General features: G+C 48.0%; 3 protein-coding genes across 4 annotated transcripts in view; 1 reads left to right on the top strand and 2 right to left on the bottom strand.

Annotated features, from left to right (window-relative positions):
- prkci (protein kinase C, iota) overlaps nt 1-15,128 on the bottom strand; it is a 162,418-nt gene extending 147,290 nt beyond the window's left edge. For both annotated transcript variants that reach the window (XM_070883809.1, XM_070883811.1), the window contains exon 1: nt 14,918-15,128. In XM_070883809.1, the coding sequence (XP_070739910.1) occupies nt 14,918-15,033 (116 nt within the window). In that variant the 5' untranslated portion in view covers nt 15,034-15,128. The remainder of the gene's footprint in view (nt 1-14,917) is intronic.
- Nucleotides 15,129-62,823: 47,695 nt separating this feature from the next.
- Nucleotides 62,824-92,986, bottom strand: LOC139265448 (putative per-hexamer repeat protein 5). The gene is made up of 5 exons (XM_070882459.1): nt 92,498-92,986; nt 84,272-84,330; nt 69,481-69,561; nt 68,267-68,337; nt 62,824-63,491 (listed from the first exon to the last, which is right to left on the bottom strand). Exons 1-5 carry the CDS (start codon nt 92,956-92,958, stop codon nt 63,459-63,461), a joined length of 705 nt encoding a protein of 234 aa, XP_070738560.1. The 5' UTR covers nt 92,959-92,986; the 3' UTR covers nt 62,824-63,458.
- Nucleotides 92,987-118,885: 25,899 nt separating this feature from the next.
- On the top strand, nt 118,886-250,307 carry phc3 (polyhomeotic homolog 3 (Drosophila)). Its single transcript, XM_070882458.1, has 16 exons — nt 118,886-118,987; nt 119,140-119,173; nt 142,052-142,238; nt 170,888-171,046; nt 178,660-178,728; nt 181,818-181,976; nt 185,314-185,406; nt 187,975-188,251; nt 190,059-190,876; nt 208,355-208,511; nt 209,851-210,098; nt 215,443-215,611; nt 221,642-221,756; nt 239,566-239,716; nt 246,747-246,981; nt 249,669-250,307. Exons 3-16 carry the CDS (start codon nt 142,122-142,124, stop codon nt 249,821-249,823), a joined length of 2,922 nt encoding a protein of 973 aa, XP_070738559.1. The 5' UTR covers nt 118,886-118,987; nt 119,140-119,173; nt 142,052-142,121; the 3' UTR covers nt 249,824-250,307.
- Nucleotides 250,308-259,180: the final 8,873 nt, after the last annotated feature.

The raw sequence follows: 259,180 nt of genomic DNA, 5'->3' as shown, positions 1-259,180 counted from the left end.
CCTCTCTTCCTCCCTCCCTCCTCTCTTCCCCCCTCCCTCCTCTCTTCCCTCCCTCCCTCCTCTCTTCCCTCCCTCCCTCCTCTCTTCCCTCCCTCCCTTCTCTTCACCCTCCCTCCCTCCCTTCTCTTCACCCTCCCTCCCTTTTCACCCTCCCTTCCCTCCCTCCCTTCTCTTCCCCTCCCTCCCTCCCTTCTCTTCCCCTCCCTCCCTCCCTTCTCTTCCCCCTCCCTCCCTCCCTTCTCTTCCCCCTCCCTCCCTCCCTTCTCTTCCCCCTCCCTCCCTCCCTTCTCTTCCCCCTCCCTCCCTCCCTTCTCTTCCCCCTCCCTCCCTCCCTTCTCTTCCCCCTCCCTCCCCTCCCTTCTCTCCCCCTCTCTCTCTCGCTCAGCGGCACGAACAGCTGCAGAATTCTCCCTGGCTGAAGCACTTTCACACAGGTAGGAAGATGGTTTATTTAATCTTTTCTTGGCTTATAAATGTTTATTCAGGTTGGATTTATTTGTATAATATTTGTAGAAGTATAAATAAGGATTTATTGTCGAATTTAATGAGTTTCCCTTCCCCCACCTCGTTCTGGACGCCTAATTTGTAACCTGCACCTGATTTTTTAATGTGTAGAACAGGTTTTTTCAGTTCTACAAAAATCTTCACTGGCTCCATTCTACTTTAGTTTGGAGTACATTTTCACTGTGGAAACTTTCAAATCAGGCGTCAGTGGCCGGACACGCCCCCTTTTGAAGAAAAAATTCTGTTCTAAACTAGAACTGTTCTACCTGACTAGAACTGCAGAAAAAAAAATGTGGAGAATTGCGATTTCTAAAATAGTCCGTTCTCCACCAGTTGCTCCTAAAAATCAGGCGCGAATCATGTGGAAACTTGGGCCCATAAAAACACCCATCAAACATTACCCTTTACTTCCTGCCCGAGCCAATTTTGGATCCAACTTGCCACTTTGTCCTGGATCACATGGGCTTTTACTTTCATGACCAGTCTACCATATGGGACCTTATCAATGCTTTGCTAAAATCCATATACACTACATCATACGCACAGCCCTCATCAACCCTCCTGGTTACCTTCTCGAAAAATTCAATCAAGTTAGTCAGACACGACCTTCCCCTAGCAAATCCATGCTGACTGTCCCTGATTAATCCGTGACTTTCTAAATGTAGATTTATCCTGTCCCTCAGGATTTCTCCATTAATTTTCCCACCTGACTGGCCTGTAATTACTCGGTCGATCCCTTTCTCCCTTCTTAAACAAAGGTACCCACATTAGCAGTCCTCCAGTCCTCTGGCACCACACCTGAAGCCAGAAAGGATTGGAAATTGATGGTCAAAGCCTCTGCTATTTCCTCTTTTGCTTCACTTAACAGCCTGGGATACATTTCACCCGGCCCGGGGACTTTCAAAGCTGCTAAATTCCTTAATACCTCCTCTCTCACTATGTCTATTTCATCTACTATATCACACTCCTCCTCCTCGATAGCAGTATCTGCATCGTCCCTCTCTCGTGAAAACAAACGCAAAGTTTCATTAAGAACCATACCAACATCTTCCGCCTCCGCACACAGATTACCCTTATGGTCTCTAATAGGCCCTACTCTTTCTTTAGTTATCCTCTTGCTCTTAATATATTTATAAAACATCTTTGGGTTTTTCTTGATTTTACTTGCCAAGAGTGTCAGCCTAAATTTTTATGCTCAAGTCTCTGACTCAGAGGCGAGGGTGCAACCCACTGAGCCATGGCTAGCACTCTATTTAATGCACTTGGCCTTTACTTTTACGGAGTTTGGCGGAACGGTGGGGAAGAATGTCTTCTCATCGGAAGTCAGGTTTGAGGCTTGAGGCAATTCAAATGAGCAACATCTAGTATCACAATGCCCCAGTACATCAGTTACATCAGCTTTTGACCACTGATAAACATTTTTATTGTCTTCAATATCGCTCAACTGGGATTTTTTCCAAGTGATAAACCAATATATTATAATTAACAGAAGAGCAGTACACTGGAAATTCTATTGCTGTGCGACTCTTGTTAGTAAAGCTTTGCAGGTTAAATAAGCTTTATAAATGGCAAAAGCTTTTAACTGGATGACAAAAAGGATAATTAATGCCATAAATTAGACAAAATTAATTTTTTTCACCCAATATTAAGTTTTAAAATTCGTGCCAAATATGAGATTATCAGAATTAATCCGTGATACAGCAAAGAAAATAAAGTGAGATATGCAAATAAAATGTAAATGGTAATAGTTTATATATCAGATAATATCAACCACTGTAGGACTCAGCATTCCACAGCATTCCCAAGATACTCTGATATTTTGTGTTGGCTAAACATCTCTTTTGTCCTGAATTTTCGCAGTGATTGTACTGAGCTACCTTCAGCATGTGCTCACAAGAGTTATCACAAAATGCACAGAAACAGCAAGATTGCTCAGATATTTCATTAAGCAGTAAAGAAATAAAAATTGTTCACCTGGCTGAGATGGGTGCCCCACATTAACGGCTAATTGCCACTTCAGCAATGAGTGCCATGTGTGGAAAATCATGAGGTTAATGATAACCAGTTACTGATAAACAGCTCAGGGGTTTTCTTCTCACCAACCCTGAACACCTCAACATGTTACTGAGTCACGAGCAGCATTTTTTGGAATTTTGGCTAAACTTTCTCCCTTAGTAAGTACCAACAAAAAAATTCAGATTAACTATGAATCATGGTTGCGTATGTGGTATTTTGTTTGGAGAATGTGTGCGGGGGGAGGGGTGTCTGAGAAGAGTCAGAGGAACTGACTAAAAGCACAATCACTATTTTTGAAGGCAGCTTTTGAAGGTCGGGCACGACGTACAAAGATGGAGGGGTTTAGGGACAGTGCTCCAGAGTACAAGAGGAAAATGACGAAGCCCTGTTTCCAATGGTCGAATGGCAGGATGGCAAAACACACAGCAGACCAAATGGTGGAAGAACAGAACGTGCAGGTAAAGACATAGGGCCCAAGTTTCCACACGATAAAAAACGGGCGCCCCTCCGAGCTGGGCGCCCGTTTTTCGCGCCTAAAAAAAAAAATCGCGATTCTGGAGCGTTCTGCAGCTCCTTGTCTGCCTGGCGCGTCACCCAACGGGGCGGAGCCTACACTCGCGCCGATTTTGTAAATGGGAGGGGGAGGGTACTATTTAAATTAGTTTTTTTCCTGCGTTGGAGCGTTCGCGCATGCTCAGTGTGAAAAAAACATTGGCACTCGGCCATTTTTGTAGTTCTTTGTAGCTGTTTAATTTTTAAACATTTTTTTAATAAAAGCACATTGCCATCAGCACTTGCAGTCTCCTCACTGTATTCCCCCCCCCCCCCCCCCCCCCGCGGGAAGAACGGGCGCCTCCTCCCCCCCCCGCCACTGCGGGAAGAACGGGCACCTCCTCTCCCCTCCCCTCCCCCCCCCCCGCAGGAAGAACGGGCGCCTCCTCTCCCCTCTCCCCTCCCCCCCCCGCGGGAAGAACGGGCGCCTCCTCTCCCCCCCCGCCCCCCATGGGCAGAACGGGCGCCTCCCCCCCCCCCCCCGCGCGGGAAGAACGGGCGCCTCAGGCTGACTGCAGAATTCTCCGTGCCTGAAGCACTTTCACACAGGTAGGAAGATGGATTATTTAATCTTTTCTTTGCTTATAAATGTTTATTCAGGTTGGATTCATTTGTATAATATTTGTAGAAGTATAAATAAGGATTTATTGTCGAATTTAATGAGTTCCCTTCCCCCCCCCCCTCCTCGTTCTGGACACCTAATTTGTAACCTGCGCCTGATTTTTTAATGTGTAGAACAGGTTTTTTCAGTTCTACAAAAATCTTCACTTTAGTTTGGAGTACGTTTTCACTGTGGAAACTTTGAAATCAGGCGTCAGTGGCCGGACACGCCCCCTTTTGAAGAAAAAATTCTGTTCCAAAGTAGAACTGTTCTACCCGACTAGAACTGCAGAAAAAAAAATGTGGAGAATTGCGATTTCTAAGATAGTCCGTTCTCCACCAGTTGCTCCTAAAAATCAGGCGCAAATCATGTGGAAACTTGAGCCCATAGTGCCGGAGAAAGTTGCACATGTAGAAAGGGACGAGGCCATGGGGATTTTGAAGCCAGGAATTAAGGATTCTAAAATCAATGCATTGAGGTACGGGGAAGCAATCGACATGGATTGCGTTAAAGTGAGTGGGATTTTGTGCAGAATAGTAATGTACTGTATATCTAATGTCGACATGCCACCTCTCATCTATCCTCTCTCATATACTCTGTCCTTCAAAATCCTTATGCATAGAATTCATTACTCTTCAACCTTCCTACTCTCCTGCTGCCGTCCCAGGCTTGACTCCCTTTTAGACAAGCCTGCAGCTTCCCTCTGTGCCTCTCTTGGCATTCTCCGATAGGCCCACCGTGGCATTCATCGCTATCTCCTCACAAGCAGCAACCCCAACTGTCCCATCCTAATTGCTCACCGACTTTAGTACCCAGTTTGCCCAGGCAGGGCTAACCTTGCAAATCTCCTCCCCGTGCAACTCATTCCTCCAACCAATGACCGTGTGTATTCTGGTAGTAGATCAGCCAACACGGATGTTCTCAAAATTCCTTACAAAATGTCCATTAACTTTCCAACAAGGCCCTTACCATCCATGACCTTATCATGGATAACTGCATTGACATCATGGCACTAACTGAAACTTGACTGTGGGATAATGGCACACTACCTTAAACCGAAGCCTCCCCTCCCAACTATACCTTCCACCACTTGCCCCGCCCAGACCACCGAGGTGGCAGTATAGCTCTCATCACTAAATCATACCTTTGTCTGTCCCCTTACTCCTCCAGCACTTTCTCATCTTTTGAACATCTCGCCTTATTCCACCCGTCCAACCGCTCATTCAAAATTCTCGTTCTCTACCGCCCACCCAAACATGATAAAAACTTTATCGCAGATATATCTTCACTGATTTCCTCCCTCAGCCAAGCAACTTCTCATCCTCGATGATTTCAACCTCTATCTCCACTCATCTTGTGTTCTCTCCTCTGAATTCACTACCATCCTGTCCTTCCTTAACCTCTCCCTACATGTAAATTCCTCAACCCATATTCACAGCCATCCCCTTGACCTTGCAATCTCTGGTGGCCTCGCTATTCCATCTGTAGCAATTAAAGATAAAGCCATCTCTGACCATTTCCTTGAATCGCTCTCATCCCACACACCCCTTCCCCAAACCAAACCTACTTCCTTCTGCATCCGCCCCTGGAAAAAATTCGCTCCAAACTCTCTTACAACTCCACTTATCAACTCTAAACTGTCCAACCGTTGGCCCTCTTTTAACAATGACATTTCTGCAGCCACCGATCTGCTCAGCCGCACCCTCACCACCACCACCTTGGATGCCCTCGACCCTATTAAAATGATTACTCTCTCCCACGCTGACCGTTCCCCCTGGTACAGCCCTCATCTTCGCTCCCTCAAGTCAAAAGGGTGTAGACTTGAATGGATGTGGCGGACAACCGATTTAGCCATTCACCGCCAGATCTGGCTGGAACACAAAACACAATCGGTTCTTACTCTTGTCTACAAACACTGCTCATTTTTCCAGGATCATTCTGCATTGCAAAAATAACCCCAGGCTACTATTCTCTATTGCTAACCGTCTCCTTAAACCCATCTCCACCACATTCACCTCCAACAAGTCTGAAGAGGTCATGGACTTCTTTGTATCAAATTTGAGACCATCCAATTAGCTGCCTCTGCGAGTTCCCTTCCTTCACCTAGCCACAAGGCCAAACTTCATTTGAGGCTCCCACCTGCCCTTGCCCTAAACTTATATTTTTCTCTAGTTTCTCTTTGATCTCCCCTCTTAATTTCTCCAAACTCACCTTATCCATGAGACCCACTTCCTGCTACTTGACCCTATTTGCACTAAATTGCTGACCACCCAACTTCCTTTTCTGGCTCCCATGTTAGCCGAATTCTCTCTCGTCAGAAACTGTTCCCCTCTCCTTCAAATCTGCTGTCATCACCCCTCTCCTCAAAAAAAAACACCCTTGACCCCACTTTTTTTGCTAGCTATCGCCCCATCTTCAACCTCCCTTTCCTGTCCAAAGCACTTGAACGTGTTGTTGCCTCCAAAATCCATGATCATCTTTCCATGAATTCAATCTGGCTTTCGTCCCTGCCACAGTACCAAAACTGCTATCAAAGTCACAAATGACATCCTTTGTGACTGTGACAAAGGTAAACTATCCCTCCTCGTCCTTCTGGACTTGTCTGCAGCCTTTGACACAATTGACCATTCCACCCTCCTTCAACGCCTCTCCACCAATGTCCAGCTGGGTGGGACTACACTCGCTTAGTTCCATTCTTATCTATCTAATTGTAACCAGAAAATCTTCAGCAGTGGCTTCTCTGCCCACTCCCGCATCATTATTACCTCTGGTGTCCCCCTAGGTCGGTCCCCTCTTATTTCTCATCGATATGCTGCCCCTTGGCGATATCATCTGAAAACAAGGAGTCAGTTTCCACATGTACGCAGACGACACCCAGCTCTACCTCTCCACCACTTCTGTCGCGCCAGCTTTGGTCTCTAAATTGTCAGATTTCTTGTCCGACATCCAGTACTGGATGAGCAGAAATTTTCTCTAATTAAATATTGGGAAGCCTGAAGCCATTATCTTTGGTCCCCGCCACAAACTGCCTTCTCTAACCACTGATTCCATCCCTTTCCCTAGCATCAATCTGAGGGTGAACAAGACTGTTCGCAACCTAAGTGTCATATTTGACCCTGAAATGAGTTTCCAGCCACATATCCGCAGCATAACTAAAACCGCCTTTTTCCACCTCCGTAACATTGCCCGCCTCCACCCATGCTTCAGCTATTCTGCTGCTGAAACCTTCATTCATGCCTTTGTTACCTCTAGACTTGACTACTCCAACTCACTCCTGGCCGGCCTTCCACATTCCACACTACGTAAACTTGAAGTCACCCAAAACTCAGCAGCCCGAGTACTAACCCGCACCAAGTCAAGATCACCCATTACCCCTGTGCTTTCTGACCTACAATGGTTCCCAGTTAATCAACGCCTCAGTTTCAAAATTGTCATCCTCGTTTATAAATCACTCCATGGACTTGCCCCTTCCTATCTCTGTAATCTTTTTCAGCCTCACAATCCCACAAGAGGGTAGAATTCTTTATTAAGATGGAGAGTGACACAGTTAATTCGGAAACTAGGGTCCTGAACTTAAGGAAAGTTAACTTCGACGGTATGAGGCATGAATTGGCTAGAATAGACTGGCAAAGGATACTCAAAGGGTTGACGGTGGATAAGCAATGGCAAACATTTAAAGATCACATGGATGAACTACATCCCTGTCTGGAGTAAAAATAAAACGGGGAAGGTGGCTCAACCATGGCTAACAAGGAAATTAAGGATAGTGTTAAAGCCTATGAATTGGCTAGAAAAAGCAACAAACCTGAGGACTGGGAGAAGTTTAGAATTCAACAGAGGAGGATTAAGGGTTTAATTAAGAAGGGGAAAATAGAGTACGAGAAGAAGCTTGCAGGGAACATAAAAACTGACTGCAAAAGCTTCCATAAATATGTGAAGAGAAAAAGATTAGTGAAGACAAACGTAGGTCCCTTGCAGTCGGATTCAGGTGAATTTATAACGGGGAACAAAGAAATGGCTGACCAATTGAACCAATACTTCGGTTGTCTCCACGAAGGAAGACACAAATAACCTTCTGAATGCACTAGGGGATAGTGGGTCTAGTGAGAAGGAGGAACTGCAGAATATCCTTATTAGACAGGAAATTGTGATGGGGAAATTGATGGGATTGAAGGCTTATAAATCCCCAGGGCCTGATAGGCTGCATCCCAGAGTACTTAAGGAAGTGGCCCTAGAAATAGTGGATGCATTGGTGATCATTTTCCAACAGTCTATCGACTCTGGATCAGTTCCTATGGACTGGAGGGTAGCTAATGTAACACCACTTTTTAAAAAAAGGAGGGAGAGAGAAATTATAGACCGGTTAGCCTGACATCAGTAGTGGAGAAAATGTTGGAATCAATCATTAAGGATGAAAAAGTAGGGCATTTGGAAAGCAGTGACAGGATCGGACCAAGTCAGCATGGATTTATGAAAGGGAAATCATGCTTGATGAATCTTCTGGAATTTTTTTGAGATTTAACTAGCAGAGTGGACAACGGAGAACCAGTGGATGTGGTGTATTTGGACTTTCAAAAGGCTTTTGACAAGGTCCCGCACAAGAGATTGGTGTGCAAAATCAAAGCGCATGGTATTGGGGGTAATGTACTGACGTGGATAGAGAACTGGTTGGCAGACAGGAAGCAGAGAGTCAGGATAAACTGGTCCTTTTCAGAATGGCAGGCAGTGACTAGTGGGGTGCCGCAGGGCTCAGTGCTGGGATCCCAGCTCGTTACAATATACATTAACGATTTAGATGAAGGAATAGAGTGTAATCTCTCCAAGTTTGCGGATGACACTAAACTGGGTGGCGGTGTGAACTGTGAGGAGGACACTAAGAGGCTGCAGGGTGACTTGGACAGGTTAGGTGAGTGGGCAAATGCATGGCAGATGCAGTATAATGTGGATAAATGTGAGGTTATCAATTTTGGGGGCAAAAACATGAAGGCAGAATATTGTCTGAATGGCGGCAGATTAGGAAAAGGGGAGGTGAAACGAGACCTGGGTGTCCTGGTTCATCAGTCACTCAAAGTGGACATGCAGGTACAGCAGGCGGTGAAGGCGGCAAATGGTATGTTGGCCTTCATAGCTAGGGAATTTGAGTGTAGGAGCAGGGAGGTCTTACTGCAGTTGTACAGGGCCTTGGTGAGGCCTCACCTGGAATAGTGTGTTCAGTTTTGGTCTCCTAATCTGAGGAAGGACATTCTTGCGATTGAGAGAGTGCAGCGAAGGTTCACCAAACTGATTCCAGGGATGACTGGACTGTCATATGAGGAGAGACTGGATCAACTGGGCCTTTATTCACTGGAGTTTAGAAGGATGAGAGGTGATCTCATAGAAACGTATAAGATTCTGACGGGACTCGACAGGTTAGATGCGGTAAGAATGTTCCCGATGTTGGGGAAGTCCAGAACCAGGGGACATAGTCTTAGGATAAGGGGTAGGCCATTTAGGACTGAGATGAGGAGAAACTGCTTCACTCAGAGTTGTTAATCTATGGAATTCCCTGCTGCAGAGAGTTGTTGATGCTAGTTCATTGGATATATTCAAGAGGGAGTTAGATATGGCCCTTACAGCGAAGGGGATCAAGGGGTATGGAGATAAAGCAGGAAAGGGGTACTGAGGGAATGATCAGCCATGATCTTGTTAAATGGCGGTGCAGGCTCGAGGGGCCGAATGGCCTACTCCTGCACCTATTTTCTATGTTTTTATGTTTGTAAGATGTCTGCGCTCCTCAAATTCTGTCCCCTTGAACATCCCTCATTATAACTGCTCAACCATTGGTGGACGTGCCTTCAGCTGCCTGGGCCCTAAGCTCTGGAACTCCCTCCCTAAACCTCAATGCTTCTCTACCTCGCTGTCCTCCTTTAAGACGTCCGTTAAAACCTACCTCTAAACAAGCTTTAATTTCTTCTTAAATTTTGCCTTAATTTCTTCTGTGACTCGGTGTCAAATTTATCTGTTTGTCTGTAACACCGTTGTGAAGCGTCTTGGAACGTTTTACTATGTTAAAGGCGCTATATAAATAAAAGTTATTATCTACTTGCGGTAACCAAAGAACAAAGAGAATCCCATTGCTGAGCTCGAAAATCAAGTAATCACACTAGCTCCTACCTCGAGCTAACCAAATCATCTTAACTCCTCAATTTTATTATAACCTTACAACATTTCTTATTTTAATTAAAGGAATACTGAAGGAAGGACGTATGGAAAAAACATATCTGTGAACCTAAATACAACCACTGCACATTTCCAATGTAAAGCTCATTATAAATTGATACTTCCTTAACATAGGAATACGGCAATTGGTGGATGAAAAAAGAGCAGGGTCCATTTTGTTTACCTTCCAATAGTCGCATGATACAATCATGGAGTTGTTTACTAATCATGGCAATCAATATCTATCAATTAGTCTTTACCAGACCCAGGAAGCGAGAATCCACCCCCCCGCTAAAAAAAATGGAGGAGAGCTTTGGAAACTATAAGTCCAAAGTCACATGTTCCTTCCTAGCATGCTACACTAACCATATGTCATGTCTAAAATTACTCCTACATTGCATCCCGAAATATTTGCATTTGAATGAATCAACACTATCTGCTTCCACCGTCTCCCAAGGCAGCCTGTTCCATAGATTTACAAGTCGCTCTCTGAAATAATGTTTCGGTAGATTAGGTTTAAATTTATCTCCCTTCGAGCGCAGGCCATATTCACTGGTGTTACTGTTCTGGACAAGGTAAAACAGCCCATGTCCCATGCACCTTTGGCTTGTTCCCTTAGGTGACGTGTCTCCATCCCCATTTTCAAGAGGACGCTAGCCCTCAAAAAGACTGACGCAGGGTGGTGTCGCAATACTTAACAGAGCTTCTCCAACTTCATTGCTTTATCACAACAAAAGAATGTAACTTTAAGCATATGCATTTGTCCAGGCTGATTATGTCATAAGTGTTACTGAAATATTTTCTGGCAGGACAGCATGTCCTCATAAAGGCCTTCCTTCCACCGGCGACATTCGTGCCTTCCTTCCACCGCCGACTTTCGGGCCTTCCTCCCACCGGCCCCACTCAACGGCTGAGTCTCTATCAAGCATGTGGTGTGCACAATGGCTGTGGCCACTCTTAACCTCTCTGACCTGTCCTCCTTCCACGAAGTGGACCTCTGACCATCCCAATGTCTACCCTCAGCCGGGCCTCGGTTTTCTCACCACCAGACCGAAGGGCGCTGCTAAACACTGAGCTTACGGCTCGCATCCCGCCGTAGGAAACTAGGCTCATGCAGCAGTGTCTGGTCTCCAGTCATCTTGGATCCCCTTGCCATTGGACCAAGACCTTGCTCTGCTAAGCCCGTGTGGTAGCCAGCGTGCAACGGCCGCCCCACGTTAAAAGAACTTGCGCACAGGCATCTTTCACCCTTCAAAATGAAGTTCGGGACCTGGAACATCAGGACCCTCATGGACAACTCTTTATAAATTATACTGTAATACAGCATGAACGAGTTTATAGCCAGCATTACTTTTCACTACTGCATCATATAGGGCCCAAGTTTCCACATGATTTGCGCCTGATTTTTAGAAGCAACTGGTGGAGAACGGACTATCTTAAAAATCGCAATTCTCCACATTTTCCTTCTGGTGATCACTGGATAGTGATTCTGAGCCAGAACTTTAGCTGATTTCCCCCTCCCCAACACAGGACTGCCAAGATCAACTATATCACACCTACTGTAGCATCCATCACCTTTGATCATGTAAGTCAGCAAAGATTGAAGATCAAACCAAGGGCCTTCTCTTTCTTTAGTGTTTTGCAACAACTAGCATGAAACGTGCAATATCCTACTGGGTGTCAGACACAAAATAGCTTTGTACTAGTAACTTTAAGATTTAAGTTTGCCTGGAAACAACTTTCCTCAGAGGATAAAGTCATTTGGTTACAAAATTCAGTAAAATCCAGAGACAGCATTTCAAAGATAGAACTGCAGCAAGTCAAATGATTTATCACTGATTTCCACTGTATAGAATTCCTAATTCAAGCACAAAATGATCCCCAAAGATACTCTGGATACCAAATGTATGGCAGTGTGTCCACACTGATTCACTACTAATTTTCACCTTGGGCATTATACGGTTCGTTTTTGCATGTATTTGCTATTCAGTAACAACAATTTCGTGAATGCAAAACTTGTATCAAAGTTTGCTCAAACTGGCATATCTTTATTTGCAATTAACAATTCTTGCAAATCAAGTGCGCCTTATGAATCTTATCCTGTGATATACAGTGGATATAATTCTTTACCCCTCCGATTTTCTCCTTCTTTGACATAGTGTCCAATTTTTTTTTTTAATTTGCCTCTGTGCAGCGCCGCAAGATGTTTTTCTGATGTTGCTGTATAAATGTGAGTTATCATATACATCATTCATATAGACAGTTATGTTACATTTACCCAATCACATTTTGTTCATAGAAACATAGAAAATAGGTGCAGGAGTAGGCCATTCGGCCCTTCGAGCCGGCACCGCCATTCAACAAAATCATGGCTGATCACCCACCCCAGCAGCCCCGCCACCCCACCCCCCCCCAGCCACATCCAACTCCCTCCCGAGCACATCCAATGAATTGGCATCAACAACTCTCCGCGGCAGGGAACCCCACAGGCCAACAACTCCCCAAGTGAAGAAGTCTCTCCCCATCCTAACCCCAAACAGGCCACCCCCCATCCCAAGACCGTGCCCACCCACCGGCTCCGGACCCACCCAACACCGGGAACACTCCACCCGCACCCAACCCGCCCCGTCAGAATCCTTCCCAAATGCCGAACACCCCCGGATGTCGAGCCCCCAGCCCCGACCACCCCGGAGCCACGCCCCCGCGACGCCAACCACACCACATCCACCAACCGCCATCTGCGCAGTCAACCCGTCCACCCCACTCCGAACACTCCCCGCACCGAGGCACAGAGCCCCCAGGCCCGCCCCTCCAACACACTTCGCCGCCCCCCCCCCAGACTTCCGCTGCAATGTGGCCCCTCCCGTCCCCCGCCCTGGGTTTCTCCGCTCCCCATCTCCACCACTCTCCCCTCCATTCCCCGCCCCCGTCTCACCTCTGCCTCCAGTACAGGCTCCCATCTTGGGGGCGGTAGCCTTCTGGGGCTGGGAATTTTAGCCCCCAGCGTGGAAGTCCTGCTCCCGCCACAGAATTGGCCTTACCACCCCTCAATGGAAGCGAAGTGCAATTTCCCACACTCCACTTCCTTTGGGGGCAGTTACCAGGGCACGACTGGATGCTCCTATGACAGTTTGAACTGGTGCTCTCCACTCTCTGTCCTGTGACTATTGTTATTGAACTCGGTATCCTCCAACTCACCACAAGCAAAACTATGGGAGGTCTGCTAACATGTTAAAGCAACAGACAGACGTCAGCCCAGATCAGCTTTTCGACTGACAGTTCACTGTACCTAAACGACGATGTTCTTTGGGCACCTTAACACTATAAAGGCATCGTTTTTAAATTGATCATCCCCTGGTTCAATATAGCAATTTTAAAAGAATTGACGGTGATTGGACACTGAACCAAGCAACACGCTCTCTAAAAGTCAAGATAGATAGATTTGCATTTTATAGCACCTTTCATGACCTTAGGTCATCTCAAAGCACTTTACAGCCAATGAAGTATATTTGAAGTGTAGTCACTGTTGTAATGTAGGAAACGCAGCAGCCAATTTTCACACAGTAAGCTCCCACAAATAGCAATGGGTTAATTGACCAGACCATTGTTTTAGCAACATTGGTTGAGGGATGTTGCCCGGTACACAAGTGAATACCCCTGCTTTTCCTCAAAAATAAACAGGTTCAACCCAACCCGATGAGATCACTCATTGCCTTCGGGAACACTAGTATGGAAATGACATGCGGGGCTTTAACAAAGAATGATGCAGATACATCTCATTTACTGCAAATTCTTCCACAAGTGCCCCAATATGCGACCCATGTCCTTACTAAACCACTGTCATGTGTGGCTCAGTGGGTAGCACTCTCACCTGAGTCCGAAGGTTGTGGGTTCAAGTCCCACTCCAGAGAATGGAGCACAAAAATCTAGACGGACTCTCCCAGTGCTGCACTGTCGGAGGTGCCATCTTTTGGCTGAGACATTAAACCGAGGCCCAGTCTGCCCCCTCAAGTGAACGTAAAAGATCCCGTGGTACTAACAAAGAAAATAGGTGCAGGAGTAGACCATTCAGCCCGTCGAGCCTGCACCGCCATTCAATGAGTTCATGGCTGAACATGCAACTTCAGTACCCCATTCCTGCTTTCTCGCCATACCCCTCGATCCCCCTAGTAGTAAGGACTATATCTAACTCCTTTTTGAATATATTTAGTTAATTGGCCTCAACAACTTTCTGTGGTAGAGAATTCCACCACTCTCTGGGTGAAGAAGTTTCTCCTCATCTCGGTCCGAAATGGCTTACCCCTTATCCTTAGACTGTGACCCCTGGTTCTGGACTTCCCCAACATCGGGAACATTCTTCCTGCATCTAACCTGTCTAAACCCATCAGAATTTTAAACGTTTCTATGAGATCCCCTATATCAAAAAAGAGCAACGGAGTTCTCCCCAGTGCACTGGACCGATATTTATCATTCAATCAACATCACTAAAAACAAATCATCTGGTCATTATCACATTGCTGTTTGTGGGAGCTTGCTGTGTGCAAATTGGCTGCCGTGTTTACGATTTTACAACAGTGACTACACTTTTTGAAGTACTTCATCGCCTGTAAAGCGTTTTGGGATGCACTGAGGTGGGCTCTATCAATGCCAGTTCCTTCATCTCCCCCCACCCACCCACCCCAGGTTACTTCTGTTGTTCCCAGCCCTTCCATCCTGTTGCCCCATTGTTCTGGCCCACAGTGATCCTCCCACAGCCCTCTACCCCAGGCTCCCTATCTCAGCTCCCAACCAACAGAGCCTGCTGCACCTCCAGTACCTCCCCCCAACCCCCAGTCCCGAATCGCCCCCAGATGCGTCCACCCAGTCCCACCAGGTCCCCCAATCTCCCTATCCCCAGGTCCCCACAGTGCCCCTGCCCTGAGACCCCCAATGCCGGGGCCCCTGTCCCACTATGCTGAGACTCCCAGTGCCGGGTCCCCCAGTGCCTCTGGTGCCGGGGCCCCTGCCCCGCAGTACTCAGACCAGACTCGGGCCTCTCTCTCTCACCCTTTGTAGTAGGTTTTCATCCGGATCTGGTGCTGATTCTCCGCCGTGTAGGACATCATGCTGTCCCGGTTGGTGGGCATCTCCCTGTCGGAGTCCCGCAGCCCGGCCGCCCGCATCCACCGGCCCGGGGAAAGCGCTCGCCCTGCGCTAACTGCCTGCTCCGCTCCACTCGCTCTCCGGCCGCCGGACAGCCGCCGCCCGCCAACCGCCAGCCCGCTGCGCGCGCACCCCGACCCGGCCCGGCCCGGCCCACCGCCAGCAGCAGGGGGAGGGTGCGCATCCATAACACCCAACATTACCGCAACAAATATTTCACAAAAAATATCGCTGACAGTACTGAAGACGCAGTATATTCATATTTATAATCTGCGCCTGCATCTGGAGAATGATTTTTTCAGTCACAACTGCCTGAAGTTGAACAATAGATTGAGCCTCACACCCCTACGTTCTCTATTGAGACTGGCCGCATTCCAGACCCTGCGTCAGGCTCATTCCGGATCAGTACGCATGCGTATACCACGATGCTCTCTGGGATTTGTAGTCCGGGCCACCTACAGAGACTTGCTGAATCACCTGGTGTGTTCCTGATGCAAGGTGCAGAGCAGAAAGGCAAACTTGCATATATGAGAGAGAGAGAGAGAGAGAGAGAGAACCTTTCAGGACCACCAGACGTCCCAAAGCACTTCACAGCCAATAAAATACTTTTTTTGTAGTGTAATCGCTGCTGTAATGTAGGCAATGTGGCAGCCAATTTGTGCACAGCAAGCACCCACAAATAGCAATGTGATAATCATAGAAATTTACAGCACGGAAGGAGACCATTTCGGTCCATTGTGTCCACGCTGAATGACCAGATTATCAGTTTTAGTGATGTTGGGAATGGGATAAATATCAGCCAGCACACCAAGGATAACTCCCCTATTCTTCAAATAGTGCCATGGGATCTTTTATGTCCACTTGAGAGGGCAGTTTAACATCTCATCCAAAAGACAGCACCTCCGACAGTGCAGTGCTCCATTAGTACAGTCCCTCTGACAGTGTAGTGCTCCCTCAGTACTGCCCCTCCGACAGTGTGGCGCTCCCTCAGTACTTCACCTCCAACTGTGCAGCACTCCCTCAGTACTGTACTGGGAGTGTCAGCCTGGGTTTTTGTGGTCAATGGACTTGAATCCACAACCTTTGACTCAGAGGCGAGAGTGCTACCAACTAAGTCACAGTTGAGACCTGTTTACCTGTTAGTACATTCATTTTTTGTTTGTGGTTTTATTTGGAGGAGTCAGCTCTTAGTTCCAAATGTAGATTTTATAAATGCACATCTATCCATGTTAATGGATAGTTTAGAGGATTGGCTAACTAACAGAGAACAGAGAGTCAGGATAAATGGTTCATTCTCTGGTTGGCAACCAATAATTAGTGGGGTGCCGCAGGGATCAGTGCTGGGACCCCAACTATTTACAATCTATATTAACGACTTGGAAGAAGGGACTGAGTGTAACATAGCCAAGTTTGCTGACGATACAAAGATGGGAGGAAAAGCAATGTGTGAGAAGGACACAAAAAATCTGCAAAAGGACATAGACAGACTAAGTGAGTGGGCAAAAATTTGGCAGATGGAGTATAATGTTGGAAAGTGTGAGGTCATGCACTTTGGCAGAAAAAAATCAAAGGGCAAGTTATTATTTAAATGGGGAAAGATTGCGTGCAGTTTTGGTTTCCATATTTACGAAAGGATATAGTTGCTTTGGAGGCAGTTCAGAGTAGGTTCACTAGGTTGATTCCGGAGATGAGGGGTTGAGTAGGGTTAGGCCTCTACTCATTGGAGTTCAGAAGAATGCGAGGTGATCTTATCGAAACATTTAAGATAATGAGGGGGCTTGACAAGGTGGATGCAGAGAGGATGTTTCCACTGATGGGGGAGACTAGAACTAGAGGGCATGATCTTAGAATAAGGGGCTGCCCGTTTAAAACAGAGATGAGGAGAAATTTCTTCTCTCAGAGAGTTGTAAATCTGTGGAATTCGCTGCCTCAGAGAGCTGTGGAAGCTGAGACATTGAATAAATTTAAGATAGAAATAGACAGTTTCTTAAATGATAAGGGAATAAAGGGTTATGGGGAGCGGGCGGGGAAGTGGAGCTGAGTCCATGATCAGATCAGCCATGATCTTATTGAATGGCGGAGCAGGCTCGAGGGGCCGTATGGCCTCCTCCTGTTCTTATTTCTTATGTTCTTATATTTTCAAACGTAGATTCCCTGTGAAGCGCTTTGGGACGTTTTTCAACAGTGAAGGTTTATAAATGCACGTTATTGCTGTTGTAAAATTGCATGCTTCTATCTTTTTGCATTTGCCTATGTAGCTCTATAACAAATCCAACATCTCCAACAAGACTTTATCACAATGGAGCAGGAAATAATTTGGGCATTAATTGAATTTAGAAAAATTGTTTGGTGCAGACAAAGAGTTCGATGACTCATCATGGGAGTGTTGTGCTCATTATTTGTTTTACAGTCACCAAGGCCAATTATGTACAGCGTACAAGGAGGTGACCTACGGGGTGCCATTAATAACACTCTTCCCTTTCAACAGTGCATTGCGTCATCCCCTCAAGCTTCGCCTTTTCCCCATTTGTTTCTTATATAAGACGAGTTTTACCTTGACTTGTAATCAATAGAAAATTAAAAGCAACAATAACTTTATAAGGTGCCTTTAGAAAGAAAGAAACAAAGACTTGGATTTATATAGCACCTTTCACGGCCACCGGACGTCTCAAAGCATTTTATGGTGAAAGAAGTACTTTTGAAGTGTAGTCACTGTTGTAATGTAGGAAATGCTGCAGCCAATTTGCCCACAAGCAAGCTCTCACAAACAGCAATGTGGTAATGACTAGATAATCTAGACTAGTTATGTTGATTGAAGGATAAATATTGGCCAGGACACCGGGAAGAACTCCCCTTCTCTTCTTCGAAAGTGCCGTGGGAAAGTCCACTTGAGAGAGCATCCGAAAGACGGCACCTCCGACAGTGCAGCACTCCCTCAGCACTGCACTGGAGTGTCAGCCTAGATTTTTGTGCTCAAGTCCCTGGAGTGGGGACTTGAACCCACAACCTTCTGACTCAGATGTAAGACTGCTACCCACTGAGCCACAGCTGACACAAAACCTAGTAAAACGTCCGTAGATGCTTTACAGGAGCATTATCGAATCACATAAGCAAAGCTCAGTCAAAGATGTCGGTTTTATGGAGCATCTCAAATGAGAGAGCGAGCAATGCTCTCTTTAAGCTGCGTGGCCAAGCAGTGCTCTGGACCTCCCATGCACCTGGCTTACCGGCTTCTAAATGGAAAAACTGTACAAGCCCCCAAAAGATTAGAGGGAAGATTGGTAGAAAGGTTTAGGGAGGGATTCCACAGTTTAGGGCCATGGCATCTGAAGGCACGGCTGCGATTAAAATTAAAAGAGACCAGAATTGGAGGAGTGCAGAGATCTCGGAGGGTTGTAGGGCTGGAGGAGGTTACAGAGATAGGGAGGGTGAGGACCATGGAGTAATTTGAAAGCAAGGGAGAATTTTAAAAATCGAGCCATTGCCGGACCGTGAGTCCAATGTAGGTCAGCGGGCACAGGGGGTGATGGGTGAGCGGAACGATGCGAGTTAGGACACAGGCAGCAGAGAGTTTTCGATGAGCTCAAGTTTACAGAGGGTAGAACGTGGGAGGCCAACTGGGAGTGCGTTGGAATAGTCGAGTGTGGAGGTACAAAGGCCTGAATAAGGGTTTAAGCAGCAGAGGAGCCGATGCAGGGCCGGAGACGGGTGATGTTACAGAGGTGGAAGTAGGCAGTCTTGATGATGGCGCAGACATGTGGTCGGAAGCTCATCTCAGGGTCAAATACAACACCAAGGTTGTGAACACCATGGTTCAGGCTAAAGTGGTTGCTGGGGAAAGGGATGGAGTCAGTGGCTAGGGAATGGAGTTTGTGGCAGGAACCAAAAACAATGGCTTCAGTCTTCCCAATATTTAGTTGAGCAGCCTGACAATTTAGAGACAGTGGAGGGGGTCAAGAGAGGTGGTGGTGAGGTAAAGCTAGGTGTCATCGGCGTACATGTGGAACCTGAAGTTGTGTTTTCGGATGATGTTGTCGAGGGGCAACATATTGATGAGAATAGGAGGGGGCTATGGATAGATCCTTCGGGGACTCCACGGTACAGGAGCGGGAAGAGAAGCCATTGCAGGTGATTCTCTGGCTATGACTGGATAGATAAGAATGGAACCAGGCAAGTATCAACACAACAGAAAATAAATAAATAATGTTATATCTTCGTGGATCATCTGTTTTATTTACCTATTTTATATTAAAGACTTGAATTTATGTGGCGCCTTTCATGACCTCAGGACATCCTAAACCGCTTTATAACCAATTAAATACTTTTGAAGTGTCGTCACTGTTGTAACTTGCGAAACGCGGCAGCCAATTTGCGCACAGCAAGCTCCCACAAAGAGCAATGTGATATTGACCAGATAATCTGTTTTAGTGATGTTGGTTGAGGGATAAATATTGTCCAGGACACCAGGGAGAACTACCCTGCCTGCTTCGAATAGTGTCGTGAGATCTTTAAAGTCCACAAGCGGGTCGACAGGGCCTCAGATAAACATCTCATCTGCTAGACAGCACCTCTGACACTGCAGCACTCACTCAGTACTGCGCCATATATGTTTATATACACACACATGAATAGGCTTTTATTTTTAGTCACACAGGTATTATCTTTTTTGGGGGGCGGCGGGGGGGGGGGGGGGGAAGAAAGGTGAGGGTAAAAGGAGTCATGACATCCTCCAGCTTGCCAACATTATTACATCATACTATATTAGAAAATAACAAAAACACATTAAATAAGTCTCCACGTCATCATTTTTCTTTGAGAAAATTGTTTTTATAAATTCACAAAGAAGAAAAGTACCAATGAAAGAAGCCATTGTACACATTTACCTCGTCCTTCCATATAAATCAACAACTTGATTGCCTTCAGCGTCAGAATGAATGCGTGGCCAACGTAGTTATGTGTGGACATAAGGGACAGCAATACATCCCGAACCAATAACTATTATCACTTATGTTTCAGAAATCTGGAGAGTTCTGTTTTCCCAGAATAAGGATGCACGGACCCTTGGTGCACTTGGTAAATACAGTGTCCGGTGTCAAACGGAGGCATTGACAGGAGGCAGCTTCTAGATTCAAAATTGTCAATCTGTGCTAATTTATCTCAACACATGCAGTGGTTTTAACCTAAAAGCGCATGGATTTCTTCCCCTCTTACTTTGAGATGATCCATACAGCTGACACCTATCCCCCTCGATTTCCCAGCCCTGAACAACCCTGGGTGTCCTTGTACATGAATCACTGAAAGTTAACATGCAGGTACAGCAAGCAAGTAAGAAAACAAATGATACGTTATTACAAGGATTTGATTATAAGAGTAAAGACATCTTACTGCAATTATATAGGGCTCTGGTGAGACCACACCTGGAGTATTGTGTACAGTTTTGGTCTCCTTACCTAAGGAAAGATATACTTGCCATAGAGGGAGTGCAACAAAGGTTCACCAGACTGATTCCTGGGATGGGACGATTGTACTATGAGGAGAGATCGAGTAGGCTAGGCCTACGTTCTCTAAAGTTTAGAAGAATGAGAGGTGATCTCATTGAAACATACAACATTCTTACAGGGTTTGACAGGGTAGATGCAGGGAGGATGTTTCCTCTGGCTGGGAAGTCACGAACCAGGGGCCACAGTCTCACAATAAGGGCATTTAGGACTGAGATGAGGAGAAATCTCTTCATTCAGAGGTTGGGAATTTTTGAAATCTCTCTCCCAAAGGGGCGTGGAGGCTCAGTTTTTGAGTATATTCAAGACAGAGTTCGACAGATTTTTGATATTAAGGGAATCATGTGATCTTTGGGTTTTCACTGTTCACTGTTGTAATGTAGAAAATTGGAATTGAGGTCGATCAGCCATGATCTTATTGATTGGCAGAGCAAGCTCGAGGGGCCGAATGGCCTACTCCTGCTCCTAATTCTTGTTCTTATGTTCTTATGACCCCATGACTGTGTCTGTTAACAAGGTAAAATCTCTTTACCATCTAAATTATTATTTGACCAATCAAGGTAATAAATTGTCTTATGTGGATTCATTTTAACTTGCCATTCAATTAGACATCACATATGAGATCCAACACCGCCCCCAGTGCGCCAGCGCAGCCTTCAGTCGCCTGAGGAATAGAGTGTTTGAGGATCAGACCCTCAAATCTGGCACGATGCTTATGGTCTACAGGGCTGTAGTGATACCCGCCCTCCTGTATGGCTCAGAGATGTGGACCATATACAGCAGACACCTCAAATCACTGGAGAAACATCACCAACGATGCCTCCGCAACACCCTGCAAATTCCCAGGGAGGATAGACGCACCAACATCAGTGTTCTCGATCAGGCCAACATCCCCAGCATTGAAGCACTGACCACATTCAACCAGCTCCGTTGGGCAGGCCACATTGTTTGCATGCCCGACACAAGACTCCCAAAGCAAACGCTCTACTCGGAACTCCTACACAGTAAGCGAGCCCCAGGTGGGCAGAGGAAACGTTTCAAGGACACCCTCAAAGCCTCCTTGATAAAGTGCAACATCCTCACCGACACCTAGGAATCCTTGGCCAAAGACCTCCCGAAGTGGAGAAAGAGCATCCGTGAGGGCGCTGAGCACCTCGAGTCTCGTCGGCGAGAGCATGCAGAAAACAAGCGCAGGCAGCGGAAGGAGCGTGCGGCAAACCAGACTCTCCACCCACCCTTTCCTTCAACGACGGTCCCACCTGTAACAGAGACTGTAATTCCTGTATTGGACTGTACAGTCACCTGAGATCTCTCTTTGAGTGGAAGCAAATCTTCCTCGATTTCGAGGAACTGCCTATGATGATGACATATGAGGGACTGATAATGGTCATATTTTAATTAGTTTGGATCAAGGTCAAACCTCTCATCAGATTGTTCACTCCCTTCTTGCCCCACCACTATTTTTGCATAAGACAGACATTTTTCAAGGCTCTTCTCTACTTGTTATACTGTTGTTCGCTCAGACAGCATCACATACCTACTAGTCTAGTCTAGTCGGTCTGCAAACTTGACAGATTTATCTCAATCCAGCCCAATTGTTTGACTCAGCTTTCTATGAGTTCATCAGTTCTCCTGGAAAATCAGTAACAACCCTTGTTGTCTTCTCTGAATTCAGTATTGTGACTTCAACCTCCATCTCAATTCATCATGTTCTCTCTCCTCTGAGTTCACTACGCTCCTGTCCTCCCTTAATCTCTCCCTCCATTTAAATTTCTCAACCCATATTCACGGCCACTCCCTTGACCTTGCAATCTCTCGTGGCCTTGCTATTCCAACCGTATCAATTAAAGATAAAGCCATCTCTGACCATTTCTTTGCATCGCTCTCGACCCACATCCCCCTTCCCCAATCTAAACCTACTTCCTTCTGCATCCGCCCCTGGAAAAAAATTCTCTCCAAACTCTTACAACTGCACTTATCATCTCAAAACTGTCCAACATTTGGCCCTCTTTTAACAATTACATTTCTGCAGCCACCGATCTGCTCAACCACATCCTCACCACTACCATTAATGCCCGAGTCCCTATTAAAAAGATCACTCTCTCCCATGCTGACCATTCCCCTTGGTACAGCCCTCCTCTTCGCTCCCTCAAGTCAAAAGGGCACAGACTTGAAGAATGTGGTGGACAACTGGTTTAGCCATTCACCACCAGATCTGGCTCGAACAAATAAAACATTATCGATTCCTACTTTTGTCCACAAAAACTGCTCACTATTCCAAGATCATTCTAGATTGCAAAAATAAATCCAGGCTACTATTCTCTACTGCTAACCGTCTCCTTAAACCCCTCTCCCCGCCACACTCACCTCCAACAAGTGTGAGGAGTTCATAGACTTCTTTGTCTCAAAAATTGAGACCATCCAATCAGCTGCCTCCGCAAGTTGCGTTCCTTCCCCTAGCCCACAGGGCCAAACTTCATCTGAGGCTCCCACCTGCCCTGGCCCTAAACTCGCATCTTTCTCTAGTTTCTCTTTGATCTCCCCTCTTAATCTCTCCAAACTCATCTTGTCCATGAGACCCACTTCCTGCTCTCTTGACCCTATTCACACTAAACTGCTGACCACCCAACTTCCTTTTCTGGCTCCCGTATTAGCCGACATTGTTAACAGTTCTCTCTCCTCAGGTACTGTCCCCCTCTCCTTCAAATCTGTCATCACCCCTCTCCTCAAAAATCCAACTCTTGACCCCACTTTGTTTGCTAGCTATCACCCCATCTCCAACCTTCCTTTCCTGTCCAAAGCACTTGAACGTGTTGTCGCCTCCCAATTCCGTGTCCTTCGTTCCGTGAATTCAATGTTCGAATCCCTTCAATCTGCTTTTCGCCCCTGCCACAATACGGGAACTGGTCTTATCAAAGTCACAAATGACATGCTTTGTGACCGTGACAAAGGTAAACTATTTCTCCTTGTCCTTCTGGACTTGTCTGCAGCCTTTGACACAGTTGACCACTCCATCCTCCTCCAACGCCTCTCCACCAATGTCCAGCTGGGAGGGACTGCACTTGCCTGGTTCCATTCTTATCCATCTAATCGTAGCCAGAGAATCTCCAGCAATGATTTCTCTTCCCACTCCCGCATGGGGAGCGGGCGGGTAAGTGGAGCTGAGTCCACAGCCAGATCAGCCATGATCTTGTTGAATGGCGGAGCAGGCTCGAGGGGCTAGATGGCCTACTCCTGTTCCTAGTTCTTATGTTATGTTCTTATGTTCTTATCTATTTACCTCTGGTGTCCCTCAAGGATCTGTCCTTGGCCCCCTCTTATTTCCCATCTATATGCCGCTCCTTGGAGACATCATCCGAAAATACGGAGTCAGTTTCCACATGTACGCTAAAGACACCCAGCTCTATCTCGCCACCACTACTCTCGACCTGTGCTTGGTATCTAAATTGTCAGATTGCTTATCCAACATTCAGTACTGGATGAGCAGAAATTTCCTCCAATTAAATATTGGGAAGACCGAAGCCATTATCTTTGGTCCTCGCCACAAACTGCGTTCCCGAACCACTGACTCCATCCTTCTCCCTAGCATCAATCTGAGGGTGAACAAGACTGTTCGCAATCCAGGTGTCATATTTGACTCTGAAATGAGTTTCCAGCCACATATCCACGTCATAACTAAAACCGCCTTTTGCAACTTCCATATCATTGCCCGCCTCCACCCCTACCTCAGCTCTTCTGCTGCTGAAACCCTCATTCATGCCTTTGTTATCTCTGGACTTGTCTACTCCAACTCACACCTGGCCAGCCTCCCATATTCTACACTACATAAACTTGAAGTCACCCAAAACTCAGCAGCCCATGTCCTAACTCGCACCAAGTGAAGATCACTCATCACCCTTGTGCTTTCTGACCTACATTGGCCTCCGGTTAAACAACGCCTCGATTTCAAAATTCTCATCCTTGTTTACAAATCACTCCATGGCCTCACCCCTCCCTATCCCTGTAATCTTTTTCAGCCTCACAACCTCACAAGCTGTCTGCATTCCTCAAATTCTGGCCTCTTTGAACATCCCTCTTTATACTTGCTCGACCATTGGTGGCCATGCCTTCAGCTGTTTGGGCCCTAAGCTCTGGAACTCCCTCCCTAAACCTTTACGCCTCTCTACCCTCCTTTAAGACACTCCTTAAAACCTACCTCTTTAAACCAGCTTTTGGTCATCTGCCTTAATTTCTTCTTTTGTTGCTCGGTGTCAAATTTATCTGTTTTGTCTTTTAACACTGTTGTGCAGCGCCTTGGGATGTTTTATTATGTTAAAGGCGCTATTTAAATAAAAGTTGTTATTATTATTTAGGAGGTCACCTTCACCACAGTGACAGGTCAATAGTTCAAGTTTTTCTCTGCAAAACAGTGGAACTTGAAACCGAGACAACAGGCTGTATATATAGTGGAGGCGGAGTGGTCTTCCGAGTGCTCTGAATTAAATATAATAATTAAATATATGGGTTTACCTGAAGAAGAGCAGGAGAGTTCTCCCCGGTATCATGGCCAGTATTCATCCCTCAAGCATAAGCACATAACAAATATGAGCAAGAGTAGGCCATTTGGCCCCTCGAGCCTGCTCCGCCATTTAATACGATCATGGCTGATCTGATCATGGACTTAGCTCCACTTCGCTGCCTATAACCCTTTATTCCCTTATCGCTCAAAAATCTGTCAATCTCCACCTTACATACATTCAATGACCCAACTCCACAGCTCTCTGGGGCAGAGAATTCCACAGATTTACAACCCTCAGAGAAGAAATTCCTCCTCATCTCAGTTTTAAATGGGCAGCCCCTTATTCTGAAACAATGTCCTCTAGTTTTAATTCCCCTATGAGTGGAAATATCCTCTCTGCAACCACCTTGTTGAGCCCCCTCATTATCCTATATGTTTCGATAAGATCACCTCTCATTCTTCTGAATTCCAATGAGTATAGGCCCAACCTACTCAACCTAACTTCATAAATCAACCCCCTCATCTCCAGATTCAACGTAGTGAACCTTCTCTGAACAGCCTCCAATGCAAGTATATCCTTCCTTAAATACGGACACCAAAACTGTACACAGTACTCTAGGTGTGGCCTCACCAATACCCTGTACATTTGTAGCAGGACTTATCTACTTTTATACACCATCCCCTTGCAATAAAGGCCAGGTACAGCAAGTAATTTGCCTTCCTGATTACTTGCTCTACCTGCATGCTAACTTTTTGTGTTTCATGCACAAGGACCCCCAGGTCCCTCTGTACTGCAGCACTTTGCAATTTTTCTCCATTTAAATTATAATTTGCCTTTCTATTTTCCAAAGTAGATAACCTCACATTTTCCCATATTATACTCCATCTGCCAAATTTTTGCCCACTCACTTAGCCTGTCTATATCCTTCACAGATTTTTTGTGTCCTCCTCACAATTTGCTTTCCCACCCTTCTTTGTATCATCAGCAAACGTGGCTATATTACACTTGGTCCCTTCATCCAAGTCATTAATAAAGATTGTAAATAGTTGAGGCCCCAGCATCGATCCCTGCGGCACCTCATTTGTTACTGTTTGCCAATCAGAAAATGACCCATTTATCCGGACTCTCTGTTTTCTGTTAGTTAGCCAATCCTCTGTCCATGTTAATATATTATCCCCAACCCCGTGAACTTTTATCTTGTGCATTAACTTTTTATGTGGCACCTTATCAAATGCCTTCTGGAAATCCAAATACACCACATCCACTGGTTCCCCCTTATCTACCCTGCTCATTACATCCTCAAAAAACTCCACCAAATTTGTCAAACATGATTTCCCTTTCATAAAACCATGCTGACTCTGCTTGATTGAATTATGCTTTTCCAAATGTCCCGCGACTGCTTCCTTAATAATCGATTCCAACATTTCCCCAATGACAGATGTTAGTCTAACTTGTCTTAAGTTTCCTGCATTCTGTCTGCCTCCTTTTTTAATCACTAAAGCAGATTATCTAATTATTTCGATCATTGCCGCTTGTGGGAATCCTACTGTATTCAAAGCTGGCTGCCTTATTTCTCCACATCACAACAGCGACTACACTTCAAAAATACTTCATTGGCTATGAAACACTTTGGGACATCGTGAGGCCCTGGAAGCCGCTGTATAAATGCGTGTTTATTTCTCTGTCTGTCGAAGAGACTAGGAAGCACCTTTCTCCCACATTCAGTGCCGTTAGCAGCAGCAGCAGCATGAGGGGTTTAATCTTCACCCAGATCACAGCAGCTCACAGATTACTTCTCACCAAAGGTCACGTTCCAGTTGATGGGAAGCGTGTGCTGGCGACTGGTATAATTTTATCATGCTCGGCGTGAGAAGATGTATTTGGAGAGCTCCCAAATCCTAACAAGAAGTTAGTGAAAAGTAAATAAGAACATAAGAACATAAGAAACAGGAACAGGAGTTGACCATACGACCCCTCGAGCCTGTTCCGCCATTCAATAAGATTATGGCTGATCTGATCATAGACTTAGCTCCACTTCCCCGCCCGCTCCCCATAACCCCTTATCCCCTTATCGTTTAAGAAACTATCTATTTCTGTCAAACAAGTATCAGGAAAAACTGCTTGGAATAACCTGTCAAACTACCAAGTAGGATAATACGGGCTGTGATCTTGTGCTTTTTCAAAATAATAATAGCTACTACAATGAAAGAATTCCTATGGGTCAATGGGACTTAACGCTGACTTTTTTTTCTGACCAAATCTCTCCGCTCTCCTACAAATGGCAATTCCTTGTCGGGCTATGGTTCCTCTGGAGCTCATTACAAGAAAGAAAAGAAAGATTTACATTTATATAGTGCTTTTCACGACCACCAGAAGTCTCAAAGACTTTACAGCCAATTAAGTACTTTTGGATCGTCACTGTTGTAATGTGGGAAACACAGCTAACAATTTGTGCACAGCCAGCTCCCACAAGGGGCCGTAATTTGCAGACTTCCACGGGCGTGTACAATGGGCGCATGCGCAAGTTCCGGGCTTAGGCATGCGCCGCGCATGTGCGAAAACACGGAATTTGCGATCTGTCAAGGATTCTCTTGACAGATCCACCGCATCCCCTGGAAAAGGGCCTCTGCGGGCAGAGAGTTGGGCGTAAGGCCTGATTTTACCAGCTTAAGAGTTTGAAAAAAATATATTTGTTTTCATTCATTTAAACATTAAAACACATGTATAATAAGGTAAGGTTATTTTTACCTACTTTAAAACATTTACATTTATTTTTCAAAAAAAATAAACATGAATGGGGATCCCCTTCTTTTAATGGTTGGGCCGTGTTGTGGAGTATTAAAAATATAACACTCAACACAATAGAGAAAAGAATTGTTTATTAAAACCTGATTAATCAAGGGAGAACCGGTTGCATCAGGATGCCTCCTGGTTGCTTAATCGCCAGTCTCGTGGGACAGGCTGTGCAGTTACATTTTTATACAGTCGAAATACAGTCAAAATGGTGAAACTCCATGAGGAAGTGTTCCATTGGTTATCGCCATTGGGGACCACCAGTCCCCGCCCAGCTGCTACAAATAAATTGGTTCGTACAGTTTACAGCAATTTCATTGGTTACTACAGTTTACAGTAATTTCATTGGTACATTCAGTTATGGCCACTGTTGCTAGGGAAAACACCCCTTATAGGTTATGTGTTACATTTCTGTGAACGTGTTCCCAAGCTAGCTCTCAGACTGTGTCCTTGACAGCCATCTGGCTGTACTCAGCTCAAAGGGGCTTTGTTTCTGTTATCTCGTGTGACTGGAACATGGCAGCCTCATCTCGTTATTTCTGTGAGCTGTCTACATAAATCTTATGGGTGCTCATAAAAATGTTATCTCCTCAGAGAATCTCTTTGACCTTCTGTGTTTGTACCCACTGCAGTAAGCAAAATTCACCAGAACCCCCCCTGTGTTTGGGCTCATTCGAAAGTAAATTTAATTCGGGACTATCTACCGAAAAGTTTGGAACTCTAAAGTGCTTATGGAAGAAACTACGAACTTTAATAGAATTTTGGATTTTAAAAGACAAACTCAAGGCTGTGGGCGGACCTACGGAGCTAGCAAGGGACAGTCTAATTAAGTAAAGCTCCCTGGGTGTGAGAACTGAGTTAACCTGTCTGGAGAATGAGTATTTGAAAATCTTCCTCCACAAGAGACATTACCATCACAGTATCACTCAGAGATAGTTCCCCATCAACATGGGTCTGGACAAACCTTTTCAGCATATACATCACAAAGAGGCCCAATCCAGCCTGTATGAGAAAGATTAAGCACAAAAGGACATTGCAATTACCAAACTAATATTTCCATCAGGAAACAGTTTTTCGAAGATCAACCCACCCAAGACATATCAACTTTAACGAGCCCGACAAAATATTACAAAGAAGATCCAAGCCCGCCAAAATTATACAAAGGATTGTGAAGAGATTTGGTGGCAAGATTAGAATACTGAAATCGTATAACTGCCCACTGTTTTCAACAGAGGTTAGAGAGACAAGAAGACGAAGAGAGAGAGTGGGGGAGAGAGGTGGTCTCTACTACCTCATCAAGACAATGAGAGAAACCAACGTGACAGTTGTCAAACTCGCTTCTCCAGCCTCGAAGTCTTGAAGTCCTGAAAGGACGAAGAACATCACCATCTACCATTAACTATCAAAAGGATTGGTAAGCATAAGTCCTTGCCCTGGAGTCTAACCTAGCTAGAATTAAGTATTGGGAGGTGGGAAGTATAATTTTACTGCAACCCCCTTTGAATGTGTAGTGTCTGGTACTTTATTAGAGTGATTATAAGTTTGACCTTGTACCTTTCCTTGTCTTGTTCTTTATTAGAGTGATTGTAAATTTGGCCGTGTATTTTCTTACTAGAGTAATAAGCCTGTATTACTTTGACTGTAATAAAACCAAAGTTCTTTGCATCAAACCAGTGTCCTCTGCACTTTTGTCACACCCACCAAATAAATCCAGAGTACAGAACCCAAGGGAGGGGGAGCAATTTGAAACCGCTCAAGCTGGTCAGAAGGGAACCTGACCCCCTCATAGAGACCACAACACACCAAATACCACCCCCTTACAAAATGGCGACCGCGGCAGGACTCTGGTACACGGGGTGTGATGTAGGGAGTGCTGGTTTGGGGTAAAGAACCAAAATGGAAGAGAGGATTTCCTCCTATGTGTATAAGAAAGTGAATGTAACTAAGGAATGGGTGCTTAGTCTATTGCGCGCTGAGCGTCCGGCTGATGGTGCAGCCCAGTGGACAGCAAGTAAAGATCACAAAGAAGCAGTAGAGAAGGCAATCTGGTTGGTCTGTCTATAGCGACAGGTCCAACTGCTAGACAGAATGAATGAAACGTTACAGGCAGAGTTATGGGAATGCGCAGAGGACTACCAGGAAAGGGTTATGTCAGAAGAAAGATTATCAGGAGCACTCCGTAAGCTAAAACAGGAAAGGACCCAAATAATGGAAAGGTTTAAAAATAGTCAGGACTATTTTCAATGTCAGGTTACCTAGGCCAAAAGTAATGAAAAGTCACTGAGGGAAGAAAGTACTCGCCTCGCTCTACAAGTAAAAGAGCTCCAGGAAAGATTAAAAGATGTGCAAACAGCGTATAAAGTAGCTCGCACTAATGGGTTTGAATCGGGAGACCACGGTCCCTGCCAGCAACAAATTTAAAGTTTAAACCTTGCTCTATCCAAGGCAAAAGGCATGGTGTTGTGGAAAAATATTTCCGAGACTGTATAATATATATAAAGAGAGGTTTATTAAATCGGAGACAAAGCTTTGGGAGAAGTGTTAAAGACCCCTGTCTTTGAACCATCTTCTCAAATTGGTATCTGCTGTGAAGTCCTTTTATCTTACAAATTACGTCACTTTACAACACATGCTTTAGCACTACAAAGCTTTGACTTATCGAAGGCTAAGCTTTTTGATATATAACCCATCCTGCATTGTGACAGGGCAGTATAAACAAGTGCAGGCTTTTGACACCGGTATAAACAAACATACAAAGCACTTAACTCTCCAGTGTTCATTATCTCACTTTCCTATCTTCATCATTAACTCAAGGCCAGCATACCTTAAAGTCTAACTGTTTTTTTTATATAATGCATTAAATTGTCCCTTACAAAATTCATTGAAGGGGAAAATAAAACAAATGTTTGGTCCCGTATACTAGTCCAGTATATGTCCAAAAATCCGCTCCAACAATATTCCCCCTTTTGGTCCTGGAGGATGTTTACGAAATCCAGATGACCACAATGATAGTAGCATATATTCGTCCTTTGGGGTATGTTACTTCCCTGATGTTCCATATATCCACCTTGCCTGTAGCTCTAGGCTACCCTTCAAAGATAGTGGTCGGTGTCATTGTCGTCTGTTTCTTCATCCTTGGTGTCTTCAGGTATTTCCATCAGGTGTGCTTCTTCTTCGGCGATTACACTGGCTACTGGCATCAGTCGAGCCATCATAACTTTACAGCAGATATTAAAACACCCGATAATCAGACAGCAAGTAATTATTATTACAACCAGAATAATTACTCCATGCATAAGATAGGACTCCCAGGATCCCCCTAACAGCCAGTCAAACCAGCCAGATTCTCCTGCTGTTGTGGATAACTTCTTTACCTCCCTTCTTATGTGATCAGCGAGGTTGGTTATGTTTTCTGAATTATCGGGAATGTAAGTGCAACATTCAGCTCCAATTAAGGCACATTGTGCGTATGGCTACCATTTCAGCCGTTATGCCCTCCATTGCTTCAGCAGTGTCGTTAACTATCTGTTCCAGTACCCTCTCTAGGTTATGTAATTCATCCATGGTACGTCCTATCCCGAATGGGAGCATCATGACCCCAAATAGCCTCTCTACCGGGGTAAGATCTCATCTTAGTCGACCTGGTGTCTGTACTTCTGCTAAAGTACGTACCCGTCTGACAAAAGGGACCACATATCCCAAATAACAGGACCCCCTCCAGTTCTGAGGCAACCAGGGGTAGTAGGCCTTATGCCCGCACACAAAATAAGTACCATTGTATGCTGTTAGATTCGATCCCAATCTTCTCTCAGCCCCCGTCGCCACCTAATCTTAGGGTCCCAGTCCTGGCTACTTGTCTGATTCTTCAAACCCTCTATTTCAAAGAACCCCTGGTTTGTGTTTCGCTGGCTATTATGTTCCACCTGGCGAGATTAAAGTATCCTGCTACAAAACCTGTTTCCTCACCGGTCAGGTTTCTAGTGAAACAAATGTCAGCGGTGGGCCTTCCAACTCCTGAGGTGTTGGTCAAAACCAGGAACGGGGGTCGTACCGACCTACTGTATTCCGGCTGGTACTATCCGTCAATGCATCCAAAAGGTAACCCCCCCAATCTCCACGTTTCTTTATCCCCATTCTGGTTCCAATTATCATTTACTTCCCCTGTACCGTTTTGTCACGTTACCCACTCTGCTACTTCCGAGATATTAAGGGAGATGTACAAAAAGGTATTTACATGTAACTCTCGTTTCGGTCTAGCTAGCAGGCCGGACCTAACACGAACTATGATAATCGCACCGATCGCAATATATAGTTTCATCATCTTATTACTCTATATTTAACAAATAGTCAAAGGCAAAATGGCCGTATGGCTTGCTTGAAGAATCTCTCGCTGTCAATTTGTAAATAGACAAACAACAACAACTAATACGTGTGCTAAACGGCTGATTCAAAAACCTTAAGCTGGGTCCAATGCTTCCATTGTCCGTTCCCTTTAACATCGATGCAGGCACAAGTGTCCTTGCTGATTATAACCTCATACGGTCCTTTTTGGGGCAAACCCCGGTTTTCCCGGGAGGACCCTTACCATAACGCGACTTCCCGCCAACGGGACTTCAGGGAGCTTTGTAAGCTCTGCTTCCGCGTCTCTTTCTTCCTGATTGTCCCTAACTAATTTACGCATCCCTTTTAATTGAGTACTTAGTTCCAAAACATACCGTTTTATTTTGTCTTTTAATGGGTTTACATCGACCCCCCCTGTTATGATGTTCTCTGGTAATTAGTTCATAAGGAGTTAATCTGGTTGTCCGGTTTGTCGTGGCTCTTAACTTCATCAATATAATAGGTAATACTTCTGTCCACGTTTTTCCTGACGTTTGCATGGCCTTTGCCAGGGCGTTCTTAAGAGTATGGTTCATGCGCTCTACCATCCCAGAACTCTGCGGGTGGTAGGGGATGTGGAATTTTTGTTTTATGCCCATCAGCTGGCATATTGTTTTTACAATTTTTTTTTCCGTGAAGTGAGTGCCTAGGTCAGAATATCCTTGCCACTGTTGAGGCAGTGCAATCACGTGTGGGGAAAGCTTCCATCCACCGGGTAAATTGATCTATAATCACTAGGCAATATCTTTTTTCCTTGGGATGGGGGCAAAGGACCTGTGAAATCAATTTGTACGTGTTCCCATGGCCCCCGTGGACGGGGCTGGTGTCCCATTTTAACTTTAATGGGTCTGCCTGGATTATATGGTGCGCACGTAACGCATCGATGGCAATATTTGGCGATAACTCTCCCCATCCCTTTCCATCACCAATCTCTCCCAAGATTCCCGGTCATGGCCTCTCGTCCTGAATGAGACAGGCCATGATGCAACTCTAATAAGGTATTCTGTATGCATTCAGGCACCATTACCTTGTCGTTTCGTCTCCAAACGTTATCCTTCCCTTGCGTTGCGCTCTGCTTTGTCCACATACCTATTTCCTCCTCAGAAGTGTCCTGGTGTAGTTTCTCCTCTTTCACTAATCTTTGTATTGGCTCAGCAATTTTTGCAAAATCAGGGATAAAGTTCCGGCTGTAATTAAAGAGGCCCAGTACTTTCCTCACCCCCCTTACCGTTACTGGTCTAGGCATGTCCTTGACAGCCTTTTTCCTATCCGAGGGCATTTCTTTCAGCCCCTTGAGAGGCAGTACCCTAGGTACAGGACCTGGGATTTTCCCTACCTGGGCTTTTTTGGGGAGTTAGTGGTGCTAACTGTTTCTTTTAAGATATCCTTTTCCACTAGCCCTTTTACTATTTCTACAACCGCTGTTCTAGCTTCAGGTCTTATAGGGTATTGTGGCAAGTCCCCCTTTTCTGCCCTCCTCCTGTTCCCGTGGCAGAGACCTTTTCCTGCTTTATCTTTTTCTTTTCTAAACTGCTAAAGCTTACTGTTTTAGCCTTTTTCAAAAGTCCCTTTTACACCTTCACAGATAGCTCACCACTCGCCCATGAGTTTGACCTAATCCCTGAAGGTATTTCTAAATTTAAAACTCTTTTTTTTTACTGAGCTAGAAGCTTTCGTGTCAAGGTTTTACACAAAGGAAAATGGGAGCGTTTTAAAAGGCATTCTTTATCTCATTCCTGGACTAAATTTGATGGTGGCCTTGTAATCGCCACATATCCTGACCGACCCATCCGACTTGAGCACCGGCACAATCGGGCTCGCCCAGTCACTGAATTCGACTGGCGAGATGATGCCTTCCCTCAGCAGGCGGTCCAATTCACCTTCTATCTTTTCCCGCATCTCGTACGGCACCACTCTGACCTTGTGGTATACTGGCCTGGCGTCCGGGTTTATGTGAATCACTACCTTGGTCCCTATGAAAGTGCCAATACCGGGTTGAAATAGTGAGTCAAATTTGTCCAGGACTGTGAGCATGATATTCGCTCCACAGAAGAAATTGCATTGACATCGCCCCATTTCCAGTTCATGACAGCCAGCCAACTCCTCCCCAGCAGTGCAGGACCGTCCCCCGGGACAATCCAGAGTGGCAACCTGTTCTCCGAATCTTTGTGGGTCACGACTACTGTGGCGCTGCCAAGCACCGGAATGATCTCCTTTGTATATGTCCGTAGCTGTGCGTCAATCGGCAATAATTTTGGCCTCCTGGCCTTAGACGCCCACAACTTGTTGAACTGTTTGATACTCATCAGGGACTGGCTAGCCCCTGTGTCTAGCTCCATTGATACTGGGATGCCATTGAGGAGCATTTTCATCATTATCGGTGGCGTCCTGGTGTATGAACTATATATGTGCTCCACATGAACTCGCTGAACTTCAGCTTCCAGCAATTTCCCCCAGTGTCCATTTGGCCTCGTAGGGCTTACATCGTCCCCGTCCTCCTCATACATCAACCTGGCTGCAGGCTTCCTGCACATACACCCCAAGTGACCGATGATGTTGCAGTTTCTGCAGGTATATTGCTGATACCTGCCAGTTCTGGCTGTGTGTTTGCCTCCACACCTCCAACATGAGCCGTTGTTGGAAACAAAAGGTCCATTACCAGTCAATTGTCTCTGACTGTCTCTGTAACTGTCCTTAAACGCACCATTGACAGGTGATGATGGCCCCATTAATGGTCGCATTGTCCCTTGCGATGGCATGAATCGCCGTTCAGCTAGCCATTGTCTCTGTTGAATTCCCCCTTTGGGTTCGACTACATGCTCGGGCATGTCCGATTGCCCCTGTCTGCCTGGAGAACTGTGTGCTGCATTAACAATGTTGACTCCCTGTCCATTTGCTGCATTTAAACCAAGATTTTTGTCAAACATCATTCTGGTCTCTTCCTCCCCTGAGATAAATGTCTGGGCCATCAAAGCCGCCGTTTCCAGGGTCAAATCTTTGGTCTCAATCAGTTTCCTGAAAACCCCAGCGTGCCCGATGCCCTCAATAAAAAAGTCTCGCAGCATCTCCGCTCTGCATGCATCTGTGAACTTACATAGGCTCACCAGTCACCGGAGGTCTGCCACGAAGTCTGGAACGCTTTGCCCTTCTCGCCGCCGATGCGTGTAAACCGGTGTCTCGCCATGTGCATGCTGCTCGCTGGTTTAAAGTGTTCCCCGATCAACTTACTGAGCTCTTCAAAAGTCTTGTCCGCCGGCTTCTCTGGAGCTAGAAGGTCCTTCATCAGGGAATACGTCCTGGATCCACAAACCGTCAGGAGATGAGCCCTGCGTTTGTCAGCTGAATCCTGTCCCAGCCATTCCTTAGTGATGAAACTTTGCTGTAGTCTCAATAAAATCGTCCCAATCATCACCAACACAGTATCTCTTGTCTGTGCTGCTAGTGGCCATGCTCGCGTGGTTTAAATCCTAGTTTCTCCGCGCCAATAATATGTCCTTACCATACAGTATAAATGCACACGAGGCCCATACTTGAGAGAAGGTCACTCTGTGACCAGTCCTTTATTAGCCAGCACTGAAGTGTGGTGGAGCTTCCCCTTTTATACCTGAAAGTCCAGGTTAACAGTGTCTCCCACAAGTTCACCACCTAGTGGTCAAATGTTCTCACGGTGTACAACTTAGGTCAGTTTATACATGGATTACAATGACAGTTAAATACATGACAGTGTGCACCATGAAACCAAAGGAGGATTACGACCTTGAATCACTGGTCAGTAACACCCCTGTAGAATATCAAGAATATGTGAGGAAAAACCTTGCAGCTTTTGCCACTCACAAACACAACTGTGGGAGAATAAATGGAGTCGAGATTAGCATAGATGGGGACCCCATGACCCAAACGCAGAAACAGTACAACTTCCCCAGGGAGGCGGAGGCAGACATGGAAACAGCCTTGGGTTCATTGGTTAAACAGGGGGTATTGAGACCAATAGCTACCCATGTGAACTCTCCATTGTGGCCGGTTAAGAAAGCCAAGGTGGGCTAATGAGTACTCAACCGTAACATCCCCGCCTGTGCACCCACTGTTACTGCTGTCGCTGACCTCACTGGAAGTATCCCAGCCTCCGCGACCACCTTCACGGTGCTGGATATTTCCAACGGGTTCTGGTCCATACCTTTAAGAAGGGAAGATCAGTACAAGTTTGCTTTTACCTTTAAAGGACAGCAATATACTTGGAACTGTCTCCCTCAGGGCTTCCACAACAGCCCCAGTGTTTTCCATCAGTGTATGGCCAACTGTTTAAAGAGTTTCAGCAGACCCCAGCAGCTAGTACAGTATGTAGGTGACCTGCTCCTGTTCACCGATGGGGGGAGGAGCATGGCCCACTGCTGGCTGAACTGCTGGAGCTGCTGAAAAAAGAGGGATTTAAAATAAACCCCAAGAAGGCACATATCGGCCTGAAGGAAGTAAAATTCCTGGGACTGGCTGTGCGCGCTGGGGAAAGAGCCATTGACAAAGCTAGAAGGGAAGCAGTGCAGAAGTTACCAGCGCCCAACACTGTAACAGGAGTAAGATCTTTTCTAGGGCTAACCGGGTACTGCAGAGACTTCATTGAGGATTATGCAGCCACCGCAGCCCCTCTGCTCCGACTCCTACACAAGGGAGTGGAGTGGGAATGGGACGAAGATTGCGAGGCAGCATTTATCCAACTCAAGAAAGACCTGCAGACCGCGCCAGCTCTAGGGGCCATAGATGGGTGTAAAGAGTTTTTCCTGGAGGTAGCAGCCAGTGGGGACAGCCTGAGCGCAGTACTGCTCCAAGAGTGGCACGGCCGGCTGAGACCAGTGGTCTACTCCTCCAGGATACTCACGGACGTGGAGAAGGGATATTCCAACTGTGAGCGGCACCTCCTAGCCACTCACTGGGCTGTGAAAAGATCACTGATCTTCTCAGGGGGGTCCCCTATCACACTCCTTACCCACCATACGCCCACCCAAATGCTCCTGGACGGGAGAATCAAGGACGGGACAGTGAGCAGTGCCCGCATTGCTCGCTGGACCCTGCCCCTCTCTCAAATGGACCTACGGGTAAAGGGTCTCTGCGAGCCAAGACTCGCAGCCAACATGATTTATCCAGGGACAGCCCACCGGTGTTCGATAGAAGAGGTATGGGAAATTAACATAGGCTTTCGGGCTGGGTTACACCCCACAGGCCGAGAGGTCTATGTGGACGGTTCAAGCACGGTATCTGCGGGTGAACGACTCACAGGCTGCAGAGTTTATGACCCCGAGGCAGGCATTGCCCTGGCGATTAAACTCCCCAGTACTATGAGCGCCCAGCACACTGAACTGTCTGCGGTGGTGTATATAGTCACATACCCCGAAGAATTCCCTGCCCCATACACGATTTGCTCGGACAGTATGTTCACATGCAATTCGTGTACGGAGTACCTGGCTATTTGGTCCCGCCGCGGATACATATCCGCAGACAGGAGACCCCTGGCAATTAAGCCCCTACTGGAAAAGATCATGAAAGCTGTAGGGGAGGAAAGGAATATCTACATACATAAGGTAAAGGCACATTCCACCACTGAACCCCGTAGTGAGGGAAAACAGCAGGCTGACATGTTAGCCAAGCAGAGTGCCTGCATGGGCAAGCTCTGGGATCCGTACAACTCAGGACCCATAGCAGCAGTCAGGGGCAGGATGGGGACAGCAGGGAAGGCAGGGATAGCTTTGCCCCCGGACCTAAAAACTGTCCAGACCCAAGACCTCGTCCTCAAAACTGTCCTGAACACGCTAGCTAAAGGGGAAAGGGTAGACGGCCCGTACAGCACCAGAAGGCATGCTGTTCAGGGGGGAGCAATGGGTAGTACCGCAACAACACCGGAGGGAATTTCTCCAGCTGGCCCACGAGGGTCCAGGAGCAGGACACCCCGGACCTGAGACCACTTGGCAACGAGTGGAACAGGCAGGGTGGTGGCCAGGACTCAGGGAAGACGTCCGCGAGTTCTGTGCTAGCTGTCTGGTGTGCGCGGCCAACAACCGCGACCCCCAGAAAAGAAAGGTGTCTATGGGACATATCAGGAGGGTAGCGGGACACTGGCAGTCGATCCAAATCGATTACATCGGGCCCCTACCCACTGCCCAGGGTGGTTACAAGTACTGTCTAATATTAGTGGATGTATTCACCAAATAGGTGGAAGCCTTCCCATGCCAAACAGCCACTGTCCTGGGAACAGCTAGGATCCTGGTCAGAGAAGTGTTCTCTTGATGGGGACTACCACAATATGTGGAGTCTGGCCAAGGGAGTCACTTCACCGGTCAGGTGATGCAGGAGACCCTTAAGGTACTCAGCATCAAAGGGAAATGGTATATCGGCCACAACCCGCAGTCATCCGGGCCTGTGAAACGTTAAACCGCACCATCAAAGAAAGGCTGCGCAAAGAGACAGGGGACTCACCCAAAGGATGGGTAGAGGTCCTACCACTAGTCCTCATGGGGATCCGGGCCAGCCAGTCAAAGAGCATGGGGTACTCCCCGTACAAGCTCATGACCGGCAGAGCCATGCGAACCCCCACCCATGTGTTAGCCCCGGTACTCACGGAAGGTCAGCTTAGGGAAGCGAACCGGGACAGCTTTGTCAGGAATCTGTTTGAACACCTTAAACAGATTCACTGGCAGGCTGCTAACAACATGGGAAAACAGCATCGGAGCAACCGACTGCTGCTAGAACCCCACAAGCGCCACGGGTGGGAGATAGGGGACCAGGTTATGGTGAGAAACTACGCTAGAGTAGGGGTCTTTGAGGCACTGTACATGGGATTGTACCACATTGTCGACAAGGCAAGCCCCATGGTCTATGTCATAAAATTGCCCCGCCGAACAAAGTGGTTCCACATAAATCAGTGCAAACTTTTCAACCCAGGGGCAGCAGCTAAACATAAGGGACAGCAGAAAACTGTAAACTGTGCTAAAGACAGGGACCCCCAGCCAACAGCCCCCGACTGTGGAAATCCCACAGGGATACGTGGCAGATCCACAGACTGCACCTAGAGGGGCGGTGGACTGTGTTACTGGAGGAGCTGTCCCCCCAATCATTTGGGACTCGGACACACCCCCAGCAGCCGGAGCCTTAAGAAAGACTCCCCGCACACCACGGCCAAAGACACCGTGGTCACCAGTGCTCCAATTTGAATGGTTCAGCCCCGGGAAAGGGACCAGCCGCAAAAGGGCACCTAAGGTCAGAGACCAGCCTGCGAGCAGGGACACCCAGCCGGTAGCCTCGGGAAACAAGGGACCCCCAGAAGAGATAGCAGGGGACCAGCCACCAAGTGAGAGTCCCCAGCCCATAGCCCTCAACCAGGCAGAACCCCCAGGGGAAGAAACGAACCAGGCAGCCACCCCCAAAGGAGCGGTGTGTTGCAGCACCGGAGGGGACGTTGCCCCGATAGTGTTGGACTCAAACCCACGTCCGGTCAGGGTACTTAGTGTTATTTGGTGCAGAGTGATCTATCACCTACCTCGCTGGACACCCAGCGGGAGAAGAAGAAAGAGAGAAGGCAGGAATTAACCTGGCCACCTGGAGACGGGTGACAGATGAACATATATAGCGATGTGAATTTAAGGATGTTTAGCAATATGAATTTAAGTATTTTTAGTGAATAAGTTTAGAATAGTGTAAGATTTATCTGTGTAATGATAAATGTATATATATTAGTTAACTGGGTAAGGAAAATAATCTACCTGTGCAGCTGTTAAAAGAAGCACAGGCTGGGTAATACCCAGGAGTAAGAAGAATCTATTGGTATAGCTATTAAGGAAGCACCGGTAAGATAACAAGCAAAACGGCTGTGAGATAAAAGTTAAAAGCAGACATCAGTCCACAAGGAAGTGAAGAGGACAGCCGTCAGTTAAAGACTATGAGCCCAACTTGGAACTCGGTCACCTTTGTCAAGCCAGAGAGCTTTCTCAGGGCTAGACAATCTGTTTTACGTGCCCCTACAGGAAAGAGGTCAGCATGAGAAGGATCCCGTTCCTGCTCGCCCTGATAAGGATGAGCAGCAGCGACCGAGGAGACGTGGAAGAATCCCTCATTTACGGATGTTCAGGAGGAAGAGCACCGATCGTAACCATCGGGGGTGGCCCCCAAGACGTGGAAGAACTTGCCGTTTACGCCCACGAGGGAAGATGGCCAGGGTGGCTGGGATCTAATTCTACCCGCTACTCTAGCCAGGAAGGTTTTACTTACGGGGAGGCCTCACTCCCATGCTCCCGGATGCAGATTATCGCTGCCCGAGTCGGTGTTACAGAGGGAAAACGTGTGTGTTTGACTTGCAAAGAGAACATTCCCCTGGGAAGATGGTGGTGGCTCAGAAAACTCAGCAAGGACACATGGGACCAAGAATCGGACTGGGGAAGACTCGGTAATGATACGTAGCGCACCATCACAGGGACACGGGGAGGAGGGTCAGTGTGTTGGGACAAATAGTGGAAATCCGAACAAGGAATTTACGTTTGCATGTGGGGATCAGAAAGTATTTGTCCCGCAGGCATATCGATCGCCTTCGCCAGGCAATGGCAAGATGAAGGGGAAGGGATGGAGTGGGATTCTAGCCTACACGGGTGTGCGGTCCCACACTCCCCACTCCCAATTAATGCCACCGAACTAAGAGCACACATTAAGAAACCCCTACCCACAACCCCGCCAATACGCACAGTAATAGAAAGGTGTCCTAACACCACCAAGGGACCTGGGAACGGATTAGTATTGGTACTGACCAAAAAGGTGTTATATCAGGGGGTACATTATGCAGTAGTTTCAGTAATATTAAACTTACCGAGGTACACCTGCCTGCATGGTGTCCGAAGGAAACAGAGCTGCTATACCAGGCCCTACTTAGACACATGTTCAAGAAATGTTATGAGTTAGACTTTGGAAATGTAGACATAGCAGACCTATACACCCTAAACGCTAGGGACACCGTGGGCTCAGGGAGACCTAGAAGGGGAATCATAAACAAAGTTTTCACTACCTACAATCTACAATACAGCATCCTCTGTAATAAATAGCCTAGATGACATAGAGCTGCAAACACAGATAAACAGTTTAAAGACCCAATTGAGAAAAATCCTGAAACAGGAGAATACCGTAGTAGGTTCAGAACTACACGAGGACCAGGCTATGACTGTCCATTTAAAAGAAATAGTGGCTGAGCTGGAAAAACATGCACAGACAGTGAATGCACTAATACGGGAGGATAGAAACGCTTCTGACCAGGCTGCACAGAACGAGGTGTGCGTATTATATGGGGCACGGTTGTTGGGCGAGGGCTGCAGCAACCTGGAGGATTTAAAACAAGGTGTAGTCCCCTCTTGGATCAGGAACAAGCACCTCGCAGCCCTCCACCCGTACAGCAATTCACTAAGCCCGTGCCAGCTCCGCCTAGCCTCTGAAGCCTACCCTGTCCCAGTAGACTGTGGGAAATCTAACCACACTATTATGGGGATAGTATTAAAGATGCCAGTCATGGGTGGGACAGCCCGACCCGCACCGGTATACCGGGTGGAGATTCTTGTGTAGGCATGCCTGTTCACTGTGTGATGTCTGTAACACTGTTATGCAACATTGAATGTACCCTTGTACTGTATACACCTTACCGGTACACTAGAGGGTGCTGTTGCTGGAGACCCAGGGGTTGCCTGCACACAGCAAGTAACCCAGTATAAAAAGGAACACACAACTTATTGTCTGCACTCAGGAGCTGCTAATAAAGGACTGCAGGTCTGCACAGTTTAAGTACTTATACATTGCCTCGTGGAGTCATTACTAAAGGTGCCTACATACACGACAACTGGCGACGGGAATACGGGATCACGAACTACACGCTCAACATGTCTAACCTCAGCAACTTTCAGCATTTTACAGAGGGGGAAGATTGGGATGCTTTTGTGGAAAGATTGGAACACTTCTTTCGAGCCAACGACCTGGATGGGGACACACCGGCCACAATACCGAACAAACGCAGGGCTATCCTGCTTAGCAGTTGTGGGCCCACCATCTACGGTCTCGTCAGAGACTTACTAGCCCCGGAGAAGACAACCACCAAGAGCTATGAGGAACTTATAACAATCATACAGGAACAACTAAAACTGAAAGAAAACATCCTCACAGCCAGGCACTGGTTCTACACTTACCGGCGACCTGAGGGCCAAGAAATTGCCAAGTACGCTGCACACTTAAGACTAGCTGCACTGTGTGAGTTTGGCGACCACCTTAATGAAGCACTAAGGGACATATTTGTCATCGGAATCGGCCACGAAAGCCTCCTACACAAATTGCTCTCGGCTGACATCACGGTCACCCTGCAGAAAGCAATTCAAGTGAGCCAGGCCTACATGGTTTCAGCCAGCGACTCCAGGCGAATACTGACCCAGGACTCTAAACCGGCGAGCGCAGTGCACCGCATGGACACTTCTAAAGGCAGAAATGCTGCCCCGAGTCCCGCAACCCTGAGTCCGCCACATGGGGCAAACCGGATGGCCCCGTGCTGGCGCTGTGGAGGAAACCACAGGGCCCACCAGTGCCGCTACAAAGACTATGCATGCAAAGGCTGCAAAGAAAAAGGGCACCTTCAGAGAATGTGCAGAAAAGGCTGTAATCCCTGTGTCTCTGATGAGTTGGCTAATCACCGGGGCTCCAACACAGATGAAGATTAAGCTGCTCAAACCCTGGAAGAAGAGTATGGAATCTTTACCTGCTCCACTGGAAGTTCTCCGTGGATGATGGAAGTGGACATCGACGGGGTCCCAGTCTCCATGGGGTTCGACACAGGGGCGAGCCAGTCTGTGATGAGCCAAAAGACCTTTGAAAAAATTTGGAAGAATCCTGCCACTCGACCAAAACCGTCTCCTGGCCAGGCAAAGCTGCTCATCTATACCAAAGGTAAAATCCAAATCGTTGGCAGTGTGGACATCCAGGTCTCCCAGGGTGGCGTGTTGCACAAACTCCCCCTGTGGATTGTAGCCGGCGACGGTCCCACACTGTTGGGCAGGAATTGGATGAACCGGGTCCTCATCAGGCGAAGTGGTGCTGTGGAAGAAAAGAGCACCACAGCCTGCCTGCAGCAAGACCACAGACTGACTGCAGCACCACAAGCAGATTCGGAGCACCATAATCGGATTTGAAGGTTCCCTTAAAGAAGACTGGAAACAAAAAAAATTTAAAGGGGAAGTTCCAACTATTTGAGTACACGGATTTTAAAGCTAAATATGCAATTAAAGGGTGCAAGTATGAAAATGTATGCAATGTAACCATGAATTGTGATGCTGGTTTAACTAATGTGACTAATGAGATGAATGCAGGCGTCAGTAAGGTTAAGAACAAGTTTATTATGCTTAACAATAATGATAGAGATTGTGAAATGCCTAATGTAACCATGACTGTTGAAACCAGGACACCCAAAAGTGATGCAAGTGCTAGAATGTATAATGTAGGCTCGACTATGTGCGATCAGAGCCAAGGTGTCATGTATACCAGTAAGACACTGCCAAAGGACATTGGGTCCTACAGGGACCATGCTAATGCCAATGGAATCCCCCTGCGGGAGACCCCCAGGTCCAGCAGGCTACCTGACCACATAGCCTGGACCTTTGGAACGAATGTGATGCCCCTTGCAGGACACACACACAGGCAGTGGGAGCAGACCCACTACAGGGACAGTGGTCAATGGGCAGCCCAGCCACCACCAATGGCAACCTGCACCAGACCAGCCCTACAGCCCCTGGCCACCAGGGCCAACAGCAGAAGCATGAGGCCAATACCCTCCAGCTTCCCTGGCAAATCCTGGGATGACCTGACCCTCATCCCCATTGGTGGACAAGGAGCCCACCCAGTCTTGTGGCCCTGCCCACCACCCCACAACTACCCACATCACAGTGTATACACACCACCCACTGCTGCTGTGGCTACCTCCCCGAGGGATCCCACAACAGTGACACCCAGTTGGTTTGTGTGCGAGGGAGGGGAAACGTAAGAGGCCAGCCTCAAGCACAGGGGTCACACCTGGCAACCACACAACCCTCACCACAACCTCCCATAGCCCACCACTGATCACCTCCCCTGGTCATGACAACTAGGATATGGAAAATGCTCAGGGGGGTGTATTGTTGTGTAGGCATGCCTGTTCACTGTGTGATGTCTGGGTAACACTGTCATGCAACATTGAATGTACCCTTGTACTGTACACACCTTACCGGTACATTAGAGGGTGCTGTTGCTGGAGACCCAGGAGTTGCCTGCACACAGCAGGTAAACCAGTATAAAAAGGAACACACAGCTTGTTGTCTGCACTCAGGAGCTGTTAATAAAGGACTGCAGGTCTGCACAGTTTAAGTACCGTACACTGCCTCGTGGAGTCATTACTAAAGGTGCCTACATAAACTACAGAGAACATTAGAGTTATTCAGGGAGGCTCACACAGTCGTTTCGCAGCAGTCCCACCCTATGTTATAAAGTGGGAGCATGCTGTAACGGGTACTGACCTCTCTGGGTGCCGGAGCCGGGGATGCACACGTAATACTGTGTCCCCAGTACTTGAGTGCCCATTCAAAGTCACAGTGTGGGTTTAAAGCTGCTGGCGTATCGCCTATTAACTGCACCATGGAAGCAATGACACAAGACCTTGTCCCTCCACAGGTAGCATACATAGGGGAGTGGGACATATTGTGTCACCACCAGTGCACCCCACTACCAACATGGACACTTCTGGTGTCCGGTAAGTGACAGCAGCTTTTGCTTCAAACCTGAGGCATCAGTTCAAGTGGCCCAGTAACGGATTGTCCCCATTCCTGAACCCTCCACTGTCCACCTCACTGTGAAGGGAAACATTACAAACCTGCAGGATTATGTTGTACATTTTGGCTATGCAATTCTCCCTCGACCCGAACATCTTACCGCTCTGCTAAAAGCTGTAATTATCTCACAAAAACACTTCTGTACTCTAGAACAGAAAACCATTGAGATAGGGAAAAAGATTCTTGAGATCACCATTCCGTTTTGGTGGGACCTTTTCAGAAATATAGAGGTCCCAGTCTGGATCCGAATCGCTTCCCACACTTTAGTTATTTGTCAACTCGCGAATATACTTTACTTATGGTGTCTCACTTGACGAGTGAAAGGCAGAGGCCGTCAGGTCAAGCACCAAAGGGTGCTATACGCTCCGTGACCGAACTTGGGAATCGCGCAGGGAGGGGTGACACCATAGTACCATGTTTAATTTGTGTTTGATTTTACCTGCTGTAAACCGCAACATCACGAGTGTTGTAAGTGTTGCTTAAATGTTTTGACTATGTATCTTTATTTTACTGAATTTAAAACATGTTTTACTATGGACCTTTTATGCGATTTGAGAATGTGTTTTGCCTATGTGCTTTATTTTATTTTACTTGAAGTTGTGTATGACTGTATACCGTTATTTTACTGTGGAAACTGAGTAAAAGAGGGACATCATACCCCCTCGATGCTATAACCGAATTGTAATGCCTGTATATTGCATTGCATTTCAACGGGGGATAAAATGTTTAGCTAGTATAAATGCAGGGAAGTTGACTCTCGGGAGTAGGAATTTTGCTTACCTTGATTACACTCAAGGAGTGTAGAGTGTCAACAGGGGGGACTGCAGTGAACAAAATTCACCAGAATCCCCCTGTGTTTGGGCTCATACGAAATGAAATTTAATTTGGGACTATCTACCGAAAAGTTTGGACCGCTAAAGTGTTTATGGAAGAAACTACAAACTTTAATAGAATTTTGGATTTTAAAAGACAAACTCAAGGCTGTGGGCGGACCTACGGAGCTAGCAAGGGACAGTCTAATTAAGTAAAGCTACCTGGGTGTGAGAACTGAGTTAACCTGTCTGGAAGAATGAGTATTTGAAAATCTTCCTCCACAAGAGACATTACCATCACAGTATCACTCAGAGATAGTTCCCCATCAACATGGGTCTGGACAAACCTTTTCAGCATATACATCACAAAGAGGCCCAATCCAGCCTGTATGTGAAAGACTAAGCACAAAAGGACATTGCAATTACCAAACTAATATTTCCATCAGGAAACAGTTTTTCGAAGATCAACCCACCCAAGACATATCAACTTTAACGAGCCCGACAAAATATTACAAAGAAGATCCAAGCCCGCCAAAATTATACAAAGGATTGTGAAGAGATTTGGTGGCAAGATTAGAATACTGAAATCGTATAACTGGCCACTGTTTTCAACAGAGGTTAGAGAGACGAGAAGACAAAGAGAGAGAATGGGGGCGAGAGGTGGTCACTACTACCTCATCAAGACAACGAGAGAAACCAACGTGACAGTTGTAAAACTAGCTTCTCCAGCCTCGAAGTCTTGAAGTCCTGAAGGAAGGAAGAACATCACCATCTACCATTAACTATCAAAAGGATTGGTAAGCATAAGTCCTTGCCCTGGAGTCTAACCTAGTCAGAATTAAGTATTGGGAGGTGGGAAGTATAATTTTACTGCAACCCCCTTTGAATGTGTAGTGTATGGTACTTTATTAGAGTGATTATAAATTTGACCTTGTACCTTTCCTTGTCTTTTCTTTATTATAGTGATTGTAAGTTTGGCCGTGTATTTTCTTACTAGAGTAATAAGCCTGTATTACTTTGACTGTAATAAAACCAAAGTTCTTTGCCAGTGTCCTCTGCACTTTTGTCACACCCCCCAAATAAATCCAGAGTACAGAACCCAAGGGAGGGGGAGCGATTCGAAACCGCTCAAGCTGGTCAGAAGGGAACCTGACCCCCTCATAGAGACCACAACACACCAAACACCAGCCCCCCCTTACAGTACAGTTTACAGCAATATCATTGGTTACTACAGTTTACAGTAATTTCATTGGTACATTCAGTTATGGCCACTGTTGCTAGGGAAACCCCCCCCTATAGGTTATGTATTACATTTCTGTGAACGTGTTCCCAAGCTCGCTCTCAGACTGTGTCCTTGACAGCCATCTGGCTATACTCAGCTCAAAAGGGCTTTGTTTCTGTTATCTCGTGTCACTGGAACATGGCAGCCTCATCTCGTTATTTCTGTGAGCTGTCTACATAAATCTTGTGAGTGCTCATAAAAATGTTATCTCCTCAGAGAATCTCTTCGGCCTTCTGTATTTCAGCCTAATTGCTGAAATGTGGGATTCAGCTATTCTACCATGAACACATTAAACCTCTCTCTCAACCTTTTTGCTTTATGTTTTAATTTTACCAAATTACTTTTCCCCTGGTTAAGGTTTTCGCTCCTATAGGCCGGTTCACATGTTCCCAGGAGCACTTGAGAACCGCTTCTACCCAGGAGTGCAAGTCTCTGTGGATCCAGAGGCAGAAAGTAAGTTCTTAGATAATTTTGCTGGTCGGAGGCATCCGCCTGTGGAAAGCTGCCAATTGCAAATTCAACCCCCATATGTTTTCCTTGCATTCTTTCACAGGATGTTAGTGTCGCTGCCAGCGTTTATTGCCCATCCCGAATCGCCCTTGAGAAGGTGGTGATGAGTCTGCTTGAACCGCTGCAGTCCGTGTGGTGTTTTCGTAGCAGTTTGTTACAAGTGAGTGGCTTGTTGGTCACATATAGGCCAGACCAGGTAAGGACGGCAGATTTCCTTCCCTAAAGGACATTAGTGAACCACATGGGTTTTTAACGACACACCATTATTGATGCTAGCTTTTCATTCTAGATTTATTTAATTTACTGAATTTAAATTCCCCAGCTGCCATGGTGGGATTTCAAGCCATGTCTCCAGATTAATAGTCTAGGCCTCTGAATTACTAGTCCAGTAGCGTAGCCACTATGCTACCATTCCCCTCTAGTTAATGGCAGAAGATTGTGGGTTCAAGTCCCACTCCAGGAATTTGGCACAAAAATCTAGGCTGACACTCCAGTGCAGTGCTTAAGGAGTGTCGCACTGTTGGAGGTGCTCGTTCGGATGAGACGTTAAACCAAGGTCCCGTCTGCTCTTTCAGGTGGATGTAAAAGATCCTGTGGCACTGTGTCGAAGGAGAGCAGGGGCGTTATCCTGGGAGCAACATTTCTCACTGAATCAACATAACAAAAAAATAGATTATCTGCTCATTATCACATTGCTGTTTGTGGGAGCTTGCTGTGCACAAATTGGCTGCCGCGTTCCTCACATTGCAACAGTGACTACATTCCAAAAGTACTTCATTGGCTGCAATGCATTTTGAGACATCCGGTGGTCGTGAAAGGCGCTATAGAAATCCAAGTCTTTCTTTTTTCTTTCTATTATTTGTGTGTGAGCCTGAATAGAGAAAGTGTTGACGGCAGGGTGTTGGGCGACACACAGAAGTCATCGGCAAGTACCATCCGATGTCCATGGACCAGCACTTCCAGCAGCGGCCACTGGATATGGGATTGGCAGCAGTAATTACATCTGATTTTCCCCTTTCTAATTCAGAGACTCTTTTTCCACTGCCTCAGCTGAGGTCAGAACAGAACGGGCATCGGAACCTGTTACCGCCAGGTCTGTTTGGTGCAGTGAATCACTGAGCTACCAACTGAGCATGCCTTTAAGTGTCTATTACCTTGACGTCACTCGTATCCAGGTTGCTGACGGCAGTGCGGGCAGGGTGCAGCTGGAGCGCCGAGGTCGGGGCGAAGGAGCGGCAAGAGTTCGTAGAGCGATGTGATCGGGGCCCAGGAGAGGCAAGAGTTCGGGGCCCAGAAGAGGCGAGGCCCCAGGGGCAGCACAGCCCAGCCCACACTGCGATATGTGGGCACACTAGGTCCGTGCAGCAGAGCAGGTCTCCAGTTGTCTTGGTTAATCCTTGCCACTGGATCAAGACCCAGCTCTGTCAAGCCCGTGTGGTGGCTGGTGTGTAACGGCTACCAACACCTTAAAAAAAATCCACCCACAGGCATTTTCCACCCTTCAACATGTAGGTCAGGATCTGGAATATTTGATCCTTCATTGAAACACCTGTGAACTCATCCCTTTTTGGTGTGAAAGCAAGTCATCCTCAATACAAGAGACAGCCTATGATGTCTCACCACAGAGCTACGCAAACTTGAGGTTATCCAAAATTCTGCTGCCCAAGTCCTAACTCGCACTTATTCCATTCATTAATCACCCCCTGTGCTCGCTGACCTACGTTGGCTCCCGTTTAAGTAACGCCTCATTTCCAAAATTCACATCCTTATTTTTCAAATCCCCCCATGGCCTCGCCCCTCCCAATCTCTGTAATCTCCTCCAGCCACACAACCATCCGAGATCTCTGTGCTCCTCCAATTCTGGCCTCTTGAGCATCCCCGATTTTAATCGCTCCACCATTGGCGGCCATGCCTTCAGCTGTCTGGGCCCTAAGCTCTGGAATTTCCTCCCTAAACCTCTCCGCCTCTCTCTCATCCTTTAAGATGCTCCTTAAAACCTGCCTCTTTGACCAAACCTTTGGTAACCTGCCCTACTATCCCCTTATATGGCTCAGTGTCAAATTTTGTTTCATAACGATCCTGTGAAGCGCCTGGGGATGTTTTACTATGTTAAAGGCGCTACATAACTAAAAGTTGTTGTTGTTGTTGATTAGGAAGTTCTCAACAGCTTTGTGGCCAGAGACAACTCATTCCCTATATTCAGCAGGCATTTATGTGATAGCAAAAATAACTGGTGCACTGTACATTTACGTCAGCTTTTCGCATCAAATTTTACACCATTTGTACAGGGGGCTTCGAAACTAAACTAGAGGAAAATATGTTAAATCGGTAAATAAACTCTAATTGAGAAATAAAAGATGTCCTTTGGCTCAGAAAGCACAGGAAATAAACTACACTAAAACACAGCAAGCAGGCTCGTTAAAACAGCTTTCAGAACTCTTAGAAGAGGGTGGGGGAGTGGGACGAGCTGAGAGCCAGCACGGGCTCGACGGGCCGAATGGCTTTCATCCATGCAGTAACCGTTGTATAGGTCCAAAAATTGCGGTCGGAGGCTTCCTGTGGGCGGATGCCTTCGACCGAAAGTACCTGGTGGTCCCGGAGGAATGAACACTTCCGGTCCGAGGCCTCGATGCACAGTCCAGCGCAGAGTCCCACGTATCCCAGGAGCGTACGGGCATCCTGGGATCACGTGGGCCTGGACCACCAATGAACATGGAGTGTTCTCATTGAAAGTAATGTTGAGTTCCCTTTGTACGGAGCTGCCATTACTATGAATGGAGACACCCCCAGAAACACAATAGATAAATTAAAAAACACCTCACATATTTAAAATTAATTGAAATTGAGTTAAATTACATGTTTTAGGAAAAAAAATATTTTTTTGAAATGTTTTTTTAACATGTTTAATAGGGCTAAAATTAAACTTACCTCAATGGACAGGGTTTTTAATATAAAACCTAATGATAAAATTTAACTTTTCTATCTTTTCAAATTCTTACGCTGGTAAAAGCAAGCCTTAAAAAGCAAGCGGAGAAAGAAAGACGAATTTATTTTGCGCCTTTCACAAGCACCAAACTTCTCAAAGCGCTTTACAGCCAATGAAGTACTTTTGGAGTATAGTCACTGTTGTAATGCAGAATGCTATGAACACCCTCCTGTATGGCTCAGAGACGTGGACCATATACAGTAGACATCTCAAATCGTTGGAGAAATATCACCAACGATATCTCCACAAGATCCTGAAAATCCCCTGGGAGGACACTCGCACCAACGTTAGTGTGCATGATCAGGCCAATATCCCCAGCATTGAAGCACTGACCACACTCGACGCAAGACTCCCAAAGCAAGCGCTCTACTCGGAACTCCTACACGACAAGCGAGCTCTAGGTGGGCAGAGGAAACGTTTCAAGGACACCCTCAAAGCCTCCTTGATAAAATGCAACATCCCCACTGACACCTGGGAGTCCCTGGCCAAAGACTGTCCAAAGTGGAGGAAGAGCATCCAGGAGGGCGATGAGCACCCCGAGTCTCGTCACCGAGAGCGTGCAGAAAACAAGCACAGGCAGCGGAAGATGCGTGCGGCAAACCAGACTTCCCACCCATCCTTTCCTTCAACCACAGTCTGTCCCACCTGTGACAGGGACTGTAATTCCCGTATTGGACTGTACAGTCACCTGAGAATTCACTTTGAGTGGAAGCAAGTCTTCCTCGATTTCGAGGGACTGCCTATGATGAATGCGGAGAGGCCGCAATTTACATCCCATTGTATTGTATGTTTCTTGTTTGAAGAATTCGTAATCCAAATGTTTATTGTTAGTGTATTGCAGCCAGAAAAAGCAAAATAAGAACCGTTGAATTCAAATTTAATACTTTTATGTTCATGTATGAGCTTGCAGAGACCTTCTCATCCTTAGCATGTTAGTTTCGCTCTGACTGTCAGTCAAGAGATTCTTTGAGCGCATTGATTACATGGCCTTAAATTGCCTTCACTCTACACATAAAGGCACATGCTGGTAATACTACTGAGTCAACTTGTGTGCCAGAAATGTTGATATGCAAGACTGCAAGAATGTGAAGCATTTACTTTTCAGTGGGAAGGTATGTAATAGTTTAAAGGATAGCTAATTTTTCTCGGTTTTAGCCAGCTCCCACTCCAAGAAGGTGTCTCACCACCACAACTTCTTATAAAACTTTTGCAGTTGCTAAGTGGTGCAATTAGATTGAATGCTTCACCCTCTGATTATATTTTTAAGCTGTTGCAGACAGGAGATTGGAAACAAAGGGCTCAAAGACGAACCAGGCTTTAAATCAATAAGGCAAAGTACTCATAACTCCCATTCCATTATCACTGTGGGAGTGGTGATGTTGTTTTTCGAAAGCCACTGACAAATCTGCCATTCAGCATCCTCCAGCCCCTATCCTGACCTCACGGAGGCATTTCTAGTTTCCATGAGCTAATCTGGGAGTTGCTGGCTTCAGGGTAACTGCTAAACCATGTCTCCAAAGCCACAAAATCCCTCATGTGGCGAAACATCCAATTAGTTACTTTAACAAGGTTCAATTTAAAACTTCAGTTCAAAACAGTGTCATCTGGTATTTGGCGAAATTATAAGATAAAGGGCTGGATTTTCGGTTGGAGGTTTTTCCGGGCGATAATGGCGGTAAATTTTGCACCGGGAAGTAGTTTATGTCTACAGCCCGTTCAGCCTCCCTCTCCTTTCTCCCCTCCCTTCTCCCCCCCCCCCTCCCTCCCTTCTCCCCCCCTCCCTCCCTCCCTTCTCCCCCCTCCCTCCCTTCTCTCTCCCCCCTTCTCCCCCTCCCTTCTCCCACCCCCTCCCTCCCTTCTCCCACCTCCCTCCCTTCTACCTCCCCCTCTCCCCCCTCTCCCCTCTACTCCCCTCCCTTCTCTCCCCCCTCCCTCTCTCACCCTGCCACCCCTCTCTCCCCCCTCTCTCCTCCCTTCTCTCCCCCTGCCCCCCCTCTCTTTCCCCCCCCCCTCTCCGCCCCCCACTCTCTCCCTCCAGTTCTTAGGTGACTGAACAGTCCAATACGGGAATTACGGTCTCTGTCACAGGTGGGACAGACAGTGGTTGAAGGTAAGGGTGGGTGGGGAGCCTGGTTTGCCTCACGCACCTTCCGCTGCCTGCACTTGCTTTCTGTATGCTCTCGGCGATGAGACTCGAGGTGCTCAGCACCCTCCCCGATGCTCTTCCTCCACTTAGGGCGGTCTTGGGCCAGGGATTCCCAGATGTCAGTGGGGATGTTACATTTTATCAAAGAGGCTTTGAGGGTGTCCCTGAAACGTTTCCTCTGCCCACCTGGGGCTCGCTTGCCGTGTAGGAGTTCCGAGTAGAGCGCTTGCTTTGGGAGTCCTGTGTCGGGCATGTGGACGATGTGGCATGGCCCGCCCACTAGGGGGCGCAGCAGGTCCCGCTGCAAACAGGGTGACGCAACCGGGGGCGGTGCACACCGCCTCGCCCAGGCGGTACTGCTCCCCGACCCCGCAAACCGGGCAGCGAATGTCCCGGTGGGGCACTGGAAGCTGGCCGGAAATCATTTCCACCACCATTATATCACCCCCCCCCCCCCACCCCCCCCGCTCCGGGCGCTAACAGAGATGGCAACAGACCGAAAATCCAGCCCATAACCTTTACTTAATTTGATGCCTTAAATCTACATTGTTTAAAAAAAACCTCAACGTGTTGAGATATTGGTTAATAGTAAAACACATCCACACGTCAGAATGAATTTTCAAACGTTTCAACATTCTGTCTATACACATTAAAAGATCATCAGACAGATCTTTGTACACAGGCACTGGATTGGACTTCTATTATCTGCATCTAAGGTTTATAAAATGCCAGCCTATAAATCCGATAACAGATTTGTTCGCGCCCATAAAAAGATTGCAGGTAATGCCGTGATGTTGGTGCTGCCTGCTGATTTGAGTGATTGGACGCACACAGTCTGGCGAGGAACCCGCTGCCTCAGGTTGTGCACTCAGCAGGAGGCCCAAAGTAGCAACTCCTGGAACGAGGCAGTCTTTTCTTCAAGCAAGGCTGCCATTTTAGAAAGTGGTCTCTAGCCTTTGCAGCTCAAGTGCCTTCTGAAAAAAAACCCATTAAAGGTCATTCCAAACCAGGCAGTCTTCAAGAAGCATGAACTGCCTTCTGCGTGTGAAAAATGGTAAAAGTGCTTCACAACACTAGTGGCCACCACATTACAAGAAAGATGAGACTGAACTCGAGAAGGTACAGAGGAGATTTACGAGGATGTTGCCAGGACTGGAGAATTTTAGCTGTGAGGAAAGATTGGGGTTGTTTTCATTGAAACAGAGGAGGCTGAGGGGAGATTTAATTGAGGCGTATAAAATTATGAGGGGCCTGGGTAGAGCGGATAGGCAGGACCTATTTCCCTTAGCAAAGGGAAGGAGATTGGCCAAAGAAACTGTGAGCTGTGAGGAGGACGCTAAAAGACTGCAGGGTGACTTGGACAGGTTAGGTGAGTGGACAAACGAGTGGCAGATGCAGTATAATGTGGATAAATCTGAGGTTATCCACTTTGGTGGCAAAAACACCGAAGGCAGAATATTATCTGAATGGTGGCAGATTAGGAAAAGGGGAGGTGCAACGAGACCTGGGTGTCATGGTACATCAGTCATTGAAAGTTGGCAAGCAGGTACAGCAGGCGGTGAAGGTGGCAAATGGTATGTTGGCCTTCATGGCTAGGGGATGAGTATAGGAGCAGGGAGGTCTTACTGCAGTTGTATAGGGCCTTGGTGAGGCCTCACCTGGAATATTGTGTTCAGTTTTGATCTCCTAATCTGAGGAAGGACGTTCTTGCTATTGAGGGAGTGCAGTGAAGGTACACCAGACTGATTCTGAGATGGCAGGACTGACATATGAGGAGTGACTGGATCGACTGGGCCTGTATTCACTGGAGTTTAGAAGGATGAGAGGGGATCTTATAGAAACATGTAAAATTCTGAGGGACGGACAGGTTAAATGCAGGAAGAATGTTCCCGATGTTGGGTAAGTCCAGAACCAGAGGACATAGTCTAAGGATAAGGGGTAAGCCATTTAGGACTGAGATGAGGAGAAACTTCTTCACTCAGAGAGTTGTTAACCTGTGAAATTCCCTACCGCAGAGAGTTGTTGATGCCAGTTCATTGGATATATTCAAGAGGGAGTTAGATATGGCCCTTGTGGCTAAAGGGATCAAGGGGTATGGAGAGAAAGCAGGAAAGGGGTACTGGTGAATGATCAGCCATGATCTTATTGAATGGTGGTGCAGGCTCGAAGGGCCGAATGGCCTACTCCTGCACCTATTTTCTATGTTTCTATGTTTCAGCCATCACCGACCCTCTCTGCATCTCCCTATAGAATGTCCGTTCATCAACAAACAAGGCCCTTGCCAGCCACCAGCTTATCGTGGATGATTGCATCGACATTATGGTCCTGACGGAAACTTGGTTGAGGGGAGATGACACCTTACCCCGAAACGAAGCCTCCTCGCCTGGCTACACCTTCCACCACTTGCCTCGCCCAGACTGCCGTGGTGGCGGTGTGGCTTTCATCACCAAATCACACCTCAGTCTGTCCCCCTACTCCTCCAGCACTTTCTCCTCCTTTGAGCATCTCACCTTGTTCCACCCCTCTCACATTCTACCATCCACCCAAGTACTATAAACATTTTATCCCCGAGATATCTTCACTGCTTTCCTCCCTCAGCCTCTGCACCGAGCGACTTATCATCCATCTCAATTCATCATGCTCGCTCACCTCTGAGTTCAGTAGCCTCCTACTGAGTCCCTGACCAAAGACTGCCCTAAGTGGAGGAAGAGCATCCAAGAGGGCGCTGAGCACCTTGAGTCTCGTCGCCGAGAGCATGCAGAAACCAAATGCAGGCAGCGGAAGGAGCGTGTGGCAAACCAGACTCCCTACCTACCCTTTCCTTCAATGTCTGTCTGTCCCACCTGTGAGAGAGACTGTAATTCCCGTATTGGACTGTTCAGTCACCTGAGAACTCATTTTTAAGAGTAGAAGCAAGTCTTCCTCGATTTCGAGCGACTGCCTATAATGATCCTTCCTTAATCTCTCCCTCCATGTACACACCCCAACCCATATTCACGACCACCCCCTTGATCTTGCCTTCTCTCGGGGCCTCGCTACTCCCATCATATCAATCACAGATAAGGCCAAGTCTGACCACTTACTTATATCGCTGTTCACCCACATTCCCCTTCCCTCTCACCCGCCCAGCCCTTCTGTGTCTACCCCTGGGAAAAAAACTCTCTCCCGACTCTCTTACAACTGCACTTACAAAATACCAACTGTCCAGCCTTTGGCTCTCCATTCACCACAGCATTTCTGCAGTCACTGATCTGCTCAACCGCACCCTCACTCCCACCTTTGATGCTTTAGTCCCAATTAAAACCATTACTCTCGCTCACCCTGGCCATTCCCCCTGGTACAGCCCTCATCACGCCCTTAAGCCCATAGGACGCAGACTTGAACGGATATGGCAGACAACTGGTTTAGCCATTCACCGTCCAATCTGGCTGGACTACCTAAAGCATTATCGCGTCCTGCTCTTGTCTGCCAAAAGTGCTCATTATTTCAGAATCATTCTGGAATGCAAAGATAAGCCCCGGCTTCTATTCTCTACTGATAACCGTCTTCTTAAACCCCTTTCCCCATCTCCTCCAACAACAAGTGCGAGGAGCTCATGGATTTCTTTGTCTTCAAGATTGAGACCATCCGATCAGCTGTTTCTGCCACTTCCCTTCTATCCTCTAGCTTGCTGGGCCAAACGACTTCGAAGGCTCCACCCTGCACTAGCCCTGAACTCGTATCTTTCTCCAGTTTCTCTCTGGTCGCCCTTCATCACTTCTCAACACTCATCTTGTCCGTGAGACTCTATCTCTCACTAAACTGCTGACCACTCAACTTCCTTTTCTGGTTCCCATGTTAGCTGATATTGTTAACGGTTCTCTCTCTCCTCAGGTACCCATTTGGGACGATAACCTTCAAAAAGCATTATCCAAGAGGGAGGTGGAATGCTGAATCAAGCGCTAACCACCTTCTCTTAGGGCACTAAAGTGTGTGAGAGGGGTTGTAGCGGCGGAGCGCTGAAAAATGTTCAGTGCTCCTTCTCTCGCTAAAAGAGAAGGGTCAATGATGGTTTGCAACGTTCTTCTTCTTACTTCTGTGGGGCTAGGGGACTTGTGCGACTTCCATTACAGCCCTAATCGCTCTGAGAGTGTGCAGAGCTGAGGCATCGCGCAGCAATGTGCTGGCAAAACATTCAGCAGGCACCAGACTGGTACGAAGAATAAAGTTTGGCCCTACCCGACTACCATGGCATTTAATTAGTGCTCCCCAAGCGGCCAGCTGAGGAGACGCCTCCTGTTGCTGCCGTTGTTGACGCCCGGCGATGCTGCAGGGTGCGGGAGCCAATATCACATCCGGGGCAATAACAGGGCACTGCGTTACTGATGGCATCAAGAAACCGAGGCTGTAAGTGTTAGCGCCAGCGCAAAACCGCCAGGGAATTTGCCGGTGTCGGTGAATTCGGTCAGTAAACCCTTAACGCCCAGTTACAGCCTCCTGCAGGCGCTATCGGGAAGCGCAAAGCACCTGAATTTCTTCCCCCCCACCATGTATTTTCAACTATTTCCTTGTATGCTCCTCTGACACTAGGGGTCAGCATCAATGCTCTTCCCTGCACCATTTCCAGATTGTGGAGTTTACTTTTGTGTCTCTGTAACCAGAAAAAGGCGCAGCTCTAATCAAAGCACAATGCGGCTTCAGCAATGAAGTTGGCAGATTTAAACTCTACTAACTTTGGTGATCTAGATCGACATTCTGCTGGCTGTTATTACATCCAGATTCAATTATTCCAACGCTCTCCTGGCCGGCATCCCATCTTCCACCCTCCATAAACCTAAGCGCATCCATATCTCTGCTGCTCATGTTCTAACTCGCACCAAGTCCCGCTCACCCATTACCCCTGTGCTCGCTGACCTACACTGGCTCCCAGTCCGGCAACACCTTGATTTCAAAATTCTCATCCTCATGTTCAAATTTCTCCAGCCATACAACCCTTCAAGAAATCTGCATTCCTCCAGCTCTGGCCTCTTGTGCATCCTAGACTTCCTTCACCCCACCAGCGGCGGCTATGCCTTCAGCCATCCGGGCCCGAAGCTCTGGCATTCCCTCCCCAAACCACTTTGCCTCTGCACACCTCCTTCCTCATTTAAGAACATGCTTAAAACTTACCCCTTTCTCCAAACATTGTGACAACTGTCTGTTTCTTTGGCACAGTTGAAATTTAATTGTCGGAAAACACTCCTGTGAAGTGCTCAGAACATTTTACTAGGCGCTATATAAAATGAAAATTGTTATTGTTGTTGCTGTTGAATAAAAGCTGTGTCGGACACAGGTCTGGTGGTACTTTTCATCATCTTAGCTTTTTAAGACATTCATTTGTTTTTCTAATGTAATTAGGTATTGAAGCTACTAAAACCAGAGAGTTGCCTGGAGAAAGATTCTGGGGTGAAGTTGAGCTCAGTAGCACCTGTCTTTTTGGCCACTCCGAGGCCCGCTAGAGTTCCAAAATGGCATCCACGGTGCGTGCGCACACTTCTGCCATGAAGTGTGCCGGACACCATATGGGTAAAGGGCTTAATGAACACAGACGTAACCTGTTTCCGTTGTGTAATTTTATAGAATTTTATGTAATTTTATATAGTTCTATCCATTTGCAAATATTGTAGAGTTCTTTCTATAACTGGTCAGCTGCTTATGAGACTCAATTGCTTTCCTCACCTAGTTTAGGATCTGCAAGCTTGGCAAACCAACATTGAATCCAGGCAACTGAAACTAGCAGGGGACTCAGCAAGCATCCTTGAGACGGTGCTGCTATCACATGTCCCCAATAAGCTGCTATCGGATCCTCCTTCCTCTCTTTCAGCCAATTCCTTATTCATGTTTTACATAGGATGCCCATTGTCTTAAAGAAAGACTTGCATTTATATAGTACTTTTCGCAATCTCTGGATGTCTCAAAGCACTTTACAGTTAATGAATTACTTTTGAAGTGTAGTCATTGTTGCAATGTACACAAGGCGGCAACCAATTTGTGCACAGCAAGGCCCCACAATGAGAGAAATGACCAGATAATCTGTTTCAGTGGTGTTGGTTGAGGAATAAGTATTGGCCAGGACATCGGAGGGAACTTAATGGCGGTAACCCTAAAATTATGTTGCAGTTTTCCAGAGTAGAGCTTTATCCAGAGGTTTGTGAAATTCGCTCAGATATACACCTGGGGCCAACTTTTAGACTGGAATAGAATGCAGTTGTGCTAGAATTTAAAACAGAAGTCAGTTAGCAACGCATGCTACTCTGAATGAAGTGGCACGGGAGTTGGGCCTCCAGATTTCTGGTCAGTGTGGCAGGTGGTGGGAAAGAACGAAATGGAAAATAACAGGTAATCCTCCTCCTTGGGAGGGAGAAGTGGCACAACCAGTGTTTGGCAGGTTACCACCTTTCCCACAGCAGTAATGGTAGTGCCATAGCCTTGGGCTAAAGCTGCACGCACCCATTGCAAATGTAATGTTCAAATTCCATACAAATTTGTCATCTCGTCTATTCCCGTTGTGCAGAGAACTGCTCAGCTTAGTGTCTTGCAGGCCTAGATCTCAGGAGTACTCAAGTAAAACTCATTAATGCACACCAAAAAGTAAAACTGCAAGGTCACCAGCATTCTTGCCTCCCCAGTGTTTTCAACAATTGGATACATGAATCCACTCCACCTCAGGGGCTCAATTTTCCCCAGTGATTTGCACCGTTTTTTTGGAGCAGGCTGCTCTTTTTGGCCTAAGTTGAAAAACCAGTTTCCCCAATCAATTTGCACCAGTTAGGTACGATTTTTTTGTCAGTTTTTTTTTTCAGCCAAAGGGGGCGTAACTAGCCACCTACACCAATTCTGGCCATTTAGGGAAGTTTGGCTAGCTGAAAGTTACTCCAGTTGTGCTTAGGCAACCGTATGTGGTCTCTGCAGAAAAACCTTCCAGAGAGTTAAGGAAATCAGCGCAGCAGATGCCCAGACACAACATAGCAGCAACTGGACCGGGAGAATAAGGATCGAGAATGGGACCGGACCGCCAAGCCCTTCGGGCGGGGTTGGAGGCAAGTTGCTGTTATGCGTTTTTCAATTCTTTTAATGTGTTGTGAGCTGGCTGTATGCTTCACTTTGCAGCCTCAGCTCGCATTGTGTCCATGGTTACCATGGCAGACCGATCTGTTTGGTGCAGATCAAGGCTCCACCCCCAAAACTAAAACTAAAAGCCACGCCAAAATGAAGAAATCCAACGGGGAAACTTCGAATATTTTTTTTGCCGTACTTAGGTCCCTCCAAAAAATCAGGCGTAACTCTTCAAGTATGCCAAAAAAATGCTTTGGGGAAAATTGAGCCCCAGGTCCCTATGTTACACCAAAGACCTCAACATTTTTTAAAAAAAGGTTGCCATTTGGATTCAATTAAGACAACAAATATTTTAGATACAAAATGTGACAGGGTAGCTTCTAACATTGTTTCACAAGACCGCAGTGCCAAACTTCAGGGGTAATTTTGCAAGCCTCCATTTGTGGCACTGAGGATTGCTGCAGGGCAGGCTGCAAAAATCAACTTCCAAAAGGGCTCGTAGCTCCATCTCTGACATGAGCTACCGAGGGGAAAGGTCCCAAAGCAGGAACAGAGTTCCATGAAATTACCTCCATACGCAATATGTATGTGGGACAGCAGTAATCCAGAGGCCTGGACTAATGATCCGGAGACACGAGTTCAAATTCCACCACAGCAATTGGGGAATTTAAATTCAGTTACTAAATAAATCTGGAATAAAAAACTAGCATCAGTAATGGTGACCATGAGACTACCAGATTGTCATAAAAACTATCTGGCTCACTAATGATCTTTAGGGAAGGAGATCTGCCATCCTTACCCTGTCTGGGCCTATATGTGACTCCAGACTCATGTGGTTGACTCTTAACTGCCCTTTGAAATAGCCTAGTAAGCCACTCAGTTTTATAAGGCGGCTCACCATCCCCTTCCCGAGAGCAATTAGGGATGGGAAATCAATGCTGGGCTCATCAGCGACACCCACCAGTTTATGGTGAATCCATGGTATTTACAGTAAATACCACTCACGATCTAGTGCAGCAAACTACAAAAGGCATAACAGCCGTCAACATCCAAATGACGCATGCCTAGCGAAGCTGGGCAGCATTAGAAATTTTCTAAAACACTAACATTGTTCTCATGGTTTGAGAGCAGAGTTTGGAATTGTAATCATTCACTGACATCCATTATTTTCAGAGCACAAATTCATAAACTATTTCAAATTGTTCGTGATAAGCTATGCGTGATCGCTCATCCCACGAGTGAAGAAACTTGGGGTACTGAATCCTACTGTGCTCAGTTATTTCAAAAGGACAGTTTTTCTCAGTCACTTTTATTAAGAAAATAAGTTAAATACATTAATAATTAAAGCATCTGGAACATACAAAGAAAAATTTGCACAGTACAAAGACAATATTTACACCAAGGTTTAGAAATGTGTTTTAGAATAGGTTTATACAGTGAAACTAGTCCAGAGCAGCCAATCCAGGATGTTCTCCCGTGAAGACTACCGTTTTCCTTAAGGAACGCTACACTCTAATTCACATCCCCTACCCTGAGCTGTGCTGCCGAGATCAGGAACTCTTGGAAGGGTGGGAATGCAGGGAAAGGACTCCTTAATCCACGTTATTAAATGGCCCCCACAGACAAATGCTATTCACCTTTAGTTAAACCCTATCCATGTTTGATTAAAACAATGGCCATGTAATAAGCATTGTGACCCAATTAAAGTTAAAACACCAACATGCATCACTCATGCATCCTATTTCACAATACCGTCTGACAGACGGCATGACAAAAATCCCAGTCCAAAAGAGAAAACATTCTCTGCGTTTGTTTCAGATTTCAAAGCACTTGCAGTTTTCTCTTTTGTCATCCTAATTTATTGATAACCTGTGTGGCAACTCCAGCTCTTCAATCTGAAATCAAATGCTTTTTGCTACGAGTTTGAAACTGCCACTTAATTTAGTTCCGAAAAGCTGCCTCCATTTTTTTGTACTGAAATTTCAAAACGCCTTTACTTGAGCCTGGTCTTCAGCTCTGCCGAAACGACACAAAACTGTTGAACCTGCAGTAGATCTGCATCTTTTAAACTACCAGGTAAAGGAAAAGTGAGCCGCTATTACAGATTTCAGTTCAGCTTTAGAAATAACAATTTTAGAATTGAGACTGTATTTATAAAAATACATTTTTAAGACAGAAAGCATTTGTTTTTACAAAAAAGCAAAATACACACTAATATCATACCTTCTTGCGCTCACATCCCGTACATGAGTGATACATTCAACTCGCGATTAATCTAAATGTCAGACAGGGAATCAGATCAGACAGGACATGGATGCAGAAATTTTAGGTGGAAAGTTTTAGAGTGGTTTAATACATTGCTAAGTAGTAGAGTGCCTCCAGCAATATCAAACGGTATCTCCTGTTATAAGTTGACAAGGGTATTAATGCTTGTTGGATCATTTGCAAAATGGACTGTATCAAAGGTTGGGTACGCAGAACCAGTCAGACGATAACCAGGATTTGCAGCGTAATATTAAACAGTCGCTGCAAATCCTGTTCTGCGTTAAGCTAACAGACATGCCTTTTGTTAAAATCACATTCTATGTGTTCATGAACAGAATACATAGCAAGAACATGTATGGTTGATGGAGTCATTCCTTATGTCACACAAGGTACTGTATGTATAAAAGTATGGCCTGGAATACTTCTAATCGGCAGCACAACATGACAAAGGGCAGACAGAAGCAAGAGTGTACAGATGATCTCTCCATTTACCACAGTGGAAGATTTCTACTGATCAGTTTAATTTGTCAGTATAGGTTGAACCTCCTTTATCCGGGTCTCCCTTATTCAGCACCACCCCTCGTCCGGCACCATTCCCAGCCACTCCGACATGAACAAATTGAAGTCCTTCCTCGCTGCCGACTCCCGCAATCGCTGGCCTGACCCAGTGATCCCCCGCGCCCTCCCCCCCTCCACCCCATATAATCTCTCTGTCGCACTCCCAGCCCCAATATCCCCTTGCTCAGTACCTGTACCATCCAATTTAACGTGACCTCCCCATATCCGGCAAAATCCCTTATCCGGCACAGGCCAGGTCCCAAAGGTGCCGGATAAGAGAGGTTCAACCTGTTGTTTAAAGTTGTATTGATGAAATGACTTCACACATTTTGTGCACAAAGACTCAGATTGTCCTTAGTCTATTTGCCTAAATACAGCGATCAGTCAGCTAGTGGTGAAGTAAAAACACACAAGGTTTTAAAACTTAAAACTCATGTTAAAGAGGAATGTTTCAGAAATCTTGCTCACAACATCATTCAAGGTTAAAACACATTTTTCCTCAACCAGCATTAAACTGTTGAGTACAGCCAGATACATTGCTTTATATGTTGGATCCCAAGGACATAAAGGCTCGATATAAATACCAGGTTTCCCCACCCTCCTCACAAGCACTGCTTAGGAGAGAAGGGCAATCTAGGAGTCTTCAAAATCAGCTGGTAGAAAGCAACACTGCCCTGTGCTACATCAATGGTTATACCGTTATGTTTCACTGGTTTTGAGATTCTATTCATGTAGAGTTGCGTGTCTTGTTGGTGCTGGAAAGAGATCCAATGATATCGGTTCAGGGTTCATGCTGGGCTTTGCTGTCCACTCTGTTCAGCCTGATGAAAACAAGAGAATTTCAGGCTTAGGCAGTACAATCACCAATTGTTAACACATGCATCAAATTGGTAGATTCAGGCCCAGGAGACAAAGGGGTGGATGAGAAGCTCTGCAGGTGTCCTATTTCCTACCATTATTGCATTGGATCTGGTTGCAATTTTGGGGTCTTGCACAAGATATTTTCCTCTGGTTCAGCATTGGAGACCACTCGTGAGTATTCACTCAGTGTGCCCAAGGGGAAGATGTCACTGGTGGGCATAGTCTATAGGCCCCCTAACAGTAGCCACACTGTTAGACGGAGTATAAATCAAGAAATAATGGAGGCTTGAAAAAAAAGGAACGATAAATAATCATGGGAAATTTTAATCTTCATATTGATTGGACAAATCAAATTGGCCTTGAGGAAGAGTTCGTAGAGTGTACTTGAACAGTACATTGCAGAACCAACTGGGGAGCAGGCTATCTTAGATCTGGTACTGTGTAATGAGACAGGACTAATAAAAGGATCTCTGAGTAAAGGATCCTCTAGGAAAGAGTGATCATAGCATAGTTAAATTTCAAATTCAGTTGGAGGGTGAGAAAGTTGGATCTCAAACCAGTGTCCTAAGCTTAAATAAAAGAGACTACAAAGGTATGAAGGCAGAGTTGGCTAAAGTGGACTGGAAAAATAGATTAAAGTGTGGGATGGTTGATGAGCAGTGGCAGACATTTAAGGAGATATTTCAGAACTCTCAACAAAAATATATTCAGAGACCTGTGGAGGGTGGGTCATTGAATATATTTAAGGCAGAGATAAACAGATTTTTAAGTAATAAGGGAGTAAAAGGTTATGGGGAACGGGTAGGGAAGTGAAGCTGAGTCCATGGTCAGATCAGCCATTATCTTGTTGAATGATGGAGCAGGTTCGAAGGGCCAAATAGCCTACTCCTGCTTCTATTTATATTGTTATGTTCTTTACTTGGGGGTCTAAAGAAGAACTCTTGTTGCTGTATTCTATGTCACCATACAGTTCCCTCAAGTTTGGAAAGACAGAAGGAAAAAATACACCATCAGGCTGTGGTTTAGGCAATAAACTAGTTAGTATTGAACAAGAGATAAATGAATATTAAATATAACTAGTAGATTTACAGACTTTCCTAATCTCCTCAGTACACTGAAATCCACAAAAGCAGTTTGGCACCAACGTTCCGCTTACTACCAATGGGCCTGTGGCCTGTTCACTTTAACATGACAGCTGAATGAGAGAACGTCTCCTTTAGATCGACCATTCATAATCCTTTGATGGTAAATCAAAAACCAAAGACATTAAAATAAAAACCTCTCTCAAACTTGGGTGATCACCCATTTGTAGGATTCAAAATCCAGGCTTTGACTGCACAAACATAGCTTCCGCTCCAGCATGGCTCACACAGCCCTTGCAGCCCGTCTGTACCTGATTGAACAGACAAGCTGACCAAGTGTGGTGAAGCAACACCGCGACAGACACAATTCAAAACAGGTTTCTTACAAATAATGATATTTGACGTGACCTTTTGCACACCAGACCATAATGCATATTCACTGCAATTTGAGGCAACACTCTCAAGTTACCTAACATTTAAAGTGACTGCCTGATTCCTGTGCAGAGATGATTAAAATGCATTTTTTTTGTTGAAGAAATGTGACCACAACACCCTCTTCATAACAGATACAGATAATAAAGGAATATCCATCATGGTTGAAATTCTCATACTTGTTTTCAAATTCCTCCATGGCCTCTCCAAGTAATCTTCTCCAGCCCCAGAACCCCCATCCCCAGGATCTCTGTGCTCCTCGAATTCTGTCCCCCTGATCTTAAATCGCTCACCCATTGGTGGCCATGCTTTCCCACCTCCCTGCTCTTTCTCCACAGCCCTGTACATTTTTCTTTAAGTGTACAGGCAACTCTCGATTATCTGGGTCCTCAGGGATTGGGCTATTCTGGGTAAACAATTTTGCCGCTAGGGTGAATACACGTCTCAGAGCTGAAATTTGACGGTGATAGAACCAACCACGAAGACTTAGTTCATGTTATCATAGAGTGTACGTAATAAAATACATAACAATGGATTCACCTGCTTCAATTTGTGTGTGCTTGCTAGTTGAAATGACCGCGATTTTCACATGTGTGTCAGTTATTTAATGCCCGTGTCAGTTGCAAAGTGAGAAAGCAGTGCACACCTGAGTCAATGTGCGTGTGATTGATATTTGAGGTGATCGAGATATTCACGTGTACGACAGTTTTAAAAACCCCGTTACAGCGGGTTTGCCGTTTATCGAGAGTTGCCTGTATTTCCAATTCCCTTTTGAAAGTTACTGTTGAGTGCAAGTCATCCTCGACTCCGAGGGACTGCCCAAGAAGAAGATTGTTGAATCAACTAATGATTGCACAATGAAACATCTAACTGGAGGAGCAAGCTCCATGTGCATCCCCATACTCAATGATGGTGGAGCCCAGCACACAAGTGCAAAAGACAAGGCTGAAGAGTTTACAACCATCTTCAGCCAGAAGTGCCGAGTGGCTGATCCATCTCGGCCTCCTCCTGAGGATCCCACCATCACAGAAGCCAGTCTTCGGCCAATTTGATTCACTCCACGTGATATCAAGAAACATCTGAGCGCACTGAATACAGCAAAGGCTACGGGCCCCGACAACATCCTGGCTGTCGTGCTTCGATGCTGGCCTGAGCAAGAACACTGACGTTGGCGCATCTATCCTCCCAATGGATTTGCAGGATCTTGCAGAGGCAGCGCTGGTGGTACTTCTCCAGTGTTTTTAGGTGTCTTCTGTATATAGTCCACATCTCAATCATGAGGGTGGGTATCACTGCTGCCTTGTAGACCATAAGCTTGGTGCTGGATTTGAGGTCCTGGTCTTCAAACACTCTCTTCCTCAGGCGACCGAAGGCTGCGCTGGCACACTGAAGGCGGTGTTGGACCTAGTCATCAATGTCTGCTCTTGTTGACAGTAGCCTCTCGAGGTATGGAAAATGCTCCACCTTGTCTAATGCCTTGTCGTGGATTTTGATAATCGGGGGGCAGTGCTGTTTGGCGGGGTCAGGTTGGTAGAGGCTACAACACTGACATCTACCCGACAATGTGGAAAATTGTCTTGCTATGTCCTGTCCACAAAAGCAGCACAAATCCAATCCGGCTAATTAGCACCCAGTCTACTCTCAATCATCAGAAAAGTGATGGAAGGTGTCGTTGACAGTGCTATCAAGCGGCACTTACTCACCAATAACCTGTTCACCAATGCTCAGTTTGGGTTCTGCCAGGACTACTCGGCTCCAGACCTCATTACAGCCTTGGTCCATACATGAACTAAAGCGCTGAATTCCAGGGGTGAGGGTGATTGCGTTTGACATCAAGGTAGCATTTGACCAAGTGTGGCATCACGGAGCCTTAGTAAAATTTAAGTAAATGGGAATCAGGGGGAAAACTCTCCACTGGATGGAGTCATACCTAGCACAAAGGAAAATGGTTGTGGTTGTTGGAGGTCACTCATTTCAGCCCCAGGACATCACTGCAGGAGTTCCTCAGGGCAGTCTCCTTGACCCAACCATCTTCAACTGCTTCATCAATGACCTTCCCTCCATCATAAGGTCAGAAGTAGGGATGCTCGCAGATGATTGCACAGTGTTCAGTTCTATTCACAACTCCTCAGATAATAAAGCAGTCCGTGCCAACATGCAGCAAGACCTGGATGACATTCAGGGTTGGGCTGATAAGTGGCAAGTAACATTTGCGCCACACAAGTACCAGGCAATGACCATCCCCAACAAGCAAGAGTCTAACCAGTTCTCCTTGATATTCAACGGCATTACCATCGCCAAATTCCCCACCATCGTCCTGGGGTCAGCATTGACTAGAAACTTAACTGGACCAGCCACATAAATACAGTGTCAACAAGAGTGGGTCAGAGGCTGGGTATTCTGTGGCGAGTGACTCACCTCCTGACTCCCCAAAGCCGCATAGCCATTTGGAGGTCCTGCGCAGGCCACTCACCGGCTTTTGTATGGAAAAAACACTGTACGGCCCTCGACAGCTCACCAAAACTTGTTCAGTGACCCTCCAGCCCAAATAATTGGCCACTCCTGACCTACAAGGTCAAGGCATGGGAACACCACCACCTCCAAGTCACACACCATTCTGACTTGGCAATATATCTCCGTTCCTTCATAGTCGCTGGGTCAAAATCCTGGAACTCCCTCCCTAACAGCACTTTGGGAGCACCTTCACCATATGGACTGCAGCGGTTCAAGGCAGCGGCTCACCACCACCTTCTCAAGGGAAATTAGGGATGAGCAATAAATGCTCGCCTTGCCTGCGATGCCCACATCCCGTGAATGATTTTTTTTTTTAAAAAGAGGAAAATTGCTAATTTGAGGAAGAGCCTGCTGTTTTCTCCCCAGATACAAGACATTATGTCGCCCGCCTTGCTCTTATAACATGAGGCCCTCATCGTTTGAGTCAAAACATCTCTAATCTAAAGTAATTGCCAGATTTTGACTGGAAGTCTAATTATAAATCCGAAGTTCTATGCCACTGTACAGTCTCCAATATCCAGTCCCACTGCCACCTTGGTTAATAGAGGGCCGATGACGTTTCTTGCATTCCTATGAAACTGCCCAATTTACATTGGCAAATGTTTATACAAATGCAAGTTGAATTTCATTAATTTGCCTGAATCAGTCACCTCTTCACAAATATGGCGAAAATGTGGTCTGTAAAACATGCATTTTTTTTTTTTTACCTGCATCGTTTCAGCCTTACTGAAGTCTAGCTGCTGCTTTCTCCTAACTTCCTCTTGTGTCAGTGTACCCCCTAAAAAGAAATCAAAATTCCACTTACTAGTAAAATGTTAGTCATTTCCAGATAAGCATTTGTTCTGGTTCAGGTAAAATGCGTCATCGTGGGAGGTAGGAAGGAACAGTTTGTGTTTGTTCTTTACTCAAATAGAAAATAAGAACATAAAAACTAGGAGCACGAATGGGCCACACGTCCCTTGGAGCATGCTCCGCCATTCAATAAGATCATGCCTGATCTTCCACCTCAACTTCACTTTCCCATCCGATCTCCATATCCCTTGATTTCCCTACAGTCCAAAAATCTAATCATATACTCAATGACTCAACATCCACAGGCCTTTGGGGTAGAGAACTCCAAAGATTCACAACCCCCCCGAGTGAAGAAATTCCTCCTCATTTCAGTCTTAAATGGCCGACCCTTTATCCGGAATCTATACACCCTGGTTCTAGACTCTCCAGCCAGAGAAAACATCCTCCCTGCATCTACCCTGTCAACCCCCCCCCGCAGAATCTTACATGTTTCAATGAGATCACTTCTCATCCTTCTAAACGCCAGAGAGTATAGGCACCAATCTACTCAATTGCTCATATATACTTAATCCATCCATTTTAAGAAATTGTGCACAACTTCATATTTTGTTCCAAGTATCAAAACCAATTTATTTTAACATGAGTATAATAGCGTAGTGGTTATGTTATTGTAGTAATCATCCAGAGGCCTGGATCTAATAATCCAGGTCAGTTTGTGAATTTGAATTCAGTTTTAAAAAAACTAAATTAATCTGGAATAAAAAGCTGGTATCAGTAAAAGTGACCATGAAGCTGTCGGATTGTCATAAAAACCCAACTGGTTCACTAATGCCATCCTTCCCCGGTCTGATCCCACACCAATTCATTTCCCTCTGAAATGGCCCAGTAAGCCATATAAAACCATGACAAAAAAGACAGCAGCAGTTCAAGCCGGCTCATCACTAAGCCTTCCCAGTGACCCTGCATCTTAAGATTTTTTTTGTTAAATTACTGGATACGTTTTCTTAAAAGGATAAAAATAAACTTTAGAATATGCAGTGTTGCAGTTAAAAATTCAGACACTTTGAGAATTCAATGCATTTTGGCTCAGTTTTTATAATTAGACTTGCAGTGATAATATTTCACTCACCAACAGTGCTTGGAGTGATAGAAACGTGTCCAATATTCTGACGTTTCAGCTTTTCCAATGCAGCCAACTCAGCAGCTGCTTCTAAACAGAAGTTGAGTAAAACGTGTTAGATGGAAGTGTAAGTGCTGGAGCTTTCACTCCAGTGTTCTGGTCTTGTAGCATTCCCAGTCACCTTTATTTCAATTCCAAAGACATCCTGCATTAAGGGGAACCAGTGGATTTGGATTTTCAAGAGGTTATTACACAGAATGAGAGATCATGGGATTGAGGGTAATATATTAGTATGGATTGAGGATTGGTTAACGGACAAACACAGAGAGTAGGAATAAACGGGTCATTTTTGGGTTGGGAGGCTGTAACTAGTGGGGTCAGTGTTTGGGCTGCAGCTATTTACAATCTATATTAATAATTTTGATGAGGGGACAGAGTGCAATATATCCAAGTTTGCTGACAATATAAAGCTAAGTGGGAAAGTAAGCTGTGAGGACACAAAGAGGCTGAATAGGGACATAGGCAGGTTAAGTGAGTGAGCTAGAACATGACAGATGGAATTATGGGCCCAAATTTCCCCCTCCGTTTTTTTCGGCGCACTTACCTGAGGTGCGCCAACTTTCTGCTCCCAAAACGGCACCAAAAACGTAGCTCCATATTCTCCCTGCTCCGTGTAGGGGTCAGTGCTCGGCCTTGGATTGACGTGGCAAAAACAGTGGGGGGCGGAGCTGGGGCCGTACTTCTGAAAGAGAGCCAGCAGAGGGGCAGGGCTAGGGCCCAGTATCTGTAAAAGTGCCGGTACTAAACCTATGAAACCTATTTTCCAGTACTTTAATATCTAACTATCTTTACTAAAAATTCCCTATCTGCAGTATCTTACAGCTCACCCACTACTGCATAGAATTCAAAAATATTACGAATTATCAGAGTCACACTATGCAATGCTGAACACCAAAATTTAAGTTTACATTTTGACATGCTTTTTTTGTTAAGTCTAACGTTTTAAATTTCTAAACCTAGTCAGGGCAATTCTTTGGTGCTGCAGAAGTCAAAATCCAATGTGGTGTGATGACACACACGGATCCATTAGGTGAGAGCGTTGGTGCTCTTAATCTATTATTTACAAAGAAACCCCCCACCGCCCCCCTTGCTTAAGTGGCCCCTATACTTCAGCCTTCATTACAAGATCATTTTTATTTTTGTAAAAATACCATACTCAGTTTAATCAGGCTGATAGCACCTATACCCTGTCCAGTCTCGTTGCTTGGGATTTAAAAAAAAACTAGCATTATCATCATAACACTGCCATTTGGAGGCTACCTGCGCTGATTTCTTAACTCTCCGCAAGGGTTTTCTGTGTGACCACAAGTGGCCACATATGCTGCCTAAGTTAGCTGTCCAAACTGGCTTAAAATGGTCCAAACTGGCTTAAATGGCCAAAACAGGCGTAGGTGGCTGGCATCATCCCCTTTTGAAAAAAAAACGAAACTAAAACAAATACTAACTAACTCACTTACACTGGCGCAAATTAAATGTGCAGAATGGGGATTTTTAAGATACTCCAGAAAAATCAAATCGCTCCAAAAAAAAAAAGAGCAACTCTTGGGGAAATTCAGGCCCATAATGTGGAGAAGTGTAAAATCATGCATTTTGGTAGGAAAAATAGAAAAGCAGAATTTAAAAAAAAATGTTAAGTGACTGGGAAATGTTACTATTCAGAGGGACCTAGGTATCCTTGTACACGAATCACAGAAAGTTAACATGAGGGTACAGCAAGCAATTGGGAAAGCAAATGGCATGTTAGCCTTTATTACAAAAGGATTGGAGTACAAGAGTAACAATGTCTTACTACAATTATGGAGGGCTTTGGTGAGACCATACCCAGGTACTGTGTACAGTTTTGGTCTCCTTACCCAAGGAAGGGTATACTTGCCTTAGAGGGAGTGTAACAAAAGTTTAATAGACTGATTCCTGGGATAAGGGGATTGTGCTATTAGGAGAGATTGCGTAGACTAGGCCAATATTCCCTTGAGTTTAGAAGAATGAGAGGTGATCTCATTGAAACATAAAATTCTAAAAGGGCTCGACAGGGTAGATGCAGTGAGGATGTTTCCCCTGGTTGGAGAGCCTAGAACTAGGGGTCAGTCTCAGAATAAGGGGTCGGCCATTTAGGACTGAGATGAGGAGAAATTTCTTCACTCAGAGGGTGGTGAATCTTTGGAATTCTCTACCTCCGAAGGCTGTGGAGGCTCAGTCATTGAATATATTCAAGACAGAGATCGATAAATTTTTGAATACCAAGGGAATCAAGGTACATGGGGATAGTGTGGGAAGGTGGAGTTGAGGTAGAAGATCAGCCATGATCTTATTGAATGGCGGAACAGGCTCGAAGGAGGACACGAACAACCTTCCGGTTATAAAAGGGGTCGGGGGGTCTAGTAAGGGGAAGGAACTGAGGGAAATCCTTATTAGCCGGGAAATTGTGTTGGGGAAATTGATGGGATTGAAGGCCGATAAATCCCCAGGGCCTGATGGACTGCATCCCAGAGTACTTAAGGAAGTGGCCTTGGAAATAGTGGATGCGTTGACAGTCATTTTCCAACATTCCATTGACTCTGGATCAGTTCCTATGGAGTGGAGGGTAGCCAATGTAACCCCACTTTTTAAAAAAGGAGGGAGAGAGAAAACAGGGAATTATAGACCGGTCAGCCTGACATCGGTAGTGGGTAAAATGATGGAATCAATTATTAAGGATGTCATAGCAGTGCATTTGGAAAGAGGTGACATGATAGGTCCAAGTCAGCATGGATTTGTGAAAGGGAAATCATGCTTGACAAATCTTCTGGAATTTTTTGAGGATGTTTCCAGTAGAGTGAATAAGGGAGAACCAGTTGATGTGGTATATTTGGACTTTCAGAAGGCGTTCGACAAGGTCCCACACAAGAGATTGATGTGCAAAGTTAGAGCACATGGGATTGGGGGGTAGTGTACTGACATGGATTGAGAACTGGTTGTCAGACAGGAAGCAAAGAGTAGGAGTAAATGGGTACTTTTCAGAATGGCAGGCAGTGACTAGTGGGGTACCGCAAGGTTCTGTGCTGGGGCCCCAGCTGTTTACACTGTACATTAATGATTTAGATGAGGGGATTAAATGTAGTATCTCCAAATTTGCGGATGACACTAAGTTGGGTGGCAGTGTGAGCTGCGAGGAGGATGCTGTGAGGCTGCAGAGCGACTTGGATAGGTTAGGTGAGTGGGCAAATGCATGGCAGATGAAGTATAATGTGGATAAATGTGAGGTTATCCACTTTGGTGGTAAAAACAGAGAGACAGACTATTATCTGAATGGTGACAGATTAGGAAAAGGGGAGGTGCAAAGAGACCTGGGTGTCATGGTACATCAGTCATTGAAGGTTGGCATGCAGGTGCAGCAGGCGGTTAAGAAAGCAAATGGCATGTTGGCCTTCATAGAAAGGGGATTTGAGTACAGGGGCAGGGAGGTGTTGCTACAGTTGTACAGGGCATTGGTGAGGCCACACCTGGAGTATTGTGTACAGTTTTGGTCTCCTAACCTGAGGAAGGACATTCTTGCTATTGAGGGTGTGCAGCGAAGGTTCACCAGACTGATTCCCGGGATGGCGGGACTGACCTATCAAGAAAGACTGGATCAACTGGGCTTGTATTCACTGGAGTTCAGAAGAATGAGAGGGGACCTCATAGAAACGTTTAAAATTCTGACGGGGTTAGACAGGTTAGATGCAGGAAGAATGTTCCCAATGTTGGGGAAGTCCAGAACCAGAGGTCACAGTCTAAGGATAAGGGGTAAGCCATTTAGGACCGAGATGCGGAGGAACTTCTTCACCCAGAGAGTGGTGAACCTGTGGAATTCTCTACCACAGAAAGTTGTTGAGGCCAATTCACTAAATATATTCAAAAAGGAGTTAGATGAGGTCCTTACTACTCGGGGGATCAAGGGGTATGGCGAGAAAGCAGGAAGGGGGTACTGAAGTTGAATGTTCAGCCATGAACTCATTGAAAGGAGGTGCAGGCTAGAAGGGCCGAATGGCCTACTCCTGCACCTATTTTCTATGTTTCTATGAAAGGCCGAATGGCCTACTCCTGCTCCTAATTCTTACGTTTACCTAAAAGTTCAAATGCTCAAGCCATAGAACAAACAAATGAGGTTTCCATTAACTCTGAAAAGAGTAGCATTGCTTCCCTTACATTGCTAGTTTGCCACTGATGTTAGAGCTGCCACTAACACAAGCCAGCATCAGAATGTACAGATCTCAAGACATCTCTTCCTTCTAGAGATTGGACTGTTCAGAACTTACCGAGTATATAGGTTGCTGGAATACTGCCAGTGGCAGTTGCACCCACACCCCCAAGGCACAGTAAACACCATTCACCAATTTTCTGTACATGTTGTAACGAAGGTCTTCCATCAGAGGCCTATGCAAGAAGCCGGAGATTTTAGTTCATTCATCTTCCCCGAGATATCTATTTCGGCCAAAGAGACTCGACCAGGCAGCAAGTTACAATTACCATCACATACCTGTGTTTACAACTTCTACACATGTTTGCCAACAAAACTGCCCATTCACGGGATGCACCTGGACTTGCTGTTGGTAAGACGTGGCCCAGCCAATTCAAAGTTAGCACAAAAAAAACAGAAAGCATTTAAGACAGAAAAAGTAACTGGAGTTTTATTTGTATGAAATCAAGAAAAAAATAGGTGTAAGAACACAAGAACATAAGAAATAGGAGCAGAAGTGTGCCAGTGGGCCCCTCAAGCCTGCTCCGCCATTCAATACGATCATGGCTGATCTGATCTTGGCCTCAACTCCACTTCCCTGCCCGCCTCCCATAAACCTCGACACCCCTATCGTTCAAAATTCTGTCCATCTCTACCTTAAATATATTCAATGACCCAGCCTCAACAGCTCTCCAAGGTAGAAAATTCCAAAGATTCACGACGTTCAGAGAAGAAATTCCTCCTCATCTATCCGTTTTAAATGGGAGACCCCTTATTCTGAAACTATGCCCCTTAGCTCTAGACTCCCCCACGAGGGGAAACATCCTCTCTGCATCTACCCTGTCCAGCCCCCTCAGAATCTTACACCCTTCAATAAGATCACCTCTCATTCTTCTAGTTTTCATCAAACTCAATTATCATCTTAAAGCATATATTATTATGATGGTCACTATTGTCGAGATGTTCCCCTACTTTTATTTCTCTTATCTACTCTGGTTCATTCCCCACTACTAGATCCAATAGTGAATCCTCCCTTTTTACATATTGGATTAGAAAGGAGTTCTGTACACATTGCAGGAACTCCATTCCCTTATCCCCTTTACCTACCTTGATGGTATACTCTCCACTTGCCTGGATGAGTGCAGCTCCCACAACACAAGAAGCTCGCCACCATCCAGGATAAAGCCGCCCACTGGATTGGCACCCCATCCACCACCTTAAATATTCACTTATTCCACCACCGGCGTACCGTGGTTGCAGTGTGTATCTTCTACAAGATGCACTGCAGCAACTCGCCAAGGGTTCTTTGATAGCACCTCCCAAACCCGCGATCTCTACCACCTAGCAGGACAAGAACAGCAGGCGCATGGAAACACCAAGTTCCCCTCCAAGTCACACACCATCCTAACCAGGAAGTATATCGCCGTTCCTTCATCGTCACTGGGTCAAAAACCTGAAACTCCCTCCCTCCCTTGTTGGGTCCTTAACTCTAAAACATAATCACACGAGGCACATACTGCAATCACAGTCACTCTATGGCCTTCACCTTTATTACCGGGACCAAGGAGTGCTGGCCCTGCGAGGGACCTCCCCTTATATACCTGAATCTCCAGGTAAGGAGTGTCTCCCACAAGTATACCCCCTGTGGTCAAGGTGTGCATTTCTAGTAAGTATATACAGTATGTAGTGGTTACAAGGAGGGTTACAATTGTATAAGGTTTACAGTAGTTAGTATGCTGGTTACATACATGACATCCCTCACAGCACCGTGGGAGCACCTTCACCACATGGACTGCAGCGGTTCAAGGCGGCGGCTCACCACCACCTTATCAAGGGGCAATTAGGGATGGGCAATAAATGCCGGCCTTGCCAGTGACACCCATGAACGAATAATTTTAAAAAACACTATTCGCTGTATTCTATAGGCCACCAATTAGTGGGAAAGATATAGAGGAGCAAATTTGCAGGGAAATTACAGAGATGCATTTAAGGGGAGGCTGGATAAGCATATGAGGAAGAAGGAAATAGAGGGTTACGCCAATATATTTAGATGAGGAAAGACAGGAGGAGGCTCGAGTAGAGCATAAATGCCGACACGGACTGTTTGGGCCAAATGGCCTGTTTCTGTGCCGTATATTCTGTGTAATCCTATCCTGTGTACCGCTTCTGTCCAATTAATATAGGGATAGTTGAAATACCCATGATTATTATTCTATGTTCTGTACTATTTCCCTAACGTGTCTGCATATTTCTTCCTCCACCTTCCTTCCACTATTAGGAGGGGAAAGATTTGTCACATTTGCCCCTCGTCAACACCCCTTTGGGTGCTAACGGAGCTAAACAACGTTTCGCCGGGCGCAGCTCCGCTACTGTTTCCCATGAAATTCCGCGGGAGTTCTAGCAATTGCAATAACCAGTAGCGTGCCGTCATCGCCGTGCACAGCGACCCATTTTCATCCTGGAGCATTCATAGGCCGCTCACGGGCCAAAAATTAAAGAGGTAGTGTGGCACTGAAAATTTAAAAAATGGCCGACATATCAGTCGCAGCCTTCTTCACTTCAGATCGCAGGGTCCGTGCCGCGATGTTGCAGCCCAGCCCAGCGCTTGTGTGCAACTCCCTGGTACTCTAGCTGTGGCCTTTTCCTCCCCCTGCAGAGTTGGGAGCTTGGCCCTGCCCTTTAATGGAAGGGGAGGGCCCTGTTTTCCCGCCAGCGCTACGCGCCCCTCCATGTAGCACTGAAAAATTTACGTTGGTTAGCACCCCGGTCCCGCCCCAGAGAGGATGTCGAGCGCGAGATTTTGCGCCCACTTCCTCTCGGGGCAGTCTCCAATTTTGCCCTGCTGTTCTATAACTCTATTTATTCCCTTGCCATCAATGTCCTCCCTTACTTTATTCTTTCCTATGCTCTCTTTTCCTGTGTTGTTTATACTTAGGCTGGTTACATAGATCCCTCCTCCTATCTTACTAGTTTAAAGCCTTTGTCACCTCCGTATTTACCCTTTCCGCTCAGACATGGGTCCCATCCCAGTTCACTTGGAGCACGTCCCATCGGTACAGCTCCTTCCTGTCCCAGAATTGGTGCCAGTGTCCCATGAAAAGGAACCCCTCTTTCCCACACCAACCCTTTAGCCACGTGTTAATCCGCCTGATCTATCTGCCTCTATGCTAATTAGCACGTGGCTTGGGCAATAATCGAGGGACTTGAGCTCATAAATCTAGGCTAACACTCCAGTGCAGCACTGAGGGAGCGCTGCACTGTCAGAAGTGCCTTCTTTCAGATGAGACGTTAAATCGAGGCCCTGTCTACCCACTCAGATGGACGTAAAAGATCCCATGACACTATTTCGAAGAAGAGCAGAAGGAGTTATCCCCATTGTCCTGGCCATTATTTATCCCTCAATAAACATAACAAAAACAGATTATCTGGTCATTATTACATTGCTGTTTGTGGGAACTTGCTGTGTGCAAATTGACTGCCGCGTTTCGCACATTACAACAGTGACTACAGTCCAAAAAATACTTCATTGGCTGTAAAGCACTTTGAGATGTTGTGAAAGGCACTATATAAAAAGACACTCTTTCTTTCTCTCTTCCTTTTTATATAACTGTGAAAGCTCTTGGTGAGGCGTGAGTCCGGGGATCAGCAGAGGCCTATAAAAGGCCGCGAGAGGCATCGGGAGTTCGTTGGTGAGGCGTGAGTCCAGGGATCAGCAGAGGCCTATAAAAGGCCGCGAGAGGCGTCGGGAGTTCGTTGGTGAGGCGTGAGTCCGGGGATCAGCAGAGGCCTATAAAAGGCCGCGAGAGGCGTCGGGAGTTCGTTGGTGAGGCGTGAGTCCGGGGATCAGCAGAGGCCTATAAAAGGCTGCGAGAGGCGTCGGGAGTTCGTTGGTGAGGCGTGAGTCCGGGGATCAGCAGAGGCCTATAAAAGGCCGCGAGAGGCGTCGGGAGTTCGTTGGTGAGGCGTGAGTCCGGGGATCAGCAGAGGCCTATAAAAGGCCGCGAGAGGCGTCGGGAGTTCGTTGGTGAGGCGTGAGTCTGGGGATCAGCAGAGGCCTATAAAAGGCCGCGAGAGGCGTCGGGAGTTCGTTGGTGAGGCGTGAGTCCGGGGATCAGCAGAGGCCTATAAAAGGCCGCGAGAGGCGTCGGGAGTTCGTTGGTGAGGCGTACTTGTGCAGCTACAAGGAGAAGGCAAAAAAGAAGTAGAAAGAAACAGAAAGGTGACATCACAGCCTAGTGGGTAAGTGATTGGCTGGTGATTGGTGAGTAGTTTTTCTTTTTCTTTTTTTATATCAGTCAGTAACTTTTAGCATTGTTGTTGCCAATTTAAGTGTATCTAAGGGTTAAGTCATGGCAGGAGAGCTCGGTCGGGTGTTATGCTCCTCCTGTACCATGTGGGAACTCAGGGACACTTCCAGTGTCCCTGACGACTACGTGTGCGGGAAGTGTATCCGCCTCCAGCTCCTGACGGTCCGAGTTGCAGAATTGGAGCTGAGGGTGGATTTACTCTGGAGCATCCACGATGCTGAGAATGACGTGAGTATCACGTGTAGTGAGTTGGTCTTACCGCAGAAGGGTCCTCAGCCAGATAGCAAATGGAAGACCAGCAGGAAGAGGAGTGCAAGGAAGGTAGTGCAGGGGTCCCCTGTGGTCATCCCCCTGCAAAACAGATACACTGCTTTGAGTACTGTTGGGGGGGGGGGGGGAGAATGACTCATCAGGGGAGGGCAGCAGCAGCCAAGTTCATGGCACCGTGGCTGGCTCTGCTGCACAGGAGGGCAGGAAAAAGAGTGGGAGCACGATAGTGATAGGGAATTCAATGGTGAGGGGAATAGATAGGCGTTTCTGCGGCCGTAACCGAGACTCCAGGATGGTATGTTGCCTCCCTGGTGCAAGGGTCAAGGATGTCTCGGAGCGGGTGCAGGGCCTTCTGAAATGGGAGGGAGAACAGCCAGTTGTCGTGGTGCACATTGGTACCAACGACACAGGTAAAAAAAGGGATGAGGTCCTACGAAACGAATTTAAGGAGCTCGGAGCTCAATTAAAAAGTAGTATTCTCGGGATTGCTACCAGTGCCACGTGCTAGTCAGAGTAGGAATCGCAGGATAGCGCAGATGAATACGTGGCTTGAGCAGTGGTGCAGCAGGGAGGGATTCAAATTCCTGGGGCATTGGAACCGGTTCTGGGGGAGGTGGGACCAGTACAAACCGGACGGTCTGCACCTGGGCAGGACCGGAACCAATGTCCTAGGGGGAGTGTTTGCTAGTGCTGTTGGGGAGGAGTTAAACTAATATTGCAGGGGGATGGGAACCTATGCAGGGAGACAGAGGGAGACAAAAAGGAGGCAAAAGCAAAAGACAGAAAGGAGATGAGGAAAAGTGGAGGGCAGAGAAACCCAAGGCAAAGAAAAAAAAGGGCCACTGTACAGCAAAATTCTAAAAGGACAAAGGGTGTTAAAAAAACAAGCCTGAAGGCTTTGTGTCTTAATGCAAGGAGTATCCGCAATAAGGTGGATGAATTAACTGTGCAAATAGATGTTAACAAATATGATGTGATTGGGATTACGGAGACGTGGCTCCAGGATGAGCAGGGCTGGGAACTCAACATCCAGGGGTATTCAACATTCAGGAAGGATAGAATAAAAGGAAAAGGAGGTGGGGTAGCATTGCTGGTTAAAGAGGAGATTAATGCAATAGTTAGGAAAGACATTAGCTTGGATGATATGGAATCTATATGGGTAGAGCTGCAGAACACCAAAGGGCAAAAAACGTTAGTGGGAGTTGTGTACAGACCTCCAAACAGTAGTAGTGATGTTGGGGAGGGCATCAAACAGGAAATTAGGGGTGCATGCAATAAAGGTGCAGCAGTTATAATGGGTGACTTTAATATGCACATAGATTGGGCTAGCCAAACTGGAAGCAATATGGTGGAGGAGGATTCCTGGAGTGCATAAGGGATGGTTTTCTAGACCAATATGTCGAGGAACCAACTAGGGGGGAGGCCATCTTAGACTGGGTGTTGTGTAATGAGAGGGGATTAATTAGCAATTTCGTTGTGCGAGGCCCCTTGGGGAAGAGTGACCATAATATGGTGGAATTCTGCATTAGGATGGAGAATGAAACAGTTAATTTAGAGACCATGGTCCAGAACTTAAAGAAGGGTAACTTTGAAGGTATGAGGCGTGAATTGGCTAGGATCGATTGGCGAATGATACTTAAGTGGATGGGCAATGGCAGACATTTAGAGACCGCATGGATGAATTACAACAATTGTACATTCCTGTCTGGCGTAAAAATAAAAAAGGGAAGGTGGCTCAACCGTGGCTATCTAGGGAAATCAGGGATAGTATTAAAGCCAAGGAAGTGGCATACAAATTGGCCAGAAATAGCAGCGAACCCGGGGACTGGGAGAAATTTAGAACTCAGCAGAGGAGGACAAAGGGTTTGATTAGGGCAGGGAAAATGGAGTACGAGAAGAGGCTTGCAGGGAACATTAAGGCGGATTGCAAAAGTTTCTATGGTATGTAAAGAGAAAAAGGTTAGTAAAGACAAACGTAGGTCCCCTGCAGTCAGAATCAGGGGAAGTCATAACGGGGAACAAAGAAATGGCAGACCAATTGAACAAGTACTTTGGTTCGGTATTCACTAAGGAGGACACAAACAACCTTCCACATATAAAAGGGGTCAGAGGGTCTAATAAGGAGGAGGAACTGAGGGAAATCATTATTAGTCGGGAAATTGTGTTGGGGAAATTGATGGGATTGAAGGCCGATAAATCCCCAGGGCCTGATGGACTGCATCCCAGAGTACTTAAGGAGGTGGCCTTGGAAATAGCGGATGCATTGACAGTCATTTTCCAACATTCCATTGACTCTGGATCAGTTCCTATCGAGTGGAGGGTAGCCAATGTAACCCCACTTTTTAAAAAAAGGAGGGAGAAAACAGGGAATTATAGACTGGTCAGCCTGACCTCAGTAGTGGGTAAAATGATGGAATCAATTATTAAGGATGTCATAGCAGCGCATTTGGAAAATGGTGACATGATAGGTCCAAGTCAGCATGGATTTGTGAAAGGGAAATCATGCTTGACAAATCTTCTGGAATTTTTTGAGGATGTTTCCAGTAAAGTGGACAAAGGAGAACCAGTTGATGTGGCATATTTGGACTTTCAGAAGGCTTTCGACAAGGTCCCACACAAGAGATTAATGTGCAAAGTTAAAGCACATGGGATTGGGGGTAGTGTGCTGACGTGGATTGAGAACTGGTTGTCAGACAGGAAGCAAAGAGTAGGAGTAAATGGGTACTTTTCAGAATGGCAGGCAGTGACTAGTGGGGTACCGCAAGGTTCTGTGCTGGGGCCCCAGCTGTTTACATTGTACATTAATGATTTAGACGAGGGGATTAAATGTAGTATCTCCAAATTTGCGGATGACACTAAGTTGGGTGGCAGTGTGAGCTGCGAGGAGGATGCTATGAGGCTGCAGAGTGACTTGGATAGGTTAGGTGAGTGGGCAAAATGAATGGCAGATGAAGTATAATGTGGATAAATGTGAGGTTATCCACTTTGGTGGTTAAAAACAGAGAGACAGACTATTATCGTGACAGATTAGGAAAAGGGAAGGTGCAACGAGACCTGGGTGTCATGGTATATCAGTCATTGAAGGTTGGCATGCAGGTGCAGCAGGCGGTTAAGAAAGCAAATGGCATGTTGGCCTTCATAGCGAGGGGATTTGAGTACAGGGGCAGGGAGGTGTTGCTACAGTTGTACAGGGCCTTGGTGAGGCCACACCTGGAGTATTGTGTACAGTTTTGGTCTCCTAACTTGAGGAAGGACAGTCTTGCTATTGAGGGAGTGCAGCGAAGATTCACCAGACTGATTCCCGGGATGGTGGGACTGACCTATCAAGAAAGACTGGATCAACTGGGCTTGTATTCACTGGAGTTCAGAAGAATGAGAGGGGACCTCATAGAAACGTTTAAAATTCTGACGGGTTTAGACAGGTTAGATGCAGGAAGAATGTTCCCAATGTTGGGGAAGTCCAGAACCAGGGGTCACAGTCTGAGGATAAGGGGTAAGCCATTTAGGACCGAGATGAGGAGAAACTTCTTCACCCAGAGAGTGGTGAACCTGTGGAATTCTCTACCACAGAAAGTAGTTGAGGCCAATTCACTAAATATATTCAAAAGGGAGTTAGATGAAGTCCTTACTACTCGGGGGATCAAGGGATATGGCGAGAAAGCAGGAAGGGGGTACTGAAGTTTCATGTTCAGCCATGAACTCATTGAATGGCGGTGCAGGCTAGAAGGGCTGAATGGCCTGCTCCTGCCCCTATTTTCTATGTTTCTTACTGTCTGTTTTTATATTTCTTGCTAGTTTACTCTCAATCAATCTTCGCTCTCTATTTTTTTTGAACTCCAAATTTTTGTGAGGTATCTTTGAAAGCAAAAACATGTATATTATATATTAGCTCAACACTTGCAAGTTCAGCAAGTACAACAACACCTAAACACAAATACATGTAATGAGAAAACTGCCCAGCAGCGAGCAATTTTGTATTTTGTCATGCAGTCCAATAGTTACACAAACTGCATTTAATTTCTTCAAGTTTTTTTTAATAAAAAGGGATTTGAACATATAACCTCGGCTGGCACTCCAGTGCTGTATTGAGGGAGTGCTGCACTGTTGGAGGTGCCATTTTTTGGATGAGACATTAAACTGAGGCTCCGCCTGCCCTCTCAGGTGAAAAAAGATCCCGTGGTACTGTTTGAAGAACATGGGAGTTCTTCCCAATGTCCTCACCAACACTTACCCATTAATCAACACTTAAAAATGATCTGATCGTTGCTGTTTGTGGGAGCTTGGTGTGGACAAATTGGCTGCTGTTTCCTGTATTACAACAGTGACTACACTTTCAAAAGTACGTCATTGGCTGTGATGTCCTGAGGTCATGAAAGGCGCATATAAATGCAAGTTCTTTCTTTTTTTAAACTATAAAACTCATTGCTAGCTTTTATGTGAACAATCTCTTGAAGGCCTGTATTCAAGTTCGGAGTGAGATTCTGAATAAAAATTCTGAATATTTAAGTGTAACCTTTTGGTAACACTAAGTACTTCTGCAGAGCTATTTAGTGAAGAAACAAATAAGCTTAATATTTTATTCTATACATTATTGTTCTTCACCATTCTAAAACAAAACATTTCTAAAACAGATGAATAGTTAAGGTTAAGAGCTGCTCCCTATAATGACATACAAGAGGGATATTTATTTAAACAAGCTTTGTAAGTGAAGGGTAAAAAAATTACCGACTGACAGCAGATAAATAAACTATTTATTTTCCAAGAACGAATCAAAACACGATGTCTGGGGAAATCTCTTAGAAAGTACAGAGAGCTGTGGTGGTTGGGCCATTGAATATATTTAAGGCGGAGATAGACAGATTTTTGAGCGATAAGAGAATAAAGGGTTATGGGGAGCGGGCAGGGAAGTGGAGCCGAGTCCGTGATCCAATCAGCCATGATCTTATTGAATGGCGGAGCAGGCTCAAAGGGCCAAGTGGCCTACTCCTGCTCCTAATTCTTATGTTCTTATGTTCCTATGAATGTGTACCCTTCCTCCATTGCTACATCCCAACACACCCAGTCCTTTTGCAGAAGCATAAACTAGACTTGCCACAAATAGATCCAGGGATTTTAGAACATTGCAATAATTAGGCAGTACTTTAAAAACAGACCCTAGACTTACCTATTCCAGAGATTCAAAATAGACAATACAACTAATTGGACCTTGCCATTCATGGATTCCCCATAGCAATAGACAAACAGAAGGGAATCACTCGAGCTAGCTCTCGCACACTTCCTAGCAACCAGTTCCTCAACATCCAGGAACCAGCTGATCATGGAATCATAGAATGGTTGCAGCACGGAAAAAGGCCATTTGGCCCATCGAGCCTGTGCTGTCTCTCTGCAAGAGCACTTCAGCTCGTCCCACTCCCCTGCCCGGTCCCCTTAGCCCTGCAAAAATCTTTCCCTTCAGGTACTTAGCCAACTCCCTTTTGAAAGCCGTGATGAAGTCTACTTCCACCACCCTTTCAGGCAGTGCATTCCAGATCCTAACCGCTTGCTGCGTAAAAAAGTTTTTTCTTATGTCGCCTTTGGTGCTTCTGCCAACCATCTTAAATCAGTGTCTTCTGGCCCTCGACCCTTCTGTCAATGGGAACAGTTTCTCTCTACTCTGTCTAGACCCTTCATGATTTTGAACACCTCTATCAAATCTCCTCTCACTGTTCTCTGTTCTAAAGAGAACACCACCAGCTTCTCCAATCTATCCACATAACTGAAGTCCCTCATCCCTGGAACCATTCTTGTAAATCTTTTCTGCACCGTCTCTAAGGCCTTCACATCCTTCCGAAAGTGATCTGCCCAGAACTGATAACATGTTCTCAGCCAGGAATTTAATATACACCACAACCTAAACTAGCCAGGCATAGAACTGAATGCCAAAACAGAGGGGGAAGTAATAAAATCTTCAAGAAAACAACATACTCACTTTTCTGTAAGTCACTCCTCTTCTTCTGGTCTGGCACAGTTACAGAATATGCACCATAACTGGAAAAAAGCCAAAATGGAATTATTCAGGATTACAAAGGGTAAGCGATTTTGACTATTAAAAACAGTGCTGAGTGACATTACAACGTGGAAATTTACAGCGCAGAAGGAGGCCATTTCGGCCCATCGTGTCCGCGCCGGCCAACAAAGAGCCACACGGTCCTCGGTCAGCAGCTTAAAAGTTACATATAAACCTAGGAACAATGAACAATGGCGGACAGGTAAAGAGCATCCGGCCCAACCAGTCGGCCCCACACAACTGCGATACCCCATGTATCGTAACATTTTACACTCCACCCCCACCAGGAGCCATCTGGGAGAGGTAAAGAACCAGCTAAAAACCCAGGCCAATTGGGGAAAACAAATCTGGGAAAATTCCTCTCCGACCCATCCAGGCAATCGAAATTAGTCCAGTTCACTCTGGCCGTATTAGATTCCATGATGTACTTACCATCGTGTCTGCGCCAGCCAACAAGAGGTGATCGCTACCTTTTGCAGCAAGCAATCTCAATTTCTCCAACCTTAAAGGTTGAGTATCGTAAAGCTGCCAGCCCCAAAGTCACCCTGAACATCTGTGCCATTGCTTTAAGTTTTAAAAGTCCAAATGTCTTGTTTTATGGCTATCGTGGCTTTGGAATGGGCATTATTTTACCTTTGCTCCTGTTGATTCTAGTGGCTGTGCAGCAGAATCATAAGCCAAGATTGTACTGCACAGCTAATATTTCCGAAGAGGCAGCGTTCAATTGTTCTTCACCTTTAAATGTACAGGCCACACTTGACTGTCTTACAATGAAGGAATTGTGAGTGACTACAGGGAACCATTCTTCAATGTATAGAACTTGTAATGGCTACTACACCCATATATACCCGTTGGTGGAATGAAACTCCTTACGATTCACATATATAAAGTAACTAGAATGTAGCTGGGAGAATGGACAGTTATGTGCGTACAATCAATCACTCCCTAATCTTTAGAGGGCCACATTGTGGGCCGCCCCGATTTGTGTGAGAACACCACTGCAGGTCGGGGCTATAAATAGAGATGGAGCGCCGGTCCCAGGAATATCGTGGGCGAAGATGCGGTGAATGAGGGTACGGGGCCCAGAAAAGCACGGGCCAGCCTGCACTGCAATGTGTGCACACTAGGTCCGTGCAGCAGAGCAGGTCTCCAGTCGTCCTGGTTCACCCTTGCCACTGGATAAAGACCTAGCTCTGTTGAGCCTGTGTGGTGGCTGATGTGCAACGGTCACCACACGTTAAAAAAATCCATGCACAGGCATCTTCCATCCCCTCAATTGGAATTTAGGACCGGAACATCGGGTCCTTCATTGAAACATCTGTGAACTCTCGTGGAAGCAAGTCATCCTCGTTCGAGGGACTGCCTATGATGATTATGATGATGATGATGATGATGATCCCGTCTAATCCCACTTACCAGCTCTAGGTCCATAACCCTGCAGGTTACAAGCGCACATCCAAGCACTTTTTAAATGTGGTGAGGGTTTCTGCCTTCCAGGCAGCGAGTTACAGAACCCCACAGCCTCTACGTGAAGAAACTTCCCCTCAAAACCTTCCACCAACCATCTTAAACCTATGCCCCCTCATAATTGACCCCTCCACCAAGGGAAATAGGCCCTTGCTATCCACTATATCCAGGCCCCTCAAAATTACATACACCTCAATGAGGTCTCTCCTCTTCTGTTCCAAGGAGAACAAATCCAGCCTATCCAGTCTGTCCTCATATCCAAGATTCTCCATTCCAGGCAGCATCCTCATAAATCTCCTCTGCACCCTCTCCAGTGCAATCACGTCCTTCCTATAATATGGTGACCAGAACTGCACATAGTATTCCAGCTGTGGCCTAACCAGTGCATTATACAATTTAAGCATAACCTCCCTGCTCTTGTATTCTATGCCTCACCCATTAAGGGAAAGCATTCCGTATGCCTTCTTAACCAACTTATCCACCTGGCCTGCTACTTTCAGGGATCTATGGAAGCACTCAAAAAGGTACCTTTGTTCATTTACACTTCTAATTGGCCTACCGTTTAATGTGTATACCCTTTCCTTATTAGATCTCCCCAAGTGCATTACCTCACACATCTGCGAATTAAATTCCATTTGCCACTGCTCTGCCCACCTGACCAGTAGATTGACATCCTCCTGCAGTCCATGACTTTCCTCTTCATTATGAACCACACAGCCAATTTTAGTGTCATCTGCTAACTTTTTAATCATACTCCCTATATTCAAAACTAGATCATTGATGTATACCACAAAAAGCAAGGGACCCAGTACTGAGCCTTGTGGAACCCCACTGGAAACATCCTTCCAGTCACAAAAACATCCATCAACCATCACCCTTTGCTTCCTACTTCTAAGCCAATTTTGGATCAAATTAGCCACTTTGCCCTGGATCCCATGGGCTTTTATCTTCGTGACCAGTCTGCCATGTGAGACCTTATCAAAAGCTTTGCTAAAGTCCATATAAACTACATCATACGCACTACTCTCATCGACCCTCCTGGTTACCTCCTCGAAAAATTCAATCAGGTTGGTCAAACGCAATCTTCCTTCAACAAATCCATGCTGACTGTCCCTAATTAATCCTTGCCTTTCCAAATGTAGATTTATCCTGTACTTCAGGATTTTTTCCAATAATTTTCCCACCACTGAGGTTAGGCTGGCAGGCCTGTAATTACTTGGCCTATCCCTTTCACCCTTCTTAAACAAGGGTATCATATTAGCAGTCCTCCAGCACCATGCCCAAATCCAAAGAACATCTTTGGGTTTTCCTTGATTTTACTAGCCAAGAATTTTTCATGCTCTCTCTTAGCATTCCTAATATCCTTTTTAATTTCACCTCTGAACTTCCAATATTCCTCCAGAGATTCTACAGTATTTAGCCGTCAGTATACGACATAAGCTTTCCTTTTTTTCTTTATCCTCCCCTTTAAGACCCTCAACATCCAGGGGGCTCTAAAATTATTATTCCCACCCTTTTTCTTTAAGGGCACATATTTGGCCCGAGCCCTCCGGATCTCCTCGTTGAATGTCTCCCACTGTTCCGACACTGATTTACCTTCAAGTAGCTGTTTCCAGTCCCGTATGACCAAGTCACTTCTCAACTTAGCTTTTCCCCAATTTGGGACTTTTATTCCTGGTCTATCCTTGTCCTTATCCATAACTACCTTGAATCTGACTGAATTATGGTCACTGGCACCCAAGTGCTCTCCCACTGATACCCCTTCTACCTGCCCAGCTTCATTCCCCAAAACTAAATCCAGAACCGCCCCCTCCCATGTTGGGCTTGTTACATGCTGACTAAAAAAGTTCTCTTCAATGCATTTTAGGAATTCCACACCCTCTATACCCTTCACACTATATTTGCCCTAATCAATACTAAAACAGTTGCAATCCCGTACTATTGCTGCCCTATGGTTTTTGGACTTCACAGAAATTTGCCTACATATTTGCTCTTCTATCTCCCTCCCACTGTTTGGGGGGTCTATAATACACACCCAGCAGTGTGATCGCCCTTTTTTATTTTTCAGTTCAACCCATATGGCCTAATTTGATGATCCGTCTAACATATCATCCTCCTCACAGCTGTAATAGTTTCTTTAATCAGTACCGCAACCCACTCTCCCCCCACCCTCACCACCTTTCTTTCCCCCTCTCTGTCCTGTCTAAAAATCGTGAACCAGGAATATTGAGCTGCCAAACCTGCCCGTCTTTCAGCCATGTCTCTGCAATGGCTATAATGTCATACTCACAAGTATCTACCTGTGCTCTCAGCTCATCTGCCTTACTCGCTATACTCCTTGCATTGAAGTACCTGTATATACCATTTAGCACAGGAAGACCTCCTTGATTACTACTTACTAACCCTTGTTTCCTCTGTCTTACAAATTCACTTTCTACATTCTTGCTTTGCAATTTCAACTTTACTTCCTTCCCTATTGAATTTGTTCTCAGGTTCCCATCCTCCCGCCAAGCTAGTTTAAACATTCCCCGACAGCATTAGCAAAACACCCCACGAGGATATTGGTCCCGCCGCTGTTGAGGTGCAACCTGTCCGGTTTGTACAGGTTCCATCTCCCCCAGAAGCAGTCCCAATGCTTCAGGAATTTAAAGTCCGCCCTCCTGCACCAACTCTCCAGCCATGCAGTCATCCTCTCGATCCTTCTATTCTTGTACTCATTAGCATTTGAAGTCCAACCCTTTAATTTATCTCCTAGCTCCCAATTCTGCTGCAGGACCTCATCCCTCTTTCTACTTATGTCATTGGTCCTAATATGGACGACAACTGCTAGCTGTTCACTCTCTTCCTCCAGAATGTCCTGCATCCGCTCTATCAAATCCTTGACCCTGGCACCATACCATCCTGGAGTCACGTCTACGGCCGCAGAAAGACCTCTCTATTCCCCCAACTATTGAGTCCCCTACCATCATAGCTCTTTTATTCTTTGTCCCTCCCCCCTGTGCAGCTGAGCCACCTGTGGTGCCTTGGACCTGGCTCTGGCTGCACTCCCCAGAGACACCATCACCCTCACTGGTGCTCAAAAGAGAATATCGGTTGGAAAGCAAGATGGACTCGCGGAGAACTCCTGCACTACCTGCCTAGCATTCTTCCTCCGTCTGGTGGTCACCCACTGCCCCCTCTGCCTGCATACTTTTAAGCTGCAGGGTGACCACCTCCTGAAATGTGCTATCCACGTAGATCTCAGCCTCGCGGATGCACCGTAATGACTCCAGCCGCAGCTCAAGCTCTGAAACACGGAGCTCGAGTAGTTGAAGCTGGAGACACCTCCTGCACACATGGTTCTCTGGGCTGCACGAAGCGTCCAGGACTTCCCACATGCCTCAGGACATGAACTCCACAGGACTGAGCTGCCCTGCCATCCCTCTAATCAAACTTATCTGATTATAAAAGAGAAAGAGAGATACTTACCAATCAAACAGCCAATCACTTACCTACCCAGATGAGAGCTGTGAGCGGGCAGAGGTCGGAAATGCAGTTTGGAGCTGAATCTGAAATCAGCGGGGCGCAAGGGAGCAATACACTCGGAGCGGGAGGCCCAGAGGTCGGCAAGGAGCAGGAGGTCCGGAGGTCGGCGAGGAGCAGGAGGCCCAGAGGCTGGCAAGGAGCGGGAGGTCGGCGAGGAGCAGGAGGCCCGGAGGTCGGTGAGGAGCAGGAGGTTTCTGCAGGGAGAAACTTCCACCTGCCCTGGACCCAACAGAGGAAACAGGAAACACCTCCAGCCAGCAAACAATACAGAATACAATAACTATCATCACAGCAGGCCCTGAATTGCACTATTGACACCCTGCGAATTAGAGTTTGGGGTTAGGAATTATGGTGTTAGTATTAGAAACGTAGAAATCTACAGCGCAGATGGAGGCCATTTTGGCCCATCGTGCCAACGCCTGCTGAAAAAGAGCCACACGGTCAGCAGCCCTGAAGGTTACATGTAAACCTATGGGTCAACAGTTTAGGGTTAGAAATTGTGGTTAGAGGTTAGTGTTAGAAACCACCATTAGAAGAGCAGGGGAGTTCTCCCCGTTGTCCTGGTCAATATTTTTCCCTCAATTAACGTCACTAAAACAGATTCTCTGTTCATTATCACATTGTTGTTTGTGGGAGCTTGCTGTGCACAAATTGGCTGCCGCATTTCTTACATTGCAACAGTGACTACGCTACCAAAAGCACGTCATTGGCTGTAAAATGCTTTGGGAGGTTGTGAAAGGTGCCATAAGTACAAATTCTTTATTTCTTTATTGTCAAATAAAGTGGCCATTATAAAATGCTGACAATTTTAAAATTCCAAGATAAGCCTTCTTCTGCAGCAAAAAATTATAGAAATTTACAGCACAGAAGGAGACCATTCAGCCCATCACATCCGTGCTCCTGTTTTGTTACATTAACTAAAAGACAAAAGAAGCTCGTAGACGAGTTCTAAACGGAGCTACAATTTGAGGTCTTGGGACGTTTTGCTGTGTTAAAGGAGCTATATGAATGGACATTGCTGTCTCACAGGAACAAGAAATTTCTGCTCGAACCACAAACTTCTTGTAAAGTCCTTACTCTACAGCTTATTCCAGGACTCCAGAAGTGATGACCCTGCGTGGGACCTCCCTTTATATACCTGTGTTGATCAGGTAAGGAGTGTCTCCCACAACTTAAGAACATAAGAATTAGGAACAAGAGTAGGCCATCTAGCCCCTCGAGCCTGCTCCGCCATTCAACAAGATCATGGCTGATCTGGCCGTGGACTCAGCTCCACTTACCCGCCCGCTCCTCGTAACCCTTAATTCCCTTATTGGTTGATCTGTGATTTGAATACATTCAATGAGCGAGCCTCAACTGCTTCCTTGGGCAGATAATTCCACAGATTCACAATCTTCTTGGAGAAGAAAATCCTTCTCAACTCGGTTTTAAATTGGCTCCCCCGTATTTTGAGGCTGTGTCCCCTAGTTCTAGTCTCCCCGACCAGTGGAAACAACCTTTCTGCCTCTATCTTGTTTATCCCTTTCATTATTTTAAATGTCATCCTTCTGAACTCCAACGAGTAAAGACCCAGTCTACTCAATCTATCATCATAAGGTAACCCCCTCATCTCCGGAATCAGCCTAGTGAATCGTCTCTGTACCCCCTCCAAAGCTAGTATATCCTTCCTTAAGTAAGGTGACCAAAACTGCACGCAGTAGTCTAGGTGCGGCCTCACCAATATCCTATACAGTTGCAGCAGGACCTCCCTGCTTTTGTACTCCATCCCTCTCGCAGTGAAGGCCAACATTCCATTCGCCTTCCTGATTACCTGCTGCACCTGCAAACTAACTTTTTGGGATTCATGCACAAGGACCCCCAGGTCCCTCTGCACCGCAGCATGTTGTAATTTCTCCCCATTCAAATAATACTCCCTTTTACAGTTTTTCTTTTCCAAGGTGGATGACCTCACATTTTCCGACATTGTATTCCATCTGCCAAACCTTAACCCATTCGCTTAACCTATCTAAATCTCTTTGCAGCCTCTCTGTGTCCTCTACACAACCCACTTTCCCACTAATCTTTGTGTCATCTGCAAATTTTGTTACAGTACACTCTGTCCCCTCTTTCAGGTCATCTATGTATATTGTAAACAGTTGTGGTCCCAGCACCGATCCCTGTGGCACACCACTAACCACCGATTTCCAACCCCAAAAGGACCCATTTATCCCGACGGTCTGCTTTCTGTTAGCCAGCCAATTCTCGATCCATGCTAATACATTTCCTCTGACTCTGCGTACCTTTATCTTCTGCAGTAACCTTTTGTGTGACACCTTATCGAATGCCTTTTGGAAATCTAAATATATCACATCCATCGGTACACCTCTATCCACCACGCTCGTTATATCCTCAAAGAATTCCAGTAAATTAGTTAAACATGATTTCCCCTTCATGAATCCATGCTGCGTCTGCTTGATTGCACTATTCCTATCTAGATGTCCCGCTATTTCTTCCTTCATGATAGCTTCAAGCATTTTCCCCACCACTGATGTTGAACTAACCGGCCTATAGTTACCTGCCTTTTGTCTGCCCCCTTTTTTTAAACAGAGGCGTTACATTAGCTGCTTTCCAATCCGCTGGTACCTCCCCAGAGTCCAGAGAATTTTGGTAGATTATAACGAATGCATCTGCTATAACTTCCGCCATCACTTTTAATACCCTGGGGTGCATTTCATCAGGACCAGGGGACTTGTCTACCTTCAGTCCCATTAGCCTGTCCAGCACTACCCCCCTTGTGATAGTGATTATCTCAAGGTCCTCCCTTCCCACATTCCCGTGACCAGCAATTTTTGGCATGGTTTTTGTGTCTTCCACTGTGAAGATCGAAGCAAAATAATTGTTTAAGGTCTCAGCCATTTCCACATTTCCCATTATTAAATCCCCCTTCTCATCTTCTAAGGGACCAACATTTACTTTAGTCACTCTCTTCCGTTTTATATATCGGTAAAAGCTTTTACTATCTGTTTTTATGTTTTGCGCAAGTTTACTTTCGTAATCTATCTTTCCTTTCTTTATTGCTTCTTTGAACTTCACCCCTTGTGGTCAAGGTTTGCATCTCGGTTGAGTGTATACAGTAATACGGTGGTGTTACATTGTGGTTACAAACATGACACTTACCTGTGTGTTGTTTTTTGGGCTGACTTCTGCGGAGTGGCTTTTTGATGGGTGGCAGCGTAACTCCGCAGCACTGTAGAAGTCCCCTTACTTGTACCTTTACCCTTACCCGTACCTATATTTACACCTGTACCAGTACCCTTACCTGCACCCTCACCTGTATCTTTACCTGCATTTTTACCTGCACCCTTACCTGTACTTACACCTGTATCTTTACCTGTATTTGTACTTGTACCTATACCTGTATTTACACCTCTACCTGTATTTATAGCTGTATTCATGACCTTACTTGTACTTGTACTTGCTCGTGTACCGGTACCTTTACCTTTACCCTTACCCTTACCCTTACCTGTAGTTACACCTGTGCCCAGCCCACCCCCATGCTGACTCCCTGTCCCCCGAGTTGCCGCGGGTTGAGCCGCCACCCGTACTGTCCCGGTTCTGCTAAGAGCCGGATCGGACATGTCTCGGGAGAAATGGCAATCTTTATCCCTCTGACGGGACCGGGGCAAAACTGGGGCTGCTGCCGCGCAAGGCGCCCTGGGAGATGAGGGCGGCGGGGTCACGTGCCCCGGCCTGGGACCGTATCGCGGTGACTGTGCGAACTACACTCCCCAGAGCTCCCGGCGCCAAGCGCATTTCCGGTCAAGGGCAGGTGAGGAGGCGTCACCATGGCAACAGCTCCAGTTATCAAAGGGCCAGTTTGCTCCTTTTCAAACACCTAAAAGATTGTTTTTTTTAAGCAATTCTAATCAGCACAAATGTTTATGTATTTTCTATTTATAATTTTATTCTCTGGGAGCAACAATATTTCCACAATCAAACTTAAGCAGAAATACCTTGAAAAGATTAAAAGAATCGTCAGGAATCATGCTCAGCCTAAGGTTACAAAAGCTGCTATCGAGGCAGCCAAAAGGCCACCGTGGAAAAGAAGCTTATGGCGACAGTAAAATCTTGTTTTAACTCTGTTGGAACAGTCAGAGCAACAGACATGGGAACCTGAGCTTAGATTTAGAATGGAGAGAAGCAAAGCTGGAAATGGAGGGCAGAAAATTAGTTGGTGTCCTGGCCAATATTTATCCCTCAGTCAACATCACTAAAATAGATTATCTGGTCATTACCACATTGCATTTTGTGGTAGCTTGCCGAGCGCAAATTGCCTGCTGCATTTGCTATATTACAACAGTGACTACACTTCAAAAGTACTTTATTGGCCACATTGTCCACATGCCTGGCACAAGACTCCCAAAGCAAGCACTCCTACACGACAGGCGAGCCCAGGGTGGGCAGAGGAAACAGTTCAGGGACACCCTCAAAACCTCCTTGATAAAATGCAGCATCCCCACTGACACCTGGGAGTCCCTGGCCAAAGACTGCCCTAAGTGAGGAAGTGCATCCGGGAGGGCGCTGAGCACCTCGAGTCTCGTCGCCGAGAGCATGCAGAAAACAAGTGCAGGCAGCGGAAGGAGCGTGCAGCAAACCCGTCCCACTCACCCTTTCCTTCAATGACTGGCCCACCTGTGACAGCGACTGTAATTCCCGTATTGGACTGTTCAGTCACTCTTAGAGTGGAAGCAAGTCTTCCTCGATTTCAAGGGACTGCCTATGATGATGATGATGTTGATTGGCTGTAAAGCGTTTTGGGATATCTAGTGGTTGTGAAAGGTGCTATAGAAAGGCAAGTCTTTCTTTCCACCTTCACAGATGCTGCCTGACCTGCTGAGTATTTCCAGCATTTTCTGTTTTTATTCCATATGAGTATGGAATCATTTTACAAGTCAAGCACTGTAAACTGGAGAGGGACGAGGAAGAGACTAGCGGGGGTGGGGTGGGATGGGGTAGTATGAAGGCTGATACCCTCTATTATCCTATATCCCTGCCATCCAAAATACTGTCAGATCCCATTTACCCCCCTGCCCACAACAATGTAATTTACCGTGCCTCCAATCTTCCCTCTTAACCTACAACTGACAGATGCTCCCCAGTCTAGTCCATTCACTAACCAGCCCCGTCTCCCTTCTGGTCTCCTATTCTAGCTATCAACTCCCCTCCCGCTGTATCCTCCACCACTGCATTCCCCCACTCCCCCCACCCGCACTCCCGCTTCCCCATTCCACTCCTCCTGATTCTAGTGGCTAAAGAACCAATATGTTACACTTCCCCTCTTCAGGTGCTCTCAGCAGCAATAACTTGGATTACTGCTTCTGTATACTAGAACTCTCATGACAATGGGATGGGGAAGGGGCGGGAGCTAAGTGAAAGGAGAGGCGGAAGAAGAGGGAAAGGGGAGTAGAGGGGTAGCGAAGGCAAGGGGGAGCGTATGAAAGGGGAGAGGAAGGGAAGGAAAAGGGAGAGGAAGGGATGGGGAGAGAAAGCAAATGAAAGGGGAAGAGTGCTGGGGCGGATTGGAATGGGATGGGGCAGGAGAAAGGGAGGGGAAGGCAAGGGGGAGACTGGGGGTTTGTGGCGAGATCATTTTGGGAGGTGCTAATGATTCATTTCTTTGCTCCCCGTGCTGCCCTGGGGCTGCCCTCTCATTATTGCAAGAACCTTGGATCTCCATCCCAAAGCTGCCTCACGATGGGAGTTATTTATCTTTCCAATTCTGCCGAACTGCAGGAGCCTTTCCAGTGCAGGTAGACCTCAGGATATCACCTGAAATACTGCCACGGCTATAGCACCCTTTCCCACTTCTGCCAAATCCTGGGAATGCTGCTTCATGTTCTCCCAGACCCTTGGGTCCTCCCAAGTGCTGCTAGATTCTACTACTCTTGGATTGTTGGGTTGAACGCAGGGGGAATGGAGGTTTCCCATGATGTGACATCAGTGGGGATGGGATCCCGGGATCAGGCAATACAGCAAGGGAGGTTCCAGTGTATGGCAGCACGGGGACAGAGGTCAGGGGTCTGACAGCATGGAAGAGCTGAGCAGAGAATCACTGCTTCCACCACCAGATGACCCTTCACAACCCATTATTGCTTGACCTCTGAATCCACGCACCCTCCCATCCCTGCCCCCCCACCCCCCCCGCCCCTCACCCAGCCCCCTCCTCTACTCTGACTAGAGGTGATCCAAAACTCGGGCTCACCGTAGACTAACTCGCACTGAGTCCCACTTACCCATCACCCCTGTGCTCGCTGACCGATATTGGGGCCCGGTTAAGCAACACCTTGCTTTCAAAATTCTCATCCTTGTTTTCAAATCCCTCCATGGTCTCGCCCCTCCCTATCTCTGTAATACCCTCCAGCCCCACAACCCCCCGAGATGTCTGCACTCCTCTAACTCTGCCTTCTTGAGCATCCCTGATTATAATCGCTCAACCATCGGTGGCCGTGCCTTCTGTTGCCTGGGCTCTAAGCTCTGGAATTCCCTCCCTATATCACTCTGCCTCTCTATCTCTCTCTCCTCCCTTAAGATGCTCCTTAAAATCTACTTCTTTGACCAAGCTTTTGCTCACCTGCGCTAATTTCTCCTTATGTGGTTCGGAGTCAAATATTTTGTCTCATAATACTCCTGTAAAGAGCGTCTTGGGGCGTATCACTACATTAAAGATACTATATAAATACAAGTTGTTGTTCTGGACTCTCCTCACTAGAGGGAATAGTTTCTCTCTATCTACCCAATCTTTAATCATTTTAAACGCATCAACTAGACCACGCCTTAATCTCCTATACCCGAGGGAATTCAAGCCTAGTCTGTACAACCTGTCCTCATAATTTAACCCTTTTAGCCCCAGTATAATTCCGTGCTCACAGCCAGGGTTTTGGGAGCCTGCTGAGCATGTCAGCATTTAGTGATGAAAAGAGTGTTTGAAGACCAGGCCCTCAAATCTACCACCAAGCTCATGGTCTACAGGGCTGTCGTAATACCCGCCCTCCTGTATGGATCTGAGGCATGGACGATGTATAGAAGGCACCTCAAGTCGCTGGAGATATATCACCATTGATGTCTCCGCAATACCCTGCAAATCCCCTGGGAGGACACCACAACAACATCAGTGTCCTCGACCAGGCTAACATCCCCAGTATTGAAGCACTGACCACACTCGATCAGCTTCGCTGGGCAGGCCACATAGTACTCATGCCAGATACAAGACTCCCTAAGCAAATGCTTTATGCGGAGCTCCTTCATGGTAAACGAGCCAAAGGAGGACAGCGGAAACGTTATAAAGACACCCTCAAAGTCTCCCTGATAAATTGCGACATCACCACTGACACCTGGGAGACCCTGGCCGCAGATCGCCCGAGGTGGAGAAAGTACATCCGGGAGGGCGTTGAGCTCTTCGAGTCTCAATGCAAAGAGCATGAAGAGGTCAAGAGCGGAAGGAGCGCGCAGCAAACCAGCCCCACCGACCCCTTCCCTCGACAAATGTCTGTCCCACCTGTAACAGGGTCTGTAGCTCTCATATCGAACTGTTCAGCCATCAGAGAACTCACTTTGGGAGTGGAAGCAAGTCCTCCTCAATTCCGAGGGACTGCCTATGATGATTTAGTGAGACAAAGCAACATAACCAACCTCCCTCCACCCGGTGCATCCCCATTACACTCCTGATTCCAGTGGCTAAATAATCAATATGTTACACTCTCCCTCTTCAGGTGCTCTCAGCGCCATTGGCTTGGCTCAGGCTTCAGGCTTCCCACCACACCACCCATCGGCAATGGCGACTGGGCGTCCTGCGGCGACTGGGCGACTGGGCCTCCGGGCTATGCCTGCTGCGGCGACTGGGCGACTGGGCCTCCTGCGGCGACTGGAACTCCCAACTGGGCCTCTGGCAGCAACTGGGGTGCTGGGCCTCCCGACTGGGCCTCCTGTGGTGACTGGGCGGCTGGGCCTCCTGTGGCGACTGGGCCTCCCGACTGGGCCTCCTGCGGTGACTGGACGACTGAACGACTGGGCCTCCTGCGGCGACTGGGCAGCTGGGCCTACCGACTGGGCCTCTGGTGGCGATTAGGCAGCTGGACCTCTTGCGGCGACTGGAACTCCCGACTGGGCCTCCTGCGGCAACTGAGCAACTGGACCACCCAGTTGGGCCTCCTGAGATGACTGGGCCTGGCTATCGGGCCTCCATCCCCCCTCCAGCGGTGATCGGAACACCTCCAGCGACAGCAGATGGGCCTCTCCTCCACGGCGGAGTCTGGGCCTCCTCGACGAAAGCTGGACCTCCCGCGGCGACAGGCGACCTCCTCCTCAACGGCGACCGGGTCGGCTGGCCTCCCCCCCTCCTTCAGCGACGACTGGAGCTCTCCTTCCCCACTGGTGACCTGGTCTCCTCTCTTCCTCCAGCACGTGGTGAGTACCGTGACTGTGACTCCCCTACCTTCCCACTCTGAACCCCAGTGATCTACTGATCCTCCCAATGCCTGCCCCCAACCAAGCCTCAGACCACCTACCATCAAGGGCGCTACCCAACGCCGAGCATGCGGCCAACATCTCGCCGTAGGCAACTAGGACCATATAGCAGTGCCTGGTCTCCAGTCATCTTGGACCCCCTTGCCACTGGACCAAGACCTTGCTCAGCTAAGCCCGTGTGGTTGCCGGTGTGCAACGACCACCCCACGTTAAAAGAACTCACGCACAGACATCTTCCACTCCTCTAACATGAAGTTCAGGACCTGGAACGTCAGGACCCTCATGGACAACTCCAACAGCGACAGGCCGGAACGCCGCACCGCCATAGTTGCCCGGGAACTTAGACGCTTTGATATCGACATCGCCGACATCGTGAGACCCGGCAGTCAGGGAAAGACCAGCTCAAGGAACAAGGTGGCAAGGTGGAGGTTACACCACCTTCTGGAACGGGAAACCAGAGGAAGAACGTCGCCTCCACGGAGTCGGCTTCACCATCAAAAATGAGCTGATTGACCGCCTCAAAGACTCCCCCTGCGGGGCTAATGAACGCCTTATGACTCTTCGACTCACCCTATCCCGGAACCAGTGTGCCACAGTCATAAGTGCATACTCCCTAACACTCGATGCAACAGATGAGGCCAAAGAGGGTTTTTACTCCAACCTTGAAAAATCCCTGTCCTGCATCCCAGTGGGCGACAAACTGATCCTCCTCAGTGACTTCAACGCCAGGGTCGGCAAGGATACAGACCTCTGGGGAGGCATGATTGGCAGAGAGGGGGTAGGGAAAGCCAACTCCAGCGGTACCCTGCTCCTGACAAAATGTCTAGAACATGAACTTGTCATCACCAACACCTTGTTCCGCCAGAGGGACAAATACAAGGCACCGTGGCAACACCCTCGCTCCAAACACTGGCACCTGCTCGACTATGTCATCGTCCGAGCCAGGATGTGCGCATCACCAGCCATGACAGGAGTTGACGACTGCTGGACGCACCACTGCCTAATCCGATCCATCATTGACATGAACATACCCCAAAGCGGAGGGGGCAGCAGAAGCAGTGCCGCAAAAAAGCCAATGCCGGGGCACTTAAGGACCCAGCTAAGAGAGCCCTATACAGTAAGTGCCTCACAGCTAACCTGGCATGCCTTGATGACCCCCGAGACGCAGAATGCCCACAGCGCTTGGTCTGCCCTCCAGTGCCTGCATAGAGATGCTCGGTCACTCAACCAGAAACACCAGGACTAATTTGATGAGAATGATCAGAAAATTCAAGAGCTAATAGATCACAAGTGCAGGGCATTTCTGAGCCTTAAACAACAACACAACTCGGGAGCAGCAAAGCAGCATTACAGATGGCTCAAAGCTGAGGTCCAATGAAAAACCCGGGACCTAAAGAACAGGTGGTGGATGGAAAAAACACAGGAGATACAGCAGCTGGCCGACAGCCATGATGTGCGAGGATTCTTCATCGCAGTCAAGGCCAACTACGACCTAAACACCCAAGGCCCCACCCCACTGCTGGCCAAGAATGGGGAAACACTCATCAATGACACCGAGGCTGTCAGGGCCCGCTGGAAGGAGCACTTCGAAGATCTCCTCAATCGAGACTCTGCCTTTGACTCGAGTGTTCTCAACTCCATTCCGCAGCATGCTACCCACTACCACCTCAGTAAGACCCCAACACTACATGAGGTAGAAAAAGCCATCAGACAGCTAAAAAACAACAAGGCTACGGGAGCAGATGGAATCCCTGCTGAGGCACTGAAGTATGGCGGAAAGGCTCTGTTGGCGCAAATGCATGACCTCATCTCTCTCACCTGGAGGGAGGAGAGCATGCTGGGAGATCTTAGAGATGCAGTGATCGTGACCATCTTTAAAAAAGGGGACAAGTCCGACTGCGGCAACTACAGAGGGTGGGTGGGGTGGCTTGACCCATCCACCTCCACGGAGGTGTGTGGGGGACCTGACCCATCCACCTCCATGGCACGAACCTGGTATTGCAGTACTTCCAGGAACGGTGCAGTGGCTCTAGGCCTTTTGGCTAAGAGCATTGGCGCAGAGTGATCCTTGAATGGGCCCAAGGTGACCTCTGGCGTTTGTGATTTGACAAAGAATTGGAACGATTGGCTACGAATTTAAAAAAAAAAAAACTACAGAGGAATCTCCCTGCTATCAGCCACTGGGAAAGTCGTCGCTAGAGTCCTCCTCAACCGTCTTCTACCTGTGACCAAGGAGCTCCTGCCGGAGTCGCAGTGTGGATTGCATCCCCTACGGGGCACAATGGACATGATTTTTGCAGCGCGACAGCTGCAGGGAAAATGCAGGAAACAGCCCTTATACATGGCCTTCTTCGACCTTACAAAGGCCTTTGACACGGTCAACCGCGAGGTCTATGGACCATCCTCCTCCATTTCGGATGCCCCCAAAAGTACGTCACCATCCTCTGCCTGCTCCACGATGACATGCAGGCCATGGTGCTAACCAATGGATCCATCGCAGACCCAATCCACATCCGGACCGGGGTCAAGCAGGGCTGTGTCATCGCCCCAACCCTCTTCTCAATCTTCCTCGCTGCCATGCTCCGCCTCCAGCCGACAAGCTCCCCGCTGGAGTGGAACTAAACTACAGAACCAATGGGAACCTGTTCAACCTTCGCCGTCTGCAGGCCATGTCCAAGACCACCCCAACCTCTGTTGTCGACGTACAGTACGCGGACAACGCCTGCATCAGCGCACATACAGAGGCTGAACTCCAAGACATAGTCAAAGTACTTACTGAGGCGTACGAAAGCATGGGCCTTACGCTAAACATCAGTAAGACAAAGGCCCTCCACCAGCTTGTCCTCGCAGCACAGCACTGCCCCCCAATCATCAAGATCCATGGCATGTCCCTGGACAACGTGGACCACTTCCCTTATCTCGGGAGCCTCCTATCAACAAGAGCAGGCATTGACGACAAGATCCAACACCGCCACCAGTGCACCAGTGCAGCCTTTGACCACCTGAGGAAAAGAATGCTTGAAGAACAGGCCCTCAACACTGTCACCAAGCTCGTGGTCTACAGGGCTGTAGTAATACCCGCCCTCCTGTCTGGCTCAGAAACATGGACCATGTACAGTAGACACTTCCAGTCGCTGGAGGAATACCACCAACGATGTCTCCGCAAGATCCTACAAATCCCCTGGGAGGACAGACGCACAAACGTTAGCGTCTTCGACCAGGCCAACATCCCCAGCATTGAAGCACTGACCACACTTGATCAGCTCCACTGGGCAGGCCACATAGTTTGCATGCCAGACATGAGACTCCTAAAGCAAGCACTCTACTTGGAACTCCTTCACGGCAAACGAGCCAAAGATGGGCAGCGGAAACGTTACAAGGACACCCTCAAAGCCTCCCTGATAAAGTGCAACATTCCCACTGATACCTGGGAGTCCCTGGCCAAAGACCACCCTAAGTGGAGGAAGTGCATCCGGGAGGGCGCTGAGCACCTCGAGTCTCGTCGCTGAGAGTATGCAGAAATCAAGCGCAGGCAGCGGAAAGAACGTGCGGCAAACCAGTCCCACCCACACCTTCCCTCAACAACTATCTGTCCCACCTGTGCCAGAGAATGTGGTTCTCGTATTGGACTGCACAGCCACCTAAAGACTCATGTTAAGATTCCGAGGGACTGCCTATGATGATGATGATAGCTTGGATTATTGCTGCTGTTTGGTAGAACTCGTGACAATGGGATGGGGCGGGGGAGGGAGGTAAGTGAAAGGAGAAGCGGAAGAAAGGGAATACGGGAGGAGAGGAGTAGTCGAAGGCAAGGGAAGGAGAAGTGAGGGAGAAGTGAGAGGAAGGGATGGGGAGAGAAAGCAGTGGGAAGAGGAAGAGGGAAGGGAGCAGATGGGAGTGGGGAGGGGCAGGAGGAAGGGAAGGTAAGGCACAAGAGAGAATGTGAGTTGGAGGGGGTCCTGGAGAGGAAAAAGGAGGAAAGCAAGGGAAAAGGAAGGAAGGAGAGAAAGAGGAGGGCAAGGGAAGAGGAGGGAAGGTAATCGAAGGCGGAAGGCACTGGATGTGAAGGGAAAAGGAGGGGAGGGGAAAGGAAGGAAAGCAGGAGAAAATGCATTTTAGGGGGGAAGGAATACAAGAGGGGTGGGGGTAGAATGCACAGCAATGGGGACATGGATGGGAAAGAGAGAGTGAAGATGGGGGAGAGTGCCTGCTTGAATAGGGGAGAGCGGATGAAGAGCACCAAGATAATTCGGCTGGAGGAGAAGTGTTCCAATTTGGATTGACAAGAGGGAGAATAGGAGCTGGGAGGGTTGGAGAAGAGAGTTTCTCTGAAAGGGCAAGGAGTTACATGAGGTGCTTGGTCTGCGAACTGGATATGGAGCAGGTAGAACATTTTTGTGAATCGGATCGGCTGTGGCAGAGTGAATGTGGAAGTAGCCTTGGGGTAAATGATCCTGGTGAAAAGCCAAATGCCACTTTGTCCTTCCTTGTTTAATACTTCACAATTATTAGATTTTTTAATCTAACCAAGGAAAAAGAAAGCTACATTTGGATTTTTAAATGTTTTAAAAATTTGAATATTTACCGTGAAAATAATACCTCTAGTTACTTTTATGTACTTTAATACTTCACAATTAATCGTTCTTTAATTTAAAGTTAACTAGAGTGCATCACTTTGATTTCTCCTCGCTCCAGAAATGCACCACCAATTTTGTGACTTCCACATTTACATATTCTCTATTTACATGCTTAGCTGTTCATGTCAGCCGTGGCTCAGTGGGTCACACCCTCGCCTCCGAGCAAGGAGATTGTGGGTTCATTCTCCGCTCCAGAGACTTCAGCACTAAATCCAAGCTGACACTCCAGTGCAGTACTGAGGGAGCGCTGCACTGTTGGAGGTGCTGTCTTTCGGATGAGACGTTAAACTGAGGCCCCGTCTGCTCCCTCAGGTGGACTTAAAAGATTCCACAGCACTATTTCGAAGAAACGCAAAGGAGTTATTCCCGGTGCCCTGGCAAATATTTATCCCTCAATCTACATAACAAAAACAGATTTTCTGGTCGTTATCACATCGAAACCGTATTGATAGAAAAAAAATTATAGAAGTACTTGAAAGCTTAGTAAAAAAATGTAACATAATAAAAACAATGTGGGAGCTTGCTGTGCGCAAATTGGCTGCCGCGTTTCCCATATTACAACAGTGACTAGACTTCAAAAAGTACTTCATCATAGGCACTCCCTCGAAATCGAGGAAGACTTGCTTCCACTCTAAAAGTGAGTTCTCAGGTGACTGAACAGTCCAATACGGAAATTACAGTCTCTGTCACAGGTGGGAGAGACAGTCGTTGGAAGAAAGGGTGTGTTATGTATGTATGTAGACCGTAGCCAAATGTAAGACTTGCCACTAGGGGGCACAGCTGTGCACCCTGGGGCAAGCAGGTATAAAAGGTGATTCACCATGCTGCTTCCTCACTTTAGAGTCTGAATAAAGAGACCAAGGTCACAACAGTTTGAGCTTGCGATATAGTCCTGTGAATTTAGTCTGAACATAACAAATTGGCGACGAGTAACGAATCACGAACTTTCACGCGGGAATGGCTGCCGTGGGTTTTCTTGAGAGATTTGTTGAGGGTGATGATTGGGAAGCCTTCGTTGAGCACCTCGACCAGTACTTTGTGGCCAAGGAATTGGACAAGGCTGAGACGGTGACCAAGTGCAGGGTGATTCTCCTCACCGTATGTGGGTCATCGGTATATGGCCTCCTTAAAAATTTGCTAGCACCGGTCAGAATAATGAACAAATCTTACGCAGAGCTGTGTATGCTGGCTAAGGAACATGTCAAACCAAAGGAGGGCATCCTGTTGGCCAGGTACCGCCTTTACACGCACTGTCGCTCCGAGGGCCAGAACGTGGCGAGTTTTGTCGCCGACTTAAGATGCCTTGCGGGGCAGTGCTACTTTGCAGGATCCTTGGGGGAAATGTTGCGGGACTCTTTCGTGCTTGGAATTGGCCACGAGGTCATCCGTCGCAAACTGCTGTCTGCTGAATCCCTGGATCTGAGCAAGGCCACCATGATAACCCAAGCCTTCATATTCACGAGTGATAACACGAAACAGATATCTTCACAGAATCAAAGCTCACTGGCGAGCACCATGCACAAAATAATGTTTGCAGCAGACAGAACGGCACAGGCAGCGCCCACCCGATTACAGAGGCCAGACCTAGGCCTAGAGTGACTCAGAGTCCGCTGTGGGGTAAGAATGCATATCCATTAGCACCATGTTGGCACTGTGGGGGCAGCCATAGAGCTTATCAATGTAGATTCAAGTCCTATGTGCAAGGGCTGTGGAACAATGGGGCACCTCCAGCGAATGTGCAAACGATCTCTGACTCACCACGTGGCAGAGTCAGGAGAGGACGACCGATCCAGCGAGGATCATGATGAATGAGCAGAAGAGGGAACTGAACCTGAGGATAGAGAGGAAGTATATAGGATACACAACTTCACCACCAAAAGCTCTCCGATAATGTTAAAAGTTGAACTTAACGGCACTCCATGGAACTAGACACAGGGGCGAGTCAGTCTTTTATGAGCCAGAAGGCATTCGAGAGGCTGTAGAGCGACTAAGCACAGCGACCCGAGCTGATCCCGATTCAGGCAAAGCTGCGCACCTACACCAAGGAACTGATATCAGTTATTGGTAGTGCAGACATAAGAGTATTCCATGAGAGAGCAGTGCACGAATTACCACTGTGGATTGTCTCAGGTGATGGGCCAACGCTGCTTGGCAGGAGGTGGATGGGGAAGATCCGATGGAACTGGGAAGACCTCTGCGTACCTTCTCCGGCGAACGAGGCCCCCCTTTCCCAAAGGCCGAGCAAACCCCCACTTCCAGCTGAACCAGGCATCGAAGTGCAGGTCCATTTGCAGATCCCCGAGGCTCAGGCCGCTCATCACAACCACGAGGTGGTAAAGTTCAACCGAGCAGCGGTACAGGCGCGGTATCCATCACCCGAAGCCGACGACCCTTTTGCGATGATGGAAGAGGCTCCAGGTCGACCATGCGGAATGGGACTCCGGCCGAAACGATCCGAATGCGTCTTCCCGACGCCAGAGGAAAAATACCTGGGGAGGAAGATCACAGCAGTTGGCATCACGGACACGGATGAGAGGGCGCCCAGACCACAGGACGAGAGAGCGTCCAGACCACGGGATGAGAGAGCGTCCAGGCTATGGGACAAGAGTGCGTCCAGACCACAGGACGAGAGAGCGTCCAGACCACGGGATGAGAGAGCGTCCAGGCTATGGGACAAGAGTGCGTCCAGACCACAGGACGAGAGAGCGTCCAGACCACAGGACGAGAGAGTGTCCAGACCACGGGATGAGAGAGCGTCCAGGCTATGGGACAAGAGTGCGTCCAGACCACAGGACGAGAGAGCGTCCAGACCACGGGACGAGAGAGCATCCAGACCACAGAAGGTTGCCACAACGGAACGGAGGAATGTGTCGCCCAGCAAGAAAGAGGACTGGGTTTGGGGCAAAGGTAAAGGGGCGGTCGCGGTGAAGGCCAGGAACCCACCACGCTCAAATAAATTGTGTGCACCATGAAACCCTTGCGAGCGGTCCTTCGTGGCCAATGATGTACCATTGTATGGGGTCGGGGGTACCTTACAACAAGCCAAAGTAGCGGGCGAACACCAACTGGTCGTATATGTATCCGACAAAGTACTTGTAGCAAGTGAAATGTTACCGCACGGGGTCGGGAGTGTTGTGCAGCAAGCAAAAGTAGCGGGCGAGCCCCAAACGATTGAACATGTATCAAATAAGTTAAACAAAGCAGCAGCCTGTGTTCACGGGATTAAAGCGACGCACCAAAGAGTGTCCCAATATGTGCTCGAGTCAGACAAGCTGTTCATCCCACAAGCTTGGGAGAGCTGAGGCACCATTATCGATGTGTTGTTTCGAGAATGTCCAAAACTATTTGTGCACCGTAACATGATCCGCCACGGGCCAGGTATAGAGAGTGGCACCTATGCTCTCAGTTGGCCACCGTTGCCCACCCCGGGGTGGAAACGGCACAGCCTGCAGACCCACCCGCGATCGTGGAAGTGCTAGAAAGCGAGGGGTCAACCGTAACGGCCCCCCAGCTTAGGACCTGGACTAGCCAGGATCCGATGTTACCGCCTGCCAAAGGTGAACTTCTAGACGGGATGTGGCAAGCTATCCGCCAAAGAGACGGTAGACCCATCCCAACGTTGCAAAGCAAGGCAGGGCAGCTACACGCTGCCGGTGGTCCGGGGTCCCCATACTACAGCCCAATGTCCGCGGGGACCACCAGGCCTCCTACCACCACTGAATCTCAAGGCCATTGTGGCCATCCTGGGCTTGCTAGACCTCAGGGTCAATGCCCAAATCACCAAACCTAACACCATGTGTGCCACGGTAGACTCCCTACAGACCCAGCTATCTTGGGTATTACGCAATCACCAGACAGAATCACGCAGAACCGAGCCTTCCGCATGCTGTTAACAGAGAATGCACCATAAGTGCACGGCCCTCTGCCCGACAGCAGAATAAGTGATGTAGACCATGTTCAGGGCCCCAGTTGGGCCGCTAGCACCACATTGGCCAAGGGGGGAATGGAGTGTATGTGATGAAAACGGAGCGTTTGATTGTGAAACCATGTGCCGGGCTAACGAGTAAAGTAGTTGGACAAGACCAAACTGCGAATGACAGATAACCAGGAACCACTGTGAAAGGACCTGGCCCCCAGCGACTCACTAACACGATCAACTTCGCCATCAACCACAAACGTGAACCTACCATGTCAGGACTCCAACCCAGGTGATCGACCCAGGGGTGCGGGGCGCCAGATCATCTCAACTTGCAAATAACTTGCACAATAAGACTTTGGGGGGGCGGGGGGGGAGTGATGTTATATATGTATGTAGACCTTACCCAAATGTAAGACTTGCCACTAGGGGGCACACCTGTGTGTGACATAAGGGTCACCTGTGCACCCTAGGGCAAGCAGGTATAAAAGGTGATTCACCATGCTGCTTCCTCACTCTGGAGTCTGAATAAAGAGACCAAGGTCACAACAGTGTGAGCTTGCGATATAGTCCTGTGAATTTATTCTGAACATAACAGGGTAGGTGGGGAGTCTGGTTTGCCGCACGCTCCTTCCACTGCCTGCGCTTGTTTTCTGCATGCTCTTGGCGACGAGACTCAAGATACTCAGCGCCTTCCCGGATGCTCTTCCTCCACTTAGGGCGGTCTTTGGCCAGGGATTCCCAGGAGCCGGTGGGGATGTTGCACTTTATCAAGGAGGCTTTAAGGGTGTACTTGAAATGTTTCCTCTGCCCACCTGGGGCTCGCTTGACGTGTAGGAGTTCCAAGTAGAGCGCTTGCTTTAGGAGTCTTGTGTCGGGCATGTGGACGATGTGGTCCACCCAATGGAGCTGATTGATTTTGGTCAGTGCTTCGATGCTGGGGATGTTGGCCTGATCGAGAACACTGACGTTGGTGCGTCTGTCCTCCCAGGGGATTTGCAGGATCTTGCGGAGACAGCGTTGGTGGTATTTCTCCAACGATTTGAAGTGTCTGCTAGATATATGTTCCACATACTTAATTGGTATTTGATTGGTTGTAAAGCTCTGTGGGATGTCCGGTGGTCATGAAAGGCACTATATAAATGCAAGTCTTTCTTTTTGTCTTTATGTTTTAGTTGCTTCAGTACGAGCGAAACAATGCTGTGTATCTCTGCAGCTCAAGCTTCAAAGCCTGTCTAACTAGATTTCGGGTCAGGGCTGTTCTTGCTGGACCGCAGTTCCCCAGTTCTAGTTTGGCATGTAAGAAAACGCAGAACCTCTTCCTAGTACTTCCAAACCCACTCCCTCTAATGCTGTCAGACCCCACAACCCTCCCCGCTCATTGTTAAACCCGAGGGTCTCTCTGGCTCCCAGTCCTGCAACACCCACATAATTGCGTACACGTAGGGAAAGGAACCAGTTCATCTTCTCACTTCCCGTGACTGATCACCAGGAGATCAATTTGTAATACACATATTTCAGAAAGTGCACTTGTCTCCGTTACTTGCAGTATTAGGACACTCACTCTCACTACAGTTAAAATTAGATGGCATAGTAGCAATTCAGTCCTGGTCATGTGACTGAATTGTGCAAACCTGTCTTCTGGAAGTGTCTACTATGATACCACTTCTGTCACAAAGAAATCCTTGCTGAGAAGGAATAAACCGCATCTCAAAAACACCACACAAGCACTGCACACAGACACACCACAAACACACCGCACACACACACTCACACACACACCACAAACACACTGCACACACACATTCACACACACCACAAACACACTGCACACACACACACACACACACATGCACAAAACACACACATATATAGTGCAGAATAACACGGGTTTGTCTGTGCTTCAACTATCAGAGAATGTTACTGTAATATTTTGGGCCCAAACCTGCGACCTCGACCACCTAGATCGTCATATCATAGGCAGTCCCTTGAAATCGAGGAAGACTTGCTTCCACTCCAAAAGTGAGTTCTCAGGTGACTGTACAGTCCAATACAGGAATTACAGTCTCTGTCACAGGTGGGACAGACAGTCGTTGAAGGAAAGGGTGGATGGGGCGTCTGGTTTGCCGCATGCGCCTTCCGCTGTCTGCGCTTGTTTTCTGCATGCTCTCGATGAGACTCTGCTCAGCGCCCTCCCGGATGCTCTTCCTCCTCTTAGGGCGGTCTTTGGCCAGGGACTCCCAGGTGCCGGTGGGGATGTTGCACTTTATCAAGGAGGCTTTGAGGGTGTCCTTGAAACGGTTCCTCTGACCACCTGGGACTCGCTTGCCGTGTAGGAGTTCCGAGTAGAGCACTTGCTTTGGGAGTCTTGTGTCGGGCATGCGGACAATGTGGCCCATCCAATGGAGCTGGTCAAGTGTGATCAGTGCTTTGATGCTCAGGATGTTGGCCTGATCACAAAGGCCTTTGACACTGTTGCTACCTAGAAGGACGAGAGCGGCAGGAACATGGAAACACCACCATCTCCGAGTTCACCTCCAAGTCACGCACCATCCTGACTTAGAAATATATCGGCCGTTCCTTCATCGGCCCTGGGTCAAAATCCTGGAACTCCCTCCCCAACAGCACTGTGGGAGCACCTTCACCACACGGACTGCAGCGGTTCAAGAAGGCGGCTCACCACCACCTTCTCAAGGGCAATTAGAGATGGGCAATAAATACTGGCATTGCCAGCAATGCGCACATCCTGTGAATTAATTACAAAAAAATTACTGAGCAAGTTCTGATTCATTATCATGCAGGCAGATGGTATGATAACAGATCAGGGAGGGTTACCCTTCTTCTGACTCCTCTGAAGATAATGAAAGTAAAACCGTTCAGTCCTCGGCAGCTCTCGAGCATATACCGCCAACTAATCACACAACTTCTTGGTGATACTTCAATGTACTACATTACTTACCAACGTCAGTGTTCTCGCTCAGACCAACATCCCCAGCATCAAAGCACTGACCATATTCGACCAGCTCCGTTGGGCGGGCCATATCGTCCGCTTGCCCAACACGAGACTCCCTAAGCAAGCTCTCTACTCGGAGTTCCGACACGGCAAGCGAGCCCCAGGTGGGCAGAGGAAACGTTTCAAGGACATCCTCAAAGCCTCCTTGATAAAGTGCAACATCCCTGGCCCAAGACCGCCCAAAGTGGAAGAAGAGCATCCGGGAGGGCGCTGAGCACCTCGAGTCTGGTCGTCGAGAGCATGCAGAAACCAAACGCAGTCAGCGGAAGGAGCATGTTCCCCACCCACCCTTTCCTTCAACCACTGTCTGTCTCACCTGTGACAGAGACTGTAATTCCTGTATTGGACTGTGCATTCACCTGAGAACTCACTTTTAGAGTGGAAGCAAGTCTTCCTCGATTTCGAGGGACTGCCTATGATGATGACATTATTTACTCACCTTACCAATGTGTTACAGTTGATGAATAAGTCTCACTCTTGCTTGTTCAAATCATCTCATCCACTCAATATGCTTTTCACAAACTCCATCTGTCAGCCATGTCTCAGTGGGCAGCACTCTCGTCTCTGAATCAGAAGGTTATGGGCTCATGTTCCAGAGACTTGAGCATAAAAAAAAATCCAGGCTGGCGTCCATAGCAGTACCAAGGGAATGCTGCACTGTCGGAGATGCCGCCTTCAGGATGAGACGTTCAACCGAGGCCCCGTCTGCTCTCTCATGTGGACGTAAAAGATCCCATGGCACTATTCCGAAGAAGAGCAGTGGAGTTCTCCCTGTGTCCTGGCCAATATTTATCCCTCAATCAATGTTACTAAAACAGATTATTTGGTCATTATTACATTGCAGTTTGTGGGAGTTTGCTATGTGCAAATTGGCTGCCACATTTCCCACATTACAACAGTGACTGCACCAAAAATATTTAATTGGCTGTGAAATGCTTTCGGACATTCGGTGGTCGTTAAAGGCAACATATAAATGCAATCTTCCTTTTAATGGTGTATTGTTACGGTGCAGTTTATGCACATCATAACCCCTTTCCGTACAAGGTCCTTGGAGAAGTGAAAAACCAGAGGGAAAAAGAAACCTTCGGCCAATTTCGGGCAAAACAAGGGAAATTCCATTCTGACCCCAGAAGGTTCAAAAACAAGCTCCAAGAAACCACAACTACCGGGAGATACATTCTCCATATTCACCCACCTTCTATATGTATAGTCATGTAATTACATAGTTTTATACATCTCTACATAGGTGCTGACATTCAAACATCGAGCACATTTCATAATGCAGGGAACCTAGGATAAGTTGGCCTTGAGGAATGGGTATGGACTGCTCTTCGAAAGAGCCGCTGCAGACTCGATGGGCCGAATGACCTCCTTCTGTGCTGTACTGCTCTATGATTCTACTCACATGGTTAACAAAGTAACAATTATTCCGAGGACATTTGTTCGCCCTTTTAAATTTGTGCCGGACATGATATTCCCTTATTTGGCGATATCGGGACCTCAGACAAATTGCCAAACATTGAATTTTAGACAACTATGCTGTATTAGGAAAAATGAATATATCCCCATCCAACCATTGAGCCCCGTGGGACTGCAGTCTGTAACCCCCTCAGTCCAAGCTCTGAGCCCCGTGGGACTGCAGTCTGTAACTCACTCAGATCAAGCACTGACCCCGTGGGACTGCAGTCTGTAACTCACTCAGACCAAGCACTGACCCCGTGGGACTGCAGTCTGTAACTCACTCAGTCCAAGCACTGACCCCATGGGACTGCAGTCTGTAATCCCCTCAGACCAAGCTCTGAGCCCATGGGACTGCAGTCTGTAACCCCCTCAGACCAAGCACTAACCCCGTGGGACTGCAGTCTGTACGGACCCCCAAGTCATGGGGGAGTGGGAGTACAGACTGCAATTTCACAGGGGTCACGTATCATTTGCACCACAATATGGCGTTCATGTTTCAGCACAATTCATACATCTGTATTTATTTTGGTTGCAAATAAATGAAATGCAGGTTTACCAAAACCTTTTTCATTATGTCAATCACTACCTTTTTGTGGAGGGGATGGGGAGAGGGGACAAAAAGGAAAACATTTGAGGGACAATTGGAGGACAGAGGAAAAATGAAAGACCTGCATTTATATAGCACCTTTCATGACCACCGTGTTTTACAGACAATGAAGTACTTTTTGGAGTGTAGTCACTGTTGTAACGTAGGAAACGTGGCAGCCAATTTGCACACAGCAAGCTCCCACACACAGCTATGTGATAAAGACCAGTTAATCTGTTTTTGTTATGTTGATTGAGGGATAAATATTGGCCAAGGACACCGGAAAGAGCTCCCGTGTTCTTTTTCAAAATAGTGCCATGGGATATTTTACATCCACCTGAGAGAGCAGATGGGACTTCAGTTTAATATCGCATTCGAAAGACAGAGCAGCACTCCCTCAGTACTGCCTCAAGTGTGTCAGCCTAGATTTTGGCACTCAAGTCTCGGTAGTGAGACTTGAACCCACAGCCTTCAGAAGCGAGAGTGCTGCCCACTGAGCCAAGGCTGACACATAAGTAGTCTTTCTTTTGGAAGGTTTGTAAGTAACATTTGCAAATAACTTTGAAGATTGTCCTTATTGTTGTGTATCTGTAAAGCATGCACCCCCATGTTCCGCCACCAGGGAGCGCATCCCCTGGAGTCCCAAGGGATCCCAGCATCCCTTGGGAGCACTGTATATAAGCCGGCCCCTTAGGCCTGTTACTCACTCTGGATTGTCTTAATAAAGACTGAGGTCACTGTTACTTTAACCTCTCTGTGTGCAGTCTCATCTGTGTTAGGAACACAACAACTGGCGACGAGTACACGAATCCAACGCAAAGATGCAGCAAACTGTGGGCATCCTGGAGAAGTTCTCGGAGGGTGAGGATATGGGAAGCCAATGTCGAACGGTTAGACCAGTATTTTGTAGCCAACAAGCTGGGCGGAGAAGGAAGCGCTGCAAAAAGGAGAACGATCCTCCTCACAGTCTGCGGGGCACCGACTTACAGCCTCATGAAGAATCTTCTGGCTCCGGTGAAACCCACAGATAAGTCGTATGAGGAGCTGTGTACACTGGTTCGGGAGCATCTTAACCCGAGGGAGAGCGTGCTGATGGCGAGGTATCGGTTCTATACGTGCCAGCGATCTGAAGGTCAGGAAGTGGCGAGCTACGTCGCCGAGCTAAGGCGACTTGCAGGACAATGTGAGTTTGATGGCTACCTGGAGCAAATGCTCAGAGACTTTTTTGTACTGGGCATTGGCCACGAGATCATTCTACGAAAACTTTTGACTGTAGAGACACCGACCCTCAGTAAGGCCATTGCGATAGCACAGGCTTTTATGTCCACCAGTGATAACACCAAACAAATCTCTCAGCACACAAGTGCTAGCAATGCTCATAAATTAACTGCAACTGTGTTTGCGAGCAAAAATGTACAGGGCAGAAACCACGAGTCTCAGGTGACCCAGATGACTCAGAGTCCGCAACAAAGGATGAATGCAAAGCAATTCACACCTTGTTGGCGTTGTGGAGGCTTCCATTCAGCCTATTCATGCCGCTTCAAAGGGTATGTTTGCAAGAGCTGTGGAACAATGGGGCACCTCCAACGAGCTTGCAAATGAGCTGCAAGCTCTGCAAAACCTGCTAACCACCACGTGGCAGAGAAAGATGGCATGGTGGACCAAAGCAATTTCAAGCCTCAGAGAGAGGAGGCAGATGCTGAAGTACACGGGGTGCACACATTTTCGATGAAATGTCCACCTATAATGCTAAACGTAAAATTGAATGGCTTACCTGTAGCCATGGAACTGGACACTGGCGCTAGCCAATCCATCATGAGTAAAAAGATGTTTGAGAGACTGTGGTGCAACAAGGCACTCAGACCAGCCCTGAGCCCCATCCACACGAAACTGAGAACGTACACCAAAGAGCTTATCACTGTCCTGGGCAGCGCCATGGTCAAGGTCACCTACGAGGGTATGGTGCACGAACTGCCACTCTGGATTGTCCCGGGCGATGGTCCCACACTGCTTGGAAGGAGCTGGCTGGGCAAAATCCGCTGGAACTGGAATGACATCTGAGCGCTATCACATGTCGATGAGGCCTCATGTACCGAGGTTCTTAACAAATTTCCTTCCCTTTTTGAGCCAAGCATTGGAAACTTTTCCGGGGCGAAGGTGCGGATCCACTTGGTCCCAGAGGCACGACCCATTACCACAAGGCGCGAGCGGTACCTCACATGATGTGGGAGAGAGTGGAAATCGAGCTGGACAGGCTGCAACGCGAGAGCATCATCTCCCCAGTGGAATTCAGCGAGTGGGCCAGCCCGATTGTTCCAGTACTCAAAAGTGATGGCACGGTCAGGATTTGCGGTGATTGTAAAGTAACTATTAATCGTTTCTCGCAACAGGACCAATACCCGCTACCTAAGGCAGACGAACTATTTGCGACGCTGGCAGGACGCAAGACGTTCACCAAGCTCGACCTGACTTCGGCCTACATGACTCAGGAGCTGGAGGAGTCTTCGAAGGGCGTCACCTGCATCAACACGCACAAGGGACTGTTCATCGACAACGGATGCCCGTTTGGAATTTGGTCAGCTGCAGCGATCTTCCTGAGAAACATGGAGAGACTACTCAAGTCGGTACCGCGCACGGTAGTTTTTCAGGACGACATATTGGTCATGGGTCGGGATACCGTCGAGCACCTACAAAACCTGGAGGAGTCCTCCAGCGACTGGATCGTGTAGGGCTGCGGCTGAAGAGGTCGAAATGCGTCTTTATGGCAACAGAAGTGGAGTTTTTGGGGAGAAAGATCGCGGCGGATGACATTCGGCCCACAGGCGCAAAGACAGAGGCTATCAGGAACACGCCCAGGCCACAGAACGTCACGGAGCTGCGGTTGTTCCTGGGACTCCTCAACTATTTTTGGTAACTTCCTACCGGGGTTAAGCACCCTCTTAGAGCCCCTACATGTGTTATTGCATAAAGGTGAGAACTGGGTATGGGGAAAAAACCAAGTAATTGCTTTTGAGAAAGCCAGAAACATTTTATGCTCCAATAAGCTGCTTGTATTGTATAAGCCCTGTAAAAGACTCGTGCTAGCATGTGATGCATCGTCGTACGGAGTCGGGTGTGTATTACAACAAGCTAACGTTGTGGGGAAGTTGCAACCTGTCGCCTATGCTTCCAGGAGCTTGTCTAAGGCCGAGAGGGCCGACAGCATGATTGGGAAAGAGGCATTAGCGTGTGTGTTCGGGGTAAAGAAAATACATCAGTACCTGTTTGGCCTCAAATTTGAGCTGGAAACCGATCACAAGCCCCTCATATCCCTGTTTGCTGAAAACAAGGGGATAAATACTAATGCCTCAGCCCGCATATAAAGGTGGGCACTCGCGCTATCAGCGTATAACTATACCATCCGCCACAGGCCAGGCACCGAGAACTGTGTGGATGCTTTCAGTCGGCTACCATTGCCCAGCACAAGGGTGGAAATGGCGCAGCCTGCAAACTTGTTGATGGTGGCGCAGCTCGCAGACTTGTTGATGGTCATGGAAGCGTTTGAAAATTATAAATCACCTGTCACGGCCCGCCAGATTTGGACTTGGACCAACCAAGATCCTCTGCTGTCCCTAGTAAAAAACTGTGTACTGCATGGGAGCTGGGCCAGCATCCCTGTTGAAATGCAAGAGCTAATCAAGCCGTTCCAGCGGCAAAAGGACGAGCTGTCCATTACGGCAGACTGCCTGTTGTGGGGTAACCGCGTAGTGCTACCCAAAAAGGGCAGGGAGGCATTCATTTTGGATCTCCACAGCACACACCCGGGTATAGTAATGATGAAAGCGATAGCCAGATCCCACGTGTGGTAGCCCGGTATCGACTCGGACTTAGAGTCCTATGTACGGCAATGCAGCGTGTGTGCTCAGTTGAGCAACGCGCCCAAAGAGGCACCACTAAGTTTGTAGTCCTGGTCCTCCAGACCATGGTCGAGGGTCCATGTCGACTATGCGGGCCCGTTTCTCGGTAAAATGTTCCTGGATGCTTTTTCAAAATGGATTGAATGTGAAATAATGTCGGGAAGCACCGCCACCGCCACCATTGAAAGCCTGAGGGCCATGTTTGCCTCCCACGGCCTGTCTGACATACTGGTCAGTGACAACGGGCCATGTTTCACCAGTGCCGAATTTAAAGAATTTAAAGACCCGCAATGGGATCAAACATGTCACCTCAGCCACGTTTAAACCAGCCTCCAATGGGCAGGCAGAGCAGACAGTACAAACAATCAAACAGAGCCTTAAACGAGTCACAGAAGGCTCACACCAAATCCGCTTGTCCCGAGTACTGCTCAGCTACCGCACGAGACCCCACTCGCTCACAGGGGTGCCCCCGGCTGAACTATTCATGAAAAGGACACTTAAAACCAGACTCTCGCTGGTTCACCCCAACCTGCATGATCAGGTAGAGAGCAGGCGGCAGCAACAAAATGTAAACGATGGTCGCGCCACTGTGTCACGGGAAATTGATCTGAATTACCCTGTGTATGTGCTAAACTAGGGACATGGTCCCAAGTGGATGGCGGGCACGGTGATAGCTAAAGAAGGGAGTAGGGTGTTTGTAGTCAAACTAGACAATGGATACATTTGCAGAAAGCACCTGGACCAAACGAGGCTGCGGTTCACAGACTGCCCTGAACAATCCACAGCAGACACCACCTTTTTTGAGCCCACAACACACACCCAAAGGATCAACGACACCACGCCGGACCAGGAAATCGAACCCATCACGCCCAACAGCCCAGCAAGGCCAGGCTCACCCAGCAGCCCTGCAGGGCCAACAACACGCCAGCCCAACGAGGGCACAGCCAACACACCAGAACAGACATTTGTACTGAGGCAGTCCACCCGGGAAAGAAAGGCTCCCAACCGCCTCACCTTGTAAATAGTTTTCACTTTGACTTTGCGGGGGGAGTGATGTTGTGTATCTGTAAAGCATGCACTCCCATGTTCCGCCACCAGGGAGTGCATCCCCTGATGTCTCAAGGGATCCCAGCATCTCTTTGGAGCACTGTATATAAGCCGGCCCCTAAGGCCTGTTCCTCACTCTGGAGTGTCTTAATAAAGACTGAGGTCACTGTTACTTTAACCTCCCTGTGTGCAGCCTCATCTGTGTTAGGAACACAACACTTATGTAGGCAAAGAGTGTAAGCAGTAGGAATGGTAGCACAGTATTATATTACTGGATTAGTAATCCAGAGACCTGGAGTAATAATCTTGAGACGTGAGTTCAAATCCCACCATGGCAGCTGTAGAATGAATTAACTAAATCTGGAAGAAAATGCTCGTATCAGTAATTATGACAATGAAACCACTGGATTGTTGTAAAAACCTATCTGGTTCACTGATGTTCTTTTGGGAAAGAAATCTGCCGTCCTTACCCAGTCTGGCTGATATGTGACTCCAGCCCCACAGCAGTTTGGTTAGCCTAGATTATTACTCCAACCCTCCGAAATGCCCTTGCAAGCCACTCAGTCATAAAAGAACTGCTACAAAGAAGTCCTGAACTGCTCACCACCACCTTCTCAAGGGCAATTATGGATGGGTGATAAATGCTGGCCTTTCCAGCAATGCTCACATCCCATGAATTTAAAAAAAAGCCATTTTGTGCACTGCAAGATTCCATAACCAGCAGTGAGTGAATGACTGAACAATCTGATTTTGGTGATGGTGGTAGAAGGGGGCATTTGCACAGGATTCTCTTCTCTTACCGGAACAGTTTTATGGGACAACCGAATGTCTCAATCACTAAACCAGGCAGGTGGGACATTGACTTAATATCTCACCCAAGGGACAGCACCTTCAACAGTGCAGCACTCCCTCAGTACTAGAGTGCCACCATGATTATGTTCTCCCGTCCTGGAGTTGGGCTTGAACCCGTACATCCACTGACCCAGATACAAGACAACTCCCAACTGGTCCAATCTGACACTTGATAGCACGGTATCTTTCATCAGCATACTCAGATTCCCACCCTGTAAAAGCCAACAGGATAGTAAGTGGTACCGATTATGCTATTGGGTAATGGGAATGGTGGGGTAGGGAAGATTTTAAATGCTGCAGTATGAACTTTCCCCCTTCACTGTCACTGACAAATAAGAAGGGGATGAGAAAAGATAATCCAGCCCAATCAGGCTCCTTCACTGAGTACTTAAACTCTCCCATCATGTCACTGGATTGTTGACTCAGTGGTTGCTACTGCATCTCTGAGTCAGAAGGTTGTTGGTTCAAGACCTACTCCAGAGACCTGAGCACATAATCCTGGATGGTACGGAGTGCTGCACTTTTGGAGGTGCCGTCTTTCGGATGAGACATTAAACATCTCAGATGGGCCTAATAGATCCCACGGCCTACTCCTGCTTCTAATTCTTATGTACTATTCAAAGAAGAACAGGTGACTTGAGCAATATTTATCCTTCAACCGAAAAAACAGATTATAAAAACATAAGAATTAGGAGCAGGAGTTGGCCGTATGCCCCTCGAACCTGCTCCACCATTCAATAAGATCATCCCTTGATTCCCCTAGAGTCCAAAAATCCATCTATCTTAGCCTTGAATATACTCAATGATTGAGCATCCACAGCCCTTTGGGGTAGAGAATTCCAAAGATTCACAACCCTCTTGAGTGAAGAAATTCCTCCTCATCTCAGTCTTAAAATGCCGACCCCTTATCCAGGGACTATGCCCCCTAGTTCTAGATTCTCCAGCCAGGGGAAATAACCTTGTCAACCCCCCTCAGATTCTTGCCTCTGAGCCAGACGGTTGTGGGTTCAAGTCCCACTCCAAGGACTTGAGCACAAAAATCTAGGCTGACACTCCCAGTGCAGTGCTGAGGGAGTGCTGCACTGTCGGAGGTGCCGTCTTTCGGATGAGACGTTAAACCGAGGCCCCGTCTGCTCTCTCAGGTGGACGTAAAAGATTCCATGGCACTATTTCGAAGAAGAGCAGGGGAGTTATCCCCGGTGTCCTGCCCAATATTTATCCCTAAATTAGGTTATCTGGTCATTATCACATTGCTGTTTGTGGGAGCTTGCTGTGCACAAATCGCTTTTCCTACATTACAACTGTGACTGTGCTTCATTGGCTGGAAAACTTGTGACTGTCTTGCAGCCGTGCTGTAAAAATGCTATTCATTCTTTCTTTCTAATTGGATGGTGAGACATTAACCATGAGTGTGCTACCCTCAGTCACTGATCTGCATGCAGGAATGAAGAAGCTGCTTCGGTTAAACGGGAGGTTCTTTCCCATCTGTCTAGCCTTTGCAGCACCGGACCTGTTCTACTTCCTCCTGTGCTCTGTGTGGTGCTGTGCATTACTATTTTTAAAATCAAGTTTTGTTGTAGATGTGTCTTCCCCCTCCCCTCTTCTCTGCTCTCACCAGACTCTGCGCAGTGCAATACGTGACTGTGCTTCTGATGCTGTATTCAGAACCCGAGATACATTAAACAGGGGGGCAAGAGAGAAAGAGATGCAAGCTGCGTGACACCGGTCCAATGCAGGTAAGACCATGCAACAACAAAAATCATGCCTACAATTGCTCTTCACTTCTCTGCAGAGATGCCCCCTTTGCCCTGCGCTCCCTGTGCCAATTAATGAGGAGTAATGACATGGACTAATTCAGCTAATTGCATTTTTCTGTTTATAATTGCAGCCGTTCGCAGAATCCATTTCCGAAGAAATCCCAAGTAAGTTCTGCGTGAAATCGACCTGAAAAGGACATGCACTCAAATTGTCCTGAATATTTAGATTTCAGCTCCAGCAATGCAAGACTTGCTGTGTGCGTGTGTCTTGTGTTTGCATCAGGGTTGTTACCCTCTAAAAGCTCGCTCCACACACCGTGAAGATTTAATCAGCAAAAGCAAAATTTATTATCAGACGTCTGGAATATTGCTGCCGGTTTCACTATCGTTTATTGCAATCTGCAGACACATTAGCGGAAGCTGTAGACAGGAGTTGTAATTCACCCATGCACCTCAAAGCATGCAATGTAGAAACTGCATTTTAATTGCATATGGTTAAAAGCTTTTTTTTTGAACAGACTGCCTGCCCGAATTGTGGTGTCAGAACCCACCTCTCATTGCTCATTATTGTTGAGGAGATTTAACGGTGTTCCTGCAGCAATATTAACATCTTGGGGAAAAGGACAATGAATATGAGGCATTATTTTAAATGCATGGCATCTTACTCTACCTGTCTGCTCAAATACACGGCGGAGCTTTGAGTTTTAAAATATGTTTTTTTGTGTGTGTTTAAAAAAAATGCCATTACTGAATATGTACAAAATGTGACGTCTTTACTATAGCCTGGAGCGACTGAGCATGCGCGCTGCCTGCAGTGTGTTCTGGGAGCTGTAGTCCCTGGGCTCTGGCTCATTCTTTTAAAAGAAGAAATTTGCATTTTTATAGCGCCTTTCACAGCCTCAGGACGTCCCAAAGCACTTCACAGCCAGTGAAGTACTTTTGGAGTGTAGTCACTGTTGTAATATAAGAAACACAGCAGCCAATTTGCGCACAGCAAGCTCCCACAAACAGCAATGTGATAATGATCAGATCATCTGTTTTTGTTATATTGATTGAGGGATAAATATTGCCCCCCCCCCCAGAACACCAGGGACAATTCCCTTGATCCTCTTCGAAATAGTGACACGGAATCTTTTACATCCACCTGAGAGGGCAGATGGAGCCTCAATTTAACGTCTCATCCGAAAGACAGGACCTCCTATCATGCGGCACTCACTCAGTACTGCCCCTCCAACAGTGTGGCACTCCCTCAGTATTGTCCCCTCCGACAGTGCAGCGCTCCCTCAGTACTGCCCTTTCCGACAGTGCAGCACTCCCTCAGCACTGCACTGGAGTGTCAGCCTAGATTATTGTGCTCAAGTCCCTGGAGTGGGACTCGAACCCACAACATTCTGACTCAGAGGTGAGAGTGCAACCCACTGAGCCACAGCTGACACTTGCATTCATGATGAAGTGCAGGCAAACGTTTTGATTTTGGGGGGGGACGAATTCTAAGTAGAATTATGGGAACGTTTTCATTATAATTATGTTGGATGTTCATGTTCCAATTATATATTTTAATGTATGTCAGCCGTGGCTCAGTGGGTAGAACTATTTCTCTCTGGGTTAGAAGGTTGTAGGTTCAAGTCCCACTCCAGAGACTTGAGCACAAAAATCTAGGTTGACACTCCAGTGTAGTGCTGAGGGGGTGCAGCACTGTCAGAGGTGCCGTCTTTCGGATGAGACGTTAATTCGCGGCTGCTCACCCAGGTGGACGTGAAAGATCCCAGAGCACTATTTTGAAGAAGAGCAGGGGAGTTATACCTGGCCAATATTTATTCCTCAATCATAACAAAAAAACAGATTATCTGGTTATTATTATGTTGCTGTTTGTGCAAGCTTGCTGTGCACAGATTAGTTACAGCGTTTCCTACAACAATGCCTACACTTCAGCACGTACTTCATTGGCTGTAAAACACCTTGGGACGTCCAGTGGTTGTGAAAGGTGCTATGGAAATGCAAGTCTTTATGTTATGCATCCGCAAAGAACTAAAGAAAGACATTGGAGAGAATGTCCGTGCTCGTCGAATGCAGTTTCCAACACTAATCCCAATTCACTGTGTGATGTAGGCAAATCTCGCAGCCAGTTATCACACAGTAAGATCCCACAAACAGAACGTGAATGGATGTCAAATGTTGGTGTTAGCTGAGGTGTAAATAATGTCAAAGACACAGGGGAGGATTCCCTATCATGGGATCTTTTACGTCCAGCTGGGTGGGCAGCCGGTTTAGCGTCTTATCCAAAAGATGGTACCTTGGACAGTGCAGCACTCCCTCAGCACTGCACCCAAGTGTCAGCCTAGATTTTATGTGCTCAAGTCTCTGGAGTGGGACTTGAACCCACGACCTTCTGACATGAGAGTTCTACCCATTGAGCCACAGCTCATACAGCAAAAATAGTGGTATACATGTCGAAGAAAGTCATGCTCATTATAGTCAGATCACACTTTGAGCACTATTTCCTGCATTACAACAGTGACTACACTTCAAAATAACTTCATTGCCTGTAAAGTGCTTTGGGATGGCCTGAGGTTGCAAAAAGGCGCAATATAAATGCAAATGTTTCTTTTCTTTCTGTATCCATTTCCTGTCACTGAGTCACAAGGGAGATGTTGAAGCCCTGGAGAGAGTTGCAGTAGAGATTTATGACTTTAAAAAAATGCAATATATAAATAATACAGGAAAGGCAAATGTAAAGCACTGCTTCAAATCAAACCATGACAATAGGAAAAAGGGGCCCAGATTCTAATTGTGGAAGACTAATTTAAAACTTATGTCATTGTTCTGGAAAGAAAGGTATAAAGAAAGAAAGATTTGTATTTATATATCACCTTTCATGACCACCGGATGTCTCAAAGTGCTTTACAGCCAATGAAATACTTTTGAAGTGTAGTCACTGTTGTAATGTGGGAAACGCGGCAGCCAAATTGCGCACAGCAAGCTCCCACAAACAGCAATGTGATAATGACCGGATAATCTGTTTTTGTTATGTTGATTGAGGGATAAATATTGGTCTCAGGACACCGGGGATAAATAACTCCCCTACTCGTCTTCAAAATAGTGCCATGGGATCTTTTGCGGCCATCTGAAAGAGCAAACAGGGCCTCGGGTTAACGTCTCATCCGAAAGATGGCACCTCCGACAGTGCAGCGCTCCCTCAGTACTCAACTGAGAGTGTCAGCCTAGATTTTTGTTTTCAAGTCTCTGGAGTGGGACTTGCAACCCACAAGCTCCTGACTCAGAGGCGAGAGTGCTGCCCACTGAGCCACGACTGAATTAGAGCAGGATAGTTTCTCCCAGTGTCTTACATAGAAACTAGGTGCAGGAGTTGGCCATTCGGCCCTTCTAGCCTGCACCGCTCTTGGTCAATAGCTATCCCTGAACCAACACCTAAAACAGATTCTCTGTGTCAATATCACCTTGCGGTTTGTGTTATATAAATGCAAGTTGCTGTTGGCAAATTAAAGGCGGCTGATAGTCCTCGCAGGTCGGGGCTGCCGCTTCAAGGTACAGCGCGTGCTGGTACAAGAGCGTGACGGCTGTGAAGAGGGCGACTGAATTGGACGTCACCAAAATCCAGGTCACTGAGTAGAGCGTGAGCAGGTACATCAGTAGTGGCGAGGTCGGGGCGGAGGAGTGGCGGAGCAACATGATTGGGGCCCGGGAGAGGCATGAGTTCGGGGCCCAGAAGAGGCGCGGACCCAGCACGGGCCAGCCCACATTGCGATATGTGTGCGCACTAGGTCTGTGCAACAGAGCTGGTCTCCAGTCGTCTTGGCTAATCCTTGTCACTGAACCAAAACCTAGCTCTGTCAAGCCCGTGTGGTGCCTGGTGTGCATCGGCCACCACACGTTAAAAAAAATCCACGCACAGGCATCTTCCACCCTTCAATATGTAATTCTGGACCTGGAATATTAGATCCTTCATTGAAACACCTGCGAACTCATCCCTTTTTGGCGTGGAGGCAAGCCATCCTCAATACGAGGGACTGCCTATGATGATGGTGTTGTTGCATTTATGCATACTAGTTAATTGCGTGTTCCATTGCCTGTGGTCAAATCATAAATATAAAGGTTTTTTTATGAATAAGATGGCAAGGAGCTGTGAGAAAGGCTTCAGAAATTCTCCCGACAGAGACACCTAGTTCCTAGATTCAGCAACCGACATTGTGACAGTTGATGGGGAGAATTGAATGAGAAATGTTTTCAGTAGAAAGAACTTTTCATTTGCATAGTGCGTTGCATGACTGCAGGACATCCCACAATGCTTCACAGTTAATAAAGAACCTTCTTTGTTGCCACTGTTGCAATGTAGGGAAATACGGCACCCAAATAGCGCACAGCAAGATCCAACAAATAGCTGTGTGATAAATGACCAAATCACCTAGGATTTTTTTTCTATCACTTTGATTGAAGAATATATTTTGGCCAGGACAATTGGAAACGCTGACAATAAAGCGTGACCAAAAACGGCGACAATGGGAAAGTAACATTTCTGGACAGGAAATGTGTGCCCTCATGGAAATTTTTTAACAAAATGTAGATATATGTAAATTACAGTCAAAGTGTCAAAGATTCAAAAAAAAACTTGGGAGAATATATCCCCAGCTCCACCGAGAAAATAGATCCTGTACCTGAGATACAATGGACCCACTTCAAAAATGGTCTCCACACCACTGCCACGGTCATGGGAGATTAAACATTGGTAGAACCTGTACTGACATTCTTTCGCTTTTGCCAATTGTGCACCTGACTTGGAGCCGACAGCCACGCTCGCTGACTACTGTCGGTTGGCAGTTCGCCAACTGGGTGAAGTCCAAGTGTCCTGTTTGCTTACATTCTAAGCTGACAGTGCACTAAAGCACGAGAGAGAAATATTCCTCGAGCACCTTTCAAGACCACCAGACGTCCCAAAGCGCTTTACAGCCAATGAAATACTTTGGGAAGTGTAGTCGCTGCTGTAATGTAGGAAATGTGGCAGCCAATTTGTGCACAGCAAGCTCCCACAAACAGCAATATGATAATGTGATAACAGCAGCCCCGTTCTGCCCTCTCAGGTGGTCGTAAATGATCCCACGGTACTATTTCAAAGAAGAGCAGGGGAATTATCCTCGGCGTCCTGGTCAATATTTATCCCTCAATCAACATAACAAAAACAGATTTTCTGGGTCATTATCACGTTGCTGTTTGTGGGAGCTTGCTCTGCGCAAATTGGCTCCCGCTTTCCCACATTACAACAGTGACTACACTCCATAAGAACATAAGAAATATGAGCAGGAGTAGACCACCTGGCCCCTCGAGTTTGCTCCGCCATTTAATAAGATCGCGACTGATCTGATCCCGGACTCAGCTCCACCCACTCCCCATAACCCCTTTACTCCCTTATCACTCAAAAATCTGTCCATCTCTGCCTTAAATATATTCAATGACCCAGCCTCCATAGCTCTCTGGGGCAGACAATTCCATAGATTTACAACCCTCAGAGAAGAAATTCCTCCTCATCTCAGTTTTAAATGGTCAGCCCCTTATTCTGAGACTAGTTTTAGTTTCCCCTATGAGTGGAAATATCCTCTCTGCATCCACCTTGTCGAGCCCCCTCATTATCTTATATCTTTCGATAAGATCACCTCTCATTCTTCTAAACTCCAGTGAGTATAGGCCAAACCACCTCAACCTATCTTCATATGTCAACCCCCTCATCTCCAGAATCAACCTAGTGAACCTTCTCTGAACAGCCTCCAATGCAAGTATATCCTTCCTTAAATAAGGAGACCAAAACTGTACGCAGTACTCCAGCTGTGGCCTCACCAATACCCTGTACAGTTGTAGCAGGACTTCTCTGCTTTTATACTCTATCCCCCTTGCAATAAAGGGCAACATTCCATTTGCCTTCCTGATTACTTGCTGTGCCTGCATACTAACTTTTTGTGTTTCATGCCCTCTGTACTGCAGCACTTTGCAATTTTTCTCCATTTAAATTATAATTTGCTTTTCTACTTTTTCTGCCAAAGTGGATAACCTCACATTTTCCCACATTATACTCCATCTGCCAAATTTTTGCCCACTCACTTAGCCTGTCTATATCCCTTTGCAGATTTTTTGTGTCCTCCTCACAATTTTCTTTCTCACCCATGTTTGTATCATCAGCAAACTTGGCTACATTACACTTGGTCCCTTCATCCAAGTCATTAATATAGATTGTAAATAGTTGAGGACCCAGCACCGATCCCTGCGGCACACCACTAGTTACTGATTGTCAACCCGAAAATGACCCATTAATCCTGACTCTCTGTTTTCTGTTAGTTAGCCAATCCTCTATCCATGCTAATATATTACCCCCAACCCCATGAGCTTTTATCTTGTGCAGTAACCTTTTATGTGGCACCTTATTGAATGCCTTCTGGAAATCCAAATACACCACATCCACTGGTTCCCCCTTATCCACCCTGCTCGTTACATCCTCAAAGAACTCCAGCAAATTTGTCAAACATGATTTCCCTTTCATAAAACATACTTCATTGGCTGTAAAGCACTTTGAGTCATCGGTGGTCGTGAAAGGTGCTCTATAAATGCATGTCTTTCGTTTAATGATCAGATAATCTGTTTTAGTGATATTGATTGAGGGATAAATACTGTCACCAGGGATAACTCCAAAGTGCCATTTACATCTGCACGGGAGTACAGACGAGGCCTCAGTTTAACATTCTGAATGATGGCACCTCCGACAGTGCAGCGCTCCCTCAGCACTGCAATTGATTTGAAGTGTAGCTGCTGCTGTAATGTAGGAAACGTGGCAGCCAATTTGCGCACAGCAAGCTCCCACAAACAGCAATGTGATAATGTCAGCCTGGATTTCTGTGCTCAAGACCCTGGAGTGGGACTTAAATCTACGACCTTCTGACTCAGAAGTGAGGATGCCACCCACTGAGCCACGGCTGACACTATACCAGTACGTTACTGGCAGTGTGTGCAGATTTGTCTCAAGCTGAAAAGGAGTGTAGAAAGTTGTGCCTCACAGTGTTGGTGCATCGGTTCTTCGTGAGCTGAGTTCCCAATCTCAGTGAGGCTGATGTGAAGGTGATGAAAGAAAGTTGGAAGGAAATACAACTCGAAGCAACTTTCTCAGGACCTGTTTGGCGGTAAGTTACAGATTGGCATAGGTCGCATTCTGAGGGGAGTGGTGCCTGTGTGTAGCAAGACCTGCGTGGGAGAGATAACGGCAAGAAAAATAATATGGATATCGAACAGCTTAAGAGCAAGATCTAATATTCAGAATATTAACAAAGCAATATCGGAAGCATGTTTCTTCAAACGTTTAACGAGTTTGCTGTTAAATCTGTGGAAATTAAAGTGCATGGCTGCTTGTTGCGTTGAATCTGATACAATTGCTGTAAATATTAGCACAAAGGATACTTTTCTGAACCCAAGACTGTCAGCATGTTTGGCTAAAAATTAATTTTGCAGAGAGACATTTGCAGGAGTGCAATAAATTTAAGAATGAAGATAGCGTGACATTTGACAGTAAGAACGTCCCAAATTCCAGATCTGATCTTCCGATCTCTCTCATTGGCAGTCCCTCGAAATGAGGATGACTTGCTTCCACGCCAAAAAAGGATGAGTGATAGACCAACAATAACCATCACAAGCTGTTTATTCTCCCTCGCAGCTTGTCTGTCCATCCCCCCATTACTGCTGCCACTGAGCTTCGATGGACGATACCGAAAGGTTCTTTCTGTTTTTCCTGTTTATACAGTTGCACCTCCCCCGCCCCACTCTCTCTCCGCATTGGTCCCTCGCTGTACCTCCTAATGGTACTAACCTTCGGCCCTGCCCATCAAATTCTTCTCACTGTGTGCTGACTACTTCCTTTGACTTCAGCATTGGTCTGTCTGCCCTCCCAGCGTAAGACACTGAGACATCAGTTAAAATTGAATCTGGCAAGGAACAGTCATGAGTAAAGAGTGGAAGAGACGTAAGAAAGAAAGACTTGCATTTCTATAGCTCCTTTCCCGACCACCGGATGTCTCAAAGCGCTTTACAGTCAACAAAGTACTTTTTGAAGTGTAGTCACTGTTGTAATGTGGGAAACGCGACAGGCAATTCACACACAGCAAGCTCCCACAAACAGCAATGTGATAATGACCAGATAATCTGTTTTTGTTGTGTTCATTGAGGGATAAATATTGGCCAGAACACTGGGGATAACTCCCCTACTCTTCTTCGAAAGACGGCACCTCCGACAGTGCGGTGCTCCCTCAGCACTGCACTAGGAGTGTCAGCCTACATTTTTGTGCTCAATACATGGAGGAGGACTTGAACCCACAAACCTTCTGACTCAGAGGTGAGTTGATTACCCACTGTGCCAGAAGATTGTGTGCAATTGCTGTGAGGAAAGAGAGGTGTAAGGAACAATAGATTGGAGCCAGTTAAAGACCGAGACGAGAAGAATGTAAAGAGGAAGGCTTCTAGCGTATCGGACAGTAATTGTTTCAATAACTCTCGAACTCTTGTTGCTACTCAGATTATTGGTCACAGCAGAGGTTAAATGAAGAGGTGGCTAAGTCTGAGAGAGAAATCATTTGAGAGGATGCAAAACAAGAAATAAAGAGAAGCGAAACAGCTAGCGTGCGTGAAGCTGTGGCGGGAGGACCTATGAAGGAGGCCTGAGGTGATGAAAAAGCTTTACTTTGACATCCCAACAGAATGAGGAAGGTATTTACAGTTTGGAAACTGGCACTCATAGAATCCTCGAATCTTACAGCACAACAGGGGGTCATCTGGCCCATTGTGGCTGTGCCGGCTCTTTGAAAGAGCGATTCAATTAAAAGAAAGAAAGACTTTCATTTCTATAATGCCTTTCACGACCTTCGGCCGCCCCAAAGCGCTTTACAGCCAATGAAGTACTTTTGAAGTGTAGTCGCTGTTGTAATGTAAGAAACACGGCAGCCAATTTGAGCACAGCAAGCTCCCACAGACAGCAATGTGATAATGGCCAGATAATCTGTTTTAGGTTAGTTGTGGGATAAATATTGGCCCCAGGACGCTGGTGATAACTCTCCTGCTCCTCTTTGAAACAGTGCCATGGGATCTTTTACATCCACCTGAGAGAGCAGATGGGGCCTCGCTTTGTCTCATCCGAAAGACAAAATTAGTCCCACCTCCCCTCCCCACCCGCCCCTGCTGCTAGCCACCCCTCTTTTCCTCATAGCCCTGAAAAATTCAAGTATTCATCCAATCCCTTATGAAAGTTACGATTACAACGCCCTTTCAGGCAGCGCATTCCAGATCACAACAACTCGCTGTGTAAAAAAAAACGTCTCCACTCCTCTGCCAATTACTTTAAAGTAATAGTAACTGTCTATTCCATAAATAATAGTAATACTGCCGACTCCGCAAATAATAGTAATACTGTCTATTCCACAAATGAAACTGCTAACTTAGAAACATAGAAACATAGAAAATAGGTGCAGGAGTAGGCCATTCGGCCCGTCGAGCCTGCACCACCATTCAATAAGATCATGGCTGATCATTCCCCTCAGTACCCCTTTCCTGCTTTCTCTCCATATCCCTTGATCCCCTTTGCATTAAGGGCCATATCTAACTCGCTCTTGAATATATCCAATGAACTGGCATCAACAACACTCTGCAGCAGGGAATTCCACAGGTTAACAATGCTCTGAGTGAAGAAGTTTCTCCTCATCTCAGTCCTAAATGGCCTACCCCTTATCCTAAGACTGTGTCCCCGGTTCTGGACTTCCCCAACATCGGGAACATTCTTCCCGCATCTAACCTGTCCAGTCCCGTCAGAATCTTATATGTTTCTATGCGATCCCCTCTCATCATTCTAAACTCCAATGTATAAAGGCCCAGTTGATCCAGCCTCTCCTCATATGTCAGTCCTGCCATCCCGGGAATCAGTCTGGTGAACCTTCGCTGCACTCCCTCAATAGCAAGAACGTCCTTCCTCAGATTAGGAGACCAAAACTGAACACAATATTCCAGGTGAGACCTCATCAAGGCCCTGTACAACTGCAGTAAGACCTCCCTGCTCCTATACTCAAATCCCTTAGCTATGAAGGCCAACATACCATTTGCCTTCTTCACTGCCTGCTGTACCTGTATGCCAACTTTCAATGACTGATGAACCATGACACCCAGGTCTCATTGCACCTCCCCTTTTCCTAATCTGCCGCCATTCAGATAATATTCTGTCTTCGCGTTTTTGCCCCCAAAGTGGATAACCTCACATTTATCCACATTATACTGCATCTGTGATGCATTTGCCCACTCGCCTAACCTGTCCAAGTCACCCTGCAGCATCCTACATCCCACTCACAGCTCACATCGCCACTCAGTTTAGTCTCATCTGCAAACTTGGAGATATTACACTCAATTCCTTTAAATCATTGATGTATATTGTAAAGAGCTGGGATCCCAGCACTGAGCCCTGCGGCACTCCACTAGTCACTGCCTGCCATTCTGAAAAGGACCCATTTATCCCGACTCTCTGCTTCCTCTCTGCCAACCAGTTCTCTATCCACGTCAATATATTACCCCCAATACCATGAGCTTTGATTTTGCACACCAATCTCTTGTGTGGGACCTTGTCAAAAGCCTTTTGAAAGTCCAAATACACCACATCCACTGGTTCTCCCTTGTCCACTCTACTAGTTACATCCTCAAAAAATTACAGAAGATTTGTCAAGCATGATTTCCCCTTCATAAATCCATGATGTCTTGGACCGATCCTGTCACTGCTTTCCAAATGCGCTGCTATTTCATTCTTAATAACTGATTCCAACATTTTCCCCACTACTGCTATCAGGCTAACCAGTCTATAATTGCCCGCTTTCTCTCTCCCTCCCTTTTTAAAAAGTGGTGTTACATTAGCTACCCTCCAGTCCATAGAAACTGATCCAGATTCGATAGACTGTTGGAAAATGATCACCAATGCATCCACTATTTCTAGGGCCACTTCCTTAAGTACTCTGGGATGCAGACTATTAGGCCCCGGGGATTTATTGGCCTTCAATCCCATCAATTTCCCTAACACAATTTCCCGCCTAATAAGGATATCCTTCAGTTCCTCCTTCTCACTAGACCCTCGGTCCTCTAGTACTTCCAGAAGGTTATTTGTGTCTTCCTTCGTGAAGACAGAACCAAAGTATTTGTTCAATTTGTCTGCCATTTCTTTGTTCTCCATTATAAATTCATCTGAATCCGACTGCAAGGGACCTAGTTTTGCCTTCATTAATCTTTTTCTCTTCACATATCTATAGAAGCTTTTAAGCTTTTGCAGTCAATTTTTATGTTCCTGGCAAGCTTCTTCTCGTACTCTATTTTCCCCCTCTTAATTAAACCCTTTGTCCTCCTCTGCTGAATTCTAAATTTCTCCCAGTCCTCAGGTTTGTTGCTTATTCTATTTATATGCCTGTTCTTTGGATTTAACACTATACTTAATTTCCCTTGTTAGCCACGGTTGAACCACCTTCTCCATTTTATTTTTACACCAGACAGGGATGTACAATTGCTGAAGTTCATCCATGTGATCTTTAAATGTTTGCCATTGCCTATCCACCGTCAACCCTTTAAGTATAATTTGCCAGACTATTCTAGCCAATTCACGCCTCAAACCGTCGACGTTACCTTTCCTTAAGTTCAGGACCCTAGTTTCTGAATTAACTCTGTCACTCTCCATCTTAATAAAGAATTCTACGATGTTATGGTCACTCTTCCCCAGGGGCCTCACACAACAAGATTGCTAATTAGTCCTTTCTCATTACATATCACCCAGTCTAGGATGGCCAGCTCCCTAGTTGGTTCCTCGACATATTGGTCAAGAAAACCATGCCTAATAAACTCCAGGAAATCCTCCTCTACCGCATTGCTACCAGTTTGGTTAGCCCAATCAATATGTAGATTAAAGTCACCCATGATAACTGCTGTACCTTTATTGCATGCATCCCTAATTTCTTGTTTGATGCTGTCCCCAACCTTACTACTACTGTTTGGTGGTCTGTACACAACTTCCACTAGCGTTTTCTGCTCCTTGGTATTCCGTAGCTCCATCCATACAGATTCCACATCATCCAAGCTAATGTCCTTTCTTACTATAGCATTAATTTCCTCTTTAACCAGTAATGCCACCCCGCCTCCTTTTCCTTCCTGTCTATTCTTCCTAAATGTTGAATACCCCTGAATGTTGAGTTCCCAGCCTTGATCACCCTGGAGTCATGTCTCTGTGATGCCAATTACATCATACCCGTTAACTGCTATCTGTGCAGTTAATTCGTCCATCTTATTCCGAATACTCCTCGCATTGAGGCACAGAGCCTGCAGGCTTGTCTTTCCAACACACTTTGCCCCTTTAGAATTTTGCTGTAATGTGGCCCTGTTTGCTTTTTGCCTTGGGTTTTTCTGCCCTCCACTTTTACTTTTCTTCTTTCTATCTTTTGCTTCTGCCGCCATTCTACTTCCCTCTGTCTCCCTGCGTAGGTTCCCACCCGCCTGCCATATTAGTTTAACTTCTCCCCAACAGCACTAGCAAACACACCCCTCGGACATTGGTTCCGGTCCTGTCCAGGTGCAGACCGTCCGGCTTGTACTGGTCCCACCTCCCCCAGAACCGGTTCCAATGTCCCAGAAATTTGAATCCCTCCCTTCTGCATCACTCCTCAAGCCACGTATTGGTCAGAGCTATCCTGCGATTCCTACTCTGACTAGCACGTGGCACTGGTAACAATCCTGAGATTACTACTTTTGAGGTCCTACTTTTTAATTTAGCTCCTTGCTCCCTAAATTCGTCTTGTCGGACCTCATCCCGTTTTTTACCTATATCGTTGGCACCTGTATGCACCACAACTGGCTGTTCACCCTCCCTTTTCAGAATGCCCTGCAGTTGATATGAAATATTCAGCAGATTGTATTGTAAAATAATTCATATCCTTGATTTCAAAATTCTCATCCTTGTTTACAAATCCCTCTATGGCATTGTCCCTTTCTATCTCTGTAATCTCCTCCAGCCCCACAACCCCGCCCCCCCCACCCCCCCCCCCCACCGAGATGCCTGCGCTCCTCTAATTCTGCCCTCTTGAGCATCCCTGATTATAATCGCTCCACCATTGGTGGCCGTGTCTTCAGCTGCCTAGGCCCTAAGCTCTGGAATTCTCGGCCTAAACCTCTCTGCCTCTCTACCTCTCCCTCCCCCTTTAAGCCTTAAAACCTACCTCTCTGACCAAGCTTTCGGTGATCTGCCCTAATTTCTCCTTATGCAGCTCGGTGTCAGTTTTTTTTGTTTTATAACACTCCTGTGAAGTGCCTTGGGATATTTTACTAAGTTAAAGGCGTTATATAAATACAAGCTAATGTTGGATTCTCCAGAGGATGTACAGAGTATCTATCCTATCCATTCAGAATTTTAAAGACCTCAGGTAGATCACTCCTCAATTTTGAATACAAAACATAACCTGCGTTTAAAAAAATTCATTCACGGGATGTGGGCGTCGCTGGCAAGGCCGGTATTTATTGCCCATCCCTAATTGTCCTTGAGTTCAGGTGGTGATGAGCCGCCTTCATGAACTGCTGCAGTCCGTGTGATGTTTTCGTAGCAGTTTGTTTCAACTGAGAGGCTCGCTGGGCCATTTCAGAGGGCAGTTAAGAGTCAACCACATTGCTGTGGGTCTGGAGTCACATATAGGCCGATTTCCTTCCCTAGAGGACATTAGTGAACCAGTTGGGTTTTTCCGGTAGTTTCATGGTCACCATTACTGATGCTAGCTTTTTTATTCCATATTTATTTAATGAACTGAATTTAAATTCCCCAGCTGCTGTGGTGGGTATATGAACTCATGTCTCCGGATCAATAGTCCAGGCTTGCTGGATTACCAGTCCAGTGACATAACCTCAATGCTCCCATTCCCTTAATTCAGCTCAGCACAGACTGGAAATCGAAGACTGTATTGCGCCATTCCACAATAGGCACTGCATTTATCAACTCGGCTGCAATGATAATTAGTAAAGAGCAGTCCACAGAGAGAGCTTTGTGTCTATTTGACACAGGTTATAATCAATCATTGCCTGGCCCAGCATGCACACTGGACTCAGTGTCCACAACTGCCTCATCATCCTGTGAATGCCAAGAACACAGCCTGGGAATTGGTGTGGCCACTGGCCAGAATAATCTGAAGCCCAAGATAGTTTACAAACTGAAAATTAAAATAGCACAAGATAAATTTCACATTTGTTTTCTTTTTGAAGCAAACCAGAACATTTTTTGTGAGCCTTGCCTGGAGTGCCCCTTTGCTGGACGGTCTGATTTGGAATGATTGGGAAATAGGCAAAATGGTGAAGGGCTGATCCCTTGAAAACAATATTCCACCTCCCCCACAGCTCACTCCACACCCCCGCTCCCCTTCCTCTGCTTCTTTGGCAGCACCTCCTAAACCCGCAAACTCTACCACCTAGAAGGACAAGGACAGCAGGCGCATGGGAACACCACCACTTCCAAGTTCCCCTCCAAGTCACACATCATCCTGACTTGGAAATATATCTGCTGTTCCTTCATCGTTGCTGGGTCCAAATCCTGGAACTCCCGAACTGTGGGAGCACCTTCACCACACGGACTGCAGCAGTTCAAGAAGGCGGCTCACCGCCACCTTCTCAAGAGCAATTAGGGATGTACAATAAATGCCGACCTTACCAGTGACGCCCACATCCCGGAACGAATAAAAAGAAAATGTTCAATAGAAGCACAACAGTGGTCCTGATGAAGAAGGCTCTTTGGATATTTTGATCTCATCCTTCCACAATACCGACAGGAGCATTTCCCATTGTTGCGCCAAGCCAGCCTCGTCTCCTGGCCTTAGCCGTCCTTTCTGGCAAAGCCTTTCCATCTGTTGTTCATCCTCTGTGTAAAGAAACACTTTTTGTGGCGTCTGTCTTGAAGTACATTTTTTTTGCCGGGCTACGGGTAAAGGGCGGGGGAGTGGGATTGGCTGAGGTGCTCTTGCAGAGAGCCGGCACGGGCTCGACGGGTTGAATGGCCTCTTTCTGTGCCGTAACAATTAGAACATAAGAACATAAGAAATAGGAGCAGGAGTAGGCCATTTGGCCCCTTGAGCCTGCTCCGCCATTTAATAAGATCATGGCTGATCCAATCATGGACTCAGCTCCACTTCCCTGCCCACTCCCTATAATCTCTTAACGGTTAAGAAACTGTTTATCTCTGACCTAAATTTATTCAATGACCCAGCTTCCACAGCTCTCTGAGGCAACAAATTCCATAGATTTACAACCCTCTTGAGAGAAGAAATTTCTCCTCATCTCAGTTTTAAATAGGTGGCTCCTTATTCTCAGATTATGGCCCCTAGTTCTAGTCTCCCCTCTCAGTGGAAATATCCTCTCTGCATCCACCTTGTCAAACCCCCTCATAATCTTATACGTTTCGATAAGATCATCTCTCATTCTTCTGAATTCCAGTGAGTAGAGGCCCAACCTACTCAACCTATCCTCATAAGCCAACCCCCTCATCTCCGGAATCAACCTTGTGAACCCTCTCTGAACTGTCTCCAAAGCAAGTCTATCCTTTCTATGATTCTGTGTCTTAAACTTGCCCTTCACAACTCTAAACCTGTGCTGTCCTGTCTGGCTGTATCTGAAGCCTGCCAAATTAAGGGGCATACATTATTAATAATAGTTCAGAGTGAGTTCAGATTGCAGTAGCACACCTGCCAACTCCAGAGGAGGGGGCGGGAGGGATGCCATTTTCAATGCAGCCAGTTGCGGAGGAAATGGTAACTGCCAGTCTCTGCCCGCCTGCCATCAGACGGTGCTTTCTAGTGATGTCATTGCCATGACGACAGCTGTGGTACCCTCATTGTTGCCGTTGTTCTTCTCGACCAGGAGATCAGGTTGAAAGAGGAAGGGTTGTGGAGTGGCCTTGGAGGGTTTAATGTATTTGCTTCATGGGTTCCTTGCTTAAGAATTCATAGCAACACATTGCTATTAAGAACTAGTTGGTTTCTTCGAAAAAGGAATAACAATCACACTGCACATTACCAGTTCATCCACTAGGCTCACAAACACCTGCCTTATCGTGGATTCCCCGAACCCAACTGGCTGGGGTTTTATTGAGTCTTGTGAACATCACGTGACTGGCTGAGCCACTCACAACTCAACAGCTCTACCGACCTGTGAGCATACTAACAGGTGCATACATTACAGAAGGACAGACAGCATAGATTTACCAGAATGGCACCCGAGTTCCAGGGGTAAAATTATGAGGAGAGATTACACAAACTCGGGTTATATTCCCCAGAAATTAGAAGGTTAAGGGGTGATCTGATCGAATTTTTCAGGATATTAAGAGGAACAGATAGGATAGATGGAGAGAAACTATTTCCGCTGGTTGGGGATTCTAGGACTAGGGAGCAGAGTCTAAAAATTAGAACCAGGCCTTTCAGGAGTGAAATTAGGAAAGACTTGTACACACAAAGGGTGGAAGAAGTTTGGAACTCTCTTCCACAAATGGAAATTGATGCTAGATCAATTGTTAATTTTAAATCTGTGATTGGTAGATATCTTTTAACCAAAGGTATTAAGGGATATGGGGCAAAGGCGGGTATATGGAGTTAGGTTGCAGATCAGCCATGATCTCATTGAATAGCTTAACAGGCTCGTGGGACTGAATGACTTACTCCTGTTCCTATGTTCCGAAGTATTAGTTTAATTCGGAGGGGGTACTTGAATCAGAGGCAACATTTAGTGTAATCCTTTGCTTGTACGGCAGGGAAGGACTATGCTCACAGCTTTTTGTTTCATTCAAAAGGAAGAATTTTCAGGTGATCCAGCATCGGGGCTTCACGGCCAGAGACACGTAATCGTAGTCAGCACTGTGGTCATTTTGGTGGGTAAATAAACAGATTGAAAAGGATAGCGGTGCCTAAAATCTGAGTTTCTGCTTTGGGTACCGGCCACAACAGAGATCAGGCGAGCACCATCATTACAGGCAGTCCCTCGAAATCGAGGAAGACTTGCTTTCACTCTAAAAGTGAGTTCTCAGGTGGCTGTACAGTCCAATACAGGAACTACAGTCTCTGTCACATGTGGGACAGGCAGTAGTTGAAGGAAAGGGTGGATGGGACTGGTTTGCCGCACGCTCCTTCCGCTGCCTGCGCTTGTTTTCTGCATGCTCTAGACGACGAGACTCGAGGTGCTCAGCGCCCTCCCGGATGCTCTTCCTCCACTTAGGGCAGTCTTTGGCCAGGGACTCCCAGGTGCCGGTGGGGATGTTGCACTTTGCCAAGGAGGCTTTGAGGGTGTCCTTGCAACGTTTCCTCTGCCCACCTGGGGCTCGCTTGCCGTGTAGGATTTCCGAGTAGAGCACTTGCTTTGGGAGTCTCGTGTCGGGCATGCGAACAATGTGGGCCACCCAATGGAGCTGGCCGAGTGTGGTCAGTGCTTCGATGCTGGGGAGCCCTGGCAGCACCAGAAAAGGATTAAAGAGACACACAAACCTGGTGCTTCCACACGCCAAGGTCATAACCCCAGCTGTGGTCCAGAGCAACAGAAGTTTCCAAAACACAGTTTGGCGGTCAGTGCTTTTATTGGGGCTGTTTGCACTGCCATTATCACCACAACCCTCCGAGGTCTATGCGCTCCGTCAATTCTGGCCTCCTGCGCATCCTCGAGTTCCATTGTTCCACCACTGGCAGCCGTGCCCCAAGCTCTGGAACTCCCTCCCTAAACCTATCCGCCTCTCTACCTCTCTCTCCTCCTTTAAGACGCCCCTTGAAACCTACCTCTGTGACCAAGCTTTTGATTGTCTGCCCTCGTTTCTCCTTACATGGCTCGGTGTCAAATTTAGTATGATAATGCTCCTGTGAAGCACCTTGGGATGGTTTTACTGTGTTAAAGAGGCTGTATAAATGCAAGGAATCTAAAATTTATCGCCACTGCCTCCTGCCATCAACATAATCTACGCCAACCATGGGGGAGACTTGATTAGCACAGCCTATACTAACTCTAACTCACCCATAACTCTTCAGCCCACCTATGCCGCATGAGGTCCAGGGATGAGGGGCTTCAGTTCTGTGGAGGGACAGGAGAAGCTGGGGTTGTTCTCCTTGGGGCAGAGCAGGTGAGGGGGAGGTTTGATAGAGGTGTTCAAGATCATGAAAGGTTTTGATGGAGTAAATAAGCAGAAACTGTTTCCACGGGACAGGGGGGTCGGTAACCAGAGGTCAGAGGTTTAAGGTCATTGGCAAAAGAACCAGAGGGGAGATGAGGACAAAGAAATTATGTAGCGATTTGTTATGTTCTGCAATGGAAGGAATTCAGTATTAACTTTCAAAAGCGAATTACACAAATGCTTGAAGGGGAAAATTTTTCAGGGCTCTGGGGAACGAGTGGGGGGAGTGGACTAATTGGAAAGCTCTGTCAAAGAGCCGGAACAGGCACGATGGCCTCCTTCTGTGCTGTATAATTCTATAATGCTACATACCCTGCCTCTCTTCCTGTGGGGAAATGCCTGACCTTTCAGTTGCTTGCTGAGATCAGTAATCCATCACATGGAAGATGGTAGCTGCATAGTGTTCCAAAGTGTTACTTCCCGGGTAATGTTCTTGACATTTATTTAGGGAATAACGCACAAGTTAACAATGCATTCTTAAGCTTCTCTCCCAAGTCTGCAAATCAGGTAGTTCCCAAACGCCACAGCTATTCCTCCGTACGAATGAAGTGTATCCAGTAACACATTGGCAGAGGTGCCATGGCACTGTGTGTCAGCTTGTAAATATGCTCTGGCACACAACATTGCACAGTGTGATTACTAGCTGCAGCAAGTCATCATTATTATTCTCATTGCACTTAATTATCACTGTCTGGGAACATTCCAACACCAAGAGAAGCGTTTCCAAGTCCTAAGTTGTTCCTGACTTTGGTCCAAGCTCGCAATGCTTTTGTTGGTCGGCTGAAGTGCATTGTGTTGTTAGCCTCAGTATGTGGAGAACCCAGTTGGCAAAGGACACTTACGAAACCGCGTTGGTTTGGGTGAGGAAAGCCTGGTCTGGATCATAATCGCACTGAGTAGATCCGATGAAAGAAAGAAAGACTTGGATTTCTATAGCATCTTTCATAACCAATGGATGTCCCAAAGCGCTTTACAGCCAATGAAGTACTTTTGGAGTGTAGTCACTGTTGTAATGTGGGAAACGCAGCAGCCAATTGGCACACAAGCAAGCTCCCACAAGCAGCAATATGATAATGACCAGATAATCTGTTTTTGTTCTGTTGAATGAGGGATAAATATTGACCCCAGGACACCAGGGATAACTCCCCTGCTCTTCTTCAAAATAGCGCCATGGGATCTTTTACGTCCACTTGAGAGAGCAGATGGGGCCTCGGTTTAACATCTCATCCGGAATACAGCACTTCCGACAGTGCAGCTCTCCCTCAGTGTCAGCCTCAATTTTTTTGTGCTCAAGTTCCCGAAATGGGATTTGAACCCACAACCTTCCGACTCAGAAGCAAGAGTGTGCTGCGCTCACTGTCTGCGCCAGCGCGAAACCTCTACTCAAGGTCACGGGAGGCACTGACAGCACGGAGCATGGGCGGTAACGGGGGACACTGACAGCGCGGGCGGTAACGGGGGGCACTGACAGCGTGGAGCTCGGGCGGTAACGGGGGACACTGACAGCGCGGAGCACAGGTGGTAACGGGGGGCACTGACAGCACGGAGCATGGGCGGTAACGGGGGGCACTGACAGCGTGGAGCTCGGGCGGTAACGGGGGGCACTGACAGCGCGGAGCATGGGCGGTAACGGGGGGCACTGACAGCACGGAGCACAGGTGGTAACGGGGGGCACTGACAGCGCGGAGCGCGGGCAGTAACGGGGGACACTGACAGCGCGGGCGATAACGGGGGGCACTGACAGCACGGAGCACGGGTGGTAATGGGGGGCACTGACAGCACGGAGCACGGGTGGTAACGGGGGGCACTGACAGCACGGAGCACGGGTGGTAACGGGGGGCACTGACAGCACGGAGCTCGGGCGGTAACGGGGGAACACTGACAGCGCGGAGCACGGGTGGTAACGGAGGGCACTGACAGCACGGAGTATGGGCGGTAACGGGGGGCACTGACAGCACGGAGCTCGGGCGGTAACGGGGGGGCACTGACAGCGCGGAGCATGGGCGGTAACGGGGGGGCACTGACAGCGCGGAGCTCGGGCGGTAACGGGGGGGCACTGACAGCGCGGAGCATGGGCGGTAACGGGGGGCACTGACAGCGCGGGCGGTAACGGGGGGCACTGACAGCACGGAGCATGGGCGGTAACGGGAGGCACTGACAGCGTGGAGCTCGGGCGGTAACGGGGGGGCACTGACAGCGCGGAGCTCGGGCGGTAACGGGGGGGCACTGACAGCGCGGAGCTCGGGCGGTAACGGGGGGGCACTGACAGCGCGGAGCTCGGGCGGTAACGGGGGGCACTGACAGCGCGGGCGGTAACGGGGGGCACTGACAGCACGGAGCATGGGCGGTAACGGGGGGCACTGACAGCGCGGGCGGTAACGGGGGGCACTGACAGCGCGGAGCTCGGGCGGTAACCGGGGGCACTGACAGCGCGGAGCATGGGCGGTAACGGGGGGCACTGACAGCGCGGAGCTCGGGCGGTAACGGGGGGCACTGACAGCGCGGAGCATGGGCGGTAACGGGGGGCACTGACAGCGCGGAGCATGGGCGGTAACGGGGGGCACTGACAGCGCGGGCGGTAACGGGGGGCACTGACAGCGCGGGCGGTAACGGGGGGCACTGACAGCGCGGAGCATGGGCGGTAACGGGGGGCACTGACAGCGTGGAGCTCGGGCGGTAACGGGGGGCACTGACAGCGCGGGCGGTAACGGGGGGCACTGACAGCGCGGGCGGTAACGGGGGGCACTGACAGCGCGGAGCTCGGGCGGTAACGGGGGGGCACTGACAGCGCGGGCGGTAACGGGGGGCACTGACAGCGCGGAGCTCGGGCGGTAACGGGGGGGCACTGACAGCGCGGAGCTCGGGCGGTAACGGGGGGCACTGACAGCACGGAGCATGGGCGGTAACGGGGGGCACTGACAGCGCGGAGCTCGGGCGGTAACGGGGGGCACTGACAGCACGGAGCTCGGGCGGTAACGGGGAGCACTGACAGCGCGGAGCATGGGCGGTAACGGGGGGGCACTGACAGCGCGGAGCATGGGCGGTAACGGGGGGGCACTGACAGCGCGGAGCTCGGGCGGTAATGGGGGGGCACTGACAGCGCGGAGCTCGGGCGGTAACGGGGGGCACTGACAGCGCGGGCGGTAACGGGGGGCACTGACAGCACGGAGCTCGGGCGGTAACGGGGGGCACTGACAGCGCGGGCGGTAACGGGGGGCACTGACAGCGCGGGCGGTAACGGGGGGCACTGACAGCGCGGGCGGTAACGGGGGGCACTGACAGCGCGGAGCATGGGCGGTAACGAGGGGCACTGACAGCGCGGGCGGTAACGGGGGGCACTGACAGCACGGAGCATGGGCGGTAACGGGGGGCACTGACAGCGCGGAGCTCGGGCGGTAACGGGGGGCACTGACAGCGCGGGCGGTAACGGGGGGCACTGACAGCACGGAGCATGGGCGGTAACGGGGGGGCACTGACAGCGCGGAGCTCGGGCGGTAACGGGGGGGCACTGACAGCACGGAGCTCGGGCGGTAACGGGGGGGCACTGACAGCGCGGAGCTCGGGCGGTAACGGGGGGCACTGACAGCACGGAGCATGGGCGGTAACGGGGGGCACTGACAGCGCGGGCGGTAACGGGGGGCACTGACAGCACGGAGCATGAGCGGTAACGGGGGGCACTGACAGCGCGGAGCTCGGGCGGTAACGGGGGGCACTGACAGCGCGGGCGGTAACGGGGGGCACTGACAGCACGGAGCATGGGCGGTAACGGGGGGGCACTGACAGCGCGGAGCTCGGGCGGTAACGGGGGGGCACTGACAGCACGGAGCACGGGTGGTAATGGGGGAACACTGACAGCACGGAGCTCGGGCGGTAACGGGGGGGCACTGACAGCACGGAGCGCGGGTGGTAACGGGGGGCACTGACAGCGCGGAGCTCGGGCGGTAACGGGGGGCACTGACAGCGCGGGCGGTAACGGGGGGCACTGACAGCACAGAGCTCGGGCGGTAACGGGGTGCACTGACAGCGCGGAGCTCGGGCGGTAACGGGGGGCACTGACAGCGCGGGCGGTAACGGGGGGCACTGACAGCGCGGGCGGTAACGGGGGGCACTGACAGCGCGGGCGGTAACGGGGGGCACTGACAGCGCGGGCGGTAACGGGGGGCACTGACAGCGCGGAGCATGGGCGGTAACGGGGGGCACTGACAGCGCGGAGCTCGGGCGGTAACGGGGGGCACTGACAGCGCGGGCGGTAACGGGGGGCACTGACAGCGCGGAGCTCGGGCGGTAACGGGGGGGCACTGACAGCGCGGGCGGTAACGGGGGGCACTGACAGCGCGGAGCTCGGGCGGTAACGGGGGGCACTGACAGCGCGGAGCGCGGGCGGTAACGGGGGGCACTGACAGCGCGGAGCTCGGGCGGTAACGGGGGGCACTGACAGCGCGGGCGGTAACGGGGGGGCACTGACAGCGCGGAGCTCGGGCGGTAACGGGGGGGCGTTAAGCAAATGAATTTCTAGTCCCTAAATTTCTTAAGATTTGTGGAAAGGCATTGACTAACAGTGTGAAACGGGTGATAGGGAATCGCCAGCCCATTTCACACTTCCTGATTTTTTATTTCCATTGAAGCTAGTACAGCTGAATTGCCGGATATAGCCGGCGTGCTTGATGCGTTATCAGCGGTACTCTTTGTAACTGACAGTGCAACTGGCAAGTTCTTATCGCCGTTGGCCCAATACAGATGGCTGCTCGCGATCACCATCGACGATTTAAGCGCCGGAGCACTTTACCTAAATTGCCTCTCGATTTGCCATCTTTCAGCTTTGAAGCCTTGCGACCCTGACACTTGTACCTGATGTGTTGGGCGCCTGCAGCCCGGCACTGACCAGCCATGGAAAATGAGCAAAGTACAACCACATCAACCACGAGCACGACAGTCAGCACCTCCCCCAGGACTCAGGCACCGCAGATCTCTGTCTACAGCAGCTCAGACAGACAAGCTGTTCAGGTACGTCGCTGCCATACTGTTTGACCTGTACGGTTCTACTGCGGAGATCCTGAAATGCATTCTGAGGAGTTACGTCCGAGTTGGAAGTAAAAAATAAACAGAACCAAGCTGCACATAGAATTTGTACCATGCGTGTGAACTCAATATTATTATATTCAACATGGATTATTTCTTTCTGAGTGTTGAAATGATTAGATTAGTATTTCTATATATGTGTCAGCCATGGCTCAGTGGGCAGCACACTTGCCTCTGTGTCAGAAAGTTGTGGGTTCAAGTCCCACTCCAAAGAATTAAACTCATAAAATCCAGGCTGACACTCCAGTGCAGTGCTGAGAGAGTGCTGCACTGCCAGAAGTGCTGTCTTTTGGATGAGGTGTTAAACCGAAGCCCCGTCTGCTCTCTCAGGTAGATGTAAAAGATCCCATGCCACTATTTCGAAGAAGAGCAGGGGAGTTATCCCCGGTGTCCTGGGGCCAATATTTATCGCTCAATCAACAGAACAAAAACAGATCATCTAGTCATTATCACATTGCTGTTTGCGGGAGCTTACTTGCATACATCACTAAATGGTCGTGAAAGACGCTATATAAATGTAAGTCTTTCTATAGCTCATTTCATAACCTCGGGTTGCCCCCCAAGGGGCTTTACAGCCAATGTAATACATTTGAAGTGTAGTCACTGTTGTAATGTAGGAAACGCAGCAAGATCCCACAAACAGCAATGAGGTAATGACCAGATAATCTGTTTTTAGTGATGTTGATTGAGGGATAAATATTGGCCAGGACACCGGGGATAACTCCCCTGCTCTTTTTCGAAACAGTGCCGTGGGACCTTTTACGTCCACCTAAGAGGGCAGACGGGGCCTCGGTATTTAACATCTCATCCGAAAGACAGCAGCTCCGACAGTGCAGTGATCTCTCAGTACTGCCCCTCCAACATAAGAACATAAGAACATAAGAATTAGGAACAGGAGTAGGCCATCTAGCCCCTCGAGCCTGCTCCGCCATTCAACAAGATCATGGCTGATCTGGCCGTGGACTCAGCTCCACTTACCCGCCCGCTCCCTATAACCCTTAATTCCCTTATTGGTTAAAAATCTATCTATCTGTGATTTGAATACATTCAATGAGCTAGCCTCAACTGCTTCCTTGGGCAGAGAATTCCACAGATTCACAACTCACTGGGAGAAGAAATTCCTTCTCAACTCGGTTTTAAATTGGCTCTCCTGTATTTTGAGGCTGTGCCCCCTAGTTCTAGTCTCCCCGACCAGTGGAAACAACCTCTCTATCTCTATCTTGTCTATCCCTTTCAATATTTTAAATGTTTCTATAAGATCACCTCTCATCCTTCTGAACTCCAACGAGTAAAGACCTAGTCTACTCAATCTATCATCATAAGGTAACCCCCTCATCTCCGGAATCAGCCTAGTGAATCGTCTCTGTACTCCCTCCAAAGCTAGTATATCCTTCCTTAAGTAAGGTGACCAAAACTGCACGCAGTACTCCAGGTGCGGCCTCACCAATACCCTGTACAGTTGCAGTAGGACCTCCCTGCTTTTGTACTCCATCCCTCTCGCAATGAAGGCCAACATTCCATTCGCCTTCCTGATTACCTGCTGCACCTGCAAACTAACTTTTTGGGATTCATGCACAAGGACCCCCAGGTCCCTCTGCACCGCAGCATGTTGTAATTTCTCCAACAGTGCAGCGCTCCCTCAGTACTGCCCTTCCGACAGTGCGGTGCTCCCTCAGTACTGCCCCTCCGACAGTGCGGTGCTCCCTCAGTACTGCCCCTCCGACAGTGCGGCGCTCCCTCAGTACTGCCCCTCTGACAGTGCAGCGCTCCCTCAGTACTGCCCCTCCGACAGTGCGGCGCTCCCTCAGTACTGCCCCTCTGACAGTGCAGCGCTCCCTCAGTACTGCACTGGGAATATCGGCTTGGATTTTGTGCTTAAGTCTTTGGAGTGGGACTTGAATCCACAACCTTCTGACTCAGAGGGGAGAGCGCTGCCCACTGAGCCACGACTGACAGCTGGCTATCTAACCAACAGGATTACAGTTGGAGACAAGTGCTACCAGAACAAATTCTTCGTGCGTTTCACGCGGGTGGTTTCTAAGATCGGTGCTTGGTATCAATTGCATTATAAACATTTCCAGTTGCTGGATTCCAGCTTTCTCTGTGGCTTGATATTTGAAACCAAAGTTTGAACAAGTGAATTTATTTCCACGTGCACTAAATGTTATTCTAAACCTATCTGTACCAGTGGGAATGTGGTGATAGTTTGATCTTTCTTTTGATATTTACAGTCGTTCCGGGACTGGAGAGCAAGTCCCAGGTCCAGAAATAACAAAAGATACACATTCGACAATCCTGTTCAAATAGTGGGCAGGTTCCATCTGGGAATACTTTGCTCACCACGTGCTGAGCAATATTATGTTTTTACAATACTTTACGCAGAGAGAGAGAAAGTATATCTTCTTGATGTTCTGTATTTAGTTCATGCCCCTGGGCTGATTGGAGTTGTTCTCAGCGAGAGGTCATGGTTGCAATTGAATTGATTTCTCTTCACACCAAAAATTTAAGTTCCTGATCATCGAAAGTCATTTTCTGCCCTAATTTGTGTCATGTATCCTGCATGGTTAGTGCTTATACTATTACAAGGTGTGTCACGAGGGGGCACCTCAGTGGGAGACTTGTAGGTTACCTGTACAGGTGTGCCAGGCCTAGTATAAAAGGCAGGCCACCAGGTGTGATCCTCACTTTGGAGTTAGCAATAAAGGACTAAGGTCACTACAGTTCAAGTACAACACATTGCCTCATGGAGTCATTATCAGAGCATCTAAAGACATAACAATTGGCGACGAGATTACGGACATTCACGTGAAAATGGCTACCCTTGATACGTTGCAGCAGTTCACCGATGGTGATGATTGCGATACCTTTGTGGAGAGGCTCGTGCAGGCTTTGTGGAGAGGTTGGACTGTGGAAAGTGAACCTTCTCAGGGAAGAGAGAACAGTCACCCCGAGTCCCTTAACTCAGAGTCCGCCGAGGGGGGCAAACTGAGCAGCTCCATGCTGGCGTTGCGGAGGAAATCACAGGGCTCACCAGTGCCGCTTTAAAGACTGTGTGTAAAGGCTGCAGCACAAAGGGCCACTTCCAGCGAATGTGTTAAAGAAAGATGACTCACTGCGTTGATGAAGAGTCTGCAGATGGTCATGAATCCAGCGCGGATTATGAAGCGATAGTCAGAGAGGCAGCTCAGCCCCACGATGAGGTATATGGCATGTTTACCTGCACCATCGAGTGTTCCACGTTGAGGATGGAAGTCGAGATAAATGGCGTTCCAGTCTTCATGGAAGTGGACACGGGGGCAAGCCAGTCAGTAATTAATCAGAAAGCCTTTGAGAGGCTATGGGACAATCAAGCTGAACGGCCCAAGTTGGTCCCGGTTCAGGCAAAGCTGCGCTCCTACACCAATGAACTTATCCCAGTTGTTGGTAGTGCGGATGTAAAGGTACTCCATGATGGCACAGTGCACAGGTTACCTCTGTGGATTGTTGCAGGTGATGGACCAATGCTACTCGGAAGAAGGTGGATGGGGAAGATCCATTGGAGTTGGGAAGATTTCATCCCTCCAGCGATCGACGTCCTCCGCGCTCAGAGGCAAAGCAAGCCCTTACCTGAGGGTGGACCCTGCAACAGAGAGCAGACCAGCACAGCGCCCGAGGCACAGACCACTCAGCATGACTGCGTGGAGATGATCCCGCTGAGACGACCCAAACACACCTCCCAGGCTCCACTGGCAGGACTCCGGAGGAAGAAAATCGGATCCAAATGCAACTCCCCAGCTTCGATGGCAGAACCCGGGGAGAAGAGGATCACCGCAATCGACATCGTGGATGGAGAAAAGATGGTGCCCAAACCACGAGGTGATGCGCTGAAGAAAAAGATGGCGGTGGCCAGACCACGAGGTGCAGCGCTGATGGAGCAACACGTGGCACCAAACGGAGAAGAGGATTGGGGTAAAGATAGCAAGGCTCTCTTAAAGGAGGCCTGCAACTCTTCACACTTAAAGGGACAGTTCCACACTCTCAATCAATGTAAGAGTAACTGTGAGCTAGATGTAAAATGTGCAATTGATGATCAAAGTTGTGTACATGCAATAAGCAAAGAAAAGTCTCGCGATCGGAACTACAGGTTATTTACAATGAGTAATGAAACAGTGCGATGTAGGATTTCAACTGCATACAGTCAATGCAGTAGGCAGACACCCATCGGGAGCACACAGGTCCAGCGAACTAACCCAATGTAGTAGCCTGCGTCCCTGGGACCAGAGTTATGCACCATGGAGTGTGACGCAAGTAGCCAATACATACAAGCCGCAGAGCGAGTGATCTCAGGAGGGCAACGGCACCGGTATCGATACCCTGCCCCCGATTGGCTCCACCTCTCAGGCACCCGATGGCATCAACCACCACGAGCCTGAAAGAGCAAACTGCGCTAAGGCACAGCCCCCAGACTCTATCACCATCAAGGCTACATCTGGGAACGAAGGGTCACCCGCAACAGTTCTCCCAAATGGGACTGGGATCAGCCAGGATTCCAAGCCAAATAACGCCCAGGCCAGCGAGTCAGCAGTTCCCTGTTCATTGCCAGACGACTGCTCCTTAGGGAGCAGCAGTGACCCGGGGCACAAGGAAAGGACAGGGAGGTCACAGGCATCTGTGAACCTGCCCGACGCTAGGAGCAACGGCAAAGGCCCTGAGAGCAGGCAACTTGAGCCAACCGGGTTCCCACTGCCAGCACTGGGCACCGCGCCACCACCAGACTGCCTGGACACCATCCAGCAGTTCTGGTACTAGTTTGTCCTCACACACCAAGTATATATCAAGTATGTACCTCACCAGTCAAATGTACTTGCCTCACAACTGTACCACAAATAGAATGATATAAATGCAATTTTTTTTCCTGGACTTGAATGTATATGAATGTAATGAGCCATCGGCATAAGTGGGGTGGGGGGGGGGGAGGGGGCGGCGGGGGTAGGAGAGAATGGAGTTGTCATGGACGCACAAACAAAAACCACCAGCACCTCCACTGCCAACGAAACACTACCCACTCACCCAAGATGGAAACGACCCTCCAAGGGTCAACCAGATAGAGCTAAGCCCAGAGCACAGTCAATGCATGAAGGCGATTTGCACTAAAGGCTTGGGGGAGAGTGATGTCATGTATCCTACATGGTTACTGCTTGTACTATTATAAGGTGTGCCACCAGGGGGCACCTCAGTGGAAGATTTGTAGGTTACCTGTACAGGTGTACCAGGCCTGGTATAAAAGGCAGGCCACCAGGTGTGATCCTCACTCTGGAGTTATCAATAAAGGACTAAGGTCACTACAGTTCAAGTACAACACATTGCCTCGTGGAGTCATTATCAAAGCATCTAAAGACATAACTGTTTAACCCCTTGTAACCTGCCTTTTATACCTGACCACCAGAGGGCCTACCTGTTCGAGTCCCAAGGGATCCCAGCATCGATTGGCGACGAGGTAACGAACAATCGCGCAAAAATGCAAAGAACAGTCGGCATCCTGGAGAAGTTCTCAGAGGGGGACGATTGGGAGGCCTTCATGCAGTGACTCGACCAATACTTCATGGCCAACGAGCTGGAAGGGGACGAGAACGTGACCAAACGAAGGGCGATCCTCCTAACTGTCTATGGGGCAAAAACCTATGGCCTCATGAAGAATCTCCTGCCCCCGGCTAAACCAACAGAGAAATCCTACGAAGAACACTGTACGCTGGTCCGGGAGCACCTAAATCCTAAGCAAAGAGTTTTGATGGCGAGATATACGGTGCTGCACGTGTCAATGATCGGAGGGCCAGGAAGTGGCGAGCTATATCGCCGAATTAAAGCAGGACATTGTGAGTTTGAGGGATCCCTAGAGCAAATGCTCAGAGACTTTTTTGTACTGGGCATCGGACATGAGACAATCCTTCGCAAACTGTTGACTGTAGAAACTCCGAATCTGAGTAAAGCCATAACGATAGCCCAGACATTTATGTCCACCGGCGACAACACCAAGCAGATTTCGCAGAACAAAGAAATTAATGTGCATAAAATAACGTCGGTTTTGAGCAGATATGTACAGGGAAGAATGTACCCGCCGGCTGCCTTGGCCCGATCTCAATTGAGCCATCATCTGTTAATGTGAGGCAGCTAACACCCTGTTGACGCTGCGGAGGGGATCATCGGGCCCATCAATGCCGCTTCAAGCACTATGCGTGCAAAGCCTGCAGAACAATGGGACACCTCCAACGAATGTGCAGGCGAGCTGCAAACCCTGCAAACCACCTCGTTGCAGAGGAAGATCGATCCACAGTGGATCAGACGGAATTGGAAATTCGTACGGAGGAGGCAGAAGTGTACGGGGTACACACGTTCATGACGAAATGCCCACCAATAATGTTGAAAGTTGAACTGAACGGTATTCCAGTGTCTATGGAGCTGGACATGGGCCAAGTCAGTCCATAATGAGTAAAACGGTTTTCGACAGGCTGCGGGGCTGCACAGAGACCCAAGCTCAGCCCCATTCACACCAAACTAAGGACTTAAACAAAGTAATTGGCAGTGCTGAAGTCAAAGTCTCCTCTGATGGAGCAGTACACGAACACCCGCTGTGGATTGTGCCAGTGGATGGCCCCACGTTGTTTGGCAGAAGCTGGCTGGGGAAAATCCGCTGGAACTGGGACGACATCCGAGCGCTCTCGTCCGTCGACGACACCGCATGTACCCAGATTCTAAGCAAATTCCCTTCGTTATTTGAGCCAGGCATTGGAAGCTTCTCGGGGGCGAAAGTGCAGATCCATTTGGTTCCCGGTACGCGACCCATCCACCACAAGGCTTGGGCGGTACCGTAGATGATGCGTGAAAAAGTGGAAATCGAGCTGGACAGGCTGCAACGTGAAGGCATCATCGCGCCGGTGGAATTCAACGATTGGGCCAGTCTGATTGTTCCGGTATTCAAGGAGGATGGTACAGTTAGAATTTGCGGGGACTATAAAGTAACGATTAACCGTTTTTCGCTGTCGGACTAGTACCCGCTACCCAAGGCAGACGACCTATTCGTGACCCTGGCTGGAGGGAAGACATTCACCAAGCTGGACCTGACCTCGGCCTACATGACGCAGGAGCTGGAAGAGTCTTCGAAAGGCCTCACCTGCATCAACACGCACAAAGGTCTCTTTATCTACAACCGCTGCCCGTTCGGGATTCGGTCGGCCGCGGCGATCTTCCAGCGGAACATGGAGAGTCTGCTAAAGTCGGTTCCTTGCACAGTGGTCTTCCAGGACGACATATTGGTTACAACAACAGAGGTTGGGGTGATCTTGGGCCTGGCCTAGAGGCGGCGTAGGTAGGTTCCCACTGGTTCTGTAGTTTAGTTCCACTCCAGCGGGGAGCTTGTTGATTGTGAGGTGGAGCATGGCGGCGAGGAAGATTGAGAAGAGGTTTGGAGCGATGACACAGCCCTGTTTGACCCTGGTCCGGAAGTGGATTGGGTCTGTAATGGATCCGTTGGTAAGGATCACGGCCTGCATGTCATCGTGAAGCAGGCGAAGGATGTTAACAAACTTTTGGGGCATCTGAAACGGAGGAGGACGTTCCATAGACCCTCACGGTTGACAGTGTCAAAGGCTTTTGTAAGATTGAAAAAGGCCATGTATGAGGACTGGCGCTGCTTCCTGAATTTTTCCTGCAACTGTCGTGCGAAAAAGATCATGTCTGTTTTGCCCCATAGGGGACGAAATCCGCATTGTGATTCCGGGAGGAGCTCCTCGGCCACAGGGAGAAGACGATTGAGGAGAACTCGAGCGACAACTTTCCCAGTGGCTGATAGCAGGGAGATTCCCCTGTAGTTGCCGCAGTCGGACTTGTCCCCGTTTTTAAAAATGGTCATAATCACTGCATCTCTCAGATCTCCCGGCATGCTCTCCTCCCTCCAACAGCACCTCTTCGCCATACTTTAGCGCCTCAGCAGGGATTCCATCCGCACCCATAGCCTGCGCCTGCGTCTGTGCACATTCAGAGGCTGAACTCTAGGATATAGTCAATGTATTCACTGAGTCATATGAAAGCATGGGCCTTATGCTTAACATCCGTAAGACAAAGGTCCTCCACCAGCCTGTCACCGCCACACAGCACTGCCCTCCAATCATCAAGATCCACGGCGTAGCCCTGGAAAACGTGGACCATTTCCCATATCTCGGAAGCCTCTTATCAACAAAGGCAGACATTGATGCGGAGAGTCAGCATCGCCTCCAGTGCGCCAATGCAGCCTTCGGCCGTCTGAGGAAAAGAGTGTTTGAAGACCAGCCCCTCAAATCTACCACCAAGCTCATGGTCTACAGGGCTGTAGTAATAGCCGCCCTCCTGTATGGATCTGAGGCATGGACGATGTATAGAAGGCACCTCAAGTCGCTGGAGATATATCACCAACAATGTCTCCGCAAGATCCTGCAAATCCCCTGGGAGGACAGGCACGTCAACATCAGTGTCCTCGAACAGGCTAACATCCCCAGTATTGAAGCACTGACCACACTCGATCAACTTCGCTGGGCAGGCCACATAGTACGCATGCCAGATATGAGACTCCCTAAGCAAGTGCTTTATGCTGAGCTCCTTCATGATAAACGAGCCGAAGGAGGACAGCGGAAACGTTATAAGGATACCCTCAAAGCCTCCCTGGTAAAGTATGACATCACCACTGACACCTGGGAGACCCTGGCCGAAGACTGCCCGAGGTGGAGAAAGTACATCCGGGAGAACGTTGAGCTCTTCGAGTCTCAACGCAAAGAGCATGAAAAGGCCAGGTGCAGGCAGCGGAAGGAGCGCGCGGCAAGCCAGCCCTACCGACCCCTTCCCCCGATGAATGTCTGTCCCACCTGTAACAGGGTCTGTGGCTCTCGTATCGGACTGTTCAGCCATCAAAGAACTCACTTTGGGAGTGAAAGCAAGTCCTCCTCGATTCCGAGGGACGCCTATTATGATGCTTGGTTACAGGTCGGGACACCATGGAGCACTTGAAGAATCTGGAGGAGGTTCTTAGTTGGTTGGATCACGTGGGGCTCAGGTTGAAACGCTCAAAGTGTGTTTTCCTGGTACAGGATGTCGAATTCTTAAGAAGGAGAATCGCAGCAGATGGCATCAGACTCACTGACGCCAAGACGGAGGCCATCAAAGAACGCACCGCGACCACAGAACGTGACAGAGCTGCGGTCGTTCCTGGGACTCCTTAACTACTTCGGTAATTTCCTACCTGCTCGAACCCCTACATGCGCTACTGCGCAAAGGAGGTGACTGGGTACGGGGGAATTCACAAGAGGCTGCCTTTAAGAAAGCCAGAAATTTATTGTGTTCTGACCAACTGCCTGTCCTGTATAACCTATGTAAATGATTGGTGTTCGGTCGTCATATGGGGTCGGGTGTGTGTTACAACAGGCTAATGAATCGGGAATTTTGCAACCAGTTGCGTATGCATCCAGGAGTTTGTCCAAGGCCGAAAGGGCCTACAGCATGGTTGAAAAAGAGGCTCTGGCATATGTTTACGGGGTAAAAACAATGCATCAGTACTTAGTTGGCCTCAAGTTCGAACTTGAAACTGACCACAAGCCGCTCATATCGCTATTCTTGGAGAGCAAAGGGATCAACACCAATGCCTCTGCCCGCATCCAAAGCTAGGTGCTCACGCTGTCGGCATACAACTATGTAATCCGCCACAGATTGGGCATAGAGAACTGCGCAGATGCTCTCATTCGGCTACCATTGCCCACTACCGGGATGGAAATGGTACAGCCAGCGGACTTGCTCATGGTCATGGAGGCATTTGAAAACGAGAAATCCCCCGTTACGGCCCGCCAGATCAGGACCTGAACCAGCCAGGATCCTTTACTGTCCTTGGTACAAAACTGTGTCCTCCATGGGAGCTGGTCCAGTGTCCCAGTGGAGATGCAGGAAGCAATTAAGCCATGCCACAGATGCAAAGATGAGCTGTCCCTGCAGGCGGACTGTCTTTTGTGGGGCAATCACGTAGTCTTGCCCAAGAAAGGCAGAGACACATTCATTTGCGAACTGCACAGCCAGGCATTGTGATGATGAAAGCCATAGCCAGATCCCACGTGTAGTGGCCTGGCAGCGACTCAGATTTAGAGTCAAGTTTTATTTACTACACGTCCTCACTTATGCACCAGGAAGTTCACTAAATTGTACAATTCCTCTCTCAAAAAACAATCCATGTCTGTGCCAGTGCAACACCTGCTTTCTGTTGAGCAATGCACCCAGAGAGGCACCGCTAAGTTTGTGTTCCTGGCCATCCAAACCGTGGTCGAGGGTCCATGTAGACTATGTGGGCCCATTCCCAGGCAAAATATTTTTGGTTGTCGTGGACGCTTACTCAAAGTGGATTGACTGTGCAATAATGTCTGTAAGCACATCCACAGCCACTATTGAAAGTCTATGAGCTATGTTTGCCACGCACGGCCTGCCTGATGTCCTAGTTAACGACAATGGGCTGTGCTTCACCAGTGCAGAATTCAAAGAATTCACGACCCGTAACGGGATCAAACATGTCACATCTGCCCCGTTCAAGCCCGCACCCAACGGCCAGGCAGAACGGGCAGTTCAGACCATCAAGCAAAGCTTGAAACGTGTGTCGGAAGGCTCCCTGCAGATCCGGTTGACCCGAGTACTGCTCAGCTACCGCACCAGACCCCATTCACTCACCGGGATTCCCCCAGCTGAGCTGCTCATGAAAAGCGTGCTTAAAACAAGGCTCTCTCTAGTCCACCCTGATCTACATAATCACGTGGAGGACATGCGGCATCAACAAAGTGTGTACCATGACCACGCAAACTTGTCACGCATTGAGATCAATGATGCTGTGTTTGTGCTCAATTATGGACATGGTCCCAAATGGCTCGCTGGCACGGTCACAGCCAAAGAGGGGAGTAGGGTATTTCAGGTCAAACTGACCAATGGACAAATGCACAGCTTTTGGACCAAATCAAATTGCGGTTCACCAATAGCTACGAACAACCCGAAGAGGACATCACCAACTTTGACCTTCCAACACACACACAAGTGGCAATTGACATCACAGTTGACCACGAAACCGAACTCATCATCCCCAGCAGCCCTGCAAGGTCGGCTGCCCAACAGTCCAATGAAGAACTGACCAACCCACCCTCACCAGCATTTGTACCGAGACGATCATCAAGGGAACGCAAAGCCCCAGATTGTCTCACCTTGTAAATAAGTGTATTGTTGACTTCACGGGGGAGTGATGTTATGTATTTAAACCCTTGTAACCTACATCACACCTGACCACCAGAGGGCCTACCTGTTGGAGTCCCAAGGGATCCCAGCATCCCTTGGGATCCCAGTATATAAGCAGGTCACCCACGAGGTATCTGCACTCTGGAATAAAGAAGCTAAGGTCACACTTGCTCATTACACCCAGTACTCAGTCTGACCATTTATTATGAGTGTATCAATAACAATTTGAATGAAACATGCTTTTGAATTCAGTGGAGTGTCAGCAGACTCGCCTCATTCTCGGGTGGATGGAGATAAGCTACAGATCAGCCGTGATCTCATTGAATGGCGGAACAGGATTGAGGGGCTGAATGACCTCCTCCTGTTACTGTTCCTGATGGTGGGGAAGTCCATAACCAGGGGACATGGTCTAAGGATAAGGGGTAAGCCATTTAGGACTGAGATGCGGAGAAACTTCTTCACTCAGAGAGTTGTTAACCTGTGGAATTCGCTACTGCAGAGAGTTGTTGATGCCAGTTCATTGGGTATATTCAAATGGGAGTTATATATGGCCCTTACGGCTAAAGGGATCAAGGGATATGGAGAGAAAGCAGGAAAGGAGTACTGAGGTGAATGATCAGCCATGATCTTATTGAATGGTGGTGCAGGCTCGAAGGGCTGAATCGTCTACTCCTGCACCTATTTTCTATGTTTCTATGCTTCTATCTTCTTTTTTAACCCTTGGTGGACTGCAGTACCATTGCTCTTTTTTCGAATTGAGCAATGTAGGTGGAGGACCAAGGGTGATGGTTAGGGCAAGTCCTTTGGGTCTGCGAGTCTACACTCGGTTTGCTAATGTACCCTGCATGGATCCAAGTGATGACAAATCACTTGCCCAATCTCTGGCACAGGATAGCACCAAGGTTATAAAGAGTAAGGTGGGAGAGATCACCTGGCAGTGTTCGGGTAACGGAAAACTTGTGTTTCAAAAGCCTCCAACTTACTTTTCAGTTGTTTTTATTATAGCTTTATAATCATTTATGGGAATAATAACAAATCTGTTTATCTTATAATTAATGATATTTTCTGTAGATTATTGCTGCATGTTATTATTATTGGCTGGGCCTCAATCCTACATCAAAGAATGGAACATGCGCTGCCATAGCGTCAGCATGCAGCAGCACTGACCGGGAGGAAGCCAGTTTAATCTCTGTCAGAGCAGGAGAATGTCAGTTGAGTACTTCCAGAGTGGGAGAATGCTGGTTTGGTATTCCCAGAGTGGGAGAATGCTGGTTGGGTATTCCCAGAGCGGGAGAATGCTGGTTCGGTATTCCCAGAGCGGGAGAATGTCGGCTGGATCTTCCCAGAGCGGGAGAATGTCAGTTGGATCTTCCCAGAGCGGGAGAATGTCGGCTGGATATTCCCAGAGTGGGAGAATACTGGTTGGGTGTTCCCAGAGCGGAAGAATGTCGGTTGGATCTTCCCAGAGCGGGAGAATGCTGGTTGGGTATTCCCAGAGCGGGAGAATGTTGGTTGGATCTTCCCAGAGCGGGAGAATGCCGGTTGGATATTCCCAGAGCGGGAGAATGTCGGTTCGGTATTCCCAGAGCGGGAGAATGTCGGTTGGATATTCCCAGAGCGGGAGAATGGCGGTTGGGTATTCCCAGAGCGGGAGAATGCTGGTTTTGATTTCCTCATTTTGCTCAGTTTCCGCTCTGAGCCATACTGACCCAAGAGGAAAGGCTGTGAGCTTCAAACTGCAGGGCAGCGTGGTCTGAATGGAGAGGCATGGGGGAGAAAATAAAACAATACACATTTTCAGACAGCATTAGAAAAAGAATGTTCTAGCCGTCCTCTGACAGAGAAGCTTAATGTTCCCCGAAAGGGAATTGAGGAAAAAGTAATATGACAAGCAGCTGGTGGCTTTGGGGTTGGTTAGTAATAAAAAAAATTGCTGAAACTGTTTCCATGACAGCTGTGACGAGAGCAGCCATACTGTCACGAGGCTGAGGTGGCGAATGGCACAGGTTTTATGCCCGGTATCAGAACCTCCATCCTCCTGTGGGAAACCAGCAATAACTGCAAGCACGAAATCTTTTGCAAAAATCCAGAGGTTGGAAATCCAGCACGTTCGGATGGTTCCCTGGTCGGTGGTGACAAGGGGCGTGGATCAAAATCAAAAGCCTGAATTGATTTGCAAATCACGTGCCAGTGGCTGAAATCACGAAAAATCAGAATTTCCCCGATCCCTAATCTTCAAAGTGTGCTTTTAAAAATTTTGCTCCTTGTTCCAGTCGGGTGTTTGCTACTCTCTACTGCACGAGAGCCCTGAAGAAAACCAATTCTGTAACGTCGGTGCTCCGTGATCAGGGTGGGGATGGCGTGCAGCTATCTGTGAGATTTTTGGATGGTCATTTTTGCTATGACCCATTGGGGTTTTTTTGTTTAAGATCTCATTTACAGCTCACATTAACACTGACTAAAAATGTAGTTACAGCCACGCATGCCCCTCCAAGAAACACAATATTGTAACTGCCTGCCGGGGTCAGGGGCACCATAAGAACATAAGAAATAGGAGCAGGAGTAGGCCATTCAGCCCCTCGAGCCTGCTCCGCCATTGAATATCATGGCTCAACTTCGACCCTTTACCGCCCGATCTCCATATCCCTCGATTCCCCTAGAGGTCAAAAATCTATCCATCTCAGTCTTGAGCATCCACAGCTCTCTGGGGCAGAGAATTCTGAAGATTTACTACCCTCTGAGTGAAGGGATTCCTCCTCATCTCAGTCCTAAATGGCCGACCCCTTATCCTGAGACTGTGCCCCCTATTTCTCGACTCTCCAGCCCGGGGAAACATCCTCTTTGTATCTAACTGTAATTATATATTGCAGTAACGCCTCATTTTCAGTCCAAAATTTCTTTCCTTTTCTTTTCTTCGGCAACACTGGACAGCTCTTTCAGTGAGCCAGCACAGGCACGATGGGCTGAATGGCCTCCTTCTGTACTGAATGATTCGATGACTCGAATTGACTTTTTCTTCAGCCCCTTCTGCACCCCAATTAAAAAAAAATATGCAGAGTCAAGTCGAGCAGGGGAGTTATCCCCCGCGCCCTGGGACCAATAATTATCCCTCAATCAACATAACAAAAACAGATTATCTGGTCATTATCACACTGCCTTTGGGAATAAGAAGATTCTCTGTCCGATTATTCTCCTTGAGCAGTATTGAGGTAGGGCTTCGTTGTTGAAGGTGCTGTCTTTCAGATGAGACCTTGAAACAGCCTGTACCGGTTCTCCTCAATGCAGTCCACCAAAATAAAACATAACAGGCCATTTAACGTCCTGCTGATTGTGGGTTGCCACGTTATCTTAACCCACAATTCGTTGCATGTGAAATGCTTTAAAACATTTCAGAAGCTGCTTCCTCATATGGCCTTCGAGAGATGGTTCCCAATGCCTGGGTCTCATGATTAAGGGGCGATCTAATTGAGGTGCTGAAGTTGATTAAAGGATTTGATAGAGTGGATAGCGAGAAACGATTTCCTCTGGTGGGGGGAGTCCAGAACAAGGGGGCGTCACCTTAAAATTAGAGCCAGGCCATTCAGGGGTGATGTCAGGAAGCACTTCTTCACACAAAGGGCAGTGGGAATCTGGAACTCTCTCCCACAAAGAGCTGTTGGGACTAAGTCAATTGAACATTTTTGAGATGGAAGAACAGGTGTCTATGGACATCTGGTTCCCAAAGCTCTCTCCCACTGGGGGTTTTCCTCGCCTCGTGTCAGTCTGTTGTGAACTCATTGATAGAGATCGATCACTGGGATTGGTCAACATCATCATAGGCAGTCCCTCGGAATCGAGGAGGACTTGCTTCCACTCCCAAAGTGAGTTCTTTGATGGCTGAACAGTCCGATACGGGAGCCACAGACCCTGTTACAGGTGGGACAGACATTCGTCGGGGGAAGGGGTCGGTAGGGTTGGTTTGCCATGCGCTTCTTCCGCTGCCTGCGCTTGGCCTCTTCATGCTCCTTGTGTCGAGACTCAAAGAGCTCAACGCCCTCCCGGATGCACTTTCTCCACCTCGAGCGGTCTGCGGCCAGGATCTCCCAGGTGTCAGTGGGGATGTCGCACTGTACCAGGGAGCCTTTGAGGGTGTCTTTATAACGTTTCCGCTGTCCTCCTTTGGCTCGTTTACCATGAAGGAGCTCCGCATAAAGCATTTGCTTAGGGAGTCTCGTATCTGGCATGTGTACTATGTAGCCTGCCCAGCGAAGCTGATCGAGTGTGGTCAGTGCTTCAATACTGGGGATGTTAGCCTGGTCGAGGACACTGATGTTGGTGCACCTGTCCTCCCAGGAGATTTGCAGGATCTTGCGGAGACATTGTTGGTGATATATCTCCAGCGACTTGAGGTGCCTTCTGTACATCGTCCATGCCTCAGACCCATACAGGAGAGCGGGTATTACTACAGCCCTGTAGACCATGAGCTTGGTGGCAGATTTGAGGGCCTGGTCTTCAAACACTGTTTTCCGCAGGCGGCCGAAGGCTGCACTGGCACACTGGAGGCGATGCTGAATCTCCGCATCAATGTCTGCCTTTGTTGATTGGTCAACAACTCCATTATCGTTGGATCATGGGACTCCCAGGATTATAGAAGGCGAACTGGACAGACCTCGGTCTTTTTCCCTCTAGAAATTCCACGCCGTGACTCCACAGGATGTGGGACAGAAACCCCGCTTACCTGAGTCAACTTGTGTAAATTCCCAGAATCCCGGTTATTTAGCAGTGCAGAAACACGAAAGGACACGAGTGTAAATACAGACACAAAAAATCTGCAAATATTTGAAATCCAAATTGAAGTAGAAAATCCCGAAAATATACAGAGACTTGAACATCAAAATCTAGGCTGACACTCCAGTGCGGTGCTGAGGGAGCACTGTCGGAGGGGCAGTATGAGGGAGCGCTGCACTGTTGGAGGGACAGTACTGAGGGAGCGCCGCACTGTCGGAGGGGCAGTACTGAGGGAGCGCCGCACCGTCGGAGGGGCAGTACTGAGGGAGCGCTGCACTGTTGGAGGGGCAGTGCTGAGGGAGCGCTGCACTGTTGGAGGGGCAGTACTGAGGGAGCGCCGCACTGTCGGAGGGGCAGTACTGAGGGAGCGCCGCACTGTCGGAGGGGCAGTGCTGAGGGAGCGCCGCACCGTCGGAGGGGCAGTGCTGAGGGAGCGCCGCACCGTCGGAGGGGCAGTGCTGAGGGAGCGCTGCACTGTTGGAGGGGCAGTGCTGAGGGAGCGCTGCACTGTTGGAGGGGCAGTACTGAGGGAGCGCCGCACTGTTGGAGGGGCAGTACTGAGAGAGCGCTGCACTGTTGGAGGGGCAGTATTGAGAGAGTGCTGCAGCATCAGAGGTGCCGTCTTTCGGATGAGACATTAAACTGAGGTCCCGACTGCCCTCTCAGGTGGACGTAAAAGATCCCATGGACTATTTCGAAGAAGAGCAGGAGAGATATCCCTCGTGTCCTGGGACCAATAATTATTCCTCAATCAACATAACAAAAACAGATTATCTGGTCATTATCACATTGCTGTTTGTGGGAGCTTGCTGTGCGCAAATTGGCTGCCCTGTTTCCTACATTACAACAGTGACCACACTTCAATAAAAGTACTTAATTACCTGTGAAGTGCTTTTGAGACATCCGGTTGCTGTGAAAGGCGCTATAGAAAGGCAAGTTTTTTCTTCCTTCCGTCCTTCAAAACTGATAGATAAACATTCCCTTTCATGAGAGAAATAACAGAAACTCCAATCATTGAATGAGCTGCAAACTGCTCATTAGAGAAGCAGGAGCCTATTAAATGATATGTAAGATCACCACAGCAAGCTCCCACAAACAACAGTGTGATAATGACCAGATAATTGGTTTTTAGTGATGTTCATAGAATCATAGAAAATTACAGCACAGAAGGAGGCCATTTAGGTCCATCATGTCCGCGCCGGCCGACAAAGAGCAATCCAGCCTAATCCCACTTTCCAGCTCTTGGTCCGTAGTCCTGTAGGTTACGGCACTTTAAGTGCACGTCCAAGTATTTTTTAAATGTGGTGAGGGTTTCTGCCTCTACCATCCTTTCAGGCAGTGAGTTCCAGACCCCCACCACCCTCTGGATGAAGACATTTCCCCTCAAATCTCCTCTAAATCTCCCCCCAATTACTTTAAGTCTATGTCCCCTGGTTGTTGATTGAGGAATAAATATTAGTCAGGACACCTAACTCGGAGGGGAGAGACGACGCCACCTTCCACACGAGTGCCTGTGACATGTCCTCCTTTTTCCTCAACCGAGGATCCCCCTCCACCATGGTTAATGTAACAAATAGGAGCAGGAGTAGGCCATACGGCCCCTCAAGCCTGCTCCGCCATTCAATAAGATCATGGCTGATCTGATCATGGACTCAGCTCCACTTCTCTGTCCGCTCCCCATAACCCTTGACTCGCTTATCGCTCAAAAATCTGTCTATCTCCACCTTAAGTATATTCAATGACCCAGCCTCCACAGCTCTCTGGGGCAGAGAATTCCAAAGATTCACGACCCTCTGAGAGAAGAAATTCCTCCTCATCGCAGTTTGAAATGGGTGACCCCTTATTCTGAAACTATGCCCCCTAGTTCTGGATTCCCCCATGGGGGGGGAACATCCTCTCTGCATCTACCCTGTCAAGCTCCCTCAGAATCTTATACGTTTCAATAAGATCACCTCTCATTCTTCTAAACTCCAATGAGTATAGGCCCAATCTGCTCACCCTTTCTTCAAAAGACAACCCCTTCATCTCAGGAATCAACCTAGTGAACCTTCTCTGAACTGTCTCCAATGCAAGTCTATCCCTCCTTAAATAAGGAGACCAAAACTGTACGCAGTACTCCAGGTGTAGTCTCACTAATACCCTGTACAGTTGTAGCAGGATTTCCCTACTTTTATACTCCATCCCCTTTGCAGTAAAATAGAAACATAGAAAATAGGTGCAGGAGTAGGCCATTCGGCCCTTCAAGCCTGCACCACCATTCAATATGATCATGGCTGATCATGCAACCAGGTCCCTCTGTACCGCAGCATTTTGTAATCTCTCTCCATTTAAATAATAATTTGCTTTTTTATTTTTCCAACCAAAGTGGGTTACCTCACATTTTCCCACATTATACTCCATTTGCCAAATTTTTGACCACTCACTTAGCCTACCTATATTCCCTTGCAGATTCTTTGCGTCCTCCTCACAACTTGCTTTCCCACCCATCTTTGTATCATCAGAAAATTTGGTTACATTACAGGATCCTGTAATAGAGCTAATATGCTGCAAACACAAGGCATTCTTGTACTGGAAGCAGCAACACAACTCAAGGGCGAGAAAGTAGCTCTACAGATGTCTGAAGGCCGAGGTCCAACAGAAAACCCGTGATCTAAAGAACAGATGGTGGGTGGAGAAAGCTCAAGAAATCCAGCAGCAGTCCGACAACCATGATGTGCGAGGATTCTTCAGCGCAATCAAGACGACCTACGGCCTAAGCACTCAAGGCCCTACCCCACTACTGGCCAAGAACGGAGAGGTGTTCATCAAGGATAGAGAGGCAGCCAGTGCCCGCTGGAAGGAGCACTTCGAGGATCTCCTCAACCACGACTCTGTCTTCAACGTGAGTGTCCTCGACTCCATCCCACAGCATGCCACACGCCACATCTCAGCACAATCCTAGCCCGCCACGAGGTTGAAAAGGCCAACCGACAACTGAAGAACAACAAGCCATCAGGAGCAGGTGGAATCCCCACCGAAGCACTAACGCATGGCGGAGAAGCACTACTGGCGCGGATCCATGATCTCATCTCTCTTACCTGGAAGGAGGAGAACATGCCAGGAGATCTCAGAGACGCTGTAATCGTGACCATCTTCAAGAAAGGTGAGAAGTCCGATTGCGGTAACTACAGAGGAATCTCCCTGCTGTTGACCACCAGGAAAGTCATCGCAAGAATCCTCCTCAACCGTCTTCTCCCTGTGGCTGAAGAACTCCACCCAGAGTCGCAATGCGGATTCCGCCCACTAAGGGGCACAATGGACATGATCTTCACCACACGGCAGATACAAGAGAAATGCAGGGAACAGCACCAACCCTTGTACATGACCTTCTTCGACCTCGATACTGTCAACCGTGAGGGATTATGGAGCGCCCCCCCCCTCCGTTTCGGCTGCCTTCCTCTGCCTGCTCCACGATGACATGCAAGCCGTGATCCTGACCAGTGGATCCACCACAGACCCAATCCACGTTTAGACTGGGGTCAAGCAAGGCTGTGTCATCGCACCAACGCTCTTCTCGATCTTCCTTGCTGCAATGCTCCATCTCCCCCTCAGCAAGCTCCCCGCTGGAGTACAGGACAAAGGGGAATCTGTTTAAGTTCCGCCGCTTCCAGGCCTATTCCAAGGTCGTCCCATCCTCCGTCATTGAACGAGAGTACGCAGATGACGCCTGCGTCTGCGCACACTCAGAGGCCGAACTCCAAGCCATCTTCAACACCTTCACTGTGTTTGACAAACCAACTGGAGTTTTTTGAGGATGTAACTGATAGAATAGATAAGGGAGAACCAGTGGGTATAGTGTATTTGGATTTTCAGAAGGCCTTTGATAAAGTCCCACATAAGAGGTTAGTGTGCAAAATTAAAGCACATAGGATTGGGGGTAATGTATTGGCATGGATTGAAAATTGATTAATTGATTGGAAAAAGAGAGTAGGGCAGTGACTAGTGGAGTCCCACAGGGATCAGTGCTTGTGCCCCAGCTATTCACAATATATATAAATGATTTGGATGAGGGAACCAAATGTAATAGTTCCAAGTTTGCTTACGACACAAAACTAGGTAGGATTGTGAATTGTGAGGAGGATGCAAAGACGCTGCAAGGCGATTTAGATCGGTCGAGTGAGTGGGCAAACACATGTCAGATGCAGTATAACGTGGATAAATGTGAAATTATCCACTTTGGTAGGAAAACCATAAGGACAAAGTATTATTTAAATGGTGATGGCTTGGGAAGTGTCGATGTACATAGGGACCTGGGTGTCCTTGTACATCAGTCATTGAAAGCAAACATGCAGGTGCAGCAAGCAGTTAGGAAGGCAAATGGTATCTTAGCCTTCATTGCAAGAGGATTTGAGTACAGGAGCAAGGAAGTCTTACTACAGTTATACAGGGCCTTGGTGAGACCACACCTGGAGTATTGTGTCCAGTTTTGGTCTCCTTACCTAAGAAAGGATATACTTGCCATAGAGGGAGTGCAGCGAAGGTTCACCAGATTGATTCCTGGGATGGCAGGACTGTCGTATGAGGAGAGATTGGGTCGACTAGGCCTGTATTCACTAGAGTTTAGAAGAATGAGAGGGGAGCTCATTGAAACGTATAGAATTCTGACTGGGTTGGATAGACTGGATGTGGGGAAGATGTTTTCCCTGGCTGGGAAGTCTGGAACAAGGGGTCACAGTCTCAGGATACGGGGCAGGAAATTTAGGACTGAGATGAGGAGAAATGTTTTCACTCAGAGGCTGGTGAATCTGTGGAATTCTCTACCACAGAAGGCTGTGGAGGCCAAGTCACTGAATATATTTAAAAGGGAGATAGATAGATTTCTCAAAACAAAAGGCATCAAGGGGTATGGGGAAAAAGCGGGAATATGGTGTTGAGATAGAGGATCAACCATGATCATATTGAATGGTGCTGCAGTTTCGAAGGGCCAAATAGAAACATAGAAACATAGAAAATAGGTGCAGGAGTAGGCCATTCGGCCCTTCGGGCCTGCACCACCATTCAGTATGATCATGGCTGATCATGCAAATTTAGTAGCTCACTCCTGCCTTCTCTCCATACCCTCTGATCCCGTTAGCCGTAAGGGCAACATCTAACTCCCTTTTTAAAATATCCAACGAACTGGACTCAACAACTTTCTGTGGTAGAGAATTCCATAGGTTCACAATTCTCTGAGTGAAGAAGCTTCTCCTCATCTCGGACCTAGATGGCTTACCCGTTATCCTTAGACTGTGAGCCCTGGTTCTGGACTTCCCCAACATCGGGAACATTCTTCCTGCACCTAACCTGTTCAATCCCATCAGAATTTTATATGCTTCTATGAGTTCCCCTCTCATTCTTCTAAATTCCAGTGAAAACAAGCCAAAGTCGATCCAGTCTTTCTTCATATGTCAATCCTGCCATCCCGGGAATCAGTCTGGTGAACCTTCGCTGCACTCCCTCAATAGCAAGAACATCCTTCCTCAGATTAGGAGACCAAAACTGCACATAATACTCAAGGTGTGGTCTCACCAAGGTCCTGTACAACTGCAGTAAGACCTCCCTGCTCCTATACTCAAATCTTCTCACTATGAAGGCCAACATGCCATTTGCTTTCTTTACTACCTGCAGTACCTGCATGCCTACATTCAATGACTGATGTACCATGACACCCAGGTCTCATTGCATCTCCCCTTTTACTAATCTGTCACCATTCAGATAATAATCTGCCTTCCTGTTTTTGCCACCAAAGTGGATAACCTCACATTTATCTACATTATACTGCATCTGCCATGCATTTGCCCACTCACCTAACCTGTCCAAGTCACCCTGCAGTCTCTTAGCATCCTTCTCACAGCTCACACTGCCTCCCAGCTTAGTGTCATCTGCAAACTTGGAGATATTACATTCAATTCCTTCGTCTAAATCATTAATATATATTGTAAATAGCTGGGGTTCCAGCACTGAACCTTGCGGTACCCCACTAGTCACTGCCTGCCATTCTGAAAAGGACCCGTTTATTCCCACTCTTTGCTTCCTGTCTTCGAACCAGTTCTCTATCCACGTCAATACATTATCCCCAACCCCTTGTGCCTTAATTTTTCACACTAATCTCAATGCAGACATCGACATCGAGTACAGCATTTGGTCGCCTGAGGAAGAGAGTGTTTGAAGACCAGGACCTCAAACCCGGCCCCAAGCTCATTGTCTACAGAGCAGTAGTGATACCCGCTCAGAGCCATGGACTATGTACAGCAGGCACCTCAAAACACCGGCGAAGTAGCAACAACACTGCCGCCGCAAGATCCTGCAAATCCATTGACAGGATAAGTGCACCAATGTCAGTGTACTCGCACAGGTCAATATCCCCAGCATCCAAACAGTGACCACGCTCGATCAGATCCGCTGGACGGGCCACACGCATGCCTGACACGAGACTCCCAAAGCAAGCAAGCGCTCTACTCAGAGCTCTGACATGGCAAGTGAGCCCCAGGTGGGCAGAAGAAACTCTTCAGGGTCACCCTCAAAGCCTCCTTGAAAAAATGTAACATCCCCACCGACATCTGGGAATCCCTGGTCCAAGACCGCCCTAAGTGGAGGAAAAGCATCCGGGAAGGCACTGAACACCTTGAGTCTCTTCGCCGAACATCGACAGCAGAGGGAGCGCCTTGCAACCCAGGCACCCCATCCACTTGTCCCTCCAACTACCGTCTGCCCCACAGAGACTGTAGGTATAAAAACAGAAAATGCTGGAAATCTCAGCGGGGCAGGCAGCATCTGTGGAGGAAGCAGAGTTAATGGCCCTTCAGGTCGATGACCCTACGTCAGAACTGGAGAGTGTTCGAAAAGAACAGACTCTTAACAAGCACTGAAAGGGGGAGGGGAAGAAAGAACAAAAGGGAAGGTCTGTGATAGGTTGGAAGACAGGAGAGATTAGAGAGACAAAAGGGATGATGGTCCAAATTCAAATGGTAATGCCAGGACATTAGTCAAGATAGGGTGTGAATGGTGGGGTAATGACCAACTGCCATTAGAGACAAGGAGAAAACAAGAAAGAAAGAAACCGGCTCTGGGGGGGATGGGGAAAGGCAACCAAAGATTGGCAGCAGTTACGCTCTGAAATTTTTGAGATTGTAGGTCCCGCATTGGACTTTTCGGTCACCTGAGAACTCATTTCTAGTGTGCAAGCAAGTCATCCTGGACTCCAAGGGACTGCCTATGATGATGATGGATTGACACTGATTAAAAATGATTATTTTTGGTGATAATCCCATATTAATCAAACTTCACCAGGTTCCTGCTCGTAAATATATCAAGGAATATTTTTAAAGCATACTTTAAAAAAAAAAATGATATTTTATAAACACAACCCGATTGCGCTGGTTCATGGCAGATTTTGCATTTGCCGATAAGCATATGCGTTTGTGCGGAGAAAGAAAGTACTTATATTTATATATCACCTTTCACAATCTCAGGACGTCCCAAAGCGCTTTACAGCCAATAAAGTAATTGGAAATGTATTCACTTTTGTAATGTGGGAAACATGGCAGACAATGGCAAGGTGAGCAGTGCCGCGGTTCGGGGAGCTTTGGGGAGGGGTCCAGAGCGCGGGGGCGTATCTAGGCTCCCAGGGCCTCGGATCCCGGTCGATTGGACAGTGAGTGGGCGTGGGGAGAGGGCGGGCTCCGGGCTCCTGGCTCACACACCGGCCAATAACCCGCCACAAAAAATTTGGGACCTGGGGGTCCTTGTGCATGAAACATAAAAAGTTAGTATGATGGTACAGCAAGTAATCAGGAAGGCAAATGAAATGTTCGCCTTTATTGCAAGGGGGATAGAGTATAAAAGCAGAGAAGTTCTGCTGCAACTGTACAGGGTATTGGTGAGGCCACACCTAGAGCACTGTGTACAGTTTTGGTCTCGGTATTTAAAGAAGGATATACTTGCATTGTAGGCTGTTCAGAGAAGGTTCACGAGGTTAATTCCGGAGATGAGGGGGTTGACTTATGAAGAAAGGTTGAGTAGGTTGGGCCTATACACATTGTAGTTCAGTAGAATGAGAGCTGATCTTATCGAAAGATATAAGATAATGAGGGGGCTCGACAAGGTGGATGCAGAGAGGATATTTCCACTTATGGGGGAAACTAAAACTAGGGGCATAGTCTCAGAATAAGGGGCTGCCCATTTAAAACTGAGATGAGGAGGAATTTCTTCTCTCAGAGGGTTGTAAATCTGTGGAATTCTCAGCCCCAGAGAGCTGTGGAGGCTGGGTCATTGAATATATTTAAGACGGAGATGGACAGATTTTTGAGCAATAAGGGAGTAAAGGGTTATGGGAAGCGGGCAGGGAAGTGGAACTGAGTCCATGATCAGATCAGCCATGATCTTATTGAATGGCGGAGCAGGCTCGAGGGGCCGTATGGCCTAATCCAGCTCTGATTATATTCTTAATTTGCCCACAGGAAGCTCTCACAAATAATGTGATAATGACCAGATAAAATGTTGATGAAGGGAGTAAATACAGGACACTGGGGAGAACTCCCTGCTCTTTTATGAATAATGCCTTGGGGGGAATAGTCAATACTGAGGAGGACTGCAACAAATTACAGGAGGACATTAATAAACTTGCAGAATGGGCATATAATTGGCAAATGAAATTCAACACAGATAAATGTAAGGTGTTACATTTTGGTAGGTAGAATATTATTACTTGGAGGGTGCGAGTCTAGGTGGGATCGAGAAACAAAGGGATCTCAAAGTACAAATACACAAATCACTAAAAGTTGCGACACTGGTTAGCAAGGCCACAAAAAAGCAAACCAAGCACTAGGGTTTATTTCTACAGGTATAGAAAAGTAGGGAAGTTATGCTAAACCTGTATCGAACCTTGGTTGGACCACACTTAGAGCACGGCGTACAGTTCTGGTCGCAATATTATAAAAAGGATATAGAGACACTGTAGAGGGTGAAGAGAAGATTTACAAGGATGATACCAGAAATGCGAGGGTATACATATCAGGAAAGGATGAACTGGCTGGGTTTCTTTTCTCTTGAAAAAAGAAAACTGCGGGGTGACCTAATATAGGTCTTTAAAATTATGAAAGGTTTTGATAGAGTGAATGCAGAGGGAATGTTTCCACTTACATAGAAACATAGAAAATAGGTGCAGGAGTAGGCCATTCAGCCCTTCTAGCCGGCACCGCCATTCAATGAGTTCATGGCTGAACATTCAACTTCAGTACCCCATTCCTGCTTTCTCGCCATACCCCTTGATCCCCCTAGTAGTAAGGACCTCATCTAACTCCTTTTTGAATGTATTTAGTGAATTGGCCTCAACAACTTTCTGTGGTAGAGAATTCCACAGGTTCACCACGCTCTGGGTGAAGAAGTTCCTCCGCATCTCGGTCCTAAATGGCTTACCCCTTATCCTTAGACTGTGACCTCTGGTTCTGGACTTCCCCAACATTGGGAACATTCTTCCTGCATCTAACCTGTCTAACCCCGTCAGAATTTTAAATGTTTCTATGAGGTCCCCTCTCATTCTTCTGAACTCCAGTGAATACAAGCCCAGTTGATCCAGTCTTTCTTGATAGGTCAGTCCCGCCATCCCGGGAATCAGTCTGGTGAACCTTCGCTGCACTCCCTCAATAGCAAGAATGTCCTTCCTCAGGTTAGGAGACCAAAACTGTACACAATACTCCAGGTGTGGCCTCACCAATGCCCTGTACAACTGTAACAACACCTCCCTGCCCCTGTACTCAAATCCCCTTGCTATGAAGGCCAACATGCCATTTGCTTTCTTAACCGCCTGCTGCACCTGCATGCCAACCTTCAATGACTGATGTACCATGACACCCAGGTCTCTTTGCACCTCCCCTTTTCCTAATCTGTCACCATTCAGATAATAGTCTGTCTCTCTGTTTTTACCACCAAAGTGGATAACCTCACATTTATCCACATTGTACTTCATCTGCCATGCATTTTCCCACTCACCTAACCTATCCAAGTCGCTCTGCAGCCTCACAGCATCCTCCTCGCAGCTCACACTGCCACTTAACTTAGTGTCATCCGCAAATTTGGAGATACTACATTTAATCCCCTCATCTAAATCATTAATGTACAGTGTAAACAGCTGGGGCCCCAGCACAGAACCTTGCGGTACCCCACTAGTCACTGCCTGCCATTTTGAAAAGTACCCATTTACTCCTACTCTTTGCTTCCTGTCTGACAACCAGTTCTCAATCCATGTCAGCACACTACCCCCAATCCCATGTGCTCTAACTTTGCACATCAATCTCTTGTGTGGGACCTTGTCGAACGCCTTCTGAAAGTCCAAATATACCACATCAACTGGTTCTCCCTTGTCCACTCTACTGGAAACATCCTCAAAAAATTCCAGAAGATTTGTCAAGCATGATTTCCCTTTCACAAATCCATGCTGACTTGGACCTATCATGTCACCTCTTTCCAAATGCACTGCTATGACATCCTTAATAATTGATTCCATCATTTTACCCACTACCGATGTCAGGCTGACCGGTCTATAATTCCCTGTTTTCTCTCTCCCTCCTTTTTTAAAAAGTGGGGTTACATTGGCTACCCTCCACTCTATAGGAACTGATCCAGAGTCAATGGAATGTTGGAAAATGACTGTCAATGCATCCACTATTTCCAAGGCCACCTCCTTAAGTACTCTGGGATGCAGTCCATCAGGCCCTGGGGATTTATCGGCCTTCAATCCCATCAATTTCCCCAACACAATTTTCCGGCTAATAAGGATTTCCCTCAGTTCCTCCTCCTTACTAGACCCCCCGACCCCTTTTATAACCGGAAGGTTGCTTGTGTCCTCCTTCGTGAATACCGAACCAAAGTACTTGTTCAATTGGTCCGCCATTTCTTTGTTCCCCGTTATGACTTCCCCTGATTCTGACTGCAGGGGACCTACGTTTGTCTTTACTAACCTTTTTCTCTTTACATATCTATAGAAAGTTTTGCAATCCATCTTAATGTTCCCTGCAAGCTTCTTCTCATACTCCATTTTCCCTGCCCTAATCAAACCCTTTGTCCTCCTCTGCTGAGTTCTAAATTTCTCCCAGTCCCCAGGTTCGCTGCTATTTCTGGCCAATTTGTATGCCACTTCCTTGGCTTTAATACTATCCCTGATTTCCCTTGATAGCCACGGTTGAGCCACCTTCCCTTTTTTATTTTTATGCCAGACAGGAATGTACAATTGTTGTAGTTCATCCATGCGGTCTCTAAATGTCTGCCATTGCCCATCCACAGTCAACCCCTTAAGTATCATTCGCCAATCCATCCCAGCCAATTCACGCCTCATACCTTCAAAGTTAGCCTTCTTTAAGTTCTGGACCATGGTCTCTGAATTAACTGTTTCATTCTCCATCCTAATGCAGAATTCCACCATATTATGGTCACTCTTCCCCTTGTGGGGAAGAGCATAACGAGAGGCCATCAATATAAGATAGTCACCAAGAAATCCAATAGGGAATTCAGAAGAAATTTCTTTACCCAAAGAGTGGTTGAAGCGATTAGCATAGATGCTAAATATATTCAAAAAGGAGTTAGATGAAGTCCTTACTACTAAGGGGATCAAGGGGTTTGGCGAGAAAGCAGGAATGGGGTACTGAAGTTGCATGTTCAGCCATGAACTCATTGAATGGCGGTGCAGGCTAGAAGGGCCGAATGGCCTACTTCTGCACCTATTTTCTATGTTTCTATGTTTCTATGCATTTAAGGGTAGGCTAGACAAGCATATGACGGAATAGAGGGTTATGCTGATAGATTTAGATGAGGAAAGACGGGAGGAGGCTTGAGTGGAGCATAAACACCGGCATGGACTGGTTGGGCCGAATGGCCTGTTTCTGTGCCATATATCCTGTGTAATCCTATGTAATCTTTTACATTCACCTGAGATGGCAGATGGGGTCTCAGTTTAACGTCTCATCTGAAGAACGCCATCTCTTGACAGTGCAGCACTCCCTCAGCACTGTACTGGGAGAGTCAGCCTAGATTTAGTACTTTAAGTCTTGAGAATTTGAACTCATGCCCTTCTGATTCAGAGGTGCCAGTGTTACCAACTGAGCCAAGGCTGACATACAAAGTCCATGTTGGCGGCGGGGCGGCTGTTGAGAAAGGGGGAGATGGGCAACATTTTTGTTTATTCGTTCATGGGATGTGGGTGTTGCTGGCTACGCTGGCATTTATTGCCCATCCCTAAGTGCCCTTGAGAAGGTGGTGGTGAGCCACCTTCTTGAACTGCTGCGGTGGAGGTGCTGTTTGGGAGGGAGTTCCATGATTGTGCCCCAGTCACGATGAAGGAACGGCCGATATATTTCCAGGTCAGGATGGTGTGTGACTTGGAGGCGAACTTGCAGGTGATGGTGTTCCCATGCGCCTGCTGCCCTTGACCTTCTAGATGGTCGAGGTCACGGGTTTGGAAGTTGCTGCCGAAGCAGCCTTGTAATGAATGTGTATTTCAAGTCTGACGAGGTGGTGCTGTATCTTGCCCTCTGCAGGTGATCCAGCAAGCTTTGCACCGCCAGCCCAGCACCGCGGCCCAGTACCTGCAGCAGATGTACGCGGCACAGCAGCAGCACCTGATGCTGCAGACGGCAGCTCTCCAGCAGCAGCACCTGAGCAGCACACAGCTGCAGAGCCTCACGACCGTGCAACAGGTGAGAGGTCGGCGGGTCAAAGGTCAAGTGGCAACACCGCGGAAAGCATTCGATTGGCCGAGAAGGTTTTATTCTGGAAGGGAATGGCCTGAAGTTTTCGGCAGCCAACAGAGTGGGAAATCTTGCACCAAACTGTCACTTAAATTCCCTTATTCGGTCAGGCGTATGTCAATCAGCCATTGCATATGTGCAAGGCTGAGATCGACAGATTGTTGGGCTCTCAGGGAATCGGGGGATATGGGGATCGGGCGGGAAGGTGGAGTTGAGGTCGAAGATCAGCCATGATCTTATAGAATGGCGGAGCAGGTTCAAGGGATCAAATGGCTCACTCTTGCTCCTAGTTCTTATGTTCTTATGTTTGGCTAGGTCTGCATGAGTTACAGTTCCTGGGGTTGATCTGTGTAGTGACATTGTAAATTCTAAACTCGTGGGTCATTTTGCTGATCGTGTAAAATTTGCATTATTGATTCTTCCGCCCGTTATCCACATGTCTTGATCGAAGTCAACGGAAATCAAAAGGGGGAGAGATGTATAACAGGCGACTGAATCGATACCGCCCACCTTATATTGTCGACCAAAGTCACAATGACTCCCAATGTGTTTGTGCTAGCAAGAGAGAACAGGAAATCTTCACAAACATATTTACGATGTTGCTACACCTTGCGGCCAGAGGAATTCCTAGTCTCTGGAGCTGGGAGCTGGATTCTCCCCTAACAGAGTGACTTAGTGCACTGCTGACTAGCTCCATCATCTGTCGACAGTCCCTCCCTCCTGCGCCTCAGAAAAATGTCAAAAAGATTGGCAGCTGAGACCCTGTCAGTCATTGGTTCTTTGATATTTGATTGGTTGAAAACTCAACTTTGGCGCTGGCTCTTAGCCAATCACCTGACAATTTATTTCCAAAGTTGCTTCCATCTCTAAATGTCGAGTAAAAAGAGAGAGACGGAGGATACAAGTTAAAGATGTAAACTAGAAAATAAAGGTTAAAATAGCATGGAGCTATCCGTTCCAGCGGCTGCTCGGGGTACGGTAGCATAGTGGTTATGTTACAGAGCTAGTAATCCAAAGGCCTCGACTCATGATCTGGGGACATGAGTTCAAATCTCCCTACGGCAGCTGGGGAATTTAAATTTAATTAAATAAATCTTGAATAAACAGCTCGTGTTAGTAATTGTGGCCATAAAACTATCAGAGTGTCGTTAAAACCCATCTGGTTCACGAATGTCCTTTAGGGAAGGAAATCTGCCGTCCTTACCCAGTCTGGCCTATATGTGACTCCAGACCCACAGCAATGTGGTTGACTCTTAACTGCCCTCTGAAATGTCTCAGCGAGACACTCAGTTGTACTCAAGAAGGTGGCTCACCACCACCTTCTCGAGGGCAATTAGGAATGGGCAATAAATGCCGGCCTTGCCAGCGACGCACACATCCCGTAAACGAATAAACCAGTACCTGTATGCCTCAGGTTGATTCCCTCACTCTCTGTGCCATCTCCAGCTGAGGAATCTCTGGATACTGCTTGACCCTGGGCTGAGCTTCCTGCCCACCTCTACTCCAACACTGAGTCTGCTCTCTTTCCTTTCCGCCCTCTCTCTCCCTCGCTGCCATCAGAAATGTAGTCCATGCTTTTGTCACGTTGCTGCTTGACAGCCACAATCTCGCTGCGTACCAGCGCTCCAAACAAAGCAACTCATTGAAAGCACTGCAACCCATGCGCCCACCTACGCAAAGACTCAGGCTCCCAACGCTGGCACCCCGCCCTTGCCAAGCTCGACCAGCTCCCCTTACATCCCCTCACCACCTCACCCCTATTGTAGGATAGTGATCTCTCGCACACACTCTGTGCTCCACCCTTGGTGGCATGCTGGTTTAATACTCATAGAATCATAGAAGTTTACAGCATGGAAGGAGGCCATGTCTGTGCCGGCCAACAAGAGGCTATCCAGCCTAATCCCTCTTTCCAGCTCTGGGTCCATAGCCCTACAGGTTACAGCACTTCAGGTGCACATCCAAGTATTTTTAAAATGTGGTGAGGGTTTCTGCCTCTACCACCCATTCAGGCAGTGAGTTCCAGACCCCCACAACTCTCCGTGAAGAAATTTCCCCTCAAATCCCCTCTAAACCTTCCACCAATTACTTTAAATTTTTGCCCCCCTGGTTGTTGATCCCTCTGCTAAGGGAAATAGGCCCTTTCTATCCAATATATCTAGGCTCCTCATAATTTTATACACCTCAATGAGGTCTCCCCTCAGCCTCTTCTGTTCCAATGAAAACAAACACAGCATAACTAATCTGCCCTCATAGCTTAGATTCGCCACTCCAGGCAACATCCTCGTAAATCTCCTCTGTACCCTCTCTAGTGCAATCACGCCCTTCCTGTAATGCGGTGACCAGAACTGCATGCAGTACTCCAGCTGTGCCCTAACTAGTATTTTATAACTACCCTCCTGTCCTCTGGTACTCCATTCCAAGATCACTTCGCCACGCCACCTCTCTCCCTGCTTTCAAAATCCTCCCCCGACGACCCTTCTCTTTAACTGGCCATTGGAACCTCATCCTCCCCCCTCGCCTCCCACCCCCACTGTTGTGTTCCTAACACAGGTGAGACTGCACACAGGGAGGTTAAAGTAACAGTGACCTCAGTCTTTATTAAGACACTCCAGAGTGAGTAACAGGCCTTAGGGGCCGCTTATATACAGTGTTCCCAAGGGATTCTGGGATTCCTTGGGACTTCAGGAGATGCGCTCCCTGGTGGGTGGAACATGGGAGTGCATGCTTTACAGATACACAACATCACTTCCCCCCACCCCCCCTGCCCAAAGTCAAAAGTCAAAGTGAAAACTATTTACAAGGTGAGGCAGTCGGGAGCCTTTCTTTCCCTGGTGGACCGCCTCGGTACAAATGTCTGTTCTGATGTGTTGGCTGTGTCCTCGCTGGGCTGGCGTGTTGTTGGCCCTGCAGGGCCGCTGGGGTGAGCCTGGCCTTGCTGAGCTGTTGGGCATGATGGGTTCGATTTCCTGGTCCGGCGTGGTGTCGTTGATCCTTTGGGTGTGTGTTGTGGGCTCGAAAAAGGTGGTGTCTGCTGTGGGTTGTTCAGGGCAGTCTGTGAACCGCAGCCTCATTTGGTCCAGGTGCTTTCTGCAAATTTATCCATTGTCTAGTTTGACTACAAACACCCTACTCCCTTCTTTAGCTATCACCGTACCCGCGATCCACTTGGGACCATGTCCATAGTTTAGCACATACACAGGGTCATTCCGATGCTGGGATCCCTTGGGACTTCAGGGGATGCGCTCCCTGGTGGCGGAACATGGGAGTGCATGCTTTACAGATACACAACACCCACCCCCTCAACAAGGACAACAAAGTGAGCAGAACTCAAGTATTTTAATGTTTCAATCATATTACATTGTAGAGCATTTTCAGAAACAGGCCATTCAGCCCAACAGGTCTGTGCCGGTGTTTATGCTCCATTCGAGCCTCCGCCCATTATTTATTTTCCCTCATCCCATCAACATGTCCTTCTATACCATTGTCCCTCATGTACGTATTTCAAAACAGGTACAGGTGAGGAAAGCCATTTGACTCCTCCACCCAGAGCAAAATCTACATTACTCAGCTGATCCATGAACAATCTCCGAGATTTTTGCCTTCACTGCTCCACCCTGAAATCCAATCCATAAGAACAAAGGAATTAGGAGCAAGAGTTGGCCATTCGGCCCCTCGAGCCTGCTCCGCCATTCAATAAGATCATGGCTGATCGTCAACCTCAACTCCACTTTCCCGCCTGATCCCCACGTACCTTAAGCCCAAAAATCTATCGATCTCAGCCTTGAATATACTCAATGACTGAACATCCACAGACCTTTGGGGTAGGGAATTTCAAAGATTCACAGTCAATGTTCCCTTTAAGTTGCGCAGTCACACATCGTTTTGCAGCTCCGGGTAGCCGGCTCATCAACTTTTAAATAGGAACATAAGAACAAGAAATAGGAACAGGAGTAGGCCACCTGGCCCCTCGAGTCTGCTCCGCCATTCAATAAGATCATGGCTGATCTGATCATGGGCTCCGCTCCACTTCCCTGCCCGCTCCCCATAAACCCTTTACTCCCTTATCGCTCAAAAATCTGTCTATCTCCGCCTTAAATATATTCAATGACCCAGCTCCACAGCTCGCTGGGGCAGAGAGTTCCACAGATTTACAACCCTCTGATAGAAGAAATTTGTCCTCATCTCAGTTTTAAATGGGTGGCCCCTTATTCTGAGACTATGTCCCCTAATTTTAGTTTCCTCTATCAGTGGAAATATCCTCTTTGCATCCACCTTGTCGAGCCCCCTCATTATCTTAGAAGTTTCAATAAGATCACCTCTCATTCTTCTGAATTCCAATGTGTATATGCCCAACCTACTCAACCTATCCTCATAAGTCAACCCCCTCATCTCCAGAATCAACCTAGTGAACCTTCTCTGAACAGCATCCAATGCAAAAATATCCTTCCTTAAATACGGAGACCAAAACTGTATGCAATACTTCAGGAAAAACTGCACCTGCGCGGTATTTTAAAGGGGCTGCACACCCCCAAAAAATGAAAGGGAACATTGTTCACAACACTCCTGAGTGAAGAAATTCTTCGCCATCTCAGTCTTAAATGGCCCACCCCTTATCCTGAGACTGAGCCCCCGAGTTCTAGACTTTCCATATCTTGATCGCTCATAGTGTGAAGAGGAATTTCTTTTGTCAGTTTGAACCAGCAAGTCCTTAAGCCACTGTTACAGTTTAATTTGAGGTGACGATCTGGACTTACCGTCTCTGCATGGTTTACTGTAATATAATCGCTGCAGCCTGACACCTCACTGCAGCTGCCAGCTCAATAGTTTACGGTTAATGGCCCGGAAATTGTGGTCGGAGACTTCCTGCGGGCAAGTGTCTCTGATCCGCAAGAAAAGTACTCGCTTGCCTGGTTCCTTCGATTTTTGCGGTCCTGTGTAAAGGCCCACCTATCCCAGGGGCGCAGGTGGTTCGCAAGTATCCCTGGGATCACATGGGCCAGGCTGACCAATGACAAAGGGGATTTCCCATTGTGCATCTGGAGATTCCATTCACGTGGGCAATCCCCATAAACCTAATAGGATCACATTTTAACACAACCTAAATAAAAAATAAATCATCACGTTTAAAATTAATTAAAATACAATTTAATTGAAGACTTACAGCAAAAATAACATTTTTTGACAAACAAATTTGTACATTTTTAAAGGGGACAAAAATAACTGAAACTAATTTTAAAGGTTTCAGAATGTTTAAATGATATTAATATTTGTTTAAACCTTTACGCGGGTATATGAAGACCTTACACCCGCTTTTACCAGGCGTAAGAGGTTCACGGCCATTCGCTGGCTAGTAGTTGGGCAAATAGCCCAAATCTCCGCCCGCAAATGTCCATTTCCTGGGGTTGCAGATGAACTGTTCACAAGCTAAAACTTGGCAGATTGTAAGTTCCGGGTCTTCGCGCATGTGCACTTGGAAACCCGCAACTTGTGGGTAGTGGGGGGAGGGGAGGCCCTTACGGCCACTTATGTTGTGCGTACGCAGTCATAGGCCATTATTTCAATAATTAATCTATTTATCCCATTGGAGTAAGGTTATTACTGTCAGATTAATGGCTTTTTTTGACATCACAGTGCTTGAACACTAGACATATGGGCTGGATTTTTGTTACAGTTCATTTTGCGACGTTAATCACGGCGGGGTGGTAATTATAGCGCCCGAGAAATGTTTGCGTCTCAGCCAGCAAAATTCAGTGTGGGGGGAAGTGCTAAGGGTGGCGTTTCACACCTCTTTTAGGGCGCAAGGCCAGCTTAGCAACTGGAAATCCCGAGCTAAACAGCCCTGAACAGCTTCTGTGGCATAAAACAAATCGCAACTAAAAACACAACAAACATTCCCAATACCTTAAACACCCCAAACACTCCAAATATCTAAACACCCCAAACATTCCTAATATCTAAACACCCCAAACATTCCCAATCCTTAAACACCCCAAACACTCCCAATATCTAAACACCCCAAACATTCCCAATACCTTAAATATCCCATAATAAGCTACATCGCAAAAATAAAACTAAACCAAACAATCAAACTTGCCTCATTGACCAATTCCATCACTCACTGTCACCGGGACAGCTCTGACCGCATGGTTTTCCAGGCGGTCCCACCACGGCGCGCTGCAGGGCGCTACAGGGTCGGCGCACAACAAATTTCACCGTGCAGTGGAAACCGGTGGGGTTGCACACCGGCTCGACATTCCCGGGAGGTGCTGCTCCGTGCCCCCGCAAAACCGGCAGCTACTTTGCCAGCGGGGCGCTGGAAGCTGGTCGCCCGCCCGGAAAGCTTTTCCTCCGCCATTACTGCCCCTCTGGGGTGCAAACAGAGGTGGCGACATAACGAAAATCCAACCCATATGGTTAAATTATGAGGACAGGTTGCACAAACCCGGATTGTAACCCCTTAAATATAGAACGGTGAGGGGTGATCGGTTCGAGGGGGTTAAAATGTTAAAAGGCTTTGATAGGATCGATACGAACAAACGATTTCCTCTGGTGGGGTAATACCAGAACAAGGGGGCATCATCTTACAATTAGAGCCAGGCCGGTCAGGAGTGAAATCTGGAAGCACTTCTTCACACAAATGGTGGTAGAAAGTTGGAACCCTCTTCCCCAAAGGCTGTGGATTTTGGGTCAGTTGACACTCTCAAGGCTGAGATCGATAGATTTTTGTTGGGATATGGCATCAAGGGATATGAAACCAAGGCAGGGAGATGGAGCTGAAGTGCAGCTCAGCCGCGATCTAATAGAATGGTGGAACAAGCCCGAGGGGCTGAATGGCCAACTCCAATTCTTAAGGTCCCGAGAAGAAATCCCCCCCAGGAGAATCCCTGGACACGTTGGCAGTCTATGGGTTGAGGCCAGCATTTTGACATGTACAAGTGGAATTGGCAGAAATCTGTTCAGAACCACATACGTTCACTGTTGCCCGTTCTTGGGATAAGCAAATCATTTCTTCCTAGAATCACAGAATGGTTACAGCCCAGAAGGAGGCCATTTGGCCCATTGAGCCCATGCCGGTTCTCTGCAAGAGCACTTCAGCTAGTCCCACTGCCCCGCCCTTTCCCTGTTGCCCTGCAAAATGTTTTCCTTCAGTTACTTATCCAACTTCCCTTTTGAAAGCCATGACTGAGTCTACCTCCATCACCCTTTCAGGCAGTGCATTCTAGATCCTAACCACTCGCTGCATAAAAAAGTTTTCCCTCGTGTCCCTTTGGTCCTTCTGCCAATTACCTTGCACCTGTGCCCTCTGGTTCACTCTGAGCTTTATCATCAAGACAGCGACATTAACTTGGTAACTTGAGCAGGTAATGGACGAATGGTTATTAAGTTGTGCAGGGAATAGATATATATATTCCAGTTGCATTTGGGAAAGATATCAGTTAAGTGGTGCTGGTTGCGGGTAACTGGGGCCCCAGAGACAGGTGCCCTGTCCCCCCCAGTATTAGTCGCTGGGCACTTTGCCCCACTGTACATGTATCTGATTGTTCTTCATACTCCATTTTCAGGCAGGCGGGCGTCAGTCCTCATCACCGACAGGGAGCATCAGCCAGCAATCCAGTGTGTCACAGACCTCAGTGAGTCACTAGTAACCCTCTTGATATCTGAGTGCTAATAGCGATGTGCTTCTTGCCAATCTTCTCGGCCCCACCTTTGTGGGGCAAACATTGGCAGTGTAACTGGATTCACAGGGAATGTCTTTGGTTGTGATTTCAACAAGAGGTGTCGTCGCCTGCTTTGTTTTTTAAATGGTTAATTGAGCCGTTGAAATTGCAGTTTCATTTAAGGGGCTGCCCCAGGATCCTGTGTTGCCAGTGGGGAGTGCCTGGTGGGAAATTGCGGATTGACAACCCGTAATATATCCGCCAGCTAAAACGGCCGGTGGGGTGGGGGGGAAATCCGTGAGCTGCGAGGCCGTGGTTTCCGACAGGACGCTCCCGGCGAGCTGGGCTTCCCGCTGGGGGCCATGGAATTGCCTCTTGGGTTGTTGTGCGAGTATTGGCACAGTACAGTTTACAGGCCTGGGTTCTACACACAAAGACTCAGTCAGACTGCTGCTTTTCAGCTGAGCAACTTCATTGTGAACTGTCGCAAGCGTTTGTTTCCCAGATGTTCTGCTCCCAGCCCCACCATGAACAAATGCCCCCTTCCTGAGTTCACGGAGGTCACTCTGGCTTCTTGAAGCATATTACCTCATTGTTCTTGTTAAGGGAGGTTCATTTTTAATATTATTACACAATTGTTCTGATTTTCCCCCACCTGGCCCCTCGAGCCTGCTCCGCCATTTAATAAGATCATGGCGGATCTGATCATGGACTCAGCTCCATTTCCCTGCCCTCTCCCCATAATCCTTTATTCCCTATCGCTCAAAAATCTGTCTATCTCCACCTTAAATATATTCAATGACCCAGCCTCCACAGCTCTCTGGGGCAGAGAATTCCACAGATTTACAACCCTCAGAGAGAAGAAATTCCTCCTCATCTCAGTGTTAAATGGGCGGCCCCTTATTCTGAGACTATGTGCCCTAGTTTTAGTTTCCCCGATGAGTGGAAATATCCTCTCTGCATCCACCTTGTCGAGCCCCCTCATTATCTTGTATCTTTCGATAAGATCACCTCTCATTCTCCTGAACTCCAATGTGTAGAACATAAGAACATAAGAATTAGGAACAGGAGTAGGCCATCTAGCCCCTCGAGCCTGCTCCTCCATTCAACAAGATCATGGCTGATCTGGCCGTGGACTCAGCTCCACTTACCCGCCCGCTCCCCGTAACCCTTAATTCCCTTATTGGTTAAAAATCTATCTATCTGTGACTGTAGAGGCCCAACCTACTCAACCCATCCTCATAAGTCAACCCCCTCATCTCCGGAATCAACCGAGTGAACCTTCTCTGAACAGCCTCCAATGCAAGTATATCCTTCCTTAAATACGGAGACCAAAATTGATTATTAGGATGCCACACCCAGCCAAGAGTGGCTGGGAGAGGCCCTTTACCCAGGGCTTGTGCTGGTCTGTAACTTGGGAAGTGCGTGAGAGCGACACAAGTTCATTTGCTCCCTGAGTTATCTATCCCTCCGATTACGTTGTTGTCATTCAGCCCCGCTGAGATCAGGAACTCTTTGTATTGGGATTTGTGGGCCCACAATGGCATCTCTTGGCGTGCGACCACTGATCTGCCCAACAGCGGCAAAGTGAAGTAGCACAGGTCCTGGCGAGAGCAACTGGGTTTCAACTTCGATGTGCGTTAATTTATTCCGCTGCGGTTTTAGTTTGGATTCTGTCAGGCCTGAGAGACGGTTCCCTGTGCTCGCACCCCTCTGTCCAATTCCTTCTTCCTGGCGTGAGAGGGAACCAGTCATCACACTTCAGAAGGGCTTCATGGACTGTACGGCGCTTTGGGAGGTTGTGAAAGGCGCTATAGAAATGCAAGAGCAAAATACGGCAGAGGCTGGGATCTGAAATACGAACAGAAAATGCTAGAAACACTCAGCGGGTCAGGCAGCATCTGCGGAGAGGGAAACAGAGTTAACATTTGAGGTCGATGATCCTTCGTCAGAACTGGAAAAAGTTAGAGATGTAGCAGGTTTTTAAACAAGTGCAGGGGCAGGGAAAGGGGGAGGGGAGAAAAGAACAAAAGGGCAGTCTGTGATAGGGTGAAAGGCAGAAGAAATTAAGAGAGATTAAGAGAGGCAAAAGGAGATATTAATGGCACAAGTCTTATCTAGACTCATCTTTTGTTTCTTAACTTGTCCCGTTACCGTCTCCTTTTGCCTCGCACCATCATCTTTCCTGTAATGCACTGGGGCAGTGCTCAGTGAAAAGGGGTAAAAGTGGCCGAGACCAGTTATCTCAGGGTCTCCACCCCACGAGAGCTATGCTGGGGTGTCCTCAGCATCCTGCCCAGAAGGGGCAGTACCGAGCCTGGGACTGGGGTAAGTGCAAATGCAGCATAACACTATGAATGGGGCAGGAGGGAACCTTCCACTCTTTATAAGGCTGATGGAGGGGGACCCACTAGAAGGGGCGGGGACCCGGGATAAATTGAGTCCCTGCCTTATTCCAGGAACAATTCTCAAGGAAATTCCGGGGCCAGTGAGCTGTTGCAGATCTCTTTCACAGATATCAAAGAATTGCCCCAAAGTATGTCAAGGTTTGCTTTTAAAAAAAACATGTTTTTATTGATAGACTTGACTACTCCAATGCACTCCTGGCTGGCCTCTCACATTCTACACTACATAAAATTGAGGTCATTAAAACTCAGCAGCCCGTGTCCTAACTCGCACCAAGTCCCGCTCACCCATCACCCCAGTGCTTTCTGACCAGTTAAACAACGCCTCGATTTCAAAATTCTCATCCTTGTTTACAAATCGCTCAGTGACCTCGCCCCTCCCTATCTCTGTAATCTCCTCCAGCCTCACAACCCCACAAGATGTCTGCACTCGGTGTCAAATTTATCTGTTTTGTCTTGTAACACTGCTGTGAAGCACCTTGGGACGTTTTACTACGTTAAAGACGCTATATAAATACAAGTTGTTGTTGTTGTTGTCAACCGCCATTATCTCTAAAGCTTGTTCGCTCCAGAAACTGTGTGCATGATGTTCCACTTTGGCTGTGTGCGCAACGCGGCACTTGACCTTTAATCGACCTTGGGGCCTCTCTCGTGCAGATTAACCTGTCGGCGTCGCCTGCCGCTCCCCAGCTGATGAGCCGGGCTCAGACCTCCAGCACTTCATGCAGCGGGATCAGCCAGCAGGCCATGCTGCTCGGCAATAGCACCCCCACCCTCACCGCGAGCCAGGCGCAGATGTACCTCAGAGCCCAGATGGTAAGTTGCAGGGCGCGGGAACGGCAGGTCAACCTCACCGACTCAAGGACAACAGAGCCAAAAAAAACAGACTTTGCAATGAGCCCGTCAGCCACCCACCGAGCCCGTGTGGTGAAGCACGCTAACAGCTCTTTAATACTGCCGCCTTTAGCCCCGATTTCCATCGCTCCGCCATTGGCTGCCTGGGCCCCAAGCTCTGGGATTCGCTCTCTCCTCCGCTCAGAACACTTCTTAAAACCTATCGCTTTGACCGAGCTTTTGGTCATCTGTCCTAATAGCACCTTATCAGTGTCAAATTTTATCTGATAAATGAGGATGTTTTACTGCATTAAAGGTGCTATATAAATGCAAGTTTTTGTTGTTAAAGAGCACATCCTTGACCAAACTGTACCTGGAAAACCTTTCCTTCTTTGCCAGTGCATGAGACAGTCACAATCCATTGCAAGATCGCCACCATTATCTCTTAGCAGCCTTAAAACTACCTGGGCTGTCCTGTGCCCACAGAGAAGCCATTTTATTGTCCTTTATGGTTTATGCTGATTTTCTCTCGGACTCCCTCTTAGTCCTTCTAATTTAACCTTTAGTAATTTTCTTAGAACATAAGAATTAGGAGCCGGCCACTCGGCCCCTCAAGCTGCTCCGCCATTCAATAAGATCATGGCTGATCTTCGACCTCAACTCCACTTTCCCGCCCTATCTCCAGAGCCCTTGATTCTCCTTTAGCCCCAAAATCTATCGATCTCGGCATTGAATATACTCAACGACTGAGCATCCAGAGCCCTCTGCGGTAGAGAACTCCAACCATTCACAACTCTCTGAGTGAAGACATTCCTCTTTATCTCAGCCCTAAATCGCCACCCCTGTATCTTGAGACTGTGACCCCTGGATCTAGACTCTCCATCCAGGGGAAACAACCTCTTAGCATCTACCCTGTCAAGCCCCCTCAGAATCTTATATGTTTCAATGAGATCACCTCTCGTTCTTCTAAACTCCAGAGAATATAGGCTCAGTCTACTCAATCTTGCAACGTCTTGTGAAACTATAAGGAAGGTTGCTCAGGTATGGATTTTTCTTGTGGTACAAAATGTCTCAATAGTCAAATGCCAACAGAAAATTCATTGAAAAAAGGTCAGATAATGAATTAGGAATGTAGGGACAGGAAGAGGCCATTCAGCTCTTTGAGCCTTATCCGCCATTCAGTTAGATCATGGCTAGTCTGTATCTCAACGTCATGTACTTGCCTTTGGTCCGTATCCCTTAATACCCTTGCCTAACAAAAATCTATCAATCTCAGATTTAAAATTAACAATTGATCTGGCATCAATTGCCGATTGCAAAAGCGAGTTCCAAACTTCTACCGCCCTTTTTGTGTAGAAGTGTTTCCTAATTTCACCCCTGAAAGGTCTGGTTCTAATGTTTAGACCATGTCACCTAGTCCTAGACTCCCCAACCAGCGGAAATAGTTTCTCTCGATCTACCCTATCAGTTCCCCTTAATATCTTGGAAACTTTGATCAAGTCACCCTTAACTTTCTAAGTTCCAGAGAATACAATCCCACTTTGTATGATCCCTCCTTGTAACTTAACCCTTGGAGTTCAGGTATTATCCTGATAAACCTACACTGCACTCCCTCCAAGGCCAGTATATCCTTCCTAAGGTATGGTACCCAGAACTGCTCACAGCCATGATCTTATTGAATGGCAGAACAGGCTTGAGGATCAGTATGGCCTACTCCTGCTCCTACTTCTTTTGCTCTTGTTCCTTTAAGGAATATATTTTACTTGGACCCTTTCCATCGCTTTAAATAAACTGTGAGAGTTAACTCTGAATGGAAAAGGCTGTTTGTCGCTTCACAAAACAGGGCCACAATTGGATGTTTCCCATACTTCCTGGAGTGGTGTTTATCTTCTCTCAGATGGCTGGAAGATCTTCTCAAGCCACAACAAAACAATTTGGTAATCAGCTGACCTGGCCTTCAAATCTTTGCAATTTTTATTTTCTCCATTTTCCTTCACGTAAAGAGAAACTCAAAGACTCCCCCCACCGCCCCCCCACCACTACATTTGGTCCCGTGATACCTTCCCCCAATTGGCCATTATTCATGCATGACTTTTGACCAGCCAACGTTGCCAGGCTACTTGATGGAGTTTTGATGGGTAAGGGGATCAAGGGATATGAAGCAAAGGCAGGTAATTGGGGTTGAGGTGCAGATCAGCCACGATCCAATAGAATGGGGCAAAAGGCTCGAGGGGCTGAATGGCCTGCTCTTGTTCCTATGTTCGTATTTGATCACAGAGTGCACGAGATGTGTTCATTTGATGTCTTGGATGTGCATTTACATTACGTAGGATTACACAGGATATACGGCACAGAAACAGACCATTTGGCCCAACCAGTCCGTACCTGCTTTTATGCTCCACTCGAGCCTCCTCCCATCTTTCCTCATCTAAATCTATCTGCAAAACCCTCTATTCCCTTCTCCCTTATATGCTCGTCTAGCCTCCCTATAAAGGCAGCTATACTATTCGCCTCAACTACTCCCTGTGGTAGCGAGTTCCACATTCTCACCACTCTCTGGGTGAAGAAGTTTCTCCTGAATTCCCCATGGATACCGATTAGGACTGGGAAACCCCTGGCCAATTGAAGCGAACTGTAGCACTCCTACTGTTGACCCGACTGGGTGTTGCTGACGCAGCATAGCTCCAGGATCAAACCTGGGACCATTGACGTTTGTCTGGATCAGGTATCACTAAGTGGGAGCCTCTGGGATTAAGAGATGACCCTAAATGGACATGTATATTTGAAGGATACACTTGGGTATTTCCCGCAAACCCCTAGATGCTTTCCTTAGATCAGGGATGTCCAAACTAAGGCATCTCGGTCACATGTGGCCACCAGCTCTGGCGATGTGGCTGATGAAGTCCATGCAGCTGGTTGCTGTGTGTAGTTGACTGGTTTGTTTTGTTTGCATTTTGCGGGCCGGGACCTTTGGGGCGAGCTAGTCTTACTGTTGCTACTCATTGGCGGAAGTCACATCCTAAGTCCGAACAACAAGATCCATCAGTGTTGCAATATTCACATCGAGGCCAATATGGTGTCCCGCAAGACTCCATTGTACAGACCAATGGCCCAGAGGACAAAGACTTTGGACATCCCTGCTGTAGAAATACAGTTGTATCCAATCAGTGTTATCCTCCCATCAAGAGCCGGGGTCCACTGTAACTGGGCTTTTACGCTGAGGCGAGTTAGCCTGATGGGAGCAAAGCACTTGTGTAGATGTACTTGATTGTCACGCCTTTGTACCTGCTCTTTCCTGATCTTCTCTCTGTCTCTGCAGCTGATTTTCACTCCCACTGCTACTGTAGCTACTGTACAGACCGATCTTCCTGTCGCCTCCTCTTCCTCTTCCTCAGTGTCTGCATCCACTCAGGTGAGTTGTTACTGACTGATCTCCTCGAACACCAGGGGAAACCAAAGAAGCACAATGTTGTTCCCAATGTTCATTTCATGCACATCACTACTGACGATAAATGTGTCGCCATTAATAAATGTACATGTGTGCTTTCAGGGGTGATTTCTGACTATTTACTGGCCTGAGATTCTCTGCCCCAGGTTAGCCCCACAATGTGAATGTACAAAGCCCTCGTGGTTAAACATCCAGGACAAAGCAGCCTGCTTGATCGGCACCCCACCCACCACCTTCAACGTTCATCCCCTCCACCACCGGCCCACCGTGGCTGCAGTGTGCACCATCTCCACGATGCACTGCAGCAACAACAGGACTGGTAACATGGTGATTATGTTACTGGACTAATAATACAGACATCAGGACTAATGATCTGGGGAATTTAAATTCAATTAAATAAATCTGGAATAAAATGACAGTATCAGTAATGGTGACCATGGATTGTGGTTAAAAACCCATCTGGTTTACTAATGTCCTTTAGGGAAGGAAATCTGCCGTCCTGGGCCTATATGTGACTCCAGACCAACATCATCATCATCGGCAGTCCCTCGAAATCAAGGAAGACTTGCTTCCACTCCAAAAATGAGTTCTCAGGTGACTGAACAGTCCAATATGGGAATTACAGTCTCTGTCGCAGGTGGGACAGACAGTGGTTGAAGGAAAGGGTGGGTGGGACTGGTTTGCCGCACACTCCTTCCACTGCCTGCGCTTGTCCTCTGCATGCTCTCGGCGACGAGACACGAGGTGCTCAGCGCCCTCCCGGATGCTCTTCCTCCACTTAGGGTGATCTTTGGCCAGGGGTCTCCCAGGTGTCGGTGGGGATGTTGCATTTTATCAAGAAGGCTTTGAGGATGTCCTTGAAACGTTTCCTCTGCCCACCTGGGGCAGAGCAACGTGGTCGACTCATAACTGCCCTCTGAAATGGCCCAGCGAGCCACTCAGTTGTATAAGGCGGCTCACCACCATTTTCTCAAGGGCAGTTAGGGATGAGCAATAAAATCTGGCCGGCGACGCCCACATCCCAGGAACGAATAAAAAAAAACTCACCGAGGCATCTTCAACCACGACCTCCACCACCTCGAATGGCGAGGACCTGCAGCAAGGGCATGGGGACAGCCCCACCTCCATATCACACACCGTCCTGACTTGGACATATATTGGCTGTTCAGCATCAAAAGTAGGCGGTAAAATGTTTATTAAGGTGGTAAGAAGGCTTGAGCTGTCCACTGGGAACTGCATATCTTGGAGTTGGCTTTTTCCTCTATCATGGGGAAGCATTTGCTGCCCTTCCAGTAGAATGCCTGTGAGTGGGGGTCTGGGGTGGTTGGGGGCACCACGGGATACAAGGAGCCTGTCCCTTCTATGACACTGGTTGTTGGAGCACCATTGCAGCAGGACATCACACCAACCCCCGTGTTTGAAAACCATGAGACTACAATGTACCTCTGTGCTGGCTTATCGCGAAAATGTCCAGCAGTCCCTGAACCCCAGCCAACCCACTTTGAAAGTTAAGTAAGCAACTTCAGTAACCATAGAAACATACAGCACGGAAGGAGGCCATTCGGCCCATCATGCCTATGCTGGCTCTTTGAAAGAGCAATCCAATCAGTCCCACGCCCCCCCCCCTGCACTGTCGCCATAATCCTGCAAATGTTTCCCTGTCACGTATATTAATGGCCTGGCCTTAGGTCCGCAGGACATCGTTTCAAAGTTTGCAGATGAAACAAAACTTGGAATTATAGTAACAATAAGGACGACAGTACCAGACATGGGGATGACATTGACTGGTGAAATTGGGCAGTCACGTACCAGGTGAAATTTAACCCAGAGAAGCATGAAGTGATAGCATTTTGATAGATTTGATGGAGGTGTTCAAAATCATGAAGAGTTTTGATAGAGTAAATAAGGAGAAATAGTTTCCAGTGGCAGAAGGGTTGGGAACCAGAGGACACAGATTTAAGGTGATTGGCAAAAGAACCAGAGGCAACATGAGGAAAAACTCTTTTTATGCAGTGAGTTGTAACGATCTGGAGCACTGCCTGAAAGGGCGGTGGAAGTAGATTCAATAGTAACTTGCAAAAGAGAATTGGTTAAATACTTGAAGGCAGAAAATTTGCAGGACATGGGGTAAGGGGAGTGGGACTGATTGGATAGCTCCTTCAAAGAGAAGGCACGGGCCAAATGTCTTTCTTCTGCTCGATATCATTCTATGATTCTAAGTATTTATCCAATTCCCTTTTGAAAGTTACTATTGCATGAGCTCCCACTGCCCTTTCAGGCAGCGCGTTCCAGATCACAACAACTCACTGCTTTAAAAAAAATTCTCCTCATCTGGTTCTTTTGCCAATTGCCTTAAATCTGTGCCCTCCGTTTACCGACTCTCCCGGCAGTGGAAGCAGGTTCTCCTTATTTACTCTTATCGAAACCCCTGATGCAGGCAATGCAGAAAGTATCTTTGCATTGCCACGATAATTTGATTGTTGTCCAGTAATCTGATCCTGCTGTGGGTTTTTTTTCCCGGTCTGGTCTTAGGTTCAGAATCTGGCGGTTCGGAGCCAACAGCCGGGCGCGTTGCCTGCTCCGTCGCCTCAGAGTGTCCCACTGAAAGGCACCTGTCAGAGCCAGCAGCTGCCGATGGGCCACGCAAAGGCGATGGTCCAGGGTCCTGGCTCCAAGGCCGGCCCACTCGACTCGGCCCCAGACAGCGCCAAGAAGGGAGAGAGCCTGACGTCGCCCAGCCCCGAGCCCCGGGCGTCCACTGTCACACGGCTACAGATGCCGGCAAACACGCAGCAGTTAATAGCCCCCGGTGAGTGCCAGAGAAACAGCGACCAATGAGTTGGCTAGGGGGGAATCTTCATTTGACTGTCACACATTGGGGTTGAACCTCCGCAGAGTCCGACTTTGTAAGTGCACCTGCTTTGAGTCAGATTCTATGCGGACTATTGTCACAAAGCTGCTTATCTGTTTAAAAGAAACGTGTTAATGTGTGCTGAAAATAGTGTGCAATGGTTTCACAGAAGAACACAAGAATTAGGAGCAGGAGTAGGCCACATGGCCCCTCCAGCCTGCTCCGCCATTCACTAAGATCATGGCTGATCTTTGACCTCAAATCCACCTTCCCGCCCGATCCCCATATCCCTTGATAGCTCAGCCATGAATATACTCAGAGACTCAGCATCCACAGCCCTCTGGGGCAGAGAATTCCAAAGATTCACAACCCTCTTAGTGAAGACATTCCTCCTCATCTCAGTCTTAGATGGCTGACCCCTTATCCTGAGACTGTGCCCCTGAGTTCCAGACTCTCCAGCCAGGGGAAACAACCTCTAAGCATCTACCATGTCAAGCCCCCTCAGAACCTTATATGTTTCAATGAGATCACCTCTCATTCTTCGAAACTCCATGAATATGGGCCCAATCTACTCAATCTTGCAACATCTTGTGAAACCATGAGGAAGGTTGCTCAGATACAGATTTTTTATTCGTGGTACAAAATGGCTCTTTAGTCAAATTCCAAAAGAAAATTAATTGAAAAAAGGTCAGATAATGAATTCGGAACGTAGGGACAGGAGGAGGCCATTCAGCTCCTCGAGCCTGTTCTGCCATTCAATGAGATCATGGCTGATCTGCGACCTAACTCCATATACCTGCCTTGGTTCTGTAACTCTTAATACCCTTGCCTAACAAATATCTATCAATCTGAGTTTTTAAATTTTCAGTTGACCCCCCCACAACCCCAACACATTTTTATGCAGAGAGTTCCAGATTTCCCCTGCCCTTTGTGTGAAGACATGCTTCCTGATATCACCCCTGAACAGCCTGGCTCTAATTTTAAGGTTATGCCCCCTTGTTCTGGACTCCCCCCACCAGAGGAAATAGATTCTCTCTATCAACCCTATCAACTCCTTGAAACATCTTAAACTCCTCGATTTCATGACCCCTTCTTCAGTCCAGGGAATAGAAGACTCGGCTCTTCAACCTGTGGCTCAGTGGGCAGCACCCTTGCCTCTGAGTCAGAAGGTTGTGGGTTCAAGTCCCACTCCAGGGACTTGAGCACAAAAACATCTATACTGACGCTCCAGTGGCATGCTGAGGGAGGGCTGCACTGTCGGAGGTGCCATCTTTCGGATGAGACATTAGACTGAGGCCCCGTCTGCTCAATCAGGTGGACATAAAAGATCCCATGGCACGATTTTGAAAAAGAGCAGGGGAGTTATTCCTGGTGTCCTGACCAATCTGTTGCAGAGTACAGCGAGACTGCATACCCTGACTCAACTGAGATACGACAAACCTGTCCTTGTAATTTAACCCACAAATATAGAAAGAATCACTTGGTGTGTGTGCTGTGCTCTGTGAATATATCACACTTGGGTTAATGACAATACCAATGAATACAATTTTCGACAGAAAATATCTCTAAGATAGTATCCTCGATTATGTAGTTCTAGAACAAATCAGTAGAAATGGAAAAATATCTATTTTCATGTTAATCGTAATACTTTCGTTGTTCTGATAATGAGGTTTATTATTTTTGTTGAGCCTTCAGAACTGGAGTTAATTTGCAAAGGAAAGCGATCTTGGTGTTCTCTGCTGACTCTCTTGTTTGTCCTCTGCAGCGCCCTATACTCCGATTCAGCCTCACCAGCTGATTAAACAGCAACAGATTCCATTGCACCAAGTGACGGCGAAAGCACATCATCAGCTTATTATTCAGCAGCAGCAGATCCAGCACAGACACCAACTGCAGCCTCTGGCACTGCAAGCCTCCGACCCTGCGGCGTCTCAGCACTGCCTGGCCATCCAGGCCCACGGCCACCCACTGATCCAGGCCTCGTCCCAGTCGCTGCACTGCATCTCGACCCAGGCCCATGCCCACCCGCTGAGCCAGCCCTCCGCCCACGCCCCCCCGCAGCAGACGGTGGTGGTGTCTCCGGTGTCGCCCCAATCACCGCCGAGCCCGTCCTCGTCCACCATCATCGTGCAGCCCCCCGCGCTGGCTCACGGGCCTCTGCCGCTGGGCGGCGGGCAGCCGGCCCAGGTGCCGCCAGGCCCGCCCCACCTGGCGGCGGTTCACCGCTCGCCGGTGGCTCAGATCGGACCGCTGCGGCAAGCGAGCCCGGTGAGGCCGCACGCGGCCTCCTCGCCCGCCCAGCACCGGCAGCAGAGTCCCACCCCGGTGTCGCCTTCGCAGGAGGTCCCGTCCTCGGCCCTGCCCCACCTCCAGCGGCTGCCCCTACAGTCCGTGCAGAGCCTAACACTCACACCTGACATCGTTTCCCCCACACACGTGCTGCCACAGACCGTCCTACACTCACGAGAACAGCTCCCAGCGGCCCAGGCACTGATCCAAATGCCCTTTCAGGCTCTGTCTCCGCCCCAGACCATTGCTGTGAATCTTCAAGTCCAGCCCTCGCCTCCAGTGGACGTCCCATTGGTAGGAATCCGTTGAATCTTTTATTGCTTACATGAAAAAAATGTGTTTTTTTTTATCACGAGCATTAATGGCTACTTGTTGGAATCTTAGCCTTGAGCATCAAATGTATTAACTTGTTTTATACTGATACTGTGCGTGGCACATTGTTTTAAGACAAATCACTGTCCCATCCGGTCGATAGCTTTGTGATCCCACAATTGTCATTGGGGCAGCTGAGTTTGAGTGACAGTCAAGGCTGGGATTAGAGTCGGGATTTCAGAAGGATCGATGTTTAGGGCTCTGCTCCATTGAGTGTTCAGTGGTGATCTCCTGAACTCCACAGTTGACCAAGAGTATTGTCCAATTCTCTATGAGGGTGATTCCATGAGTTGTCAAGCACGCCCATTGAATGTCAAAGATGCGCAGGGTTATGAATCGAGAGTTGCTCACACAGGACACGGCGTAATTCAAGGTGAATTATTCTCTGCGCTAATAGGATGCAGACTGTGGTAAAGCATTGGCTTGGACATTAAATTATTGTTCAGACAAAAAGCTTTTCACAAATTGCATTCATTTTTTAATGTTGACTAGAGGATGTCATGTTCATCCACCGGACACAGAAGTTATTCTACTCTTCACATGACCACATGGGAGTCAAGGGTTACGGGGAGCGGGCAAGGAAGTGGAGTTCAGGCCAAGATCAGATCAGCCATGATCTTATTGAATGGCGGAGCAGGCCCGAGGGGCCATATGGCCTACTCCTGCTCCTATTTCTTATGTTCTTGTGTACCACGGCAATTTACTCATAAGCTCATCACTCTAGTGAGACCAGGTCACTAGAGGTACAGAGGAAAGGTATTAAAGGTAGCTAGTGGTTATATCGCTGGACTAGTAATCCAGAGACTAATGATCCGGGGATGTGAGTTCAAATCCCACCACGGCAGCTGGGGAATTTAAATTCAATGAAATAATTCTGGAATAAAAAACTAGTGTCAGTAATGGTGACCATGAAACTACCGGATTGTCTTAAAAACCCATCTGGTTCACTCGTGTCCTTAAAGGAAGGAATCCTGCCATCCTTATCCAGTCTGGGTCTATATGTGACTCCAGACCCACAGCAATGTGGTTGACTCTCAACTGCCCTCTGAAATGGCGGCCCACCACCACCTTCTCGAGGGCAATTAGGGATGGGCAATAAATAAACACATTTTTTAAAAAACCATGCCCAAGGCGAGTTCTGCCTTTGATGAGCAGCGATGCAGTGCCTTGGTCCTCCAGGTACATTGTGCATACCTGGGTAAACACTGGGCCAATCCCATGATTTCAGCCACACCATCCGAGAAGATTGTGAATGCAGGCCAGGCCACGGAGGGCTGGAATATTGCAGGGTGAAGCACAGACCTCATCGCAGCCAGCTGTGGAGTACTACTGACGGAGGCCTGGGAGCAGGTAACCTGACCACCCTCTGGTCGAGGTTAGGGACGGTGACTGGAGACCTTTAAAACAGAACACATTTATTCTTCAAAATTTCAATCTCGTTACCTGCCAAATTAGCAGTGATTCCCAGCTAGATCGCCATAAAACCACCCATCAGCTGATTAAGAACAATCATGTTTCTGGGGAAAGGGAGTCCATTTTTTTTGATTTGTTCAGGGGATGTGGGCGTCGCTGGCAAGGCCGGCATTTATTGCCCATCCCTAATTCTCCTTGGGAAGGTGATGGTGAGCCGCCTTCTTCAACCGCTGCAGTCCATGTGGTGAAGGTGCTCCCACAGTGCTGTTGGGGAGGAAGTTCCAGGATTTTGACCCAGCGATGATGAAGGAACGGCCGATATATTTCCAAGTCAGGATGGTGTGTGACTTGGCGGGGAACTTGCAGGTGATGGTGTTCCCATGCGCCTGCTGCCCTTGTCCGTCTACCTGGTAGAGGTCGCGGGTTTGGGAGGTGCTGCCGAAGAAGCCTTGGCGAGTTGCTGCAGTGCATCTTGTAGATGGTACACACTCCAGCATCTCGGCATGGTCTAAATCAGGTGGATTAAGATTTGTTTGGAGAAATCTGAATCTTACCCCAGCTTGTGCCAATTCAGATTTGCTTCTGTGGGGTGATAGCATGCACAAGCAGCAGATGATCAGTCATGAAGCCTTCCTCTATTAAACCACGTGTTGGCTGAAATTGATTTCAAAGATAAGCAAATTTATTTGTTCGATTTATTTCACTCTGTTGAGGTTGGTTATGTATGTCCATTGCCACTAGTTACGGCTACGGTTGGGGCCTGTACTCATGGTCTGTATTACATAGAATCACACAGAATGTACAGCACAGAAACAGGCCATTCGGTCCAACCAGTCCATGCTCCCCTTGAGCCTCCCCCGCCTTTCTCATCTAAGTCTATCAACATAACCGTCTATTCCCTTCTCCTTCATATGCTTGTGTAGCCTCCCCTTAAATGCATCTATACTATTCGCTTCAACCACTTCCTGTGGTAGCGAGTTCCACATTCTCACCACTCTTTGGGTAAAGAATTTTCTTCTGAATTCCCCATTAGATTTCTTGGCGACGATCTTATATTGATGGCCTCTAGTTATGCTCTTCCCCACAACATTCTGGGCCCGAAAATTTGATTGGCGGTAAGGCTCGCCTATTTCTCGCTGGCCCCTGGACGCCACCTATCTTTTTGCCGTCCACTGCTGCCGGGTCCGGTTGGGAGCCACTTTCGGCTCTGTTGTGTGGGCGCAGGCAGCGGGAGTCGACGGGCGGGAGCAGGAGTGAGCGGGAGCGACAGGCAGCGCGAGTCTGCTGGCGGGAGCGGGCGTGAGCGAGAGAACTGGTGGGAGCGGCCGGCATCACCGGTGTCCGGCAGTTGAGGCCTCTCCAATCGGGGACCTTCGGAGGCCCTCCAATGCGCATGCGCGAGATTTGGCAATTTTTTTTTCTGTGTAGTTTTTTTCATCCCAAGTCATGTCATTTTGGCTGCGTTTGAGGCTGCTGGGTCTTCTGTGCAGGCGCATAAAGGCACACCACTTTCTTCCAGCTGTGAGTGTGAGAGGGGAGAGTTTGAGGAGGAGATTGGAGAGGAGAGAGTTTGCATTTGAGAGGACAGAGTTGGAGGTTGGAGAGGTGAGAGTTTGCAGGTCGGAGAGGGGGCGGTCTGAGTTTCAGAGGGGGCAGGTGGAGAAATTGAGACCCACAGACTCTTGAGCAACCAATCGTTTCAGCATTGACGATGAGTGGCCAGAAATCAGCAACGAAGACTGGCAAAACCAGGCCCAGAGCTCCCTGGTTTAATGAGGAGGAATTGGAGGAGCCGGTAATGGAGGGAGAGTGCAGGGACAAAGACCTTATCCGGGATGGTTGTGGCAAGCCTGCACCACCACAATACCGCCGCATTTGGAGGGAGATCGCTGAGATCGTGTCCGCAATGGGTAACGTTGAGCGGGACGGGGACCAATGCCGGAAACGTTGGCACGATTTGGTAGCGGCAGCAAGAGTGAGTAAAGATGTATTCTTCCCCCTCCTATCCAACGCCAAAAGGGTTGTGCACCAGATGTGGGAGTGTGGAGGGGCCGGGGGCGGGGGGGGGGGGGCGCAGGGGGTGGCATCAGCAAAGGGTAAAGGCTGCAACATTTCTTTGTTCAGAAGACTCAGAGTCCGCAACAAAGGATGAATGCAAGGCAATTCACACCTTGTTGGCGTTGTGGAGACTTCCATTCAGTCTATTCATGCCGCTTCAAAGGGTATGTTTGCAAGAGCTGTGGAACAATGGGGCACCTCCAACGAGCTTGCAAATGAGTTGCAAGCTCTGCAAAACCTGCTAACCACCACGTGGCAGAGGAAGATCGGTCCATGGTGGATCAAAGCAATTTTGAGCCTCAGAGAGAGGAGGCAGATGCTGAAGTACACGGGGTGCACACATTTTCGACGAAATGTCCAGCTATAATGCTAAACGTAAAATTGAATGGCTTACCCGTGGCCATGGAACTGGACACTGGCGCTAGCCAATCCATCATGAGTAAAAATATGTTTGAGAGACGGGGATGCAACAAGGCATTCAGACCAGCCCTGAGCCCCATCCACACGAAACTGAGAACGTACACTAAAGAGCTTATCACTGTCCTGGGCAGCGCCATGGTCAAGGTCACCTACGAGGACACGGTGCACAAACTGCCACTCTGGATTGTCCTGGGCGATGGCCCCACACTGCTTGGAAGGAGCTGGCTGGGCAAAATCCGCTGGCACTGGGATGACATCCGAGCACTATCACATGTCGATGAGACCTCATGAATCCAGGTTCTGAACAAATTTCCTTCCCTTTTTGGGCCAGGCATTGGAAACTTTTCCGGGGCGAAGGTGCGGATCCACTTGGTCCCAGAGGCATGACCCATTCACCACAAGGCGCGAGCGGTACCTCACATGATGAGGGAGAGTGGAAATCGAGTTGGACAGGCTGCAACGCGAGGGCATCATCTCCCCAGTGGAATTCAGCGAGTGGGCCAGCCCGATTTTTCCAGTACTCAAAAGTGATGGCACGGTCAGGATTTGCAGCGATTATAAAGTAACTATTAATCGTTTCTCGCTACAGGACCAATACCCGCTACCTAAGGCAGACGACCTATTTGCGACACTGGCAGGAGGCAAGACGTACACCAAGCTCGACCTGACTTCGGCCTACATGATGCAGGAGCTGGAGGAGTCTTTGAAGGGCTTCACCTGCATCAACACACACAAGGGACTGTTCATCTACAACAGATGCCCATTTGGAACTCGGTCGGCTGCAGCGATCTTCCGAGAAACATGGAGAGCCTACTCAAGTCGGTACCACGCACAGTGGTCTTTCAGGACGACACATTGGTCACAGGTCGGGACACCGCCGAGCACCTACAAAAGTGTTCCTGGGACTCCTCAACTATTTTGGTAACTTCCTACCAGGGTTAAGCACCCTTTTAGAGCCCCTACATGTGTTATTGCGCAAAGGTGAGAACTGGGTATGGGGAAAAAACCAAGTAATTGCTTTTGAGAAAGCCAGAAACATTTTATGCTCCAACAAGCTGCTTGTATTGTATAACCCATGTAAAAGACGTGTGCTAGCATGTGACGCGTGGTCGTACGGAGTCGGGTGTGTAATACAACAAGCTAACGTTGTCGCCTATGCTTCCAGGAGCTTATCTAAGGCCGAGAGAGCCTACTGCATGATTGAGAAAGAGGCATTAGCGTGTGTGTTCGGGGTAAAGAAAATGCATCAGTACCTGTTTGGCTTCAAATTTGAGCTGGAAACCGATCACAAGCCACTCACATCCCTGTTCGCTGCAAACAAGGGGATAAATACTAAAGCTTCAGCCCGCATACAAAGGTGGGCACTCACAATATCAGCGTATAACTATACCATCCGCCACAGGCCAGGCACCGAGAACTGTGCGGATGCTCCCAGTCAGCTACCATTGCCCATCACGGGGGTGGAAATGGCGCAGCCTGCAAACTTGTTGATGGTGGCGCAGCCCGCAGATTTGTTGATGGTCATGGAAGCGTTTGAAAATGATAAATCACCTGTCATGGCCCGCCAGATTAGGACTTGGACCAACCAAGATCCTCTGCTGTCCCTAGTAAAAAACTGTGTACTGCATGGGAGCTGGGCCAGCATCCCCGTTGAAATGCAAGAGCCAATCAAACCGTTCCAGCGGCAAAAGGATGAACTGTCCATTCAGGCAGACTGCCTGTTGTGGGGTAACCGCGTAGTGCTACCAAAAAAGGGCAGGGAGACGTTCATCTCGGATCTCCACAGCACACACCCGGGTTTAGTAATGAAAGCGATAGCCAGATCCCATGTGTGGTGGCCCGGTATTGACTCTGACTTAGAGTCCTGTGTACGGCAATGCAGCGTATGTGCTCAGTTGAGCAACGCGCCCAGAGAGGCACCACTAAGTTTGTGGTCCTGGCCCTCCAGACCATGGTCGAGGATCCATGTCGACTATGCAGGCCCGTTTCTCGGTATAATGTTCCTGGTGGTGGTGGATGCTTTTTCAAAATGGATTGAATGTGAAATAATGTCGGGAAGCACCGCCACCACCACCATTGAAAGCCTGAGGGCCATGTTTGCCACCCACGGCCTGCCAAACATACTGGTCAGTGACAATGGGCCATGTTTCACCAGTGCTGAATTTAAAGAATTCATGACCCGCAATGGGATCAAACATGTCACCTCGACCCCATTTAAACCAGCCTCCAATGGGCAGGCAGACGGGCAGTACAAACCATCAAACACAGCTTTAAACGAGTCACAGAAGGCTCCCTCCAAACCCGCCTGTCCCGAGTACTGCTCAGCTACCGCACGAGACCTCACTCACTCACAGGGGTGCCTCCGGCTGAGCTACTCATGAAAAGGACACTTAAAATCAGACTCTTGCTGGTTCACCCTATAAAGTCCTTACTCTACAGTATGAAACCACACAAGGCACATTCTGGGGACAAGGTCACTCTGTGACCTTAACTCTTTACTCACAGCACTCCAAAGACGATGACCCTGCGTGGGACCTCCCTTTTTATACCTGTGTGATCAGGTAAGGAGTGTATCCCACAAGTTCACCCCTTGTGGTCAAGGTGTGCATCTAGGTTGAGTGTATACAGTAATACAGTGGTGTTACACTGTGGTTACATACATGACATCACCTTACCCCCACCCTTCCCCCAAAGTCTTATTGGGATCATAGGTTTAGTCTTTCAGGTGGTCTACGCTCCCTCATGGAGCGCCGCAGTTGGGGCTCTGGTTGTTGGACACTGACGTGAGTGTCTGTCACCTATGGTGATTCCGGGCTGACCGCAGGGACTGTGCATTCTTCTGATTGCTCTTGTTGCTCATTCACTGGCGGTGTTGTGAGCTTCATCTCATAGTCTTCTTCAGGTTCCTCTGTGTCGATGCTGAACCTTTTTTTTACTTGGTCCAGATGCTTACGGTATATCTGACCATTGTTGACTTTTACCACGATGAACCTATTCCCCTCTTTGTCAATTACAGTGCCCTCAAGCCATTTGGGCCCCATGGCGTGATTGAGGACGAATACAGGATAATTTATTTCTATACATCTCCCCCTCGAATTGCGGTCATAGTACTCGTTTTGTGACTTGCGCTTGCCCTCAACTATGTCGGTCAGGACTGGGTGAATGAGGGACAACCGAGTTTTGAGTGTCCGTTTCATTAGTAGCTCTGCGGGCGGGACCCCTGTGAGTAAGTGCGGTCGGGATCTATAGGCCAACAGGAGACGCGATAGGTGGCATTGTAGGGAGGGTCCTTGAATCCTGAGCATACCTTGCTTAATGATTTGGACCGCACGTTCCGCCTGGCCATTGGAGGTCGGATTGAACGGCGCAGTCCTCACGTGGTTGATGCCATTGCCCGACATAAACTCTCGCAATTCATAGCTTGTGAAAAATGGGCCATTATCACTAACCAGGATGTCCGGCAAGCCATGGGTTGCAAATATCGCACGTAGGCTTTCCACGGTGGTGGATGATGTGCATGAATTCAGAATGATGCACTCGATCCATTTCGAGTACGCATCTACCACAATAACGAACATCTTACCCATGAACGGGCCCGTGTAGTCAACCTGAATGTGTAACCATGGCCTGGTGGGCCAGGGCCACGGGCTGAGCGGGGCCTCCCTAGGGGCATTACCCAGCTGGGCACATGTCGTGCACCTGCGAACACAGTGTTCCAGGTCTGAATCAATTCCAGGCCACCAAACATGTGACCGGGCAATGGCCTTCATCAGCACAATGCCTGGGTGCTCGCTGTGGAGTTCCCTGATGAATGCCTCCCTGCCCTTCTGGGGCATAACTACCAGGCTGCCCCATAGTAGGCAGTCGGCTTGGATGGAGAGCTCATCCATCCGTCTGTGGAACGGTCTGACCTCCTCAGGGCATGCTCCGTGTGCGGGCGCCCAATCCCCAGTCAGGACACATTTCTTAATCAGGGATTGGAGGGGATCTCTGTTTGTCCAGATTTTGATCTGGTGGGCTGTGATGGGGGAGCCTGCGCTGTCAAAAGCATCGACAGCCATGACTATCTCGGCACTTTGCTCCGCTGCCCCCTCAGTGGTGGCCAGTGGAAGCCTGCTGAGCGCGTCAGCGCAATTTTCAGTGCCGGGCCGGTGCCAGATGGAGTACATAAAAACATAAGAACATAAGAATTAGGAACAGGAGTAGGCCATCTAGCCCCTCGAGCCTGCTCCGCCATTCAATAAGATCATGGCTGATCTGGCCGTGGACTCAGCTCCACTTACCCGCCCGCTCCCCGTAACCCTTAATTCCCTTATTGCTTAAAAATCTATCTATCTGTGACTTGAATACATTCAATGAGCTAGCTTCAACTGCTTCCTTGGGCAGAGAATTCCACAGATTCACAACCCTTTGGGAGAAGAAATTCCTTCTGAACTCGGTTTTAAATTGGCTCCCCCGTATTTTGAGGCTGTGCCCCCTAGTTCTAGTCTCCCCGACCAGTGGAAACAACCTCTCTGCCTCTATCTTGTCTATCCCTTTCATTATTTTAAATGTTTCTATAAGATCACCCCTCATCCTTCTGAACTCCAACAAGTAAAGACTCAGTCTACTCAATCTATCACCATAAGGTAACCCGCTCATCTCCGGAATCAATCTAGTGAATCGTCTCTGTACCCCCTCCAAAACTAGTATATCCTTCCTTAAGTAAGGTGACCAAAACTGCACGCAGTACTCCAGGTGCGGCCTCACCAATACCCTATACAGTTGCAGAAGGACCTCCCTGCTTTTGTACTCCATCCCTCTCGCAATGAAGGCCAACATTCCATTCGCCTTCCTGATTACCTGCTGCACCTGCAAACTAACTTTTTGGGATTCATGCACAAGGACCCCCCAGGTCCCTCTGCACCGCAGCATGTTGTAATTTCTCCCCATTCAAATAATATTCCCTTTTACTGTTTTTTTTCCCAAGGTGGATGACCTCACACTTTCCGACATTGTATTCCATCTGCCAAACCTTAGCCCATTCGCTTAACCTATCTAAATCTCTTTGCAGCCTCTCTGTGTCCTCTACACAACCCGCTTTCCCACTAATCTTTGTGTCATCTGCAAATTTTGTTGCACTACACTCTGTCCCCTCTTCCAGGTCATCTATATATATTGTAAACAGTTGTGGTCCCAGCACCGATCCCTGTGGCACACCACTAACCACCGATTTCCAACCCGAAAAGGACCCATTTATCCCGACTCTCTGCTTTCTGTTAGCCAGCCAATTCTCTATCCATGCTAATACATTTCCACTGACTCTGCGTATCTTTATCTTCTGCAGTAACCTTTTGTGTGGCACCTTATCGAATGCATTTTGAAAATCTAAATACACCACATCCATCGGTACACCTCTATCTACCATGCTCGTTATATCCTCAAAGAAGTCTAAATATGTGTTCTTTGCTCCTGAGTTTGAGTTTCTGGGCAGGAGGGTTGCTGCAGATGGGATTTGGCCCACCGAATCCAAAACAGAGCTGATTCGACGAGCACCCAGGCCCTGCAACACATTGGAGTTGCATTAATTCCTGGGACTGTTGAACTATTTCGGGAACTTTCTGCTGAACTTGATACGTTGTAGTCATAAGCAGCCAGCATGAGAGCCCATCGCTGTATGCGAGCTGATGCATTGGCATTGATAGCCTTGCTGTCTGACAACAGGGATGTTAATGGCTTGTTGTCCGTCTCTAATTCAAACTTCCTACCAAAGAGGTGCTGATGCATTTTTTTTACACCATAGACTTCTCGACCATCCCATATCACCATTCTGCTTGAGAGAGTGACCTGGAGGCATAAGCCACAGGTTGTAGTTGACCCTCAGCATTGCCCTGCTGCAACACGCACCCAACCCCATAGGACATTGCATCACATGTCAGAACCAATTTTTTACAGGGGTCGTACAGGGTCAACAACTTGTTTGAATAAAGTAGGTTACGCGCCCGATCAAAAGCACGTTCCTGACAGTTCCCCAAAACCAATCGCAACCCTTACGCAGGAGCACGTGTTGCGGCTCCAACAATGTGCTCAAGTTTGGCAGAAAGTTCCCGAAATAGTTCAACAGTCCCAGGAATGATCGCAACTCCGATGTGTTGCAGGGCCTGGGTGCTCGTCGAATCGCCTCTGTTTTGGATTCGGTGGGCCAAATCCCATCTGCAGCAACCCTCCTGCCCAGAAACTCAAACTCAGGAGCTAAGAACACGCATTTAGACTTCTTGAGTCGCAGGCCTACCCGGTCCAGTCAGCGTAGCACCTCCTCCAGGTTTTGGAGGTGTTTCTCGATGTCTCGACCCGAGATGAGGATGTCGTCCTGGAATACGATCATTCCAGGAATGGATTTAAGCAGGCTTTCCATGTTTCATTGAAAAATCGCGGCCGCTGATCGAATGCCAAACGGGTACCTGTTATAAACGAACAGTTCCTTGTGCGTAGTGATGGTGGTCAGTAGCTTAGATTTGTCGGCCAGTTCCTGGGTCATATCGGCTGAAGTGAGGTCCAACTTGGTGAACAGCTTACCGCCTGCCAGCGTGGCGAAGAGGTTCTCCACTCTCAGGAGCGGGTATTGATCTTGTAGGGACACCCGATTGATGGTGGCCTTGTAGTCGCCACAGATCCTGACAGAGCCATCCGCTTTTAGGATGGGAACGATGGAGCTCGCCCATTCGCTGAATTCAACAGGCGAGATGATGCCCTCTCTCAACAGCCATTCCAATTCGCTCTCGATCTTATCCCGCATCACATACGGCACCGCTCTGGCTTTGTGGTGCACTGGCCTGGCGTCCGGGGTGATGTGTATCACTACTTTAGTGCCTTTGAAAGTCCCGACCGCTAGGTTGGAATTGTGAATCGAATTGTTGAAGGACTTGTGAGCATGAACTTCGCTCCACAGATGACATTGCGTGAACATCCCCCCATTTCCAGTTCATCTCGGCTAACCAGCTCCTCCCCAACAGTGCGGGACCATTGCCCGGGACAATCCAGAGCGGCAGCCGATTCACTAACCCATTGTGTGTGACAGCCAACATTGCACTGCCGAGCACCGGAATGATTTTTTTAGTGTAAGTCCGTAATTGTGTCTCAATACGTGCTAATTTGGGTCTACTGGCTTTAAGCGGCCATAGCTTCTCAAATTGCTGAATGCCCATGAGTGACTGGCTGGCCCCAGTGTCCAGCTCCATGCATACCGGGATACCGTTTAATAAAACCCTCATAATCATTGGTGGCGCTTTGGTGTATGAATTGTGAATAATCGCCACATGGACCCGCTGAACCTCGGCGTCCATCGATTTGCCCCAAAAGTCATCATGCCTCAAAGAACCCTCTTCTGGTCCATCCGCCTCATATATTAGTCTGGTTGCAGACTTCCTGCACATTCGAGCTAAGTGGCCACTGAGATTGCAGTTCCTGCAGACAACCTGTTGAAATCTGCAAGATCTAGCTGAGTGTTTGCCCCCACACCTCCAGCATCGGTTAAAGTTTCCATTGTTGGGAACAAAGGGACTATGGCCAGGCATTGAGCACTGACTGTCCCTTTGACTGCTCTTAGGTACCCTATTAGTGGGTGTCAATGGCCCCATCCCGGGCCGCATTGTCCACTATGAGTGTCCGTTCAGCCTGCCATTGTCTCTGTTGAAGTCCTACTCTGGGGTCTATTGCTGCCTGGGGAGTGTCGGACTGCCCCTGCCTGCCTGCAGGGCTCTGAGTCGCGTTGATGATGTTGACTCCCTGATCCATCGCCGCGTTAGAGGCAGAATTGCGCGCGTATATTATTTTCGTCTCTTCCTCCCCCGCCATGAAAGTTTGAGCTATCAACGCCGCCGCTTCCAAGGTCAAATCCTTGTTCTCAATTAATTTGCGGAAAATTCCCGCATGACCGATGCCCTCGATAAAGAAGTCCCTTAGCATCTACCCCCTGCAGGCATCTGTGAACTTAGAGGCTGGTCAAATGGCGGAGGTCCGCTATGAAGTCCGGTATGCTCTGTCCTTCACGACGTCGGTGGGTGTAGAATCTGTGTCGGGCCATATGTATGCTACTCGCCGGTTTGAGGTGCTCCCCAATCAATTTGCTAAGTTCTTCAAAGGTTTTATCCGACAGCTTTTCGGGTGCTAGTAAGTCCTTCATGAGCGTGTAAGTCTTTGGTCCGCAGCTGGTCAAGAGATGAGCCCTTCGCTTGTCGGCCACTGCATCCCCCAGCCATTCTTTCATAACGAAGGTTTGCTGACGCCTCACGACAAAATCGTCCCAGTCTTCCCCAACACAGTACCGTTCCTCTGTGCTACCGGTGGCCATACTCGTGGGTCGTGAATTCCCATTTCTCGTCGCCAATGTAAAGTCTTTACTCTACAGTATGAAAGCACACAAGGCACATTCTGGGGACAAGGTCACTCTGTGACCTTAACTCTTTACTCACAGCACTCCAAAGACGATGACCCTGCGTGGGACCTCCCTTTTTATACCTGTGTGATCAGGTAAGGAGTGTCTCCCACAAGTTCACCCCTTGTGGTCAAGGTACGTATCTAGGTTGAGTGTATACAGTAATACAGTGGTGTTACATTCATGACAAACCCCAACCTGCATGATCAGGTAGAGAGCAGGCGGCAGCAACAAAATGTAAATGATGGTCGCGCCACTGTGTCACAGGAAATTGATCTGAATGACCCTGTGTGTATGTGCTAAACTATGGACATGGTCCCAAGTGGATGGCGGGCACGGTGATAGCTAAAGAAGGGAATATGGTGTTTGTAGTCAAACTAGACAATGAACAAGTTTGCAGAAAGCACCTGGACCAAACAAGACTGCGGTTCACAGACTGCCCTGAACAACCCACACCTTTTTCGAGCCCACAGCACACACGCAAAGGATCAACAACTCCACGCCGGACCAGGAAATCGAACCCATCACGCCCAACAGCCCAGCAAGGCCAGGCAGGGCCAACAACACGCCAGCCCAGCGAGGGCACAGCCAACACACCAGAACAGATATTTGTACCGAGGCGGTCCACCAGGAAAAGAAAGGCTCCCGACCGCCTCACCTTGTAAATAGTTTTCACTTTGACTTTGCGGGGGGGAGTGATGTTGTGTATCTGTAAAGCATGCACTCCCATTTTCCGCCACCAGGGAGCGCATCCCCTGAAGTCCCAAGGGATCCCAGCATCCCTTGGGAGCACTGTATATAAGCCGGCTCCTAACGCCTGTTCCTCACTCTGGAGTGTCTTATTAAAGACTGAGGTCACTGTGACTTTAACCTCCATGTGTGCAGCCTCTTCTGTGTTAGGAACACAACACTTTGATTTTTATTTCTTCTTCATTTCACTCACTTAATCTGTAGGGCCCCGGACAATAACCAAATAACAAAACTTTATCACGGATCACAAAATAGTGTAAAACTTTTCAAAAGAGGTTTCCATCCTTTAAGAAAGGTCATTGTCACCATATGTGGATGCGTCCCATTTGGACTATTGGTGTGAGTGCTCATCTTTCAAAAGGACTTGGATGTGTTGGTGGAGCACATCGAGGGATGATTCCAGGTCTTGATTGTGAACAGATTTGAGGCAAGCACTGACAGCCATATTGTCACCACTGATCCAGCAGTGCCGGAGCAAGCAGAGATCTCATAGAAACATAGAAAATAGGTGCAGGAGAAGGCCATTCGGCCCGTCGAGCCTGCACCACCGTTCAATAAGATCATGGCTGATCATTTCCTCAGTACCCCTTTCCTGCTTTCTCTCCATACCCCTTGATCCCTTTAGCCGTAAGGGCCATATCTAACTCCCTCTTGAATATATCCAATGAACTGGCATCAACAACTCGCTGCGGCAGGGTATTCCACAGGTTAACAACCCTCTGAGTGAAGAAGTTTCTCCATATCTCAGTCCTAAATGGCCTACCTCTTATCCTAAGACTGTGTCCCTTGGTTCTGGACTTCCCCCAACATCGGGAACATTCTTCCCGCATCTAACCTGTCGAGTTCCGTCAGAACCTTATACGTTTCTATGAGATCCCCTCTCATCCTTCTAAACTCCAGTGTATAAAGGCCCAGTTGATCCAGTCTCTCCTCATATGTCAGTCCAGCCATCCCTGGAATCAGTCAGGTGAACCTTCGCTGCACTCCTTCAATAGCAAGAACGTTCTTCCTCAGATTAGGAGACCAAAACTGAACGCAATATTCCAGGTGAGGCCTCACCAAGGCCCTGTACAACTGCAGTAAGACCTCCCTGCTCCTATACTCAAATCCCCTAGCTATGAAGGCCAACATGCCATTTGCCTTCTTCACCGCCTGCTGTACCTACATGCCAACTTTCAATGACTGATGAACCATGACACCCAGGTCTCATTGCACCTCCCCTTTTCCTAATCTGCCACCATTCAGATAATATTCTGTCTTCGCGTTTTTGCCCCCAAAATGGATAACTTCACATTTATCCACATTATACTGCATCTGCCATGCATTTGCCCACTGACCTAACCTGTCCAAATCACCCTGCAGCCTCTTAGCGTCCTCCTCACAGCTCACACTGCCACCCAGTTTAGTGTCATCTGCAAACTTGGAGATATTACACTCAATTCCTTCATCTAAATCGTTGATGTATATTGTAATGAGCTGGGGTCCCAGCACTGAGCCCTGCGGCACTCCACTAGTCACTGCCTCCCATTCCGAAAAGGACCCGTTTATTCCGACTCTCTGCTTCCTGTCTGCCAACCAATTCTCTATCCACGTCAGTACATTACCCCCCAATACCATGTGCTTTGATTTTGCACACCAATCTCTTATGTGGGACTTTGTCAAAGGCCTTTTGAAAGTCTAAATACACCCCATCCACTGGTTCTCCCTTGTCCACTCTACTAGTTACACCCTCAAAAAATTCCAGAAGATTCGTCAAGCATGATTTCCCTTTCATAAATCCATGTTGGCTTGGTCCGATCCTGTCACTGGTTTCCAAATGCGCTGCTATTTCATCCTTAATAATTGATTCCAACATTTTCCCCACTACTGATGTCAGGCTAACCGGCCTATCGTTTTCTCTCTCCCTCCTTTTTTAAAAAGTGGTGTTACATTAGCTACCCTCCAGTCCATAGGAACTGATGCAGAGTTGATAGACTGTTGGAAAATGATCACCAATGCATCCACTATTTCCATGGCCACTTCCTTAAGTATTCTGGGATGCAGACAATCAGGCCTTGGGGGTTTATCGGCCTTCAATCCCATCAATTTCCCCAACACAAATTCCCGCCTAATAAGGATATCCTTCAGTTCCTCCTTCTCACTAGACCCTCGGTCCCCTAGCACATCCGGAAGGTTATTTGTGTCTTCCTTCGTGAAGACAGAAGCAAAGTATTTGTTCAATTGGTCTGTCATTTCTTTGTACCCCATTATAAATTCACTTGAGTCCGACTGCAAGGGACCTATGTTTGTCTTCACTTATCTTTTTCTCTTCACATATCTATAGAAGCTTTTGCAGTCAGTTTTTATGTTCCTGGCAAGCTTCCTCTCAGTGCCATCGAGGAGCCACACTTACAGAGCCTCGTGATTGGAGGCTCGGGCTCCATGTTCTCATTCGTCAAGTCCCCCAACAAACAAATCGAACGCACTTCAGGCCCAGGCAGTCCCTTCTCAATAGTTCCCGACCCCAATTCCGGTGCCAGTGTCGGGTCACATCAAGGAGAACTCGTTCCTTGTTTGAGATGCTGAGACACGGTGCATAGCCTGGTCCCAGAGGATAGTGAAAACAGATGCCATGCTGGCTTCCATCTGCAATCGGCCTCTAGTCACCACTGAAGTTATCCCAAGTTCAACGTGACCCCTAGGCATGTTGAGACCAAGCACTCTTCCAGTTGCAGTTATTTCATGGGAGTCCTTCCGACCTCAGGGATGCCACTACCATGAGCACTTTGGGGGCTCGATTCAGATTGATTAGCATTGGCTCACCCACTTTGTTAACGTCGAACCAAACGTAATTCCCATGGGATTCACCGATCACTCAATGGAATTGTTATATTCACGGAGGTGGGAATTCGGTCACGCCTCAGTTGGGGTAAATTTTGATGGATTGCGTCTGCCACCGCAAATATCAGCTGGGCCCAGAGTTTGGAGCAGGACGCTGTAGGAGGCGTTGCCAAGGGAGGCGTTGCTAAGGGAGGCGTTGCTAAGGGAGGCATTGCACGCTTCATTTCGGCTGCTAGGCCGGCTGAACAAGGGGCAATCCCGAGCTAAACAGCCGGCCTCGGAGCGCCATACCAGAGGCCTGGAGGTGAAGAAAAAAGTAAACCTGAAAAAAAACCCACCAAAAACATTCCCAATACATAGTTCACGCCACCACAACTTAAAGCGCAAAAAAAAAAATGTTTTTAAACAACGACACTTACCCACGGTGGACATTACTTCCCTCACTGCAGCCGCGGCAGCTCGGGCCACCTGCTTTCACAGGCATTCCCAGCAGGGGGCGCTAAGGAACGCGACGGGTCGGGCGGCAACCAAAAATCGAGCCGGTGTCGCAACCAGGGACATTGCACAGCGGTTCGCCTCTCCCGGGCGGTAATGCTCCGTGCCCCCTCGATACCGACACCGAATGTCCCGGCGGGACACTGTAAGCTGGTCACCCGGCGCAAGTGCTTACCGCCGCCATTGCCGCCCCTCTGGGGCGCTAATTCGGAAGACCGAATTTCCAACCCATAAAGTAGACATGGTGCAAATGTTATATTCGGGCTTCCTGTAGTCTGGCTTCAGGCTTGTTAATATTAATCAGTTCGCTCATAGTCCAGATCACACAGCCTGCTCGCATTCACTATTTTGCCTGACGGAAACCTGGATCATGTATCCTCCTTGTGTGTTTGTGTGCCAGTGTGTATAGGAACGAGAGAGAGAGGACATGGAGGTGTAGAGGAAAGTGCCTGCATTAATTGGGGTCACCTCCCTGTTTCTAATTAATGGCTACACTGGTTCCTGGGATGGGGGGATTGTCCTATGAGGAGAGATTAAGTAGATTGGGCCTATATTCTCTAGAGTTTAGAAGAATGAGAGGTGATCTAATTGAAACATACAAAATTCTAACAGGGCTTCACAGGGTAGATTCAGGGAGGATGTTTCCTCTGGCTGGGGAGTCTAGAACCAGGGGTCACAGTCTCAGAATAAGGGGTCGGCCATTTAGGACTGAGATGAGGAGACATTTTTTCACTCAGAGGCTGATGAATCGTTGGAATTCTCTACCCCAGAAGGCTAGGGAGGCTCAGTTGTTGAAGATTTTCAAGATAGAGATCGATAGATTTTTGGATATTAAGGGAATCGAGGGCGATGGGGACAGTGCAGGAAAGTGCAGTTGAGGTAGAAGATCAGCCATGATCTCATTGAATGGCAGAGCAGGCTCGAGGGGCCGAATGGCCGACTCCTGCTGCTAATTCCTATGTTCTTAAATTTTCAGTAATACTTCAGGTTGGGCCGTGCCGTCTTAACGCCGTGTCATTGTGCCTTGCCAGGTTTGCCCGGTGGAAGATGCCTGTGACCAGGAGATGAGGGATGAGCAGGAAGAATGCTTTTCAACACGCAGAGGAGTTCTGACACCCCTCTCTCACTCCGCACCCTCCATCTCCGCAGTTCAGGGAGAGGCTCTGACAGCCGGCGACGTTTGCCAAGGTCAGGTGTCAAGCAAGGAAAGAAATTACCTTTCGCGGATTGAAACACGCCAGGGTCCGAATGGCCTTCCAGCCTTTCAGCTCTGCAAACTGGGCACAAGTGCAGCCCAGACTAATGCAGTGAAGGTTTACTCGGCTCACTGGCCAGAGGAGCTCCACATGAAATGTGTTTGCGTAATCGTAATGCTGATTCCTCGTTGCACAGGCCGAAGAACAAAACGAGCGCTAATTGGCACTCAATTAACAGACTCACTCAGAGAGGCCTGAAGGGTCGGTGCAGAGAAGTGGGGAATTGTTACTCTTGAAAGAAATTTGCGCTTATATCGAGTCTTTCCCAACCTCAGGCCAGCACAATGAGCTTTACAACCAATGAGATGCGAGTCGTCACTGTTGTAATGTAAGAAACGGGGCTGCCAATTGGCACACAACAAGCTGCCACAAGCAGGAATGTGATAATGACCAGATAATCGCTGAGAGATAAATATCGGCCAGGACGCCGGGGAGAGCACCCCACCTTACTTTCGAAATAGTGGCCGTGGGATCTTTATGCGGTTACATTTCCCTTAGGTGTAGCCATGGCTCAGTGGGTAGCACTCCCGCCCATGAGTCAGAAGGTTGAGGGTTCAAGGGTTGAAGTCCCACTCCAGAGACTTGAGCGCATTTATCTAGAATGACATTGCGGGTGCTGAAGGAGTGCTGCACTGTTGGAGGGGCAGTACTGAAGGAGTGCTGCACTGTCAGAGGGGCGGTACTGAGGGAGTGCCGCACTGTCGGAGGAGCGGTACTGAGGGAGCGCCGCACTGTTGGAGGGGCAGTACTGAGGGAGTGCTGCACTGTCAGAGGGGTGGTACTGAGGGAGTGCCACACTGTTGGAGGGGCAGTACTGAGGGAGTGCTGCACTGTCAGAGGGGCAGTACTGAGCGAGTGCTGCACTGTCGGAGGTTCAGGACTGAGGGAGTGCTGCATTGTCGGAGGGGCGGTACTGAGGAAGTTCGGCACTGTCAGAGGTGCCGTGTTTCAGATGAGACGTTAAACCGAGGCCCCGTCTGCTCTCTGGGGTGGATGTAACAGAAATATTCAAACAGCAGAGGCGTTTTCCCTGGTATCCCGGCAATATTTATCCCATATCCAACATCACTAAAACAGATTATCCGGTCATTATCACATTGCTGTTTGTGGGATCTTGCTGTGCACAAATTGGCTGCTGCGTTGCCTGCATTACAACAGTAACTATATTTCGTGAAGCGCGTTGGGACGTCCTGAGGTCTTGAAAGGAACTATATAAATGCAGGCTCTTTCTTTCCTGTTGGAAGAGGTCTCACTTCATCCTTGCTTTCCAGAACGAGCAGTGCCGGCCATCGTGACCTCAGCGAGCGCCTCCGTCATCCGGTCCTCCGCGGACACGCTGCGGCTCTGCTGCGCCTCGTCGCTCATCGTCCCGCCCGCCAAACTCAAGCCCGGCGGTTCCGTCTCCTGCGACGGCCTCCCGGGGACGGATAACAAGCCGCCACAGGCCATCGTCAAACCGCAGATCCTGACCCACGTGATCGAGGGATTCGTCATTCAGGAGGGGCTGGAGCCATTCCCTGTGAGTGACGCTCGTCGTTTGTTCTGATCGCTGAGAGTGTCCCGATCGATTGCCACCCCCTGCCCCGCCTTCATTCCCGAACCGGTGGGGGGGGGGGGGGAACGGGGTGCTGATTCGCGCTCGATCGTTGCTGCGCTCCTCTCCCTCAGCCCAGTCTCTGTGAGCCCAGGACAGCAACTCGCATTTCTATAGAGCCTAAAACTTAGTAAGAAATGTCCCAAGGTGCTTCAGCCATGATCTCATTGAATGGCAGAGCAGGCTCGAAGGGCCGAATGGCCAACCCCGGCTCCTATTTCTTCTGTTCTTACGTTCACGGGAGCAATTATCAGACAAAATTTGCCGCCGAGCCACATAAGGCGACATTAGGACAGGTGACCAAAAAGTTTGGTCAACAATGTCGGTTTTAAGGTGCAACTTTAGAGCCGGAGAGGTTTAGGGAGGGAATTCCAGAGCTCGGGGCCCAGGCAGCTGAAAGCATGGCCGCCAATGGTGGAGCGATGGAAATGGGGGATGCTCAAGATGCCAGCATTGGAGGAGCGCAGAGATCTTGGTGGCTTGTGGGGCTGGAGGAGGTTATAGAGATAGGGAGGGGCGCGGACCATGGAGGGGTTTGAAAACAGGGATGGGAAATTTTAAAATTTAGAACAGTAAGTATTGACAGACTATTCAACCTTGTGAGGATACCACCAGAACACAGTCTTATCCAACACAAACACTTTTCAAAAGGAATCACTGGATAGCGATCAGGAGCAAGGAAGCTTGGCCGGTAAGTTTTTTGGTCCCCTCCTTAGCCTCAGGTGTTGAAGCTTCACAACTGTGCACTCTCTCCCCCGCTCCCTCGCCCATCGAGCTAAGATTAACTAACGAAACACGGGCTGAGGATTGAACCTGACGGACTTCTTGGTCAGTTGTGGCCCCGCTTCACACTGGGCAGGGAATTTAGTCAGCAAAGCTGCGACTCTCTCTCGCTGGGTGTCTGCAGTGGGCGGCAGTGGTAGTCACAAGGTCGCGGTGTCACAAGGTCGCGGGTTCACCTCCCACTTCGGGATTTCAGCACGTAGTCGAGGCTGACACTCGCAACGCAGTACTGAGGGAGCGCCGCACTGTTGGAGGGGCAGTACTGAGGGAGCGCCGCACTGTCGGAGGTGCAGTACTGAGGGAGTGCCGCACTGTCGGAGGGGCAGTACTGAGGGAGTGCTACACTGTCGGAGGGGCAGTACTGAGGGAGCGCCGCACTGTCGGAGGGGCAGTACTGAGGGAGCGCCGCACTGTCGGAGGGGCAGTACTGAGGGAGCGCCGCACTGTCGGAGGGGCAGTACTGAGGGAGCACTGCACCGTTGGAGGGGCAGTACTGAGGGAGCGCCACACTGTCAGAGGGACAGTATTAAGGGAGCGCTGCACCGTTGGAGGGGCAGTACTGAGGGAGCGCCGCACTGTCAGAGGGACAGTATTAAGGGAGTGCTGCACTGTCGGAGGGGCAGTACTGAGGGAGCGCCGCACTGCCGGAGGGGCAGTACTGAGAGAGTGTCGCACTGTCAGAGCAGCAGTACTGAGGGAGCGCCGCACTGTAGGAGGAGCAGTACTGAGGGAGCACCGCACTGCCGGAGGGGCAGTACTGAGGGAGCGCCGCACTGCCGGAGGGGCAGTACTGAGAGAGTGTCGCACTGTCAGAGCAGCAGTACTGAGGGAGCGCCGCACTGTAGGAGGAGCAGTACTGAGGGAGCACCGCACTGCCGGAGGGGCAGTACTGAGGGAGCACCGCACTGTCGGAGGGGCAGTACTGAGGGAGCGCCGCACTGCCGGAGGGGCAGTACTGAGAGAGTGTCGCACTGTCAGAGCAGCAGTACTGAGGGAGCGCCGCACTGTAGGAGGAGCAGTACTGAGGGAGCACCGCACTGCCGGAGGGGCAGTACTGAGGGAGCGCCGCACTGTCGGAGGGGCAGTACTGAGGGAGCACCGCACTGTCGGAGGGGCAGTACTGAGGGAGCGCCGCACTGTCGGAGGGGCAGTACTGAGGGAGCGCCGCACTGTCCGAGGTGCAGTACTAAGGGAGCGCTGCACCGTTGGAGGGGCAGTACTGAGGGTGCGCCGCACTGCCGGAGGGGCAGTACTGAGGGAGTGCCGCACTGTCAGAGGGGCAGTACTGAGGGAGCGCCGCACTGCCGGAGGGGCAGTACTGAGGAAGCGCCGCACTGTCGGAGGTGCAGTACTGAGGAAGCGCCGCACTGTCGGAGGTGCCGTCTTTCAGATGAGACGTTAAACCGATGAGATGAGATGTCTGCTCTCTCAGGTGGACATAAAAGATTCCACGGCAGTACTGCAAAGAAGAGGAGTGAATTTCCCCGCAGTGTTCTGCTCGACATTTATCCCTCAAAATAGCACCTGCACTGATGAGTCAATTATGGGATTTGCTGTGCGCAAGTTCCCTGCAATGCATTAGTGACTTCATTTCAAAGGTGCTTGATTTATAATTAATTCTCAGGATGTGGGCGTTGCTGGCAAGGCCGGCATTTATTGCCCATCCCTAGTTGCCCTGAGCAGATTTTTGCTCGGCCACCAACTGTAGATGTTTAATACAACTGAGTGACTCATTGGGCCACTTCAGAGGCCAGCTGTGGGCCAGGAGTCACACGTAACGGCAGCCGGTTCCCTTCCCCAAAGGGCAGTCGTGAACCAGTTGGGATTTAACGTCAATCTGACAGCTTCATGTAGTGACCCACAGCGCCCCCTGCTGGGAACGCCTGTGGAAGCGGGCAGTCTGAGCTGCAGCGGCTGCAGTGAGCGAAGTAATGTCGACCTCAGGTAAGTGCGATTGTTTTTGTTTATTTTTTTTTTGCGATTTATGTTGTGGTACCGTGAGTAATGTATTGGGAATGTTTTTGGTGTTTTTTTCAGTTTTTTCCCCCCCCCCCGAGGCCTGTCTTAGTTCGCCCTGAGGCTGGCTGTTTAGCTCGGGATTTTCCCTTGCTCAGCCGGCCTAGCGCTCTAAAAGAGGCGTGCAACGCCTCCCTTAGCAACCCCTCCCGTAGCAACGCCTCCCTTAACAACGCCTCCGTTAGCAACCGCTCCCTTAGCAAAGCCTCCGTTAGCAACCCCTCCCTTAGCAACGCCTCGCTTAGCAACGCCTCCCTTAGCAACCCCTCCCTTAGCAACCCCTCCCTTAGCAACGCCTCCGTTAGCAACCCCTCCCTTAGCAACCCCTCCCTTAACAACGGCTCCCTTTGCGCCCCGCTCCAAACTCCGGGCCCAGCTGATGAATTTGGCGGCAGCAGACGCAATCCATTTGCCGGCGCAAAATGTACCACCCAACCCGGATTGACGCCGCAGCAGAGGTGCGACCGAATTTCTCCCCCAGACTGTTTCCACTTGTGGCGAAGAGCAGAACCAGAGGCCATCAATATAAGATCATCACTCAGAAATCCAATGGGGAATTCAGCAGAAACTTCTTTACCCAGAGAGTGGTGAGAATGTGGAACTCGCTACCACAGGGAATGGTTGAAGTGAATAGTATCGATGCATTTAAGGGGAGACTGGATAACACATGAGGTAGAAAGGAATAGAGGGTTATGCTGAAAGATTTAGATGAGGAAAGACGGGAGGAGGTTCGAGTGGAGCATAAACGGCGGCATGGACTGGTTGGACCGAATGACCTGTTTCTGTGCTGTATATCGTATCTTATTACTTCACTGACTTCATTGGGACCTCCTAAGATTGTGAAAGGCACTATATAAATGCAAGTTATTTCTATTTTTGTTGGTTTTGTTGTACACTTTGGCATCCCGACTGGCGAATAATGCAGTTAAACTTTGCTGGTTGGTGCTGAAATGAATCCGGGACCTGAAGTGAATAGAATTGGCTCCTTGCCCCTGAAATTCCATGTTGCACCACTGCCTGTCCAACACAAGTGGTGAACTGCAACCATTGTCATCTGTAATTTATTGTGTATGTGACATTAACTAAGAACAGAACAAATTGTACGCTTCATTGTCCTGCTTGACCCAGCGCATACACTTCCCCTGTGATGTGATAATTGCACAGCAAACTTGGCCTGACCAAACTATCTTTGTCTTGTGTTTAAGAGGCTGTAGTGTCTACAGTTAGTTACTGGTGAATAAATAACCTTATTTTCCACAACATCTTATTCCCTTATCAGACGATCATGGCGAAATTTCAGGCAGGATTTTTATCTACGTTTAATTAAAGCAGAATTTCGGCCTGACACACAATGTGTCTCACTGAATCAATACTTCGGGCTGGATAGATTTGTTCAAATAATTGAAGTCCTGCAATGTGAGAACGTTTGTAGATCTGGGCAAAAATAAGACTCCTTTAATGGGAAACCATATTCTAATAAATCAAATTATCTGGTCGTTACCACATTGCTCTTTGTGGGAGCTTGCTGTGCGCAAATTGGCTGCTGCGTTTCCTACATTACAACAGTGACCACACTTCAGAAGTACTTCATTGGCTGTGAAGCACTTCGGAACGTCCTGAGGTCGTGAAAGGCACTATAGAAATGCAAAGATCTCTTTCTCAAACGGCTGGAAAGGGAGAGATGAGCAGCAGACATTGGGGTAAATTAAATAGGAAAAATGTGCAGGGCTATGGGGATAGAGGGAGGGGAGTGGGACTGATTGGATCACTATTTCAAAGAGCCAGCACAGGCACGCTGGGCCAAATGGGCCCCTTCTGTGCTGTGAGATTCTACAATTCTAAATTTTAGCAACGTTACAAGTGCTGTCTCCCCGTTTATTGATTTTTAATGTTTAATCATTAACTCTGAGCTAGTTGGCAAAGGAGCTGATATTACTGTTTGTAAACTGTTTCCGTCACATAGGGACAGGAGGCCATTCAGCCCCTTGAGCCTGTTCCGCCATTCAGTTAGATCACGGCTGATCTGTATCTGAATTCCATCCACTTGCCTTGGTTCCGTAACCCTTTATACCCTCACCTAACAAAAATCTATCAATCTTAGTCTTGAAATTTTCAATTGACCCCCAGAATCCACAGCTGTTTGGTGGAGAGAGTTCCAGATTCCCACTGCCCTTTGTGTGAAGAAGTGCTTCCTGACATCACCCCTGAACGGCCTGGCTCTAATTTTAAGGTGATGTCCCCTTGTTCTCGACTCCCCCCAGCTCCCTACCGGAGGAAATAGTTTCTCTCCAGCTACCCCACCAACTCCTTTAAACACCTCAATTTGATCACCCCTTCATTTTTTATACTCGAGGGACTGCAAGCTGGGCCTGTGGAATTTGGCCTGCGAACTTAACCCTTTCAGCCCCGCGGTTTCACTTTGCTTGAGTCTCGACGCGTTAACCTGACTGTAATGACATCACTCCAACAGGTGAGCCGCTCGTCTCTGCTGACCGAGCAGCTGGTCAAGCAGAAGCTGCAGTGCGAAGGTGCGGACACGTCTCCCGCCTCTGTCCAGTCGACCGGGGAGCTGCAGAGCGGCGCGGGCAAACCGCTGGAAGAGTCTCTCGACAGCGACCTGGACGACCTCACCGGAGAAGGTTTGTAAACCGTTTCTTGCCGCGCATGTGAGGAAAAGTTAACAAATCGGGTGGTAATGTGATCTGCTGCCCGTTATACACCCTGCCCGATCTTCTGTTCCAGTCAATGGACGTTAAAAATGGACATTAAAATCAGAGGGCTGTGTAATTACATAGAATTACATCAACGTTTACAGCACAGAAACAGGCCATTCGGCCCAACATGTCCGTGCTGGTGTTTATACTCCACACGAGTCTCCTCCCACGCCTCTTCCTCTCACCCCATCAACATATCCTTCTATTCCTTTCTCCCTCATTTATCTCATCATCATCATAGGCAGTCCCTCGGAATCGAGGAAGACTTGCTTCCACTCCTGAAGTGAGTTCTTTGGTGACTGAACAGTCCAATACGAGAGCCACAGACTCTGTCACAGGTAGGACAGATAGTCATTGAGGGAAGGGGTGGGTGGGACTGGTTTGCCGCACACTCTTTCCGCTGTCTACGCTTGATTTTCGCTGTTGGGGTTGTCCATGTGGGTCCTGACATTCCAGGTCCCGAACTTCATGTTAACGGAGTGGAAGACGCCTGTGCGTGAATTCTTTTAACATGGGATGGTCGTTGCACACCAGCTACCACACGGGCTTAGCTGAGCGAGGTCTTGATCCAGTGGCAAGGGGGGTCCAAGACGACTGGAGACCAGGCACTGCGATGTGGGCCTAGTTGTCTACGGCGAGAAGTTGGCCGCAGGCTCGGTGCTGGGTAGCGCCCTTGGTGGTTGGTAATCCGAGGCTAGCTTCCCCTTAAAGGCATCTATACTATTCGCCTCGACCAATCCTTGTGGTAGTGAGTTCCACATTCTCACCACTCTCTGGGTTTCTCCTGAATTCCCTATTGGATTTATTAGAGACTATTTAATATTTATGGCCCCTAATTTTGGTCTCACCCCACAAGTGGTAACATCTTCTCCACGTCGACCCTATCAAACCCTTTCATAATCTTAAAGACCTCAATCAGGTCAGCCCCTCAACTCCCTGTTACCCAGAGGAAAGAGCCCCAGCCTGTTCAGCCTGGCCTGGTTCTTTCTCATGGCTGGCTAGAAATATGTGACAGACTATAGTGTTACTGTGACATGAGGAGCTGGCAGCAGCTTGGGAGTGCTTTGTAGAAACTTAGCAGAATTCAACATGTCCTCGAATGGTTGAGGGCACTTTTTAAAACACTGGCATATTGTCAGGCCCCAGCTGGAGTATTGTGTCCAATTCCGGCCACCGCACTTTCAGAAGGATGTCAAGGCCTTGGAGAGGGTGCGCAGAAGATTTGCTGGAATAGTACCAGGAATGAGGGGCTCTCCATCCTCATAAAGAATTCTCCCATGTTATGGTCACTCTTCCCCAAGGGGTCTCGCACAACAAGATTGCTAATTAGTCCTTTCTCATTACACATCACCCAGTCTAGGATGACCAGCTCCCTGGTTGGTTCCTCGCCATATTGTTCGAGAAAACCATCCCGAATACACTCCAGGAAATCCTCCTCCACCGCATTGCTACCAGTTTGGTTAGCCCAATCAATATGTAGATTAAAGTCACCCATGATAACTGCTGTACCTTTATTGCATGCATCCCTAATTTCTTGTTTGATGCTGTCCCCAACCTCACTACTACTGTTTGGTGGTCTGTACCCAACTCCCACTAACGTTTTCTGCCCCTTGGTATTCCGTAGCTCCACCCATACAGATTCCACATCATCCAAGCTAATGTCCTTTCTTACTATTGCATTAATTTCCTCTTTAACCAGCAATGCCACCCCGCCTCCTTTTCCTTCCTGTCTATCCTTCCTAAATGTTGAATACCCCTGGATGTTGAGTTCCCAGCCTTGGTTACCCTCGAGCCATGTCTCCGTGATGCCAATTACATCATATCCGTTAACTGCTATCTGTGCAGTTAATTCGTCCACCTTATTCCGAATGCTCCTCGCATTGAGGCACAGAGCCTTCAGGCTTGTCTTTCGAACACACTTTGCCCCTTTAGAATTTTGCTGTAATGTGGCCCCTTTTGCTTTTTGCCTTAGGTTTCTCTGCCCTCCATTTTTACTTTTCTTCGTTCTATCTTTTGCTTCTGCCCTCATTCTACTTCCCTCTGTCTCCCTGCATAGGTTCCCATTCCCCTGCCATATTAGTTTAACTCCTCCCCAACAGCACTAGCAAACACTTCCCCTAGGACATTGGTTCCAGTCCTGCCCAGGTGCAGACCGTCTGGTTTCTACTGGTCCCACCTCCCCCAGAACCGGTTCCAATGTCCCAGGAATTTGAATCCCTCCCTTTTGCACCACTCCTCAAGCCACGTATTCGTCTGAGCTATCCTGCAATTCCTACTCTGACTAGCACATGGCACTGGTAACAATCCTGAGATTACTACTTTTGAGGTCCTACTTTTTAATTTAGCTCCTAGATCCCTAAATTCGTCTTGTAGGACCTCATCCCTGTTTTTTTACCTATAGCGTTGGTACCAATGTGCACCACAACAACTGGCTGTTCACCCTCCCTTTTCAGAATGCCCTGCACCCGCTTCGAGGCATCCTTGACCCATGGACCAGGGAGGCAACATACCATCCTGGAGTCTCGGTTGCGGCCGCAGAAACGTCTATCTATTCCCCTTACAATTGAATCCCCTATCATTTTAGCTCTCCCACTCTTTTTCCTGCCCTCCTGTGCAACAGAGCCACTCACGGTGTCATGGACTTGGCTGCTGCTGCCCTCCCCTGATGAGTCATCCCCCCAACAGTACCCAAAGCGGCGTATCTGTTTTGCAGGGGGATGACCGCAGGGGACCCCTGCACTACCTTCCTTCCACTGCTCTTCCTGTTGGTCACCCATTCCCTATCTGGCTAGGTACCCTTTTCCTGCGCTAAGACCAACTCACTAAACGTGCTATTCACGTCATTCTCAGCATCGTGCATGCTCCAGAGTGAATCCACCCGCAGCTCCAGTCCCTGACTTCCCACATAGTACAGGAGGAGCATAACACGTGTCTGAGCTCTCCTGCCATGACTTAACCCTTAGATTAACTTAATTTGGCAACAAGGCTAAAAGGTTACTTACTGATAAAGAAAAGAAAACGAAAAACTATTTACCAATCACCAGCCAATCACTTACACCCTTGGCTGTGACATCACCTTTCGATTTCGTTCTATTTCTTTTTTGCCTTCCTGCTGCAGCTGCACCGGCTGGGCCTTTATAGACCTCCCGAAATCCCCGGACTCGCGCAGCTCCGAGCTCCCGCCTCTCCGACTGACAGCTCGAACTTCCGCTGGCCTTTATAGGCCTCCCGAAATCCCCGGACTCACGCTGCTCCGAGCTCCCGCCTCTCCGACTGACTGCTCGAACTCCCGCTGGCCTTTATAGGCCTCCCGAAATCGCCGGACTCGCGCTGCTCCGAGCTCCCGCCTCTCCGACTGACTGCTCGAACTCCCGCTGGCCTTTATAGGCCTCCCGAAATCGCCGGACTCGCGCTGCTCCGAGCTCCCGCCTCTCCGACTGACTGTGGAGAGACTGGAGAAGCTGGGATTGTTCTGCTTAGAGCAGAGAAGGTTTGATAGAGGTGTTCAAAATCATGACTGGTTTTGACACAGAAACTATTTCCAGTGGCAGGAGGGTCAGTAACCAGAGGACACAGATTTAAGATAATTGGTAAAAGAACCAGAGGGGGAAAATGAGGATAATTTTTTTCACACAACGAGTTATGATGATCTGGAATGTGCTGCCTGAAAGGGCGGTGGAAGCTGATTTAGTAACCTTCAAAAGGGAATTGGATAAATACTTGAAAGGGAAAAATGTACAGGGCTGTGGGGAAAGAGCAGGGGGAGTGGGACGAATTTTATAGCTCAGTCAAAGAGCCGGCACAGGCACGATGGGCTGAATGGCCTCCTTGTATGCTGCACGATTCCATGAGGTCCAGTTTCATACCTCGTGCTACCAGCCTTTGTATGTGAACCTGAGAGACAAGCCAATCCCATCCTCACCCAATCAGGGATGGGAATCCCGATGGCCCTGTCCCTCCCTTACGTAGGTGGGCTGAATCGGCACAGGCTGATGGATGATCCGGGTGGGCCAGGTGCTGTCCGGATAAACTCCTCGAGCCACTGGGGAGTCTTTGGCCTCGATTTTTAATCACGGCTTGACGAGCGTCCGGCCTGTCCGGGAGCGACGGCGGGAGGGACCGACCCGATTTTGACAGGCGTGATGTCGGTGGGAAGCCGGTCGGAGGCAGCCACCGAGGACCCGTGGGAACGGCGCCCCGCACCAAAGTGTCAGCCGTGGCTCTGACAGTAGCTCTTTTGCTTCTGAGTCAGGAGGTTGTGGGTTCAAGTCCCACCCCAGGGATTTGAGCACAACAATCCAGGCCGACACTCCCAGTGCAGTACTGAGGGAGTGCCACACTGTCAGAGGGGCAGTGCTGAGGGGGCCTTGCACTGTCGGAGGGGCAGTACTGAGGGAGTGCTGCACTGTCAGAGGGGCAGTACTGAGGGAGTGCCACACTGTCGGAGGGGCAGTACTGAGGGAGTGCCACACTGTCGGAGGGGCAGTACTGAGGGAGCCATGCACTGTCGGAGGGGCAGTACTGAGGGAGTGCCACACTGTCAGGGGCAGTACTGAGGGAGTGCCACACTGTCGGAGGGGCAGTACTGAGGGAGCCATGCACTGTCGGAGGGGCAGTACTGAGGGAGTGCCACACTGTCGGAGGGGCAGTACTGAGGGAGCGCTGTATTGTCAGAGGGGCAGTACTGAGGGAGCGCCGCACTGTCGGAGGGGCAGTACTGAGGGAGCGCCGCACTGTCGGAGGGGCAGCACTGAGGGAACGCCGCACTGTCGGAGAGTCAATACTGAGGGAGTGCCGCACTGTCGGAGGGGCAGTACTGAGGGAGCGCCACACTATCGTCGGAGGTGCCGTTTTTCGGATGAGACGTTAATCTGCTCTCACAGGTGGACATAAAAGATCCCATGTCACTATTTTGAAGAAGAGCAGGGGAGTTATCCCTCATGTCCTGACCAATATTTATCCCTCAATCAACATCACTAAAACAGATTATCTGGTCATTATCTCATTGCTGTTTGTGGGAGCTTGCTGTGCACAAATTGGCAGCCGCGTTTTCCACATTACAACAGTGACTACACTCAAAAGTACTTAATTAGCTGTAAAGTGCTTTGAAACATCCGGTGGTTGTGAAAGGTGCTATATAAATGCAAATCTTTTTCTTTATGAGGGCTAATATACGAGCAAACAATGAGGAAGTTATGACTAAGGTGCGAAGGTCGGGCAGAACCCAAGAGAGAGAGCAATATGTTTTCAGAAAAGGCGGACCAGCCTGTTTTTAGAATCACAGAATGGTTATAACACAGAAGGAGGCCATTCGGCCCGTCGAGCCCATGCCGGCTCACTGCAAGAGCCCCCTCAGCTCGTCCCACTCCCCCGCCCTTTCCCCGTAGACCTTCAAATTTCTTTCCTTCAGGTACGTATCCAACTTCCTTTTGAAAACGACAACTGAATCTGCCTCCCCCACCCTTTCAAGCAGTGCATTCTAGATCCTAACCACTCGCTGCGTTTTTCCTCATGTCGCCTTTGGTTCTTCTGCCAATCACCTTAAATCTGTGTTTTCTCGTTCCCAACCCTTCCATCAATGGGAACAGTTTCCCTCTTATACCCTGTCCAGACCCCCTCATGATTTTCAGCACCTCTATCAAATCTCCTCGCAACCTTTTTTCTAAGGAGAACAACCCCATCTTCTCCACTCTATCCACGTAACTGAAGACCCTCATTCCTGGAACCATTCTCGTGAAACTTTTCCGCACCCTCTCGAAGGCCTTCACATCCTTCCTAAAGTGCGGTGCCCAGAACTGGACACAATACTCCAGTTGAGGCCGAACCAGTGTTTTATAAATGTTCATCATAACTTCCTTACTTTTGTCCTCTAGGCCTCTATTTATGAAGCTCTGGATCCTGTAGTTTTGAGTTACCTCACGGAATTACATTTTCTTTCCTGATTTATAAATTCAGAAGGGATGGAGGGCAGTGATCCAGACATGCTGAAGTGTGAGTTCTGTGGGAAAATGGACTATGCTCACAAGTTCAGAAGATCAAAGCGTTTCTGTTCTATGTCCTGTGCTAAGAGGTAAGAAACTGACAGTTGTGTATTCGGTGTTTTTCTGTGCTGATTAAGATGCCGTTTTCTTTTCAATAAATAAACAATTCTTTAATTGTAATATGTTGTTCTGTACGTTTAGCTTTTCCACAAATCCTGTCCACGCAATGTACTTGTGAGCTGAGTTACTGTTTGCAATATTAAGCTACAAATGCTTTACGTCTTCATACATAGGAATAGGAGGAGGCCATTGAGCCCCTCGGGCCAATTCAGCCCCTCGGGCCATTCAATGAGATCACGGCTGGTCGACAACTTAACTCCATCTAGCCATCTTTGCCCCATATCCCTTAATGTCTTTTGTTAACAAAAAGTTATCAATCTCCAATTTAGAATTAACAATTGAGCTCGCATCAATTGCTGTTTGCGGAAGAGAGTTCCAAACTTCTACCATCCTTTGGCTGGAATCTTACCAGCCCTGCCGGTGCGAGTTCAGAGTTAAGAAGCTGCTTAAAGCTATTCAAGCAACATTTTACCAGGTCCAAAGGATCTTTGCAAGTTTTTTTACGAGGTTCCCGTCCCTCGGGGATCAGGTCAGGTTCTCAACAACTCTGAATTGGTTTGACGAGTTGACAGCTGCAGAAGTGGTATAAAAGCTACCATTGCCCAGCTGTTCAATTTCCAATCTCAGAAACATAGAAACATAGAAAAATAGGTGCAGGAGTAGGCCATTCGGCCCTTCGAGCCAGCACCACCACTCAACAAGATCATGGCTGATCATTCCCTCAGTACCCCTTTCCTGCTTTCTTTCCATACCCCTTGATCCCTTTAGCTGTAAGGGCCATATCTAACTCCCTCTTGAATATATCCAATGAACTGGCATCAACAACTCTCTGCGCTAGGGAATGCCACAGGTTAACAACTCAGTGAAGAAGTTTCTCCTCATCTCAGTCCTAAATGGCCTACCCCTTATCCTAAGACTGAGAAGTTGGAGCCTTCAGGATTGGAATACCCTGTTCAGCTTTATGGAAGTTTGAAGTGTTTGCAGTGAACTCTCTATCCAGTGTCACCTCCTTGGAGCAATCTCTCTCACCCTTGACAGATCGCTTTTGTCATCTCAACTTCAGCTGCCATCTATTCCAGCAGCATCGGTACCCTTGACAAAATCCCACCTTGGTCCTCAGAATCCCACCACAATCAGCCCCAACACCAACATCACCAGGCACACCAGCAGCACCAACAACAGCACCAACCTTCTCCGCAATCACCTGATGCTGCACAGGGCATCAGCACCCGAGCACATTGCTGCCTGAGAGGCCAGGGATGGCTTCACCATAGCCACATTTACTTCACTTTACAGTGTACAACCTGGCTGCCACATGATGTGCCAGGTTGGCACCACCCTACACCAGCTCCGTGAAGCAGCCCTACAATGTCCAAGCCATTCCTTGCACACTCATCACTATTGCGGGGGGAGGCGTTATGTCTCACCATTCATTGCAACTCACTAAGTTACTTCCAAAGCTGCACACAGATCTGTCCAAGAAGGCAAAATGTTGAAAATATAGATTTAACTGTTTGACCACACATTAGCAGAAACTTTACATCAGCATTGACGATAACACCCAAGTGCCTAGCCTGGTCACCGTTTTGGAGCATGGGCAGGAACATCGGCAGGGCCCAGGTACAGAGGAGTGGGAAGGTCACTGCGAGTGTTTGTGGCGAGATGTGGTGAATGTTTATGGCGGATAAGCGGTGAGAGATCATGGCGGAGGTGCGACAGATGAGGGTACGGGGCCCAGAAGAGCCGAGGGCCCAGGGGCAGCACGGGCCAGCCCACACTGCGATATGTGCGCGCGCTAGGTCTGTGCAGTAGAGCAGGTCTCTAATTGTCCTGGTTCAACCCTTGACACTGAATAAAGGTCTAGGTCTGTCAAGCCCGTGTGGTGGCTGATGTGCAACGGTCACCCCACGTTAAAAAAATCCACGCACAGGCATCCCCCTCAATTAGAGTTCAGGACTGGAACAACGGGTACTTCATCGAAACACCTGTGAACTTGTGGAAGCCAGTCATCCTCGTTCGAGGGACCACCTATGAAGATGACCCGTGTGTGTTATAAAAACAGGAAATGCTGTAAATACTCAGCAGGTCAGGCAGCATCTGTGGAGAGAGAAACAGAGTTAACGTTTCAGGTCAGAACAGTTCTGACGAAGGGTCATTGACCTGAACCGTTAACTCTGTTTCTCTCTCCACAGATACCTGACCTGCTGAGTATTTCCAGCATTTTCTGTTTTTATATCAGATTCCAGCATCCGCAGTATTTTGCTTTTGTATTTGCATGCTGTTAGTTGGTATGAGGGTGAGTATGAAGGCTGGCTAGTGAGAAGGGGATGTGATAATGCAGATAGAGAGGGTGGAGGTGCAAGGTAAGTTGGTGTGAGTAAGGATGTGCAGGAGTAGGGTAGGGAAGGCAGAGTGATGAGGATGTGATGAGTGGCACAGCAGGATGAGGTTGAGTGTGGCTTTGCAGTTACGTTTCCTGATCTACTGAGATCATTGGATGGTTTTCTGCCACTGTAGCCAGTTCCTCCCGACGACATCCCTGCTTGTGCTCTCCTATGCAACGTGCAATCAGGCTGCGTTGGTGTGCTGGGGTGGTCTCTTCCTCCCGTTGGAAGGGAAGAGGACCTCCCTACATGCTGTGACTCCCTCCATAAGCATCTGGAGGGAATCATGGGAGGGCCTGGGTGCAGCCCTGCACCTCTTTGCAGTATTTTTTAGTGTTTGCAGCTCCTCAATGTAGAACACTGACAGCACAACTGGCAAAATAAATGTGGACATGGTCCCTTTAAGGAAACCAGCTGATGATGTGTCATCAGATGACGTCATCAGATCCGCTTGCTTTTAATTGGCCAGAAACCTCACGAGGCGGGCTTAACAAGAGCCATCAAGGTAAAATTATGTCGGAGCCCCCGATCAGCACAGCTGTGGGGTCGGGATTTGCTCAAGTTGCCGCTCGCCCCGGACCCACTGAGGCCGAAAAGTTTTCTGATTTCACTCCTGAAAGGTCTCGCTCTAATCTTTGGACTATGGCCCCTAGTCCTAGAATCCCCAAACAGCGGAAATATAAGAACATAAGAAATAGAAGCAGGAGTAGGCCATCTGGCTCCTCGAGCCTGCTCCACCATTTAATAAGATCATGGCTGATCTGATCATGGACTCAGCTCCACTTCCCAGCCCGCTCCCCATAACTCTATATACTCATATCGCTCAAAAATCTGTCTATCTCCGCCTTAAATATATTCAATGACCAAGCCTCCACAGCTCTCTGGGGCAGAAAATTCCACAGATTTACAACCCTCTGAGAGAGGAAATTCCTCTTCATTTCAGTTTTAAATGGGCGGCTCCTTATTCTGAGACTATGCCCCCTAGTTTTAGTTTCCCCTATGAGTGGAAATATCCTCTCTACATCAACCTTGTCTTATATGTTTCGATAAGATCACTTCTCATTCTTCTGAAGTCCAATGTGTATAACCCCAACCTACTCAACCTATCTTCATAAGTCAACCCCCTCATCTCCGGAATCAACCGAGTGAACCTTCTCTCAACAGCCTCCAATGCAAGTATATCCTTCCTTAACTACGGAGCCTAAAACTGTATGCAGTACTCTAGGTTTGGCCTCATCAATACTCTGTATAGTTGTAGCAGAACTTTCCTGCTTTTATACTCTATCCCCCTTGCAATAAAAGCCAACATTCCATTTGCCTTCCTGATTACTTGCTGTACCTGCATGCTAACTTTTTCTGTTTCATGCTCAAGGACCCCCAGGTCCCTCTGTACTGCAGCTCTTTGCAATTTTTCTCCATTTAAATTATAAATTGCTTTTGTATTTGTTCTGCAAAAATGGATAACCTCACATTTTCCTACATTATACTCCCATCTGCTAAATTTTTGCCCACTCACTTAGCCTGTCTATATCCCTTTGCAGATTTTTTGTGTCCTCACAATTTGCTTTCCCACCCATCTTTGTATCATCAGCAAACTTGGCTACATTACACTCGATCCCTTCATCCAAGTCATTAATATAGATTGTAAATAGTTGAAGCCCCAGCACCATCCCTGCCGGCACCCCACTAGTTACTCTTTGCCAACCGGAAAATGACCCATTTAATCCTGACTCTGTTTTCTGTTAGTTAGCCAATTCTCTATCCATGCTAATATATTATCCTCTACCCCTTGAACATTTATCTTGTACAGTAACCTTTTATGTGGCACCTTGTCAAATGCCTTCTGGAAATCCAAATACACCACATCCACTGGTTCCCCCTCATCCACCCTGTTCGTTACATCCTCAAAGAACTCCAGGAAATTTGTCAAACATGATTTCCCTTTCATAAAATCAGGCTGACTCTGCTTGATTGAATTATGCTTTTCCAAATATCCTGCTATTGCTTCCTTAATAATCGACTCCAGCACTTTCCCAACAACAGATGTTAGGCTAACTGGTCTATAGCTTCCAGCTTTCTGTCTGCCTCCTTTTTTAAACAGGAGCGTTACATTTGCAGTTTTCCAATCCGCTGGGACCTCCCCAGAATCCAGAGAATTTTGGTAGATTACAACCAATTCATCCACTATCTCTGCAGACACTTCTTTTAAGACCCTCAGATGCAAGCCATCAGGTCCAGGGGACTTGTCCGCCTTTAGTCCGATTATTTTGCTGAGTACTACTTATTTAGTGATAGTGATTTTATTAAGTTCCTCCCTCCCTTTAGCCCTTTGATTTTCCACTATTGGGATGTTTTTAGTGTCTTCTATCGTGAAGACCAATACAAAATATTTGTTCAAATTCTCTGCCATTTCCCTGTTCTCCATTATTAATTCCCCAGTCTCATCCTCTAGATGACCAACATTTACTTTAGCCACTCTTTTCCTTTTTATGTACCTGTTGAAATTCTTACTATCTGTTTTTATATTTCGTGCTAGTTTACTTTCATAATCTATCGTCCCTCTCTTTATTAATTTTGTAGTCGTTTTTTGCTGGCTTTTAAAAGTTTCCCAACCCTCTGGCCTCCCACTATTCTTGACCACTTTGTACGCTACTGTTTTCAATTTGATACCACCCCTTATTTCCTTAGTTAGCCACGGATGGTTATCCCTTCTCTTACAGTCTTTCCTTCTCATTGGAATATATTTCTGTTGAGAGTTATGAATATTTCCTTAAATGTCTGCCACTGCTCATCAACCGTCCGACATCTCAATCTATTTTCCCAGTTCACTTTAGCCAACTCTGCCTTCATACCTTTGTAGTCTCCTTTAAAGCTTAGGACCCTGGTTTGAGATCCAATTTTTCACCCTCCAACTGAATTTGAAATTCAACCATGCTATGGTCACTCATTCCTAGAGGATCCTTTACTAGCAGATTGTTTATTAATCCTGTTTTCTTACACAGTACCAGATCTAAGATAGCCTGCTCCCTGGTTGGTTCCGCAACTTACTGTTCAAGGAAACTATCCTGGATACACTCTATGAACTCTTCCTCAAGGCTACTCTGGCCAATTTGCTTTGTCCAATCAAAATCGCCCATGATTATTGCTGTTCCTTTTTTACAAGCCTCCATTATTCCTTGATTTATACTCCGTCCAACAGTGTAGCTACTGTTAGGGGGCCTATAGACTATGCCCACTAGCAACTTTTCCCCCTTATTAATCCTTATCTCCACCCAAACTGATTCAACATCTTGATCTTCTGAGCCAATATCATTTCTCACTAACGCACTGATCTCATCCTTTAGTAACAGAGCTACCCCACCCCTTTTTCCCTTTTGTCTGTCCTTCTGCATTGTCAAATAACCCTGAATATTTAGTTCCCAGCCTTGGTCACCTTGCAACCACGTCTCTGTAATGGCTATCAAATCATACCCATTTGTATCTACTTGTGCCGTCAACTCATCTATTTTGTTACGAATGCTGCGTGCATTCACATAAAGAGCTTTTAAATTTGTTTTTTTTACCATTTTTTCCAGCTTTGACCCCACTTTCTGATACACTTTTATGTTTATACATTCTATCTCTTCCTGTCATGCTCTGGTTTTGATTTCCCCCAGTACAACCCTGCTCTATTGCCTTCTCCTTATTCTTTGACTTTAAAAATTTCCGCTCACCTGAACCCTCTCCCCCACTAAATAGTTTCTCTCCAGCTACCCTATCTGTTCCCCATAAAATCTTGAAAACTTCAATCAGATCATCCCTGAACCTTCTAAACTCTAGAGAATACAACCTTAATTTATGTAATCTCTCCTCATAATTTAACCCTCAGAGTCCAGGCATTATTCTGGTAAATCTATGCTGCACTCCCTCCAAGGCCAATATATCCTCCCTAAGGTGTGGTGCCTAGAACTGCTCACAGTGCTCCAGATGTGGTCTGACCAGGGCTTTGTACTGCTGCAGCATAACCTCTACCCCCTTGTATTCTAGTCCTCTAGATATAAAGGCCAGCATTCCATTAACCTTTTTGATTATTTTCGGTACCTGTTCAGGACATTTTAATGATCTATGTACCTGGACCCCCAAGTCTCTTTGGACCTCCACTGTTTTTAGCCTTTCATTATTTAGGAAGTACTCTGTTCTATCCTCTTTCAGTCTGAAGGAGATGACATTCCCACCTGCTGCATTAAAATCGGCGTTAAACCGTTTAACGTAGTAGAGAGAGGAATGTCACGTGAGCACATTAAGCATTCCATGGTAGCGATATCATTTCTTGTCTCTAATGAAGGTGGAGTTCATCTGATCAATGAGTAGGGCCATCACAACTCACTGGTACGTGCGGCCTTTGTCGGGTATGGTAGCATAGTGGTTATGTTACTGGACTAGTAATCCTGAGGCCTGGACTAACGATCCGGAGTTCATGAGTTCAAATCCCACCACGACAGCTGGGGAATTTAAATTCAATTAATTAAACAAATTGTGAATAAAAACCTAGTATCAATAATGGTGACCATGAAACAACAGGATTGTTGTAAAAACCCATCTGGTTCACTAATGTCCTTCAGGGAAGGAAATCTACTGTCCTTACCTGGTCTGGCCTATATCTCTCAGCTGTAGCTCAGTGGGCAGCACACTCACCTGAGTCAGAAGGTTGTGGGTTCAAGTCCCACTTCAGGGACTTAAGCACAAAAATCTAGGCTGTCACTTCACTTCAGTGCAGTGCTGAGGGAGCACTGCACTGCTGGAGGTGCCGTCTTTTGGATGAGACGTTAACCCGAGGTCCCGTCTGCTCTCTCAGGTGTATGTTAAACTAATATGGCAGGGGGATGGGAACCAATGCAGGGAGATAGAGGGAAACAAAAAGGAGGCAAAAACAAAAGACAGAAAGGAGATGAGGAAAAGTGGAGGGCAGAGAAACCCAAGGCAAAGAACAAAAAGGGCCATTGTACAGCAAAATTCTAAAAGGACAGAGGGTGTTAAAAAAACAAGCCTAAAGGCTTTGTGTCTTAATGCAAGGAGTATCCGCAATAAGGTGGATGAATTAACTGTGCAAATAGATGTTAACAAATATGATGTGATTGGGATTACGGAGACGTGGCTCCAGGATGATCAGGGCTGGGAACTCAACATCTAGGGGTATTCAACATTCAGGAAGGATAGAATAAAAGGAAAAGGAGGTGGGGTAGCATTGCTGGTTAAGGAGGAGATTAAGGCAATAGTTAGGAAGGACATTAGCTTGGATGATGTGGAATCTATATGGGTAGAGCTGCAGAACACCAAAGGGCAAAAAACGTTAGTGGGAGTTGTGTACAGACCTCCAAACAGTAGTAGTGATGTTGGGGAGGGCATCAAACAGGAAATTAGGGGTGCGTGCAATAAAGGTGCAGCAGTTATAATGGGTGACTTTAATATGCACATAGATTGGGCTAACCAAACTGGAAGCAATACGGTGGAGGAGGATTTTCTGGAGTGCATAAGGGATGGTTTTTTAGACCAATATGTCGAGGAACCAACTAGGGGGGAGGCCATCTTAGACTGGGTGTTATGTAATGAGAGAGGATTAATTAGCAATCTCGTTGTGCGAGGCCCCTTGGGGAAGAGTGACCATAATATGGTGGAATTCTGCATTGGGATGGAGAATGAAACAGTTAATTCAGAGACCATGGTCCAGAACTTAAAGAAGGCTAACTTTGAAGGTATGAGGCGTGAATTGGCTGGGATGGATTGGCGAATGATACTTAAGGGGTTGACTGTGGATGGGCAATGGCAGACATTTAGAGACCGCATGGATGAACTACAACAATTGTACATTCCTGTCTGGCATAGAAATAAAAAAGGGAAGGTGGCTCAACCGTGGCTATCAAGGGAAATCAGGGATAGTATTAAAGCCAAGGAAGTGGCATACAAATTGGCCAGAAATAGCAGCGAACCTGGGGACTGGGAGAAATTTAGAACTCAGCAGAGGAGGACAAAGGGTTTGATTAGGGCAGGGAAAATGGAGTATGAGAAGAAGCTTGCAGGGAACATTAAGACGGATTGCAAGAGTTTCTACAGATATGTAAAGAGAAAAAGGTTAGTAAAGACAAACGTAGGTCCCCTGCAGTCAGAATCAGGGGAAGTCATAACGGGGAACAAAGAAATGGCGGACCAATTGAACAAGTACTTTGGTTCGGTATTCACGAAGGAGGACACGAACAACCTTCCGGTTATAAAAGGAGTCGGGGGGGTCTAGTAAGGAGGAGGAACTGAGGGAAATCCTTATTAGCCGGGAAATTGTGTTGGGGAAATTGATGGGATTGAAGGCCGATAAATCCCCAGGGCCTGATGGACTGCATCCCAGAGTACTTAAGGAGGTGGCCTTGGAAATAGTGGATGCGTTGACAGTCATTTTCCAACATTCCATTGACTCTGGATCAGTTCCTATGGAGTGGAGGGTAGCCAATGTAACCCCACTTTTTAAAAAAGGATGGAGAGAGAAAACAGGGAATTATAAACCGGTCAGCCTGACATCGGTAGTGGGTAAAATGATGGAATCAATTATTAAGGATTTCATAGCAGTGCATTTGGAAAGAGGTGACATGATGGGTCCAAGTCAGCATGGATTTGTGAAAGGGAAATCATGCTTGACAAATCTTCTGGAATTTTTTGAGGATGTTTCCAGTAGAGTGGATAAGGGAGAACCAGTTGATGTGGTATATTTGGACTTTCAGAAGGCGTTCGACAAGGTCCCACACAAGAGATTGATGTGCAAAGTTAGAGCACATGGGATTGGGGGTAGTGTACTGACATGGATTGAGAACTGGTTGTCAGACAGGAAGCAAAGAGTAGGAGTAAATGGGTACTTTTCAGAATGGCAGGCAGTGACTAGTGGGGTACCGCAAGGTTCTGTGCTGGGGCCCCAGCTGTTTACACTGTACATTAATGATTTAGATGAGGGGATTAAATGTAGTATCTCCAAATTTGCGGATGACACTAAGTTGGGTGGCAGTGTGAGCTGCGAGGAGGATGCTGTGAGGCTGCAGAGCGACTTGGATAAGTTAGGTGAGTGGGCAAATGCATGGCAGATGAAGTATAATGTGGATAAATGTGAGGTTATCCACTTTGGTGGTAAAAACAGAGACAGACTATTATCTGAATGGTGACAGATTAGGAAAAGGGGAGGTGCAAAGAGACCTGGGTGTCATGGTACATCAGTCATTGAAGGTTGGCATGCAGGTGCAGCAGGCGGTTAAGAAAGCAAATGGCATGTTAGCCTTCATAGCAAGGGGATTTGAGTACAGGGGCAGGGAGGTGTTGCTACAGTTGTACAGGGCATTGGTGAGGCCACACCTGGAGTATTGTGTACAGTTTTGGTCTCCTAACCTGAGGAAGGACATTCTTGCTATTGAGGGAGTGCAGCGAAGGTTCACCAGACTGATTCCCGGGATGGCGGGACTGACCTATCAAGAAAGACTGGATCAACTGGGCTTGTATTCACTGGAGTTCAGAAGAATGAGAGGGGACCTCATAGAAACATTTAAAATTCTGACGGGGTTAGACAGGTTAGATGCAGGAAGAATGTTCCCAATGTTGAGGAAGTCCAGAACCAGAGGTCACAGTCTAAGGATAAGGGGTAAGCCATTTAGGACCGAGATGAGGAGGAACTTCTTCACCCAGAGAGTGGTGAACCTGTGGAATTCTCTACCACAGAAAGTTGTTGAGGCCAATTCACTAAATATATTCAAAAAGGAGTTAGATGAGGTCCTTACTACTAGGGGGATCAAGGGGTATGGCGAGAAAGCAGGAATGGGGTACTGAAGTTGAATGTTCAGCCATGAACTCATTGAATGGCGGTGCAGGCTAGAAGGGCCGAATGGCCTACCCCTGCACCTATTTTCTATGTTTCTATGTAAAAGATCTCATGGCACTATTTCAAAGAAGAGCAGGGGAGTTCTCCCCAGTATCCTGACCAATATTTATCCCTCAACCAACATCACTAAAACAGATTATCTGGTCATTATCACATTGCTGTTGTGGGATCTTGCTGTGCGCGAATTGGCTGCCGTGATTCCTACATTACAACAGTGTCTGCACTCCATTGGCTGTAAAGCGCTGTGGGACGCTCGGTGGTCATGAAAGGCGCTATAGAAATGCAAGTCTTTCTTTACTGCAATAAATAAAAGTTGTTGCCATACAGCTCTTTAAGAGTCATCAAGATCCACGGCGCGGCCCTGGACAACGTGGACCACTTTCCATACCTCGGGAGCTTATTACCAGTAAGGGTAGACATCGATGACGAGGTTCAACACTGCCTCCAGTGCGTCAGCGAAAACTTCGGCCGACTGAGGAAAAGAGTGTTTGAAGACCAGGCCCTCAAATCTGCCACCAAGCTCATGGTCTACAGGGCTAAGTGATACCCGCCCTCCTGTATGGCTCAGAGATGTGGACCATATACAGTACACATCTCAAGTCGCTGGAGAAATACCACTAACGATGTCTCCGCAAGATCTTGCAAATCCCCTGGGAGGACAGACGCACCAACGTTAGCGTCCTGTATCAGGCCAACATCCCAGCATCGAAGCACTGACCACACACAATCAACTCCGTTGGGCGGGCCACGTTCTTCGTATGCCAGACACAAGGCTCCCAAAGCAACAGCTCCACTCGGAACTCCTATACGGCAAGCGAGCACAAAGTGGGCAGAGGAAACATTTCAAGGACATCCTCAAAGCCTCCTTGATAAAATGCGGCATCCCCACCGACACCTGGGAGTCCCTGGCCAAAGACCGCCTTAAGTGGAGGAAATGGACCGGGCTAGCGCTGAGTACCTTGAGTCTCGTCGCCGAAAGCATGCAGAAAACAAGCGCAGATAGCGGAAGGAGCGTGCGGCAAACCAGTCCCACCCACCCTTTCCTCCAACAACTGTCTGTCCTACCTGTGACAGAGACTGTAATTTCCGTATTGGACTGTTCAGTCACCTAAGAACTCACTTTTAGATTAGAAGCAAGTCTTCCTCGATTTCGAGGGACTGCCTATGATGATGACTCCCTCAGTACTGCACTGGAGCATCAGCCTAGATTTATGCAGTGAGACTTGAGCCCACAACCTTCTGACCCAGAGGTGAGTGTGCTGCCCACTGAGCCACGGTTGACACTATGTCCTAAGGCATTTCACAGGAGTGTTATCAGACACAAATGTTACTCCAAGCCAAATAAGGAGATATCAGACCAGGTGACCAAAAGCTTGATCAAAGAGGTAGGTTTTAAGCAGTTTCGTAAAGGAGGAGAGAGAGGCGGAGAGGTTTAGGGAGGGAGTTCCAGAGCTTAGGGCCCAGGCAGCTGAAGGCACGGCCGCCAATGGTGGGGCGAAGGAAATCTGGGATGCTCAGGAGGCCAGAGTTGGAGGAGTGCAAAGATCTCGGAGGATTGTGGGGCTGGAGGATCACCACAAAACTCAAAATCCACCTGCTCTGAAGCGTCCACAGTAACAACATTCTGCCATTCCTGTAGACTTGGCACGCACTGGGGATCAGCCAGTTTTGTCATTATTGGTTATTTTTAGAATAAATATTTTTCATGGTTAATGCAATTGGTGATGTGTTACTTCATTTCACCTTCCCTTTGCTCATTACATAGAATTACACAGAGCTTACAGAAACAGAAACAGATTATTTGGCCCAACTGATCTGTGCCGTGTTTATGCTCCATGTGAACCTTCTCCCACCTTACTTCCATGTTAAGCTACCTATCCTTCTATTCCTTTCTCCCTCGTGTACTTATCTAGGTTCCCCTTAAATGCATCTGATTGACCGAGTGAGTAGATCGGGCCGATACTCTCTGGAGTTTAGAAGAATGAGAGATGATCTCATTGAAAGATATAAGATTCTGAGGGGGATTGACAGTGTAGATGTTGAGAGGTTGTTTCCCCCTGGCTGGAGAGGCTGGAACTAGGGGCCATTTAATACTGAGATATGGAAGAATTTCTTCACTCAGAGGGTTGTGAATCTTTGGAATTCTCTGCCCCGGACGGCTGTGGATGCTGAGTCTCTCAATATATTCAAGGCTGAGATCGATGGATTTTTGGACACCAGGGAAATTAAGGGATATGGAGATACGAACATAAAAAATAGGAGCAGGAGTAGGCCATTCAGCCCTTAGAGCTTGCTCCGCCATTTAATAAGGTTGTGACTGATCTTCGACATCAACTCCACCTTCCTGCCTGTTCCCCATATACCTGGATTCCCCTAGATCGGGTGGGAAGGTGGAGTTGAGGTGGAAGATCATATTGAATGGCGGAGCAGGCTCGAGGGGCCGATTGGCCGACTTCTGCTCCTTATGTTCTTTTGTGACTTGTTTTTAAAGTCTCTGTCCCTTTAAATAACAATCCATTTTCCCCGATTAAAATGATCTGAAGTGGATCTGTAGCTTTCCCTGGTCAATCTGATTAGAAAGTTAATGCAGAATTGTACGACCGGTTCCCACCATCGCCAAAAGACTCCTCCACAAAGGGAATAAGAGCCCATTCGGCAGGTAGCTCACTGCACACCAAGCATTGCAAGCAGAGTTCATAGGCCGCCACCCAGAGAGGCTAAGGTAGGCCCTGTGCGCAACTGCCCCGGCAACCCCGACCACATCCCGACCCCCGACCTCCAACCCCCGACCCCAACCACATCCCAATCCCCAACCTCCGACCCCCAACCACATCCCGACCCCTGATCCCCAACCCACAACCACATCCCGAACACTGACCCCGATCCCTAACCCCCAACCACATCCCGACCCCTGACCCTGATCCCCAACCCCCAACCACATCCCAAACACTGACCCCCGATCCCTAACCCCCGACCCCAACCACATCTCTACCCTCAACCCCAACCCCCAACTCTGTGTCAGCCCTGGCTCAGTGGGAAGCCCCCTCACCTCTGAGTCAGAAGGTTGTGGGTTCAAGTCCCATTCCAGAGGCTGGAGCACAAAAATCTAGGCTGACACCCCGGAGATGCCGACTTTCAGATGAGACATTATACCGAGGCCCCATTTACTCTCTCCGGTGGACGTAAAAGATCCCATGGCACTATTTTGAAGAAGAGCAGGGGAGTTCTCGCCAGTGTCCCTCAATTAACATCACTAAAACAGAATATCTGGTGATTATCACATTGCTGTCTGTGGGAGCTTGCTGTGCGCAGTTGGCTGCCATGTTTCCTACATTACACTCCAAAAAGTATTTCATGGGTTGTAAAGCGCTTTGGGGCATCCTGAGGTTGTGAAAGGCGGTTTGGAACTGCAAGTACTTTAAAAAAAAATCTCCCAATAACCTTTTTTGCTCTAAGGAAAACAATCCCAGCTTCTTTGAAAAAGATTGTACCAAAACAATGAACAAGAAGGTGACACTAGCGACCTTGACCTCGAGAAAAGTTACTGAAATCTCTGGAGCTTCTCGTGAAGTGAGGTCACACTGTGCCGGATTCGGACATTAAGATCTTGACATTTATAAAGAAAGACTTGCATTTATTTAGTGCCTTTCATACCCCAGAGCACTTTGCAACCAATTAAATACTTTTGAAGTTTAGTCGCTGTTGTAATGTAAGAAACACGGCAGCCAGTTTCTGCACAGCAAGCTCTCATAGACAGCACTGTTTTTAGTGATGTCAGTTGAGCGACAAATATCTGCCAGGACACTGGGAGAACTCCTCTGCTATTCTTTGAATAGTGGTTTGGGATCGTTTACCTCTGTTTAACATTTCATCTGAAAGACACCAACTCCGACAGAGCAGCGCTCTCACAGTACTATCTGCCAAGATTTTTATGCTCAAGTCTCGGCAGTGGGGCTTGAACCCACGACCTTCTGACTCAGAAGCGAGGGTGCTGCCCACTGAGCCACGGCTGACACAGACTGTGGTAAATGGGCTGATGCATTCATTGAACTGAGAGGGGGAAGTTCCGCAGGGCCGTGTTCACTTGGTAATGTCCCCCTCACAGTGGAGTCGATGAACAGGGAGATTGTGTGAACGATTCACCGGATTGCCACAGGAATGGAGGTTTCATCTGCTCCACGTTGAGGAAAGGATTTTCAAATGTTTCGCAGCAGAAGGCTGCAGGGTGAGTTATCGAGCGTTGCTGTTTAATTTTCACAGTGGTGATTTGCACGGCTGCAGTGCATTCTGTCTGGCCAGGTGCAGCACAGACTAGGGGCCAGAGGAATGCACAGCCCTCGAATAGAAAGAAAGAAGAAAGATAAAGGGTTGGATTTTCGGTTGGAGGTTTTTTCGGGCGATAATGGCGGTAAATTTTGCGACCGGGAAATGGTTTGCGTCTGCAGCTACAAAATTCATCAGCTGGGCCCTGAGTCTAGGGGCGGAGCGCTAAGGGAGGCGTTCCACACCTCTCCTGGGGCACTAAGCCGGCTGAGCAACTGGAAATCCCGAGCTAAACAGCCGGCCTCGGAGCGCCCTAAGAGAGGTTTCCCTGGGAAAAAAAACAAATCGCCCCAAAAAAAACACACCAAAAACCATTCCCAATACCTTGCTCACCCCACATAAAGATAAATCGCAAAAATAAAACAACAATCACACGTACCTCAGGTAGTCATTCCTTCCCTCACCGCCGCCGGGACAGCTCGGACCGCCCGCTTTCCCAGGCGGTCCCACTAGGGCGCGCTACGCGTTCCGCCCTAAACAAATCTCACCACGCCGTCGCAACCGGGGGCGTTGCACACCGGCTCACCTCTCCCGGGCGGTACTGCTCCGCGCCCCCACAAACCCGACAGCGAATGTCCCGGCGGAGCGCTGGAAGCTGGCCGACCGGCTGGAAACCGTTTGCGTACCTATTACCCCGCCCCCTGTGGAGCGTCAATAGAGGCGCAAGCCCAACGAAAATACAGCCCAAAGACTTGCATTTATATAGCGCCTTTCACGACCACTACACGTCTCAAAGCACTTTAGAGCCAATGAAGTACTTTTGAAGTGTAGTCGCTGTTGTAACGCAGGAAACGCGGCAGCCAATTTGCGCACAGCAAGCTCCCACAAACAGCAATATGATAACGACCAGATCATCTGTTTTAATGACATTGATTGAGGGATAAATATTGGCCCCAGGACACTGGGGATAACTCCCCTGCTCTTCTTCAAAATACTGGCCGTGGGATCTTTGCCATCCACCGAAGAGGGCAGTCGGGGCCTCGGTTTAACAGCTCAGCCGAAAGACCCATTGCTCCCATTTCAGATGCTGGACTGCCCGCTGTGTGATTCCATCGTTTAGTGCCTTATTGCAAGAATCTAGCTGTGAGGCAGACTGCAGGAGCTAAAGCAGATCGTCACCAGTTATTTATATACAGCCTATTACCCAGGACAAAAGGAAAATAGTTCCTCATTTGGCCTCAGCAATTGCTCCCAGACGTACAACACTGTTTCCAAAGTTGTGCATGACCTCTCCAGGCTGACCCAGATATGTCAGTTTTTAATAGTTCCCCATCCAGGATGCGGCCAGAAGACGTGATGAAAGTGATCTGTATCAGAATGGCAGATCTGCCAAACTCTCTTGTATGCACAGAACCTTGAAAAACATCCAGCTCGTTTCTTTTCAAGCTCTGGTGCGGAGAAAATCAAAAGGGTGCAAAGTAAATGGTGATAGTGTTATTTCCATTTGGCACCAAGTCTCAGGGCATAGTCAGACAGTGGGACCGTCTGACGCGCACATTACCGGTCCCTGTTACTAACTCACTGCCAAACCAAACTAGATTGCCCTGTATAAATACCATCAGCAACTGAACTAAGCTAAACATTATGATCTGAAATATGCAGAGCCACATGCACTGCGATAGGCCGTGGAATTTTGGAGCCATTGCGAGCTGCTTGCTGACTCTTAAACAAGAGTTATACTTTCAGTAAAGTTTTTCGGAGCTTGCCAACTCCTGCATCATGTCAGAGGGGCTCAAACTTTGCCGCACCCATTGTGTTCGATTGATACGAGTCTGTGGTAAACTAACGAGTTCCTTGAAAATGTAGCACTGTTGTTTGAAGAGATAATGCCAAAAGAAATCCTTATAAACTAATAGTCAGGCATGGAGTGCACAATAATGTCATCTGGCATGAGTAAGCGATTTAGGAAGATGTATCATACAATCGTACAACAGTTACCGCACGGAAGGAGGCCATTCGGCTCATCAAGCCCGTGCCGGCTCTCTGCAAGAGCCCCTCAGCCAGTCCCACTCCCCCCGCCCTTTCCCCATAGCCCTGCAATTTTTTTTCCTTCGGGTACTTATCCAATTCCCTTTTGAAAGCAGTGATTGGATCTGCCTCCACCACCCTTTCAGGCAGTGCATTCCAAATCCAATGTGTAAAAACGTTTTTCTTATGTTGCCTTTGGTTCTTCTGCCATCACCTTAACTCTGTGTCCTCTGGTTCTCGACCTTTCTGCCAATGGGAATAGTTTCTGTCTCCTCTGTCCAGGCCCCTCATGATTTTGAACACCTCCATCAAATCTCCTCTCAATCTTCACTGCTCTATGGAGAACAACCCCAGCTTCTCCAGCCTATCCACGTAACACAAGTCCCTCATCCCTGAAATCATTCTCCTAAATCTGTTCTGCACCCTCTCTCAGGCCCTAAAGTGTGGTGCCCAGAATTGGACACAATACTTCCTTCCATTATGTACAATATCAGTTACATCACTCACAGATGTAGTTTGAACAGCCCTCCAAGAACCCTGCACTCCTCCAATTCTGGCCTCTTGTGAATCCCCACTCCCTTTGCCACCATTGGTGGCCGTGCCTTCAACTGTCTAGGTCCCAATCTCTGGAATTCCCTCCCTAAACCTCTCCGCCTCTCTACCTCTCCTCCTTTCGGATGAGACGTTCAACCGAGGCCCCGTCTACTCTCGCAGGTGGATGTAAAAGACCCCATGGCACTATTTTCGAAGAAGAGCAGGGGAGTTCGCTCCGGTGTCCTGGGCCAATATTTATCCCTCAATCAACATCACTAAAACAGATGATCTGGTCATTAGCAGATTGCTGTTTGTGGGCGCTTGCTGTGCGCAATTGGCTGCCGTGTTTCCTACATTGCAACAGTGACTACATTTCAAAAAGTACTTCATTGGCTGTAAAGTGTTTTGGGACATCCTGAGGTCATGAAAGGCCATATATAAATGCAAGTCTTTCTTTTTAAGACACTCCTTAAAACCTACCTCTTTGATCAGGCTTTTGGTCACCTGCCCTAATATCTCCCTAAATAAAAACAGAAAATGCTAGAAATAGTCAGTGGGTCAGGCAGTATCTGTGGTCCACCCGCACCTCCATCCCCCCCCCCACCCCCCCCCCACTTTAAGAGAATGCGTTGACTTCCTTGGTTGAAGAGTTCCTCAACAATGTTTTCTCTTGTCATTTCCAAGGTACAACGTTGGTTGCAGTAAACGTATGGGGCTTTTTAAATCGGACAAGAGTTCGCGGTGGAGCAGAAAACCCGAGCCTCACGGGTTCAACCGGCGAGGGAGGAGGTCCAGCATCCTCGAAGGAGCGTCAGGCGAACACTTTATGAGACAGGTATAAGGGACAATGCGGCAATTATATTTTCAGGTACATTCACGTTGGTCTCTAGAGTCCTGAGCCCAGTAAGAAGGGTTGGTGTCATTTAGGACTGAGATGAGAAGAAATTCTTCACAGAGGGTGGTGAATCTTTGGAATTCTCTACCCCAGAGGGCTGTGGAGGCTCAGTCGTTGAGTATATTCAAGACAGAGATCGATAGATTTTTTTTCAATATTAAGGGCATCAAGGGATATGGGGACAGTGCAGACAAGTGGAGTTAAGGTCAAAGATCAGCCATGATATTATTGAATGGCGGAGCAGGCTCGAGGGGCCGAATGGCTGACTCCTGCTCCTATTTCTTATGTTCTTATGGCCAAGCCCAACTGAACTGGAGCCTAATGACATAATGTATATTAATGGTTCCTTAGAGTTCTGTCAGCCTTACCAAGGGTGGGCAGAAACCTGAGCTTGCTCAGAGCCACCACGTTAGTCAGGAGGTCTATGTCCTGTTTAGCAAACTCTTCTCTAGAAAATTGGATAGTGCGTCTCTTCCACGGCTTGCTTCCTTGGTTACTTCCAACTTTGATAATGTGGTTCAGCACAGGTACCAGTATGCTTGTCATACCAATATAAAAAGGCCTTTACCCATTTTAAAATGGCAAACTAGGTTAATACCTCAATAGTAAAATAAAATTATCGATTGTTTTCTGTGTCCTACTCTTAACATTGAACCCCATTGCACCCAAAAGTTCTATTCAGCCGACTGCTATTGACACTAACGCATTCATCTCGAGAATGTGAAGGGCCCCTTGGGGAATGAGTGGGAAGAATCAGGGAATACCATGTTTCAAGTGACTACTTTTTTTTTCATTACGTTTCAACCCGATCAAAGCAACTTTAGTTGGATGTTAATAATGTTTTGACGTTGGTTTTCTGTCAGGAAATCAGTTAAGGAAAGTTATCGTTTCCTAATCTCGGTCTTTGGTGGGGAAACCTGTAAGGTTTGGTGGGAGAGTGTTGGTTTCCCAACCAGTTGACCCTGAATTCAAATCTCGGCCAACGCCCTCATTTGAACTCAGCTGATCGCACAGTGGAGAGCGTATCGTTACGGGGAGAGGGGGAGGGGGTGAAGTTTATGGGTACTTGTTGGCCCAGCGTTGTGGTCATGTTGTCTAACAGCATTTGCCAAGATAAGTAGCAATGGTAAGATGTTTAAGTAAATGTGGAGAGTATTGGTCCAAGGAAGTGACATCAACACAACAGAGTAACGGTGGGATCACACTTGGGAGTATTGTGGCCAGTTTTCGTCACAGTGCTGTTCAAAACACCTAGAGACATTGGAAAGGATTTAGAGGCGGATTGTGCTTGATCCTAAAGCAATGAACCGTGTCCAGAAAAAAGACCGAGAGGCGTGCTTTGAGTTCTTTCAATGATGAGGGGATGTGAACAAGCTGAGGTCAGAGAAATAGGGTTGTGATTAGACAATTGATGAAATGTCAATTAAATATAACATTAAAGAATAATTACTTCAAACTTAGAATTGTTCGAATAAATAGTAACTTAGTGCATTGAACATAGATTCAATGACATAGAATTACCGAGAATGCACAGCACAGAAACAGGCCATTCGGCCCAACTGGTCTGTGCCAGTGTTTGTAGAAACATAGAAACATTCAAAATAGGAGCAGTGGTAGGCCATTCAGCTCTTCGAGTCTGCAGCGCCATTCAATATGATCATGGCTGGTGTCCTCCACATGAGCCTTATCCCATCCCTCTTCATCTCACCCTGTCAACATATTGTAAGACAATTCGAAGCCGACACCAACTATGGTTGCAACAGAGTCCTTTTTATTGCGTTCGTACCAAGTCCAGACACACGCAATGTCTTTGAGCAGAAGACATACCGAGAAATAAACACAATTACCCCGTTTTTCCCTGGGTGGAGAGCTGACTCGACAAATTGTTGAGGAAAACTCGAGATCTTTATAGGCCCCCAGCCAAGCACAGTGTCCTTGCTGATTCATTATGGCATAGAAACATAAAAACATAGAAAATAGGTGCAGGAGTAGGTCATTCAGCCCTTCGAGCCTGCACCACCATTCAATAAGATCATGGCTGATCATTCGCCTCAGTACCCCTTTCCTGCTTTCTCTCCATACCCCTTGTTCCCTTTAGCTGTAAGGGCCATATCTAACTCCCTCTTGAATATATCCAATGAACTGGCATCAACAACTCTCTGTGGTAGGGAATTCCACAGGTTAACAACTCTCTGAGTGAAGAAGTTTCTTCTCATCTCGGTCCTAAATGGCTTACCCCTTATCCTTAGACTGTGTCCCCTGGTTCTGAACTTCCCAACATTGGGAACATTCTTCCTGCATCTAACCTGTTCAGTCCCATCAGAATTTTATAATCCTTCTAAACTCCAGTGAATAAAGGCCAGTCGATCCAGCGTCTCCTCATATGTCAGTCCAGCCATCCCGGGAATCAGTCTGGTGAACCTTCGCTGCACTCCCTCAATAGCAAGAACGTCCTTCCTCAGATTAGGAGACCAAAACTGAACACAATATTCCAGGTGAGGCCTCATCAAGGCCCTGTACAACTGCAGTAAGACCTCCCTGCTCCTATGCTCAAAACCCCTAGCTATGAAGGCCAACATACTATTTGCCTTCTTCACTGCCTGCTGTCCTGCATGCCAATTTTCAATGACTTGCACCTCCCCTTTTCCTAATCTGCCGCCATTCAGATAATATTCTGCCTTCGTGTTTTTGCCCCCAAACCTCACATTTATCGACATTATACTGCATCTGCCATGCATTTTCCCACTCACCTAACCTGTACAAGTCACCCTGCAGCCTCTTAGCGTCCTCCTCACAGCTCACACCGCCTCCCAGTTTAGTGTCATCTGCAAACTTGGAGATATTACACTCAATTCCTTCATCTAAATCATTAATGTATATTGTAAATAGCTGGGGTCCCAGCACTGAGCCCTGTGGCACCCCACTAGTCACTGCCTGCCATTCTGAAAAGGACCCGTTTATCCCGACTCTCTGCGTCCTGTGAGCCAACCAGTTCTCTATCCACGTCAGTACACTACGCCCAATACCATGTGCTTTAATTTTGCACATCAATCTCTTGTGTGGGACCTTGTCAAAAGCCTTTTGAAAGTCCAAATACACCATATGCACTGGTTCTCCCTTGTCCACTCTACTAGTTACATCCTCAAAAAATTCCAGAAGATTTGTCAAGCATGATTTCCCTTTCATAAATCCATGCTGACTTGGACCGATCCTGTCACTGCTTTCCAAATGTGCTGTTATTTCATCTTTAATAATTGATTCCAACATTTTTCCCACTACTGATATCAGGCTAACCAGTCTATAATTACCCGTTTTCTCTCTTCCTCCTTTTTAAAAAGTGGTGTTACATTAGCTACCCTCCAGTCCATAGGAACTGATCCAGAGTTGATAGACTGTTGGAAAATGATCACCAATGCATCCAATATTTCTCGGGCCACTTCCTTAAGTACTCTGAGATGCAGACTATCAGGCCCCGGGGATTTATCGGCCTTCAAACCCATCAATTTCCCTAACACAATTTCTCGTCTAATAAGGACATCCTTCAGTTCCTCCTTCTCACTAGACCCTCGGTCCCTTCGTACTTCCGGAAGGTTATTTGTGTCATCCTTCGTGAAGACAGAACCAAACTATTTGTTCAACTGGTCTGCCATTTCTTTGTTCCCCATTATAAATTCACCTGACTGCAAGGGACCTAGGTTTGTCTTCACTAATCTTTTTCTCTTCACATATCTATAGAAGCTTTTGCAGTCAGTTTTTATGTTCCCGGCAAGCTTCCTCTCTTACTCTATTTCCCTCCTCCTAATTAAACCCTTTGTCCTCCTCTGCTGGATTCTAAATTTCTCCCAGTCCTCAGGTTTGCTGCTTTTTCTGGCCAATTTATATGTCTCTTCCTTGGATTTAACACTATCCATAATTTCCCTTGTTAGCCACAGTTGAACCAGCTTCCCCGTTTTATTGTTGAAGTTCATCCATGTGATCTTTAAATGTTTGCCATTGCCTATCCACCATCAACCCTTTAAGTATCCTTTGCCAGTCATTTGCATGGCAGGTGTTATTGTGAACAAGACCCCCAGAAGTGAGAGAGTTCCCTCAAAACAGCAGATGCCAACTTGTTTACCATGTTGACCTGTTGTCCCACTTCCTATCTCAAGACAGTCTTGGCTATCTCGTTTCACAGAGTGACAACAAAAATAAGTCAACAGACGCGAATCACACATCCTGCAACCAAAGGACCCCCTGATTTATTTTTTAGGTACGCACTGCGCAACTCATTCACAATTTTGTGCATTTAACATTGAAAAAGCTGGTCCTGGGTGGGGCGGTGGCACAGCTTAGCGGGAACGTTGCCTGCAATCCACATCCTGCCCGCAGTAGGCTAAATTGTACCCTAACACGTTAAACTCTGAGGCATCCTGGAATGAACAGCTTTAACCATTTCATTATTTCGAGCTGCAGTACAAATCCACAAGCCGTTGAGAAATAAACGGAAAACAAAACCCTTAATCACATGAGCTTAAACCAAATCCTAATCCCTCGTACCTATGTCCACATGACTCATCATCATCATAGGCAGTCCCTCGTATCGAGGATGACTTGCTTCAGCGCCAAAAAAGATGAGTTCACAGGTATTTCACTGAAGGACCTAATATTTCAGGTCCCAAACTGCATGTTGAAGGGTGGAAGATGCCTGTGCGTAGATTTTTTAACGTGTGGTGGCCGTTGCACACCAGCCACCACACGGGCTTGACCCAGTGGCAAGGATTAACTAAGCTGACTGGAGACCAGCTCTACTGCATGGACCTAGTGCGCACACATATCGCTGTGTGGGCTGGCCCGTGCTGCCCCTGGGCCCTCGCCTCTCTTGGGCCCCGATCACGTCGCTCTGCAATCTCTTGCCACTCCTTCGCCCCAACCTCGCCGCTCCTGACACATGACTAGGGTATCTTACAATATCGATTGGATTATTCCAAAACCAAATAGAAGGATTCCTGATTCAAACGGACACGTGCGCTCTGATCTTGGCATGAAGGTGTGGTTGGGCGCCGTGCGTGGACTGAAACAACACCTCGCACTTGTCCAGCGCTTTAAAATAGAAAAACACTCACAGGCACTTGACGATGGTGTGTGTGCAGAAGGAGAAGGAGGGAGGAAACAGACAGCCAGCAGAAATGAGGAGAAGAGTTAGTTGACCAAAGGCGTGTTCACGGAGCTAGGTTTAGGGAAGGTTTTGAAAGTGGGAACCGGTGTTGCGAGTTCAAAGGAGTTGAGGGGAGGGGTGTCACAGTGCAGGAGTGTGGTGGCCAGAAGTTGTGCCACTCAATGTAAAGCAAAGGGAGAGAGAGAGGACACATGGTAGGACAGGGTCGCTGAATGGGATGAATTTCCTTTTCCCTCTTGGGCATTTTAATAATTCCACTGAGCAAATCCGGCCAGTTGCCAGCGTGGGAGGGAGTGCAGTGATGGGGTGAGATGAAGAGGCGTGGGAGGAGGCTTGTGTGGAGCATAAACACCGGCATCGACCAGTTGGATCGAATGGCCTGTTTCTGTGCTTTACGTTTGAAAGCTCGGCAAGCCATCTCTTGCTGGGTTGGTCAAAATAAAAACTAGTAAGTTTCTCCTGCCGTATTACTAGCGGTATTGGGAAAGTCTATAATCCAACAACAACTTGCATTTATATAGCGCCTTTAACGTAGTGAAACGTCCCAAGGTGCTTCACAGCAGCGATTATCAAACAAAATTTGACACTGAGCCATATAAAAATAAGAATAAAATAAAAAAGCAAATTATTATTTAAATAGGGAGAGATTACAGTGGGATCTGGGGGTCCTTGTACATGAAACACAAAAAGTTAGTGTGCAGTAATAGCAAGTAATCAGGAAGACAAATGGAATGTTGGCCTTTATTGCAAGGGGGGTACAGTATAAAAGTAGGGAAGTCCTGCTGCAACTGTACAGGGCATTGGTGAGACCACACTTGGAGTACTGCGTACAGTTTTGGTCTCATTATTTAAGGAGGGATATACTTGCATTGGAAGCAGTTCAGAGAAGGTTCATGAGGTTGATTCCTGAGATGAAGGAGTTGTCTTATGAAGAAAGATTGACCAGGTTGGGCCTATACTCATTGGAGTTGAGAAGAATGAGAGGTGATTTTATTGAAACGTATAAGGTTCTGAGAGGGCTTGACAGGGTAGATGTAGAGAGGATGTTTCCCTTCGTGGGGGAATCGAGAACTAGGGGGCATAGTTTCAGATTTAGGGGTTGCCCATTTAACATGGAAATGAGGAGGAATTTCTTCTCTCAGAGGGTCGTGAATCTGTGGAATTCTCTACACCTGGAAGCTGTGGAGGCTGGGTCATTGAATATATTTAAGGTGGAGAAAGACAGATTGTTGAATGATAAGGGAGTCAAGGGTTGTGGGGAGTGTGCAGGGAAGTGGAGTTGAGGCCAAGATCAGATCAGCCATGATCTTATTGAATGGCAGAGCAGGCTCGAGGGGCCAAGTGGCCTACTCCTGCTCCTATTTCTTATGTTCTTATAAGGAGACATTAGGATAGGTGACCAAAAACCTGGTCAAAGAGGTTGGTTTTAAGGAGCGTCTTAAAGAAGGAGAGAGAGGCGGAGAGGTTTAGGAAGGGAATTCCAGAGCTTAGGGCCCAGGCAGCTGAAGGCACGGCGACTGATGGTAGAGCGATTAAAATTGGGGGATGCGCAAGAGCCAGAATTGGAGGAGCGCAGACATCGCGGGGGGTTGTGGGGCTGGTGAAGCCTACAGAGATAGGGAGGGGCGAGGTCATGGAGAGATTTGGAAACAAGAATGAGGATTTTAAAATGGACTGGGAGGTAGTGCACAGGTGCTCACCTTTACGGGTACGAGAAGCAAACAAAGTGCCAACTTCTACGTCCAATAGCGCAGTTCTAAAGTACAGCACCTTTTGTGACCTGCAAATGATCTCGTTGTTAACTCCTCCTAGATGCCTGTTAGCTTCACTCCCGTCGAGGAGGCTACAGCGGCCTCCAACCCACCACTTCCCGAAGAGACTGTTAACGTCGCCATGACGACACGCCGTCGGCGGAATGAGCGGGAACGCGAGCGGGAAATGCGAGAGCTGAGGGTGAGGGAGATGTCGGACTGCGGAGAGACGCTACACGCAGACCCAACGTTGTGGTCTGTCGAACACGTCTGGGAGTTCATACACTCACTGCCAGGTGTGTGACCTGCGCACCATACTGTCTCCACCTGTACACTTGTGCAAAGAGAGGGAAAAGGGGAAAGGGGCACGCTTCCCTCCCTCCCGGCAGGGAAACCGTGTCTCACCGAGGGTGTAGGCCAGCCACTGGGGCTACAGTGTTGCAGCCCCGATTCAGTGTGGGGTCAGGGAATTGACAGACAGAGGAAATTCTTACAAGTACGCCTGTACTGAAAGAGAGACTTCCATTTATATAGCACCTTTCACGATCTCAGGATGTCCCAAAGATCTTTACAACTGAAGAAGTACTTTGTGAAGTGTAGTCACTCTTGTAATATACAGCACATTTATATAGCGCCTTTCACAACCACCAGATGTCCCAAAGCCCTTCACAGCCAATGAAGTACTTTTTGAAGTGTAGTCACTGTTGAAATGTAGGAAATGCAGTAGCCAATTTGCGCACAGCAAGCTCCCACAAACAGCAATGTGATAATGATGAGATCATTTTTTTTTAATGTTGATTGAGGGATCAATATTAGCTAAGACACCGGGGATAACTCCCTTGTTCTTCTTCGAAATAATGCCATGGGATGTTTTACATCCACCTGAGAGGGCAGATGGGGCCTCGGTTTAACGTCTCATCCAAAAGAAGGCAGTGCAGCGTTCCCTCAGTACTGCCCCTCCGACGATGCAGCACTCCCTCAGTACTGCCCCTCCAACAGTGCAGCACTCCCTCAGTACTGCCCCTCCAACAGTGCAGCACTCCCTCAGTACTGCCCCTCCAACAGTGCAGCACTCCCTCAGTACTGCCCCTCCAACAGTGCAGCACTCCCTCAGTACTGCCCCTCCAACAGTGCAGCACTCCCTCAGTACTGCCACGCCGACAGTGCAGCGCTCCCTCAGTACTGCCCCTCCGAACGTGCAGCACTCTCTCAGTACTGCCCCTCCAACAGTGCAGCACTCCCTCAGTACTGCCCCTCCAACAGTACAGCATTCCCTCAGTACTGCCCCTCCAACAGTGCGGCGCTCCTCAGTACTGCACTGGCTGTGTCGGCCTAGATTTTTGTGCTCAAGTCCCTCGAGTGGGACTTGAATCCACGACCTTCTGACACAGAGGCGAGTGTGCGACACACTCGTTGACACAGAATTTGATACTAGAGTAGTTAATGTGCCTGCATCATGGACTCCTACCCTTACGCAGCCTTTGCCAGTATTTCCTAGTTATGGGCCTCCCAACCTCTCTCGGGGCCCCCCATCCTCCGAATAGCTATAGGTTTCTGAGACCTGAACTTAACGTCACCAAACCACTGCTTTTCATTTACTCTGTCTTTTCATTGAAAAATACTGCACAAAACGAAGCTATTCGGTCCATTGTCCCTGTGCCAGCTCTTTGAAAAAGCTCGCCAATTAGTTGCACTCCCCCTCTGCCCTTTCCCCATCGACCTGGAAATTTATCCTTTAAATATTTATCCAATTTTCTTTTGAAAGTCACTATTGAATCTGTTTCCACCACCCTTTCAGGCAACGTGCTCCAGATCATAGCAACCTGCTGCGTAAAAAAAATCCTCTTCCACCCTCCCCCTCCTGTTCCTGTTATCAAATATCTTCAGTCTGTGACTCTCCCGCCACTGGAAACATTTTCTCCCAATCTACTCTCATCAAAACCCCTCATAATTTTGAAACATAGAAACATAGAAAATAGGTGCAGGAGTAGGCCATTCGGCCCTTCTAGCCTGCACCGCCATTCAATGAGTTCATGGCTGAACATGCAACTTCAGTACCCCATTCCTGCTTTCTCGCCATACCCCTTGATCCCCCGAGTTGTAAGGACTACATCTAACTCCTTTTTGAATATATTTAGTGAATTGGCCTCAACAACTTCCTGTGGTAGAGAATTCCACAGGTTCACCACTCTCTGGGTGAAGAAGTTTCTCCTCATCTCGGTCCTAAATGGCTTACCCCCTATCCTTAGACTGTGACCCCTGGTTCTAGACTTCCCCAACATTGGGAACATTCTTCCTGCATCTAACCTGTCTGAACCCATCAGAATTTTAAACGTTTCCATGAGGTCCCCTCTCATTCTTCTGAACACCTCTTTCAATTCTCCCCTTGACTTTCTCTGAAAAGATAGAAAAGAAAGACTTGCATTTCTATATCGCCTTTCACGACCACTGGGCCACACAAAGCGCTTTACAGCCAATGCAGTACTTTTTGAAGTGTAGTCAACTGTTGTAATGTGGGAAACATGGCAGCCAATTTGGGCACAGCAAGCTCCCACAAACAGCAATGTGATACTGATCAGATAATGTGTTTTAAATGATGTTGAGTGAGGGATAAATATCGGCCAGAATACCGGGGATAACTCCGCTGCTCTTCTTCGAAATAGTGGCCGTGGGATCTTTTACATTCACCAGAAAGCAGACGGGGCCTCAGTTTAACGTCTCATCTGAAAGAAGGCACCTCCGACAGTGCAGCACTCCCTCCGCGTGCACTGGGAGTGTCAGCCTAGATTTTTGTGCTCGAGTCTCTGGAGTGTGTCTTGAACCCACTCTGCTCCGAGGAGAACAATTCCAGCTCCTCTTGTCCTTCTGTACTATATCTTGGTGATGCCCAACAGTTTCGGCACTGGCCCTTCATCTCAATTCAGAAACAAAATCGATCCCTTCAATGATATTTCTGACCGTATTGTGTGGCTTTCATACGCAGGTTGCAAAGACATTGCCGATGAGTTCCGATCCCAGGAGATTGATGGCCAGGCTCTGCTTTTGCTGAAGGAGGATCACCTCATGAGTGCCATGAACATCAAGCTGGGCCCAGCACTGAAAATCTGTGCTCGGATCAACATGCTGAAGGAATCGTAACCTTCCCCAGCTCCACAGGAAAAGCTGCTAAAAAACATTCTGCTTTGCTGATCTCTGATTTAAGAGAACGTGTGTTAAAGTCGAGGCCAGGGCCAGGGTGTAGCCGTTTCCAGAGGGGCGAGGACCTTGTGGTGGATCAGTTACTATGAGAGCAAGGACTCGGAGTAATGTAACCTGAAGGACCTTGGTCTTCAGATAAAAACCCTTTCGCGAACACATCACCTTTCTGAAAGGGATGTTGCCTTTAACAGGCTGTTGCCAAATACTGAAACGTGCCAATTCGATTCTCGTCATTGTGTCACCAAAAAGCACTTGAGATTCTCATGTGCGAACAAATAAGATTTGACAGGGTCCGGCCACTTCTCCCCCGCTGCTGCACTCCCCTGTGACCAAGCTGCACCTTTGTCTTTGGTTCACCCCCTCCTTGTATTGTGACTAATTTTTTTTCACTCTCGGGATGTGGGCGTCGCTGGCAAGGCCGGCATTTATTGCCCATCCCTAACTGCCCTGGAGAAGGTGGTGGTGAGTCGCCTTCTTGAACCGCTGCAGTCCGTGTGGTGAAGGTTCCCACAGTGCTGTTAGGGAGGGAGTTCCAGGATTTTGACCCAATGATGACGAACAGCCGATATATTTCCGAACTGGCAGGTGTGTGACTTGGAGGGGGAGGTGGTGGTGTTCCCACGTGCCTGCTGCCAATGTTCCCGCTAAATTTTTTTTTGTGGGGGGGGGGGGTCGCATGGCCCATTCAAGAATCTACGCGTGCACAAGAATCTGGGCGGGATCTGCAGAGCGCTGTGCAGACACGCAGCTTAGTGGGAACGTTGCCTGCTGTCCTTGTCCTTCTAGGTGGTAGAGGTCGCGGGTTTGGGAGGTGCTGCCGAAGAAGCCTGGGCGAGTTGCTGCATCTTGTAGATGGTACACACTGCAGCCACGGTGCGCCGATGGTGGAGGGAGTGAATGTTGAAGGTGGTGGATGGGGTGCCGTTCAAATGGGCTTCTCTGTCACCACTTTACTGCAAGCGAGATTTAGTGGCTTTGAAGTGAATCCTGGCCGGGGATCGGTGACTGGGGTTCGGGGCCTGGGGTTCGGGGCAAGGAACAAACTCCAGTGCTGAGGGGCCCAGGGAGATTTTAACTCCTGGGCCTTGCTTCCGCCGGCCTCCCGCTCGATCCCAGCAGGAGTCACCGACTGACCAACGGGCAGGAGCGGGGAATCCGGGCGGCCGGAGGCTGTTGCCGGGGAACCCTGGCGCAGGGTGAGTCCATCGAAGAGCTCCGGGAAGGGAATCCTCCCATCAAGAGTTGGGTGGCCCCAGGTCTCCTCGTGGGGCTGGGAGTCGCAGACCTGCTCCCCCTCCTGGCCCACGCGGGAACTGAAAGAAAATGCAACATGTGGCGCTCCCCTGGCTCCAGGTCCCGGTGGGGTGGAGTCACCACTGCTCTCCCAGCTCAAGGCCACAGATTCTGTTGGCTGATTGGGTCCCAGTGGCATCATTGGAGCCTAATCTGCATATTTAAAGAGCACCCCGCAGGTCTGGAGCTGGTGTCCTTGGTGGCGGCAATTTCAAATTTGAGTCGGTCAGATTGAGGCGGGAAAGAAGTGGGTAAGATGTCGTGCCCCCGCTCTCCCCCCACCGTTCCATTTTAACTTCCCGCCCCAGCTCCAGGGGCTGGTTTCCGTCTGGTGGAGTGGGTTTGTGGGGGAGTTGCAATGGAAGCCAGCAGTGTTTCTGCTAGCGGGCCACTGACCCATCCCAAGAGAAGGTTTGTCAAGGCTTCTCGAGGGAGGCAGCGGTCCCGCTGAGGTTGAATGCAAAGTGCCTCGGGTAGCACTGCTACCCGCCATACTCCCTCGCTGCAAACGGGCCCGAGTTCTGGGTCAGCCGTGCCTCAGTGAGTAGCACCCTCTCACTCGCCTCTGAGTCGGAAGGTTGTGGGTTCAAGTCCCACTCCAGAGACTTGTGCACTGAAAATCCAGGCTGACACTCCCAGTGTCATGCTGAGGGAGCGATGCACTGTCAGAGGTGCTGTATTTCAGGTGAGACGTTAAACCGAGGCCCCGTCTGCCCTCTCAGGTGGACGTAAAAGATCCCACGGCACTATTTCAAAGAAGAGCGGGGGAGTTATCCCCGGTGTCCTGGCCAATATTTGTCCCTCAATCAACACAACAAAAACATCATGTCATTATCACATTGCTGTTTGTGAGAGCGTCAAGATGTCCCGTGGTCGTGAAAAGCGCTATATAAATGCAAGTCTTTCCTTATCTGATAGGATATTGTGCCAAACAATGCAGAACACGCCCTCTAGTCATCATCATCATAGGCAGTCCCTCGGAATCGAGGAAGACTTGCTTCCACTCTTAACATGAGTTCTTAGGTGGCTGTACAGTCCAATACGAGAACCACAGTCTCTGTCACACGTGGGACAAATGGTCGTTGAGAGAAAGGGTGGGTGGGATTGGTTTGCCGCTGCCTGTGCTTGATTTCTGCATGCTCTCGGCGATGAGACTCGAGGTGCTCAGCGCCCTCCCAGATGCAATTCCTCCGCTTAGGGTGGTCTTTGGTCAGGGTCTCCCAGGTGTCAGTGGGGATGTTGCACTTTATCAGGGAGGCTTTGAGGGTGTCCTTGTAACGTTTCCGTTGCCCTCCTTTGGCTCGTTTGCCGTGAAGGAGTTCCGAGTAGAGCGCTTGCTTTGAGAGTCTTGTGTCTGGCATGCAAACTATGTGGCCTGCCCAGTGGAGCTGATCAAGTGTGGTCAGTGCTTCAATGCTGGGGATGTTGGCCTGGTCGAGGACACTAATATTGGTGCGTCTGTCCTCCCAGGGGATTTGTAGGATCTTGCGGAGACATCGTTGGTGGTATTTCTCCAGCGACTTGAGGTGTCTACTGTACATGATCCATGTTTCTGAGCCATACAGGAGGGCAGGTATTACTACAGCCCTGTAGACCATGAGCTTGGTGACAGTTTTGAGGGCCTGGTCTTCAAACACTCTTTTCCTCAGGCCGAAAGCTGCACTGGCGCACTGGAGGCAGTGTTGGATCGTGTCGTCCATGTCTGCTCTTGTTGATAGGAGGTTCCCGAGATCAGGGAAGTGGTCCACGTTGTCCAAGGCCGCGCCGTGGATCTTGATGACTGGGTGCAGTGCTGTGCGGTGAGGACAGGCTGTTGGAGGACCTTTGTCTTACTGATCTTTAGCGTTAGGTTAGGTTAGGTTAGTAGGCGCAACTACAGGAACTGCAGCAGGTGTGAAGTCAGAAGAGATTCTGTCCAACTCTAGGTAATTGTGCTGGTTTCAAGCTCACCAGAAATAGTGCATCACTGTTGAATATGCTCACTATTGCCTGTATACTTGCTTGCAAGCAAGATAATAAGGCAACAAGAACATAAGAAACATAAGAAGTAGGAGCAGGAGTAGGCCATTTGGCCCTCGAGCCTGCTCTGCCATTTAATATCATGGCTGATCTGATCCTGGCCTAAACTCCACATCCCTTCCTTCTCCCCATAACCCTTGACTCCCTTATCATTCAAAAATCTGTCTATTTCCACCTTAAATATATTCAATGACCCAGCCTCCACAACTCTCTGGGGCAGGGAGTTCCACAGATTCACGACCCTCTGAGAGAGGCAATTTCTTCCCATTTCCGTTTTAAATGGGCGACCCCCTATTTTGAAACTATGCCCTCTAGTTCTACATTCCCCCATGAGGGGAAACATCCTCTCTGCATCTACCCTGTCAAGCCCCATCAGAATTGTATACATTTCAATAAGATCCCCTCTCATTCTTCTAAACTCCAATGAGTAGAGGCCCAACCTGCTCAACCTTTCTTCATAAGACAACCACTTCATCTCAGGAATCAAACTTGTGAACCTTCTCTGATCTGCCTCCAGTATATCCCTCCTTAAATACGGAGACCAAAACTGTACGCAGTACTCCAGGTGTGGTCTCACCAATAACCTGTGCAGTTGTAGCAGGACTTCTCTGCTCTTATACTCCATCCCCCTTGCACTAAAGGGCAACATTTAATTTGCCTTCCTGATTACTTGCATTTTCACTTTTTGGGGTAGAAATTGTTGATCGATGTTGAGTCCAGAAGGCTGTAAGTGTGACCCCGAGCTTCCAGTCATCTATCCCTTTAATTCTCCACCCACTCCCACTCTGACCTCTTTGTCCTCGGCCTCTTACACAGTTCCAACGAAGCTCAACGTAAACTCGAGGAATAGCACCTCATCTTTCGATTAGGCACTTTACACTTGCCTTTGTTATCTCTAGACTTGACTATTCCAACGTACTCCTGGCCGGCCTCCCACATTCTACCCTACATAAACTTGTGGGCATCCAAAGCTCTGCTGCTCGTGTCCTAACTCACACCAAGTCCCGCTCACCCATCACCCCCTGTGCTTGCTGACCTACATTGGCTCCCAGATAAGCAACGCCTTGATTTTAAAATTCTCATCCTTGTTTTCAAATTCCTCCATGTCCTCCCCCTCCCCCCCGCTATATCTCTGTAATCTCCTCCAGCCCTACAACCCTCCGAGATATCCTCGAATTCTGGCCTCTTGAGCATCCCTAATTTTAATCGCTCCACCTTTGGTGGCCATGCCTTCAGCTTCCTGGGCCCTAAGCTGTGCAACTCCCTCCCTAAACCTCTTTGCCTCTCTACCATTCTCCTGGAGAACCGACCTCTCTGACCAAGTGCCCTAATTTCCCCTTAAGTGGCTCGGTGTGAAATTTTGTTTTATAACACTCCTGTGAAGCAATATTTTACTACATTAAAGGCGCTATATAAATACCAATTGTTGTAGCCCTGCAAATTTTTCCTTTTCGAGTATATGTTCAATTTCCTTTTCAAAGTTACTGTTGAATCTGCTTCCAACACCCTTTCAGGCAGTGCGTTCCAGATCCTATCAACTCGTTGCATCAAAAAAATATATCCTCATCTCCCCGCTTGTTCTTTTGCCAATGACCTTAAATCTGTGTCCTCTGGTTACCGACACTCCCAGCAGTGGAGACAGTTTATCCGTATTTACTCTTATCAAAAACCCCTCATCATTTTGAACACCTCTATCAAATCATCTTTCCTTTACCTTCTCTGCTTGAAATTTTCTGGCATCTTCAAACTTCGAACTTATGCCCCCTAATACACAATGCCTCACGGCAAGTTGAAAATCCAACCCCGATTTCTCAATTGATCTCATGGTCTCGACGATTCTTTTTAAGCACAGCAATCGAAGTTTTCGGCACACGAACACAAAAGTCCCAATGACAATTCCAGGACTCAATTCTGGCGCTGGCCATTTTGTGATGACGTAATTGAGCTTGGTCTAACAGGGCTCGGTTTCCTTCACCCATGCGCACTATTATTTTGCAGAACCCTCCTTATCCCTCTCTGTACCTTCCCCTCCCTAATGAAAATAGAGCTGCTCCTTCACGCCATCAAGGGTACAGGGGAGATTTACAAGGATGTTGCCTCGACTGGAACATTTTAGCTTTGAGGAAAGATTGGATAGGCTGGGGCTGTTTTCTTTGGAACAGGGGAGGCTGAGGGGAGACCTGATTGAGGTGCATAAAATTATGAGGGGCCTGGATAGAGTGGATAGAACATAAAAACATAACTAGGAGCAGGAGTAGGCCATATGGCTCCTCGAGCCTGCTCCGCCATTTAATACGATCATGGCTAATCCGATCATGGACTCAAGTCCACTTCCCTTCCCGCTCCCCATAACCTCTTATTCCCTTATCGGTTAAGAAATCTCTGTCTTAAATTTATTCAATGACCCAGCTTCCACAGCTCTCTGAGGCAGCGAATTCCACAGATTTACAACCGTCTCAGAGAAGAAATTCCTCCTCATCTCAGTTTTAAATGGGTGGCCCCTTATTCTAAGATTATGCCCCCTAGTTCCAGTCTCCCCTATCAGTGGAAACATCCTCTCTGCGTCCTCATAATCTTGTCAAGCCCCCTCATAATCTTATACGTTTCGATAAGATCACCTCTCATTCTTCTGAATTCCATTAAGTAGAGGCCCAACCTACTCAACCTTTCCTCATAAGTCAACCCCCTCATCTCCAGAATCAACCTTGTGAACCTTCTCTGAACTGCCTCCAAAGCAAGTATATCCTTTTGTAAATATGGAAACCAAAACTGGACACAGTATTCCAGGTGTGGCCTCATCAATACCCTGTATAACTGTAGCAAGACTTCCCTGCTTTTATACTCCAACCCTTTGCAATAAAGGCCAAGATTCCATTGGCCTTCCTGATCACTTGCTGTACCTGCAAGTAGGACGGATTTATTTCCCTTAGCAGAGGGATCAACAACCAGGAGACATAGAGTTAAAGTAATTGGTAAGAGGTTTAGAGGGGATGTGAGGGGAAATTTTAGGGTGGTGGGGGGTCTGGAACTCACGGCCTGAAAGGGTGGTAGAGGCAGAAACCCTCACCACATTTAAAAAGTCTTGGATGTGCACTTGAAGTGCCGTAACCTACTGGTCTACGGACCAAGAGCTGGAAAGTGGGATTAAGCTGGATAGCTCTTGGTCGGCCGGTGCGGACACGATGGGCCGAACTGGTCTCCTTCCATGCTGTAAATTTCTATGATTCTATGATCAATCAGCCGAGACAAAGTAGATGGATTCCTCCCCACTCCAAGTTTAGTTTGTGTTGTAAGGATCACTGTACCACGGTGAGTGAGTATTGATTAAAATGACCGGAGTTTCACTTTCAGTTTTTAAGTGCATTTTAATTACTGACAGTTACAATGGATTTGTGGCAGGTTCGATTCTTGAATCTTCACAAGGGGCAGAATGTGAATGTAAGGATCATTCCAATGGGATGTACAGTGCTGAAAATGATTTAAGAAGGATTTAAGTGAGATTTCATATTAGAATCTTAGAATACAGCAGAGCCCATTTAAGATAGTTCAAAATCGTGTTTAGTGTGTGAACTTTATTTGCCGAAGTAGTGATTTATCTCCCTCTTCCCTGCTCCACAAGCCACTGGAAGGATATTCGTGCTATTAAACAAAGAAAGACTTGCATTTTTATAGCGCCTTTCATGATCACCGGACGTCCCAAAGCGCTTTACAACCAATGAGCTACCTTTTGAAGTGTAGTCGCTGTTGTAATGTAGTGAGTATTAGAATATACTGGCTTTGTTGCAGTTCCCAGGTTTGTTCCTGTCTGTATCAAGGTCGGGGCCATAAAAGGAGCGGAGGTGCGACGGCCATGGGCAGTGTGGAGGCCCTACTACTACAGGGAGCAGCACGAGCTGGTGCAGGTGGGCGGCGGCAGCGAAGAGTGACATCATCATGTCCAGGTCGGTGATTGGAGCGTGGGCAGATACAGCAGGAGCGGCGAGGTCAGGGCGACGGAGCGGTGAGAGACTGTGGAGGGATGTGATCAGCGCCCAGGAGAGGCGTGAGTTCGGGGCGATGGGCCCAGGGGCAGCACAGGCCAGCCCGCACTGCGATATGTGTGTGCACTAGGTCCATGCAGCAGAGCTTGGTCTCCAGTCGTCTTGGATAACCCTTGCCACTGGACCAAGACCTAGCTCGGTCAAGCCCATGTGGTGGCTGGTATGCAATGGCCACCACACGTTAAAAAATCCACACACAGGCATCTTCCACCCTTCAGGATACAGTTCAGGACCTGGACTATTAGGTCCTTCATTGAACTCATCCTTTTTTGGCATGGAAGTGGGTCATCCTCGTTTCGAGGGACTGCCTATGATGATGAGACATTGATACGCGAACTGGACTTTAAAAGTATGTGAAGTCAGGGTGTGAGATACATGGGCCTGAAATACTGTCCTGGACCTAGCTGCACAGGAAGCTGTGAAAAAAAATGCAATTTAAAAAAATATATATTCGTAAGTTTCTGTCTTATTTGTCAATTGATGGCTTTTTAAACCATAAGTGAAATAAAGAAAGACTTGCATTTCTATAGCACCTTTCACGATCCTTGGGACACCCCAAAGTGCTTTACAGCCAATGAAGTACTTTTTGAAGTGTAGTCACTGTTGTAATGTGGGAAACGCGGCAGCCAATTTGCACACAGCAAGCTCCCACAAACAGCAATGTGATAATCACCAGATTATCGTTTTTTTATTGATGTTAGTTGAGGGATAAATATTGGCCCCATGACACCGGGGAGAATTCCTCTACCCTTCTTCGAAATAGTGCCATGGGATCGTTTATGTCCACTTGAGAGGGCAGGTGGGGCTTTGCTTTAACGTCTCATCCGAAAGATGGTTAGAATGGGTCTCAATGCCTTGAGTTGCAAAAGGAGAAAATCTGTCAGGGCTCCTGATCAGTGTTACAGTGACAGCCACTGGTAAATTCTTGGGTGCAATTCGGATGAGGCTGTGATGCTTTCATGGTCAAGTAGACCAGTGCTGCTCGCTAGCTAGCTCAAAAGTGAAGAATCCCCAGTTTGGTGCCACAGTGGTTATATCAGTGGACTAGTAATCCAGAGGTCCGGACTAATGATCCAGAGATATGTGTTCAAATCACACCATGGCAGCTGGGGAATTTAAATTCAGTTAAGTAAATCTGGAATTAAAAAGCCAGTATCAGTAATGGTTGCCATGAAGCTATTGAATTGTCGTAAAAACCCATCTGGTTCACTAATGTCCTTCAGGGAAGGATATCAGCCAACCTTGCCCGGTCTGGCCGATAGGTGACACCATACCCACAGCAACGTGGTTGACTCTTAAGTACTCTCTGAAATGGTGTCAAAAAGGTGGCTCACCACCACCTTCTCAAGGAGCAGTTCGGGATGGGCAATAAATGCCAGCCTTGCCAACGATACCCACAGCCAGCCAGCAATGCCCACAGCCCAGGAACGAGTTTCAATAAACGAGGATGGCTGTTGCCCATGGAAACGTATCCTGGCAAGAGTCAGTGCCTTTGGGGGAGGACCGAGTGGAAAAGCCTTGCCCTCTGCACTGTAAGGGCGTATTCATGATGAGGATTAAAGCAACAATGCACTGCAGTTTATTCTGATTGGTGTGCCGGACCTCACCGATTCCTGGGCAGGCACACGATCCATGGCAGCAGGTGCGCCCCCCCCCCTCCTCCGGCAGCATTGGGTTTACGGGTTGACATCACCGACCCAATGGATTGTTTTCCAGCACCCGTTGCATGGTGACGTAGCCCCTTTAAGTGGACACCAGGAGCCAAGGTGAAAACTGAACTATTGTTTAACGAGGCTTTGAAAAAAAAGTCTATTGTATCGTGTTTCTTACAAACTGTTAATGTTTTTTTTTAATTGTATAGTAGTATTATGCTGGTCAGCATTCAACTTGCTGATTCCATAGAAAACTATTAAGCACATCCAATCTCTGGCGAAGCGAGTTATAG

Source organism: Pristiophorus japonicus, chromosome 6, assembly GCF_044704955.1.
Source record: "Pristiophorus japonicus isolate sPriJap1 chromosome 6, sPriJap1.hap1, whole genome shotgun sequence".
Lineage (NCBI taxonomy): Eukaryota > Metazoa > Chordata > Chondrichthyes > Pristiophoridae > Pristiophorus > Pristiophorus japonicus.
This window is presented reverse-complemented; position numbering and strand designations above follow the sequence as displayed.

Bases quoted from the DNA above. Each gene is read 5' to 3' on its own strand.
- LOC139265448 (XM_070882459.1), bottom strand. From the start codon at position 92,958: ATGTCCGATCCGGCTCTTAGCAGAACCGGGACAGTACGGGTGGCGGCT. The intron at 69,562-84,271 runs GTGAGTATGTTG...ACTTCTGTTTAG, and splicing joins GAGGAGTGACTTACAGAAAA to AAGCAGCTGCTGAGTTGGCT. The intron at 63,492-68,266 runs GTAAAAAAAAAA...TGTTTTCATCAG, and splicing joins GTAAGGCTGAAACGATGCAG to GCTGAACAGAGTGGACAGCA.
- phc3 (XM_070882458.1), top strand. From the start codon at position 142,122: ATGGAAAATGAGCAAAGTACAACCACATCAACCACGAGCACGACAGTC. The intron at 171,047-178,659 runs GTGAGAGGTCGG...CTCCATTTTCAG, and splicing joins GCCTCACGACCGTGCAACAG to GCAGGCGGGCGTCAGTCCTC. The intron at 246,982-249,668 runs GTGTGTGACCTG...TTTCATACGCAG, and splicing joins GTTCATACACTCACTGCCAG to GTTGCAAAGACATTGCCGAT.